The sequence below is a fragment of the Nycticebus coucang genome, chromosome 3, assembly GCF_027406575.1.
Source record: "Nycticebus coucang isolate mNycCou1 chromosome 3, mNycCou1.pri, whole genome shotgun sequence".
Classification (NCBI taxonomy): Eukaryota; Metazoa; Chordata; class Mammalia; order Primates; family Lorisidae; genus Nycticebus; species Nycticebus coucang.
In genome coordinates, this window is record NC_069782.1 from 63,592,867 (window position 1) to 63,827,637 (window position 234,771).

The 234,771-nt window shown below is 44.6% G+C and overlaps 3 protein-coding genes, 2 long non-coding RNA genes, 1 other non-coding gene and 2 pseudogenes across 12 annotated transcripts; 3 read left to right on the forward strand and 5 right to left on the reverse strand.

Moving 5' to 3' along the window:
- The first annotated feature begins 77,536 nt into the window (after nucleotides 1-77,536).
- On the forward strand, nucleotides 77,537-77,673 carry LOC128582870 (small nucleolar RNA SNORA2/SNORA34 family). The gene has a single exon (XR_008379293.1). It is a non-coding gene; the product is annotated as a small nucleolar RNA SNORA2/SNORA34 family (small nucleolar RNA).
- A 13,891-nt stretch (nucleotides 77,674-91,564) lies between these two features.
- LOC128580428 (ubiquitin carboxyl-terminal hydrolase 1-like) lies at nucleotides 91,565-94,697 on the reverse strand (annotated as a pseudogene).
- A 4,430-nt stretch (nucleotides 94,698-99,127) lies between these two features.
- Nucleotides 99,128-106,748, reverse strand: FBXL12 (F-box and leucine rich repeat protein 12). Of its 4 annotated transcripts, none has more exons than XM_053582264.1 (3): nucleotides 104,164-106,748; nucleotides 103,952-104,024; nucleotides 99,128-100,805 (listed from the first exon to the last, which is right to left on the reverse strand). In XM_053582264.1, exons 1-3 carry the CDS (start codon nucleotides 104,221-104,223, stop codon nucleotides 99,877-99,879), a joined length of 1,062 nt encoding a protein of 353 aa, XP_053438239.1. In that variant the 5' UTR covers nucleotides 104,224-106,748; the 3' UTR covers nucleotides 99,128-99,876. The 4 variants fall into 4 exon arrangements, with proteins under 4 accessions (XP_053438239.1, XP_053438241.1, XP_053438243.1 ...); XM_053582266.1 differs by having other exon boundaries at nucleotides 99,128-100,698; nucleotides 104,138-106,748; XM_053582268.1 differs by lacking the exon at nucleotides 104,164-106,748 and adding an exon at nucleotides 104,138-104,148.
- Nucleotides 106,749-111,138: 4,390 nt separating this feature from the next.
- Nucleotides 111,139-113,019, forward strand: LOC128580433 (uncharacterized). The gene is made up of 3 exons (XR_008378675.1): nucleotides 111,139-111,237; nucleotides 111,580-111,646; nucleotides 112,872-113,019. It is a non-coding gene; the product is annotated as an uncharacterized LOC128580433 (long non-coding RNA).
- A 1,439-nt stretch (nucleotides 113,020-114,458) lies between these two features.
- LOC128580434 (uncharacterized) lies at nucleotides 114,459-118,226 on the reverse strand. The gene is made up of 3 exons (XR_008378676.1): nucleotides 117,772-118,226; nucleotides 116,993-117,066; nucleotides 114,459-116,664 (listed from the first exon to the last, which is right to left on the reverse strand). It is a non-coding gene; the product is annotated as an uncharacterized LOC128580434 (long non-coding RNA).
- Nucleotides 118,227-118,334: 108 nt separating this feature from the next.
- PIN1 (peptidylprolyl cis/trans isomerase, NIMA-interacting 1) lies at nucleotides 118,335-130,300 on the forward strand. The gene is made up of 4 exons (XM_053582269.1): nucleotides 118,335-118,537; nucleotides 120,897-121,109; nucleotides 128,862-128,972; nucleotides 129,716-130,300. Exons 1-4 carry the CDS (start codon nucleotides 118,480-118,482, stop codon nucleotides 129,823-129,825), a joined length of 492 nt encoding a protein of 163 aa, XP_053438244.1. The 5' UTR covers nucleotides 118,335-118,479; the 3' UTR covers nucleotides 129,826-130,300.
- A 3,101-nt stretch (nucleotides 130,301-133,401) lies between these two features.
- Nucleotides 133,402-212,173, reverse strand: OLFM2 (olfactomedin 2). 4 transcript variants are annotated; one of them, XM_053582260.1, is made up of 6 exons: nucleotides 196,213-196,567; nucleotides 141,372-141,521; nucleotides 137,403-137,549; nucleotides 136,966-137,185; nucleotides 136,597-136,703; nucleotides 133,402-134,979 (listed from the first exon to the last, which is right to left on the reverse strand). In XM_053582260.1, exons 1-6 carry the CDS (start codon nucleotides 196,345-196,347, stop codon nucleotides 134,302-134,304), a joined length of 1,437 nt encoding a protein of 478 aa, XP_053438235.1. In that variant the 5' UTR covers nucleotides 196,348-196,567; the 3' UTR covers nucleotides 133,402-134,301. The 4 variants fall into 4 exon arrangements, with proteins under 4 accessions (XP_053438235.1, XP_053438236.1, XP_053438237.1 ...); XM_053582261.1 differs by lacking the exon at nucleotides 196,213-196,567 and adding an exon at nucleotides 211,790-212,173 and having other exon boundaries at nucleotides 133,404-134,979; XM_053582262.1 differs by lacking the exon at nucleotides 196,213-196,567 and adding an exon at nucleotides 211,771-211,875 and having other exon boundaries at nucleotides 133,404-134,979.
- LOC128580429 (dnaJ homolog subfamily C member 21-like) lies at nucleotides 200,813-202,489 on the reverse strand (annotated as a pseudogene).
- Nucleotides 212,174-234,771: the final 22,598 nt, after the last annotated feature.

The following is a 234,771-nucleotide window of genomic DNA, read 5'->3' on the forward strand; positions in this document are numbered from 1 at the left end:
TAGTGATATTGGTCTATAATTTTCTTTTCTTGTTGGGTCTTTTCCTGGTTTGGGGATCAGGGTGATGTTTGCTTCATAGAACGTGTTGGGTAGTCTTCCTTCTATTTCTACCTTTTGGAACAGGTTGAGTAATATAGGTACTAATTCCTCTTTAAATGATTGGTAGAATTCTGAAGTATAACCATCTGGTCCCGGGCTTTTCTTTTTGGGGAGATTTTGTATGGTTAATGTTATTTTCGAACTTGATATGGGCCTGTTCAACATTTCCACTTGATTTTGGTTAAGTCTTGGAAGGTGATGACCAAGTAATGGTCAATTTCTTTCAGATTTTCGTATTTCTGAGAATAAAGTTTCTTGTAATATTCATTAAGGATTTTTTTGATTTCTGAGGAGTCTGTTGTTATTTCATCTTTGTTATTTCTGATTGATAAGATTAGAGATTTTACTCTTTTTTTCCTGATTAGGTTGGCCAAAGGTTTATCTATTTTGTTGACCTTTTCAAAAAACCAGCTTTTTGATTTATTGATCTGGTGTATTATTCTTTTGTTTTCAATTTCATTTAGTTCTGCTCTGATTTTGGTTATTTCTTTTCTTCTACTGGATTTGGGGTTGGAGTATTCTTCCATTTCCAGTCTCTTGAGATGTCCCATTAAGTTGCTTACTTCCTCTCTTTCCATTCTCCTGAGGAAGGCTTGCAGTGCTATAAATTTCCCTCTTAGAACTGCCTTTGCTGTGTCCCAGAGGTTCTGATAGTTCGTGTCTTCATTGTCGTTTTGTTCCAGAAATTTGGCAATTTCCTTCTTGATCTCATCTGTGACCCAGCTGTCATTCAGCATAAGGTTAACTTCCATGTTTTTGTATGAGTATGCAGATTCCCTTTGTTACTCAGCTCAAGTTTTATTCCATGATGGTCCAAGAAGATGCATGGAATAATTTCTATTTTATTTAAATTTACTGAGGTTAGACTTGTGACCTAAGATGTGATCAATTTTGGAGTAAGTTCCGTGGGCTGATGAGAAGTATGTGTATTCAGTTTTGTTGGGATGAAATGTTCTGTAGATGTCTGCTAAATCTAAATGCTGGATGGTTAGTTTTAAATCTAGAATTTCTTTACTCAGCTTTTTGTTGGAGGATCAATCCATCACTGCCAAAGGAGTGTTAAAATCTCTGACTGTTATAGAGTTGGAGGAAATCAAGTTGCTCATGTCTGTTAGAGTTTCTCTTATAAATTGAGGTGCATTCTGGTTGGGTGCATAGATATTAATAATTGAAATCTCATCATATTGAGTCTTACCCGTAACAAATATGAAGTGACCATACTTGTCCTTCCTTACTTTTGTTGGTTTAAAGCCTATTGTATCCACAAATAAAATTGCAACACCTGATTTTTTCTGGTTACCATTTGCTTGAAATATGGATGACCACCCTTTCACTCTGAGTCTGTATTTGCCTTTTAAGTTAAGATGTGACTCTTGTATGCAACAAATGTCTGGCCTGAGTTTTTGTGTCCAGTCAGCTAACCTATGTCTCTTTAGAGGGCAGTTTAAGCCATTCACATTAATGGAGAGTATTGATAAGTTTGGTGAAATTTTAGGTATTGAGTTTTTTGAAAGTCCAGTGGGCATTTTTAATCCTTTTGCCATTGTGGAAGTTGGATTTTGATCAGAAGTTTCTGAGTGAGTTTACTTTTGTAATAGAGAATTGGGTTGGTTATTATGGAGGATAGGTCTGAGAATATCCTGAAGAGCTGGTTTGTTTATGGCAAATTTCTTTTTCATATGAATGTCATTAAAGTATTTAATTTCTCCATCATAAATGAAACTCAGTTTAGCTGGGTACAAGATCCGGGGTTGAAAGTTATTTTGCTTGAGGAAATTAAACGTTGATGACCACCCTCTTCTGGCTTGAAAAGTTTCAGCAGAGAGATCTGCAGTCATTCTAATGTTCTTTCCTTTGAAGGTAATAGTTTTCTTTCACCTGGCCTCTTTGAGAATTTTCTCCTTCATATCAACTTTAGTGAAGTTAATTATGATATGCTGGGAGATGTCTTATTGGGGTTGAGTTGTGCTGGGGTTCTGAAGCTATCTGCTATCTGAATTGCAGGTTCTCTAGGCATGTCTGGGAAATTCTCTTTCATAATTTCATGCAGAAGGGCCTCTGTGCCCAGTGAGGTTACTTCATCTGTTTCAGGAATTCCTATGAGTCAGATATTTGCCTTCTTCGAGTTATCCCAGAGCTCTCTGAGTGAGTGATCCATTTTTGCTCTCCATTTCTCTTCCTCTTTGAGAGTTTGGGAGCGTTCAAAGGCTTTATCTTCGATGTTGGAGATCCTTTCTTCTGCTTGGTCCATTCTGTTGCTAAGGGATTCTACTGTATATTTCATATCTTTGAGGGCTGCAAATTCTTGCTTCACTGTGTCTAAGTCTTTGGTGGTTTTGTCTTTAAATTCATTAAATTCTTGAGACAGCTTTTGAATTTCTCCACGAATTCCTATTTCCATTTTGTTAATCTTGTTCGCCATCCAAATTCTGAATTCGATTTCTGACATCTCAGCCAGTTGTTTGTGAATGGGATCTTCAATTACATCTGCCATAACTTTCCTTGGGGGGGTTGATCTATCTGGTTATTCATGTTACCAGAGTTTTTCTGCTGATTCCGCCCCATGATTGTTTTACTCCCTTTGATTTCTCCCCTGGTGTTTTGTCGAGGACCCGTACAGTGCTGTGGCCTGAGAAACTGGGGCCCTGTTTGGTGTAGAGGGGCTAAGTGGTTCTGTCTTGTTTTCAGCTAGTTTCTATTTGACCCTAGTGAAACAGTTACTCTGGGTTGAAGTCTCAGCTGTGGAGAAATACCAGCAATTAAGTCACCCCACCCACTACAGGCAACAAATGGAAAACGAAAATCAAACCTTCCTACAACCACACACTCAGGGCACCACCTGGATAGTCCCCTGGTGAGTGGCTCAGTTCAAAAGGTCCAAATCAGTTGTCTCAGTCAGCAGCTGCCTCGGGTGGGAGAGTTCAAGAGGTCCCTGGGTACTGGATCAGTGGGGTCTGGTGACTCCTTTAATATGGCTTGCTCCAGTGCTTCATGGAGTCAGGAAGAGCCACCCAGTAAATAGATCAGTCTGGGAAGATTGATGCCTCCTTCCCCTCCTTGCAGCTCTGTCACACCCAGTCGCTGCTATCCCCACAGGGCTGTGACCCAGTCAGTTGTCTGCAGTAAGCAGATACTCCAGGGGTTTGCAACTGCCTAAGTCACAGGGTAGTCTGTGTCTGCTCATCTAGGCCGCTACTCTCTGTCTTTATCCAGCAGGGGATGGTGTGGCCTGTCAACCTCGGGCACTTGATGTAGGCTGGAGGTGTTCACTCAGTTCCAGCCCCACCCTTAGTTTATGTTACTGGGTGAACCGAACAACCCTGTGGGAGTTTGTTTCTGACCCTGCTAGATTATTCTGCAGAGGAGAGGCTGATTTGAGTTCCCAGAACCTGTGCCTCAGGCCCTGTCTTTAGTCCTGCGGGTTTGTATTTGCAGCACAATCAGTTGTCGGCTGTAGCCTCTTGGCCTCCTTTGTCTATAGGCTGGTGATCCACTGAGGGCCAGGTGCATCTTAGGCTCAGTCAAGTGGTCCTCTGGATCAGCCCCACCTTGGGAGTTTCCTGGCTCTGCAGGTGTGTTTTCTAGTCTCCGTGTTCCACCCAGGTCAGTGCCGCCTCAGGCAAACCCTTTACTCATGGGGCCTGTGTTTCAGTCTCAGGTCTGTTCCATGGTGCTTGCCATCTGAGAAGATGCTCGGCCTCATCTGGTTGCCCAAGAAGATAGGAGGAGAGGCTATGGGATATCTAGGGGTGCGCCTTGTTATTGCTGAAGATGGCTGTTGCTCTGCACCTCAGGGCACCACCGCTTCAGTGTAATTCCCTCTTAGCCGACCATCGTCTTCTCACTCCTTTGCTACAGATTTAGCACTGGCCAGCTGCAGTCTAGTTCCTGTCTGCACCTCTTGAGAGTTCACCCAAGAATCCGGACTCCTGGCGGGGCAGGTCTCCAGATCACGGAGTGAGAGTGGAGGGGAGTGTTAGGAGCTCAGAGTTGCAGGTCGTAACACCAAGCTCATTTAGACCAAATGAACAAACAAACAGATACAAAGGTTACCAGGCACATGGGCCCATAGATACAGAGACAGACGGAAACACATAGACATACAGGTAACAGCCACGACAACAGCAATATAAGAACAACTGCAATAAAAATAGTGACAATCGTAAAATAAATTGAAAGAACGAAAAAAGAGAGAGAGAAAAGTGGTGTTATTAGGAACGTTAAATGAGGAGAAAGAAGAAATTAAAATTAGAAGACATAGAAATAAAAAATATATTTATATAAAAAGTAATAATAAAAAATTATCAAAATCTCCTCTAAGAAAATGGTGAGGAAAAAACAGACAAAAACAAAAAAAACAAAAAAAAAAACACGAAAACCAAAAAAAAAAAGGCACCAACTACAAAAATATTCTTGCGTGTAGAAATATACCTCTATTTATCTATATGTCTGTCCTAGAGATCAACTTTCGTTGGAATATATTCATACTGCAATATACTTTCTGGACACCAGGTGGCGCTGTGAGTCGTTCCGAGGCTTATATCTGATTTACAGTTTATACTGTTACCATGGTAACCACCGATGGTGGCCGATAGCCATTTTGGAATTTCTGCAAAAGTTTGTCTCCTAAGAATTGTGTAACCTCGGCTGTTCTTTTCCAGACAGCACTTGAGACCAACCTTCCCACTCAGTGCAGGTGTCCATGCTTCTCAAGTCTTTCCACTCTGTTCCCAGGTTCTCTTGCAAACTGGCGACTGCAATGGGCTGTAGGGGGAGTGGTGCTGAGTTCACACGGTTGTTGGCTGGCTTGCGGTTTTATCTGTTGTAGCTGGCTCCTAGGGCTGAAGCCAAGTTCGCGGCCTCAGCAGCTAAAGCCGGGTCCACAGCTTCAGTAGTTTCCCGGCTTTAGCAGCCAAAGCTGGGTCTGCAGCTTCAAGCCGGGTCCCAGGGTTGGAGCATTCAGGGGACTTATTCTGGGTTTTATGGTTCAGAGTTTCTCTTTTGGATTGGCGCCCGCCAGTTCGCTGCGCAGCCTAAACCGCCAGCCCCCTCCAATGCCTGGGGGAAAGGTGCCCGCCCTTTGGGGTAGTTCAAAATGTCTGTTTCCCAGGCAGGATCCCTTCCCTTCAATTGTCCAACAGTTTTCCCAGCTCCCTGTGGTTTTGAGTGGCTCTCCTTTCGGATGCCTCCCTCAGTTCAGGAATAATTATTTGTCAATTGGGTTTTGTCAGCATTTACAAGCTGCTGACCTCCACAGGGGAGGGGCCTGCTGGCCGGCATGGTAGAGCAGGGAAGAATCTCTACAACAGGGTCTGTGATTTTAAATTACCCCTCATATATAGCAATCCGCCAGTTCGCTGGGCATCTCCAGCTGTCTGTCCACTCCAATAATCCACACACAGGGAAGGTCCAGACTGCCTTTCATCTCACCTGATGGCTTGGGAGAGGTGGGCTACACATCCGTCCTGTCTGCCATCATGCTCTGCCCCCCTGTTGTTTTTTTTTTTAAAGTAAAGAAGACTATTTTTTTTCTTTAATTCCAAATGAGTAATTAACCTTGGGTTTTCTGCTGAATGCCAGCACCTTATCTCAAGACTATTTATAACATAGCAACCACAGTTTTTTGGCAGCCAAAAAGAATAGCTTTAACTAACTTTGTAGTAATTCTTTAATTGCTGGAAAGAGAGGGTTTTAACTGCAACTGGGTTGTAGGGCAGTGGAAGACATAAGGGATAATACAAATTATACATTGACACATTGACAGACTACAAGAAAATAGAGATGTTGACATCTAAACTTGGAATTGACTAATTTTTGAAAGGAATTCTGACAAACCATTGGAAACAGCAAACACAAATTTGACAAAAAACTTACCCATACCAGCTAAACAAACCAAAGACCCACTCTCTGTGAATCCTAAGAGGAAAATTTAACAGACCAAGACTCACCTTTGGTGAGTATAAAAGAGAAGAACCAGACAAAATGAAGACCCACCTTCTGTGACTCCTAGAAGGAAAAACTTGAGACAGATTAGAGACTCACAAACTTAGATAGACTAAAGACAGACCAAGGACAAAGAAGACTGACAGTTTTTACACAATCTCACTGACATGGGAGACTCACCCACTATGAGTCCCATGAAGAAAAAGGACAGACTCACACTCTGAAGAGGAGAAACCAACAGAATCACATTTTGTGAGTCTAGAGATGAGAAACCAAAGGGAGGGACAATTTTCACGAAAAGACTGACAAATTTTACACACATTCATTCATTTACTCAGAGACTTCATACTTGGGACTTAAGTCTCACCAAAACCCCCGGGGCTCACCCCCTGTGAGCCCCCAAGACACAAGATACAGGACCTGCATACTCACACTCTGTGAGTCCAAAGAGAAAAACCAGACTAGACAAAGACAGACAAAACCAAACAAAGGACAGACCAGAGACTCACACACCCCATGAGTCTGAGACTAAGTTTAAATCAAAGTTAGACAAAACTAAACTAAAGACAGATCAAAGACTCACACACCCCGTGAGTCCAGATAAGACAGACCAGATGACTTGCCCCCGCAAGTCCAGACCAGATGACCCATAAACCCTGTGAGTCCAGACCAATGACAGATATAGACCAGATGACTCGCCCCAGCAAGTCCAGACCAGATGACCCACAAATCCCTTGAGTCCAGACCAGTGACCCACTACAGTGTCCTGTGCAGGCCAGGAGGGGAAGTTAATGTCAAGTCTGACCTTCCCTCATTCCCCAGACACCAGACAACTGTAGTCCCCAGACAGAAGGATAGAGCTGGTGTTTTCTTACCTCCAGAGGTCAAAAGACTTAGCGGGGCTGATGGTTCCTCCCCAAACTCTCTAGAGAACAGACAGATTGTACAAACTCACCTGGGTGTTACTGATTAATCACCAATTCAGAAGTTTTGGAAACCTATGCCCTGGCTCCACACGAGGACTCTGGGGCAGAGGAACATCTTCTCCAAGGCCTTTCCCTAGAGCCATGGGGTGGCAGTGGGCCTAGGTGGGGGTCTGGGGTGGCAAAATCTCACTGGGGCCTCCATAAATGTTGTAATTATTTGCCACCTGTAAGAAAGACTGAGGCCCCACTTCAGGTATAAATCAGATGGTGAAGTATAGGCATGTGACATCATGCCTAGCTAATTTTTCAGGGGGTACAATAAAGAAGTGAAAAGACAACCTCCTGAAAATATTTGGTTTTTGTTTGTTTGCTTGTTTTTTGAGACAGAGTCTCACTCTGTTGCCCAGGGTAGAGTATCCTGGTATCATAACTCACAGCAACCTCAAACTCTTGGGCTCAAGCGATCCTCTTGTCTCAGCCTCCCAAATAGCTGGGACTATAGGCGCCTACCACAACACCCAGCTGAGAGAAAATATTTGGAAATCATATGTATGATAAGGCACTTGCATCTAGAATATATAAAAAACTCTTAGAATTGAATAATAAAATGATAAATAAGACAAAATAATGCAAAGGTTTGAGTAGATTGGATAAGACATATAAATAGCCAATAAGTTATGAAAAGACGCTCAAGTAAATCACTGGAGGAAATTAAAAACAAAACTACAATTTCATACCACTTCACACCAACTAGAATGGTCATAAGAATACTTTTAAATAAAAGACTAAATCAATGTTGGCATGGATGGAAAAACTGGCACCTTTTTAAATAACTTCAGATTAATATGAGGGTAAAAAACTGGAACCTTATACACTGCTGGTGAGATTGTAAGTGGTACAGCCACTTTGGCAAAAAATCTGATTCTTCCTCAAAAAGCTAAACATGTATCACAATATGATCTAGCAATTCTATTTCTAGATATATATCCAAGGGAAATTAAAACATGTCTGCACAAAAATTATTTCATAACATTATTTACGTTGGCCAAAAATTAGAAACAATGCAAATGTATACCAATAAAGAATGAATAAATTAAAAGTCTTATGTCTATATAGTGAAATATTATTCAGCAATTAAAAGTGATAAAATACTGATTCATGGTATAATTATGGATTAACCTTGAAAACTTTGTGTTATGTAAAACAAAACAAGTCAAAAAAGACCGTATGTTACTATTATTTTTTGAGACAGAGTCTCACTCAGTTGCCCAGGCTAACATGCTATGGTGTTACAGCTCACAGCAATCTCAAACTCCTGGGCTAAGTGATCCTCTTGCCTCAGCCTCCTGACTAGCTGGTGTCATACCCAGCAAAGAGACCCCTAAAGGCCCCTAACTGTCTCAGCCTGAGTCCCCGCACATTCAACCCCCACCTTGGGTTAATTCTGAGAACAGGTTTCAGAATAAAACAAGGAAGTTCCCTGAGTTCCCAAGAACTCCTAGCAACAGGTAACAATGGGAAAACTTACCCCAACTCCCTAGCAATGGGTAAACAATAGTGAAAAATTAGCTAGGCATGATGTCACATGCCTATACTTCTAGCAACTCAGAAGAGTGACATGGGAGGATTGCTTGAACCCAGGAGGTCAATGCTTCAGTGAGTTATGATCACACTAGTGGACTACAGACTGAATGACAGAGTAAAATCCTGCCCTCATTAAAAAAAAAAGCAATGGCCTAAATCTACCCAACAAATAATGATATAATAGTAAAGGAAACTTATTTACAATGAAATATAAAGATATTTAAGATTAAATCTGTCAGGAACAGTAAAAACCTACATGAAGAACATTTTTTTTTAGACAGAGCCTCACTCTGTTGCCCTGGGGTTGAGTGCCATAGCATCATAGCTGATAGCAACTTCAACCTCTTGGGCTCCAGCAATCCTCCTGTTTCAGCCTTCCGAGTAGGTGAAACTAGGGCCCACCATACCACCCAGCTAGTTTTTCTGTTTTCAGCTGAGACAGAGTCTTTCTTGGCTCAGGCTGTTCTAGAACTTCTGAGCTCAGGCAAGGCACCCATCTCAGCCTCCCACATTGGAGGTATTACAGGTGTGAGCCATCATGCCGGGCCCATGATGAAACTTTAAAACATTCTTGAAAGACACAAAATAAACATGAACAAATTGAAAAATTCCTTGTTCTTCAATAAGATGACTTAATATAACAAAGATAGCAATTCTCCATAGGTTAATTCAGCAATGAAACATCCCCATAAAAGTACCACCACACTTTGAGGGAGTTATACAAGTTGATTTAAAAGTTCATATGAGCCCTCAGAATGGGAGAAGATATTTGCAGGGTATAACTCTGACAAAGGTTTAATAACCAGAATCCACAGAGAACTCAAACGCATCAGCAAGAAAAAAACAAGGGATCCCATCGCAGGCTGGGCAAGGGATTTGAAGAGAAACTTCTCTGAAGAAGACAGGCGCAAGGCCTTCAGACATATGAAAAAATGCTCATCATCTTTAATCATCAGAGAAATGCAAATCAAAACTACTTTGAGATATCATCTAACTCCAATGAGACTAGCCTATATCACAAAATCTCAAGACCAGAGATGCTCGCGTGGATGCGGAGAAAAGGGAACACTTCTGCACTGCTGGTGGGAATGCAAATTAATACATTCCTTTTGGAAAGATATATGGAGAACACTCAGAGATCTAAAAATAGATCTGCCATTCAATCCTGTAATTCCTCTGCTGGGCATATACCCAGAAGACCAAAAATCACAACATAACAAAGATATTTGTACCAGAATGTTTATTGCAGCCCAATTCATAATAGCTAAGTCATGGAAAAAGCCCAAGTGTCCATCGATCCACGAATGGATTAATAAATTGTGGTATATGTATACCATGGAATACCATGCAGCCTTAAAGAAAGATGGAGACTTTACCTCTTTCATGTTTACATGGATGGAGCTGGAACATATTCTTCTTAGTAAAGTATCCCAAGAATGGAAGAAAAAATACCCAATGTACACAGCCCTACTATGAAACTAATTTGGGACTCTCACATGAAAGCTATAACCCAGCTACAACTTAACAATAGGGGGAAGTGGGAAAGGGGGGGGTGAGTAGAGGGAGGGGAATCGGTGGGATCACACCTGTGGTGCATATTATAGGGGTATTTGCGAAACTTGGTAAATGTAGAATGTAAATGTTTTGGCACAGTAACTGAGATAACGCCAGAAAGGCTATGTTAACCACTGTGATAAAAATGTGTCAAATGGTTTATGAAGTGAGTGTATGATGCCCCATAATCATATCATTGTATACAGTTATGATTTAATAAAAAAAATTAAAAAAAAAAAAGTTCATATGGAGGCTCAGCTCCTGTAGCACAGTGGTTATGGTGCTGGTCACATGCACTGAGGGTAGCGGAGTCGAACCCAGCCGTGGCCAGCTAAACAACAATGACAATGCCAACCAAAAAATAGCCAGGCATTGTGGTGGGCACCTGTAGTCCCAGCTTAGTTAGGAGGCTGAGACAAGAGAATTGCTTAAGCCCAAGAGTTTGAGGTTGCTGTGAGCCATGATGTCACACTACCAAGAGCGACATAATGAGACTCAGTCTTAAAGTAAAATAAATAAAAATAAAAGTTCATATGGGAATAGCATCTCATAATACCCACCAAACTCTGAAAAAGAAAAGTAATGATGCCCTACCAACATTAAAATAAAATATATAAAGCCTGTATAATTAAAATTGTGGTGGGCAGTGCCTGTGGCTCAAGGAGTAGGGCGCTGGCCTTGTATACTGGAGGTGGCAGGTTCAAACCTGGCCCCTGCCAAAAACTGCAAAAAAAAAATGTGTTCATAAAATTGTGGTATTGACAGATGAACCAGAAGTAGACAAATGAAACAAAACATAATATATAAAAATAGACACAGGAACATATGGAAATTTAGTCCACAAAAGTGGTATTTCAGATCAATGAGGCAGGAAAAAATGTAGTTTGTAATGTAAGGTGCATAGACAACTGGTTGGCCATCTGGTAAAAGACAAAATTACATGTACAAGTCGTACCATTCACAAGAATAAACTCAAAAATGGATCAGGGATCTAAATGAAAAGTTGAGCTTTGAGTTAGTGAGAAATAAAGATAAAAAGAAAAAAATGTGAAAAATAAAGATATGTATTTGAATGATTTTCAGGTAACTTAGGGAAAACTTATGACTGCAAGGGGGTAGTATCACACACAAGCTTTATTTGGGCAGGGCTACCAGGAGGTTACACATGGGGGAAGGCCCTCTTGGCATGAAATTCTCTAGGCTATGGCCTGGGGGCGAGATCACTAGTAAGAGGGGGAGGGAAGCAAGTAAAGTCCAGGCAGAAAATAACACTGGAAAGGAGACTTACATGTAAGTAATGTTGCCTACCAGCCTACCAAGGAGTTTCTCCGTCAGAAAGCTCCAAAGGACAGCAATGGCTTGGGATGCTTTTTTACAGCTTCAGAGTTTATTTTGTCTCTGGCTAGTAGATGTTTAGTACAGTTTCACAGGCTATGCAATCAAGCAGGGCCTAAATGACTAAAAATGTGCTTGTTTGTGCCAGGTTTAAAATAATTAGATGTGTAAAAACTTGAGTTTGGCTGGTAGTACCCACCTGAGAACCAGACACAAGAGGTGAATGTTGGTGAAGGAAAAGTGGTTACTCAAGCGCTTGCAGCCTGCGGAGATGGCAGGCTATTGTGTCAAAGACCATCTCAACTTTCTCTGCTTCCTGAGCAACTTATAACAGGAAGAGGTAAAGAGGGTTCCAGGCAGAAAACTAACTTAGAGTTATCCCCGCTTATTTGATGGTGGATCTTGCCGTCAGCAGACTGTGGGTGGCCTGTTCCAGATTCTTGATCTGTTTTTCTTCAAGGTCATTTTTTTGCTTTTCTTTTGTTTTAGGTTTGTTTGGGTTTTTTTTTTTCTTTTGCTGCTAGGAATACTGTATGGAGATCTTATGCCCAGCAGCTGTATAAGCAAGCACCAGGTTAACACTAAATTTTTAAGATACAATATGCCAAAAGCATACTGAAAGCAAAATGGTTTCCCTTTAGCTAGCAGAGGGTTACAGCCTGAATGGGGTGCACTTACACTGACAGCTATCGTGAATCAAGTGCTATGAACATTGCTATAAAAATATCAGAAAAGACCTGAGAATATCTGAGGCTGATTTTTGGTACAGAGACAGACTACAACAACAACCACCACAACAACAAATTGACTAAAACCACACAGAGAAACAAAACATTAACAAACACTGAAGGGGAAGAATCTAATTTCCATAGTTACCACATAATGGAATTCAAATGTGTAATTAACAAAAATTTCATGCAAACAAAGAAACAGGAAAGTATGGCTCATTCAAAGGGAAAAAGATAAATCAGTAGAAACTATCACTAAAAGAGACCTGGTGGTAGACTATCAAAGACTTTAAAACAACTGTCTTAAAGCTTTTCAAAGAATTAAAGAAAGACATGGAGGCTTGGGCATCCGTGGCTCAGTGGGGCACCAGCAACATACACCAGGGTTGGTGGGTTCGAACCCAACTGGGTCTGCTAAACAAAGAAACAACAACAACAACAAAAATAGCTGGGCGTTGTGGAAGGCACCTGTAGTCTCAGCTACTAGGGAGGCTGAGGCAAAAAAATCACTTGAGCCCAAGAGTTTGAGGTTGCTGTGAGCTATTGTTGCAGGAAGACAAGGCCCAATGTAGAGAAAGAGCACCCAAACAACACGTGTAAAAGAGGAAGGGCTTTATTCACCAGCTGGGAGGTTATAACATAGAAGAATTCCAATGGCCACACTGTCTGACTGGCTTGGTCTTTCCCTTTTTATCGACAGTCCAAAAGTTCCACTCCACAGGTACCCTTCTCATCAGCCAGTTTGAATCAAGCAGGAGATGCTATTTCAGCCCCTACAGAACTACAGGATTTCACAGAACTTGGAAATTTCCAAGTTCCAGGAAGTTAAGTTTACAAATTCCCAAGAGCTGAGTCACCATGGAGAGGACCCTGCAGGTGTATCCTGGTGGTCTCCTTGAGAAGACCTGTTCTCATAGACCTCAACCTTCTCAGGTATCCTCTCTGACTATAACATCACAGCACTGTACAGAGGGTGACAAAGTGAGACTATGTCTCATAAAAAGGAAAGAAAGATATGGAGATGATCAAGAAAACATTTTATGAACAAAATGTAGTATTAATAAAGAAATAGAAAACCAAAAATAAAAAATAAATAAAGAAATAGAAAACCAAAAAAGAAACCAAAAGAACTTCTGGAGCTGAAAAATACAATAATTAAAATGAAGAATTCACTTATAAGGATTCAATTCAGATTGAGAAGCTGCATCCCTGACTTCCCCCCATAAGATGTCAAAAGCACCCCCAGATGTGACAACCAAAAATGTCTCCAGATGTTGCCACATGTATCCCAGGGTAAAATCACCCCCATTGAGAACCACTACTCGAGACCTAACTTTCATTTTATAGGAATTACAGGTGAAACAAAAACAAGCTAAAAAACAACCATGAAAAAAACAATGAGATATCCATAATGTGGGACTTTCAGCAAGAAATTCATATGGATTTTCAAAAGTATCAGTGTCCTGGACAAAAACAAAGGGGTTATTATTCTAGATTAAAATAGCCTATGGCACCGGGTGCATGTGTGGTGGCTCATGCCTGTAATCCTAGCACTCTGGAAGGCCAAGGTGTATAGATTGATTGAGCTCAAGAGTTGGAGATGAGCCTGAGTAAGAGGGAGACCCCATCTCTACTAAAAATAGAAAAACTAGCTGGGCATTGTGGTGGGTGTCTATAATTCCAGCTACTAGGGAGGCTGAGGCAAGAGGATTGCTTGAGCCCAGGAAACTAAGATTGCTCTGAGATATGATGACATCATAGCACTCAACCCCAGGTGACAGAGTGAGACTCTGTCTCAAAAAAAAAAAAAAGGCGGGGGAGGGAAAGCCTATTAAGTCCAGCTACCTTGGCTGTCACCTGTAATCCCAGCACTTTGGGAGGCCAAGATGGCAAGATCTCCTGAAGCCAGGAGTTCACAACCAGCTGGGCAACATAATGAGGTCCTGGCTCCACAAAAAAAAAATTTTTAAGTTATCCAGGTGTGGTGGTGCATACCTGTAGTCCCAGGCAGTCTGGAGGCTAAGGCAGGAAGATCATTTGAGGCCAGGAATTCTGGGTTAGAGTGAGCTATGATTTTGCCACTATACACCAGAATAGGCAACAGAGCAAGACCCTTTTTCAAAAAAATTAAAAAATTCTCTGATAAATTAACAACAAGGTAGTGATGTAATAAATGCATTTGATTGGACCTGGGATTAAATAAATAGGCAGCCCAATATTGGATAGTATTACTAAACTATTTCTTTTTTTTTTCCTTTTTTTTTTTTTATTGTTGGGGATTCATTGAGGGTACAATAAGCCAGGTTACACTGATTGCAATTGTTAGGTAAAGTCCCTCTTGCAATCATGTCTTGCCCCCATAAAGTGTGACACACACCAAGGCCCCACCCCCCTTCCTAAACTATTTCTATTTGTAATTTTTCTAGATGGAATAGCAATATTGTGGTCAAGTAGTATTCCTAGGAGATACATACCAAAGTATTTAGGGATAAAACTGTCATAATGTGGGAGGGAGGGAAATGTGACAAAAGGTTAATATTGATGGATCTAAGTCAAGGGTATACAGTTCAGTGAATTCTTTCAACTTTACTGCAAATTTGAAAATTTTTCAAAGTAAAGCTTGTAGCAGGGAGGAGAGGGGAATCCAATTGGCTAAGAAAGAAAAAATAAAAGTCTCAGTGAGGTGGCTGCCACCTGTTATCCTAGCATTCTGAGAGGCTATGGTGAGTACATTGCTTGAGTTCAGGGGTTGGAGACCAGTCTGAGCAATTCTCTACTAAAAAGCAAGAAAACCAAGCTGGCATTGTGGCAGGTGCCTGTAGTCCCAGCTACTTGGAAGGCTGAGGCAGGAGGATTGCTTGAACCCAGGAATCACAGCTATGGTTTAATAAAAATAAATAAATATTAAAAAAATTAAAAAAAAAAAAGATTGCTGTAAGCTAGACTAACACTATGACACTCCAGCCTGAGGCAACAGAGTGAGACTCTGTCGAAGAAAAGGGAGGGAAGGAAGGAAGGGTTTTTGAAAATAATTTTGTTCCAAAAAATTGAGAAGAAAGGAATCTTCCCCAACATGTTCTATGAAGCAAATATCACCCTGATACCAAAACCAGGAAAAGACCCAGCTAAAAAGGAGAACTTCAGACCAATTTCACTAATGAATATAGAGGCAAAAATTCTCATTAAAATCCTTGCCAATAGACTACAGCTAAACATTTAAAAAATCATTAATGGGGCGCCTGTGGCTCAAAGGAGTAAGGGGCCAGCCCTATATACCAGAGGTCGCGGGTTCAAACCCGGCCCCAGACAAAAAAAAAACTGCAAAGAAAAAGAAAAAATCATTCATCGCAATCAAGTAGGTTTCATCCCAGGGATGCAAGGCTGGTTTAACAAAAACAAGTCCAGGTTCAGTGCCTATAGCTCAGCAGCTAGAGCACCAGTCACATACACCAGAGCTGGAGGATTCAAACCCAACCTGGGCCTGACAAACAACAATGACAACTACAACCACAAAATAGCAGCATGGTGGCAGGTGCCTGTAGTCCCAACTACTTGGGAGGCTGAGGAAAGAGAATTGCTTAAGCCCAAGAGTTTGAGGTTGCTGTGAGCTGTGACACCACAGAATTCTACCGAGGACGACATAGTGAGACTCTGTCTCAAAAAAAAAAAAAAAAGAAAATACACAAGTCCATAAATGTAATTCACCATATCAACAGAAGCAAAAACAAACACCATATGATCCTCTCAATAGGCCAGGTGCAGTGGCTCACGCCTGTAATCCTAGCACTCTGCAAGGTTTAGGTGGGTGGATTGCTTGAGCTCAATGGTCTGAGACCAGCCTGAGCCAAAGCAAGAACCCATCTGTACTAAAAATAGAAAAACTGAGACAAGAGAATTGCTTGAGCCCAAGAGTTGGAGATTGCTGTGAGCTATGATGTCACAGCACTTTATCCGGGGCAACAGCTTGAGACTCTGTCTCAAAAAAAAACAACAAAAAATAAAACCTATGATCATCTCCATAGATGCAGAAAAAGCATTCAACATCCTTTTCTAATTAGAGCACTTAAGAATATACACAAGGTGGATCAGAGCAAGATGGTGGTCAAGTAATAGCTTCTTTGCAATCGGGCACTATGAGATTGGGGAGAGAAGACTCCAGGAACGTCTGGCTTGTGGTAACAAGAGTGGATTATTGCCAGGGAGATAGCGAGAGACTTCTGGACCCCAGGAGGAGGACAAAAGCAGTGGAGAAGTGGCAAATGGTTCTGTTCATTCAGTCTGAGGCCATGGCGGCTGCCACAGCTATACCTGTAACAGCAGCAAGATTGCAGACAAGGAAGGCCTTCCCTGTGGGTTGTTTTGGTTTTTTGGACTTGGGCACTCAGTTGAATTTACCTTGGAAGAACTTGGGTGAGATTGCAGGTGACTTTAAGCATTATCCAGGGTCCAGGATTGAGCCACTGGGCTGGAATGGAGCTATCATTGTTTGGCTGTGAACCATGAACAGCCACTGTCAGAGAGCTGCCGTGTAAGCTATGTCCTCAGGGTTGCAGAGTGAGGCCTGGGCTGGGAGAAGTTGAGTGAGTGATCTAGTGACTGTGAACAGCGCCAAAGGCTGGGACTGAGACTGAGGAGAAGAGTGGAGCTTTCAGGATTTGTTGATAGGAGAGCTGCCTTACAGCCTTGGCCCTCAGGGGCATAGACTGAGGCCGGTTTTGGCACACCTGATAAGTGGGCAGCCATTTCAAGAGAGATCCTAGAGACATGTGGAAAGCCTCTGCTTAGGCAAAGTTAACAGTTTAAAGTGTCTTTTAAGCAGGCTGAGGAGAGATTAGGATCTCAATCCTGTGGGCTTTGAGGGCAAAGAAGTCAGCAGAGGCCTATAGTCTCCATCTTATACAGCTGTATCAGCATCATAATAAGCATCTCATACCCCAGAAGATCATCTGTTGCCCAGACAATATTCACCAAGATAGATATATTGCTTTACTTTGGATTTTTTTATTTCAACTTTTTCCTCCTAGATTTTTCTTCTTTTTCTGTCTTCATTTTTCTAGTGTAAATATAATTTTCCATTGTTGCCTTCTTTAATAATAAGAACTTCATTTTTGCTAGTGTTTCTGCCCCTGTTATTTGTTTTTTTCCCCAATTTTATCCTACAAGGTTTTCTGTTTCGTTGGTTTGGTTTGACTTATAGTATTGTTGTTTTACCTCTCTATTTGGTGGAAGTGAGGTACTGTGTCTTCTCAGGCTGACAAAGAGCTGCTGACCTCAAGGGAACCACCCAACCCATCACCCCCAGAGGTTGGGGGTTTTTAAGATGTGGGTCAAAATACCCTACTTTATACCTTTATTCCTCCTCTCTCCCTCTTTCTGTGCCTCTCTTTTTTTTTTTTCAATATTCCCTCCTCTCCTTTCTCTTTTTTCTTTTTTTAAATCTTTTTTCCCTTCCTATTCTTCAATCTTCACATCCTTTTAGTCCTGTACCAAAAGGACTCATCAAAACCTTAGGTCAGAGGCATGATAACTCAAAGAGCAAAAGGAAGTGAAAGGAAAATTAGGTCAAGTAAATAGATAAAAGAAAACACTCATATGGAAGAAATAGCAGAAAAATCCTGGCAACATGAAAAACCAGTGCAGAGCAACTTCCTCAAGGGACCATGATATAGTTACTGCAGAGAATTCCACCTATAAAGAAATATTAGAAATAACTGAAGGTGAATTTAAAATACAGGTGATGGCTCAGCACCTGTAGTTCAGTGGCTAGGACACCATCCACATACACTACAGTTGGCAGGTTTGAACCCAGTCCAGGCCTTCGGAACAACAATGACAACTACAACCAAAAAATTGGCTGGGTGTCCTGGTGGGTGCCTGTACTCCCAGCTACTTGGGAGGCTGAGGCAAAAGAATCACTTAAGCCCAAGAGTTTGAGGTTGCTGTAAGCTGTGATGCTTCAGCACTCTACCAAGGGCAACATCATGAGACTTTGTCTCAAAAACCAAAATGAAATAAAAATAAAATACAGGTGATGTATTTTATTAAGAGAATTGCTGAGAAAGTGGAAAATAACCAAAAATAAATCCAAAAACAGAATCGAATAAGAAATGAACAATATGAAGAATATAGAAAGGATATAGCAGACCTAAAGGAATTGAAGCAGTCAATTGGGGAACTTAAAGATGCAGTAGAAAGTATCAATTACAGATTAGACCATGCAGAAGAAAGAATCTCAGAGGTAGAGGACAAAGCTCCTGAGATAACTCAGATAATTAAAGTAGCAGAAAAAAAGAGAGAGAGAGAGAGAAATCAGAACATTCACTGACAGAATTATGTGACTTTATGAAGCATTCAAACATAGGAGTTATAAGTATCCCAGAAGGGGAAGAAGAATGCCCCCAGAGGAATGGAAGCCATACTAGAGAATATTATAAATGAAAATTTCCCAAATGTCAACAAAGATTCTGGCACACTCCTTTCAGAGGAATATCAGACCCCAGGTTGCCTCAACTCAAATAGAGCTTCTCCAAGATACATTGAGATGAACCTGTCCAAAGTCAAGACAAAAGAAAAGATTCTTCAAGCTGCCCGGAGTAAGCGCCAATTGACCTATAGGGGCAAATCCGTCAGGGTGACTGCAGACTTCTCTAATGAAACTTTTTGAGCCAGAAGACAATGGTCATTTACCTTTAATCTACTTAAACAAAACAATTTCCAGCCCAGAATTCTATATCCCACGAAGCTAAGCTTTAAAATTGATGGAGGTAAAGTCTCCATCTTTCTTCAAGGCTGCATAGTATTCCATGGTGTACATATACCACAATTTGTTAATCCATTCGTGGATCAATGGGCACTTGGGTTTTTTCCATGACTTAGCAATTATGAATAGGGCTGCAATAAAGATTCTGGTACAAATATCTTTGTTATGATGTAGTTTTTGGTCTTCTGGGTATATGCCCAGCAGAGGAATTACAGGATTGAATGGCAGATCTATTTTTAGATCTCTAAGTGTTCTCCATATATCTTTCCAAAAGGAATGTATTAGTTTGCATTCCCACCAGCAGTGCAAAAGTGTTCCCTTTTCTCCACATCCGCGCCAACATCTCTGGTCTTGAGATTTTGTGATATAGGCTAGTCTCAGTGGAGTTAGATGATATCTCAAAGTAGTTTTGATTTGCATTTCTCTGATGATTAAAGATGATGAGCATTTTTTCATATGTCTGAAGGCCGCTCATGGATGGAGCTGGAACAGATTCTTCTCAGTAAAGTGTCTAAAGAATGGAAGAAAAAATATCCAATGTATTCACACCTACTATAAAACTACTTAGGACCTTCACATGAAAGCTATAACCAAGTTACAACCTAAGAACAGGGGGAAGGGGGAAAGTGTGGGGAGGGAGGAGGAGGTGGGTAGAGGGAGGGGGATTGAAAGGATCACACCTGTGGTGCATCTTACAAGGTACATGTGAGCCTCGGCAAATGTGGAATGTAAATGTCTTGGCAAAGTAACTAAGAAAATGCCAGGAGGGCTATGTCAACTAATGAGATGAAAATGTGTCAAATATTCTATGAACCAAATGTATGGTGCCCCATGATCATATTGATGTACACAGCTATGATTTAATAAATAAATAAATAAATAAAATAAAATTGATGGAGAAATCAAATTTTTACTGATATGCAAACATTGAGGAAATTTGCCACAACAAGACTAGCTCTACAGAAAATACTTCAACCAGGGCGGCGCCTGTGGCTCAGCAGGTAGGGCGCCGGTCCCATATGCCGGAGGTGGCGGGTTCAAACCCAGCCCTGGCCAAATTAAAAAAAAAAAAAAAAAAAAAAAAAAAGAAAATACTTCAACCTGTTCTACACACTAACCATCACAATGGACCACCAGCAAAATAAGCACCCAGAAATTAAAGGACAGAACCTAGCTTCCACAATGATACAAAAGATAAAATTAAGCAATGGACTTTCACAAAATAAGATGACTAGAACTCTATCACACTTATCAGTTATCTCAATAAATGTTAATGGCTTGAAGTCCCCACAAAAGAGGCATAGACTGGCTGACTGGATTAAAAAACACAAGCCATCCATTTGCTGTCTGCAGGAAACACACCTAGCCTTAAAAGACAAATTAAAACTAAGAGATAAGGGTTGGAAGACAATTTTTCAGGCAAGTGGAATTCAGAACAAAGGAGGGGTTGCAATCTTATTATCAGATAGAAGTGGATTTAAAGCAACTAACGTCAAAAAAGACACAGATGGACACTTCATATTGGTCAAGGGAAAAATACAAGAAGAAAACATTTCAATTCTAAATATTTATGCACCCAACTTAAATGCTCCCAGATTCTGGAATCAGAACTTAATTAGTCTGAGCAATGTGATATCCTATAACACCATAATAACAGGGGACTTTAACACTCCTCTCACGAGACCTGGACAGATACTTTAAACAGAAATTAAACAAAGATATAAGTGACTTAAATGAGACTCCAGAACAACTGTCCTTCATAGATGCATATAGAATACTCCACCCCAAAGAATATATAAAGAATATACATTTTTCTCATTGGCCCATGGAATGTTCTCCAAAATTGATCACATCCTAGGATACAAAACAAATGTCAACAAAATCAAAATAATTGAAATTTTACCTTGTATCTTCTCAGACCACAAAGCATTAAAGGTGGAACTCAACTCCAAAAAAAATGTTCAATCAATCCCACACAAAGTCATGAAAATTAAACAACCTTATGCTGATGACAGTTAGGTGCAGGAAGAAATAAAAGAGGAAATCATTAACTTCCTTGAGCATAACAACAATGAAGACACAAGCTACCAAAACCTGTGGGATACAGCAAAAGCAGTCCTAAGAGGAAAATTTATCACTTTAGAATCCTACATCCAAAAAACCAAAAGAGACCTCATAAACAAACTCACAAGCCATCTTATGGAATTGGAAAAAGAAGAACAATCTAAGCCAAAACACAGCAAAAGAAAAGAAATATCCAAAATTAAATCAGAGATTAATGACATTGAAAACAAAAGAATCATTCAGAAAATTAGGGTGGCACCCATAAGTCAGTGGGTAGGGCACCAGCCACATGCACCAAGGCTGGCAGCTTCAAACCCAGCCCAGGCCAGCTAAACGACAATGACAACTGCAAGAAAAAATAGCCAGGCATTGTGGCAGGGGCCTGTAGTCCCAGCTACTTGGGAGGCTGAAGCAGGAGAATTGCTTAAGCCCAAGAGTTTGAAGTTGCTGTGAGCTGTGACACCATGGCACTCTACTGAGGGCAACATAGTGAGATCCTGTCTCAAAAAAAAAAAAAAGAAAGAAAGAAAGAAAATTAATGGAACAAGGAGTTGGTTTTTTAAAAAATAAATAAAATAGAAAAACCTTTGGCGAGACTAACTAGAAATACAAAAGTAAAATCTCTCATAACCTCAATCAGAAATGATAAAGGGGAAATAACAACAGATGCAACAGAGATACAAGAGATTATCTCTGAATACAAGACAGTCTATGCCCAGAAATTTGACAATGTGAAGGAAATGGATTAATATTAGGAATCACACCCTCTCCCCAGCCTAACTCAGGAAGAAATAGATCTCCTGACAATATGATCTTATATGATCTTATTTCCACAAGACTCCTGGAAATAGTCAAAAAATACGTTAATGTCTCAGGATATAAAATCAATGTCTACAAGTCAGTAGCCTTTGTATATGCTAATAACAGCCAAGATGAGAGGCTAATTAAGGACACAAGCCCCTTCATCATAGCTGCAAAGAAAATTAAATACCTAGGAATATACTTAACAAAACAGGTGAAGGACCTCTATAAAGAAAATTATGAAACCCTAAGAAAAGAAGTAGCAGACGATATTAACAAATGGAAGAACACACTATGCTCATGGCTAGGAAGCATCAACATTGTTAAAATGTCTATACTTCCCAAAGCAATCTACAGATTCAATGCCATCCCTATTAAAATACCAACCTCATACTTTCAAGACTTTGAAAAAATAATTCTTCATTTTGTATGGAACCAGAAAAAAAACAGTATAGCTAAGGCCATTCTTAGTAATAAAAACAAAGCTGGGAACATCACCTTACCAGATGTTAGGCTGCACTACAAGGCTATAGTGGTCAAAACAGCATGGAACTCACACAAAAATAGAGACATAGATATTTGGAATCGAATAGAAAACCAGGAAATGGGGTGGCACCTGTGGCGCAGTGAGTAGGGTGCTGGCCCCAGAAACCGAGGGTGGTGGGTTTGAACCTGACCTCGGCCAAACTGCAACAAAAAATAGCCAGGTGTTGTGGCGGATGCTTGTAGTCCCAGGTACTTGGGAATCTGAGGCAAAAGAATCACCTAAGCCAGCATTTGTAATCCCTTTGGGGGTTGAACGACTCTTTCACAGAGGTTGCCTAAGACCATCAGAAAAAACGTATTTTTGAAAAACATATTTTTGCACACATGAAGTAGCAGCAAAAATAATTTTATAGTTGGGGGTCACCACAACACGAGGAATTATATTAAAGGGTCATGGCATTAGGAAGGTTGAGAACCACTGGCCTAAGCCCAAGAGCTGGAGATTGCTGTGAGCTGTGATGTCATAGCACTCTACTGAGGGCAACAAAGTGAGACTCTGTCTCTAAAAAAAAAAGAAAAAGAAGAAATCAGGAAATGAAACTAACATCTTACAGCCACCTAATCTTTGTTTTTTTTCCTTTTTTCTTAATTTTTAATTAAAATCATAATTGTATACATTTATGATGTACAGTGTGATGATTTGATATGCAATGTGGAATGTTTAAATCAAAATGATTAACATAGCCATCTCCTCACTTATTTTCTATGGTAAGACATATAAAATTTACTCCTAGTTATTTTGCAATATACCCTCGCATTGTGCACACTGGATAAGATACTACCTAATGCCCTCCCTCCTCCCAGCAATTGCCCTCTCCCTTTTGCTCCCCTCTCTTTCTCCTCTCCCCTCCCCTTTGCTAGACTATATTTGTTAATCTTCCAGTAAGAATAGCCCACATCACAAAGTCCCAAACCTACAGAAGCTGGTATGGATGTGAAAGAAGGGAACACAACTACACTGCTGGTGGGAGTGCAAACTAATACAATCTTTATGGAAAGAAGTATGGAGAATCCTCATAGAACTAAAAATTGACATTCCATTTGATCCCACAATCCCATAGTACTAGGTATCTACCCCAAAGAACAAAAATCATTTTACCACAAAGACATCTGCACCAGAATGTTTACTGCAGCCCAATTCATAATTGCCAAGTTTTAGAAGCAACCCAAATGCCCATCAACCCATGAATGGATTAACAAATTGTGGTACATGTATATCATGGAATGTTATTCAGCCATAAAAAGATGGAGACTTTACATCTTTTATGTTTACCTGGATGGAATTGGAACAATGGAGTTGGAACAAAGTATTTCAAGAATGGGGAAAAAAGTAACCAATGTACTAATCTTTGATAAACAAAATGAGCATATACTGGGGGAAAGAATCCCTATTCAATAACTGGTTCTGGGAGAACTGAATATCCACAAGTAAAAGACTGAAACTGGACCTGTACCTTTCTCCACTCACAAAAATTGTTTCCAGATGGATAAAAGACCAAAATTGAAAGCATGAAATGATGAAAACCCTCAAAGAAAGCATAGGAAAAACACTTGAACATATCAGCCTGGGGAAAGACTTTATGAAGAAGACTTCCATGGCAATTGCAACAACCACAAAAATAAACAAATGGAACTTAATTAAACTGAAAAGCTTCTGAACAGCTAAGGAGACAACAAGGTAAATAGACAACCTACACAATGGGAAAGGATATTTGCATATTTTGAATCAGACCAAAGCTTGATAACTAGGATCTATAGGGAACTCAAATTAATCTACATGAAAAAAGCCAACAATCCCAATCTATCAATGGGCAAGAGAGATGAATAGAACCTTCTCTAAAGAAGACAGATGAATGGCTAACCAACATATGAAAAAATGCTCCTTATCCCTAATTATTAGAGAAATGCAAATCAAAACCATCTGAGATATCATCTAACCCCAGTGAGAATGGCCCACATCACAAAATCTCAAAACTGCAGATGCTGGCATAGATGTGGAGAGAAGGGAACACTTTTACACTGCTGGTGGGACTGCAAAGTAATACAACCTTTTTGAAAGGAAGTATGGAGAACCCTCAAAGTATTCAAACTAGAACTCCCATTTGATCCTGAAATCCCATTATTGTGCATCTACCCAGAAGGGAAAAAAATCCTTTTACCATAAGGACACTTGCACTAGACTGTTCATCACAGCTCAATTTACAATCGCCAAAATGTGGAAATAGCCTAAAAGCCCACCAACCCAGGAACAGATTAACAAGCTGTGATTTGTGTATACATGGACTACTATTCAGCCATTAAAAAAGATGAAGACTTTACATCCTTTGTATTAACCTGGATGGAAGTAGAACACATTATTCTTGGGACGGCGCCTGTGGCTCAAGGAGTAGGGTGCCGGTCCCATATGCAGGGGGGCCGGAGGTGGCAGGTTCAAACCTAGCCCCGGCCAAAAAAAAAAAAAAACACATTATTCTTTGTAAAGCATCACAACAATGGAGAAGCAAGAATCCCATGTACTCAATTCTCATATGAGGACAGTTGATGACCTAGTACACTTTGGGGTTGTGAGAAGGGAAGAGCAGAGAGAAGGAAGGATGGAGGGGGGAGGGGAGAATGACAGTGTGTGACACACCTTTTATGGGTGGGCCACAATTATAAGAGGGACTTTACCTAACAAATGCAATAAATGTAAACCAGTTCTTTGTACCTTCAATGAATCCCCAACAATTAAAAAAAAAAAGAATATAGGCACAGGTAGCACATTTCTTAAACTGATTGAAGCCATGTATGACAAAGCCACAGCTAATATCATACTGAATGGAGTAAAACTGAAAGCTTGAAAGCTTTTAAACTTAGAACTGCAATGAGGCAAAGTGGTCCTCTATCACCACTACTATTCAAAATAGTGCTGGAAGTTCTTGCCAATACAATCAGGCAAGAGAAGGAAATAAAGGGCATCCATATGGGGGCAGAGGAGATCAAACTCTCCGCTCTTTGCCCATGATATGATCTTATACTTAGAAAACTCCAAAGATTCAACCACAAGACTCCTGGAAGTGAGATATATGTATGTATATATTATAAAATATATGTATATATTATACATATACATTATAATATATACATATGTATATATACATATGTAAATATTATAAATATATGTGTGTATATACAAATATATATATAATATGTGTATATATATTTTGCCCAATATATATATTAATTTCCCAGGATTATATCCACAAATCAGTAGCCTTTGTATATGCCACTAACAGCCAAGATGAGAATATAATCAAGGACACAATTCCCTTCACAGTAGCCTCAAAAAAAATGATATGAAAAATTAAATACCTAGGAATATACCTAACAAAAGAGGTGAAGGACCTCTACAAGTAAATTATCAAACCCTAAGAAAAGAAATAGTAGAAGATATTATCAAATGAAAGAACATACCATGCTCATGGCCGGGGAAAATCAACATTGTCAAACTGTTTATACTTCTCAAAGCAGTCTACAGTTTCAATGCAATCCCCATTAAAATACCATCATCATACTTTCAAGATTTGGAAAAAAACAATTCTTCATTCTATATGGAACCAGGAAAAGCCCATATAAGCAAGGCAATTCTTAGTAATAACAAAAAAGGCAGGGATATCTCCCTACCAGACATTAGACTATACTACAAGGCCACAGTGATAAAAAGAGCATGGTATTCAAAAAACTAGAGACACATTGAAATTTGGAACTGAATATAAAACCATGAGATGAAAATAACATCTTACAGACATCTGTTAGTTGATAAATAAAACAAGAACATACACTGGGGGAAAGAACCTCTATTCAATAAATGATGTTGGGAGAACTTGATAAGCACATGTAAAAGACTGAAACTGGACCTCCACACCTCTTACCACTTACAAAACTTGATTCAGGATGAATAAAAGCTTTAAACCCAAGGCATAAAACAATAAAAATCCTTGAAGAAAGTGTGGGGAAAACAGTTGAAGATATTGGCCTGAGGAAAGATTTTATGAAGAAGACTTCCATGGCAATTGCAACAATAAATAAATAAATAAATAAACAAATGAGACTTAAATAGAAAAGCTTCTATTTAAGGAAATAACAACCAAAACAGAAAACCTTCAGAATGGGAAAAGATATTTGCATATTAAGAATCAGACAAAAGCTTGAAAACTAGGATCTATAGAGAACTCAAATTAACCAACAAAAAAAGACCCAAAAATCCCATATATCACTGGGCAAGAGACGTGAATAGAACCTTCTCTAAAGAAGACAGACTGAATGGGTAACAAACATACAAAAAAAATGCTCATTGTCCCTAATCATCAGACAAATGCAAATCAAAACTACCCTGAGGCTCAGTGCCTGTGGCTCAAGGGCTAGGGGGCCAGCCACATACACGGGAGCTGGCGGGTTTGAACCCAGCCTGGGCCTGCCAAACAACAGTGACAAACTACAACAACAACAACAACAAAATAGCTGGGCATTGTGGTGGGCGCCTGTAGTCACAGCTACTTGGGAGGCTGAAGCAAGAGGACTGCTTAAGCCCAAGAGTTTGATGTTGCTGTGAGCTGTGATGCCATAGGATGCCATAGCACTCTACACAGAGCGACAGCTTGAGACACTGTCTCAAAAAACAAAAAAACTACCCTGAGATATCACCTAACCCCAGTGAGAATAGCACACATCACAGTCTCAAAGCTGCAAATGCTCATGTGGATGTGGAGAGAAGGGAACACTTTTACATTGCTGGTGGGACTGCAAACTAATACAACCTTTTTGGAAGGAAGTATGGAGAACCCTCAAAAACTCAAATTAGACCTCCTATTTGATCCTGCAATCACATTACTAGGCATCTACCCAAAAGAAAAAAATTCTTTTATCATAAGGACATTTTCACCAGACTGTTCATCACAGCTCAATTTACAACTGCCAAAATGTAGGAACAACCTAAATGCCCACCAACCCATGAATGGATCAACGAGCTGTGTTTTATGTATATCACAGAATATGATTCAGCCATTAAATCCTTTGTATTAACCTGCATGGAGGTGGAACACACTCTTCTTAGTAAAGTATCACAAGAATGGACAAGCAAGAATCCAATGTACTCAATTCTAACACGAAAACAGTAGACAATCTAATATATACCCTCGTAAGAGAAAAATTCAAATCACTTCAAGGTGGGTGCAGGGGAACGAGGGAGCAGAGAGAGGGGAGGAGAAGGAATAGGGGTTACAGTGTATGGCACACCTCTTGGGGGTGGGACACAATTATAAGGACTTTACCTAACAAATGCAATCAATGTAATCTAATTCTTTGTACCCTCAATGAACCCCAAACAATAAAAAAAACAAAATTTTAAGAATGGAAAAACAAACATCACATGTACTTACTATTAAATTGGAACTAACCAATGAGTGCACATATGCACAGAGGAGGAAGTAAAACTCAGTGGAAATCGGCCAGGAGGGAAGGAGGAAGAGAGGAAGGGCAAAAACTGCCCTTACAATACCTAATTGGTACAATGAATGCTATTTGGGTAATAGACACACCTACAGCCAGGACTCAAGCACTACAAAAGCAATCCATGTAACCTAAAACATTTGTAGCTCCTTAATACTTTGACATTTAAAAAATTATTATACAATAAGAAAGGCAATCTGATCATTGTAACGTGTATTTGTTTTCTTTTCTAGTATATATTCTTTCATCAAGAGTTGTGCCTAAAGGCTTCCCCACATTTATAACATTCATATTTCTCATCAGTGTGTATCTTTATGACTCTCTCTCTCTCTCACTTTTTTTTTTCAGACAGGGTTTCGATTTGTTGCCTAAGCTGGAGTGCAGTGACAGATCATGGCTCACAGCAGTCTTCAACTTCTGGACTTAAGTGATCTTCCCATCTTGGTCTCTCAGTGTGCTAGGATTATAGGTGTGAGCCATTGCACTTGGTCCTTCATCTGTCTCTTAAGTGATAAGCACTTACTTAGAGCATCCCCACATTCCTTAAATTCACATAGGATTTCTCTCAAGTGTGAGTTCTCATATGGACAGTAAGATATGAGGAATCAGTGAAAGCCTTCTCATATTATTTACAGTTATAGGGTTTCCCTCCATTATGAATTCTCATATGTTGCCTAAAGCAAGAGACAGCCAAAATCTTCCCACATTGCTTATATTCATATGGTCTCTTTACAGTGTGAGTTCTCATCATTTTTGTACATCTTCAGAGAACACTAAAAGATTTTCATACTCCATGCATTTATGGGGATTCTCTCTGGTATTGGAAATAAATGTAAATTGACATGGGAAGAAAGGTTGAAGACCTTCTCACATCCCTTATATTTCCAGAGTTTTCCTCCAGTGTGTGTTCTCATATGTAAAACAAGTCTTGCAGAATGACTAAAGGCACTTGTACATTTGTAGATGCCCGCTGTGACACCCTGTCACCGTGCAAATAAAAATGGCCAGGACACAGATTGAAGGTACATGCCTGCAAGAGGTGGACTTCCCCTATCTCCAGGGAAGCCCCAAGTTACTTCGGTGGTGGCCTTTTATTGAAACATTGTACAACAAGTGAGGGGCCCACGTGCTAGTATCACGTGCTCTTTCTCCACAGGCTCAACTCCCATCCTGCTGCACCACAAATGTTCAAAGTACAACACCTGCTTGCTAAGGAGTGACCAATCTTATCTTATTAATGCCTACAGCTGCTTGAGGGCTTGTCTCCAGGCTGCAAAATATCTCCATGCCAGCTAGGAGATTGTCTCACTCCCAGTGCCTTCCTCAAGAATGGATGGCCATTTCTATAAGCCTGGTGCTTGGTCTCCTGCACACATTCTCTGCATTCATTGGATTTTTCTCCAGTCTAAGTTCACCTGCCTAAAATAAATTGGTTTGTAATCATTTATTTATTTACTTACTTATTTACTTATTTATTTATTTTTAGAGAGAGTCTCATTCTGTGCTGGAATGCACTGGGGGGACCCACAATCATAGGTCACTCAAGTACAGCACTCCTGGGCTCAAGCAATGTTCCTGCTTCAGTCTCCCCAATAGCTGGGGACTACACGTACTTGCCACTATGCCTGATATGTGTGTGTGTGTGTGTGTGTGTGTGTGTGTGTGTGTGTGTGTGTGTGTGTGTGTGTGTGTGTGTGTGTGTGTAGACAGGGTCTCACTATACTGCCCAGGCCAGTCTTGAAGTCCTGATCCCAAGCAATCCTCCCTCCTTGGCTTCCCAAAGTGCTGGAATTACAGGCATGAGCCTCTGTACCACTAAGCCAAGAACCATGTATATTCTTGTATTTGATAAAAGGGGAGGCCAGGCATGATGGGTCAAGCCTGTAATCCTAGCACTCTGGGAGCCCAATGCAGGTGGATTGCCTGAGCCCAGCAGTTTGAAACCAGCCTGAGCAAGAGCAAGACTCTGTCTCTACTAAAAATAGAAAAACGGGGGCAGTGCCTATAGCTCAGTGGGTAGGATGCTGACCACAGACACCAAGGCTGGTGGATTTGAACCCATCCCAGGCCAGACAAAACAACAATGACAACTGCAACAAAAAATAGCCAGGTGTTGTGGCAGGCACCTGTAGTCCCAGCTACTTGGGAGGCTGAGGCAAGAGAATCATTTAAGCTCAAGAGTTTGAGGTTGTTATGAGCGTTGATGTCACAACACTCTACCCAGAACCACAGCTTGAGACTCTGTCTCAAAAGAATAAATAAATAAAAATTAAAATTAAAAAAAAGTGGGCAGCACCTGTAGCTCAGTGAGTAGGATGCCAGCCCCATATACCAACGGTGGCGGGTTCAATCCTGGCCCCAGCCAAACTGCAACAAAAAAATAGCTGGGCATTGTAGCGGGTGCCTGTAGTCTCAGCTACTTGGGAGGCTGAGGCAAGAGAATCACCTAAGCCCAAGAGCTGTAGGTTGCTGTGAGCTGTGATGCCACAGCACTCTACCGTGGATGACAAAATGAAACTCTGTCTCTAAAAAAAAAAGAAAGAAAAAGAAGAATAAAAACTACCTGAGTGTCATTCTGGGCACCTGTAGTCTCAGTTACCACCAGCTATTTGGGAGGCTGAGGCAAGAGGATTAATTGAGCCCAAGAGTTTAAGGTTGTTATGAGCTGTGACACCATGGCACACTACCCAGGGTGAGAGAATGAAACTTTGTCTCAAAAAAAAAAAAAAAGGCAAGGGAAAATGAGAATGAATATATATGTGGTTTGAGTGTGTGTCAATTCATATAAATCTTATTTGTTTGGGGGGATATAAAAGTATGATTTTATTTTATATTTTAGAATGAGAGAGAAAGAGGAGAGTGAGAGAGAAAGCAGGGAGACAAGAGCAGGCAGATGACATGGCATCCCAAAGAAAGAAAGAATGTACAAAAATTATCTCTGAAAAAAGAAAAATGGTCACAATAAACCTGAAACTAATAAAACAAAAATTTTATTCACAGAGATGGGGAGAAACAATGGGAAGGAGACAGACAAGACTGAGACTTTCGTATATACTTTTGTATATCATTTTGATATCTGAACTATGTAAAGGTTATATATTTTCAAACACTAAAATTAAATAAAAGGGGAATTCAAAAAATCCTAAGATGCAATACTGACAAAAACAAATCTAATACCTCAAAAAACAAATGAATCTAACTGAATACAAACTTGACATAACAATGTATAGAAAAGAATTAAGCAACTTTGGAACCTGGTACTGACTGTGTAGCAGGAGCTGCAGACAAAAAGACCCTCAGACACCAGTTGGAAGAGAAAGTGGCTTTATTCATCAGCCAGGAGACTTGGAGGAGCACCTCAAAAAATGAGCCCCAACTCAATTTCTGGCCTTCCTTATATACAATTTTAGGGCTTGGATGCACATGAAAATCTCGTGATCAGTGGAAGTTCAGACCAGCACATGCCCTTGGTGCATTGCTGCCCAACCTTAAAGACAATAGAAGGTCATGGAAGTTACAAGGTTACTACATAGGCTCAACATGCACCCTCTGACGGGCGTATAGATAACAGGAACAACTGCTGCAGTGGGGGGTTGTAATTAGTAGCTTTGTACTTATCACAGACTGCCTGGCTAATGCCTGCACAGAGTTATGGTGGCAGAGTCTAGTCTGCTTCACTCCTCTGCCTCATCCCCATTTTAATATTCAAAATAGCTTGTTATGAGGTCTCATCACCATTGTCATCTTCATCGACCTGTGTCACAGTTTGATGGTGATTCATGTAATACACTCCACACTCGAGATTCTTCGAGATACAGCTGAATCTACTAGGTTTCTTACCATTTGGAGTAATATCAGCAATAAGCATTAGAGGAGGAGGCAAGTCCCCAACAGTAGTAAGATGCCCATTATAAAGGTCTTAAAACCTCCAAAAGCAGAGAACCATCCTCCAAAGATGGATTTTGCATCAAATCCATGCCACACTTATACTGGCAAATGAGTCAGTTTGGAGATTTCATTAGCTATATTTTCTACTACTTGACCTTTATCTTCTCTTTTTAGACAACAGTTGGTTAGATTGAACTTTCCAAATACTCCTCCTTCTGCAGCAAGTAAATAATCTAAAACAAATCTGTTCTGATACACAGCATTTCTTATTTGGGTTTGTTGGTAGGCAAGGAGGGTCAAAGCTTTGCTAGTTTCATTAGTGATTATTTCTAAGACCACCTGCAATCATATAACTCAATTTAGTATGTAGATGGGGGTCAGGTACCCCATGACCCATCTTCTGCCCATGTAACTGGCCTGTAATATTGTAATATTATCTCTGGGGCCACTCATCATCTTTCCACTCCCCTGTTTGTAGGTCTCGAGGCAGCCACACCTTTTCCTTAGGAGTGGCTATTGGAAGTCCAAATAATTCTCCTACTTTGATGGCCAGTAGAAAGAAAGAAGGTTTTATAAAGCCTATTGTTATGCCCAGGGGTCTCTCAAAGAACATACTGCCAGACAAGTCAAATTTAAAGAGGAGTCCTTTTATTGAAGAGCTGGCCAATGATTGCTTCAGTGTCCCAACATGGGGCTTCTGAGAGCAGCCCCAAGTGCTTAAGGGGTCAGGTTTTTAAGGCTCGGTCTGCATCCTGATTGGCACACAGGCTTCCCAGGTGCATTTGGGTAGGTTAGCAAGCATTGTACAGAAGCAGAATTTTGCGGTTAGTTAATCATACATCTTTGTTTCAGTACTTTCCCCACCTGGTATTTCTTAAAGGTCAGTCTAAGGACAGTTTCTCAGGGTCAGTTTCTTCCCAGTTCATTTCTCAAGGGAGTTAATCAAGCAAGAAGTCAATGAGTACTTTCCCATCTATCTTGGGAGTGAACCAGTTTGGGAGTACTATCTTGGAAGTACTCCATTTTGTTGAGGGCTTGCAGCCCAGAAATTTGCCAGGAGTTAACTGGTATTTTTCCACCTTACCCTAGGCCTAACACTATGATACAATTGCCAGTCCCCATTGGTTAGGTAACTGGGCATTGGTTTGTTTTATTCCCACAAAAACAAACATTTGCAGAGGGGCACTCCAGTCTTGTGAGATTCCTGGTATCTCTGAGTCCAGGGAACTGGTCTAAGGGACTCTTTTCTGTCTGATTCAACCCCCCACCAGATAATTATTCCAGTAGTAGCATTGTACAGCCTCTGACCTAAGCAATGTAGTTGCCCTACTGGCACAGTGAGATTTTTCCCTTCACTTCTTGCTAGGCAATATTGTCCAATAATTGGAGCCTTCAAGATCCACACATTGTCTTTCAAGGCTCTCTGATATTGAGTAATGTCTAAGTTAGGCTCAGTGGGAATAAGTTCTTTAGCTTCCCAGGGCCACCAATCTCCTGTCATAGTTCCTCCACATATAAAGCAAGAAATTACATTTAAGGACTGTGCCACATTTTCAGCCAGCAGAAGAATAAATTCTTTGTACTCTTTGGAAGTTGTGGCACAGGCTGCCCCAACTCATCATAGAAGGTATAGTAAACAGCTACCTGTCTGGCCTGGCGGGTGACAACCTGTCCACTGACCCTTAACTGACATTTTGGGTCCAAGCCTGTGCCATCTATTTCCAAAGACATGACTTTTCCCTTTGCCCACTTAGAGTTGGAAGGATTTCTTATAGTTAGAATCAGGGTGGTGCAAGTTTCAGTAGTGCAATTAGCCGATGCTTTCCCTTTTTCTAGTATGAACTCTTTTTGGTTATCTTCTTCCGTAACCCAGGTACCTTCTATTACACATGACCAGTATGCACATTCAGTACATGGGAAATTTATAGTGCATAGATACTTCTGGTCCTTTCCATAAGATCTTTCCCAGGCAAGCGATCCACAAATCATTCTGTGTTTGCTATATGCAAGTTTTAGAGCCCAACATGTGTCAAACTTTAGGGACATATGGGTCAGATTCCCATAGCCTAAAGTTCTAGTTATTAAGAGTCCCCTCTCAGCTGCCCAACCTATTGGCTGTTTTAATAGTAAATTCATAGTAATTGGGTGGCTCCAAGGGATTGTAACAAACATGGGGTTGCCCTTTCCCAGGGTCATTACACCTTATATTGAGTAGTATTATATCATGAACGAGCACAGCAAAGGGGAGCGAACCAGGGTGGAATGGGTGGGGAAGGAGGAAAATAAAGCACGAGAGAAGACACAGAGGCAAAGGTTGGGATTGGGAGGACTGACTGAGCTGATGGCTGCAGCCAGCAGCAAAACACAAAATCAGCTTTATTTTATAGTATCTGTACAGGGTTGTCCAGGGGAAAGTAGCATAGACAATATGGGGAAATAGCATAAACAAAAGACGTAATTTTGGACTTACAGTATAATTAGAAAATGTAAATGACTTTAATAAAGAAAAATCATCTTGTTAATTGTTTCTACTCAACTTTGTTAACATATGACAAGAAGTAAGAAGGGAGAAGTCATGAAGATCTTTGAGTAGTTAACAAAACAAAGGAAGAACTATGTGACTTAGGAGTTTCTATTCAACTTTGTTAGCATATGACAAGGACAAAGAAGAGAGAGATCTCAAGGATCTCGGCATAGTTAACTAGACAAAGAAAGGGCTATGTGACTTTTGGCAGAGGGAGCATGTAGAAAGGCATATGGCTGTTTTGGGAATGGAGGAGAAGCAGTTGGGGGTTCATTCCCTCAATGTTCCCCAGGCTGTGGGGGCCCTGCCATCTCACAGCCTCCTCCCCACAGTAGTATGTAAGCAGGTTCCCCACTGAGTCCCTTCACATTCATAGAAACTATAGAATAACAGAACAGTAGTCACCTTCTGGCCTATTTTGGTTACCTTGTGGATACATCGGTTATGATTTTCTCTATTGGCATCCTGAACACCAGAACAAACTAAAGTCCACTTAGCTCTCATGAGTCTAATAAAGAACATCCCCACAACATGGATCCACAGGCTTCAGCTGTGCATGGACCAGTCAGCTCCCAGGGTGTGACTGGAGCAGGCCTTGCTGTTCTCAACAATAACTTGTGGGGGTTGTAAGAGTCCGGGGTGGGCTTCCAAGGTCCATAAATTTTTGAGGTGGGGGGGTCCAGGCCGTGGTAATGCAGGGTCAGCTGCAGCTGTCACCTCTGGCCTGGTATGGTTCCTCTTAGGTCTGTGTGCCTTTCCTCAGGCTCAGTGGCAGGTTTCACTCTGCTGTAATGGATCCAGACAGGAATTTCTGCTACTCTCGCTGCAGTAGGTGTGATCAAGATGACATTGTAAGGGCCTTTCCACCTTTCCCTCAAGGGAGACATGTTCCTGGGGGCAGAGGGTGGATGGGAGAACAAACTAACAGGACATCTCTCATTTACCCATCCTGACACTGCTTCTGCCACCTTTCCTAGGGCTTGCAGTTGCTTTCTCAACTCTACCTCTCCCAGTTCCCTGGAGTATCCTGGCAAACTTCATAGTAAGGAGGTGGCCTATGATATAAGACCTCATAATGCTAGAATTCCATCCTCTTAGTGGGAGTACACCTAATTGTGAATAATACCAAGGACAGGGCACTAACCCACTGCAATTTTGACTCCTGGCACAGTTCCCCTAAACTTGTTTTTATAGTCTTATTCATGTGTTCCACCTTCCCTGAGCTCTGTGGGCAGTAGGCAGCATGGAATTTCCAGGTGATGCCAAGGACCTTGGTTTTCCTCTGGACTAATTCAGAGATGAATGCTGGTCCACTGTCTGATCCAATCCATAGCGGGAGTCCAAAGCATGGTATGATGTCTCTCAGGAGGACCGAGGTGACTTCTTGTGCTTTCTCGGTATGAGTAGGGTATGCTTCTACCCATCAGGAATAGATGCAGACCATCACCAGCAAGTACTTGTTCCCTTTACACCTGGACATTTCAGTAAAGTCTACCTGAAGGTCCTCAAAGGGTGTTGCCCTATTGGACTGAATTCCTGGGGATACCATTGGTCCTTGACAAGCGTTGAACTGGTTGCAGGTGACACACCATTGACTAACAGTTTGGGCCAGGGCTTCCAGGTGGGAGATGTATAAGTATAGGCACAGCAACTTCACCAAAGACTCCTGTCCTAGGAGCATGAGCGGTCTCATGCATAGCTATCACTACTGTGGCTCCTAGAAGCTATGGGACTACTATTGGTCCATCTTGCATCTTCATCCATCCTCCCTCTATTTCCTAGCTCCCTTCTGCTGCCACCCATTCTTTCTCTTCCTGGGAGTAGATAGGTGTGAACTTCAGAACCCACAAGATGAGGGGAGCCACTTGCAACACTTGGTACAGCTTCAATGCAGCCCTTTTTGCCACAGCATCAGCCCCAGCATTCCCTTTAGTTGAAGCAGCTCGTTGGTGTCCATGACAGTGCATCACTGCCACCTTCCAGGGCTTCCATACTGTCCCTAGTGACTGAAATATCTCTTGCTGATACTTAATATCCTTTCCCCAAGAATTTAATAGTCCTTTTTCCTTGTACAATGCCCCATACACTTGAAGAGTCAGAAAATCATACTTGGAATCTGTGTAGATATTCACAGTTTTCCCTTGACTTAGTTTTCAGGCTCAGGTCAAGATAATTAACTCGGTCTTCTGAGCCAATGTACCTTGGGGTAGGTATTTAGCCTCTACAGTCTCTGTTAAGGTGACCACTGTATAACCTTTAGCAGTCATGTAACTGCTTTCCTCTACATACAAGCCCCAGTCTGCTTCTGTATAATGTTGGTCATGCAAGTCAGGCCTAATAGAATACACATTATGTATAAGTTCTGTACAGTCATGCTCAGTCTCTCTTCCACTGATTGGAAGGAACATGGCTGGGTTCAGGGTGTTACATTCTTCTATTGTTATGAGTGGATTGCACACATTAAGCTTTGGTACTTAGTTAATCTTGCATTAGTGAGCCAGAGATGCCCCTTCATGTTTATGAAGGTGACCACAGAGTGGGATCCTTTCACTCTGAGATCCCGCCCTACAATCAGCATATCAGCTTCTTGCACAAAAAGAGCAGTAGCAGCTAAAGCACGTAAGAATAGTGACCAACCTTTTGCCACTCCATCCAAATGTTTAGAGCAGGGGTCCTCAAACTATGGCCAATGGGCCACATTCAGCCCACCGAGGACATTTATCCAGCCTGCCAGGTGTTTTTGCTGCCCTGCCTGTCCTGCTTAGCAGCCGACTAGTCCCAGACTGCAGTACACATGTGCGGAATGTGCCCCAACTCTCCAACTCCTCTCCTTCTCTCTGTCTCTCCCCACCCCTCCTTCTCTCTGTCTCTCCCCACCATGTGTTTTTGCCATCCCGCTTAGCAGCCCACTTGTCCCAGCCCACAGTGTGCATGTGTGGAATGTGCCCCACACTCTCTGACTCCCCTCCTACTCTCTGACTCTTCCTCTCAGTCTCTGGTGTAATCAGAGGAGTCACCTCTGGTTGCCTGTGCAGAGCCTGCTGCTGCCTAAGGACTGAGGTAAGAACAAGTTAGGATTTGTTTTTTTTTTTATTTTTTTTTTTTGAAGTTAGGAGGTCTATTTTTTGTGTGTGTGTGGTTAAGGGGGGACTTTTTTTCTGAAGTTAGGAGGGTTTTTTTTGCAGATAGGAGGCACCTTTTCTTGAAGTTAGAAGAGCCTTTTTTGAAGTTAGGAGAGCTTTTTTTTAAGTTGGTTAGTTGGTTGGGGTGGTTTCTAGGGGGGTTGCATCATAGTGATAATGCAAATAGTCAATGCTCAGTGCTAAGGCAAATTGTCACTGCTCAAAGGTAACGCAAATGGTCAGAACTTAGAGGTAATGCAAATAGTCAGTGATCAGTGGTAAAGATAATTGTAAGTACTCAGTGTTAATTCAAATTGTCAGCAGTCAGTGTTATCACAAATGGTCAGTGGTCAGTGTTAATGTAAATGGTCAGTGCTCAGTGTTATCGCATGGGGGCCCCAAACTGGAAATCTGCCTAGGGTCCCATGGGAACTTAATCTGGATCTCCAGACAGCCAAGGAGTAGGAAACCCAATTTAATTGATAATAAGTGCATTTATATTCTGATTGCTATTCAGTTGTGTATGATGTTGTATGTTGTGTGCTGTGTAAGCCCCAGTTCACACTTTTGTGATCTCTGAGCAGTGCGAGTTCAGCCATATGCTTGTAGGGCTCAACTTGCATTAGATTTGCAAGAAAAAAGGTTTTTATTTCCTTCTTTTTTCCTGCAGTGGAATCTGATCGCAGGAGTCAAACCCATGAGATCAGATTCCTGTGCAAGTTCACAGATTGCAGTGAGGTTTGCACAGGGTAGTGTGAACTGGAAAAGTGGTGGAGGAACAGGATCTGTAATCGTGCCTGTTCCTGCACCACACCAGTGTGAGCCTGGGTTAAAAGTGGAGTTCCACCATATGGGCACTGGCGAGGCTGAAATGATGTGGGCCGGCAAGGCAGCATTGATGGACACTGATCAGACTGCATTGATGGGCACTGATCAGACTGCATTGATGGGCAGTGTGGTCTATTTGTCTCTGTGTGGGCAAAGTTATTGCTGGTATATTGTTTTTGGAGCACTGTATACACATATATTGGTATTTTACTAATAACAATTTAGAATCCCTAGGAAACAATGATATTAAGAAAGAGAAAAATTGACTTGGAGTGTAGGATATTCAAAGAACAGTGGACTTATGATTACTTTTTCATGAAGTACAAGGAAAGAGCTGTGTGTTTGATATGCCAGAATATAGTGTCTGTATTCAAAGAATACAATTTGCGTCGACACTATCAAACTCAACATAAAGATAAATATGATTGTTTGGTTGGAGAAGTGAGAAAAGATAAAATATTAAAACTGAAATATACATTGACAACTCAGCAAAATACTTTTGTGAAGCAGAAACAGCTAAATACTTCATCACTGCGAACAAGTTTTCAAGTTGCCAAGCTAATAGCGTGCACTGGCAAACAATTTGTGGAGGGAGAATGTGTTAAAGAATGCCTTCTTTCTGTTGCCAAAGAGATGTGTCCAGAGAAGGCTGATTTATTTAGTACAGTGCGTATTTCAGGACCCTCAATTACACGAAAAATTGAAGAAACGGGAGACAATTTGCATCAGCATTTGCAAAACTCTGCAAAAAACTTTCCTATTTTTCCTTGGCACTCAATGAAAGTAATAATGTTTGTGATTCTGCACAGCTTCTAATTTTTATTCGTGGGACGAATGACTATTTCAAAGTCACAGAAGAGCTTGCTGCACTGCAAAGCATCAAAGGAACAACTATAGGAGAGGATATCTATGAAAAGGTTTGCCAAACTGTGAATAGTTTGGAGCTGGACTGGGCAAAACTAGCCAGTGTGGTAACTGATGGTGCTCCTAGCATGGTGAGGTCTAAGAAAGGAGTAATTGCTCGCATTAACCAAGTGATGGACAGACATAACCATTCTCATCCAATATCCATACACTGCCTCATCCACCAACAAGCGCTGTGTAGTAAATCACTGAAGTGGGACTCTGGTATAAAAAGTGTGGTATCTTGTGTTAACTTCATTAGAGGTAATACACTAAACCACAGACAATTTCAGGAATTTCTGTCTGAGCTAAATGTTGCCTATGAAGATGTTCTGTACCACACAGAAGTCTGTTGGCTGAATCGAGGGAGAGTTTTGAAGCATTTCTATGACTTACTTTCACAGATTACAGCTTTTCTATTTTCAAAAAACAAAGAAGTACCAGAGCTCAATGATGCAGAATGGAAATGGTACTTTGCCTTTCTGACAGATGTAACAGAGCTACTCAACAGTTTCAATGTGCAACGTCAAGAAAAGGGGAAGCTCATCTGTAATATGCAATCACATGTGAAAGCATTTCAAGTAAAATTAGGCCTCCTCATCAAACAAGTGAAGGAGGAAAATTCTGCCATCTCCCCACAACTCAAAATCTGTTAGTGGAAAATCCATTGGTTGTATTCCTGCCGCACCCCCGGCATCAAGCCGTGGCGGGATGGCTCTGTCCGCGTTGTAAAAACTGTGGTAAGGCGGTGAGTGCTCCCCGGAGCGTTGCCCCCAGTCCCCCTGGCCTGCGACAGCAGCGCATAAGTTGCCTAGCATGCCTTTTAGTGAACGTAAGAATTCATGAGGTGCGGCATAAAGGCCTGAATAACCTTTACCCTGAAACCTGTTTGAAACTTGTTTGTTGAGTTGAATGGTTAATTGTTGCTTGAATGTCCTCAGAAACTAAGAATAAACATAATGACTTACTAATCCATGACTTCATCTATACAATGGAGACTAAATGTCTCCAAGGGAACACGTTCCCACCATAAAAGTCAGTTAATTGAAACAATGTATCAAGAGAATGCAGGAATGACAAGTTAAGATGTTCCTACCAGATACCCACTCCCTCCGGTCTCTTATCTCTACCTTATGTCCCTTTAAAACTGTCTCTTTGAAATAAGTTTTCTATAAAATTGCTTTCTCTATAATTTTCTCACTATACACTTAAAACATATACATAATTCACTATCAATTCACTAACAACATAAAAATCATAATCAAATATAAAAATATAAAAATACAAAATGTGAACAAAGCAGTTTTACAAAGAAAGAAGGTTTAAACATAGATAAAGAGAAGTAAAAGAGTAACTGCTGATAAGCAGCAGTCCTTTGTTCCCCCTTGCGGGCAGAAACATTGTGTAAGAAAAGACGGTTGACTACTCACATCTACAAAACTCGATAAGAACTTTGTAAGCATCAGCAAGTCATAAAAATATCTTTTGTGGTTTGTAAAACATTGTCAAAAATGTATAAATACCATGCCTAAAAATCAGTAAAGTACAGCTGCTTTCTTCATCACTTCTGGTGTGTGGCAGTTTGTCATTTTCCATCCTGCGTCGACCTTCTAATCAACCTGAGCCGTTCGCCCTGAAAGCCCTCGGACTGAGACTCATTCGACTGGCGGTCCGCGGCATATTCCCAAATAAAACATGTGTGGATTCACTGGAAAAGTTGCAAAAGGAGTTCCAATTTAGATTTAAAGAGCTTTATCTCCATGAACAGGACATACAGCTTTTCCGTAACCCATTTTCTATTGAAAATGTGGATATGATTTACCAAATAGAACTGGCTGAACTGCAGAATTGTGATTCTCTGAAAGACGCATTCAAGTAAGCAGCCTTCCTAATTTCTATGCATCTCTCCCCTCTGAGACATATCCTAATCTCAGGAACCATGCACTCAAAATGGCAACCATCTTTGGCAGCATTTATGTCTGTGAACAGACTTTTTCCAGAATGAAACATCTGAAATCTCCAACCAGATCTAGACTAACTGATGCACACTTGCATCACTTGTTACACTAGCAGTGACAAAAATGGAACAGGACATTGACCATCTCATTAGCCAAAAGCAGGCTCATAGTTCCCATTGAAATACTGGTAAATAGATCTGCCATTCAATCCTGTAATCCCCCTACTGGGCATATACCCAGAAGACCAAAAATCACACCATAACAAAGATATTTGTATCAGAATATTTATTGCAGCCCTATTCATAATTGCTAAGTCATGGAAAAAGCCCAAGTGCCCATCGATCCACGAATGGATCAATAAATTGTGGTATATGTACACCATGGAATATTATGCAGCCTTAAAGAAAGATGGAAACTTTACCTCTTTCATGTTTACATGGATGGAGCTGGAACATATTCTTCTTAGTAAAGTGTCTCAAGAATGGAAGAAAAAGTACCCAATGTACTCACCCTTATTATGAAACTAATGTAGGACCTTCACATGAAAGCTATAACCCAGTTATAACCTAAGAATAGGGAGAAAGGGGAAAGGGAGGGGAGGGAGGGGGGAGGGATGGGGAAGGAGGGGGATTAATGGGATTACACCTGTGGTGCATCTTACAAGGCTATATGTGAATCCTAGTAAATGTGGAATGTAAAGGTCTTAGCAAAATAACTAAGAAAATGCTACAAAAGCTATGTTAACTAATGTGATGAAAATGTGTCAAACAATCTATGGACCAAGTGTATGGTGCCCCACGATCATACTAATGTACACAGCTATGGTTTAATAAAAATAAATTTAAAAAAATGAAATACTGGTAAATTTGTTGATTTAACTTTACTTGAATAAGATATGTGCAGTGTGGATAGGAATTTATTCATAGTTTTTTTTTTTAAACTATAATCTGGCCCTCCACCGGTCTGAGGGACAGTGAACTGGCCCCATGTTTAAAAAGTTTGAGGAACCCTGGTTTAGAGAGATAAGCTACAGGTCTCGGCCAGGACCCAATAATCTGGGTTAATACACCCACAGCCATCTTTTCTCTTTCTGAGACATACAAAGTGAAGGGCTTGACTAAGTGAGGCAGCCCCAACACAGGCACAGCCATCAGCTTCATCTTTAACTGGGAGAAGGCGCATTCTTGTTCCCCTCCCCATTCTAAGGCCTCTCCCTCTTCTCCTTTAGTTGCCTCATGGAAGCGTTTGGCCAGGATGGCAAAGTGGGAATACAAAGGTGGCAGAAGCCTACTGCACCTAAGAATCTCGAACTTGCTTTCGGCTTGTGGGGGTGGGGAGGTGATTAATGACTTGCCTGCATTCTATCTCTGGGGGTTCTGCTCCCCCAGCTGGATAGTGAATCCTAGATATCATATTTGCTGCTGGGAAACTGAGCCTTCTGCTTAGACACTTGATAGCCGCATATCTCTAGATGTTGCAAAAGACAATTGGTGCCTCAGGAGCAACCCTCCAAGGTAGGGTATCCTAAGAGGAGGTCCTCAACATACTGAAATAGCACACATCCTAATTCCTCAGCTGGGAATTTCTGGAGATCATGAGCCAGTACTTCTCCACAAATTGTGGGTGAGTTTTTGTATCCCTATGGCAACCTAGCCCTTGTGTGCTGGGTTGCAATTCCTATGTCTGGTTTTTCCCACTGGAAAGCAAACAGCCTCTGGATTTCTGGGGACAGCCTTACATTTCAAAAGGCATTTTTTAAGTTTAGGCAAGTGAACCACTTGACTTCTGCTGGCAGCAGACTTGGCAGAGTATACAGATTAGGCACTGTAGGATACAATATTACAGCTGCCTGTTTAATAAGCCTCAGATCCTGCACTGGTCTATAGCCAGGCTTCTGCACGGGGAGCAAGGGAATATTCCAAGGAGACTGGCAACATGTGATTATGCCAAACTACTCAAATCTCTGAAGGTGTACCTGGATCCTTTCCAGGGCCTCCCTGGCACTTGGTACTGTTTTTGTCTCACTGCCTTGCCCCCAGCTTTACTTCTAATATTACTGGTGGCTGATACACTGAGAGTCCCCCCCGCCACGACCAGAGGTATCTTCCACCCAGACCTTTGGTCACCATTTGGCTAGCCTGGGCTTGAGTGCCCCCACCCCCATCCCCACCCCTGCTCCGTTGCAAACAGCCTCCACTCCTCTTATCATTGTTAGAGCTTGCACGAGACCTGATTTGGGCAGTTTTAGCCACATAATTCCTTGGTAAGAGAAAGAGATTGTGGCTTCAGTTTTCTTAGGAGGTATCTACCCAAGGCAAAGGTAGTAGGGCTTGTAGAGAAATTGATGAGTCACCTCATGGCCTCCTATGGAGCATTTTTGAGGGAGGCAGGATGCTTGTTCAGTAGTGGCCGCAGTTGCTCCTATGATATGAATTCTGTGGCCTGAAAGAGGGGCTACTCACTAGGTGGGTAGTTCACACCTGTAATCCCAGCAATCTGGGAGGCCAAGGCAGGTGGATTGCCTGAGCTCATGGGTTCAAGACCAGCCTAAGCAAGAGGGAGACCCTGTCTCTAAAAATAGCTGGGCATTCAGGCAAGCGCCTGTAGTCCCAGCCACTCGGGAGTCTGAGACAAAATAATTGCTTGAGCCCAAAAGTTTGAGGTTACTGTGAGCCATAATGCCACAGCACACTACCAAAGGCAACAAAGTGAGACTCTGTCTAAAAAAAAATGGATAGGTGCAGTGTCTCATACCTGTAATTCCTGCACTCTGCAAAGCCAAAGTAGGTGGACTGCCTGAGCTCAGGAGTTCGAGACCACCATGAACAAGAGTGAGACTCCATCTCTAAAAATAGCCAGGCATTGTGGCAGGCACCTATAGTCCCAGCTACTAGGGAGGCTGAGGAAAGATAATTGTTTGAGCCCAGGAGTTTGAAGTTGCTGTGAGCACAGCACTCTAACAAGAGCAACCTAGTGAGACTGTCTCAAAAAAAAAAAAAAAATGAAAGAGGCTACTGGCTGGGTCGCCACCAAGTTTTTGGCCCCAGTATCAATCAGAAAGTCAATGTCCCTGCCCCCAATCCTTACTGGGACCATGGACTCTCCAGGGGCACCTGAGTCCAGTCTCCTTCAGTCAAGCAGGGCCTCTCCCACTAAGTTGTAGAGGGCTCCCTGCCTTTCCAGGTCTGCAGCCTCTCTTCCAGCATTTTCAACATTTCCTTGTCTCTGGGGACACTTGTTCTTCCAATGCCCTTTCTCTTGGCATATGGCACACTGATCCCTCCACAAAGGGGGCCCTTTTACCCAAGGTCCTCTACTTCCTCACTTGCCTTGACCCTGTCCTCTTCAAAATGGAGGGGGTTCCCCCTTTGTGTGCTTAGAGCTGCAGCTATGAGATCAACCCTCAGTTTCATGTGCTTATCTTCCTCTCTACAGCTCACTGCTTCCCAGTTTACAAACACCTTCTGGGCTCTTTCAAGAAGCTGTGAGGTGTTCATGTCTGCAAACCTCTCCTATTTCTGCAGTTTTCATGATATATCCTCAGCATTTTGACTAACTAGGGCCATAACGACCATCCTCTGGTTCTCAGGGCTCTTAGGGTTGAAAGGGGTATACATTCAAAAGGTTTCACATAACTTCTCATAGAATTGGCCTGGGATCCCTTTCTTTTCTTGGAGGACTTCATTTACTCAGGTTAAATTAGTAGTTTTCTGTGCCCCTCTCCTCAGCCACTGAAACAATGCCTCCTGGTTTTGGGTCAGGCATATCATACCCTCTGCCACATTTGGGTCCCATTTGGGGTCCTCTCCAAGGAGGTGGACCTAAACCTGAACATACTCCTGAAGGTTTAGAACTCTTCTGGGGAATTTTCTTCTAACCACTTAGAGGCAGTCTGAATCACATGGTGTCTCTCATCCACATTTAAGAGAATCGTTAGCAGCTGGTGGCAATCTGCCCATGTGGGGTTATGGGTTGGAAAAATGGTTTGCATCAAATTGGCCAAAGCCTAGGGCTTCTCCATGTAGGAAGGAGTATGATGTCTCCAATTCAGTTGAGTCTGTGGTTGTGAACAGCTGATATAGCCTTCTCTGTTTTACCATGTACCCATCCTCATCCACTCCAGTGTGTCTAGTCTCTCTGTGGGGCATCTGGACTCCTGGTTTAGGCCTTAGTTGAGATGCTAAGGGGGGAGAACCTCCTGAGACATTTCTTTTCTTTGCATGAGGAGTGCCTGATCAGACTGGGTGTGGCTCTAGATATGACTTGGAGGGAGAATTGGTTCCTCAGGTGCCATAGCACCTGCAGTCTCCTTATACAGGGGCAGTGAAATTTCATCTGGGGAGTCCTCCAACACAGGATCTGCCAATACCTTTGGCACCACTACTCTAGGTTAGCATCACACTTTCCCTTCATGTCCCTGTGCCCCTAGCACTGTTGCTACCTGCTCTCATTGTAGTGGGTTCATTACTAGTTGTAACCAAGTATCAATCAAGTATCAGTTAGGATGATACCCCATTCACCATTACCCATGTGTGGATTTCTTCCCGGCCTGGTTGGAAATCTTACCACACTTCCACATTACCAGGTGGAATAAAGCCATTTTAATTGCACAAACTAGGCCTCCATTTTCCTTTCATCTCATGCCTTGGAATAATCTTTCATCTTTGGCTCTGTAACCTTTCATTTGGTGCTGAACCCAGGATGGGGAGAACCTCCTTTGGGGGGCCAAAGTACAACCCATTGAAACCAGCTAAATGGACCCTTCCTCCAGCAAGATAAAGAAAACAGGAAATCTCTCCAACTCTGCCTAAATTTCATCCATTTACAGGTGAGCTTTTTCTTCTAGAACTCCTTTTCTAAACTTGTTTTTTAACTTCCCTTCCTATCCTCTACTCTTTTTGTGTGTGTGTGTGTGGTTTTTGGCCAGGGCTGGGTTTGAACCCGCCACCTCCGGCATATGGGACCGGCGCCACACTCCTTGAGCCACAGGCACCGCCCCTATCCTCTACTCTTAACTTCCACTTTCCCTCTCCCTCCATCTCTGGGTCTCTTACTTCCTTCTCCTCATTTTTTCTTCCAGCTGGTTTCACACATGGAGACTTCTCCCTGATTCTAGCCCCAGACTTCCTCTTCCTTCTCCTCATTTTTTTTTCCAGCTGATTTCACACATGGAGGCCTTGTCTCCCTAATCTCAGCCCTCGCCACCCCAGTGAGCCAGGCTTGCCCAACTATCCAGTGCATCATGTTTGGGGATGCCCTTTTGTAGGCCTGGGCTATGGCTGGTTCACCAGCCTTGCCCCTCTGGTTCCTTACTGTGGGCCTAGACCCCTCCCACTGTTTAAGGTTGCATGCAGAGGCCAGGCCCTCTTTTGACCAAAGTGGTACTCAGAGAGTTGGGGTAATCTCTCAATGAAGGCTGGCTCATCCATTACCCTATTGTAGGCTAGACCATCTTTGGTAGTTCTATGAGCCAAACTCACCTGTCCAGTGCTCTCTCAGAGGCCTGGATCACCATTTTTCCAGCCAGTCTAACGTTCTTCTTCCTCCTCCTATCCTCTTCCTACATTCTCCCTTTTGATCTCATTTCTTTTCCTACCTCTAGTTTTCGATATGGGCACCACTTAGTCACAGATTTCCTCTGTTCACCTCTAAGCTGCCTTTTACCTCCACAGTCGCTGATTCCCCCTTCTTCACCTCTAAACTGCCTTTTGACTAATCTCAAGCCTCTAAAGTTTTATCCTGACATCAAGTTGCTTGACCTATGTACAAGCTTGACAGTGGATTGCAGTGGCCTCAACATGGCACCTTTGATCTCTCAATTCTTACTGATCTCAATAATTACTGTCAAAAATTAGGCAAATGGTCGGAGATTCCTTATATCCAGGCATGTTCATACTCTGAAACATTCCTTCCCTGTGTTCATCCTATGAACCCTCTCAGATTCTCCTCACCTGGGTATCACCATCTTCTCCTGATGCCCTTCCACAGCCCCTCTTGTGCCTCCCCAATCCACCTCCTGCAATCCCTCCATTCTCTTAATCAAAACACCCACGAAGTTTCTCTGTGTGGGATACCTCTCTTCCTTATATAGCATCCCATCAGTTACCCATTCTCATTACCCTGCAACCCCCACATCCACATCCTTCTCTTAAACAATACTCTATCCTCACCACCATCTCCCACCCACCCTCTGCCCCATGTGATAGAGGGAAAAAATGGTGTAATTTCCCCCATGGTCCTCAGACCTCCCAGTGACATCTCATTGATCTGGCCTTCAGAGTGTGGCAGTGCCTCTCAGGGCTCCAGTATTGGCTTCTGCAATTAGGCAAAACCCAGATACTTCTTAAAACTCTGCAAGGCATTCCAAAAACAAACAAACAAAATCTTCCTCAGGATCCTGCTTTAAGTGCAGAAAACCAGGCTACTGAGCATAGGATAATATTTAGAAATAAACATATCCTACATCAAGCACACAAAGTGAACTCAGTGTGAGTTAAAAACAGCATGCTGGCAACTGGGCATGGTGGGTCTGGGGAGATAAGACTCCAGACATCTCTGGCTGGTGGGATCTGCCTATAATCATCCCTTTGAGGATACAGGGAGTCAGCAAGGCACTTCTGGACCACAAGAGGAGGACAAAAACAGTGGGAAACTGGCAAGTGGTTGCATGTGTTCAATCGACCTAATCACGCCGGCAACCATAAGTACAAGCAGCAGTGAGACTGCAAACAAGAAAGGCCTTACCTGTCAACTGTTTCAGTGTTTTTGAACTTGGCACTCAGTTGAACTGCCTTGGGGAGAGCTTGAGCAGGAGTGTGGAGAACTTTGGGCATTGTCTGGAGCCCCAGACAGAGCCACTAAGCTGGGCTGTAGGGAGACATTGTGTGAGAGAACTGCCCCGGCAAGCTCCGCCCTCAGGGTTCCACAGCAAGGATAGGGTGGGAACTAGTAACCTAGTGACTGAGCAGCCTAAAGGAGGGGACTGAGCTGCATTACAGCCTTAACCCTTAGGGGCAGAGTGAGATGGTTTTGGCACACTGGAGGCCCGGGCTGTTGCCCTGGGTAGAGTGCCATGATGTCACAGCTCATAGCAACCTCAAATTCCTGGGCTAGGCACTTCCCGGACCTCCATAAGATCTGTGCCATGACCCCGCACCAACTGGGCCTCCGCATTCCATGACCAGGAACTGCGGGAGCTGTGCAACCCTGCATCCTCCCTCCTGTGTCCTCCCAGCCTCCACACTGGCCCACTCGTCAGGCCAGGGATACTGATAGCCGCATGGCCTCTGGAGCCATCCCTGCCTCTGTGCAGAGTCCTTCCCCTACCAGAGACTCGTGGAGTCTTGGGCTCTCTGTGCCAAACTCACTGGGCTCCAGGCACAACCAGAACCATGTGCACCACCTCCCGCCCAGTTGCTGCATCCGGGTGTGTCACATGCCGGAGCTGCTTCCACAACCAAAACTCCCTAGCTGGAGCCGCCCCAGAGGAACTACACAGGGTCACTCCCTACAAAGATCAAGAAACAATAGAGTGATCCCACTGGGATCTAATCTTGGAGAGACACCTCCCCAACTCTGAGGATGGCCAGAGGCAACAGTGAAAAACAATCATGAGGTGAAATCAATAGAAAAACTCTGGCAATATGAATAATCAGAGTAGATCAACTCCCCCAAGGATCAATGGGGCAGACACAGCACAAGATCCCATGCACAAATAGCTGAGATGTCAGAAATCGAATTCAGAATCTGGATAGCAAATAAGATCAAATTAGAACTCCACGCAGTAACCCAAAAGATATCTCAAGAATTCAACAAATTCAAAGACCAAATGACCAAAGATTTTCACACATTGAGACAAGAAGTTGCAGCCCTCGAAGATCTGAGAAGCACAGTACAATCCCTCAGTAACAGAATGGAGCAAGCAGAAGAAAGGATTTCTCACATTGAAGACAAAGTTTTCGAACACTCCCAAACTCTCAAAGAGGATGAGAAATGGAGGGCAAAAACAGATCACTCACTCAGAGAGCTCTGGGATAATTCGAAGAAAACCAATATTCGTCTTATAGGGATCCCCGAAAGCGACAAAGTGGCTTCACAAGACACAGAGTTACTTCTCCATGAGATTATGAAGGAGAACATTCCAGACATGCCAAGAGATTCTGAAATTCAGATAGCAGACAGTTTCAGAACTCCAGCATGACTCACCCCGAACAAGACATCTCCCAGACACATCATAATCAATTTCACTAAAGTTAATATGAAGGAGAAAACTCTGAAAGCTGCCAGACGAAAGAAAATCATTACCTACAAGGGGAAGAATATTAGAATAACTGCAGATCTCTCTGCTGAAACCTTTCAAGCTAGAAGAGGATGGTAATCGACTTTTAATCTCCTAAAACAAAATAACTTTCAACCCAGGAACCAGCTAATATAACCAGCTAATACCCAGCTAAACTGAGTTTCATTTATGATAGAGAAATTAAATACTTCAATGACATTCAAATGTTGAAGAAATTTGCCATAACTAAACCAGCTCTCCAGGATATTCTCAGACCTATCTTCCATATTGACCAGCCCTATCCTCCACCACAAAAGGAAACTCACCCAGAAAATTTTGATCAAATTCCAACTTTCACAGTCACAAAAGTATCAAAAATGTCTACTGGACTCTCAAAAGGCTTATCAATATTCTCAATTAATGTGAATGGTTTAAACTGTCCTCTAAAGAGGCACAGTTTGGCTGTGGGATACAGAAACTCAAGCCAGATATCTGCTGCATACAAGAATCGCATCTTACATTAAAAGACAAATATAGACTCAAGGTGAAGGGATGGTAATCTATATTCCAGGCAAATGGAAAGCAGAAAAAAGCAGGCATTGCAATCCTGTTCGCAGATGCAATAGGCTTTAAACAAACCAAAATAATTAAGGATAAGGATGGACACTTCATATTTGTTAAAGGTAATACTCAATATGATGAAATCTCTACTAATAATATTTATGCACCCAACCACAATCCACCTCAATTTATAAGAAAAACTCTAACAGACATGAGCAACTTGACTTCCTCCACTTCCATAGTAGTTGGAGACTTTAACACCCCTTTACAGTCCTGCATAGATCCTCCAAAAAGAAGCTAAGCAAAGAAATCTTAGATTTAAACTCAACCATTCAACATCTGGACTTAACAGACATCTACAGAACATTTCATCCCAATAAAACTGAATATACAGTCTTCTCATCAGCCCACGGAACATACTCCAAAATCAACCACATCCTAGGCCACAAATCTAACCTCAGCAAATTTTTTAAAAATAGAAATTATTCCTTGCATCTTCTCAGACCATCATGGAATAAAAGTTGAACTCGATAACAACAGGAACCTGCATACCCATACAAAAACATGGAAGTTAAACAACCTTATGCTGAAGGATAGATGGGTTATAGACGAGATTAAGAAGGAAATCACCAAATTTTTGGAACAAAACAACAGTCAAGAAACCAATTACCAGAACCTCTGGGATACAACAAAGGCAGTCCTAAGAGGGAAATTTATAGCACTGCAAGCCTTCCTCAAGAAAACAGAAAGAGACAAAGTTAATAACTTAATGGGACATCTCAAGCAACTGGAGAAGGAAGAACACTCCAACCCCAAACCCAGCAGAAGAAAAGAAATAACCAAAATCAGAGCACAACTAAATGAAATTGAAAACAAAAGAATTATACAACAGATCAATAAATCCAAAAGTTGGTTTTTTTAAAAGATCAATAAAATAGACAAACCTTTGGCCAACCTAACCAGGAAAAAAAGAGTAAAATCTCTAATTTCATCAATCAGAAATGGTAAAGATGAAATAACAACAGACCCCCTCAGAAATTAAAAAAATCCTTAACGAATACTACAAGAAACTCTACTCTAAGAAATATGAAAATCTGAAAGAAATCAACCAATACCTGGAAGTACGCCACCTACCAAGACTTAGCCAGAATGAAGTGGAAATGTTGAACAGGCCTATATCAACTTCTGAAATAGCATCAACTATACAAAAATCTCCCTAAAAAGAAAAGCCCAGGACCAGATGGCTTTACGTCAGAATTCTACCAAACCTTTAAAGAAGAACTAATACCTATACTACTAAACCTCTCCCAAAATACAGAAAAAGAAGGAATATTACCCAACACATTCTACAAAGCCAACATCACCTTGATCCCCAAACCCAGGAAAGACCCAACACGAAAAGAAAATTATAGACCAATATCACTAATGAATATTGATGCTAAAATACTCAATAAGATCCTAACAAATAGAATCCAACAACACATCAAAAAAATTATACACCATGACCAAGTGGGATTTATCCCAGGGTCTCAAGGCTTGTTCAATATGCGTAAATCTATAAATGTAATTCAGAACATAAACAAATTAAAAAATAAGGACCATATGATTCTTTCAATTGATGCAGAAAAAGCTTTCAATAATATCCAGCATCCTTTCATGATCAGAACACTTAAGAAAATTGGTATAGAAGGGACATTTCTTAAACTAATAGAGGCCATCTACAGCAAATACACAGCCAACATCATATTGAATGGAGTTAAACTGAAATCATTTCCACTTAGATCAAGGACCAGGCAAGGTTGCCCATTGTCTCCATTGCTCTTTAACATTGTAATGGAAGTTTTAGCCATTGCAATTAGGGAAGAAAAGGCGATCAAGGGTATCCACATAGGGTCAGAAGAGATCAAACTTTCACTCTTCGCAGATGATATGATCGTATATCTGGAAAACACTAGGGATTCTACTACAAAACTTTTAGAAGTGATCAAGGAATACAGCAATATCTCAGGCTACAAAATCAACACCCATAAATCTGTAGCCTTTATAAACACCAACAATAACCAAGCTGAAAAAACAGTCAAGGACTCTATTCCTTTCACAGTAGTGCCAAAGAAGATGAAATATTTGGGAGTATACCTAATAAAGGACATTAAAGATCTCTACAAAGAGAACTATGAAACTTTAAGAAAAGAAACAGCTGAAGATGTTAACAGATGGAAAAACATACAATGCTCATGGCTGGGAAGAATCAGCATTGTTAAAATGTCCATACTACCCAAAGCAATATATAATTTTAATGCAATTCCTATTAAAGCTCCATTGTCATATTTTAAAGATCTTGAAAAAATAATACTTCGTTTTATATGGAATCAGAAAAAACCTCGAATAGCCAAAACATTTCTCGTAATAAAAACAAAGCAGGAGGAATCATGCTACCAGACCTGAGATTGTACTATAAATTGATAGTGATCAAAACAGCATGGTACTGGCACAAAAACAGAGAAGTAGATGTCTGGAACAGAATAAAGAACCAAGAGATGAAGCCAGCTACTTACCATTGTTTGATCTTTGAAAAGCCAATTAAAAACATTCAGTGGGGAAAAGATTCCCTATTTAACAAATGGTGCTGGGTAAACTGGCTGGCAACCTGTAGAAGATTGAAACTGGACTAACACCTTTCACCATTAACTAAGATAGACTCTCACTGGATAAAAGATTTAAACTTAAGACATGAAACTATAAAAATACTTGAAGAAAGTGCAGGGAACTCTTGAAGGAATCGACCTGGGTGAATATTTTATGAGGAGGACTCCCCAGGCAATTGAAGCAGTATCAAAAATACACTACTGGGACCTGATCAAACTAAAAAGCTTCTGCACAGTCAACAACATTGTAAGTAAAACAAGCAGACAGCCCTCAGAAAGGGAGAAAATATTTGCAGGTTATACCTCCTATAAAGGTCTAATAACCAGAATCCACAGAGAACTCAAATGTATTAGCAAGAAAAGAACACGTGACCCTTCTCAGGGTGGGCAAGGGACTTGAAACTTCTCTAAAGAAGACAGATGCACAATCTACAAACACATGAAAAAAAAGCTCAGCATCCTTAATCATCAGAGAAATGCAAATGAAAACTACTTCAAGATATCACCTAACCCCAGTAAGAGTAGCCCACATAACAAAATCCCCAAACCAGAGATGTTGGCATGGATGTGGAGAAAAGGGCACACTTCTACACTGCTGGTGGGAATGCACACTAATACGTTCCTTCTGGAAGGATGTTTGGAGAATACTTAGAGACCTAAAAATAGACCTGCCATTCGAGCCTATAATTCCTTTACTAGGTTTATACCCAGAAGACCAAAAGTCACAATATAACAAAGATATTTGTACTGGAATGTTTATTGCAGCCCAATTCATAACTGCTAAGTCATGGAAGAAGCCCAAATGTCCATTGACCCACGAATGGACTAGCAAATTGTGGTACATGTATACCATGGAATATTATGCAGCCTTAAAGAAAGATGGAGACTTTACCTCTTTCATGTTTACATGGATGGAGCTGGAACATATTCTTGTTAGCAAAGTATCTCAAGAATGGAAGAAAAAGTATCCAATGTACTCAGCTCTACTATGAAGCTAAATTATAGCTTTCACATGAAGGCTATAACCCAACTATAGCACAAGAGTATGGGGAAAGGGCCAAGGAAGGGGAAGGGAGGTGGGAGGTATTGGTGGAGGGAGGGTAATGGGTGGGGCCTCATCTACAGTGCATCCTAGAATGGGTACAGGTGAAACTTACTAAATACAGAATACAAATGCCTACATACAGTAACTAAGAAAATGCCATGAAGACTACGTTGAACAGTTTGATGAGAGTATTTCAGATTGTATATGAAACCCGCACATTGTACCCCTTGATTGCACTAATGTACACAGCTATGACTTAACTATAAATTTTTATTTATAAATTTAATAAAAAAAGATGGAGAAAAAAATGGTGGAGACTTTATGTCTTTTGTACTAACCTGAATGGAGTTGGAACACATTGTTCTTATACAAATATCACAGGAATGGAAAAGCAAGCATCCAATTTATTCGATACTAATATGAAGCCAGTAGAAAATCTAATACACACCTACATAAGACAAAACTCAATTCAAGTTGGGGCAAAGAAGGGAGAGGAAGGGAGAAGGGGGATTGGGGTGCTCCCACTTAATGGGCACAATGTAAGGGTATATGGCATACCTCCTGGGTGCAGGGCCCAACTACAACAGAGACTCTTCCTAACAAATGCAAACATTGTAACCTAATTGTACCCTCATATTAATCTGAAATTTAAAAAGAAAAATATACAAAAAAAAAAACAACAACAGCTTGCTGTTCTTGTAGAGAATTAAGGAACCTGGGCCCCCCTGGATTGCACACAGAGAGCTGGCTTGTTAGGGGGTAAAACCCCACAGGCCAGGTCTCTGAAGTTGTGCTCATTAAGCCTGAGGTCAAAGGGCATGCTGCCCCTCCTCAGAGATCCAGGCGTATAAAAACATATTGTCAGAGGTGTATAGGTGTTCTGCCCTGTGGGGAAACACAGTCGTTACCTCACGCTGGGTAAACTGAGTGAATGTTTGAAGACACTCTTCCATTAACTCTGCTCCCCTGTGGCTGTTTTTTTCTTTGTTATCTTTATTTAGATACTTGCCCAAGAGATTAGTCAATGTCTAGCAAAGAATGTTAACTGCAGAAGTGATTGTGTTGATGTGGTAACAGGATATTTCCTTACAAGTTAATTTCAGATAGATAAAATGAGATAATGGTGAAACTAACAGATGATAGATTAAGTGTGTACATGACTAGAAGTGTATAAAATCAGACCTCCGAATAAAGAACTTTGCTACATGCCATCCCATGCTGTATAGTCTGTTTCTTGCCCCCTTTCCTTAACATTGCAGGAGTGAGCTTATCCCTGAAGGCTGCAAGACTGTCTCTCTGTAGCCCTGGCACTTACACCAACATATTGGTGATGAGGATGGGATGGTGCTGCAGCTGTCAAGACAGGGAGCTTTTCTGACTTCAGGCCGGGGGATGGCCACCCCTGCTGGGACGCCTTGATCTGCTCTTTGCTGTAGCCGCTTGAGGTAAGCTTAAGAACCCTGTAAGTGGGATGGTGCAATTGCCACACAGAGTACGTGGGACATCTCCAGCATAGCAAGAAACATGGGGGGAAATAATATGAGTCTTCAGCTCTCTTCCTCCTTGGAGGATCAGTATATTGCGATCTTTAAAACTCTGATTTCTACAACTAAAATTCCTGTAAAAATCAGTAACTTGCGGGAACTTTTCTGTGTGATTGTTAAGCGTTGCTACTGGTTCATGCCTGATCCCTGATCAGAGAGTCTAGCTTAATTTGAAAGTCTGGAAAAAGGTGAGTCGGGCTCTGCTTCACACCCACCACTAAGGTAATTTTATTATCAGGGAAGTATGGGCAGCATATCAGCTGGTTCACAGTGCTGGAACCATTCCAGCCATGTTCTGAGCCATCTTCCAGGACTGAGGAGAATGGCACTGATGAGTTGCCATCCCCGCCTCCTTTGCTCGAGCTGGGTCAATTAGACCAGCCAGAGCAGGCTGCAGAACGTCCCAAGAAGTTCGGACATGAATATAATATGCCAGAGTCCAACTCTGACCCCAAGCCTAATAGGCCAGTTAAGCCTGCTAAGAAATATGTGAGTGACTTAATTAGTCTACAGAGTGACACTCTGGAAAGCTTTCCAGAATTCGTGTAAATGGCTAATGAATCAGCTCAAAAAGCATCTGAGTTTGAATATCTTAAAAAGTTTATGGCTGAAGGCTTTCAAAAGATGAATCTAAGAATTGCCTTCGTGGAAAAGAAGGTAGCTGAAATACTCTCCTCTAGAGCAAGCTCTACGTCAGGTTCTTGTAAAGATGTGCTTCCACCTTACAAGCCTTTAACTCCTTCTGCACCAGCAGGTCCTATGGTCTGGAGGGATGGCCCCTTGCATTGTAATGCTCCACCAGGAGTCTAGCCTGTATGGCCCAATCCCCCAGATACTCACTTCATTGCACGGTATCACTTTCCTTTAGATGTTTCTGAATTGGCCACGTCTAATGAGAACTCAGTTCAAATTTCAGAATTGGGAACTAATAAAGAGCCTGTTATACAAACATATCCTGTTTTCAGGGAAATTCAAGAGGATGGTCAGTTAGGTGCCACTCAAAATGCTCCTATAGAAGTAAAATTTTTAAGAACAATGAAAATGCTTATGGACCTACTTCCCCTTTTGTAATTGGCATTTTAAATTCATATTGCACAAATCATATTTTTATTCCTGCTGAATGGGAAACTTTGGCTCATACTACTTTGAGCCCTGGGCAGTTTTTACAATTCAAGGCTTAGTGGCTGGAAGAGGCAACTTTACAAAACCGAGCTCAGGGAACTGCAGTTAACTCTTTAATGGGCACTGGCCCTGATGCTGACATTTGCCTACAGTTGCAATTTCCACATGACTTATTAATTCAGGTTAAAGATGTTTGCATTAGAGCTTGGCAAAGACTAAAGGAAAAAGATGGGGCTAAACAGTTTTTTATACGAATTATGCAAGCAAACAAAGAACCATATTCTGAATTTGTAGTTAGACTTCAAACAGCTATTGAAAGGTCTGTTCCTGGAGAACAGGCCAGACAGATGCTTTTATTACAATTAGCGTTCGAGAACACAAATTCAAGTTGTAAGCAGGCCCTGGCATCTGTCCATAATCAGGACAATGTTTCCATTGAACAGTATGTCCGCATTTGTCATGATATGGGCTCTGGAACATTTCAGGCAAAGCTTAATGCTGCAGCCTTAGTGGATGCACTTAATGGGACTAAAAAGAAAACAAAATGTTTTAATTGTGGAAAAATTGGGCATCTGCGTTCAGAATGTTGCAAGGCTAAAACTGAAAGTGCTCCGGCTGCTCCAGCTCAGAATGCCAAGCTGCAAGCACCTGGCCTCTGCCGCCGCTGCAGAAAGGACAAACATTGGACTAATGAGTGTAGATCTGTTAAGGATAAAGATGGCAAATTCCTGCCACCCAAGGTAGAATTTGTTCCAGCTCAGGATCCAGGAAATGGGGTCCCAGGCTCAGCTCAAAGCCCAATGACAAACAACACGAGCACCCCAACTCAATTTCCAGTGAGCAGTGGGGTAATGCATGCTACATGTTCAGAATCTCTTTCATGCAACTCAAGGAAGTGCAGCTTTAGATTTACCAATATTATCTGAAGAAGAAATCTTAGCTGGACAAAAGCCTAGAAAACTTCAGACTGGAATTTATGGCCCTATTCCACCAGACTCTGTGAGGCTTATTTTAGGTAGAAGTAGTTTAACAATGGACGGTTTAAACATACATCCTGGAGTTATTGACTCTGATTATCAAGGGGAACTTACGCTTATGGCTTCTTCTACCCAGCATATAAAATTAAAAGCTGGTCAAAGAACTGCACAAATACTAATATTGCCTTACCATAAAGGACAGGCTGCTCCCATAAAGCAGGAGGGAGGCTTTGGTGGTACTGGAAAACAGGTTTATTGGTATACTTTCCTTAATGACTCTAGAAGTGTACAGTAACTTTTGCTGATAAAATGGCAATTACTGGATTAGTAGATTCAGGAGCAGATGTTTCGATAATTGCTTCTTTCATGTAGCCCGGGGCTGGCCAAAAAAGAAAATTGAGGCTACATTTGTTGGTATGGGAACCTTAACTGATATTGAACAAAGTGTTAATACTTTAGACTGTTCTGGTCCTGAGGGTCAGAAAGCTCAACTGCACCCCTATGTGGCTCCTATTGCATTATCTATATGGGGGAGAGATCTTTTACAACAGTGGGGAGCCATGATCACTATTCCAACTATGTCCAAACCAGCCAAGACTATAATGATGAATGTGGGTTATAATCCCATTGACCCCACTCCTACTTTAAAACCTGAAATTGTAAGAATGGGGAATGACAAAACTGGACTGGGCTTGCCTGCTCTTCATGAGGGTTTTATATAAAGGCTCCTGTTCAGTGCTTCACCCTGCCATTAAAATGGTTAACAGATCAACCAATATGGGTTGAACAGTGGCCACTCCCTCATGAAAAATTAGAAGTGCTTAATAATTGAGTTCAGGAACAGCTTGAAGCAGGCCATATTGAACAAAGTACAAGTTCATGGAACAGTCCTATATCCTCATAAAAAGGAAATCTGGAAAATGTAGAATGTTGACTGATTTAAGACGAATTAATGCAATTATTGCTCTTATGATGACCTTGCAATTAGGTATACCTAACCCATCCCTAATTCCTAAAACTTATTCTATTATCATAATTGATTTAAAAGACTGTTTCTTTACCATTCCTCTTCATCCTGAGGATGCTGACAAATTTGCTTTTACTATTCCTGCTTTGAACTCAGAAAAACCTGCAAGACACTTCCATTGGAAGGTCCTTCCTCAAGTCATGTGAAATAGCCCCACCTTGTGTCAGCTTTTTGTATATCAGCCTTTAGGAAAAGGTAAAGTAAGAACACTTTTCCCAGAGGGTATGTGCTTACATTATATGCATGACATCTTGATAGCACACCCTAATAAGGAGAAGTTAGAACAGATGTTTGAAGCTGTAAAAGAAAATTGCCAGCAATTTGGACTTGTAATTTCTGAGAACAAAACATGGAATACAGATCCTTGGGAGTATTTAGGATATAAAATAACTAGGCAAAAAATAATTCCACAAAAAGTAACTATTAGAAGAGATACTTTAAAAAATCTGAATGATTTTCAAAAACTATTAGGAGATATAAATTTGATTAGACCTAGTTTGAGAATTCCGATGTATACTTTAAAAAAAATGTTTGCAACTTTAGAAGGGCCAGCTGATTTAAAAACCCTAGAGTATTAACTGCTAAAGCAGAAAAAGAATTATAATGGATAGAAAAGCATATCCAGCAATTCCAAACAGATAGAATTGATGATGTTGGTCATTTTTATTTATATGTGTTTCCTTCCAGTCATTCTCCTGCTGGACTGTTAACACAGGACGATAATTTCATAGAATGGTGTTTTCTACCTAATAAGACAGTTAAGAAAATGGAAACATACATATATATATGTGTAATGGCCACAATAATTTTAAAAGGACATCAAAGATTTAGACAATTGACTGGTAAAGACCCTGAAAAAATCTTTGTGCCTCTTGCTAATTCTCAAATTAATAATTTATTTATCTTCAACATTGAATGGCAAATCGCCCTTTCTAATGACCTAGGGCTTATAGACAACCACTATACTAAAGATAAAAGAATTCAATTTCTTAAAAGAACTAATTGGATATTACCAAAAATTATTAAAGAACATCCTTTAGATGATGCTTTCACTTTTTATACTGATGCCAACAAAAAAGGAATTGCAGGATATGTAGGAGAAGAAATACAAAAGGTTGAACAGTCTTCTTATTGATCTGTCCAAAAAGCTGAGTTATTTACTATAGTAATGCTATTAAGTGATTACCCTAACAAGGATCTAAATATAATTAGTGATTCGATTTATTGTACAATTGTGGTACAAAATATTGAGACTGTTACTTTAATTGAAAGTAATTCAGAATTAAATTTGTTGTTTCAACAACTACAAAATTTGGTAAGGGCCTGAGTAAAAGGTATTTATATTACACACATTAAAGCCCATACAGGATTACCCAGACCTTTATCTGAAGGAAATCATATGGTAGATCAATTAATAGGGTCAGTACTTACTGCCCAACAAGAACATAATATTTATCATTCTAATGCAAGATCATTAAAACAATGACATGGCATCACTTGGCACTCTGCCAAAGCCACAGTCCGATCTTGCCCCACTTGCCAACCTTTAGTAGTACCTCCTTTACCCAAGGGAGTTAATCATAGAGGACTGAAATCTAATCAACTATGACAAATGGATGTAACTCAATTTCCAGAATTTGGAAAAACAAAATATATACATCATACTGTTGATACTTATTCTCATTTTTCATGGGCAACAGCATTATCATCTGAAAAAGCAGATGCTGTCATCACGCATCTGTTGGAATGCTTTGCTGTTATGGGTAAACCTAAAACTATGAAAACAGATAATGGATCAGCCTATATTTCAAATAAATGCAAAGAGTTTTTTAATCTCCATCAAATAAATCATATAACTGGAATTCCAAAAAATAGCACAGGTCAGGCTATAATTGAAAGACAAAATAGAACATTAAAAGAAATGCTGATAAAACAGAAGGGGGAAGGACAGTATACCTCCCCAACAAACAGGTTATCTTCAGCTCTATTTACTTTAAATTTTTTAAATTTGAATGATGAAAATGAAACTCCATCAGCTAGGCACTGGAGCGTGGTCACACCGCCATCTACTGACCAACCAGTATATTACAAGGACAACCTGAATAATCAATGGATCCCCACCACTGTGGTAAAATGGGGACGGGGATTTGCTTATATTTCTACAGGAGACCGTAACTTGTGGGTTCCAGATAAAAATATTAAACTCTGAAGTGTCACCCATGAAGAAACAATGGCAGAGAAACCTGATGGAATTTCGAGTGAACAAATTAGCCACGAGATTCTGGCACCTAACTTTGACCCACTGAATGGGAAGTGCAAGAAGGTGACGGCAGTGCACCTGGAAATAGTGACCATGCAACAAATGCAGAAACTGGGGAAAGCTGTTGTGACAAGCCTATGCAGAAAAAAGAGTAAGGTAACACCTGTGACTATTTTTTAGCAATGTTTGCTTTCCTTATGTCAACTGTAGAGAGAAAGGAATTTCATTTGGACTTATGTCCCTAATCCACCGCTTCTGCAAAAGGTTAGTTGGACTGAACCTACTATTCCTATTTACGTAAATGAGTCTGTGTGGCTTCTTGCTCCTTCTGAAACCAGAGGACCATTTAAACCTGAAGAAGAGAGAATGAAGCTTGTTAATTATACTTCTGGGGTCACCAAACTCCTATTTGTTTTGGTCAACAATATCACTGTTTAAATATGACTGTACAGTACTGACTAAGTCATTATGACCGGCCAGCTTCTGGGAATGACGTCAAATGTGAGGTGTTTATTCTAAGTGCTAATTCCATCTCTCATTTTATCCCAGGTGTTACTCCTATAGATGTGAAATCTCCTTCTTGTAAGAAGCACATTACCAAAGGAATGGTGCATTGGACTTGATGTAAAGGAGATCGATCTTTTTTCTTAACTAATACTTCTAAAGGTCCTATAATGGACTGAGTCCAAAGGCAACTTTACTTGACAGTAATAAGAGGCCTGTTAACATTGAGTTGCCAAAACATGAGGCTACCTAACCTATAAATAAAAATAAAATTAATATTAATATGATAACACCTATGAGTTGGACAGATGTTGGGTTTGCACCCCCCACACCTAGAATTTATGGCTTTCCTAAACAGAATCATTTGTGGAAAGTAGCAGCAGCTCTAAAACCTATGAAAGGTTGGACTAGTGGATTGTTTTATCATCAGACCACCACACCCCATACTTATGGTATGGAATTTACTGTCCACAATGAAAGATACATTCAAGCTTCTGTTCAATTACTCTTTGTGTGGCTTAAAGGCAACATAAAGTGGAGTGAAAAAACAGGAGAATTGTTTTGTCCTGTGTGTCAACTGTTTACTTGTATTAATAGTTCTCTAAGTTTTGATCCTCAAAAGGAACAGCTATATTTGTTGAGAGCCAGGACAGGTGTGTGGATGCCACTGAATTTAACCAGGCCATGGCAAAAACTCCTGCCCTGACAGTCCAACTTCTGTCTGATTGAGTCTTGAAAAGAACCAAGAGGTTTACTGGACGTTTGATTACTGCCATTTTGGGAATTATTGCAGTGACAGCTTCTGCTGCCACTGCTGGGGTGGCTTTCACTTAAGGAATCAGAACACATAATTTTGTGACTGATTAGCATAAGAACTCTGAACAATTATGGACTTCTCAAAAACAGATTGACACTGAATTATATAATGAAATTGCTGATTTAGAACAAGCTGTTATTATGTTGGGGGATAAGGTAGTTAGCTTAAAGAAACAATTGAAGTTAAAAGGTGATTGGAATGTAACTACTTTTGTATAACTCCTGTTAAATATAATGAGAGTAAATTTTGGGGGGAGAATGTTAAAAAGCATTTGTTCAACCATGATAATTTGACTAAGGAAATTGTAAATTTACAACATGAGGTGTATTCCACTTTTGAAAATAAGTTACAAAAAATAGATGAAGATCAGATTTTATAAGGCATAGCTGATGGAATTGAACAGATGAATCCTATTCCAAAAATACAGGGACTAATAGGAAGTTCAGTAAGATCATTGGCATTGTTTTTAATTATTGGATTCATTTTGAGGCATGCACAAACAGAGAATGAACATTATGCACAAGTGTTTACTTTGATGATGACAGATATGAATAATATGCATCAGAAAACAGAAAGGGGAAAGGTAGGATAATATTTAGAAATAAACATATCCTACATCAAGCACACAAAGTGAACTCAGTGTGAGTTAAAAACGGCTTGCTGTTCTTACAGAGGCTTAAGGAACCTAGGCCCCCCTGGATCGCATGCGCAGAGCTGGCTTGTTAGGAGGTAAAATCCCCACAAGCCAGGTCTCTGAAGTTGTGCTCGTTAAGCCTGAGGTCAAAGGGCATGCTGCCCCTCCTCAGAGATATGGGCACATAAAAACATATTGTCAGAGGTCTATAGGTGTTCTGCCCTGTGGGGAAACACTAGTCATTACTTCATGCTGGGTAAACTGAGTGAATGCTTGAAGACACTCTTCCATTAACTCTGTTCCCCTGTGGCTGTTTTCTTCTTTGTGATCTTTATTTAGATACTTGCCCAAGAGATTAGTCAATGTCTAGCAAAGAATGTTAACTGCAGAAGTGATTGTGTTGATGTGGTAACAGGATATTTCCTTACAAGTTAATTTCGGATAGGTAAAATGAGGTAATGGTGAAACTAACAGATGATAGATTGTGTACGTGACTAGAAATGTATAAAATCAGACCTCCGAATAAAGAACTTTGCTACATGCCATCCCATGCTGTATAGTCTGTTTCTTGCCCCCTTTCCCTAACACTGCAGGAGCGAGCTTATCCCTGAAGGCTGCAAGGCTGTCTCTCTGTAGCCCTGGCACTTACACCAACACTGAGAAAAGCAGTGCCTCAAATCCAAACACCCCCACCCAAACCATGTCCAGCCCACAGAGGTCTGGCTGCGTGGGTCGTTCTGAAGATCCAGTGCAGAAATTCACAGAACAGAACTGAAATTCCCTCCTGATTTTAGCTGCAAAAGACAAATGGCCCCTGGAAAATCAGAATGCCTCCTAGATGCTGTTCTGGGAAACTGAACTCTAGGTATTTTTGTTTATACAAGATAAGCCAATTTTTTCTCTTTTTAAATAAAGACAGGAGCAACTTCATCCATACTCCCACCTTATTAAAAATTCTCTAAAAATGAGAAGGGCGAAGACAAGATGGCTGACTGAAGCCAGCTTTCCACAGAGGCTCCTGTCCAGAAGGAGAGTTAAAGGACAGAAATTTAGCAAGTAACCTGGTGGATTAGAGCTGCGCCAAGAGAGAAGATTGAAGAACGCACATCAACTCTGCTGAGGCAAGCTGCGACCCCAAGGATACAAACAAAAGGTACAAAATCCATCACCAAGTGAACGGGAGTCTCCTCCCCCATGAGAATGGCTTGAAATACCCCATAAACAAATGAGCAGAGTTCAAAAGTCCTCCCATTATACTCCATGGGAGAGACCCTCTAAAAACTGGACCTACTTCCCCTACTAGGGTGCCATGGTGCTCTTCTGCCAGGCATAAAACTGTGTAAAACTATATATATTCTCTACCTACAATTCTGAGCTCCCAGCACTCCCCTCCATTCTCACTCTGAGGTCTACAGGCCCATCACCCAGGAGTCCAGATTCTTGGGTTATTTCTTGAGAGGTGTGGATGGGGCCTGGACTGCAGCAGATCAGTGCTGATTCTGCAGCACAGGGGTGAGGAGATGATGGTCAGCTGATAGGGAGCAACACTGGAGCAGCAGTGCCCTGAGGTGCAGAGCAGCAGCCGTTTTTGCCAACAATAGGGCTCACCCCCATATATTCCAGAGTCACACCCTCTGTCTTTCTGGGCAACCAGAGGAGGCCAGGCATCTTCTCATGTGGTAACCACTGGTAGAAGAGCACAGGGACTAGAAAATGCATGCATAGAGCCGGGAGACTCCCAGGGTGGGGCTGACCCAGAAGACCGCTTTACTGAGCCTAAGACACACCCGGACCCCAGGGGACCATCAGCCTAAACAAAGGAGGGCAGGCAGATGCTGGGACTGACAGATAACCATGCTGCAAATACAAAGTACAGCGGCACAGACAGGGCCTGAGGCACAGGTTCCAGGAACTCAAAACATCTTCTCTTCTGCAGGGAATTTAGCACGGACAGAAACAAATTCCCTCAAAGTTGTTCTATTGTGACAGTAACATTAATAAGTGGCAGGCCTGGAACTGAGTGCACAGCCCCAGCCTCCCGCGGTGGTCAGGCCTCCCTCCTCCTGCTAGATAGTGGCAGAGAGCAGCAGCATTGCTGAGAAGACAGAGATCTCCTTGTGATTCAAGCAGGTGCAAACCCCTGGAGAATCTGCTCATTGGAGGCAACTGGGTCACAGCCCTGTGGGGTTATCAGTGATTGGGTGAGAGAGAGGTGCAAGATGGGGTAGGAGGTATCAACCTTCCCATACTAATCTATTTGCTGGGTGGGTCCTCCTGACTTCATGGAGCACCGGAGCAAGTCATATTTGAGTTCTCAGTAGAATCCTGCTATCCAGTTGCCAGAGACCTTTTGAACTCTCCCACCTGAGACAGGTGCTGACTGAGACAATTGATATGGACCTCTTGAACTGAGCCAATTGCCTGAGGACTATCCAAGTGGTGCCCTAGGTGTGTGGTTGTAGAAAGGTTTGATTTTCCTTTTCCAATTGTTGCCTGTGGGGGGCAGGATGACTTAATTGCTGGTATTTCTCCACAGCTGAGATTCAACCCAGAGTTACTGTTTCACTAGGGTCAGACAGAGACCAGCTGAAAACAAGACAGAACCACTTAGCCCCACCAAACAAAACAGGACCCCAGTTTCTCATGCTGTAGCATTGAATGAGTCCTCAGCAAAGTTCCAGGGGAAAAGTCAAATGGTGTAAAATAATCATGGGGCAGAATCAGTGGAAAAACTCTGGTAACATAAATAACCAGAGTAGATCAACACCCCCAAGGAAAGATATTGCAGTTGTAACTGAAGATCCCATTCATAAACAGCTAGCCGAGATGTCAGAAATCGAATTCAGAATTTGGATTGCAAACAAGATTAATAGAATGGAGGAAAATTTGGAATTAGAAATTCAAGGAGCAAAAGTTGGAATTAGAAATTCAAGGAGAAATTCAAAAGTTGTCTCAAGAATTCAATGAATTTAAAGCCAAAACCACCAAATATTTTGACACATTGAAGCAAGAATTTTCACTCCTCAAAGATATGAAAAATTCAGTAGAATCACTGTAACAGAGTGGAGCAAGCAGAAGAAAGGATTTCTGAGATTGAAGACAATGCTTTTGAATGCTCCCAAACTCTCAAAGAGGAAGAGAAATGGAGAGCAAAAACGGATCATTCTCTCAGAGAGTTCTGGGATAATTTGAAGAAGGCTAATATCCACCTCATTGGAATCACTGAAAGTGATGAAGTGGCTTCACAAGGCATAGAGGCCCTTCTCCATGAAATTATGAAAGAGAATTTTCCAGACATGCCTAGAGATTCTGAAATTCAGATAGCAGACAGTTTCAGAACCCCAGCACGACTCAACCCGAATAAGCCATCCCCCAGGCACATCATAATTAACTTCACTAAAGTTAATAAGAAGGAGAAAATTCTGAAAGAAGCCAGACATAAGAAATCCATTACATACAAACAAAAGAATATTAGAATGACTTTACATCTCTCTGCTGAAACTTTTCAAGCCAGAAGAGGGTAGTCATCAACTTTTAATCTCCTAAAACAAAATAACTTTCAACCCCGGATCCTGTATCCAGCTAAACTGAGTTTCATTTATGATGGAGAAATTAAATACTTTAATGACATTCACATGTTTAAGAAATTGGCCATAACCAAACCAGCTGTTCAGGATATTCTCATAATGACCAGCACAATCCTCTACCACAAAAGTAAACTCACTCAGAAACTTCTGATCAAACTCCACTTCCACAGTGGCAAAAGGATTAAAAATGTCCACTGGACTTTCAAAAAACTCAATACCCAAAATTTTACCAGACTTATCAATATTCTCCATTAATGTGAATGGCTTAAACTGTCCTCTAAAGAGGCACAGTTTGGCTGACTGGATACAAAAACTCAGGCCAGATATTTGCTGCATACAAGAATCACATCTTATCTTAAAAGATAAATATAGACTCAGTGTGAAAGGATGGTTGCCTATATTTCAGGCAAATGGTAATCAAAAAAAGCACGTGTTGCAATTCTGTTTGCAGATACAATAGGCTTTAAGCCAACAAAAGTGAGGAAGGATAACAATGGTCACTTCATATTTGTTAAGGGTAATACTCAATATGATGAGATTTCAATTATTAATATTTATGCACTCAACCAGAATGCACCTCAGTTTATAAGAGAAACTCTAACAGACATAAGCAACTTGATTTCCTCCAGCTCCATAATAGTCAGAGATTTCAACACTCCTTTGGCAATGTTGGATAGATTCCCCCATAAGAAGCTGAGCAAAGAAATTTTAGGTTTAAACCTAACCATCTAACATTTGGATTTAGCAGACATCTACAAGAACATTTCATCCCAACAAAACTGAATACACATACTTCTCATCAGCCCACAGAACACACTCCAAAATCAATCACATCTTAGGTCACAAGTCTAACCTCAGTAAATTTAAAGGAATAGAAATTATTCCTTGCATCTTCTCAGACCACCAGGGAATAAAAGTTGAACTCAGTAACAACAGGAATCTGCATACTCATACAAACACATGGGAGTTAAATAACCTTATGCTGAATGATAGCTGGGTCATACATGAGATTAAGAAGAAAATTGCCAAATTTTTGGAACAAAACAACAATGAAGACACGAATTATCAGTACCTCTGGGATACCACAAAGGCAGTCCTAAGAGAGAAATTTATAGCACTGCAAGCCTTCCTCAAGAGAACGGAAGGAGAGGAAGTTAACAACTTAATGGGACATCTCAAGCAACTGGAAAAGGAAGAACATTCCAACCCCAAACCCAGTACAAGAAAAGAAATAACCAAAATTAGAGCAGAATTAAATGAAATTGAAAACAAAAGGATGATACAACAGATCAATAAATCAAAAAGTTGGTTTTTTGAAAAGATAAACTTTGGCTAACCTAACCAGAAAAAAAAAAGAGTAAAATCTCTAATTTCATCAATCAAAAATGACAAACACGAAATACCAACAGACTCCTCAGAAATTAAAAAAAAAATCCTTAATGAATATTACAAGAAACTTTATTCTCAGAAATATGAAAATCTGAAGGAAATTGACCAAAACTTGAAAGAACGTCACCTTCTAAGACTAAGCCAGAATCAAGTGGAAATGTTGGACAGGCCTATATCAAGATCTGAAATAGCATCAACCATACAAAATCTCACTAAAAAGAAAAGCCCAGGACCAGATGGCTTCATGTCAGAATTCTACCGACCTTTAAAGAGGAACTAGTACCTATATTACTCAACCTTCCTTTCGAAAAAGAAGGAAGACTACCCAACACATTCTATGAAGCAAACATCAGCCTGATTCCAAAACCAGAAAAAGACCCAACAAGAAAAGAAAATTATAGACCAATGTGACTAATGAATATAGATGCAAAAATATTCAACAAGATCCTAACAAACAAAATCCAGCAACACATCAAACAAATTATAAACCATGACCAAGTTGGTTTTATCCCAGGGTCTCAAGGCTGGTTCAATATACGTAAATCTATAAATGTAATTCAGCACATAAACAAATTAAAAAACAAAGACCATATGATTCTCTCAATTGATGCAGAAAAAGCTTTTGATAATACCCAGCATCCCTTCATGATCAGAACACTTAATAAAATTGGTCTGGAAGGGACATTTCTTAAACTGATAGAGGCCATCTACAGCAAACCCACAGCCAATATCATATTGAATGGAGTTAAATTGAAATCATTTCCACTCAGGTCAGGAACCAGACAAGGCTGCCCATTGTCTCCATTGCTCTTTAACATTGTAATGGAAGTTTTAGCCATCACAATTAGGGAAGAAAAGGCAATCAAGGGTATCCATATAGGATCAGAAGAGATCAAACATTCACTCTTTGCAGATGATATGATTGTATATCTGGAAAACACCAGGGATTCTACTACAAAACTCTTAGAAGTGATCAAGGAATACAGCAGCATCTCAGATTACAAAATCAACATTCATAATTCAGTAGCCTTTATATATACCAACAATAGTCAAGCTGAAAAAACAGTTAAGGACTCTATCCCATTCACAGTAGTGCCAAAGAAGATGAAATATTTGGGAGTTTATCTAACAAACAACATGAAAGATCTCTATAAAAAGAACTATGAAACTCTAAGAAAAGAAATAGCTGAAAATGTTAACAAATGGAAAAACATACCATGTTCATGGCTGGGAGGATAAACATTGTTCAAATTTTCATATTACCCAAAGCAATATACAATTTTAATGCAATCCCTATTAAAGCTCCACTGTCATACTTTAAAGATCTTGAAAAAATAATACTTCGTTTTATATGGAATCAGAAAAAACCTCGAATAGCCAAGACATTACTCAGAAATAAAAACAAAGCGGGAGGAATCACGCTATCGGACCTCAGTCTATAAATTGGTAGTGATCAAAACAGCGTGGTACTGGCACAAAAACAGAGAAGTAGATGTCTGGAACAGAATAAAGAACCAAGAGATGAACCCAGCTACTTACCATTATTTGAACTTTGACAAGCCAATTAAAAACATCCAGTGGGGAAAAGATTCCCTATTTAAAAAATGGTGCTGGGTGAACTGGCTGGCAACCTGTAGAAGACTGAAACTGGACCCACACCTTTCACCATTAACTAAGATGGACTCTCACTGGATTCAAGATTTAAACTTAAGACATGAAACTATAAAAATACTAGAACAGAGTGCAGGAAAAATCTTGAAGGAATCGGTCTGGGCGAGTATTTTATGGGGAGGACCCCCCCATGCAATTGAAGCAGCTTCAAAAATACACTACTGGGACCATATCAAATTAAAAATCTTCTGCACAGCCAAGAACACAGTAAGTAAAGCAAGCAGACAGCCCTCAAAATGGGAGAGGATATTTGCACATTATGTCTCTGACAAAGGTTTAATAACCAGAATCTACAGAGAACTCAAACGTATAAGCAAGAAAAGAACAAGTGATCCTATCGCAGGCTGGGCAAGGGACTTGAAGAGAAACTTCTCTGAAGAAGACAGGTGCACAGCCTACAGACGTATGAAAAAATGCTCATCATCCTTGATCATCAGAAAAATGCAAATCAAAACTACTTTGAGATATCATCTAACTCCAGTAAGATTAGCCCATATCACAAAATCCCAAGACCAGAGATGTTGGCATGGATGTGGAGAAAGAGAACACTTCTACACTGCTGGTGGAAATGCAAATTAATACATTCCTTTTGGAAAGATGTTTGGAGAACACTTAGAGATCTAAAAATAGACCTGCCATTCAATCCTATAATTCCTCTACTAGGTATATACCCAGAAGACCAAAAATCACATTATAACAAAGATATTTGTACCAGAATGTTTATTGCAGCCCAATTTATAATTGCTAAGTCATGGAAAAAGCCCAAGTGCCCATCGGTCCATGAATGTATTAATAAATTGTGGTATATGTACACCATGGAATATTATGCAGCCTTAAAGAAAGATGGAGACTTTACCTCCTTCATGTTTACATGGACGGAGCTGGAACATATTCTTCTTAATAAAGTATCTGAAGAATGGAAGAAAAAGTATCCAATGTACTCAGCCCTACTATGAAACTAATTTTTGGCTTTCACATGAAAGCTATAACCCAGTTATAACCTAAGAATATGGGGAAGGGGGAGAGGGAGGGGAGGGAGGGGGAAGGATGAGTGGAGGGAGGGTAATTGGTGGGATTACACCTGCGGTGCATCTTACAAGGATCCATGTGAAACTTAGTAAATGTAGAATATAAATTTCTTAACACAATAACTAAGAAAATGCCAGAAAGGCTGTTAACCAATGTGATGAAAATGTGTCAAATGGTCTATAAAACCAGTATACGGTGCCCCATGTTCGCATTAATAATTTGATGATTTAATAATTAAAAAAAAGAAAAAATCCTCTAAAAATTGTTCAGAGAATTTGGTAATGGCTATTAGATGTCCTCTCAAGATTGCTGGTGGCCCTGATAACTCCAACTGGTTTCTGCCTCTCATTGTCCATCTTCCTTTTTGGTTATTGTCTGATAAGGTCACTTAATTATGATTTTTTTTCTCATTCTCAGTTTTGAACCAGTAACCCTTTGCCTCATGTCTCGATTTATTTACCAGACAGTCACCTGAAAACAACTCCTCATATCCTTGCCTTACTGGATCCCTACCATCTCAGACTGAAAAAGCCAAAGAGTTCCTGTAAACGCCACTCTCTTACTCCATTTCCCTCTCCTTCTCTTTACAGGCAAGCCCACCCAGCCCCTCCCCCCACAAGAAGTTATCAAAGACATACCAAGCCCATCATCCCTCCTCCTTATAATAGACAAAAAAGACTGGAATGATAGGGTTAAACCCCACCCAAATAGGGTAGACCCACCTAAAAGAATCAACCCCCTACCCTCTCTCACCTGATGTCCCACCTAAGAAAGGTGAATAGGTCAACCCCCTACCCTCTCCCACCAGATATCCTGCCTAGGAAAGGCAAATCAGTCAACCCCCACCCTTACAACAGATGTCCAACCTAAGAAAGGGAATGTCCCGACCTCCACCTTCCTGGTCTTTAAAACTCCCGTTTGCCATTATTCACGTGTGGATTTCTTCCCAGCCTGACTGGAAATCTTACCCCACCTGCACCCAGGTGGAATAAAGCCATTTTAATTGCACAAACCAGGCCTCCATTTTCCTTTCATCTATCCCCTCAGAATAATCTTTCATCTTTGGATTCATAGCCTTTCAAAGACCATCTTTCCCAGTAACACTGTGCCATACCTTAGACACTAAGGAGCTCTCTAGACTTCCTTCAGATGACCAAAGAAGACTCCAAAAGGATGCCATTCTAGCTCACAAAGACTTTTTAACTTTCTTGGGGCCATAGTAACCCCATAGTCACCTATAAATTCTTTCTTGTTTTTCAACATCGTGTCCAGTGGGGTGGGCTTTCCTTGCATATTTCCCATTTCCACCAAGGGTCTCCCTCCCAAGACAAAATGCACACTCATACCACAAGAAGGGTAGAGGCATAGGTTGGGGTAATATGGAGGGGTCACTCAGGTGCTTCACCTGTCACCAGAGGCTCCCATGTCAGGAATGGCAGACCTTCTTGGCTTAAACAAGCTGGTACAATGTGCCAGCACAGACTGCCACTTAGTCATAGGAGGTGTCCTACAGAACCATGGTTTGGAGCCAAAACTCACTTAGGCCCTATGAGGGGAAGTTGGAACTCCACCCTCAGTGTCCAGCCTCAGTCACACAACACCCATACTCTTTCATACACCTCCCACCTTCCAGTGATCTAACATCCAAAGAGTTGGTCTGACTCCTTCTTTCACTAGAATTTTAGTAGGCCCCAATAAGTCCTACGTACTCTGGACATACTGGCACTGCCTATTGCCAGTTCCTCCCTGGTGCTCAGCTGCCTCAGGGAACTGCCACAGGGGCCTTAGCAGGTCAGCCTCCACAAAGCATTCCTCTGAGAGAATCAGTCCCAGGAGCACTCTGAGGACCGTGTTGCCAAACCAACTGGAGTTCCCCATGGGGGTGCTCCACAGGGTGGGCAGAACCCAACCTAAAGAGTCTGGCTGTGCAGTCGGCATCAAGCCTTGCTTCCTGGTCAGGGAACCAAGAAAATGTAGCAGGAGCTAATGCAGACAAAAAGACCCTCATAATAGACAGGTGTTGTGGCAGGTGCCTGTAGTCCCAGCAACTTGGGAGGCTGAGGCAAGAGAATCACTTGAGCCCAAGAGTTTGAAGTTGCTGTGAACTATGATGCCATGGCACTCTATCAAGGGCAACAAAGTAAGACTTGGTCTCAAAGAAAATTTTTTTTAAAAAAAGCAAATAAATAAATAAAATGCTAAAAATAAAATAAAATAAAAATAAACCTCAGGCTCCAGTTGCAAGATAAAGTGGCTTTATTCGCCATCTGGGAGACTCTGTGGACTAGCATCCCCAAAACTGAGCCCCTTGACTCAATTTCTGGCCTACCTTTTATACAATTATAGGGGTTGGGCGCACATGAAAATCTCATGATTCAGGGAAGTTCAGGCTGGCACATGACCTTCATGCATAGCTGCCCATCCTCAAAGACAACAGAAGGTCAAGGTACAAGGTTACTACATAGGTTCAACATGCATCCTCTGAAGGGCTTATAGATAACAGGAACATCTGCTGCAGTGGTGGGTGTAATTAGTAGCTTCATACTTTTCACAGACTGCCTGGCTAATGCCTCCATAGAGTTACTGGGTCAGAGTCTAGTTCTACTTCACTCTACTGCCTCAACTGTATATGCTAAGCGAAATCTTTTCTAAGGACAAAAACAATTGCAAGGAAACTTAAAACTTGGCTTAAAAGTTTTATTATTAATAGGCATTGTCATTTTGATGTTATTTTATTTATGCATAGAATAAAGAAATTAATAACTATACTAATGATATTAGGAACAAAGGAGTTTGGGATCAGCCTTGGGAACATAGTCTCATCTCTACCAAAAATGTTTTTAAAATTTAGCTTGGCCTGGTGGCACATGCCTTTAAGTCTAGTTACTACAGAAACTGAGGTGGGAGTGATACAGGGTTCCCTGCTCAGGGATGGACAGGGTTCCCCCATTTTCTAGGCCTGGGTGAGCTTAGAAATCAGTCTCATCACAGACCTAATCTCTAGGCACAAACAGGCCCTTTACAGGCTGCATTCCCTGGCTCGTAAAAAGCAGCCTGACCAGTATTTCATCTGGGCTGCCTCTCCTGGAGCAGGGAACACACCCATGGCCTCTTTCAGAGCATAGGGACTAGCCTCAGGTGGGACTACATTCCTACACAGGGTCAGTTTTGAGATTACTTTCTGCCTGCAGGCCCCTGGCTGATTGTGATATGTTCCAGACATACATTCCATCTCCCCAAAATCCCCTGCACACAGGATAGGAAAAGCAGTATATAAACCCCTAGGCAGAAACCCCGGTGTGCTTCCCATTTGGGCTCCCCATGGGGCTTGCCAAAGACTTCCCCTCCCACCCCATCTATCTGTTTATCTTTCAATAAAATCTGTCCTCTTACATGTGTAGTCTGTGGATTCATTCTTGAACCTTGAGGCCAAGGATTTGACAAAGAAATTCTGGTTACAGGAGGTTGCTTGAGCCTAGGAGTTCAAGGATGTAGTAAGCATTCCAGCCTTGGTGAGAGAGCAAGAGCTTGTCTCTAAAAAAAAAAGAAAAACAAGTTCAAAACCAGTACTGGGGTATGTCAAAAGGACACACGATATAGATACAAGGGCTTCCTCTTCCCTTGGTTAAATTTTGTACAATTTGAATTTTTTTAAAACAGAATAATGATAGTAACTGATTATAATCCAACGAGTAAAAATGGACAATTCCATTGAGATATTTGAAAAGGAGGGAAAAGAAAAGTATTTTTCATAGAAGACCACAAACTAACAAATAATAAAATTGGAAAAGCAGTATTTGGCCACCCACAGATTAATCATTTATTCAGGTAAGGATAATTGTGGATGCTGAACTTACTGGATAAAAGCATCTAGGGCAGGGATCCTCAAACTTTTTAAACAGGGGGCCAGTTCACTGTCCCTCAGACCATTGGAGGGCCAGACTATACTTTAAAAAAAAAAAACTATGAACAAATTCCTATGCACACGGCACATATCTTATTTTGAAGTAAAAAAAGAAAAAAAAAACAGGAACAAATACAATATTTAAAATGAAGAATAAGTAAAGTTAAATCAACAAACTTACCAGTATTTCAATGGGAACTATGAGCCTGCTTTTGGCTAATGAGATGGTCAATGTCCTGTTCCATTTTTGTCACTGCTAGTGTAACAAGTGATGCAAGTGTGCATCAGTTAGTCTAGATTTGGTTGGAGATTTCAGATGTTTCGTTCTGGAAAAAGTCTGTTCACAGACATAAGTGCTGCCAAAGATGGTTGCCATTTTGAGTGCATGGCTCCTGAGATTAGGATATGTCTCACAGGGGAGAGATGCATAGAAATTAGGAAGGCTGCTTACTTGAATGCGTCTTTCAGAGAGTCACAATTCTGCAGTTCAGCCAGTTCTATTTGGTAAATCATATCCACATTTTCAATAGAAAATGGGTTACGGAAAAGCTGTATGTCCTGTTCATGGAGATAAAGCTCTTTAAATCTAAATTGGAACTCCTTTTGCAACTTTTCCAGTGAATCCACACATGTTTTATTTGGGAATACAACCAATGGATTTTCCACTAACAGATTTTGAGTTGTGGGGAGATGGCAGAATTTTCCTCCTTCACTTGTTTGATGAGGAGGCCTAATTTTACTTGAAATGCTTTCACATGTGATTGCATATTACAGATGAGCTTCCCCTTTTCTTGACGTTGCACATTGAAACTGTTGAGTAGCTCTGTTACATCTGTCAGAAAGGCAAAGTACCATTTCCATTCTGCATCATTGAGCTCTGGTACTTCTTTGTTTTTTGAAAATAGAAAAGCTGTAATCTGTGAAAGTAAGTCATAGAAATGCTTCAAAACTCTCCCTCGATTCAGCCAACAGACTTCTGTGTGGTACAGAACATCTTCATAGGCAACATTTAGCTCAGACAGAAATTCCTGAAATTGTCTGTGGTTTAGTGTATTACCTCTAATGAAGTTAACACAAGATACCACACTTTTTATACCAGAGTCCCACTTCAGTGATTTACTACACAGCGCTTGTTGGTGGATGAGGCAGTGTATGGATATTGGATGAGAATGGTTATGTCTGTCCATCACTTGGTTAATGCAAACAATTACTCCTTTCTTAGACCACACCATGCTAGGAGCACCATCAGTTACCACACTGGCTAGTTTTGCCCAGTCCAGCTCCAAACTATTCACAGTTTGGCAAACCTTTTCATAGATATCCTCTCCTATAGTTGTTCCTTTGATGCTTTGCAGTGCAGCAAGCTCTTCTGTGACTTTGAAATAGTCATTCGTCCCACGAATAAAAATTAGAAGCTGTGCAGAATCACAAACATTATTACTTTCATTGAGTGCCAAGGAAAAATAGGAAAGTTTTTTTGCAGAGTTTTGCAAATGCTGATGCAAATTGTCTCCCGTTTCTTCAATCTTTCGTGTAATTGAGGGTCCTGAAATACTCACTGTACTAAATAAATCAGCCTTCTCTGGACACATCTCTTTGGCAACAGAAAGAAGGCATTCTTTAACACATTCTCCCTCCACAAATTGTTTGCCAGTGCACGCTATTAGCTTGGCAACTTGAAAACTTGTTCGCAGTGATGAAGTATTTAGCTGTTTCTGCTTCACAAAAGTATTTTGCTGAGTTGTCAATGTATATTTCAGTTTTAATATTTTATCTTTTCTCACTTCTCCAACCAACCAATCATATTTATCTTTATGTTGAGTTTGATAGTGTCGACGCAAATTGTATTCTTTGAACACAGACACTATATTCTGGCATATCAAACACACAGCTCTTTCCTTGTACTTCATGAAAAAGTAATCATAAGTCCACTGTTCTTTGAATATCCTATACTCCTAGTCAATTTTTCTCTTTCTTAATATCATTGTTTCCTAGGGATTCTAAATTGCTATTAGTAAAATACCAATATATGTGTATACAGTGCTCCAAAAACAATATACCAGCAATAACTGCCCACACAGAGACAAATAGACCACACTGCCCATCAATGCAGTCTGATCAGTGCCCATCAATGCAGTCTGATCAGTGACCATCAATGCAGCCTTGCCAGTCCACATCATTTCAGCCTTGCCAGTGCCCATATGGTGGAACTCCACTTTTACCTTAGGCTCACAATGGTGCAGTGTGAGAACAGGCATGATTACACAGCCGGTTCCTCCACCACCTTTCCAGTTCACACTACCCTGTGCAAACCACACTGCGATCTGTGAACTCGCACAGGAATCTGATCACATGGATTAGACCAGGGGTCCACAGACTATGGCCTGCAGGCCACATATGCCAGCCTAGGACATTTATCTGGCCCACTGGGTGTTTTTGCCACCCTGCCTATCCTGCTTAGCAGCCTACTCATCCCAGACCACAGTGCGCATGTGTGGAATGTGCCCCACACTCTCCGATTCCGCTCCTTCTCTCTGTCTCTCCCCACCAGGTCTTCTTGCCATCCTGCTTACAGCCCACTTTTCCTGGCATTCAGTGCCATGTGTGGAATGTGCCCTGCACTCTCCAACTCCCTTCCTACTCTCTGACTCCTCCTCTCAGTCTCTTCTGTAATCGGACGAGTCACCAGGTTGCCTGTGCAGAGCCTGCTGCTGCCTAAGGACTGAGGTAAGAACAAGTTAGTATTTTTTTTTTGAAGTTAGGAGGTCTATTTCTTTTTACTTTGCAGTTAGTAGGGCCTTTTTTTGCGGTTAAGGGGGGACTTTTTTTTCTGAAGTTAGCAGGTCTTTTTTTGCAGATGGGGACACCTTTTTTGAAGTTAGAAGAGCCTTTTTTTGAAGTTAGGAGAACTTTTTTTTAAGTTGGTTAGTTGGTCAGGGGTGGTTTCTAGGGGGGTTGCATAATAGTGATAATGCAAATAGTCAGCGCTCAGTGCTCATGCAAATTGTCAGTGCTCAGAGATAATGCAAATGGTCAGAGCTTAGAGGTAATGCAAATAGTCAGTGCTCAGTGGTAACGATAATTGTAAGTACTCAGTGTCAATGCAAATTGTCAGCAGTCAGGGTTATAGCAAATGGTCAGTGGTCAGTGTTAATGCAAATAGTCAGTGCTCAGTGTTATCACAAATGGTCAGTGGTCAGTGTTAATGCAAATGGTCAGTGCTCAGTATTATTGCATGGGGGCCCCAAACTGGTAATCTGCCTAGGGCACACTTTTGTGATCTCTGAGCAGGGCAAGTTCAGCCATATGCTTGTATGGCTGAACTTGCATTAGATTCAGAATAAAAAAAGGCATACATGACTTCTTTTTTCCTATAGTGGAATCTGATCGCATGAGTCTAACCCAGGCATCCTCAAACTTTTTAAATGGGGCCAATTCACTGTCCCTCAGACTGTTGGAGGGCTGGACTTTAGTTTAAAAAAAAAAACTATGTTGGCCCTGAATCAAGGCCAGCAGTTTGCTGAAGCTGTTGGTTTCAAGCAGGAGCCTAAAGAATTATCTTTCTATGGTCTGTTGGCCATTTCAGAACTTTAGAAATGTAATGGTCAATTCATTAGAAAGAAACAGTATGAGTCATTGGTGATAGATGTAGGCTATTGTGTATTTGTAGTCTTAATACTGGGGTTCCAAAATACCCATAAAATATTATTATATTTATCTCACAAGGATATTTAAGTTATTCGTTAGAATTATAATGCTGTTAAATCTTAATTACAGCTCCCCAAAATTACTGTGGGTTTTTACCCAAAATAAAAAGATAATTCTACAGTAAAAAAAAAAAAAAAACTATGAACAAATTCCTATGCACACTGCACATATCTTATTTTGAAGTAAAAAAATAAAACAGGAACAAATACAATCACACTGCCTCATGTGGCCCGCGGGCCACAGTTTGAGGACCCCTGCTCTAGACTATAGAAAATAAATATCATATAGATCAGCAAACTATGGCTCATAGGCCAGATTCGGTGCAATGCCTATTTTTGTAATTAAAGTTTACTAGAATACAGCCATAACCATTTCATTTATTGTCTGTCCTTTGTAGACACTGTATTGAGCTATAGTGGCAGAGTTGAATAGTTGCAACAGACATCATCTGGCCTATGAAAGATAATATATTTACTATTTGACTCTATATGGAACAAATTAAACACCATAAGAAGACAATTAAACACATTCAGAATATGGGTCATTCTTCATGGCAACTGGCCTTGGCACTTCAAAACATCAATGTTGGGGTGGGTGCCATGGCTCACACTTGTAATCTTAGCACTCTGGGAGGCCATGGCTGGTGAATTACTTGAACTCACTCATGAGTTCAAGACCAGCCTGAGCAAGAGCTAGATCCTGTCTCTACCAAAATTAGAAAAACTGAGGCAAGAGGCTCTCTTGAGCCCAGGTGTTAAGAAGTTGCTGTGAGCTATGACACCACAGCACTCTACCCAGGGCAACAGCTTGAGACTGTCTCAAAAAAAAAAAAAATCAACGTTGGGGGAAAAAACAGACTAAAGGGCTGAAACAATCAACTGTAAACATATGGACCTTATTTTGATCACAGATTCCCCTCTGCCAATGTAATAAAGGAAATTTATGGAACAATTAGAGATACATGACTATGGATTGGACATTAGATGATGTTATTGAATTGCACATCAGAACAGTAGGCCTAGTTCCTTATGCTGGCCACCTCTGTGTGTTGACCGGTTTATTACAATCCCCTGGGTGGTCAACTTACAGAGGTTCTACTCTTCCTTTGATGTGAATTACACTCAATAAAGCTGTTTTGAAAAATTCTCTTCCAGGCTGGGCACAGTAGCTCACGCCTGTAATCCCAGCAGTTTGCCAGGCCGAGGTGGGCGGATTGCCTAAGCTCATGAGTTGGAGAACAGCCTGAGTCAGAGCTAGACCCTATGTCTAAAAATAGCCAGCGCCTGTAGTCCCAGCTACTTGGGAGGCTGAAGCAAGAGAATAGTTTGCCAGGGGTCCTCAAACTGCAGCCCGCGGGCCACATAAGGCAGTGTGATTGTATTTGTTCCCGTTTTGTTTGTTTTTTTTTTTTACTTCAAAATAAGATATGTGCAGTGTGCATAGGAATTTGTTCATAGTTTTGTTTTTTTTTTTAACTATAGTCCGGCCCTCCAACCGTCTGAGGGACAGTGAATTGGCCCCCTGTTTAAAAAGTTTGAGGACGCCTGCAAGAGTTTGAGGTTGCTGTGAGTTGTGACACTACAACACTCTACAGAGGGCAACATAGTGAGACTCTGCCTCAAAAAAAAAAACAAAAACATGTACCCTTGTAAGATGCACCATAGGTATGGTCCCACCAATTACCTTTCCTCCACTCATCCTCTCCCCTCCCCTCCCGTCCCTTTTCCCTTTCCCCATACTCTTAGGCTATAATTGGGTTATAGCTTTCATATGAAAGCTATAAATTCATTTCATAGTAGGGCTGGATACTTTTTTTTTCCATTCTTGAAATATTTTGCTAAGAAGAATATGTTCCACCTCCATCCACGTTAACATGAAAGAGGTAAAGCCTCCATTTTTCTTTAATATAAATGTTTTAACACAATAACTAAGAAAAAGCCAGAAAGGCTATGTTAACCAGTGTGATGAAAATATTTCAAATTGTATATAAAACCAGCGCATGGTACCCCATGATTGCATTAATGTACATAGCTATGATTTAATAAAAAAATAAAAACATGCTCGTCTTGACGGCACCTCCTGGCCAACCCTTTCCTGGGAATAGATATTCCCGCCGAATTGGTCTGGGACCTGGGAAGAGGCCGGACCTACCCCTTGACCCCTCTGGTCCCACATCACACCTCTCTCTGGTCCTCACACATCTACCCCTGGGACACACCTGGACCGGAAAGAGCCCAGCCGCCCCGAGGAGGCCCACTTCGGCTTCTGAGCACTCATAAAGCATGGGACCCTAGGGAGGACAGGAAGATGGTAGGATCCAAACGGAGCACGAGATCGAGATTGGGGTCAGGGTTGGTCCACAGGTCTGGAGGCGGGGACAGTCCTGGGGGCGTGGCCCTCGTTGGAGACCTCTCCTAGAAGGCCAGCCAGGGCTAAGCGGACTATAGGACCCAGTGGGCGGACCCAAGGACCGAGAGTAGGCTTGGGCGGGACTTCTGTGCGAACTCGTTCCTCAAGATAACTAAATGAAACCCTTTCTTGCTGCTGTTCTCTACCTGCCCCAGGCCCTAATAAGAAAACTCATGTTGGGCGGCGCCTGTGGCTCAGTGAGTAGGGCGCTGGCCCCATATACAGACAGTGGCGGGTTCAAACCCGTCCCCGGCCGAACTGCAACAAAAAAATAGCCAGGAATTGTGGCAGGCGCCTGTAGTCCCAGTTACTCGGGAGTCTGAGGCAAGAGAATCGCCTAAGACCAAGAGCTGGAGTTTGCTGTGAGCTGTTGCTGCGCCCACGGCATATAGCCGTTGTGAGGCGGCGCTGTCCGCATTATAGAACGACGGGAAGGTGGATTGTGCTCTGTGGAGCTTAGCCCCCAGCGCCCCCAACACGTACAAGCATCAGAAATGTTGCACTACGTGTCTTAGGTATTTGCCAAAGTTTAAAGATTATGGCATCTGTTCATGTGATTGTCATTCTGTACCTGAAACTCATTCACTCTAATAAATTGTCAATATGTACGTTCTTAAGAATGAGCACAATACACTGTTGATTCAGATAGAGCACAACCTCGTGAGCTTGTCAGACTCAGTGGCACCGATAATGAACACACAAAGATGTTTTCCCATCGTAAATACCAGAGAGCTGAAACAATAAACCCTAGAGCACAAACAATAGACTACCTACATAAGTTACAAATTCACTAGAACACATCCACTCATCATAATACAATAAAGTTCTGTTCAGAACACCGTGCTTCACCAACTCTCACATATAATAGAAATCAATGAAAGAACTTAATACATGCCAAAAAATCAACTCTTAAGTTATAATCAGTAGAAATAAAAATAGAAGTAGTCAAGCATTAAAATCAAGAAAAAAGTTAAACTGTTCAGAAAAGATAATAAGAAACTAAGAAAAGAATTGTAGGCGGTTACAACACAAAGATAAGAGGAAACGAACAAAGTTAACTGATAAACCGCTACCCTCCGGGGGGGGGACAGAATGTGGAGAAACCTGACAATGCATAATAAACTACATTTGTAAGCACTAAAGATAACCAACAGAATGAAAACTGCATTATGTAATTGTGTAAAAAATGTATAAATACCAACATGTGCACCTAGTAAAATTACAGCTGCATACTTCACCCGTGGTGTGTCAGACTGTCATTTCTTCGCCGATCTCTCGATCTTCCTCGTTCCCTCTCCCTGCATTCCCTCGGACTGAAAGCCACCAACCGGGCGGTCCGCGGCAGTTGGCGCCTCGAACAGGGACTTGAAGGACAGGTAATTTTCCCCTCTTTTTCTCTCTCTTTTCAAGGTTGAGGACGGCTCTTACCAGGGTGCTGCAGACCCCCCGGTAAAGGCTGACCGGTTAAGCGTAAGTAATCACAGACACTCATGGGGCACGCATTAACTAAAGAAGAAAGAATGTTGAGTATCATGTTACAGCGTTTGTTGGCCAAAAACGGGTTCAATGTGTCCCTCAAGCGGTTGGAGGATCTTATGCATTTTGTTAGGCTTGTCAGCCCCTGGTTTGTGGAGGACGGATCGCTGTCTTTAGCCGATTGGAAAAGGGTTGGAAGGGAAATGCGCCACTATGTGCAGGCTAACGGGGAACATTCTCTCCCCGACCAAGCTTTCCCTCTGTGGTTGCAGATTAGGGAACTTCTTACTGACACTACGCATCTTGAGGCGTTTGTCCGTGAGACTGCTTCTGATACTAAAAGTCAGCACACCTATGAGGAGGTTGCTGTGGAAGAGGCTGCAGGAGAAGAGTTAAAACCTGTAGGAAATGAATCAAAGCCTCCATGTACTTTAGTCACGGCTCCGTGCGCTGTGGCCACGGCTCCGTGCGCTGCAGCCTCGGCTCCCCTGTTGCCGGAATCAGAGGATTCCCCTGATGACGATTGGGATGTAACAGATGACATAGAGCAACAGGATAAGGCAGGAGATTTCTTTGATCATGTCCAACAGCCCCCTGTGGCATGTGTGAATAAGTCAAGAGCTCGTCCTGCTACGCGAGTTTCTCGCCCTTGTGCTCCGTGGCCCCCGTTTCCACCTATGGGATTTCGGGGGGCCATGGATGAGGCTCGTAGGCAAGGAGACTGCTCTTTTGCATTTCCGGTTAAAGCGCCTCCAGCAGCTGATGAAGTCCCAGTCTGGGAACCCCTCCCTTTAAAAACACTAAAGGAATTGCAGCAGGCTGTCCGTACTCCGGGCGCTTCTGCACCTTATACTTTGCAAATTATAGATTTGGTTGCGAGCCTTTGGCTCACACCTTATGATTGGCACCAAACAGCCAAAGCCACATTGTCCCCTGGGGACTATGTTCTGTGGAGAACTGAATATGAAGATAGATCTAAAGAAACTATTACTCAATTTAGTAATAGACGGGGAACTAAGCCCACTATGGCCATGTTATTAGGCACTGATAATTTTGCCTCTCCTGAGGCACAGGCAACCATACCTCGACAATTCTTAGAAGCAATAACAAAAAATGCTGTTAATGCCTGGCGTAAACTCCCTCCTCCAGGAACCAAAGGCAGTACTTTAGCAAACATTAAACAGGGTATGGAAGAATCATACCCAGAATTCATTTCACGGTTAGAAGAAGCCATTAACAGAATGCTCCCCCCGTCTGAGGGCACATCACTATTGCTTAAACAGTTAGCTTGGGAAAATGCCAACGCGCTGTGTCAGGACCTTATACGTCCTCTAAGAAAAACAGGTACTTTACCAGATTATATTAAAGCACGCATGGATGCCTCACCAGCTATAGTCCAGGGTATGGCCTATGCTGCAGCAATGTAAGGACAGAAATTCAGCGCCTATGTTAAAAATACCTTCAATAAAGGAGGTAAGGGGCCAAGAGCTCCTGCTAACACTTGTTATAATTGTGGCAAGCCAGGACATATGCAAAAGGACTGTAAACGGTCCCATGCCAATAAGCCGAGGGGAGACCCACCCGGCTTATGCCCCCGTTGTAAAAAGGGGCGACATTGGAAAAATGAATGTAAATCAAAGTTCCATAAGGATGGAACCCCTTTAAATGAAGACAAGGGTGACACTGATTCTGAAGATCAGGAAGTACGAAGGTCAAAAAACTAGATGAGGGGCGTTCTCCCAGCCCAAACCCCAAGGGAGATCAGGCTACGGTCCAAGACATGCAGCCATCATCCACTTTAAATCCTCAAGCCCCTGAATTTACTATTCATGACCTTTCACGGGGCACTCCTGGCAGTGCAGGTTTAGATCTTGCTAGTGAAAAGGATGTGATTTTATCCAAATGGGACGGTGTTACTTTAATTCCTACTGCCGTCAAAGGACAACTGTTACCAGGGACAGTTGGACTTATTATTGGAAGAAGTTCAAATTATACTAAACATTTTGAAGTTATTCCAGGAGTAATTGATTCAGATACTCAAAACACAATTAAAATAATGGTTAGAGCTTTAGTAGAAACAACTCAAATACATAAAGGCCAAAGAATTGCTCAGTTACTATTATTACCATATGTTCCTTTACCAGCACCACATTTAAAAGCAAATAGAGGACAAGATCAGTTTGGTTCCACTGAGCATGTGGCTCTAGTGCATGATTTGTATAATCGACCATTTCTGAAAATAAAGTTGAATGGCAAAGTATTTAAAGGATTAATGGACACAGGAGCTGACAGAACCTGTATTACAGCTTCTGACTGGCCACAGTCTTGGCCAGTGCAAAAAACCGGTTCTTCTTTAGTTGGCCTCGGTTCAGCCACAGGAGTTATGCAAAGTACAGCTTATCTTTCATGGGAATTTGAAGGAAAAAAAGGTTTTGTTCAACCATATGTGTTGCCCTCATTACCATTTACACTCTGGGGCAGAGATCTTTTACATATTATGGATTTAAAATTAGTTTCTGCTGATCATTTAAATAACCAGCATTTTATATAGGGGCCACTGCAGAAAATTATGCAATCAAAATAAAATGGTTAACAAATACGCCTGTATGGGTTAGTCAGTAGCCCCTAACAACAGAAAAGTTACAGGCACTACAAACTTTAGTTCAGAAACAAGTAGATAAAGGGCACCTGGAAGAATCCACTAGCCCATGGAACACTCCTGTATTTGTGATAAAGAAAAAATCTGGGAAATGAAGACTCTTACAAGATTTAAGAGCAATCAATGCAATTATGGAAGATATGGGAGCCTTGCAACCTGGGCTCCCTTCCCCTGTGGCCATACCTGAGGGATGGTCAATTATAATTATTGATTTACAGGATTGTTTTTTCACCATTAATCTACATCCTGATGACTGCCCTCGATTTGCTTTTAGTGTTCCTTCATTAAATTTACGAGAGCCTTTTAAAAGGTATCAATGGAAAACTTTACCTCAAGGTATGAAAAATAGTCCTACATTGTGTCAAAAATTCGTGGCTGCTGCTTTAGCAGCACTGCGAGTACAATTTCCAGATGCTTACATTATTCATTATATGGATGATATTTTATTGACTCATCAACATCAGGCACAAGTACAACTTATGCTGGAAAAGGCCATAGAGCAATTAACTAAGTTTGGTCTAATTATTGCCCCAGAAAAAATTCAAAGAGATAAGCCGCTTAGCTATTTAGGTCAGTGGATTCATTCTGATTACATCACCCCTCAGAAAGTACAGATAAGAAGAGATAAATTACAAACACTTAATGATTATCAAAAACTCTTGGGAGACATAAATTGGATTCGGCCTTATTTGAAAATTACTACGGGGACTCTCAGTCCTTTGTTTACTATTTTGCAAGGAGACTCAGATCCACGGTCTCCAAGAATAATGACTAAAGAAGCTTTACAGACACTGGAGGTTGTAGAACAGGCACTTAGCCAAGCTAGAGTTAAACAGATTAATTATCAGAAACCATGGTCTTTATTAATTTTCTCTACTGAATATACGCCCACTGCCTGTTTGTGGCAGGCAGGCATTTTAGAATGGATCCATCTACCACATGTACAAGCAAAAGTTGTTGCTGATTATCCTTATTTAATCTCTTTACTCATAGACAAAGGCAGGAAACTATCTAAAGAGTTATTTGACAAAGAACCTCATGTCATTATAACTGCTTATAATAAAACTCAAATAGAACAATTACTTCAAAATAATGAAGATTGGATATTAGCCTTGCAAGGTTACACAAGTCAAATTTTATATCATTATCCAAAACATCCTTTAATTGAATTTGCAAAAACGGTTTCACTTGTATTTCCTCTTATGTGTGCCAGACAACCACTGTCTCAAGTTATTACTTTGTTCACAGATGGTTCCTCAACAGGCAAAGTTGTGGTTTTTAGTCCAGGCATGTCACCTCTTATAAAAGAAATAACACAAACTTCAGCCCAACAAGCAGAACTATGGGCTCTGATTTTAGCTTTTGAACATTTTTCACAGAAGTTTAATCTTTATACAGACTCTAAGTATGTTGCTTCCTTATTTCCAGCTATAGAAACTGCTCTTTTAACAGGAACTTCAACTATACTGCCTTTGTTAAAAAGACTTCAAACTTTAATTCAACAAAGACACAATCAATTTTATATTGGTCATATAAGAGGGCACTCACAATTGCCAGGGCCATTGGCTCGGGGCAATGCCACTGCAAATTTACTTACAAGAACTGTAGTGACCACAGTCACTCAGGCTGAGGACAGCCATGCTTTGCATCATCAAAATGCTAATGCATTAAGAAAAATGTTTCACATTACCAGAGAACAGGCAAGACAAATAGTCTTGCAGTGTAAAGCATGCCCTCTTACTCATCATCCTTCAAAATTTAGAGTTAATCCTAGGGGCCTCCGCCCCAATATTTTATGGCAAATGGATGTTACCCATGTGCCAAGCTTTGGAAAATTAACATATGTACATGTAACTGTGGATACTTTTTCACATTATATTTGTGCCTCTGCAAGAACTGGCGAGGCTTACAAGGATGTTATTCAACACTTATTTAACTGTTTTCAACAGCTAGGTATCCCTCTGCAATTAAAAACAGATAATGCTCCAGCCTATACGTCTCGAGCATTTGTCAACTTTTGTGCTCAATGGAAAATAACTCATTCTACAGGGATCCCTTACAATCCACAAGGGCAGGCCATTGTGGAATGAACCAATCAAATATTAAAATTACAAATTGAACGCCTACAAAAGGCCCATACATATTTCTCTCCTCATCACATTTTATCGCATGCTTTATTTGTATTAAATCATTTAAATGTTAATTCAGAGAATCACACACCAGCATTTGTACATTGGCAACCTGAGACGAAAAACGTCTTGCCCAAAGTTCTTTGGAAAGATTTATTAACTGGTTTATGGAAAGGACCCGATGTCCTTATAACCTCGGGACGAGAGTATGCTTGTGTTTTTCCACAGGATGCAGAATCTCCCATCTGGATCCCAGACCGACTGGTCAAGCCGACTCCTCCGGAAAAGACAACGCAGAAGGAGACGCCAGCGGCTTCTTCGAACTCTCACACATCGGCTGGAGAAAGTGAAAGTGCACCCGCCGAAGACGCACAAAATCACGTGGACACAAGTTAGAACTCTTACCCAAGAGGCAAAACATTTATTGTTGTCTCAAGGCAAAGCTTTAACTCCTGTAATGTATTTTGTAGCATTTCTAACTCTCATCTCTGCTCCTAAAGTGGAGAGTGCAGCCTACTGGGCATACATTCCAAATCCACCTTTATTACACCCTGTAGGATGGCTGGATTCAGAGCCTATAAAAATCTTAACTAATGATACCCTCCGCTTGGGAGGCTTACAAAATTCAGAATCACGAGGTCACGCTTCTTCACTAATCAATTTTACAGGTAGAGCGGACTCACTCCCAATCTGCCTTACTTTAAGAGGGAGAGCTCCGCTGTTTTGTGTACAAACTAGCTATAGAGTGTTCTTAACAGACGCTCCAGACCCCGCTGACGCAACTAAACGTTATGTTTGGCAATATGAACTTCAAACCTTGGGACATATAACTTTTAATGAAACTTTTGAAAAAGTAACTACTTTACCTATTCCCAACTGTAAAGAAAAATATAGAAATATAAATCAGTTCTGGGAATCATCTTTAACTAAAACACCCGTCTGGCTGTCATGTGGTTTTGCTGATGCTGCCAGCCGTCATGTCCCAGTCAATTCAAAATTAAACATTTGGGATTACTCTGCTACTTCAAGTACAATTGATTATGAAAAATATTTTAAAGATAATGATATAAAATATCATAATTATAAATGGACACCATTCTTTTCTCAGAAAATAAGACGATGGTATTCAACTGGTTTAGTGGAGCCCATATGGGTTACACAAGGACAAAATAAAACTCAAATTCACTACGATCTTTTCCGTTTAGTAGCTGCAGCTAATATGATTTTAGAAAAGAAACCAGGTATAACAAACCCTGCAGCCATACCAGTACGTGTATGTGTAAGATATCCCTTTGCATTATTATTAGCACCTACAGCTTTTTTAAAATATAACAGAATATAATAATTCTTATAAAGTTACATGTACTACATGCAAAATAACTAATTGTATTACATCTACTGATATCTTTCATGTTAATAATAGATTGTTTGATTCTATATTGATTGTAAAAAGACCTTCATATGTAATGTTACCTGTTGATTTACAAGGTGATCCATGGTATGACAATGCAGCATTACAAGTGCTAGAAACACTTAATGAATTAATCAGACCTAAAAGATTTGTAGCAGCTTTAATCCTAGGTATTGCAGCTTTAATTTCTATAATCACTACTTTTGCTGTAGCTACTACAGCTTTAGTACAGCAAGTGCATACAGCACACTATGTTAATACTCTTAGCAGTAATATAACTTTAGCATTAATGACACAAGCTAGTATTGATAATAAGCTTGAAGCTAAGTTAAATGTGTTAGAAGTAGTCTTAGCTTTAAGCCAGGACATTAAGTACATACAACAGAAGCTACAAACAAAATGTCATTCTGCCTTTCAAGCCATTTGCATTACACCTCTACCATATAACATTTCTGACTCATGGAACAAAGTACAAGCTCATCTTCAAGGTGTGTAGAAAGATAATGACATCACTCATGATTTACACGGTTTACAACAAGATATTACAGCCTTGAGTCAAGCTCACTTACCAATGACCTCCCTCAATACACTGGCTCAATCTTTAACAAATGGATTTAAGGCACTCAATCCTCTTGACTAGATCCAGTATATTGTGCTCATAGCCGTTATTGGCTGTTTAATATTTTGTGTTGTGTTACTGTTACCATGTCTTATACGGTGTCTATTTTCTTCTATTAATTCTATACGCCAAGAAACCTTTGAACTGCAGTTTAAAAACAAAAAAGGGGGAAATGCCGCGCCCACGGCATATAGCCGTTGTGAGGCGGCGCTGTCCACGTTATAGAACGACGGGAAGGTGGATTGTGCTCTGCGGAGCTTAGCCCCCAGCGCCCCCAACACGTACAAGCATCAGAAATATTGCACTACGTGTCTTAGGTATTTGCCAAAGTTTAAAGATTATGGCATCTGTTCATGTGATTGTCATTCTGTACCTGAAACTCATTCACTCTAATAAATTGTCAATATGTACGTTCTTAAGAATGAGCACAATACACTGTTGATTCAGATAGAGCACAACCTCGTGAGCTTGTCAGACTCAGTGACACCGATAATGAACACACAAAGATGTTTTCCCATCGTAAATACCAGAGAGCTGAAACAATAAACCCTAGAGCACAAACAATAGACTACCTACATAAGTTACAAATTCACTAGAACACATCCACTCATCATAATACAATAAAGTTCTGTTCAGAACACCGTGCTTCACCAACTCTCACATATAATAGAAATCAATGAAAGAACTTAATACATGCCAAAAAACAACTCTTAAGTTATAATCAGTAGAAATAAAAATAGAAGTAGTCAAGCATTAAAATCAAGAAAAAAGTTAAACTGTTCAGAAAAGATAATAAGAAACTAAGAAAAGAATTGTAAGCAGTTACAACACAAAAATAAGAGAAAACGAACAAAGTTAACTGATAAACCGCTACCCTGGGGGGGGGGGGAGACGGAATGTGGAGAAACCTGACAATGCATAATAAACTACATTTGTAAGCACTAAAGATAACCAACAGAATGAAAACTGCATTATGTAATTGTGTAAAAAATGTATAAATACCAACATGTGCACCTAGTAAAATTACAGCTGCATACTTCACCCGTGGTGTGTCAGACTGTCATTTCTTCACCGATCTCTCGATCTTCCTCGTTCCCTCTCCCTTCATTCCCTCGGACTGAAGGCCACCAACCGGGCGGTCCGCGGCAAGCTGTGACGCTACAGCACTCTACCAAGGGTGGTTTTTTTTTTCTTTTTTTTTGTAGAGACAGAGTCTCACTTTATGGCCCTCGGTAGAGTGCCGTGGCCTCACGCAGCTCACAGCAACCTCCAACTCCTGGGCGTAAGCGATTCTCTTGCCTCAGCCTCCCGAGTAGCTGGGACTACAGGCGCCCGCCACAACGCCCGGCTATCTTTTGGTTGCAGTTTGGCCGGGGCCGGGTTTGAACCCGCCACCCTCGGTATATGGGGCCGGCACCCCACCGACTGAGCCACAGGCGCCGCCCACTACCAAGGGTGTTAAAGTGAGACTCTGTCTCTAAAAAAAGAAAAAAAAGAAAGGGAAACTTAATCCAATCAGAGTTGCGGCGTGATAGCCGCGGAACCAATCAGAAAAAGCCATACTTAGAACCAGGCCTTCCCTGTCCTGCTCCTTTAGCCCCTCCCTGCCCATGCTTATCCAGTCTGCCCGGCTTCGACAATATCAGCAGAAGGAAAGGTTTTTACTACACCAGCTGGGAATTCAGAGGGACTGGTAATTGGGGATTACAGGTGGGCCCTGAGTGAGAAAACCTTAGGTGCCCTCAGGAAGACAAAGAACTTGGAGAAAGTGACTGCAGCAGGGCCACAAAAGGAGGCTACTTTCTCCCAGGAGGTGCAGTAATGGAGATTTTGGGGCTGCAAGAAAAGGCTAGCTGGCGGCGCCTGTGGCTCAGTGAGTAGGGCGCCTGCCCCATATACCGAGGGTCGGGGTCAAACCCGGCCCGGCCAAACTGCAACAACAACAAAAAAAAAAAATAGCCGGTGTTGTGGCGGGCGCCTGTAGTCCCAGCTACTTGGGAGCCTGAGGCAAGAGAATCGCCCAAGCCCAAGAACTGGAGGTTGCAGTGAGCTGTGTGACGCCACGGCACTCTACCGAGGGCAATAAAGTGAGACTCTGTCTCTACCAAAAAAAAAAAAAAAAGTCCTGTTTTGCAAAAGTATCTGCCAGGCCACAAAATGGAACACGCCTTCACTCATCTCGTTCCATCTTTGGGCTCTTGAAGAGAATTTCTTCTTCAATCGGTTCTATCTTTAAGTTAGGTTAACTCCTAGACGTTATATATAAATACAATTAATTTTTGTTTCATTTCCCAATTGTTTATTATTGGAGAGTTCTGAGAGATGCGAGACACGCTTTCATTGAAATCACAGTTGTAAATCACAGTGTGCAGCTGATAAGTAGATGCCCAAGAAATATGGGTTCTTTTACACTTTCGCCTTACGAAGAGTGAAGAGACCTACATTCTCAAATGGTAGCTATTTCTCTTAATTGCTGTTTCGAGACCACCGTCATTTACAAGGCAAATGAAGTGATGTGCTTTTATCTTGTGGAGACTATGGATATTACAAGAAGCTGCCTTTTGAAATCAACTATAAAATCTTCCTATCATATTGGAAAGTTTTTTGTTTTGTTTTTTTATTAAGCAGTTTAAATTTTATTGACCTCCTGGTTTTTTAAAAAAAAGTTAAAGTTTAAGGTCACACCTCTAAGCCTAAGGTACTATATACAGATCGTGCAGAATATCAAGTATGAAGAGATACAAATTAGTCCATGCCCAAAGAGATCTACTGGAATACAGAATCATCTGCATAAATACATATAAAATTCTTGTGAAGATAGATGAGGACTCTCCAAGTTTTCTGCAACACTTTTTTTTTTTTTTTCCTTTTTTGTGGTTTTTGGCCGGGGCTGGGTTTGAACCCGCCACCTCCGGCATATGGGACCGGCGCCCTATGCCTTGAGCCACAGGCGCCGCCCTCTGCGACACTTTTCAAAGAGGACTCAAGGCACAAAACGTACACCATTGTGAATACACACATTCCAGACTTTGTGCCTGACACAGCCCATCCAAGATTTGGCTTCCCGACTCTTATAAAATTAAATGTACTGAATGAGATTCTGCTTTGTAGGTGAAAAACCACAGGACCTATAAACATCATGTAGATAATTACTCCATAATATGGAGAATACAAACACAAGCATTTTATTTTAAAAAGCAAACACAAAAGACTGGTGTGAATCGAAGTGTTTAAATGCTTCCATTTTAGATAATTAGGAACCTATACAAGTTTGTTCCCAGAAGCTAACGCATCACTAGTCTCTACTAAGGAATTCTAAAAATTAACGTGGTTTTCAGTAATTCAAATTTCACTATTTTTATAAAAACCTAGAGAGACCAATAATACCCAGTAGCTTCAAAAGATAAGCTAAAAACTTCGATGTAATCAACTTTACCAATGTTTGTGCAGGTCTATTTAATACATACACAAAGAAAATACACTCAACTCTGTAATTTCTTATAAAATAGCAAGTAAGGAGTAGATGTAGGAGATGTAGAAGGGGAAAGAGAATTCAGAAAGTCCTTCTCTTCCGTAACTTTCACTTCAGAATCATCAAAAAGCAACCACTTCCCCTCATACTCCTTTAAGCTTTGCACTATATAGGAAATTTTGTTCTCAAATCCATTCATATTAATGCCTGTTTGGTCACTGGACTCCTTACTGCTATCAGATTCATGGTTCCCATTAGTATTGTTAGTCTCAGAGTTTCTACTTTCAGCCAACGCTGCGCTGGCAGCCTTATCAGGATTAGATGCTTTGTTGTATAGTTCATAATCTGCTTTGCTCTTTTGTCCTCCAAGAAGTCCAATAGCTTCTACATTTTTTTTGTTCAAAACTTTACTTGACTTCCACCAACTCTAATGGACACTTCTTCATCATCATAATTGTCAACCACACCCCTTGCTTCCTCCTCACTCAATGGTTCTGGCTTACCTATTTCACACATCTGGTCAACCACAGAGTTTCCCTTATCTAGCTCTAAACTATTCAGGTCAGTAACTTTCACAGAAGCAGTGTAATGCCCACTGCTAATCGTAATGCCACTGTGCATCACGACCACAAATAACCCGTAGCTCTCGTTGGTCTGCTTCGTGCTCCATTCTTCCAGTGACAATTTAAGAGGTGTCAACAAAGGAGTGTTGATCTTGGAAAGTCCACCACGTAACAATCAAACTCCAGGCCACTAGCAGCAAAGCACTTCAAATGAATAATTATAACTTCAGGCATTTTGTCAAAAAAAGACTTCGTTCAGCTTCAGTGTAATGATGGCAATTTTCACAGAAATATTTATCTTCTCCTACAATCCTTTCTACTGAAGCAAATTGTGAGATTGCCCATCTCAGGGTCTTCATTTCTGTTTTAGGCTCTGGAGAAATTTCAGAACTCTCCTCTACTTTGGAAAGCTCATCTTCTTGCACTGGCACACTGATGTCTTGAAAATCTTCTCTTCTTTCCGTTAAACTTTCACATTCCAAGCAACCAGTTCTTAACACCAGCTGACCTTGAAATAATTTCTCCACTAGCTCAAAACCAATTTGCTCTGTACCTTTGTTAATGGGCTTAGCTTCATTAACATTTACAGGTTTAACATTATTTCCTGTAGATTCAAGTCCACAACCATTAGCTGTGTTATGACTCACACTTCCCTGAGTCCTCTTCAAGATCATACTCATTTTCTTTAGATTGTCCTTTCAGTCCTTGGTTTGTTGTTATTTTTCCTAGGCTACAGAATTTAGAAAGAATGCTGGGTTGCTTAGCTGCTGACTTTAACCAATTCATCTTAACTCTTGATTTCTTTTGTGAGGGTCTTGCACTCTCGTTTTCAGATATGTACTTGGGGATTATTTTAGGAGGAACCTCTAACGTATCATCTGTAGCTTTTCTTTTTGATCTGGTTTGTCTGTGGTTCTCTTCCAATGACTGTTGTTCCTTAGATACTTTAACTTTTTTCTTCATGTTACCAAATTCAATGTCACTTTTTCTTTTCCCATTTCCTTTGGGGAGCTTCTCATTACACTCTTCAGAATGCCTAACACTGTCAGTCTCCAGGCCACTAAAACCACTCATTTCCTCTTTCTGATTAGGTTCTTCTTCCACCTTAGTAGGTAATTTTGCCACACTTTTTACTTCTTTTTTTAGGAGCTGGCATGTTTCTTGAATGTTTCCCAAAATACACTGTAGTACTTCCTGTGCATCATGCTGTAGATATCCTTCATACATAGGGTTGAGTTCCCTTATCTTTTTGATTGGCTTCATCTTTTAGAGCTTCTTTCTTCCTTGAAAGAATATTAAATAAGTGCTTCACTCCAGATTTAAAGCCGGGACAAAAATATAGTACCTGAAGTATGCTATTAAGATAACAAGTATTGGGCGGCGCCTGTAGCTCAGTGAGTAGGGCGCCGGCCCTATATGCCGAGGGTGGCGGGTTCAAACCCAGCCCCGGCCAAACTGCAACAAAAAAATAGCCGGGCGTTGTGGCGGGAGCACCTGTAGTCCCAGCTACTCGGGAGGCTGAGGCAGGACAATCGCCTAAGCCCAGGAGTTGGAGGTTGCTGTGAGCCGTGTGACGCCACAGCACTCTACCGAGGGCAATGGAGTAGGGCGCCAGCCCCATATGCCGAGGGTGGCGGGTTCAGGCCCAGCCCCGGCCAAACTGCAACCAAAAAATAGCCGGGCGTTGTGGCGGGCGCCTGTAGTCCCAGCTGCTCGGGAGGCTGAGGCAAGAGAATCGCGTAAGCCCAAGAGTTAAGAGGTTGCTGTGAGCCGTGTGACGCCACGGCACTCTACCTGAGGGCGGTACAGTGAGACTCGGTCTCTACAAAAAAAAAAAAAAAAGTAAAACTCTGTCTCTACAAAAAAAAAAGATAACAAGTATTGCCAAGATTATTCAGTCCCACAAATGGTAATAAGTTTTCTCTCTTCTCACAGTTTATAGGTGAGGATTGTGCTGTAGGAACAACTTGATCAATTTCAGATCCTCTATATTCAGAAGTTTTTCTTCATTTTCTTGAGAATCTGTGAAATCCAAGGCTCTCTTAGTTTCCTTTTTCTGAAAAAACTTTAAGGAAAGTCTGTTTTTCTTAGATGGACTACCTCTTGAAAGTCCATTATTTTCACTAGGTATGACACCAGGCATTTTCTCTTCAAATCCCAAGGAGCTGGCAAGAATTTATAGAAGAAAGTTGTAATCACCAATTATATCAAGAATGCAGCATTCTGCAAGGTGCCGCTATCGGGTGCTATCCCATCTCTTGTCCCTGGCTTTCTTTATAACTGGGAGTTTGCTGCATCAAAAATATTTCTCTTGTGGGCGGCGCCTGTGGCTCAGTGAGTAGGGCGCCGGCCCCATATGCCGAGGGTGGCGGGTTCGGACCCAGCCCCGGCCAAACTGCAACAGAAAAATAGCCGGGTGTTGTGGTGGGCACCTGTAGTCCCAGCTGCTCGGGAGGCTGAGGCAAGAGAATCGCGTAAGCCCAAGAGTTAGAGGTTGCTGTGAGCCGTGTGAGGCCACGGCACTCTACCCGAGGGCGGTACCGTAAGACTCTGTCTCTACAAAAAAAAATAATAATAATAAAAAAAAATTTTCTCTTGTAACTATAAATCTCGCAGACCACACAGTCGAACCGGGCAGTGCCTGTGGCTCAAGGAGTAGGGCGCCGGTCCCACATGCCGGGGGTGGCGGGTTCAAACCTAGCCGCAGCCAAAAACCACAAAAAAAAAAAAAGAAAAGAAAAGAAAAAGAAACACACAGACGAACGCTAACAGTCTTGGACAAATAACGGCGTGAACGCTCAGTCCCAGTAATTTTAAGTGATTTCCTTTATAAAATGACACAATTGCTGGTCATGGCCCGAAGCGAGGTCCGCGGCGGTGACCCCGGCGAGTCCGACCGGAGTGAGTGTGGGTGCCACAGGAGAGTCCCTTCCCCGAACCCTCCGGGTCCCCGACCCAAAGGAAAGCTGGTCGGATCGCCCTCCTCGCGGGGGAGTGACCATCCGCCCGCAAGAGCGGGAACCCCGGCAGCCGCTCGGTCCTGTCCTGCGCCGGCACCTACTACATCCCCGGAGAGGCGCCCATCTGCGGCCGTCACGTACGGCAAGAAGCGCCACCAAGCCCATATTGGAAAGTTTTAAAAAGCATTTTTCAGGGAGCGCGGTGCCCGCCCCCCTGCGCCCCCCGCCTATAATCCTAGCACTCTGGAAGGCCAAGGACGGAGGATCGCTTGAGGTCAGGAGTTTGAGACCATTCAGAGCAAGAGCAAGACCCCTTTTCTACAAAAAATAGAAAAATTAACTGGGTGTGCTAGCACATGCCTATAGTCCAGCTATAGAGCCTGAAGCAGGAGGATCTCCTCAGCCCAGGAGTTTGAGGCTGTAGTAAGTTATGATGACATCCCTGCACTTCAGCTGAGGTAACAGAGCAAGACTGTCTCAAAAAAGATAAAGTAGAGCGGCGCCTGTGGCTCAGTCGGTAAGGCGCCGGCCCCATATACCGAGGGTGGCGGGTTCAAACCCAGCCCCGGCCAAACTGCAACCAAAAAATAGCCGGGCGTTGTGGCAGGCGCCTGTAGTCCCTGCCACAACGCCCGGCTACTCAGCTACTTGGGAGGCTGAGGCAAGAGAATCGCTTAAACCCAGGAGTTGGAGGTTGCTGTGAGCTGTGTGAGGCCATGGCACTCTACTGAGGGCGATAAAGTGAAACTCTGTCTCTACAAAAAAAAAAAAAAAAGATAAAGTAATTAAAATAAAAGGGCATTTTCTTTGCCACTATACTTTCAGGTTATATCTTCTATCTAGTGTTTGGCCTGAGTAGGAAGGAACAATAGTTTCACAAATAAGAAAACTGAGAGCCAGGGTCATCTACAGGATATTTCCACTTCACATCTAGCAATCGGCTGAAGGAATTTAGGGAATGTGTGTAAATTAATAAACAGCAAGTACAATGGCCCTGAGGCAGGCAGAGTGTGTGGTCCCTATCCAACAGCAGAAGCCCAGTGTCTGAAATGGTTTAAGTGAGTTGAGCAGGATGGATTCTAATAGGAAATGAAGTCAAAGAATTAACAGAGTCATACAAGCCTCTTGACTGCAATGAGGAGTCACTGAATGCTTCTCATGTACAGGAACAATAATAACTGATGTGCGTGCATGATAGAATCTCACTCTGTTGCCCCAGGCTACAGTGCCACAGCATCAGCCTAGTTCATAGCAACCTTAAATTCCTGGGCTTAAAGGAACCTCCTGCCTCAGCCTCCTGAATAGCTGAGACTATAGGCACCTGCCACAAGGCCCTGCTAATTTTTCTATTTTTAGTAGAGATGGGATCTTACTCCTGCTCAGGCTGGTCTTGAACTCCTGAGCTCAAGCAGTCCTCCCATCTTGGCCTCCCAGAATACTAGGATTACAGGTGTGAGCCACCATGCCTGCCCTGATGATTTTTTCTCTCTTTTTTTTTTTTTTTGAAACAGAGTCTCACTATTTTGCCCTGGGTAGAGTGCTGCAACAGCAACCTCAAACTCTTAGGCTTAAGCGATTCTCTTGCCACAGTCTCCCAAGTAGGTGGGACTACAGGTGCCCTCCACAGTGCCCAGCTGTTTTTTTGTTGTAGTTGTCATTGTTGTTGTAGCTGGGCCAGGCCGGGTTCAAACCTGCCAGCCTCAGTGTATGTGGCTGGCACCCTACCCACTGAGCTACAGGTGCCGCCTGATGTATATTTTTTAAAAGTTCTGTCATGGGTGGCTCCTGTGGCTCAAAGGAGTAGGGTGCCGGCCCCATATACCGGAGATGGCAGGTTCAAACCCGGTCCCTGCCAAAAAAAAAAAAAAGATCTCTGTCATTTATGCGACTCTTGGAAGGCAAAGAATTGGGGATGGAAATTAGAAAAAGTTAAGGCAATAATGCTGATGAGAGATGAAAAGTGGCTTGGACAACTATGGGAACGGAGGACAGAGAAGGTGGGAAGTGGTCTGAGGCTAAAATGAAGGCATATCCAATAGTTATTTACTATCTCCAGATCTTCTGATGGATGAGTTTGGAATAAAGAACCAAGTGTACCCAATTCAGCCCCCTTCTGTTTCCTGGCTCTGCCCACCACAGAAGAAGCACCCTGGTCTTCCAGGCATGTGATGAGTCCACAGAGCTGGAGCTTAGTCACACACAGCCTCTCACCTAGCTCAGATCAGAAGAAGCAACGCTCATCTCATGAGCAGGTGCTCACAATCATTATCTGACACCTGCATCTTTCAAGTGGTTCAGACTCAAAAAGCAGGAAAAGGAGCTGCTACTTACAGAAACCCTAATAGCTGAGCCACCTGCGAAGGCCTGCACTCAGGTCCCCATTATTTCTCCAGCGTCACTTTCTAATATTTTTTAATTTATTTTTTTTGAGAGAGAGGGTAGCCGGGTCATAGCTCACTGCATCCTCCAATTCCTGGGCTTCAGCAATCCTCCCACCTCTTAAGTAGCTAGGACTACAGGTGTACACCTCCAGGCCCACCTAATATATTATTATTTATTTATTTATTTATTTTATTGAAGCAGAGTCTCTGTGCCCCTGGGTAGAGTGCTGAGGCATCATAGCTCACAGTAACCTCAAACTGCTGGGGTCAGGCAAACCTCAAAGCCTTAGTCTCCTGAGTAGCTGGGACTATAGGCACCCGCCACCCAGATAAGTTTTTCTGTTTTTAGTAGAGACTGGGTCTTGCTTTGCTCAGATTGGTCTCAAACTCCAGAGTTCAGGTGATCCACCTGCCTCAGGCTCCCAGAGTGCTAGGATTACAGGGCTGAGCTACCATGCCTAGCCCCGGCTAATTTTTTTTTTTTTTTTTGTACAGATGGGGCTTCACTGTTTCCCAAGCCTGTCTCACAATGCTGGGACTCAAGTGATCCTCCTACATCAACTTCCCACAGCCCTGGATGACAGGAATGAGGCACCATGCCTGGCCTCCAACTGTACTTTCTTTACTTTCTTTTTTTTTTTTTTTATCTTGAGACCGTCTCAAGCTATCGCCCTGGGTAGAGTGCCGTAGCATCACAGCTCACAGCTTAAGCAATTCTCTTGCCTCAGCTTCCCAAGTAGGCACCCACCACAACACCCAGCTATTTTTTGGTTGTAGTTGTCATTGTTTGGCAGGTCCAGGCTGGATTAGAACCTGCCAGCTCTGGTGTACGTGGCTGGCACCCTAGCCGCTGAGCTACAGGCGCAGAGCCAACCTTACTTTCTATTGCTTTCTCCACTACAGGGACCTTTTCCCTGTTTCTGGAAAATACCTAGTTCATTCCTATCTTAGCATTTTTGCCTTTCATCTTCTTCTTCACGTCTTCCCATGGCTGGTTTCCCCTTCACCTCTCAAAACTCAGCTAAGAAGACTGCCCTGCTCACTTTACCAAGTGTTGGGGCCTCCATCATGGTGACCCCGGTTTATTATCTCAAGAGTCTCCAAAATCATTCAGATGTGCTTACCTATCTGTTGCCCTGCCTTCCTTCTTCCCTATGGGCTCTACAAGGGCAGGGTCTTATTTTCTTCACTGCTGTGGCCCCAGGGTCTAGAACAGTGCCTGCAAAGTAGTAGGTGCTCAAGAAACATTGCTTGAATGAATAAAGTGGATACTGCTTTGAAAAAAATGATTTTTTCTTTAATAGCAAAATAATATGTTAATGGGAAACTTGGAAAAAACATAATACAAAATATAGAAAATACAAATGAGAACTTTTATGAACATTTTGATCATGAAAGTGCAAATCTCACTTGCTCTCTCTGTCTGCATGTAAGTATACAAATGGTGCATAGGTGCGTGGGTGCATAGATAGTCCTTGTAGGCCTCTTAAGGGGGCTCAGCCCTTCAGGTGCCCCAGCTCCTTTTTATTTTTTGGTAGAGAGAGGGTCTTACTATGTTACCTAAGCTAGTCTCAAACTTGTGGGCTCAAGCAATCCTCCTGCCTTGGCCTCCCAAAGTGCCAGGATTACAGGGATGAAGCACCAGGCCTGGCTACCCCTAGCTCTTAACCTCACCCTCTGCATCTTTCCTGTTCCTAAGGACAACCCTGTGACAAGCCTGGGAATGACCCTTCATTGAGACCCTTCTTGAGGAAGAAGCTGTTAAGAGTAAGGCTTTGCAACATCACCATGAGGTAGCTATGGTCTTTCCTACTTCCATATATGGGAACTGGGCCACTGAGAGGGTGATATGTGTATGACCAAGGCCACACAGCTGGCAAACAATGATTAGAATGGTCTGAGGCCCCAGTTCTCTATCTGGGGCCTTCAGTTCCCATAAGCTTTATTACTTGCCCTCTTCAAGATGCTGCTCAGAGGGTCTGAGGCTCAACAGTAAAAGATGGGATGTATTCCAGGGATGGATGGAACATACACCATCCAACTGGTCACATCCACCAGTCCATGGACTCTTTGGGGCAGGCCCTGACAATGACCATGCAGTGGGGCAGCCCCTTACACAGGATCCTCTCAGCTTCCTGACCCTCCCACCCCAGCCCCTGCAGCTCAAGGACTCTGAGCTTGGGCATGGTGAGGCAGGAGGAGAGAATTTCAGTGGGGGAGGGCATTTCTGGGGTAATGAGAGGGCCCAGCAGACACAGACTCTCCAGAGCTGGCATTCCCTCTAGGACAGCCAGGCCTGGGGCAGAAAGGCCCCTCACAGTCAGCCGGATCTTGCGCACATCTCGAAGGTGGCGGCTGATGGCCAAAAGAGTGCTGTCAGCTGAGAGAGTGCAGCCTAACACCTCGAGCCTCTGCAGGTAGCTCAGCTCCTGCAGCCCGGCATCCAGCCCTGTCTCAGTCACACGGTATGTGCCACCCAGCACCAGCGAGCGCAAGGCACGGAAGCGTGTCAGGCCTTGCAGGTGCTCATCCCGGAAGGCAGGGACACGGTCCAGCACGATGCACTCAAGCAGGGGCAGCACAGTGGGATCCTGCTGCTTAAGGAGCCAGGCCATGGAGATCTCGCAGCTGTGCAGCTCCAGGGTCCTCAGCGTGGGCGGCAAGCTGGTAATGGGCACCATGCTGAGGTCGGCCACGTGCAGGCAGAGGCGCTTCAGGTTGGGACACTTCTGACCCAGGGCCCTCAAAAGGGCAGGGGACAACTGTGGGGCCTGAGAGCCAGAGAAGAGGTAGCCCCCCATCCGCAGGGAGTAGAGCCGGGATGCCATGTACCGGCGAAGGAGATGCCACATGACTTTTGGCCGCATCTGTAGGAGCCAGAGGGTGCTGGGTGAGAGGCTGAAGACAGACAGTTCAGGATGGGAGGGTTCTGATGTCCCCCTGGGCTTCTCCCCTTCCCAAACCAGCTTCCTCCCTGGGACAAAGAAGATGGTTTACACCATTTTTTTGTTTGTTTGTTTGTTTTTGTTTGAGACAGTCTCAAGCTGTCACCCTGGGTACAGTGCCATGGAGTCCTAGCTCAAAGCAACCTCCAACTTGGGCTCAAGTGATCCTTCTGCCTCAGTGTTTCTATTTTTATTTTATTTTATTTATTTATTTATTTATTTTTTGAGACAGAGTCTCAAGCTGTTGCCCTGGGTAGAGTGCCACGGCGTCACAGTTCATAGCAACCTCAAACTCCTGGGCTTAAGCGATTCTCTTGCCTCAGCCTCCCAAGCAGCTGGGACCACAGGTGCCTGCCACAGTGCCTGGCTATTCTTTGGTTGCAGTTGTCTTTGTTGTTTGGCAGGCCCGGGCTGGCCAGTCCGGTGTATGTGGCCAACATCCCAGCCACTGAGCTACAGGCACCGAGCCAGTTTTTCTATTTTTAGTAGAGATGGGGTCTCGAACTCGTGAGTTCAAGCAATCCACCTGCCTCGGTCTCCCAGAATGCTAGATTTACAGGTGTGAGCCACCATGCCCAGCCTGACTGCACCATTTTAATTGCTAGGGCTCTGAATAAATCCAAGGTGGGGGGAGAAAAGATCCTAACAGATCTATCTTTATCAAGAGAGTACATTCTCATTACCTTCTGCAGTAAGAAAGAAAGCAACAAAAACCCACTGTTTTTTTTCTTTTCCATTACATTCCACTCCACTCCATTCCTTCCACTCCACTCCACTCCACTCCATTCCATTCCACTTTATACCATTCTATTCTATTTCTGAGACAAGGCCTTACTCTGTTGCCCAGGCTGGAGTGCAGTGACATCATCATAGCTCACTGCAACCTCAAATTCCTGGGCTCAATCTTTCTGCCTCAGCCTTTGGAGTACCTGGGACTACAGGCATACACCACAATGCCCAGCTAATTTCTTTTGTTTTAGAGACAGGGTGTCACTAGGTTGCCCAGGCTGGTCTTGAACTCCTGATCTTCCCACATTGGCCTCCCAAAGTACTAGGATAACAGACTATCCCTTTCATAATGACCACCTGTAATAGAAATAAGCAACACAGAAGAAATTTAGAAAGGGTGAATCTACCCAGAGTAAATTAGGTTTAGGTTTAAAAAAAAGATCACAGCCTATTAACAGTGAATGCTACAAAAATTAATCCTGGAAAGTTGCAACCTACACGTATTGGGTACACTGTATCTCTACACTACTCAGGTGGTAAGTGCACTAAAAGTGCAGACTACACCTCAATACAATAAATATATCCAAGTAACAAAAACTTCTTGTATCCCCTTAATCTATTGAAAGTTTTAAAAATAGCATTATCTGATTAACACTTTCTAAACTTCAGAAACACATTAACAATACCATATATTGCTTATGAATACACACACACACACACACACGAAGTCAATACAGCCATAAAAGGAAGGCTATGAATTCACTTTATAACAGTAGTTATTATGTATATGTATGTGTTTCAATGCAGCAAAAAAGGCCAAGGGTGAAAAGAGGTTAAATCGAGGTGTGAGAGACAATGCCCATGGCTCAATGGGTAGGGCGTGGGCCCCATATACCAAGGGTGGTGGGTTCAAACCAGGCCCCGGCCAAACTGCAACAAAAAATAGCGGGCTTTGTGGCAGGCACCTGTAGTCCCAGCTACTTGGGAGGCTGAGGCAAAAGAATGGCCTAAGCTCAGGAGCTGGAGGTTGCTGTGAGCTGTGACGCCACACCACTCTACCAAGGGCGATAAAGTAAGACTCTGTCTCTAAAGAAAAAAAAAAAACTGGATGTAAGTAGTTGTCTATGATATTATCCTCTAGCCATCTCTGAATATTTGAAATGTTTCATGATAAAAACATAAGCTGAGCATGTAGCAATGGTTAGAGTGACGGCCTTGCAAACCAAGGGCTGTGAGTTCAAGCCTCGCCTGGGCCTGATTAAAAAAAAAAAAAAAAAGAAATGAAAAGAAAATGTGCAATCATAATTAAATCACAAAACACAAAATCCAAATGGGAGAAAGTTAAAATTATCAGTTGTACTACTCAGGAAATTAATCTGACTCAGGAAAATGATTTCTCCATGAAAAATCATCAGTATTATACTTAATAATACTTAATAATGTATTATTAATTAATTAAACCAGCATTTATTGTATGCTAAGTATACACCTGACACTGTTTTAAGCCCTTACCCCCAGGATCTGGATGAAGTCCCACAAAAGCCTCTGAGGCAAGAATTGGAACCAGCTATATTAAAATAATGTTTAGAGCCACAAAGCATAAATAGTAATCAAAGTCTGATTTTATAAAACCATAAATACAGCCAGAAGCTAACCAGCCATTGTTCCCCAATTTCCTCACTGCTATAACTAGTTACTGCTTAATGTCACTATCCTTCTTGACAGACACAGGATTAGTGACTCCTCCCTATTACTTCTAGAGATAACATTGCTGTCCTAAATCCCAAGATTTGAGATTCTAGAGATAACACTGCTGTCATAAATGCCAGGACTTGTGATTCTATAGATAACCTTGTTTGTGCAAAACTTAAGACTGGTCTTTGAGATGTTTTTCAGACTCTGCATCGCAGAGACCTAGAGAAGCCAACCAGACCCGTGGGAGTGGATCCAACAGCCCTGAAACCCCTACTAAGGAAACTTCATAACTGAGAAGATAATTTCCGCATTTCAACCCTATGAGCTCATCTCCCACTAATCAGCAGACACAATTCCCTAGCCCTTTTTGCCAGCCAAACCATTCTTAAAACCCTCTCTCCCAGATTCTTGGGGAGATGGATTCGAGGAATTACTCCCAGCTCCTCGCCTGGCTCCTCACGAAATAAAACACTTTCTCTACTGCCAAACCTGCCGTCTCAGGATATCAGGTGGGCAAGGGACCTGGCTGGGCTGTAACAGCATCTTCTTTATCCTCATTTCGGTGATGGGGAAACTGATGCCCCGTGGTCGGAGAGGAGCAGGAAAGCGAGGATACCAGGATAGGCTCCCAACTGCCCGGCTGGAAATCCCGAGCCTGGACCCCGACACACGGTCCCAGGGTGGGAGAGGTGATCTTCGGGCTCTGGTCAACCCAAACGCTGCCCAGGCCCGCCCGCTCGGCCCCGCGTACCGTGTAGAGCGTTAGGTCGACGTGTCGCCACAGCCACCGGTCGTCCACCAGCCTCTTCCAGCGGTGACAGACTCTGGGGGAGGAGACCCGCGGTTAGAACGACTTCGGCCCCCGGGGGACCGGATCCGCTTCTCCAAGGGGTGCACTCCACCCGGCCTTTCCCCCGCCCTGGAGGCGGGGCCGCACCTGGAAATGCGGATCCGGTCCCGTACCGGGAGGTAAGAGAAAACCTCTAGCAGGACCGAGTCCGGGAGTTCGGCTAAAGTCGCCATGATGCCACCGATATGCACTTCCGCTTCCGGCCGAAGAGACACCAGCTGGGGGTTCGCCCTGGGGGCTCCAGGCAGCCGGCAGAGCGGTGGCCGCGTCCTCGGGTAGCTGGCACAGAAATTAGACTTTTCTCTCGCGGGAACGTGGTGGTGTCTCGGGCAGGACCAGGCCAGGATCCGGACTGCCTCCGAGACCCAGGCTGGGTACAAGGACCAAACCCCAGTGGCGTAGCAGGAGCCGTGAGGGGTTCGCGGTGCCTGCTGGAGAGTGAAAAGACCCCGGCTGGGAGCGAGGACCAAGCTCCGAAGGCGTGGTTGGGGCGGAGCTGAGGTTGAAAAATCCCTCCCGGAAGGCGTGGCTGGGGTGGGGCGAGCCTGGGATAGAGGGTGGGACTGGGAGCGGCGGTCACGCCCAGGAGACGTGGATGGAGTCTGGGATCCCGACTTACACCGAGACAGGAAGGCGTGGCTGGGGCGAAACCCGGGGGCGTGGCCGCGAGCCTAGGGCTTGTCAGACAAACAGATCTCTAAGTTTTTACTTAATAATGCTTTTTTTTTTTTGAGACAGAGTCTCATTTGGTCACCCTCGGTTGAGTGCCGTGGCGTCTTTAGTTCACAGTAACCTCAAACGCTTAGGCTCAAGCCATTCTCTTGCCTCAGCCTCCCAAGGAACTGGGACTACAGGTGCCCGCCACAACGCCCGGCTATTTTTAGACAGGGGTCTCGCTTGAGCTCAGGCTGATCTCGAACTGTGAGCTCAGACAATCCACCCGCCTTGGCCTCCCAGAGTGCTTAATATGCTTTTTGATGCCTATGCGCTAGGATAAATTTATATAAATTAACTTGTCTAAAGGGCCTGTTGAGTTTTTAGTTTTGATTACTACTACAAAGATTGTGTGAGTTGACATTCTCACCAAATATATATCACTCATTTTAAAAATAGTAATTCGTTAAGAATAGTTAAAATTTATTAAAACATTCCCATACGAATGAGCACTTATGTTCTTCCAGATTTGCTACCACAAACAATATTGCAGCTAACATTCCTTTGTATGTATATACATGCTTATTATGTATCAACACCTACATGTGTATATATTCCTACGTTTTTATTTCTATAGGTTAAATAACCAGAAGTCAGTTTGATGAGTCAAAAGACATATGAGATTTAATTTTGAATTGGTTTTGCTAAATCACACCTTCAAGAACCCATATTGGCAATAAATACATTTTTAACACACACACTCACATATACACAGAAAAGTTGAAATTAGAGACATTAAAACTGTTTTAAAAGTGTGTACCGGGCTGGGCGTGGTGGCTCACGCTTGTAATCCTAGCACTCTGGGAGGCTGAGCAGCATGGATTGCCAGAACTCATAGGTTGGAGACCAGCCTGAGTAAGAGCAAGACCCGCCTCTAAAAATAATTGGGCGTTGTGGCGGACACCTGTAGTCCCAGCTACTTGGGAGGCTGAGGCAAGAGAATCACTTGAGCCCAAGAGTTTGAGGTTGCTGTGAGTTATGATGCCATAGCACTCTACCAAGGGTGAGAAAGTGAAACTGTCTCAAAAAAGTAAAAATACAAAAACAAAAAGTGTGTATGTTCCACTTATCCATAAATAAATAATAACACTGTGGTTTGTCATCTATCAAATTCCAAAAGATTAAGAAGTTTGAAAATAGGCCAGGCATGGTGGCACATACCTGTAATTCTAGTACAAGGGAAGCCAAGGCAGGTGGATTGCTTGAGCTCACAAGTTCGAGATCAGCCTGAGCAAGAGTGAGACCCCATCTCTACTAAAATAATAATAATAATAATAATAATAGAAAAAACTAGCCAGGCATGGTGGCACATGGTTATAGTCCCAGCTACTTGGGAGGCTGAGGCAAGAGGATAAATTGAACACAGGAATTTGAAGTTGCTGTGAGGTAGGACACCACAGCACTCTACCCAGGGCAATAGACTGAGACTGGATCTCAAAAAAAAAAAAAAGTTTGAAAACACCCACATCAACTTTGATAAGAAGAGTGAACCTCTCCAGCATTGCAGAAGAAAATCTTAAGGCAGAATTGATACAAACTTTTCGAAAACAGTTTGCCAATATCAGAATATACCCTGTTAGATCCACAATCCCATTTGTAGGATTTCAAGATTTCAAAAAGAATGAGGTAGGTCTTTCTGTGCTGTTGTGACAATCTCTAGAATGTTGTTGGCTTTTAAAAAATGGAGAGAACAGTGTGTATAGTTTGACACTTTATACTGAACTATACACTGAACAATGTGTATAGTTTGACACAACATTTTACATTTTTTTTAATTTCAGAATGTTACAGAGGTACAGATGTTTTGGTTACATGCATTACTTTTGTACAAATGGGTCAAGGTTATAATGATGTCTAACCACCAGACAGTGTGCATTGTGCCCATTAAGCAAACAATTTATTATTTCTTTACTTTATACACAAAAGCACAAAAACCGAGTTTCTCTGACTTAACTGAATATACTAGATGCTATTTAAAAATACAAATTCCCTTGGGCGGCACCTGTGGCTCAAGGAGTAGGGCGCCGGTCCCATATGCCGGAGGTGGCGGGTTCAAACCCAGCCCTGGCAAAAAAAGAAAAAAAAAAAATACAAATTCCCTATCTCTACTGAAATGTGCTATACTATCTGAGAGGTTTACTATTTTCTTGGGAGGCTCCATATCACACACTTTGAGGATGAAAATACTGTCTCTAGAAAATGGAAACTTCTAATGATAGTTGTCCTGGGGAGGAGCTGGGGATCTGGGGAGTAACTTTTATTCTGCTTGAATTTTTACCATGAGTAAGTATTGCCTTAAAAAAAAAAAATGAGTTCTAGGCTCAAAGGAGTAAAGGCACTGGCCCCATATGCTGGAGGTGGCAGGTTCAAACCCAGTCCCCACCAAAAAAAAAAAAAAAAAAAAATGAGTTCTAAATATATTAATAAATCAAACTTTTTGATATTTTTCCTTAAACAAAGCCCACAAAGTGCTTTAGGCTTTGGCAGTCATCTTGTGACCATAGAGGGAAAGATGAAAAGAATCCCATGAGACAGTAGCCCCAGGCATCTCTGGGTTGCTGGTCCAGTGCTGCCTGCTCCCAGAATTTCTGTTAAGAGAAAAATAGCCACTTACTTGCTTCAGCACGTGTCAGCTTTCTGTTACTGGAAGCCAAGAACATTTCTAACTGAACATACAGGTTCTTTCCTCTATCTAGAACACTCTGATAATTACAATGCCTTTACTGACTTGTTCACTTAATTCCACAATCCTAAATGATTGATACCATAGGAGGGATCTGAAGCTTATAGGTCAAGTCACTTGCAAGGGTCCCAAGCCCAGACCCTTCTGTTGCCAGAGCCTCAGCCATTACTGGAATGCTGTTCGGTCACAATTCCCCCCAGAACCCTATCCCTTGTGCTCGGACAGTCCCTCCTCTGTGCTCAGTGCACTCCACTTGTCACTGTATTGCAAGGACTTCTTGCTGTTGTCTTCTCCATCAGACTGAATTCTGGAGTGCCAGGTGGGCTTTCTTTCTCCCAAGTCCTGCTGAGATGCTCAGATGTTGGAGGAAGGATCCACCTATGCACCTCCTCCTACCCCTGAGATTATTTCCCCTTTGGTGAATTCTAGGGGTTGTGGGAGGCACTGTCTTTAAGTTTGGCAGAACCCAGATGTCCCTGACCACCCCTGCTCAGTTGCAGGGAGTTCCTAAGAACCATCTCTTGTACCACCAGCGTAAGAGTGAGAGGGAGACAGAAAAAGAATCCCATATACAAGCTCCTTCCTCTGTGTGTGGGGTAACAAGGGGGTAGAAGGGGGCTGTCCAGCTTGCTCTTTGGATTGTGACCCAGAATTCTACCTCCTGAGAAGTACCCACCTTCCCCCAGAAAAAGCGGGTCGGGCAAAGCTTCCTGCTACCCAGGCAAAGAGATGGGGCTACTCTGGTCCCTCAAAGGGAAGTCACTAAATCATTTCATGGTCATCGCAGAATTATAATCACCAGGGTTCAGGGAGGAATAATGAAAGATGAGGTGTCCAGTCTCCTGAGGCCCCACCTGGGACCAGGGAGGGAACGGGTATGGCAGTAGCAGTATAGCTCCCATTGTCCCCCTACTCCTCTCCAGGATGGCTCAGCAAACCTCCCACAGGTTGGAGCCCTCCCCATGGAGCCCAAGACACCCAACAATTCCAGGTTGTGAGGGTTTTGTTTTTGTTGTTTTGTTTGTTTGTTTGTTTGTTTGTTTGTTTGTTGAGACAGAGTCTCACTTTATGGCCCTCGGTAGAGTGCCGTGGCCACACACAGCTCACAGCAACCTCCAACTCCTGGGCTTAAGCAATTCTCTTGCCTCAGCCTCCCGAGTAGCTGGGACCACAGGCGCCCGCCACAACGCCCGGCTATTTTTTGGTTGCAGTTTGGCCGGGGGCGGCGCCTTACCGACTGAGTCACAGGCGCCGCCCATTTTGTTTTTGAGACAGAGTCTCACTCTGCCACCCAGGCTAGAGTGTCACAGCCTCAGCCTAGCTCACAGCAATCTCAAATTCCGGACTCAAGCACTCCTCTTGCCTCAGTAGCTAGGACTATAGGCTCCAGCCACAATGCCTGGCTAGTCTTTCTATTTTTAGTAGAGATGGGGTCTTGCTCTTGCTCAGACTGGTCTTAAACTCCTAAACTCAAGCAATCCACCTGGCTCAGTCTTCCAGAGTGCTAGGATTACAAGTGTTAGCCACTGCACCTGGCCCCAGGCTGTGTTTTTCATCTTCTCTCAGCAGCACTCCCCACCCCTTTCCAGTCACCTCAGCTCAGCATCATGGTCCTGTGTTTGAGCCATCTTTGAATCAAACACAGAGAATAGAACTTTTTTAAAAAATACTAACACTTCCCCACCCCTGACTCCTTTTAACAAAAATAACATATGTTTGACATAAAAAAAATATGAAAAGATACCCAGAAGTACTAAAAGGGAAAATAGGACTCACAGCAATTCTACCATCTAGTTGTAACCACAGTAACCACAGTCAACACTTTGTGTGTGATCCAGTGTTTCTACGTGAATGCAAAGACGTGCTGCTTCCAAACTTCTCAGGTACATCAATCCTCTCAGCTCACCCTTGACCTCCAACCTGTTTGGTCCCTCGGCTGAAGTTACCCCAAAAGCAGCAGCAGGGGAGTTCCCTCCCACATCGGGTGCCCCAAACCATCCTGAGATGGGGCAGATTGGGATTCCAAAGAAAGGGTGATCAGTCCAAAGCATTTATTAGAATGCATATAGAGCAGTGCTGCAGCAATCTTCAAGAGAGAGAAAAGGAGTGTTCTACCTAGTTATGTGGGGGTCAGGATATGGAGTTTATATGTGTTTAAGGAATTTGGCTCAGGGCTGGGGCCAGTTTCTTTCAGTGTTTTGGGCAACACCCTGGATACTTTTTATCAGTGCCTGAGAATGTCTAAGACCTCAGTTTTGGTTTAAACCTCCTGGGAAAAACCTGCTGGATCACAGAGTGGTTAGGATACCCAAAGAAAATAGGGGTGGGGAGGACCCTACACAGCCCACATCCCCTATCTGTTCTTCTACAAACTCCTAAAGGAGCTGGTCTAAGATCAATACTTACAACAACGCTGTGGTGAGAATTATGATCCCCTTTCTCATTATAAGGAAAATAAGCTTCAAAGTGGGGTCTCATTTGAGACCATGGCATTTAATATTAAGGGGTAAGGTTGGGATTTTGACTCACTTGTCTGGATCCAAAATCTGTGTTTCCAATTTGAACGAGTTGTCTATTCAGAGTCCCTACTCTGGAAAGCCCACTTAAAGGGACTCTGCAGGGGCAACAAGAGTAATAAGCCAAAGTTCTGAGCCCAATGCCAGGCATTGTGGAGGGCCCCTGTAGTCTGTTACTGGGGAGGCTGAGGCAAGAGGATCACTTGAGCCCAGGAGTTTGAGGTTGCTGTGAGCTAGGCTAAGACTGTGGCACTCTAGCCTGGGCAGCAGACTGAGACTCAGGAAGGTCCCTGAACCCAGTGTTTGTGGTGGGCCTTCTTCTTAGGCTGGCTCCCTTAGGCAGGTGGTCTTAACAGGGTCACAGAGAATCCGCCCCTTTCTTAGGATGGCCTCTCATGTCTTCCCCCTAATCTTACATCCTAGTTTTAAAAGGTGGATTGGGTAGGTAAGAAAGCCACGGTAAATCAGTTTAGACTCATCAAACTGGGAGAATCTTCTCTGCCCAGAAGGAATCATTCAACAGTTCCACTGGGTAGAAGCGGTTTGAATGAATGGAGTTGGGGGGGGGGGGTGCTGCTGCCCACTAGCCCTCCCGTACCTAGACCCTGGTACAAAGGGCTCCTTGAAGATATAGAAGTGGGCAATTTAGCAACTGTGCGGTTTCCAGCTCCTCACGCGGGCATTGCAGGTTGACGACTGATGGTTGTGCGCGACGTGGAGTCCAGCCCAGAATCTGGCTTCGCTTCTTGACTGGAGTCTGCATCTCAAGTGTCCCGGTGGTTAGACGCGATGGCCAGAGGAGAGGGGAGGACAAAATGCTTACGAGGCCCAACCCTAAATGAAGGCAGAGAACTGGACCGGGTAACTGCAGAAACCGATCCCTGTTTCCCGCAGCTGCAAGAAAAGTCTTCTTCGGGCTCAGGAGCAGGAGGTCACCTCTTCCTCAAGACCCTTTAGCGTCCCCCACCAACACACACGATGTCCCCATACCGAAAGGCCTCAGACAACGGCTTCCAACAGGCCAGATGTCAACCTTCGGGTCTCCACTCCTCATCCTCAGCCCTGCACCCCGGGACACAAAAGTCTTATCCCGGAACTTCAAACCCGGTTCTCCGAAGAACCGGACAGATTGCAGAAGCTCATGAGGGGAAGGGATCTGAAACGGGAGCTTCCGGCACAGCACTTCCGCTTCCTGTTCGCAGCGTCGACTATTAGGCTAGGGTCCGGCGCTTGAGCTGGAGGTTGTGGCGTCTGCAGGTTCGAGGCGTTTGGAGGTGAGCGGTCAGCCTGGAATTATGGAAACTTCACAGGACCTGGCCGCTATGGGTCCGCGACTGGCGGGAAGTGAAGCCAGGGAGCTCTGGGGCTGGTCCTTCAAGCGACGAGAACATGCGAGGGCGCGGCGGCCTGAGATCCTCGGTCCTAGGACTCGGGACGTAAGGCCTGGGAGGACTTGGGTCTAGGCTCTAGACCCAAAGGTGTTCGGGGGTAAACGGAGGACCCAGTAACTGGTGGGCTAGGGCCTGGTACTGAGAGTTTTGTAGGCTGGAGCTTCTGAGGCCTGGGAGACTCCTGAAGTTCTGCCCTTTCTGCTTTCCAATCCCTGCCCTGTGTAGCTCCAGCCAGGATGATCGAGGTTGTTTGCAACGACCGTTTGGGGAAGAAGGTCCGCGTTAAATGCAAGTATCCACTGACGGCCGGGAGGCAGTGATCCCTGGGAATGCTTGGCATGAGGCAGGCAGCTCAGTTCGTGTTGTTAGGATGGTTTTAATTAAATCCAGGAGAGGGGACGGATGGCAGATAGTATTCAGATTGTATTATTCTGTTCGTTCTACCTCTCCTTTCCATTTGCCTTAACTCCTCTGTGCTCAGCACCGATGACACCATTGGGGACCTTAAAAAGCTGATTGCAGCCCAAACTGGCACCCGTTGGAACAAGATTGTCCTTAAGAAGTGGTGAGTGCAGTGGTAGAGCTCCGGGGTGGACAGGACTAGACAAAAGGTTTTGGTTTGGGGAGTACTACAGGAAGCCCTTTGCTTAGCCTGGGCTGCCTCAGGCTGCCTCCAGGGTGAAGAGCCTCCTTAGGCTTCTCTCTGGAAGATCTCTATTCCACAGGTACACGATTTTTAAGGACCACGTGTCTCTAGGGGACTGTATCCTTTTTGTGACTTCCTGAGGAAGAGTATACATACCCAGCCTTGGTTCTCTTTATCAATACTGAAGACTGAGATTATACACATAATCTGTTTAATTTAGTGTGTGGTCCATAATGAGCATTTAGAAAATGGATGCTGTATAATTATTTTGTTGGGGGAGGAGGGTGGTTGACTGGTGAAATAGTTCAACATGACTTAGAAGACATTGACACCTTAAATTCAAAGTTATTACTGAACTCCACCTGAGTGCTCGACAGCAGGTCAGGATGGGGTGAGACTCAGGCATATCTGTTGTACAAAAGGAGCATGAACTTTTTTTATAGCTTGGATTCTCTTTAAATCAAAGCAGGGTGGTGCCTGTAGCTCAGTGGGTAGGGCACCAGTCACATACACTGAAGCTGGCAGGTTCAAACCTAGCCTGGGCCTGCTAAAACAATGACATTTGCAACAAAGAAAATAGCTGGGCGTGTGGCAGGCACCTGTAGTCCCAGCTATTTGGGAGGCTGAGGCAAGGGAATCTCTTAAGCCCACAGTTCGAGGTTGCTGTGAGCTGTGACACCACAGCACTTTGCCATAGGCAACAGCTTGAAACTCTGTCTCAAAAAAAAAAAAAAATCAAAATGGGCCAGTTAAAAATTGGTTTCTTAGCCCTGGTCTGAGTCCCCAGGTCACCACTCTGAGCCAGCTGTGAATGGATGAGAGGGGTGGAGATGGAGCCCACAGTGAATATTCCTTAACACTTTTACTTAAGATGAAATCCATGATGGGATGAACCTGGAGCTTTATTACCAATAGAGCAGAATTCCTTCCCCTGCCCTACTTTGCTTTCCTCCCACACTGTCCACACTGGTATGGATGCTTGTTTTTAAAAACTCACCTTAATAAAAACTTAGATATTGCAGATGTTGCTTTGTTGTCATCTTTGCACAAGAGCTATCTAAGGGTGGGAGGATTGGTATCTGGTTATCACTGTACCATCAGTATGCAGTTAAGATTGACTCGATCCATGGGGGAGGAGTAGACCAGCACAGTAGGAGCCCAGAGCTCTGCGTTTTGCTGTGAGTCTCTGTGGTTCAAAAGACCCTGGTATTATTACCACCCTCATAGACCGGGGAGTTGGGTAGGGATGGAAGATGTTAGGAATATAGACTCTTGATTCAGATAGACTACAGTTGGACTGTCAGCTCTGCCACTGAACTGCGGAATGACCCTGGGCAAGTTACATTAAGCTTTACTCACAGTTCCTGATCCTTTTTTTTTAAAGACTTACTCTCACTCTATCATCCTGGGTAGGATGCCCTAGCAGCATCAAACTCCTGGGTTTGAGCAGTCCTCTTACTTCAGCCTCCCAAGTAGCTGGAAATACAGGCACCCACCACAGTGCCCAGCTAGTTTTGTTTGTCTGTTTTTTTAGTAGAGATGTGTCTCACTCTTGCTCAGAGTGGTCTTGAACTTCTGAGCTCAAGCAGTCCGCCTCAGCCTCCACTGTGCTTCCCTTCCCTGCAACTTCCACCAAGCCTTCTGTCTGCCTTTCACTACCAAACTTCTTGGGAGGTGGACCTGTCCACTATCTCTGGGATGCTACTAGCTAATGGGGTGGGGGTCTCATTGGTCTCAGTCATTTCCCTACCCATGCCTGTGGCTTCTTTCCATCTGTAAGACTCTGCTTCCTCCTGACATGTCAGAAATGTGTCTCTTGGAACATACACTCTAGTTTTGTTTTTTTTAATTAAATCATAGCTGTGTACAATAATGCAATCCTGAGGTACAATGTGCTGGTTTTATATACAGTTTGAAATATTTTCATCCAACTGGTTAACATAGCCTTCATGGCATTTTCTTAATTATTGTGTTCAGACTCTTATATTCTACATCTAGTAAATTTCACCTGTACCCTTCTAGTAACATTTACTCTTCTTACTATCACACCTCTCTCCCCCTTAAGTGACTTATTTGAAAACCAATTTTAAATCACATGCGAGTGATTTAACAAAGTGATTCCTTATCTTCAAGTCAGCATGGAAGCATAAAGGCTAAAGGTAAAGCCTTGCTATGTTCCCCGTTCTGTCCTGAGGTTAGGCTTTTTTATTTTTTTATTTTTTGAGACAGAGTCTCAGTCTGTTGTCCTGGGTAGAGTGCTATGGCATTAAAGTTCACAGCAACCTCAAATTCTTAGGCTCAAGTGATCTTGCCTTTTTTTTTTTTTTTTAGTAGAAATGGAGACTCACTGTGACTCAGGCTGGTCTCCAACTCATGAGCTTAAGCAGTCCTCCCGCCTTGGCCTCCCAGAGTACTAGGATTACAATTGTGAGCCACCACACCCAGCCTAAGTTAGGCCTTTTTCTTTTTGTAGAGACAAGAGTCTCACTTTATGGCCCTTGGTAGAGTGCTGTGGCATCACACACCTCACAGCAACCTTTAACTCCTGGGCTTAGGCAATTCTCTTGCCTCAGCCTCCCAAATAGCTGGGACTGCAAGTGCCCACCACAATGCCCGGCTACTTTTTTGTTGCAGTTCGGCTGGGGCTGGGTTTGAACCCGCCACCCTCAGCATATGGGGTCGGCGCCTTACCGACTGAGCCACAGGCACTGCCCAGTTAGGCCTTTTTCAATGCACTTACATAAACATTATTTTATTTTTATTTGAGCCACGATGTCAATGCAAAGAAATCTATTTTATTATTTAGTTTCTTTTTTTTTAATAGAGACAGAATCTCACTATGTCACCCAGACGGGTCTCCAGCTTCTGGTCTCAAGTAATCCAACTGCCTTGACCTTCCAAAGCTCTGGGATTATGGATGTAAACCTTTGTACCCAGCTATAAAAAAAGTTTCTTGGCCAGGCACAGTGACTAATGCCTGTAGTCCTAGCACATTGGGAGGCCAAGACAGGTGGATTATTTGAGCTTAGGAGTTCAAGACCAGCCTGAGCAAGACTCCATCTCTACTAAAAATAGAAAAAAAAAGCTGGGGGTTGGGGAGGGAGCCTGTAGTCCAAGCTACTGAGGAGGCTGAGGCAGGAGGATCGCTTGAGCCCAGGAGTTTGGAAAAAAAAAAAAGGCTGGGCGCGGTGGCTCACACTTTTAATCCCAGCACTGTGGGAGGCTGAGGCAGGAGGATTGCTTGAGCTCAGGAGTTTGAGGCTTGTCTGAGCGAGAGTGAGATCCTGACTCATGAAAAAATGGAAAAACCCAGCCAGGCGCCACAGCGAGCACCTGTAATCCCAGCAGCTTCAGAGGCTGAGGCAGCAGGATGCCCACAGCCCAAGTCTGAGGTTGCAGTGAGCTATGATGCCATTGCACTCTGCTCATGGCACAGGGTAGAACTCCGTCTCAACAAAAAAAAAGAAGAAAAAAAAGGGGGTGGGTTAAACAGATAAGTTAATGTCCTGTATGTAGATAATGTGAGCCAGGTTGCTCACTGCTGGAGAAAGAAGTTACAGATAAAACAGGAGATGGGAGAGGTCAGCATGAATCCTGTGAGGCTGGATTAAAGTTAGAAGCATCAGTGTGAATTCATGGCTTTTTAATATGTATACAAATACATACAGAAATGTGTGTATATATTTCCTTGCTTTATTCACTTAGTGGGGCCAGAAACAGTAACACTCTAGTATTAATAAGCATACTTGTTACCCAGATCTTGAAGGTCATGTGGTCTCTGTCATATTCTTCCCAGTACCACATAACCTCAATCTAATCATGGGGAAACACCAGGCAAACCCATCCTGGAACATAAAAAGACCACTAATGGAAAAATTGGGGCAGGAGAAGTCTGTAGTTTAGTTAATATTATTATGCCAATATTGACCTGTTAGCTTTGGTAATTATTCTATGACAGAGTTTCTGACAATTGGGTTGGATAGTTCTTTTTGTGGGGCCGTACACTGCAACATGTTTAGCAGCATCCTTGGCTTCTAATAGAAAATGCCAGTAGCAGAAGCATTTCCTGCCCCCACTCACTCTCCTTCCCCGACTTTTTTTTTTTTTTTTTTTGAGACTGAGTCTCACTACACCCTCAGTAGAGTGCCATGCTGTCACAGCTCACAGCAACCTCAAACTCTTGGGCTTCAACAATTCTCTTGCCTCAGCCTCCCAAGTAACTGGGACTACAGGCGCCCACTACGACACCATACTAGTTTTTCAGTTTTTACTAGAGACCGGGTCTGGCTCTTGCTTAGGCTGGTCTGAAAATCCTGAATTTAGGCAATCCACCTGCCTCAGCCTCCCAGAGTGCTTTGATTACAGGTGTGAGCCACCATGGCTTGCCTGGCCTCTTCTATTATTATGCAAGATGCTGATATACAAGGCTGGGTGAAGGGTACATGAAAACCCTACTGCTTTTGCAACTCTGCCCTAAGTCCAGGCCAGTTAAAACACCAGTGACAACTGCAACGGCAAAAAAAAAATAGCCAGGCATTGTGGCAGGTGCCTGTAGGCCCAGCTACTTGGGAGGCAGAGGCAGGAGAATCGCTTGAACCCCAGAGTTGGAGGTCGCTGTGAGCTGTGATGCCATAGCACTCTACCCAGGGCAACAGCTTGAGACTCTGTATCAGAAAAAAAAAAAAAAAAGATTATTATGCTAATACATGCTTGTAAAAAAAGTCAAATATTACATTAAAACTTCAGTTCCTCATTTCTTTTTTTTTTTTTTGTAGAGACAGAGTTTCACTTTATGGCCCTCGGTAGAGTGCCGTGGCCACACACAGCTCACAGCAACCTCCAACTCCTGGGCTTAAGCGATTGTCTTGCCTCAGCCTCCCGAGTAGCTGGGACTACAGGCGCCCACCACAACACCCGGCTATTTTTTGGTTGCAGTTTGGCCGGGGTTGGGTTTGAACCCGTCACCCTCAGTATATGGGGCCGGCGCCTTACCGACTGAGCCACAGGCGCCGCCCTTCAGTTCCTCATTTCTTCATCTGCATCACCAGTTGTAGTCATTGACGTATCTGAAGGAATCCAGAAATTTGCTGTGATATAAATTGTTTTTACTCAGTTGAGGTAATTATACATACTCTAATACTCTACTGTTCAGTAGCTTGCCTTTTTTTTTTTGTTTGTTTTGTTTTGTTATACTTTCACACATACTATCATTGCTGTGCTGTACTATAACTTGCTTTTTCACCCAGCAAACAATACTGGCTAACATCTGTGTGGCCTTGCTATGGGTCAGGTACTGTTTTGAGGCCTTTATATGGATTTAATCTTCACATCAAACACAAGAGGCACATATTATTGCTTAACTCCACTTTGCAGATAGAGAAGCTGAAGTAGGGAGGTTAAGTAATTTGTTCAAGGTTATAACTAATGGCTGGAGCTAGGCTCTGACCTGAAATCTGGGTTCAGAGTGTTCTTAACCTTCTACTGTGCCCTGCCTCTGCTTTCTTGTGTACTTGTTTCCCTATGAATTCACGTCACTGGGCCTCTTTCCTTTTAACGGTCACAATAAAGGTCTGTGTGTGGATGAACTGTAGGTGAACTCTTTCCTACTGTTGTCTACCTGCAGCCCACAGTCTCAGGCCCTGGGTCCCCAGCTACCTCCTCTGTAACCCATGGATTCCACAAACTCTGTTTTAAATCGGCTCAAACACAGCCCCCCTCCACCCGCACCTCCTCTCACGTGCTCATCTGTGAATGTCAATGCCAGCACCTACCAGTCACCTTCCCCGGAGGAAGAAGCAGTCCTGGGTGGGAATAGGGAAGTCAGTAGGTTCCAAAGGACGTGGAAGGCATTTGGGTCAGTAGCAGATGAAACAGATTAACCTTGCGAAAAGTAAAAAGGGCTAGTTTCGGACATCTGGAGGAAACAAGTGGGAAGAGGAAGGTTGGAGAGCCAAATTTAGGCTTCAGGCACTTAGACATTCATCTCCAAGGCAACCGCGTTGCTATGGCAACATCAAAGGCCCCACCACCGCTCTTAAGCAACGGGTCCACCGCGGTTACCGGCCAGACGCTTCCGCACGGCGGCTGCTAGGAACGCCTCGGCGAGGCGTGAATCGCTGCTGCATTAGCCAATCAAGGAGCTCTATCCTGCGCGGACCGACCCTGCGGCGAAGGGCTCCCAGAAGCGAGCGGGACTTTTTTGGCGCTGGCCAAAGGGCGTTGAGGAGGGCGGGCTGGCGCTCCTTCCTCACCACTTAGGAGCGAGGGGGCGGGGCTCACCAAAATGCAGGAGGGTCCGCCCGCCCTCGCTTCTGCCCAATAGGAGGCCAGAGAGCCAGTCCGGACGGTCGGGAAGCCCAATGAGCGTCGCCTCCAAGCCCTGGTGCGAGGTGAGCTGAGCCAGTAGGCGGCGGCGGCGGGCGGGCGCGAGAGACCCTCGGCGCGGTGGGGGCGGAGCGGACGCTGCGGCAGGAGGGAAGATGGCGGACGAGGAGAAGCTGCCGCCCGGCTGGGAGAAGCGCATGAGCCGCAGCTCAGGTGCCGTGGGGGTCGGGGCTGGGGCGGGGCCGCGCTGGCCCGCGGAAACGGGGCTCGAGCTCGCCCCTTGGGCGTAGTAGTGTCGCCGCCTCCCTCCTGTGGGTCTTGGCTCCTCTGCATGGTCTTCAGGGTAACGGCCCCGGCCCGCTCCGTGGAGGCTGCGATCCTCAGGAGACTGGAAGTCAGAGGAAACTGAGGCAGGGGGCTGGGCGGGTGACGGGGTGGGGAGCCGGCGGCACTCCCCGGGGCGATCGTCCTTGCCCTGCCGGCCCGGCTGACACATCTCGGCCTAATGCATCTGACGCCCCAGGGGAACGTCCCTGCACCCCGCTGGGAAGGGGACGCCCCAACACTGTGCAAAGGATGTGCTCCAGGGTGTTGCCCTGCCCCGGGTTTATAGCCTACCCCTGACTAACTCCCGGACCTTCCACACCTAATTCTTAGTCTGCGGCATCCACCGGCAATATTCTGCCTGAGGATGGATGGCCCTGTTCTCGGGCCCGATTTAAGAATTAGCAACAATAATAATGCTGATCATTGGACACGTTTATCTCTGTGCCAAGCATCATGCTGAGCCCTGAAAGTGTTTAAATTATCTCTGAATTACCATAACTGTGGGACTTAGGTAGTTACTCCTAAAATCCACCCACTTTGGCATTTTTTTTTTTATTAAATCATAGCTGTGTACATTGATAATGATCATGGGGCATCATACACCAGCTTCACTTTACCTCCAGATCCTCCAGACCCCGTCCTTGCAAACTCCTGAAGAGTAGGCCCATAATCTGGAGTTAGGTCCCCAGCCATTCTGCCTCCAGAGCCTATAGTAACAATTTTTATTGAGCACCAGGCACTCTGGTGAACACTTTGCATAGATTAAATCACCCCATTAATCCCATGAGGTTTGATCTCCTGTTCTTTCATTGTTATTTTTCAGATGAGAAAACTGAGGTTAGGGAGATGGAGCCCATTGCTAAGGTTTTAGAATCAGTATTTCTGCATTTGTACCCAGAACCTGTGCTCTCACCCACCCTGTTCTAGCTGTGGCCTATGGCTGGGAACTTAGCATATACCTGATGCTCTGCCCAGCTCTGGTCCTATTCCTGCTGTTTTCCCTCTGGCTGACCCTGGCAGCCTTCATGGGTGACATGTCATGTGACTTAGGCAAACTCTCAGCCCTTAGAGTGACACCCAGAATCTACAGGGTCTTTACTTCAAGCTTCTTGTTTGCAGTGTTCACTCCCTGTGTTCCTTGCTCCCTGAGTAATGTGCATCCTCCAGTAACGCTGGTCCCTAGTTCTGCAACACACTTCACTGTGTAGTGGTTAAGGGCAGAACTGTTGGGTGTGATATACCTAAATACGGTTCTGTCTACCTCTGTGTGTGCCTGGAGCAGAGTAAACATTCAAGAAATGTTACCTGCAGCTGCTCTTAGCACAGTTACAGAAGGTGAAGCCTCAGTTTTGTGATCTGTACAGTGGAGATAATAAAAGCCATCCTATTCTTGTTGTGTGCCAGGCTCTGTCTAAGCATTTTACAAAAGTGTGAACTCATTCTGTCTTTCAATGACCCTATAGGCAGGTACTGTTTTCTCCATTTTACAGATGAGGAAACTGAGGCCCTGGGAACATAGGTCATGTAATGAATAAATGACAGAACTAGATTTGTGTCTGGAAACTATGGCTGCCAAGTGCATGGTTGGCAGATAGAGCTCAGTAGTTCGAGATCAGCCTGACCAAGAGTGAGACCCCATCTCTATTAAAAATAGAAAAACTAGGCTGGTCTTGGTGGCTCACACCTGTAATCCTAGCAGTCTGGGAGGCCGAGGCTAGTGGATTGCCTGAGCTCACAGGTCGGAGACCATCCTGAGCCAGAGCAAGACCTTGTCTCTAAAAATAGCCGGGCATTGTGGCATGCACCTATAATCCCAGCTATTTGGGAGGCTGAGACAAGAGAATTGCTTAAGCCCAAGAGTTTGAGGTTGCTGTGAGCTGTAATGCTACGGCCCTCTACCAAGGGCAGCAAAGTGAGACTTTGTCTCAAAAAAAAAAAAAAGACAGAAAAACTAGGCCGGATGTTGTGGCAGCTAGCTTTCTCTCTTCCATCTCCCTGGGTTATTTTCCTCTTTATCAGGATTAAAGTTACCTTGTCTCATTTTTTTTAGGGCCTATCTGTCCCCCAACCTATACTAGGTTGGCCCATCTCTCCAGAGCCTGTGTGATGGACGTGCAGTGGATTTGGCTGAATGAGGCATCTCCTAAGTCAGCCCTTTATCCTGGCTTATGGCCAGTGGGGCCAGGGTAGCATCCTATGAACACATCCTCAATTGAATTCCCACTTGCTCTTCTGTCCCCTGCAGGCCGAGTGTACTACTTCAATCACATCACTAATGCCAGCCAATGGGAGCGGCCCAGTGGCAACAGCAGTAGTGGTGGCAAAAATGGGCAGGGGGAGCCCACCAGGGTCCGCTGCTCACACCTGTTGGTAAAGCACAGCCAGTCAAGGCGGCCCTCATCATGGCGGCAGGAGAAGATCACCCGGACCAAGGAGGAGGCCCTGGAACTGATCAACAGTGAGTGAGGCAGAGGACAGGGTCTTAGGAGGGGTCCTATATCAGGTGGGTCTTGCAGAAATCACACTAGATCGTCTCCTGCAGCTCACTCTGCTCACATCAGATGTGGTGTCCTCTAACATGGAAGTGCCTGTGCATGACTGACCCTGGTGCACACAGCTGTCTCTCTGTTTGCTTTGTGTCTGGCAGTTGAGGGTAAGACCGGTAGGAGGACCCAGCCTTGTAGGCTGGCAGACCTGGATTCAGATAGGCTACTGCTTTGCCTCTTTGACTAACATCGCCTCCCCAAGACTCAGTTTTCTCCCCTGTAAAATGGGCATCATGATGTACAAGCCTCTGAGGGCCATTGACATTTTAGTGAGATAAAGCGGTGTGTGGCACACAGTGGGCCAATAGTCAGTGGGAACTGTTGTCAATAGTAATGTCATCAATCAAGTGTTAAGGACTTGAGTTACATATATGGGTAGGTCAGAAAGGTAGTGAGTGCAGAAGTAGCAAGCAGAGCTGGTGAATTAATTCTGACCCAAGGGAAGAGGCCATTGCCTGCTCTGTTCCATGTTTCCTCCACAGTCTAGCACAGGGGTGGCAAATTTAAAAGGCCTAATAGCTAGCCGGGGATTATGGTGGGTACCGATAGTCCCAGCTACTTGGGAGGCTGAGTCAAGAGAATTGCTTAAGCTCAAGAGTTTGAGGTTGCTATGAGCTGTGACGCCCCGGCACTCTACCGAGGGTGACATAATAAGACTCTGTCTCAAAAAAATAAAATAAATAAATGGCCTAATGGTAAATATTTTAGGTTTTAGGGGCGATACATTCTGCATCAGCTCTGCTTTGTAACTTGATAACTGCCATAAACAATGTGTAAGCATGTGGTTGTGGCTCTGTGTCAATCTTTATTTATAAAACCTAGCAGGATTTGTATTGCAGGCCATAGTTTGCAGCCCTGGTATGGTGTAATCCATTAACTCTTTGCGGAGCAGAGCACTCAGAAACAAAATGTGCCAGGTCAGCCCAAACATGCCAGTTGAGGTCTGCAAAGATTGCAACAACGGTTAGGATACATGGTGCAAAAAAAAAAAAAAAAGGATACATGGTGCACTACTGGACATTCTTTGGTTTCTTACTAATCAAAATAATTCGCCCAAATTGGTGTCAGTTTCAATATTTTATATTTACATTTATAAAAATAATATGCAGACATATTATTTTTGAAATGGCAAAGCTTTGCCTTATCAGTAAAAATTTAATAATCCTTTCTTGGATGGTACAACTCAATTTTTGGATTCAAATTGTCTTATCTCCCATTGAAGTTGCCGAGGATTGACTTTAAATTTGAAATAAGTTCTACACTTTCATTTTCCAAATCAGGTTCTGAGATACTTGACAGTTTATGATTTCTGTGAGAAATATTTTTTTTAATTTATTTATTTTTATTGTTAAATCATAGCTGTGTACATTAGTGCAATCAAGGGGTACAATGTGCAGGTTTCATATACAATCTGAAATATTCTCATCAAACTGTTCAACGTAGCCTTCATGGCCTTTTCTTAGTTACTGTATGTAGGCATTTGTATTCTGCATTTAGTAAGTTTCGCCTGTACCCATTCTAAGATGCACCGTAGATGAGGCCCCACCCATAACCCTCCCTCCATCATGTGAGAAATATTTTTAAAGCTACCTCTATATCCAGATTCTTCCACAATGATCTAGTCTTCTGAACTTGACGACTCTTCAAATTTATCGCACCCCATATATATACTCCCACAAGAATACACTATCTATACAAAGTATTTCAGGCACTACTGTGAAAAACATTGAGAAGGAAGCTACGATGCTTACAGACTCAAGTCAGGTAACAGAACAGTAACTATCAAGTTTTTGTTAGCAAAATGAGCAGTGCCTATGATCAAGTTTTTGTTTGCAAAATGAACAATGCTCACAGGTGCCATTCGAACCAACCCGCATCTTGTTTGAACATATAAAGGTTAACAGTTGCTACTACCATTAGTAGTAGCATGTGGCTATTTCTATGTAAGTTAATTAAAATTAAGTAATATTGCAAATTGATTCCTCATTTGCACTAGTCATGCTTTAAGTTGCTTGAAGTCACTCATAGCAGCTACTATTTTGAACAATGAGGATGTAAATCATTTCCATTCTTACGGGAAGTGCTGTCTTTTTTTTTTTTTTTTTTTTTAAAGAGGGACTGTCACTCTTGCCCTGGGTAGAGTGCCATAGTGTCATAGCTTACAGCAATCTCAAACTCTTGGGCTCACGCTGTCTTCCTGCCTCAGCCTTTTAAGTAGCTGGAACTACAGTCCCCCCACCACCAACACCCAGCTGTATTTTTAGAGATGGGGTCTTTCTCTGGCTTAGGCTGGTCTCAAACTCCTGAGCTCCAGCAATCCACCTACCTTGGCCTCCCAGGGAATTAGGATTACAAGCATGAGCCACTTTGTCTAGATGGAAGTTCTGTCTCACATAGGGTTCTTTCATCCACTCAGCGTCCCCTACCAGAGCTCCTAGAACCCTCCAGCTACGCTATTCCTCTATACCTTAGTTCCCTCATCTGTAGAATAGGATCAGGGAAGATCCAGGAGTGATGGGCTCAGGGGCTGGCACTTGCTTCCACACAGAAGAGGCATGTGTGGTGGGAGAACCTGGAGGTAGAGCAGGGCCTGTGCCCATGGCAGCCACTGCTGCTATCACACACCCATAGGAAGAGCTCTGGGCAGGTCCTTTGATAACCTCAGACCATAATCTCCCCGCTCCTGGGGCAGGTCCCCTTGGGGGTTGTTAGGAGGATGAGGGGAGATGGGCTTGGCTGTGATATGCTCGGTTGCAAATGCTCATGTGCAGTGTCAGCGAGTATCTAGCACCTGGGCCTCATTTTCTCCTCCATGGAAGTGGATATTCTGCCCTGCTTGGGCTACTTTTAGTCCCAGGTAATCAAGAGATCATGATTTGGGCAGCTCACTCCCCAGCTGGCAGTGCCCATTTAGATCTGGTATTCCTCCTTTGCCCTGAGGGGACAGGCTGCCTGCCACCAAGAGAACCAGAGCTTCCACATTTTCTGCTGAGGCTCCTATTCCAGCATCAGTTCCTCTGTAGCTGCTGGGCTACAGACAGAGACTGTCAGGGATGGGAGGGTGTCATTGCCAGTGACCTTGTCTGAGGAGGGCGGGTCATGGATAAGTCCAGCCTGCTGGATCCCCATCTCTCCACCTCAGCGTGCCCAATGCCTGAGGGCTCCAGGGAGGCCCAGAATATGAGGAGCAACTCTCCCCATGTCCCTACCCCAGGATTGGTGGCACCCTGCCAACCTGCTGGCCTTGAGCTGGGTCTCTCTGGGCCCCTCCTGCTTGAGCTTGGATCACCTGGGACCTAATCCTGTCACCTCTTTCCTTGGCCAGGCCCCTTCCCCTGTGGTGCCTGGCAGCTTCGGACTAGAAGCAGCACACTGATTTGGTGAGTCAGAGCAGGAAGTTTGTGTCTTAATTTTTTAAGTCATTGTGGTGTGTTAGCTATGGCTACCATAACAAAATACCACAGACTGAGTGGCTTAAACAATAGACATTTATTTTCTCATAGTTCTAAGGGCTGGAAGTTCAAGATCAAGATTCTGGCCGATTTGGTTTCTGGTGAGGACCTGCTTGCAGGATAGTTGCCTTCTCAGTGTGTGCTCACAGGGCCTTTCCTTAGTGCATCTATTTGTAGGAGGAGCTCTCTGGTATCTCTTATAAGGACACTAATCTTCTTAGCTCAGGGCGCCCCACCCTTATGACTTCATTTAACTCTAACTACTTGGTAAAAGTCTCCATCTGCACATACAGCCACCCTAAGAATTAGGGCTTGGTTGTATGAATTTGGGGAGACACACAGACATTCATTCCATAACAGAAAGATGGACAGTTGGATCTGTCAAGGCCTGCTTTATGCCAGCCATTGCTTGAATGCTTACCTAGTTCACACCTCAGAATAGCCCTCCCAGGTCATTAGTCCATATAGGCCAGTTGAGTGAGGCTCCAAGAGACAGAGTTACCTGCTAGACTTTCCTTGTTCAGGAGCAGCAGAGCTGGGTTCTGAGCTTCAGGAATATGCCATGCTCAGGATGGCCTAGATCTGCCAACAGACATAGGCATCGTCGGGTTTGCATATAATTTCTGGGGCTCCTGAATACCTCCAAGCAGATGGAGGGCTCCTGCTCCAGACTGGGCATTCCTGCCCTGACTCTTGAGTAATTCTAGGCTGGATCAAAGTTCTATGGGTGCTTTCTTGGTGAGGTGTATTGGTGTGATCAGAAAAGGCCAGGGCATTGTCCTGGGGAGGCCCAGATTTAGTTTTCCTACCTGAGATTCAGGCAGAAAAAGACATGAGATTCTGGCATATCTGCCTAAAGACCCACAGTGGTTCCCTGTCTCCTTCCCCCCCCATGCCCTCATTCTGTCTCATTTGTTCATGAATTCCTGAACTTTTTTTTTTTTTTTTTTTTTTTTTTTGAGACAGAGTCTCACTATTTTGCCCTCAGTAGAGTGCATCACAGCCCACAGCTTAAGCGATTCTCTTGCCTTAGCCTCCCAAGTAGCTGGGACTATAGGAACCCACCACAACTCCCAGCTATTTTTTTGTTGCATTTGTTTAGTTGGACCGGGCCTGGTTTGAACATACTACCCTTGGTATATGTGGCTGGTGCCGGAACCACTGCAACGGGCACGGAGCTGAATTCCTGAACATTGTGAGCACCCATTTGTGTACAATGCTGGGTTCTGAGGGTACAGCAATGAATAAGGTCTGCCCAGCTGCCCTTGTTCTTCCACTGTGAGGCAGGTGAGCGACCCACAAACAGGACAGTGATGAATGCAGCAACCATGGTAAGGCATCCCCCATGGGGGTTGGTTAGGGAAGGGTTCCCAGGAGACCAGAGATAGCAGGTTGGAAGAGACACTTAAGCAAAAGACTGGGGAAGAGCAAAGGGTTCTCTCCTTCCCCTCTCTCAAATCCTAGGGGAGGAAGAGAAGGAAAGAGAGCAAGGTGGGAGGGAAGGGAGAACAGGGTGAGAGTAATCATTTCAGTCCCTCAGGAGGCTGAGACAAGAGGATTGCTTGAGCCCAGAACTTGGAGGCCAGCCTGGGCAACAGAGGGAGGCCCCATCTCCTAAAAAGAAAACAAAAGCAGTCATTTCAGGCTTCTGTCAGAGCAGGGGGTTTCCTGAGAGTCCTGGGTAGTCAGAGGCAGATGTGGGTAATGTGAGCTGTGGGGTCAGCAAAGTGTGGTTTGCACACTGTATGTAAGAGCCTTGGGCAGACCATCCGGTCTTGGGGATCCCTGCAGCTGTGCCCCTGGCCCTGGCTGTTGGGGGATACAGCAAGGTGATGCTGGTACGGGTCTCAGGGCTGGGCCTGGCTCTGCAGGTGCTTGGTGCCTCCTGGAGATAGGCAGGTACCTCAGGGGCATTGTGTGATCCAGACTCTTGGCTGGTTTACTGTGGTCCAGACAGAAGAGAAGCAAGGGGAGCCAGTGGTATGCATGGGAGACCCAGGCAAAGCAGGAGCAGTCCTGTTCAGGTGGAGGTGCCCACAGATGTATGCAGCATAGGGGGACCCCCCACACACTAGTGGCCCTGATAAAGGTGGGGAGGTTTACAGGCAGAAGCCAATGCAAAGAGCAGTCCAAATGGAAGTGGGGCCTTATAGGTCATCATTGTCCCTGTCTGACAGGCATTGGCAATGCCTCACAGTGATGGCCAGATCTGACTGAGATACACGGACCAGAAAGTCCAGGGATGGGCTGAGCAGAAAAAAATAGGGGCAGCTACATCCTGGGAGACTGGTGACAGCAAGTGATGTTTATGAAAGTCTTGTTTGGGACCAGGCACAGTGCTGTGTGTCACAGTGGCTTGTGGGCACATAGCTAGGGGCCAAGTTGGGAGGCAAAGGGGGTGGTCACTGGCCAGGGGATGGCAGTGCACATCAGATACCAGGACGTTGGTTGCTGCTGTCACGTGCAGCCAGACAGCTATGGTTGTGCTCTTGTAATCATGTCATTTCAGCCAAGGTCCCAGAGAGGTGGATCTAACACTCTTGGAGCCTGGAGAAGTTTAGATCAGCCCAGTGTCAGGCAGGGCCTCCCAGCAACATCCCAAGGCTCAGACAGGGTCCAGGCAGGTGTGTGACATTTGCCCTGGGGCACGTGTGTCACAGCCTGGCCTTATTTAGGTCAGATGGAAGCAATGGGTGGAAATGTGAGGGTGATATTGAGAAACCCACTGGCAAGCGTGTCAGGGTGACCCTCACACACAAAAAGAAGAACTGCCACAGTGCTAGTTGCCTGGCCAGTCAGGGCTATGAGCAGGGTGCCTGGACAGCTGCTTCTGCTTGCTGGGGCTGTCACCCTGGAGGCCCAAGGAGGACACTGGCAGGGACAGAGTTTATGTCACAAGAGGAGGCATGGAGGTGGGCTTTGGCCCACGGGTGCCTGCCTGCCGCAGGGGCTGCCTGGGCTCAGGCAGGTGGCTGATTGTCCTTCCTCTCCTGGCATTTACATAAGTGTGTACACACATACTTTGGCAGTCATGCACACGTGTACACACTCAGTCCTCCCACACTCTGCTCCCCAAATGTAAGTCACACAGACACAGGGGGCACTGAGGTTGCCTGCCACTCTGCTGTGGAACCTTTTCTTCTTTTTTTTTTTTTTTTGAGACAGAGCCTCAAGCCCTGGGTAGAGTGCCGTGGCATCACAGCTCACACATCCTCCAATTCCTGGGCTCAAACGATTCTCCTGCCTCCGCCTCCCAAGTAGCTGGGACTACAGGCGCCTGCCACAACACCCAACTATTTTTTGGTTGCAGCTGTCGTTTGGCAGGCCTGGGCTGGGTTCGAACCCGCCAGCTCAAGTATATGTGGCTGGCGCCCTTAGCCGCTTGAGCCACAGGTACCGAACCTTGAGACAGATTCTCAAGCTGTTGCTGTGGGTAGAGAGAGTGCCATGGCGTCACAGAGCTCACAGCAACCTCCAACTCTTGGGATCAAGCTATCCTCTTGCCTCAGTTTTTCCTATTTTTAGTAGAGACGGGGTCTTGCTCTTGCTCAGGTTGGTCTCAAACCCATGAGCTCAAGCTATCCACCCTCCTCAGTCTCCCAGAGTGCTGGGATTACAGGCATGAGCCTTGGTGACCATTTTCATCAGAGTTATCCTTTACCTTCCCCCCACCTGCCCTGGCCTCCCCTCGCTCCAGTAGAGTCCAACCTGATAGGGCTGGTTTGAGCCACACAGAAGGCAAGGGCATCAGGGCTCTGCCAACACACTATTGGGGGAGCTGGATAAAGAGCTGGATCACCTGCCACTGGGACCACAGTCTATGAGACTGACACATGTCCACTTTAGAGACCTGCCTAAGCACCTCGGGCCCCAGTGCTGGGCTGTTCCTCCCAGTTTTGATGGATAGAACAACTGTACCGAGGACTCAGCTCTCCCACTTCTGTCCTAAGGGCCTTGCCCCCTGCTGTGGAGTCTGTCCCTCTCTAGCCTTTCTAACCTCTCCCTGCCTCCCATACTCTGCTGTGTGTGTAAAGGAGCCGGAGGTAGATTTTCTCTCAAATGCACATGTCTGGGGATGGGAGGAGGTAGTATTATGTCTCTGTGTGCACATGTGTAGGGAGCACACTCAGCTTCCCCTCCACCCTGGAGCTCTCCATGAAGCTGTGCCCTTCCCAGCCTTGACATTCAGCTCTCCCTGTCTTGTGTCCACAGGTTACATCCAAAAGATCAAGTCAGGAGAGGAAGACTTTGAGTCTCTGGCCTCACAGTTCAGTGACTGCAGCTCAGCCAAGGCCAGGGGAGACCTGGGTGCCTTCAGCAGAGGTGTGTAGGGTGAGGGGGGTGCCACTTAGCCAAGGGCCCTGACAGCCCTGCTGGAGAGGGGCTGAAGGAGGGCCTCTGCCACTCAGGCCTTCAGTGTCCACCAGATGGCAGCACAATCCCTGCTTCATAGTCTGCCCTGCTTGGGGGTTCACAGGGCCCCAGCTGGGGAGAGTGCTGCAGAGCATTTTCCCTGGGGTCAGACCCTGGGGGTGGGTTTGTGTGTCTTCCCACACAGATGTCCTCATCAGGGCCTACCAAGATGGGTACATCATGTCATGTGCCTCTTCCTGTTGGGGCTCTCCAGAATCTCCTATCAAGGAAACCAGGGGTGAAGGAGGAGGCCCTGAGATCAGGTTTCCTCACCTCCCCCCTGCCTCTCCTCCTCCTTCCCTGGATGGGGTAGGGGTAAGGATGTGGTATCCACGCACCTAGAAGTAGAGGAGCCAGACAGGACAGATGGTGTGGCAGAGGCTGAGAACCAGGCCCAGGGAGACAAGTTATTCACCAAAATGTGTCTCTTGATTCACAGCAGCCAGCCGCAGTTCTGCCTCCCATCCCTCCTGCTGTACTTGGCTTCCCTGGGTCTCTGTGATGGCCCCGTGCCCCCACCTGGGCCACCACTCAGCAATGGCACCATGATAGGGCCATAAACTGGTGACAAATGAGAGATGAGGGTGGATGAGCACAGGCACCTGCCCTGCCAGCCAGGCCCTGACCTCCCTACCTTCCCTCATGGTCCCCAGGTCAGATGCAGAAGCCATTTGAAGATGCCTCATTTGCGCTGCGAACGGGAGAGATGAGCGGCCCGGTGTTCACGGACTCCGGCATCCATATCATTCTGCGCACAGAGTGAGGGCATGGACACGAACAGCCTGGGCCTGGTTGGTGGGCAAGGGGGCAGGTGGCTGGGCTCAAGGTGTCCCTTGCTGCTGGCTGGCCCGCAGACACCCTTGCTGTTGTCACACAGTATTTATTGTTCCCAAAATGGCTGGCAGGGGATTTCTTCCAGTTAGCAGGCTCTGGGGCCCTGCTTCTTGCCTACGCCTGTTGGGGCTGCCCCTGCCACTCTCCATTAAGGAATTGACTTCAGAAGGGCACCAGGAGCGGGGAGACTCCAGGCACAGAGGTGGGGGGCTGTCACAAAGAGAAGGCCTGGTCAGTGCTTTCAGGTCCTGGAGGCAGACAGGGGTCCCTAGGTTGTTATTTCTAGTTAAGTCACATTCCTCTGTTCAGTTGCAGACAGCAAATGCTCTGTGTGGCCCGGCTGTGGGCTCTCTCTGAGGGGCAGCGCAGCACCCTTTGCAACCCTAATTAAACCAGGAACCACAGCTCTGCTCTCTTGTGTCTCATTTCTTCTTTGGGGTGGTGTGGGTAGGGAAAGGAGGCAGTGCATGGAGGGGATCACCGCCCACCACCCAAGTGTCTTAGGGTTTAAGCTGCCCCTCTTCCCCCAGGAAGCCTCTACTCTTACTGGGCCTGACTCTCCAGGCCGTGGGGCACTGTCTGGCCACAGTGGTTCTCGGCTTGAGGTGTGCCACGTTGTCCCTGGGTACCCTCTGCATGGTGCTCCATGTCCTGTGCACACAGGCTGCTCTCTGATTAGAAGGAAGGACTCCCAGCCTGGTGATGTCTGCCTTCCCCCTGCCACAAGTGCTTCTGGAAGGTGGTTCTTGGTCCAGCTGCCAGACCCAGCATCCTCTGCAGATGCTGTTACCTTGGCAACAGGGCCCTTCTGGTCTGGAGGGAGGGGCTCCTGGGAGGCAGTGTCCAGCGGCTTTTGGAGAGCAGATCAGAGTGGATCCCTGGGGTGGGTGGCAGGCAGGTGGTTGGCTCTCCCTCTGCCTTTGGGGAAGGGGCCATGGCTCACATGTTCCCATTGCCCATGCCGGGACCCTGAGCAAAATAAAGCCCTCCTCCAAGGGAGCAAACCCTTCCCAGGCTGAATCTCTTATAAAGGCCCAAGTCTCATAAATAATCACCTGTGCCTACTCCCATCTGGCTGGTTTCTGGAGCAATTGCTCATTCTGCCTCCCGCCTGCCTGCCTGCCTGCCTGCTGGAGCATTTATCATTAGGAAGGTTTAATGGGTTTCCTCTCAGCCCTGGAGGATGGGGAGCCAACTGGTTGGCTGCACCTCTGGGCAGAACAGTCTCCTGTCACTCAGGGCAGGGGGTATGAGGCAGCAGCCCTGCCAATGGCATAGAAGATGAACAGGGGTTAGGGAAGGCTGCACCCCTCCTGGTATGACAACCCCTGGAAAGATTAGACACAGTGACCAGAGGCCAGGAGGGTTTGCAGGGTTCTGCCCCAAGATGAAGAATGGGCTTTGTGCCCTGTCAGCACTGAGGCCCCAGGGGAGGATCTCCCTAGACCTCTAGCTCTTGGTGCTAGGCATGGGTGTGCATTATCCTGCGTGGGGCCCACTCCCTGTTACTTTGGGCGTCTGTTCTTGTCTGTGTGTCTACATGTGGCCATGAGACTAGCTATCTCTGTGTCTGTGTATCCTGGGTGGCACTGGGTGCTCCTCTAGGCATCCCTCTTCCCTTGTCTGTCTGTGCAGTGGCTAACATTGCCATTAGGTAAATGTGGCCCAAGCCCTCTCAGGGTCCTGGTGACTCATTATTAAGCAGTGGTTTCCCTCACTTCCTGCCCAGGAATGAGAGGAAATCCCAGGCCTTTAGGATGGCTCAGACTATATAGTCTTCCCTCGTATCCTCTTTTGCAAGAACCTATCAGACCAGACCCACTCCAGAGGCCTGAATTCCATTCCTGGGCAGTGTGTATCAGTCCTGGCTTCCATGGTCATCTGGCAGAGTTGAGAGAAGGTCATTGTAGGGCAAACAGTATTTGGCCCCAGAGTGAGGTTTGGCTTCCCCATTGTAGGTAATATGTCCATGAATTAGCAGACAGTCTGAGACAAACACACACACACATTTATCCTGGCCCAGGGAGTGGGAATGAGCAAAAGCCACCAAGACAAAAGTATAAGGAATGCTGCCTCAGGGTTGGGGTTGCATCTATTTGAGGACCAAGCATACAGATGTAACAGACAGCCACATCCAGCCCTGATCTCGATGTGACAACAAGCCACCCCAGGTCTAAGTGTATTGTAAACGGAGGTGGTTGAATTCAGTTCTCAACCTTACTTGAAGAGGACTTAGTCTGGGATGGATGAACCACCCCACCCCCTCATCTTGCAGTTTAGCCTTCAAATAAATGTAAACGGTGGTGGGAGATGCAGGTGTTTGTCAGAGAGCCAGCCCTGTGCTGTTTTTCTCCTTTTGTTCCATCTTTTCACCAGAGCAAAGCAACTCCCCACCTGCTAGCCCAGGAAATAATTCTTTCCCCCCTCCCATGTCCAATGCGTTCATTTAAATGGAAATTAATTGCTTTTCCCGAGGATTTCTTTAAAAATTGGTTTTAAGTGAGTGCATTAGGCAACCCTATTTATTATTCATTGGTTTGGTTCCCAATATGGCCCTGTATCCCAGTTCCCAGAGAGGGGATGCCAGCACAGAGTAGAGATGATTTAATCAGGGAGGACGTTAATTAGAGATAGGGGAATATGTCCTCCCAGAGGAGTGAGGGAGCACCCCCTCTGCCATCTCAGCTGGGTGGGGTTTGGGCCCGTGGAGCTCTTTGCATGATGTTTCTGGATTCAATAGGCACCACCTTTCAGGCCAACTTGGGCCTGGATCAGAACCAAGCCAGCCAGCCCCTCCTTCACTGCACCATTCACTGTCAACCACTCAGCTCCAGGGGTGACTCTCCACTCTTCTTGCACACTTTCCAGCTTGTCCTTTATCCTGGGGACACCTCACTGGTGCCCAATCTAACTCCTGGTGTCTGTCTCGTGCAGATCTAGCTCACATAAAGCCCTCTGGGACCTCCTGCCCTGCTTTTAACTGGATCTCTAAGGTTGCTAAAGATTTAGCCTCTCCTCACCTCTTCATACCTTCTCCTCCCTCCTGCCTCCAAGACATCCTGTCTTTCCCTATCTGCCCCCCTCCCAAGAGTGCTGTCCCCACGTTAAGGACCAGCCCAAGCCCAAGCCCCTTCCATGTAAATGTGCCCCAATGTGTTTGTGAGTGTAGTCAAACAACCAAAGGCATCAAAAGCCCCTCTAGGCTGTTTCTAGCTTTCAGTTGTTGTTTACAACAGCTGTGACTAGTTTGAAAACCTGATTTTTGGGCTCGGTGCCTATAGCTCAGAGGATAGGGCTGGCTAGTTTGAACCCGCCAAACAACATTGACAGGTACAACAAAAAAAAAAATGGTTGGGCATTGTGGCAGGCGCCTGTAGTCCCAGCTACTTGGGAGACTGAGGCAAGAGAATTGCTTAAGCCCAAGAGTTTGAGGTTGCTGTGAGCTATGATGCCAGAGCACGCTACTGAGGGCAACATAGACTCTGTCTCAAAAAAATATATATATAAATAAATAATATATATATTATTTTTGAAATTACAAAGCAGAAAAAGAGAAGAAAGAAAAGGGAAAAATTTGACTGTGCCCTAACCCTCTCTTACCCAGGTTCTTAAAAGGCAGCCAAATTGTTAAAAAAAACCATTAAAAAATTGCCACAGACCACTCAGTGATGCACCAGAGTGATCCAAAAGTGGAAAGCTAGTGACGGGAAGAGTATTCATTTGAGGCCAGTTTTCATCATTCTGATAGACTTCTGGATTATTTTGATCAAACTGCTTTTAAACAAATTGCTTTCAATCTAAATAACTTCAGATTGGGTCTCTCCAAAGGGTTTACCCTGGGCCCTTCCTCACTATCCCCCATGCTGGTCTGCCCGCCCCAGTTCACTTAACCTTGAGTTACCAAAAGGAAGTCCTCATGTCTGTGCCCCGCCCCACTCAGAGCCACTGAAACATAAAATGTCAAAGATCCCGTTTATTCCGGCAACTCAGAAAGAAGTGTAAATAAAAAAAGAAATAGATCCATGCACTCCACTCGGGGGAAGGGGGTGTGAATAGAGGTGTGGGTGGGGCGGGAAGCAAAAGAGGGGTGAGGGCAGAGCAAGACAAAGAACAGCAGAGATAGGGAACGAGAACCAGAGGGTCAGATCAATAAAAAGAAAGAGACAGAGGGACGTCAATAAAAAGGCAGAAAGATAAAAGTAGAGTATCAAAAGCAGAGATCAATAAAGAAGAGATGAAATGGTGAAAATGCATTGATAGAAATACAGAGGGCAATGACAAGAGCCTCGCAGAAGGGTAGGGAGAGAGAGGGCATGACAGAGACGGAAAGATCAGCCTTCAGGGACACAGAGTTGGAAGGGCCCTCAGGGAGCCTCCCTTCCTGCCCCCCAACATGTGGCAGTGCCTAGGGGTCCCCTGCAGTGCTGATGACATGGAACAGTGTGACATTGTAAAGGACTTGGTGGCCATTGTTCCAAGTGTACAAGGCCCGTTCCCGGGGGTTGTAATCCAACATGGAGATGTGGGAATACTGGTTGTGGAAGGGCACATCTGTGTACTCATAACTGGATGTGTTGGTAAAATAGGCAAAGTAGACCTTGGCGCCAGCTAAGTGGGAGTTTGTCACGTAGAGCACCCCACAGATCATGAAGGCCTCACCAGCACTGCGCTTGGGGTAGCCAGTGTCCCAGGACCGCATGACCTCCAGGGTGTGCGGGTCCAGCCGGCTGACCACAATGTTGCCTGCATTCTGGTTGGTGGTGTACACAGCCCAAAGCCCGCTCTCGTCCACCATGAAGTCCATGTCAGAGAAGCCACCCCAGGAGTAGGGGAAGGTGTTATTGTAGCCTGCCCCTGGGAGGCTCCTCTGCACAAGCACGGAGCGTGAGCGGAAGTGGTACTTGACCACGACGTTGCTCTGGTACTTGTTATAGAACAGGGAGCCATTATATACCACATGGCCCGTGCCTGCCCATGGCTGGGGCAGCAGGTGCTGGATAAAGTTCTGGCCTTTGATGAAGTCTCCCAGGGTACGGAACTCCAGGACCCGGCGGCCCTTGTAATAGCCATCCATGTACCAGACCTACAGAAGTAGCCACTGTCAGTGAGGGAGCCACTGTCAGGAGCCCAAGGGTCCCAGCAACCACTCAGGCAGCAGCCACATCACTAAGTCATCATTATTCAGTTACGGGATTTTTATTGACCAACGGTAGTCCACATGAACACCATTGGTCTTAAAATAGAAACTAACTGGAAGATGCCTGATCCCAAAGGATTGGAGGGAGGGGGAATTGCAGTTCTTTGAGTGGTCATTGGATGGTCAGTGGTCTTTGGACAGCCCTTGGGTGATAAGAAGTCACTAAATTCCAATGGTTACCCCTATAACCATGAGGTGACTAGGCACGTCATTACCATCTGCTTCGTTATCATCCTTACATTAATTAGTATTTGTGAGTGCCCTTATTATTATCTTTTTTTTTTTGAGACAGAGTCTCACTATGTTGCCCTCAGTAGAGTGCTGTGCCATCACAGCTCACAGCAACTTAAAACTCTTTGGGCTTAAGTGACGCTCCTGCCTCAACCTCCCAAGTAGCTGAGACTACAGGCACCCGCCACAAAGCCTGGCTATTTTTTTTTAACACCCAGCTATTTTTTGGCTGTAGTTGTCATTGCTGTTTGGCAGGCCCAGGCTGGGCTCGAACCTGCCACCTCTGGTGTATGTGGCCGGCGCCCTAGCCACTTGAGCCAAGACCAAGCCAAGTGCCCTTACTATTGAGCTAAGAATCCTAAAAATGTGAATGGTGGCTCAGCACCCATAGCTCAGTGGTTAGGGCGCCAGCCACATGCACCAGGGCTGGCGGGTTCGAACCTGCCTGGCTCTGCTAAACAACAATGACAACTACAACAAAAAAACAGTGGGCACCTGTAGTCCCAGCTACTTGGGAGGCTGAGGCAAGAGAATCGCTTAAGCCCAAGAGTTTGAGGTTGCTGTGAGATGTGACGCCATGGCACTCTACAGAGGGCAACATAGTGAGACTATCTCAAACAAACAAACAAACAAAAAAAAACTTGAATGCTGACATTATCATGATGATTTTAAAGATAAAGAAATTAAAGGTTTCCCTAGCTAAGAAATGGTAGAATGCATCTCCAATTCTGATTCCCAAACCAGCCAATTGGTTGAACCGTCATCCCTAGGAGGCCAGTGACCATGGTTGAATGGCATCTGGTCACTGTCTATCAACTCTGACACTCAGTCGCCACTCAGTGACCAAGGTCAATCACTAGGAAGGTCACAATTCCAGGACAGTCACTACACAGATCATGAATGGCTCTTGTAGATCTATGTGATGAGCAGTCATGACCACAGAGGCCCTGGAAATCTAAGGTCGTTGAGCAGTGCTGGGAGGGCCTCTTGTCCTTGGTAAAGCATTGCTCACTAGATAGTTACTAGAGGTCAGTGGTAACTGAAACTGGTCAGTAGTGGCCTGTACAGTCATTGGAAATCTGCAGACTTTGGGATTCACAGGGCAGGAAAACCCTGATCACTGGGTTCTCACTAGATGATTAAGGGGAGATCCAAAGGCCCCGGAGATGGAGGACATTTGGGAAATATAAGAAAGTCACTGGTGTGGGACCCCTGGACACCTATGGGCAATCACAGGCTCTATCCCTCCCAGGGGAGGTCACAGTCACTCACCCTGCTGTCTGCGCTGGGGGCCATTGTGTCGGTCATCCAGGAGCCGAAGCGGGACCCCATGGCTCGAATGGTGATGGGGTTACTGACCCCAGTCAGTTTCCCACAGCCTGGGAGGCAGGAATTGGGAGGAATGAAGGTGGAGCAAGGGAAGGGCCCCAAGGAGGCAGGAATGTTGTGACCCAATTGGGAAGGGCTGGGACCAGGGTTGGGGGGCGGGGGGGACGTGAAGGAGAGTCAAACATCTGGTCCCAATATGGAGTTTGGTTAGGGCAAGGAATTGGAAGTCATGTATTTCTAATGTGTAGGCACACAAGTGGGGTTGGGATTGGGTATGGAGGTCAGCGCTCAGGGTCAGGAGTCAAAGCATACCCAGCTTCTGGGCACAGGTGTGGAGCCTGGCCTCGAGTGCCATCACCCGCTGCTGGAGGTCCTCGTACCCATAGGCACCCATCTCTTCCTGGATTGCTGCAAGGCTGCCCGAGAGGTTCCTCACCTCCTCCCGCAGGCGCACGATGGTCCGCGTATCTGCCTTGTACTGCTCCAGGACCGAGCTCAGAGGCAAGAGCTCTGTCATCCTGTCTTTCAGCTCCTGCCAGCCACAAGGGAACCACCATCATCAAGCCTGACCCTTGGCCTTTGACCTAGATCTAACTCCAACCTCTGTCTTTGATGCACACTCCTGGTCCTTGACATCTTGTCTAGACTAGATCCCAGATTCTTCCCCAACACAAACCCATCTTGGAGCTCACAGGCACCAAATCACCAATCATTTCCTCAACCTCTGGCCTGAACCCAGAAGAACCCACCTGGAAGCTCTTGGCTGAGAGGGATCCATCAGCCACCCGGAGCCTTGAGTCCAGGCTGCGCATGAGGGTCTCCATGCTGCGCACATACTGGAGGTCACGATACGTCCGCAACTCAAGGACCTCCATGGACTGGGAGACGTTCTGGACCTAGGAATGGGGACCATTTAGGAGAACAGAACTCTACCCCCTGGCCCCACCCCAGAGATGCCATGGGCAAGGCCAGGTGGGATCAGAGGCCACATAAACACCTGGCCAACCAGGTGACCTCTTCCCCAGTCTTACCAGCAGCCTCTCAGTGGCACACCCAGCTCATCCATCCATCCCTCCTACTCACTGGCTCAGCCACCTCCTCCTGGTCTCCCTGCTCCAGCACTCATCATCTGTAGTCAATGTTCCATACAGCAACCAGAGGGAACAGTTTAAAATGAAGGGTTTTTGTTTGTCACCTAGGCTAGAGTGCTGTGGCCTCAGCCTAGCTCATGGCAAGCTAAAACTCCTGGGCTCAAGCCATCCTCCTGCCTCAGCCTTCCAAGTAGCTGAGACTATAGGTGTGCACCACAACACGGGCTATGAAGATCTAACTTATTTATTTATTTTTGAGATAGTCTCTCACTCTGTTGCCCAGGCTAGAGTGCCATGGTGTCTTAGCTCACAGCACTCCCAAACTCCTGGGTTCAGGCAATCCTCCTGCCTCAGCCTCCCAAGTAGCTGAGACTACAGGCAACAGCCACAATGCCTGGCTAGTTTTTTCCTTTTTTCCTTCCTTCTTTCCTTCCTTCTTTCCTTCCTCCCTCCCTCCCTTTCTGCCTTCTATTTTTTGTTTGTTTTTGAGACAGAGTCTCATTCTATTGCCCAGGCTGCAGTGTCCTGTCCTCATAGCTTATAGCAACCTCAAGCTCCTGGGCTCAAGCAATCCTTTTGCTTTAGCCTCCTAAGTAGTTCAGCTTCCCAGAGTGCTAGGATTACAGGTGTAAGCCACTGCACCCAACCTTAATTTTTCTATTTTTATTTTTTTATTTTGGAGACAGAGTCTCTCTTTGTTTACCTTGGTAGAATGCCATAACATCATAGCTCACAGCAACCTCAAACTCTTGGTCTCAATCGATTCTCTTGCCTCAGCTTCCCAAGTAGCTGGGACTATAGACGCCTGCCACAATGCCCAGCTTAGAAACAGGGTCTCAGTTTGGCTCAGGCTGGTCTCGAACCTGTTAGCTCAGGCAATCCACATGTCTCAGCCTCCCAAGTGCTAGGTTTACAGGCGTGAGCCACTGCGCCCGGCCCAATTTTTCTATTTTTAGTAGATATGGGGTCTCACTCTTGCTCAAGTTGATCTTGAACAGAGTTCAAGCGATCTCCCATCTCGGCCTCCCAGAGTGCTAAGATCATAAGCATAAACCACAGTGCCCAGCCCGACAATCATTTTTACATCACCTTGCTCCCCTGAAAATCCTGCTCCTGCTGGTCCTATACCCTCACCTGCTTCCTTACTCTTTGTTCTCCTAGACTCTATGATCCTTCCCTCCTCAGGGCCATTAAGCTTGCCAATTCCTGTCCCCAAAGTGTTGGCCCCAAACATGCACATTCCCTGTCACATTATATCAAGGAGATGCTTAAGGGCCGGATGTCAGCTTGGCCACATGAGGACTAGGATGGAGCAAGTGTCTCCTACATAAAGACTAGGATGGAGCAAGTGTCTCCTTCCACCCCTCACTTTTTTTTTTTTTTTTGAGACAGTCTCAAGCTGTCACCCTGGGTAGAGTGCTGTGGCGTCACAGCTTGCAGCAACCTCAAACTCTGGGCTCAAGCTATTCTCTTGCTTCAGCCTCCCAAGTAGCTGGGCACCTGCCACAACATCCGGCTATTTTTTTGTTACAGTTGTCATTACTGTTTAGCTGGCCCCGGCCAGGTTCAAACCCACCAGCCTCGGTGTATGTGGCTGGTGACCTACCCACGGAGCTACAGGGGTCACATTTTGTTTATTATTATTAAATCATAGCTGTGTACTTTTTTCTTTTCTTTTCTTTTTTTTTTTTTTTTGAGACAGGTTGTTGCTCTGTTGCCCAGGCTAGAGTGCTGTGGCATCATCATAGCTCAAGTAGCCTCAAAGTCTTGCACTCAAGCAATCTTTCCACCTCAGCCTCTCAAGTAACTGAAACTATAGGAGCATGCCACCATGCCCAGCTAATTTTTGTATTTTTTTGTAGAGATGTGGTCTTGCCATATTGCCCAGGCTGCTCTCAAACTCCTGACCTCAAATGATTCTCCCACTTTGACCTCCGAGTGTTGGGATAAGCCACCATGCCTGGCCTCAAGGAATATCTTGAAACATGGATAAGCAGAACTGTATAGCCATTGTTGGCAATAGAAGGACACCACATGTACCCTGTTTCCCCGAAAATAAGACATCCTCTGAAAATAAGACCTACTTACAGGAAAAATAAGACGTCCCCTGAAAATAAGACCTACCGCATCTTTGGGAGCACACCTTAAAATAAGACACTGCCTTATTTTCGGGGAAACAGGGTATGTCTCAGACAACTAGGGAAAGCAGTTCTGGTGTTGTGGGCAGGGCAGGATCCCATGGAGTTGAAGGGAGAAGACTCTGGGGAGGCCAGTGTTCCCTTTCTTTCATCACTGAAAGGGCATGAAAGCAGTTCACCTGAGTAGTGTCAAGGGACAGCATTCAGTCTACAAGAGGCACCAAAACATCCTTGGGGGTATATTGAATGGGGACCATTTCTATGGAACACAGACAAAGGGCGAAGGAAGCTTTATTGGAGCCTCTCCGGGTGGAGGGTGAGACCTCTCCCAAATGGCACAGAATATTACTTTTTTTTTTGAGACAGAGCCTCAAGCTGTCACCCTGAGTAGAGTGCTGTGGCATCACAGCTCACAGCAACCTCCAGCTCCTGGGCTCAAGCGATTCTCTTGCCTCTGCCTCCCAAGTAGCTGGGACTACAGGCGCCCACCACAAAGCCTGGCTATTTTTTGGTTGCAGCTGTCATCGTTGTTTCACGGGCTGGGGCTGGATTTGAACCTGCCAGCTCAGGTGTATGTGGCTGGCGCCCTAGCCGCTTGAGCCACAGGCACCGAGCTGGCACAGAATATTTCTTAGGTGAGCCTGGTGAACTGAAGGGCTGAGTGGGGCATGCTGTGGCCGGGGGTGGGGCATAGAGCTCACACACAGGAGCCTCAAATATTGCCATTAGGGTCTTCCTTCCCTACCCCACACCACATGCACTTGGCTTCTCTTCCAAAGAAGTGCTGGACAGGTCCAGTGCAGTGGCTCATGCATGTAATCCTAGCATTCTGGAAGGCTGAGGTGGGATGATCCCTTGAGGAACTCAAGACGAGTCTGAGCAAGAGTGAGACCCCCATCTCTACTAAAAAGAGAAATAATTAGCCAGGAGTGCTGCCATGTCCCTGTAGTCCCAGTACTCTGGCAGCTGAGGCAGGAGGATCACTTGAACCCAGGAGTTTGAGGTTGCTGTGAGGTGTGACCACACCGATGCAGTATAGCCTGTGCAATGGAGCAAGACTCCACCTCAAAAAAAAAAGCCAGGTGTGGTGGCTCATGCCTGTAATCTCAGCACTTGGGAGGCCAAGGCAGGTGGATTGCCTGAGCTCACAGGTTTGAGACCAGCCTGAGCCAGAGCAAGACCTCACCTCTAAAAATAGCCAGGCGTTGTGGTGGGCACCTGTAGTCCCAGCTACTCAGGAGGCTAAGGCAAGAGAATTGCTTAGGCCAGGAGTCTGAGGTTGCTGTGAGCTGTGACACCACTGCACTCTACCAAGGGTGACAAAGTGAGACTATGTCTCAAAAAAAAGAAAAAGAACAGATAAGAACAGATATTAGATAAAGCATCCACCTGGAGAGAAGGAGTTTATCAGTCAGCTCTGGATAATCTGAATGGGGTCTGCCCCTCCCCCCCCAACTGAGAGATTTTCACACCCCTCACCCCCACTTACCTTCTCCATCAGTTGTCGCAGTTCCCGACTCCTACCATCGCGGGAGCAGGTACTCTGCGCAGGAATTACGGCTGTGCAGATGCATTTCCCATCGGGGGCCTGGGCCGAAGTGTACAGCTGCCAGCCCTCTTCGGGGCTCTGAAAGAGAGTCTGCAGAAAGACTGGGATCAGGGCAGCACCTGTGGCTCAGTGAGTAGGGCACCAGCCCCATATACCGAGAGTAGCAGATTCAAACCCGGCCCTGGCCAAACTGCAACAACAACAAAAATAACCGGGCATTGTGGCAGGCGCCTGTAGTCTCAGCTACTCAAGAGGCTAAGGCAAGACAATCATCTAAGCCCAAGAGCTGGAGGTTGCTGTGAGCTGTGACACCACAGCACTCTGCCGAGAGGAACAAAATGAGACTCTGTCTCTAAAAACAAAAAAAAAGAAAGACTGGAATCAGAGAGCAGGAACCCAGTGGGTGGCTCACCTTGCCCTTGCTGAGAGAGAAAGAAGGTCCCCAGGGAAATAACAGATCCTGGCAGGTGCTGGACCACCTGCTGAATGCCTGTTGCAGGTGGTCTCAAGCCCTTTCCTCCAGAAGCCCCATTTCACAGATGTCAAGACTGAGGTACAGAGGGATAAGGGACCTGGCAAGAAATTGTGGGATTCAAGCCCTTCCTCAAGACAGGAATTCATTCTCTCACACACATTTGTACACCCCCAACATTTCCATAGCCACCATTATAACATAGATCCACCCATAATAACCCCCTCTCTGTTTCCCCATGCAGCCCACAGTGACATATGAGCACTGCTGTCTTAGGGAAAAGCAACCCCACTCACCTGGAAACACACAGGCAAGTTAATAGCCAAATTGTGGCAGAATGCCTACTGAGACTTTCTAGGTCCTTGCATAGAAGGTGTCACCTTCAGACTCTTCCTAAATTAAACTTCAGATCAGTTTATGCTGCTCAGATAACCCAGTCATTATAACTGTGCTTCCTAAGCCATGGTCCTTGGAACACTGGCGATCATACCAGGTGTGCTGGAAAAAGGATGCTTTATGTTCAAATACATGTTTGCATTGCTGTGTGAATCAAGATTCTTTACTGCAGGACTTAGCAGAGCCTTTAAAATGCTAATGTGAATCAAGGAACTGAAGACAGTCATAATTTCCAAACTGATTAGAAAATATCTAGTGATGGGCAGCACCTGTGGCTCAGTGAGTAGGGTGCTGGTGCCATATACTGAGGGTGGTGGGTTTGAACCCAGCCCGGGCCAAACTGCAACAAAAAAATAGCCACGCATTTGGTGGGTGCTTGTGGTCCCAGCTACTCAGGAGGCTGAGGCAAGAGAATCACCTAAGCCCAGGAGCTGCAGATTGCTGTGAGCTGTGATGCCATAGCACTCTACTGAGGGCAACAGACTGAGACTATCTCTAAAAAAAAAAAAAAGAAAGAAAGAAAAAAAAGAAAATATCCAGTGAGAGCCTATTCTGTCCCAGACATAGAATCTGGGATGGGATTGAGGAAGAGAGGGGGCGAAGAAGACATCTGGTCATTGCCCATGCAACTAGTGAGAAAGAGATCAGATCTGTAATCCCCTTGACATTTCTAGAACCATTTACTGCAGTGAGTACTTTGAAGAAATAGTACAGGGAGTAACAGGGGATCCTCCGTTGGCTGTGGGTCTCAGAGAAGGTCCCAAAAAATGAACATTTGAGATGAATTTGAAGAATGAGTGAGCTAGGAGGAGAGAAAAGAAGGGACACTTCTAGCACCATTAATCCTCATCAATATTTGGTTCTGATCGTTTGTTGTTTTGTTTGTTTGTTTGTTTTTTAGAGACACGTCTCACTCTGTTGCACAGAATGGAGTGCAGTGGCATGATCATAGTTCACTGCAGCCTGGAACCCCTGAGCTCAAATGATCCTCTTGCCTCAGCCCTCCAAGCAGCTGGGACTACAGTCACATGGCACCATCACCACACCCAGCTAATTTTTAAATTTTTTTGTAGGGGTAGGATCTTGCTATGTTGTCCAGGCTGGTTTAAAACTCCTGGCCTCAAGTGAACCTCCCAGCTCAGCCTCCCAAAGTCCCCAATCTTTTTTTTTTCCCCAATCTTTTTAATAAGGAAAGATGGTCTCATTTGTTTAACAAATATTTATGACGCTCCTACTGTGGGTCAGGCTCTATTCTGACTGTTGAAAACCCAGCAGTGAACAAAACACACATACACAGAGCTCCTATAGGAGCTTTTATTAAAGGGGAGGGGGGCAGAAATAAACACATAGGTCAACAAAAAGTATTTAAAGATGATGAGTATCATAGAGAGAAGTAACATAGTTTAGAAAGAAACTGGGCAGGATGCAGGTGTTGGTAGGGGGTGGCTTGGAGTTGTAACTTTAGTTTTCACTTGAGTAAAGGCCTGCAAGAGGTGAGGGAGGAGCCACTCACACATCTGGGGAAGGTTTCCAGACAGAAAGAATAGAAAGTGCAAAGGCCCTGAGGCAGGACAGTGATGGGCACATGTGTAAAGAAACACAGAGGAGGCCTGTGTGGCCAGAGCAGAGTGAACAGGAGGTAAGTGGAGGGAGACAAGGGTGAGGAGGAGATAGCACAGAGTGTGCATGACCTTGTGGGAAGCAGGGAGGGCTTTGGCTTCTGCTCTGAGGGAGGTGGGAGCCATGGAGGGTTCTGAGCAGAACAGGCACATGTTCTGTTCAAAGTGACCTCCAGCTGCTATGGGGGTGGGGAGAGTGAGTTAGGATGTCCAGGGCAAAGGAGACTTCATGGGTGCAGGCAGGCAATGACAGGTAGTGGCTATAGAACTGGGAAATGGAAGGTTTGGTCCTATTGAGAATGCATTCTCACAGGCACAGAAGGAATTCTGATAAAACTCCAAGTGCTGTAATGGCAGCACTCTGGGAGGCCAAGGCATGGCTTGGCGCCTGTGGCTCAAGCAGCTAAGGCACCAGCCACAATTGCCAGAGCTGGCGGGTTCAAATCCAGCCCGGACCCACCAAACAACAATGGCAGCTGCAACCAAAAAATAGCCGGGTGTTGTGGCAGGCGCCTGTAGTCCCAGCTACTTGAGAGGCAAAGGCAGGAGAATTGCTTGAGCCCAGGAGTTGGAGGTTGCTGTGAGCTGTGATGACACAGCACTGTACCCAGGGTGACAGCTTGAGGCTCCATCTCAAAAAAAAAAAAAAAAATAGCCAAGCATCATGGCGGGCGCCTGGAGTCCCAGCTACTTGGGAGGCTGAGGTAAGAGAATCGCTTGAGCCCAAGAGTTTGAGGTTGCTGTGAGCTGTGATGCCATAGCACTCTACTGAGGGAAACATAGTAAGACTTTGTCTAAAAAAAAACTCCCAGTGTATAACAGACAAACAAAGCACCATGATATAATTGATCATGTGCACAGCTTTTAACTAGATCACCCCACCGAGGCTGTGCCTGTGAGCCACAACAGAGACAAGCCAGGTCGTGAGTTACAAGCCACCGTGGGGACTCTAGCTCACCTTTTTCTGTCCTACTCAAAATAGTCTTTTTTTAAAAAAAAAAAAAAAAAAAGCTTTTTGTGGCCAGACTCTGTGTCATGTCTGTAATACTAGCACTCTGGGAGGCCGAGGCAGGTAGATTGCTTGAGCTCACAAGTTCAAGACCAGCCCAAACAAGAATGAGACCCCATATCTAAAAATAGGTGGTACCTGTAGTCCCAGCTACTTGGGAGGCTGAGGCAAAAGAATCATTTGAGCCCAAGAGTTTGAAGTTGCTGTGAACTATGACGCCACGGCACTCTACCAAGTGCAACATTGTGAAACTCTTGTCTCAAAAAATATATATATATTTGGGCGGCGCCTGTGGCTCAAGGAGTAGGGCGCCGGTCCCATATGCTGGAGGTGGTGGGTTCAAACCCAGTCCCGGCCAAAAACAAAAAATAAAAAAAATATATATATATATATATATATATATTTAATTTTATTTTTATTTATTTATTTGCAGTTTTTGGCTGGAGCCGGGTTTGAACCCACCACCTCCGGTATATGGGGCTGGCACCCTACTCCTTTGAGCCACAGGAGCCACTCCAAAATATTTAATTTTAAATAAAAGCTTTTTGGAATGTGAGAAAATGATATAATTGTACAGATGAGTACAACTCCTCCACTAATTTGTAAGAAAAATAAACCATTCATAAACGTCATCCAAAGCTATTGTACTTAAGCCACTATTTGTGCTGCATGTGCACCCTTCCTCAATTGAAGAAAACCCCTCTTTATGAATCCACATATCCCACCTCACCTGGGGAACAAAGTCACTCACATCCTCAGCCTTCTTTGTGCCAGATATGAGGCGGCCAGAGGATACACTTACTCATTGCAGAAGCACTCAGCATTCCCCACTGCCTGTAGAGCAGAAGTCTCGAAAATTTTTGGCACCACAGACCTATTTCAATTTTTCCATGAACAGGGGGACAGGGATAGATTTGACAGGAAGTGGGGCTCAGGTGGTGACACAAGTGATAGGGAACAGCTGTAAACACAGATGAAGCCTCCCTCATTGGGTTCCTAGCAAGCCATAGATTGGTACCAGTTCCCAGCCCAGGGGTTGGGGAATCACAGAAGGAAATTTTTTTTTTTTAAAGAGACAGAGTCTCACTTTGTTGCCCTCGGTAGAGTGCCATGGTGTCACAGCTCATAGCAACCTCCAGAACTCTTGGGCTTAGGTGATTCTCTTGCCTCAGCCTCCCAAATAGCTGGGACTGCAGGCGCCCACCACAACGCCCGGCTATTTTTTTTTTTTTTTTGGAGATAAATTCTCAAACTGTCACCCTGGATAACGCCCAGCTATTTTGTTGTTGGATTTGTTGCAATTTGGCCGAGGCCAGATTCGATCCTGCCACCCTCAGTATATGGGGCCAGCACCCTACCCACTGAGCCACCGGCACTGCCCCGATTTTTTTCTTTTTTTTTTTTTTTTTTTTTTGAGACAGAGTCTCACTCTGTCGTCCTGAGTAGAGTGCCGTTGGTCTCAAGTGATCTTCCTGCCTCAGCCTCCTGATTAGCTGGGTCTACAGGTGTACACCAGAACACCTGACTATCTTTTATATTTTTGGTAGAGACAGGGTGTTGCTCTTGCTCAGTCCAGTCTCAAACTCCTGAGCTCAGGCAATCTGTAGAGGGCTTTTTCTCCTCTGCTCTTGAAATGGGTAGGCAGGAAACAACTTAAACTCAGCAATCCTCAGTAATAACTTTGTAGGCACAAGTAATGAATATTAGCCCTCCCTATTTCCTCTCCCAGCACAAGAACTCAAAGGTGTGGGTTTCCCGCAGTCTCCCAGGGGAGCCCAAAGGGGCAACTTATCCACTAACTCACCCTGTCCAGGTTCCCTTCATTGCCTCTCACACTTCCCCACCCTCAGATGGGTTCTCCCTGGGATCTGGGATCACCTTCGAGGGCAAATACTTGTACTCAAATTTTCCCCACAGGAGCCCTGACTTAAGATAAGAAGAATGGCCTGAGACAAGAAGGGTAGCCCAAGAAAGCCTTCCCCTCTCAGTTCTGAGAGAATCCAGAACCAGCTTTACCTCCTTTAATGACAAATCCAATTCTTTCAAAACGAAATAAAGAAAAACAATGAGCTTGAGCCTAAGCATCCCTGCCCATCCTCCCCTGGCTCTGATTCCCCAGGCAATTTGAACAGAACCCCCAAAGATTCTCATTTGTACAGAGAAACAAAGCAGCCCTGTTCCACATAATTAACATCATCCCACATTTCCTGTGTGTCTTTTGCAGCAAACAAACCATTTTCTCTAGACATAGGAAATATTGAATTGTAAAAAAGAAGCAAGATTTACATGACGGGGAGAGAAGGCCTCTGAGGGTTTCCTAAAATAATTGTCTGTGCTGGATGCACCTCACCGGAGTGCTCTCTGCAGCAATGTAATTAAATGCCTGGGGTTTGGCTGCCAAATCTCAGCACGCACGGATCCTGAGTTTTGCCCATCAAGTTTCAGTTCAGATGTGTAGGTAAGTTCATATCCCTAAGAATCCCCTAGGAACTTTTCATGTTTGATAGTCCAAACACTGGCTTTTCCAGACTGGGTCTAGCTTGGAATCAAAGTCATGAACTCTCAGAGGTCAGAGCTTTATCAAGGGACAGAAAATGTCCTAACCTAAGGGCAATGCTTAGAACTGCAGGAGGGAGAACACAGGAGTTAGTTCTCTGGGTTCAGAAATTTTCAGTCAAGCAGCCTGTCTCACCTCGCTTGTGGCAAATGAGCTGGGGAAGCCAACCATTCTCTTTGCTGAGCTTCTAGTTCAGAGTTTAATATTCCTACTAATAGGTTTCTAGGAGGGGAAGCCATGAACTTTAGTGACTGTTTCACAAATCATCTTTTCTGGCTAGGATTTTCCAAATACTTTGGCTGAAGCTATTGCTCCCATTAAACACCAGTTTCCATAATAGGTCCTATATTAACTGAGTATGAGACATGCAGGAAAAGTCTTTCTTTCTTGCTGATGGGCCCAGGATCACCGTCTCATGCAGCTCTCCGGCTTATGTCTTGGTCCAAAAACAATTCCTGCAGCTTCCCGGGGCAGAGGAATCACTGGGAACAGCATGAGCACTGGCCACTGGGAATTAGCCAACAGGAAGACAGCAAATGGCTGCCTCTTAATAAAATGAGTATATTATTGTGTTTGAGGTTGGATAATTTAATCAGGAAGCCAGGCAGCTTGGGGCTTACATATTTATTTCTACCCTGCCTTGTTCCAGAGAGGATTCTAAGTGGTTTACAAGGATATGTAAAATACTGCAAGATAGTTCCAATTAAATATGAGTGCAGGGATTAGATGTTTCTGGAGGGCTGTTTGCCAATCCATAACCAAAGCTTTAAGGTTTCTATGGTTACAATTTACCTGGTCAAGCCAAAACTAAGAATTCAGCTTTAAAAATTCAGCCCTATGGACCAGGCTCAGGGGCTCATACCTGCTGTAATCCTAACACCCTGAGAGACCCAGTTGGGAGGATTGCTTGGGATCAGAAAGTCAAAACTAGCTTGAGCAAGAACAAGACCCCATCTCTACTAAAAATAGAAAAATTACCCAGATGTCAAGGCAGGCACCTGTAGTCCCAGCTACTTGGGAGGCTGAGGCAGAAGTTTGAGACTGCAGTGAACTATGACACCACCACACTCCAGCCTAGCCAAGAAAGTGAGACTCTGTCTTAAAAAAAAAATCAGTCTATGGAAATTGTGGGACAAGCGATCAATAGCTACAAGGATGTTCATTAAAGCAGTATTTAAAATTGAACAACTAGGATTTTTTCCCTCTAATTGACTGACAATAGGAGGATGGATTTTAAAATTTTAAGATATCCACAAGATGGAATACTACACAGTCATACTAAAATTTGGAGGATTAACAGGGATTATTTTAATCACTGCCTTTAAACTTATTTTCCAAGTTTGTTTTGTTTTGAGACAGAGTGTCACTTTGTCACCCTCGGTAGACTGCTGTGGCATCACAGCTCACAGCAACTTCCAACTCCTGGGCTTAGGCGATTTTCTTGCCTCAGCCTCCCAAGTAGCTAGGACTACAGGTGCTCGCCACAACGCCAGGCTATTTTTTGTTGCAGTTTGGACGGGGCCGGGTTTGAACCCACCAGCCTCAGTGTATGGGGCCGGCACCCTATGCACTGAGCCACAGGTGCCACCCACTTATAAAGATTTTTTTTAAGTTTCTTTTAAAAACTTTTTTTTTTCTTGGTAAAAGAGAAAAAGAAGAGAAACAAAAGCAGGGACATAAGATGGAGTCAGAAAATGAGGCTAAGAAAAACTTATCCCTTAGAAACCTGAACAATCAGCATATGGCCAGGCCATAAATTTGGTTTCAAGCAACTTAGCAGCCAAATCCAAAAGGGAAAGCTGGTCATTTATGCGGTTCTCAATGTCCTGAAACAACAGTACACCAGATGCTCAGAAGAAAGTCAACTATTTTGGGCAGGGATTTCTCCCACAGTCCTCCCAAAAAAGGACTCCACGTGATGTCAACAGCATCTTTCCTGATAATATCCTTACGATAGAAATGACTCGTTTCCTCTAATTATTTCTTCACCCTCTTGGGATGGGAGAGCAGAGCTGACTGTGAAGGGCGGGGTCCTGGAATCCGCTGCCTGGGTTTAATTCCACCAGTCCCTTGCTGTGTGACCTGGGCAGTCCCTTGCCATGTGACCGTGTGCCTTAGTTTCCTCATCTGTGAAATGGACATAATTACCTATCTCAGTGGGTTGCAGGGTATGTAGTGAGTGCTACATAAGTGTTTGCTACTACTACTTTTTGTTAATTAAAAAAAAATTTTTTTTGAGACAGTCAGCCTAGCTCACAGCAACCTCAAACTCCTGGCTTCAAGCAATCCTCCTGCCTTAGCCTCCCAGGTAGTTGGGACTATAGGCACTGCTACAATGCCCAGCTAATTTTTCTATTTTTAGTAGAGATGGGGTCTAGAACTACTGAACTCAGGGCTCCTCCTGCCTTGGCCTCCCAGAGTGCTAAGATTACAGATGTGAGCCACAACATCCATCCTAAAAAGAAAAAAAAATTTTTTTTGACACAGAGTCTCACTTTATTGCCCTCAGTAGAGTGCCGTGGCATCACAGCTCACAGAAACCTCAAACTCTTGGGCTCAAACAATTCTCTTGCCTCAGCCTCCAGAGTAGCTGGGACTACAGGTGCCTACCACAACACTTGGCTATTCTTAGAGACAAGGTCTCACTCTGGCTCAGGCTAGGCTTGAACCTGTGAGCTCAGGATAATCCACCCGCCTCGGCCTCCCAGTGTGCTAAGATTACAGGCGTTAAGCCATCATACCCGGCCCAAAAAAAAAAGACATTTTTTTTAAGTGATGGGATCTTGCTTAGTCACCCAGGCTGGAGAGCAATGGTGCAATCACAGCTGGCTGCAGCCTTGAACTTCTGGGCTCAATTGATCCTCCTGTCTCAGCTTCTTAAGTAGCTGGGACTTCAGGCAAGCAGGCAAAACTATGCCTGGCTAATTTTTCTGTTTTGTGAAGATGGGTCTTCTTCAGGATGGTCCTGAACTCCTGGCCTCAAGCAATCTTCTCACCTTAGCCTACCAAAATGCTACAGGAATGAGTCACCATGCTTGGCCCAGGCTAATTTTTTAATTTATTTTAGAAACAGGGTCTTGAGGCTCAGTGCTAGTAGCTCAGCGGTTAGGGCGCCAGCCACATACACTGGAGCTGGCGGGTTTGAATCCAGCCTGGGCCTGCCAAACAACAATGACAACTACAACCAAAAAATAGCCAGATGTTGTGGCAGGCCCTATAGTCCCAGCTACTTGGGAGGCTGAGGCAAGAGAATCGCTTAAGCCCAAGAGTTTGAGGTTGCGATGAGCTGTGATGCCACAGCACTACCCAGGGCGACATATAGAGACTCTGTCTTTGAAAAAAAAAAAAAAGAAATAGGATCTTGCTACATCTCCCAGGCTGGTCTCTAACTCTGGCCTTGCTACTAATATTGTTATCATTACCCTCATAACACACAAAAGGCCAATTCAGTAACTTCCTGAAGTCGAATGGTATGAGTTTTAACACTGAACAGAGATGATACCATAAAACTGATACGCCTAGCATTCTCCTAAGTCTTGTGGAGTTGGAGTCATGAGGCAAAGAAAGTACACCAATGGAGGGTGGCATCTGTGGCTCAATGGAGTAGGGCGCTGGCCCCATATGCTGGAGGTGGCGGGTTCAAACCCAGCCCCGGCCAAAAACTGCAAAAACAAACAAACAAAAAAAAAAAGAAAGTACACCAATGGAGAGAAGAAAGTGAGGGATGGGCTGGGCATGGTGGTGCACGCCCATAGTCCCAGCTACTCAGGAAGCTGATGCTGGGCTTGAGCCCAGGAGTTTGAGGCTACAATGAGCCATGATGATGCCACTACACTCCAGCCTGGGCAACAGAACACCCTGTCTCAAAAAAAAAAAAAAAGAAAGAAAAAGAAAAAAGAAAGTAAGGGACAGAAAGAGACACTTGCTCCATCCTAGTTCCCATGTGGCCCAGCTGGCTTCCTTTTCTTAAGCATGTCTTTGATATAACCTGGCAGGGAATGTCTGGGGTGGGGGTGTCCTGTTCATCTTAACTAGCAAAAAACTAGGCTTCTGGTGCCCTGGTCTTTCTACTTGTCTTTCCCTTCGTGGAACGCAGGGTCCTGGTTCTCACCTCCAGGCCTCTGCACAGGCTGGGCCCTCTGCCATCACCATGCTCCATCTCAGGGCTCTCTCCTATTCCTGGGGCTCAAGCGTCAAATGTCACTTCCAAAAGCAGTGGAATCCAAAAGATTCACCACCACGTTTCCCATCTCTCAAAGCATACTGTGCATTTTTCCTGATTCTCTGTTCCTTTCTGTGCATGCATCAAGTATTGTTCTAAGCACTTTGCATGTGCTAACTGATTTAGTCCTCTTATAACAATGCCAGGAGGCAGGAACTGTCATTATGTCCTTTTGACAGACAAAGAAATTATAGTAGTGAGAAGTCAAAGCTCTTGGCCAAAGCATCATATTCTCTTAAGCAGTGAAGCCAGGATTTGAATACCAGCCGTGAGGTTCTAAACTAACTTGCTACACCTCTGCTGGCCTTTTCCTCCAAAAACTGATGAAAATGGCCATTAGGATCTCATTGATGATACCACTGGTTTAAGGCCTCCCTCTGTCCCTGGGGAGGAGATGGCATGGGGAGTTTGGTCTGCTCTGCAAACAATTCATTACTCCATGCCCAGAGCTCAGCACAGTGAATGTTTGTTGAGTGATCAGATGCTGATGGACTAGTGGGACAGGCAGCAAATATTTTCATGGATCTACCAAGAATTTCCCCCTTCTGCCACTGAACTGCCTTCTGTTGTCCCTCCCTGGGAGGGATTGTCTGAGATCAGGCTGCAGACAGGCACCCGGCAGGCTCAACTGAGGCTCTGGCATTTTTCTCTGACTGCTGGGATGGCAGAAGAGTTGTGATGAATGATGGAGGACATGTTTGTCTGCCATGTCTGAGCTCTGATGGGGCCGTGTCCCTTTGGAGGGTTTGAGATGATAGCAGGATGCCCTTGTCAAACCTGAGGTACTGGGCAAATCTCCCCTGAGTGATAAGCTTGACAGCCCTTAAAGAAGAAATCAGCTTGCCGGAGCTATGCTGGAGGACAAGGAGGCGTCAGGGGCCTCCCTCAGCCCAAGCAGCTGGAGCTTTGCCTGGGAGAGTTTGTGGCTGAGGCAGAGGTTGGGATAGAGGGCAGCTGCCAATTCACCCATTCATTCATCCATCCATGCATCCATTCATCTATTCATTCACCCATCCACTCATTTATCTAACCACACATTCATTCATGCATTTCTTCAGTCACTCATTCATCTATCCATCCATTCGTTCATCCAACCACCCATTCACTCTTTCATCCATCCATCCATACATACATACATACATCTATTCATCCTCCTGTCCATTCATTCATTTATCCAGCCACATTTATTCATTCATCTACCCATTAATTCACTCACCTCTCCCTTCTTCTACCCATCTATCCTTCCATTCATCCATCCATTCATCCATCCATCCATTCATTTATCCATTGATTAATTTGTTCACTCCCACACAACACAGTTAATCTGTCTTGGCCTGAGAGTCTATCAAAGCTGGTAACAGAGTACAACCTCTCATTCTCTGAAGTCACCCAAATGGTAGCAGAAAACTTCCCCGACCCCCAGTTGAGGTCAGTGCTTACATTCAAGGATGTTTAAGCTCTGACATCACAAGGCCAATGTAAAACAACAATCAACAGTTTTTCTTAGGAAGAGTGAAGAGACACAGATCTCTGAGTGTGACTGACTTTCCCCGCCAGACTTGTGTCCTCAGTTCAAGGAAAATGTGGAAAAGGCTTGCCTTTGTGCAACAATTTACAAACACAGAGCCATTGCCTCTGAGTGTGGTCCACACTGTGTTGGAACCACTATAGATCCCTGCAGAATCTTCTTTATGGATAGAAGTCTGCATCAAGGCTACAAATTCTCATGGTGCCAGTTATCCGAAAGGTTTGCCCAGATGCACCCACAACCCCAGCACTCAAGTACATCTTATTTGATGAAACCCTTCTGGGGGGGTGAAAACTCTCATTTCAGCCTGCTGAGTCTCATGAGCCTTTCAGTTCTTCAAAGCCCTTCAAGCTCTTTTTTTTTTTTTTTTTTTGGAGACAAAAAAGTCTCAAGCTGTCACCCTGAGTAGAGTGCCATGGTGTCACAGCTCACAGCAACCTCAAATTCTTGGGCTTAAGTGATGCTCCTGCCTCAGCCTCCCAAGTAGCTGGGGCCCACAGGTGCCTACCACAATGCCTAGCTATTTTTTCATTGCAGTTTGTCATTGTTGTTTAGCAGCCTGAGGCTGGGTTCGAACCCGCCAGCCTGGCTGTATGTGGCCAGCACCCTACCCATTGAGCTATAGGCACCACCTCGACCTTCAAACTCTTCATCACCCCAGGGCCTTTGAACCTGCTGTGCCCCTTCCCTTCATAGCCATCTAGGTGAACAATGATGAGGGACTGCCTGAAAGCGGACATGGGGAAAGGCTTTTTAGAGATAGGGTCTTGCTTTGTCACCTAGGCTGGAATACAGTGGCACAATCACAGCTCACTGTAGCCTTGAACTCTTGGGCTAAGGGATCCTCCTCCCTCAACTTCCTGAGTAGCTAGGACCACAGGCACATGCCATCACACCCAGTTAATTTTTAATTTTTTGTAAAGACAGGGTCTTGCTCCTGGTCAGACTGATTTCTGACTCCCTAGTAATCACTTACTGCCCTTCAATAGAATTATCTACATTCTCCACCCTCTGAACAAAGGCTGTACACTTGTACCTAGGCCTCACTGGGATATCAGGTAAACCATAATTTCCCCCATGTACACGTTAATATTTTGCATACCATCTCTCTATTAATCTGCCTTTTTTTTTTTTTTTTGAGACAGAGTCTCATTATGTCACTCTCGGTAGAGTGCTAGGACATTACAGATCACAGCAACCTCAAACTCTTGGGCTTAAGCGATTCTCCTGCCTCAGCCTCCCAAGTAGCTAGGACTACAGGCGTCTACCACAACACCTGGCTATTTTTAAAAACCAGGTCTCTATCTGGCTCAGGTTGGTCTCAAACCCATGAGCTCAGGCAATCTACCCGCCTCAGCCTCCCAGAGTGCTAGGATTATAGGTGTGAGCCACTGCCCCTGCCCAGTTAATCTGCCTTTTATCAGCTGGTTTTTTCTCTCTTTTTCATTTTCTTGTCAAGTGAGTTGTTACACTTTCCTGAACGGATTCTGACTCTGTCGGTTGATTTTTCAGTGATCCTCCAGAGGGCAACAAGGGTGCTTTCCCTTGTCCCCTACACTAATCTCTGGGCTGCTTTTCCATCCCCTATCTAGGTTTTCATCTCTCCAGTCACCTGCATAACAAATTCCCTGAATTAATACCTTTGAAAGGTCTAGAAGAATTCAGTTTAGTAGCTGCTTAATAAAATCTGTGACGGAACAGGCAGCTGTAGAGTCCAGTGGCACCAGCTTCGTGGGTCCAAATTCTGATCTGTTCTTGAGAGAGGATACCCTGAAAAAGCAAGGTCTAAGAGAACAGAGGTCTTCTCAAGGAGACCCCAAGGATACATTAGCGAGGTCCTTCCCATGGTGACTCAGCTCTTAGGAATTTGTAGAAACTTAACTTCCTGGGACCTAGAAAGGCTTGCTTCTGCTTCTGTAAAAGCCCCCAGTTCTATAAAAGCCCAAACCCACTTCTCTAGCTTGATTCAAACTGTCCAATGAGAAAGGTACCTGTGGGCCAGAACTTTTTGACCTGGGATAAAAAGAAGACTGAGTCTGTCAGGGAGCTTGGTCATTTTGAATTCTTCTGTGCAGTTGCTCTGCTGGCTGAAATAAAGCCCTTCCTCCTTTAAACACAATGCTTGGGTATTCCTCTCTCCATTGGGCCTCGTCTTCCTGTAATATTCTGATCTCCCATGTGACCTTCTCTATGCCTTCTTTTCCTTCTTTCTTTCTTCATTTCAGGCAAGAGCTCACTCTGTCACCCAGGTTGGAGTCTAGTGTCATCATCATAGCTCAGAGCAACCTCAAACTCCTGGGCTCAAATGATCTGGCTACTGCAGCCTCCCCAGTAACTAGGACCACAGGCACCCACCACCATATCCAGTTTTTCTTTCCCTTTCCCTCTTTCTTTCTTTCTCTCTTTCTCTGTCTCTCTTTCTTTCATTTGGTAGAGACATGGTCTTGCTCTTGCTCAGACTGATTTCAAACTCCTAAGCTCAAGCAATCCTCCCTCCTCAGCCTCCCACAGTTCTAGGATTACAGGTGTGAGCCACTATGCCCAGCCTAATCAATTCCTTATTTTGGAATAAGTTTAAATTTTGAGGAAAGTTGTGAAGATGGTACAGAAAGTTCCTACATACCCTGCACCCCAGGCTTCCCTGTGATTAACATCTTCCATAATCAGCATGCATTAGTCACAACTAAGAAAACAACATTGGTGGCTTGGTGCCCATGGCACAGTGGTTATGGCCCCAGCCACATACACCTAGGCTGGCAGGTTCGAACCCAGCCCGGGCCTGATAAACAACAATGACAAAAGCAACAAAAAATAGCCGGGTGTTGTAGCAGGCACCTGCTGTCCCAGCTACCTGGGAGGCTGAAGCAAGAGAACCCCTTGAGCCCAAGAGTTTGCTATGAGCTATGATGTCATAGCACTCTACTGAGGGCAATATAATAAGACTCTGTCGAAAGGGGAGGGGAGGAGGGAAGGGGAAGGGAAGGGAAGGGAAGGGGTGTTGTGGCAGGCACCTGTATTTCCCCGCTACCTGGGAAGGGAAGGGAAGGGAAGGGAAGGGAGAAAGAAAAGAAAGAAAGGAAACAGAGAAAGAAAGAAAGCAACATTGGTGCATTATTATTAACTAAACTCCAGACTTTACCCAAATGTTCCCAGTTTTTCCACTTGAATCCTTTTGCTGGTCTAGAATTAAATCCAGGATCCCATGTTACATTAAATCGTCATATCTCCTTAGTCTCCTCTGGTCTGTAGGGATAGTTTCTTTGTTTTTGTTTTCCATGACATGGACAGTTTTGAGGATTACTAGCCAGGGATTTTGTAAAATGTCCCATTGGCTTTTTTTTTTTAATTTGAGACTGTGTCCTGCTTGCTTTGTCACCCAGGCTGGAGTGTAGTGGTATCATCACAGCTCACTGCAGCCTTGAACTCTGGGCTCAAGTGATCCTCCTGCTTCAGCCTCCCAGGGTGCTGGGATTACAGGTGTGAACCACCAAGTCTAGCCCCCCCACATTGGCTTTTGAGGCCAGGAAGTGGGTCCTCATTTCCCCACACCCTGAAGGATGGTTTCCCCAGCCTGTATCTCAACATGTAGCTGCTTAAGAGACACTTCCTGAATGAATATTTGAACGGTCATCACTGAGAGCTTTGTCTTTCCGAACTCCCTGTTCTGCAGAGCGTCCATGCCAGAGGCCAGATCTGCAAAAAGTTCACTGCAAAATAAAAGCTTCTTCTTTCAGAAAGATTTGCTTTTGATCCTTTCTTTGTAGACATCAAGGATTCATTTCTTTAATATTTAGAAGCTTTTGTACCAAAGAGAAGTAGCTACATTTGCATCAACGCTCTCTTTTATTTCTCCAAGACGAGAGAGAGAGAGAAATATCTTTCTAGCAAGATGGAGTTTCTTCCTTCCTAGAGCTATTTCTTGATTTCACTTATCCTTCTACAGCCTTCAGGCCTCTGTCAGGAGGGCAGGGTGGGAGTGAGGGTTCTGGAATTATCCACAGACCCTGAGGTCCTCTTTGCTGACAGCCCAAAGAAGCTTAATTAGAACACTGCCAAATTACCTAGACTGAGTCAGCCTCAGGAGCTGGTGCAGGGGGCTGGCTGGTGATGGAAATGAATTATAGCATTATTTCCCATCTCTCCAAAGATTCACTATTTGCCATGGGAACCAAAAATCTGCCTTTGGGTACAGAGTACATATTGCTTTTCTGACATTAGCTGGTTAGAAGTGGGAATTCCTTTTAACCACGCAAGACTGCAGGTCTGGTTGCTTTTTGTTTCTCAGCCCTGAGAGGCCAAGCTAAAGGCAGGGAATGTGAAGAAACATGCCCCCAGTGAGGTTATTTCCCCACCACTGAGGTCTCCACTGCTGGAAGAAACTAGCCCAGATTTAATCTCTAGCCTGAAGTTTGTCAGAAGTAAAAATGAGCCTGGTTGAAATTTTCAGACACTTCCCTTGACTTACAGGAATTTAATTTCTGGCCTAGGTATAAATTTGCAGTCATGGGCACCAGCAGTAGGGCCTGAGGCCGGGCATATTGGCTGGGGATGGATTTCTGAAATCAATCCAGCAGTGTGTGTAAAAGGTCATCATGGGAGAAATTTATCTTCTGTAGCTGGTGGAGGCTTTCTCACCAATAGCAAGGGACGCCCCTGCAAAAATGGAAGTGTTTGCTGCAAGACAACTGGGTGGAGGTCAGAGGAAAGGGAGAGGCCTTGAAGGCTGGAGAGTGTGGCCAAGAGGTAACAGGGATCAGCCTGCCAGCTAATAACTCAACAGGGACAGCCAGGTGCGAGAAATGCCTGAAAACCTCCATGGACTCCTTCCTGCTAGGGCCCAAGTGTGCCCTTCGGGTATAGAAGTTAATTTGGGACCCAAATCATTTATCACTTGGCTGTACCTCTGACACACACTCCAGGGTCTTTTTTATTTATTATTTTATATATATATATATTTTTTTTTTTTTTTTGAGACAGAGTCTCATTATGTTGCCTTTGATAGAGTGCCGTGGTGTCACAGCTCACAGCAACCTCAAACTCTTGGGCTCTTGGGCTTAAGCGATTCTCTTCCCTCAGCCTCCCAAGTAGCTGGAACTACAGGCGCCCACCACAATGCCCAGCTATTTTTTGTTTTTGTTGTTGTTGTAGTTATTATTGTTGTTTGGCAGGTCCTGGGCCGGGTTTGAATCCACCAGCTCTGGTGTATGTGGCTGGTGCCCTAGCTGCTGAACTATAGGCACTGAGCCTCAAAAAAAGGGTTTTTTTTTTAAATAAAATAATAATGATAATGATAATTGCAGCCCAATCTCTCCCTCTGTCTTGTGTGCTCACTTGTACCTTCCATCCTTTCTCCATGGGCTTACTCTCACTAGATGCTGGAGCCATGCTCTTGGACTTTCCAGCCTCCAGAATTGTGAGAAATAAATGTTTTTTCTTTATAAATGCCCCAGTCTGTGTTATTATTCTATTATAGCAGCAGAAAATGAATTCAGACAAATACACAGTGTCATATTCAACTGAATGTAATATAATTGCTTATGGAATAAAAATAAGCAAACACGCACCACGACCCCTGATCCGCACTCGGCACCCACTGGACCTCTGGAAGAGCTGTGCCACGACCTGCGACCCACGATCACCACCCGCCCGGACCCCAGTAAGAGCTGTGCCGAAACCCGCAACCCATGCCTACCCCGACTTCCATAGGAGCAGCACGGCAACCCACCGCCCGTGCCTGCTGGGCCTCCACACGCCCAACCAGGACCTCCGGGAGCCATGCAACACCATGTCCTCCCTCCTGTACCCTCCCTGTCTCCACACCAGCCCGCTCTTCTGGCCAGGGACTCTGGTAGCCGTGTGCCCTCCAGAGCCCTCCCTGCCTCTGCACAGAGCCCTTCTCCTAGCTAGAGACTGCTGGAGCCTTAGGCTCTCTGTGCCAAACTCACTGGGCACCAGGCACTCCCAGAACCATGCACCACCTCCCACCCTGCTGCTGGATCTGGGTGTGTCACACTCCAGAGCTGCTTCCACAACCAGAGCTCCTGGCTGGGGCAGCCCTAGAGGAACAACACAGGGTCACTCCCTACAAAGATCTGGCAACAATAGAATGATGCCGCTGGGGTCTAATCTTGGAGAGACACCTCCCCAACTCTGAGGACATCCAGAGGCAACAGTGAAAAACAATCATGAGGCGAAATCAACAGAAAAACTCCAGCAATATGAATAATCAGAGTAGATCAACTCCCCCAAGGATCAATGGAGCAGACACAGCACAAGATCCCATGCACAAACAAATAGCTGAGATGTCAGAAATCGAATTCAGAATCTGGATAGCAAATAAGATCGAATTAGAATTCCAAGCAGTAACCCAAAAGATATCTCAAGAATTCAAGGAATTCAAAGACCAAATGACCAAAGATTTTGACACATTGAGACAAGAAGTTGCAGCCCTCAAAGATCTGAGAAACATAGTAGAATCCCTCAGTAACAGAATGGAGCAAGCAGAAGAAAGGATTTCTGACATCGAAGACAAAGCTTTCGAACACTCCCAAACTCTCAAAAAGGAAGAGAAATAGAGAGCAAAAACAGAGCTCTGGAATAATTCGAATAAAACCAATATTCATCTTATAGGGATTCCCAAAAGTGATGAAATGGCTTCACAAGGCACAAAGTCTCTTCTCCATGAGATTATGAAAGAGAACTTTCCAGACATGCCAAGAGATTCTGAAATTTAGATAGCAGACAGTTTCAGAACTCCAGCACGACTCAACCCGAATAAGACATCCCCCAGACACATCATAATCAATTTCACTAAAGTTAATATGAAGGAGAAAATTCTGAGGAAGCCAGACGAAAGAAAACCATTACCTACAAGGAGAAGAATATTAGAATAACTGCAGATCTCTCTGCTGAAACCTTTCAAGCTAGAAGAGGATGGTCATCAACTTTTAATCTCCTAAAACAAAATAACTTTCAATCCAGGATCCTGTACCCAGCTAAAACGAGTTTCATTTATGACATAGAAATTAAATACTTTAATGATATTCACATGTTGAAGAAATTTGCCACAACTAAACTAGCTCTCCAGGATATTCTCAGACCTATCTTCCATAAAGACCAGCATAATCCTCCACCACGAAAGTAAACCCACCCAGAAAATTTTGATCAAATACCAACTTCCACAGTCGCAAAAGGATTAAAAATGTCCACTGGACTCTCAAAAGGCTTATCAATATTCTCAATTAACGTGAATGGTTTAAATTGTCCTCTAAAAATGGGCAGGTTGGCTGACTGGATACAAAAACTCAAGCCGATGTCTGCTGCATACAAGAATCTCATCTTACATTAAAAGACAAATATAGACTCAAGGTGAAGGGATGGTCATCTATACTGCAGGCAAATGGAAAGCAGAGAAAAGCAGGTGTTGCAATCCTATTCGCAAATGCAATAGGCTTTAAACCAACCAAAATAAGGAAGGATAAGGATGGACACTTCATATTTGTTAAAGGTAATACTCAATATGATGAGATTTCAATTATTAATATTTATGCACCCAACCAGAACACACCTCAATTTATAAGAGAAAATCTAACAGACATGAGCAACTTGATTTCCTCCAGTTGTGTAATAGTTGGAGATTTTAACACCCCTTTATCAGTGCTGGATAGATCCTCCAAAAAGAAGCTAAGCAAAGAGATTTTAGATTTAAACTTAACCATTCAACATCTGGACTTAACAGACATCTACAGAACATTTCATCCCAACAAAACTGAATACACATACTTCTCATCAGCCCACGGAACTTACTCCAAAATCGACCACATCCTAGGCCACAAATCTAACCTCAGCAAATTTTAAAAAAATAGAAATTATCCCTTGCATCTTCTCAGACCATCATGGAATAAAAGTTGAACTCAATAACAATAGGAATCTGCATATCCATACAAAATCATGGAAGCTAAATAACCTTATGCTGAAGGATAGATGGGTTATAGACGATATTAAGAAGGAAATCACCTGGGTGGTGCCTGTGGCTCAAGGAGTAGGGTGCCGGTCCCATATGCCAGAGGTGGTGGGTTCAAACCTAGCCCCGGCCAAAATAAAAAAATTAATAAATAAATAAAAAGAAGGAAATCACCAAATTTTTGGAACAAAACAACAATCAAGACATGAATTATCAGAACCTCTGGGATACGGGAAAGGCAGTCCTAAGAGGGAAATTTATAGCACTGCAAGCCTTCCTCAAGAAAACAGAAAGAGACAAAGTTAATAACTTAATGGGACATCTCAAGGAACTAGAAAAGGAAGAACGTTCCAATCCCAAACCCAGCAGAAGAAAAGAAATAACCAAAATCAGAGCAGAATTAAATGAAATTGAAAACAAAAGAATTATACAACAGATCAATAAATCCAAAAGTTGGTTTTTTGAAAAGATCAATAAAATAGATAAACCTTTGGCCAACCTAACCAGGAAAAAAAGAGTAAAATCTCTAATTTCATCAATCAGAAATGGTAAAGATGAAATAACAACAGACCCCCTCAGAAATTCAAAAAATCCTTAACAAATATTACAAGAAACTTTACTCTCAGAAATATGAAAATCTGAAAGAAATCAGCCAAGACTTGGAACTACGCCACCTACCAAGACTTAGCCAGAACAAAGTGGAAATGTTGAACAGGCCTATATCAAGTTCTGAAATAGCATCAACTATATAAAATCTCCCTAAAAAGAAAAGCGCAGGATCAGATGGCTTTATGTCAGAATTCTACCAAACATTTAAAGAAAAACTAGTACCTACATTACTAAACCTCTTCCAAAATATAGAAAAAGAAGGAATATTACCCAACACATTCTACGAAGCAAACATCACCTTGATCCCTAAACCAGGGAAAGACCCAACAAGAAAAGAAATTATAGACCAATATCACTAATGAATATTGATGCTAAAATACTCAATAAGATCCTAACAAACAGAATCCAACAACACATCAAAAAAATTATACACCATGACCAAGAGGGATTTATCCCAGGGTCTCAAGGCTGGTTCAATATACGTAAATCTATAAATGTAATTCAGCACATAAACAAACTAAAAAATAAAGACCATATGATTCTCTCAACTGATGCAGAAAAAGCTTTTGATAATATCCAGCATCCCTTCATGATCAGAACACTTAAGAAAATTGGTATAGAAGGGACATTTCTTAAACTAATAGAGGCCATCTACAGCAAACCCACAGCCAATATCATATTGAATGGAGTTAAATTGAAATCATTTCCACTTAGATCAGGAACCAAGCAAGGCTGCCCATTGTCTCCATTGCTCTTTAACATTGTAATGGAAGTTTTAGCCATTGCAATTAGGGAAGAAAAGGCGATCAAGGGTATCCACATAAGGTGAGAAGAGATCAAACTTTCACTCTTCACAGATGACATGATCGTATTATCTGGAAAACACTAGGGATTCTACTACAAAACTTTTAGAAGTGATCAAGGAATACATCAATGTCTCAGGCTTCAAAATCAACACCCATAAATCTGTAGCTTTTATATATACCAACAATAGCCAAGCCGAAAAAACAGTCAAGGACTCCATTCCTTTCATAGTGGTGCCAAAGAAGATGAAATATTTGGGAGTTTATCTAACAAAGGATGTGAAAGATCTCTATAAAGAAAACTATGAAACTTTAAGAAAAGAAATAGCTGAAGATGCTAACAAATGGAAAAACATACCATGCTCATGGCTGGGAAGAATCAACATTGTTAAAATGTCCATACAACCCAAAGCAATATATAATTTTAATGTAATCCCTATTAAAGCTCCATTGTCATATTTTAAAGATCTTGAAAAAATAATACTTCATTTTATATTGAATCAGAAAAAACCTCAAATAGCCAAAACATTACTCAGAAATAAAAACAAAGCAGGAGGAATTCACGCTACCAGACCTGAGACTGTACTATAAATCGATAGTGATTGAAACAGCATGGTACTGGCACAAAAACAGAGAAGTAGATGTCTGGAACAGAATAGAGAACCAAGAGATGAATCCAGCTACTTACCATTATTTGATCTTTGACAAGCCAATCAAAAACATTCAGTGGGGAAAAGATTCCCTATTTAACAAATGGTGCTGGGTGAACTGGCTGGCAATCTGTAAAAGACTGAAACTGGACCCACACCTTTCACCGTTAACTAAGATAGACACTCACTGGATAAGATTTAAACTTAAGACATGAAACTATAAAAATACTTGAAAAAAGTGCAGGGAAAACTCTTGAAGGAATCGGCCTAGGTGAATATTTTATGAGGAGGACCCCCCAGGCAATTGAAGCAGTACCAAAAATACATTACTGGGACCTGATCAAACTAAAAAGCTTCTGCACAGCCAAGAACATAGTAAGTAAAGCGAGCAGACAGCCCTCAGAAGGGGAGAAAATATTTGCAGGTTATACCTCCAATAAAGGTTTAATCACCAGAATCCACAGAAAACTCAAACATATTGGCAAGAATAGAACAAGTGATCCCATCTGAGGGTCGGCAAAAGACTTGAAGAGAAATTTCTCTAAAGAAGACAGGTGCACAATCTACAGACACATGAAAAAAAGCTCATCATCCTTAATCATCAGAGAAATGCAAATCAAAACTACTTTGAGATGTCACCTAACTGCAGTAAGAGTAGCCCATATCACAAAATCACAAAATCAGAAATGTTGGCGTGGATGTGGAGAAAAGGGCACACTTCTACACTGCTGGTGGATATGCACACTAATACGTTCCTTCTGGAAGGATGTTTGGAGAATACTTAGAGATCTAAAATTAGACCTGCCATTCGATCCTACAATTCCTTTATTAGGTATATACCCAGAAGACCAAAAATCACAATATAACAAAGACATATGGACCAGAATGTTTATTGCAGCCCAATTCATAATTGCTAAGTCATGGAAGAAGCCCAAGTGCCCATCCACCCACGAATGGACTAGCAAATTGTGGTATATGTATACCATGGAATATTATGCAGCCTTAAGGAAAGATGGAGACTTTACCTCTTTCATGTTTACATGGACGGAGCTGGAACATATTATTCTTAGCAAAGTATCTCAAGAATGGAAGAAAAAGTGTCCAATGTACTCAGCCCTACCATGAAGCTAATTTATAGCTTTCCCCGAAGACTATAACCCAACTATGGCACAAGAATATGGGGAAAGGGCCAAGGGAGGGGAAGAGAGGAGGGAGAATAGGGTGGAGAGAGGGTAATGGGTAGGGCCACACCTACAGTGCATCTTAGAATGGCTACAGGCGAAACCTACTAAATGCAGGATACAAATGTCTACATACAATAACTAAGAAAATGCCATGAAGGCTACGTTGAACAGTCTGATGAGAATATTTCAGATTGTATATGAAACCAGCACATTGTACCCCTTGATTGCACTAATGTACACAGCTATGATTTAACAATAAAAATAAATAAATAATTAATTAAAAAGAAAAAAAAATAATAAGCAAACAGGGTTCAGTGCCCATAGCACAGTGGTTACGGTGCCAGCCACTTGCACTGAGGGTGGCGCGTTTGAACCCAGCCCAAACCAGCTAAAAACAACAGTGACAACTGCAACAAAAAATAGCTGGACGTTATGGCAGGTGCCTGTAATCCCAGCTACTTGGGAGGCTGAGGCAAGAGAATTGCTTTAGCCCAAGAGTTGGAGGTTGCTGTGAGCTGAGACACCACGGCACTCTCCTGAGGGCAACAAAGTGAGACTTTCTAAAAAAACAACAACAAAAAAGCAAACAGGTACTTACTGAGAACACAAAAACATGGGCTGCATAGTTTGAGCTTCAATCCTGGCTATGTGTCACCTTGGGCAAATTACTCTCTCTGAGCCTCAGATTTCTCATTTCTCAAACAGGGAAAACAGCAGTAGGTGATGACAATGTTGGTGTTTTGAGGATTCAGAGAGCTAATATATTTAAAGAGTTCAAAGCACTGGTTCAGAGGGCATGCTCAAGAAATGCTCGAGGCTGTTTTCCTTGCAAAGAAAGATAGGCCAGTGTAGCTTCCCCATGTTCACAGGTGAGCAAGGAAGAAAGAAAAGAGGCAATTATAAAAGAATGGGACAAGTTCTGTGATGGGGGAAGCACATGACTCCAGAAGAGGAGAGCTGGCTATGGAGCCTGGTTTTGAGGGTATATAAACAGCCTTCTGGAAGAAGTGATAGCTGAACAGACTGGATGGATTAGTGGGACTCTGTGGGGCAGGAAGGAGAGGGCTCCAGGTGGAAGGGAGACCACATGGGCAAAGGCCTGGAGGACAGAGAGCATCTGTTCATACTTTACATATTTATTGAACACCTAATATGTGCCAGGGACATTGCTGTCAACAAGATGGGCCCTCATAAAGATTCTGCTCTAGTAGGAAGAAGCACAGTGCACAGAGAGACCTGAAAATTGTTCAGTGAGGAATTGAAGCTCAAATCGGGAGCCAAGAGAGGTCCCTCCAGACCCAATCTCCCTACTTCTCTTCTTACAAGGGCACAAGGCATACTAGATGAGGACCTACACTGAGGACCTCACCTTAATTTAATTCTTTTAAAGAACCACATCACCAAATACAGTCATATTTTGAGGTACTAGGTTAAGACTTCAACATACAGGGCGGCACCTGTGGCTCAATGAGTAGGGCACCAGCCCCATATACCAAGGGTGGCGGGTTCAAACCTGGCCCTGGCTGAACTGCAACAAAAAAATAGCCGGGCGTTGTGGCAGGTGCCTGTAGTCCCAGCTACTCGGGAGGCTGAGGCAAGAGAATTGCCTAAGCCCAAGAGCTGGAGGTTGCTGGAAAAAAAAAAAAGACTTCAACATACAAATTTTTAGGCTGCGCACAGTGGTTCATACCTATAATCCTAGTACTCCGGGAGGCTGAGGCGGGAGGATTGCTTGAGCTCAGGAGACCAGCCTGAGCAAGAGCGAGACCCAGTCTCTAAAAATAGCCAGGCTTTGTAGGGGGCACCTGTAGTCCCAGCTACTTGGGAGGCTGAGGCAAGAGGATGGCTTGAGCCCAAGAGGTTGCTGTGAGCTATGACACCACAGCACTCAACCCAGGGCAACAGAGTGAGATTATGTGTCAAAAAAAAAAGAAAGAAAGAACGAAAAGAAAGTTCTGGGATTACAGGCATGAGCACCCTGCCCAGCCAACATATGCATTGATTGGGGGAGGGGGGATAATTCAACCCAAAACCGTCTGGGGTGGCCTGGGGGCTATGGAGGAGTGAATCTGGAAGGATGGGGAGAAGGTGAATCATCCAAAGCAAAACAGAGGCAAAGAAACCCTCTGGTCAACTCCAGGCAAGCACTTAGGGCTGATTTGGCCCATCCTTTAGGGCAGCGGTTCTCAACCTGTGGGTCGCAACCCACAGGAACTGTATTAAAGGGCCACATTAGGAGGGTTGAGAACCACTGCTTTAGAGTATTTCAGGACTTTCAAAGGAATGAATCTCAAAGATAGAAAACACAGCTTCAGCCTAGAGGCATGTCTGTCTCCTGCTCAGAGGGTAGAGGGGCACTGGCCACCTGGGTCACCAGAGCCCTTTGTTAACAAGAATGGGCCACTTGAAGGGAAATCCATCCTGGCTAAGCGTGGAACAGCTGTTCCCAGCCTAAGCAGCTGGAGAGAGGCCCCTTTGCCCCCTCCCCTCTAGGGCTGGCAGAGGAGCCAGAGGAGGCTGAGGATTGTTCTGCCAGGTGGTGGGGCTCAGAAGGAGCCTTTAATCAGAGAGCATTTTCCCCCTCTGAGAAGGCACTTGAACATCACCTCCAGCCTCAGCATTCCCCAGAGATAGGCCACCAGCATGTAATCATCATCATTATCACCAGCCCAGCCAAGCAGTGCGCCAGGCATTTTGCATGCAGGATGCATCCAGAGGGATCTCACAACAGTGCCTCCTAGCTGGGTGACCTCAGACAAGTAACTTGAACTTCATGGTGCCTCAGTTTCCCCACCTGCAAAACAGTAGCACCCACCTCTTAGGGTTGTCTGAGGTTAAATGAATGCCTATAAGCATAAACCTTAAAATTATATATAGTTTCAGTATTGATACCAACTACATTGTTTCCACTCGCCTCCTACCAGCACCAGCAGTGTGGTGGTGGGGATGTCACAAACTGAAGGTCAGAGAGGAAAATGGAAGTGGCAGAGGCTGCTGCTGTGCTCTGAGTCTGTTAGGAGAACAGAGACCATGGTAGATGGTTCCATGGAGGGAATTTCATATGAGAAGCCAGAAAGCTGAAAGAGACTAATGGGGAAGGTAAAGCAATCACAAGAGCAGCAACTGCAGGAAGTTGTCACCACTGCAAGCGTTAGCAGGGCAAAGGGAGGAGGTGATGTTACCAGAGCCCTTGAGCTAAAGCCACCAGCCAGGGAACTTAGAGGAGGAGCTGCCCCAGCTTTTCTCTTCTTCCAACCTCCAAACTCCCACCACAGCTTCTTTGCTGAGTCCAGCAGGAAGCCCATGTGCAAGGAAACCTGAGAAATGTAGTTTTCAGGAGTTGACTTGCCTACGATACAGAGCAGAACAAAGAGCAGGGAAGCGACCCCAGGAAAATGAACAGCACTTAGGACTCAGGGCCCTGGACTGACTCTCTCTAAAATTATCTTAACCACTAAGTCATGTGCTTATAGAACAATGGGTTAGGTCAATTGACCCCTTTCAACCCCACAATAAGCCTTTGAAAGAATTCCAGAGTTAAAAGTCACCTCCTCAGGGAAGTCTTCCCTGATCACCTCCTTAAAACAAGCTAGTCAGACCCCTTCTCCCTGTCTGGCCCTTGTCATGATATAAACCATAGTATATGTTTGTTGGCTAGTGTAGTGTATGCCCCACTCTGAGGGGAGTGTGCCATGTTCCCAATGCTTAAAACAGCACTTGGCACATAGTAGATGCTCAATAAATTTTTGTGTGTGCGAGGTGAGAAACAGGGTCTTGCTCTGTTGCCTACACTGGAGTATAATGGCACAACTGTGGCTCACTGCAGCCTCCAACTATTGGGCTCAAGTGATCCTCATGCCTCAGCTTCCTAAGCAGCTGGGACTACAGGTGGATGCTACTAAGCTGCCCTAATTTTTAAATTTTTTAATTGCAATGAAGTGTTGCTATGTTGCCCAGGTTGATATTAAGTACCTACCCGCAAATAATCCTCCCACCTCCCAAAGTGCTGGTATTATAGGTGAAAGCCACTGTGCCCAACCTCAATAAATGTGCAATTTTTTTTTAACCTTGAGGCAATGCTACTTGCTTTATGTATTAGATGGGTTACAGACCCAGGTCTGTTGGGCTATAGAGATGCTGGTTTCTACAGCCAGGACTGCAAATTCTATGCATCCTTCAGGTCTAATAGTAAATATCACCACTTGCAGAAAGCCTTTTCTCTCTCTGAACACAGATCAGGGCTCCTTCTCGTGTGTACATCTACATTTCCCTGCCTCTTCCCTCTTACAACATTCTTAATTTTAATTTTTCCTTGCCTGGATGGGTGTTTGCATCCGTCATTGGGTTTAGTCATTCTTCTGCACCACTGTAGCCCCAAAGCCATCAGATGCTGGAAAGTCAGCAGCCATCAAGACATGAATAAGTGAAAGAATGTATACCTCCTGTACACCCCAAATTTTCCATGTGACCTGTCTCTCCCCACCTCCCACATACCTTCTATATGTTGTGTCAGCACCCCTTTTTTTTTCTCCCCTCCTAGAGTAGCTACAGGAGCTCTGGGTTTTGAAAGGATCATGGAGTCTAAGACAGTACAGTATAGCTCCAAAGCACATGGATCCCAGTGCCCAAAAACTTTAGTTCAAATCGTGGCTCCTCCAGTTTGTAGCTGTGTGACCTTGGGCAAGTGATTTAACCTCTCTGGGCCTCACTTTCCCGTCTGCAAAATGAGAATGATAGTAGGGCCCTTCTAAAAGGCCATAGGAGTATTAAGTGAGCTATTCTGACCCGTTGAGGGACAGTAGTTCTTCCCCTAAGTTCCCTTCTGCAATTTCTAGATATGTCTGATAAGTGGAGGGTTGAGTCTCTGGCAATTAATAAATCCAGAAAGGATCCTAGCTGTGCTAAGGAAGCCCCAGTGCCAAATTGGAGTTTTCATCCCAAGAGAACTGAGAACAGGTTCTGGTGTCAAACATCCGTGCTGAGATTGGCTTAAATGCCTGGTGTTCCTGTGAACCCCCCACCTCGTTGGGGCCCTGGGGATGTGAAAGATACTTGCATGGCTCTGCCCAGGTGTCTTGACTGGCTGAATGTACCCACCCCACAGTGGCTGAGTACAGAGGCTTGTAACTAGCAGCTCCATGGAGACCTGCCGTTGGCTTTCAGAGCCACCACACCCTGAAGATATTTGGAAGTGTTCCCTCTCCCCCAGGGTCAATTAATGACAGATGTAGGGGAACAAGAGCCCACCCCCTTGTCTCACAGTGGGATAACTTGGTCGTGCCCCACCTCCACTTGAACTTTGCCTGAGACCTCATCCTTCCTGCTCCCCTCACTGCCCCTTCTATTCTCAATTGATCATGTGTTCCAAACTCCTATGTCAGTTTCTGTCTCTCAGGAACCCAACCTTAGATAGGGGAAACCATGAACATTTAACCTAAGAAGGTATTTATGCAGGTGTCCCTTCAAACTCAAAATTCACACCCAGGGGGCGGCACCTGTGGCTCAGTGAGTAGGGCACCGGCCCCATATACCAAGGGTGGTGGGTTCAAAACCGGCCCCAGCCAAACTGCAACAACAACAAAAAATAATAATAATAATAAACGGGTGTTGTGGCGGGCACCTGTAGTCCCAGCTACTTGGGAGGCTGAGGCAAGAGAATCACCTAAGCCCAAGAGCTGGAGGTTTCTGTGAGCTGTGATACCACAGCACTCTACAGAGGGTGACAAAGTGAGACTCTGTCTCTAAAAAAAAAAATTCACATCCAGGTACCATGTTCTGTCATTTCTATCTAAATAGACAATCCATCAGCCAACCTTTAGAGCAGCTATTGCTCCAAAATGCATCCAGAGGCCCACACGGTGGCGCACACCTGTAATCCTAGCACTTTGGGAGGCCAAGTGGGGAGGCTCATCTGAGTCAAGGAGTTTGAGACCAGCCTGAGCAAAAGTGAGACCCTGTTTCTACTAAAAATAGAAAAATTAGCTGGGTATGGTGGCATGTGCCTATAGTCCCAGCTTTCAGGAGGCTGAGGCAGGAGGATCTCTAGAACCTGAATTTGAGATTGCATATAATGATGCCACAGTACTCTAGCCTGGAGCAACAGAGTGACGCCCTGCCTCAAAAAACAAAAAAAGAAGAAAAAAAGATAATGCAGCTAAAATTCTGCCCACTCCACCCTATGTGTACAGATCCCATATCATGCTCCAGTGAGAGTCCCGAGGCACCTTTCTGTGTAAAACTTGCTACACCTTGCTCCCACCCTATGTTAAATTTATGTTGTTTCTTATCTGCTGCTCCCATGATATATGTCAGCTTCCCTAAGGACAGGGATTTTTATCACTTTGTTTATTGCTGTGTCCTCAAACCAGAACAGTGCCTGGCACCTAGTAAGTGCTTAATAAACATTTCTGGCATTGAAGAATGAATCTGGCCAGGCAAAGTGGCTCATGCTTATAATCCAATGGGAGGCTGACGTGGGAAGATTGCTTGAGCCCAGGAATTCGAGACCAGTCTGGGCAATGCAGTGAGACCCTATGTCTACAAAGAATTTAAAAATTAACCAGGCATTAATCAGGCATGGTGATGCATACCTACTGTCCCAGCTATTCAGGAGGCTGAAATAGAAGGATTGCTCAAATCCAAGAGATAGAGTTGCAGCTTCCACTTTCATCTTCTCTTTCTCTTACACCAATGCACCAGTTTCACCTTCAGCATCTACCTATTTCTCCTCCTTCCCATCCCTCGCCCCCATAGCAGCTAGAGAGCACCTATGAACACCTGAGTTACACGAAGTCTCTCTGTTCAGAACCTTTCCTGGCTCTCATCTCACCTGGGGTAAAAGCCCAACTCCTTCCCAAGGCACTTAAATCCCTTTGCAATCTTCTCTGTCATCTCCCTGTCCTCACCTCCTTCCACTTTCCCCTTCACTCACTCTGTTACAGCCATACAATTCCTGCAACACCGGAGCATGCTTTGACCACTTTATGTCTTTTCCCTAGCTGTTCCTCTGGCAAGAATGCCCTCCCATCTGCCTCCTCCACATCTGTACTCAAATGTTATTGTTTCAAGAGGCCTTCCCCGATCCCTTCTGGTCAGAATGACAAGTGCCCCAGAAGTCCCCGTCCTCCTCCTCCCCATCAGTTTCCCACATGCTACATCATTTATGCATTTTCTTTCTTCCCCTCCAGAAAAGTGAGGCAGGAATTTTTACCTGTTTTTGTTCACTGCTATGTTGACAGCACCTAGAATAGACCATCTTATAGGCCATAGGCATTTGGTATGCATTTGGTTTTTTTTGTTTTTGTTTTTTTGAGACAGAGCCTCAAGCTGTGGCCCTGGATAGAGTGCTGTAACATCACCAATCACAGCAACCTCCAATTCCTGGGCCGAAGTGATTCTCTTGCCTCAGTTCCTCAAGTAGTTGGGACCACAGGCGCCTGCCACAACGCCTGGCTATTTTTTTTGGTTGCAGCTGTCATTGTTGTTTGGCAGGCCCGGGCTGGATTCAAACCCACCAGCTCAGGTGTATGTGGCTGGTGCCTTAGCTGCTTGAGCCACAGGCGCCGAGCCACATTTTTTTTTTTTTTTTTTTTTTTTTTTTTGCAGTTTTGACCAGGGCTGGGTTTGAACCTACCACCTTCAGTATATGGGACTGGTACCCTACTCCTTTGAGCCACAGGCGCCACCCACACATTTGTTATTTTTAAAACTCTGCACAACAACCCTATGAGGGAGAGATTCTCAATGTGCCCCTTAGATAGATGAGGAAACTGAGGCTCAGAGAGAAGAAGAGTGGTGCTTGGGTCTGTGGGTCAGTGAGTAAGCCGAGGCTGTGGGCCTCTCTCTTTGATGGGTGTGATTATGTACAAGTACCTGTGAGTTGTGTGTGCTGGTCTGAGTGTGAGTGACTGTATCTGGCTGAATGTGGACAGAGGAGGCTGAACCCAGATGCATTCAGGCCAACTTTGCATAGGGGTGTCTAGGCATGGAAGAGTGGCAGTGGGCCAGGCCCAGGCAGGTATGAACATGTGTCTGTGTGCTCAGCTGCGTGTGAATGCCTGTGTGGGTGCCAGCACAGCAGAGGATGAGAAATTGTGCATCCATAGTGAAGCCATGTGTGTGTGTGTGTGTGTGTGTGTGTGTGTTGGGGGGTGGAGGGTATCTCTAGGAAGTTTGAACAGGCTGGAGCTACAGCTGAAGGAATGTTGTAGGTGAGAGAATAACCCTGTCAACCATAGCCTGTTATTTATAGATGGATTCTGGTTCATAAATTCCAAATTTTTTTTATCTCCCTCCCTGCCAAACCCTTATAAATATTCATGAGTTTCTTGCCTTGGAATATTTGAGTAGTCAGAAGGAAGAGTTGGGAGGAGAGGGGAAAGAGAGAGTCAGGAGGATGGGGTGGGGGAGTCTCTCTGAATTTGTCTTTTTTCCCCTCTGGGCTCCCCTTCCCAGCAGCAGCTGGCAAGATGGGAAACTCGGCCAATACAGAGATCTACCAATGCCTATTATTATTCTTCCCCAGTGTCTGTGGAAAACTACCACCCACTCTGGGGGCAGAGAAGGTATCTGCTATTTTCTCAGCTCCAGATCTAGCTGCAGTTTGGAAACTTGTTGTCCTGGGACCTCCAGCTCAGGAGAGATGGGGAGACCTCCTTGATGTACCATGAAGCAAATGGGTTCTGGGGCATAGTTGGGAGGGCATTGTGGCCTCCTGCCTTGTCCCAAGGAGGGGATGTATCGTAAGGACTGGTCCATATGGGAAGAAATAATGTGTGTATGTACATATCTATGAGAGTAACTCTTGGAATGCATAAGAAACTGAGGCAGTCAATAGAAGTGTTCACAAATTTTCCTTTTTTTGGAAAGGAAAATTTCTTTTTCTTGGGTACATGATAGGACCATACAATGTCCCCAGCATGGCCATATAACTTCCTTAGCCAATCCCTGAGTGAAAGTGACTTCTGAGTAGAAGCTTTAAGAGTTAGCATGTGATTTGCCCCCATTCTTGCCTCAGGAATTGTGGAAGTGTGTGTTGATGTGAACCCTCCATCAGCTGGGGTCCCCAAGTGGCCAGACAAGGCAGAGACCCCCACCAACCATCATGCAGGATGAGAGAAAGCTCGTTTGGCTGGACTAAGCTTCTGACACTTGGAGAGTGTTTTGTTACACAGCATAACTCAGCCTAAACTGACTAGGACAGAGCCTATGAGTACATGAGTTTGAGGTGTGGCACATCTGTGTCCATGTGACAAGAATATGCATGAGTGTGTAGCTATTTATAGGCTTGTGTGTAAGCATTAGCAAGTGTATGAAATGTTGTTTATGAGTGTATAAATCAGGAGCTGAGTAAGAATGTGTCAGTGTATATGGTAAGAAAATGCGAATGTGTTCTCTTAGAACCCCTAACTCTGAAGTCACGCACTATCACAATGTAGAAGTAGAATAGTGTGGGAAGCTACCTCTGAGTGTGCTTGCTGGTTGGCTGGTGGCATGGTCATAAGACCCTGATGTGTGTGTGCATGTGTATGCGTGCATTTGGCTGTCGAGGTGCATGTCTGTGTAAACTGTATTGCTGTCCGTTTGAAGAATGTGCATGGATTTGTGTGACTATGTGTGCATACATATCTGCCACTGTGTGAATTTTTTTTCACTGTGTGAATTTTTGATCCCCCTGTGTGTGATGAGCCTGTATGGAGTGGATCATACAGACATCAGAGTAGTCATGGCCAGCATGGCAGGGAACAATGGCCACCCTAGGCATCCCCAATGCTGTTGGCTCACTTGAGCATGTTTCCAGATTCAAGGGCCTATGAAGGCTCAACCTTGGGTCCTAGGATGACCTGGCATTGGAAAATAAAATTCTCTTCCCCTCATTAGTCCTGGGACATTCCAAGTCATTTGCAATGGACATAAGTGTCCAGAAGCACTCAACCAGTAGAAAGGATAAACCTGTTCTCTCTCAACTTCCTCAAGATAAGCCCATTTTCTGGTTCTGTCTTCATAAATTCTGCTCTGATCGTCTCAGGATGTGTTGAGCTATGGTCTACCTCAGGACTCAGGTTCAACCCTGGTCTATCTCTGTAGCTGGGTTTACCCTTGTCGATCTCCTGTGTATAGTATAGCCCTAATCTACCCAGGACTTGCATTTGGTCCTGGTCTCCTGTATCTCCCAGAACTGGGCTTGTCTTTGAATTTTAGACTCAAATTCAGTCTTTGACTGGCCAGGGGTTGAGCTCTACCACAGCCTGTCACAGAATCAAACCATGGAGAATCTTAAGATCTCAGAGGTACATCTTTGTTCAGTCCTAGGACTTGAATTAATCTCCCATCTTGGGGCCTGAGCTGAGCCTGGTCTATCTTATGGCCTGGGTCCACCCTGCCTAGTTGAACTTTCACAAACAGGTGTAAAATCCATAGCAGAAGCTTCCTCTTTTCCTGCATTTCTTCTCACCCATGGAGCACTTCCCCCAAAATGCTCAGGGTCTCTTGGATGAATGTCCACTGCAAATGATCAGTGTGTCCTGGGATTCATGAGTGTAAGGGGATGTTACCTTTCTGATGCCATTATCTAAAATTCATTAAAGTGGATTCTGTGGGTCTTTCTCAAAGATTATTACAAGGCATTCTTTTTTCTTTTCTTTTCTTTTTTTTTTTTAATACAAGAGTCTCAAGGTCTTGCCCTCGGTAGAGTGACGTGGTGTCATAGCTCACAGCAACCTCCAACTCTTGAGCTTAAGCGATCCTCTTTCCTCAGTTTTTCTGTTTTTAGTAGAGACAAGGTCTCACTTTTGCTCAGGCTGGTCTCCAACTCATGAGCTTAAGCAATCCACCTGCCTTGGCCTCCCAGAGTGCTAGGATTATAAGCGTGAGTCACTCACCCAGCCAAATTACAAGACTTTCTTAATGAGCTATTACACACAGCATTAATCTTCATGACTTGGGGTCTTTCTAAGAACTCATCATAACCTACTTCATAGATATTGGAGTTATGACATCCCTCCATCTGAGCTCTCCTAGGCTCAGGTGCCAGATCTCAGGTGGAGAGTTCAGAAGGAACACTGAAGAGGGCTATCCTCATAGATATATCCCAGGGGGAAAGCCAGTACACTGTATCCAGACATCATATGCTAAACAGTAAAGCTCAGAAGCTTCCATCCCTACAACCTCCCCTGGCCTTACCCCCAACTCTCCCGGAGGAACAAAGTGCCATAAAATGGAATCTCCCTTCTCCCTAGTCACAATTTACCAACATTTGTCCCATCCTGGTCCCTTTCTTCTTGTTATAATGAAGGAGCCATCCATTCTCCTAAAATTCATGGGGTTATTCTTGCTTTGGTCCCCCTTCTGCCTTCTTGGGAATCTTATGCAATCAAAATTCCATTATTATCTGTATATTCAACCTTTCCCTCTCAAGCAGAACATTCTTATCAGTTAGGTTTTTTTTTTTTTTTTTGAGACAGTGTCTCACTCTGTCACCCAGTCTAGCTCACCCAGTGCTCACTGCAACCTCAAATTCTGGGGCTCAAGTGATCCTCCTTACTCAGCCTGTAGCTGGGACTATAGGCACATGCCACCACACCCAGCTAATTTTATAATTTTTTTTGGTAGAGTTGGGGTTTACCTGTGTTACCCAGGCTGATCTCAAACTCCTTTCCTCAAGAAATCCTGCCACCTCACCTTCCCAAAGTGCTAGGATTATAGACTTGAGCCACCCTGTAAGGCCTCTGATTGATTTCATACTTTACTTGACCCTTCTGCCTCCTTCTCTTCTCTTTCTCTTCTCAGCTGCCTACTTCTTCCTCTTCTTTTTTTTAGACAGAGTCTCACTTTGTCTCCTTCAGTAGAGTGTGTAATGAATAGCTCACAGCAACCTCCAACTCTTGGGCTCAAGTGATTCTCTTGCTGCAGCCTCCCGAGTAGCTAGGACTACAGGCACCCACCATAATGCCCAGCTATTTTTAGAGATGGGGTCTCACTTTTGCCCAGGCTGGTCTCAAACTTGTAAGTTCAGACAATCCACCAGCCTCAGCCTCCCAGAGTGCTGGGATTACAGGCATGAGCCACCGCAGGCATGAGCCACCGCCAGCCTCAGCTGCCTACTTCTCTCCTCTTCTCAGTTGCCTACACTCACTGCCTCCATCTCCTCTCTTCTCAGACTGGTCCTAAAAGGACCACTGAGTTTCTGACCCCGTTGTACTATCAATACAGCTCTTGCAGAATTCCACCAATGGCCTCCATGTATCTAAATCCAACAGATGATTCCAGCCTGCCATCTTTCTTGACCTCTTGGCAGTATCTGACTCTGTTGACTGCTGCTTCTTTCTTGATATCTGTCCTTCTCTTGGCCACCATGACACAGGTTCACGTGGTTCCCTCCTACCTTGCTCTCTCTCCTTTCCAGATTCATCTTCCTCCACTTGGCCACTACGTGTTCTTCTAGACTAAGGTTTCTCAAGCTCAGTACTGTTGATATTTGTGGACAGCTAACTCAATTTTGTGCACTGTAAGATACTGAACAGCATCCTTGCCTTTCACCCACTAGATGCCAGTAGCACCCCATCCCTTCAGTTGTAAGAAGAAAGTGTCTCCAAACATCACCAAGTGTGCCTTGGGGACAAAATCAAACACCTTACCTCCAGTGAAGAACCCTGCTCTAGACTTAATCTCTCTCTTTCTCTGAGAATTCTTACCCTTCCCAGATTCCATCACCACCTGCATGCATATATTATAGACTCCCCTCCCAACGTTTCTAAAGCATGTCAATTCTAACATGTTCGAAATGAAATGCAAGCTCTCTCTTCAATCTAGTTCTCGTCCAATAACTCCCGTGTCAGCATTTCCATCCTGTCAGGTCAGGGAGTTGGACACCCAAGCGTTACCCTCACCTCCATTTCCACTCCCTCACTAAGTCTGGTTGACTTTAACGCCTAGATACCTTTAAAATTCACACATGGTTCTCTACCTCTATCACTATTCAATGGTTCAAGTCATCCTCACAACCCAGAAAGTCTATCTGGTCTATTTCAATGTACTTTTTTTCCTTGCCAATCAATGTACACATGGGAGCCTCAGGAAAACTTGAGAATGCACATGTGATCATATCATCCTCCCAGCCAAAACCTTATTGGTGGATTCTTAGGATATAGATAAAACTCCTTAACATGGCCACATGCCTGGTCTCCCCTTTACTTATCTCTCTGCTTTCATCCTGTACTGTCTTCCCACATGAAAGCCTTCTGGTATTTTTCGTTTCAAAGACAAGGTCTCCCACTCGCCACCCCATCCGGCTAATTAAAAAAAAAATTTTGTAGAGATGGGGTCTCACTGTGTTGCCCAGGCTGGTCTCAAACTCCTGGGCCCAAGTGATCCTCCTGCCTCAGCCTCCCAAAGTGTTGGAATTATAGGCATGAGTCACCCTGCCTGGCCCTCTAAAGTCTTTTTTAGTCAATTATACTTTCTATCCTTCATTGCACCCCAGGGTCTTTATACAAGCAATTCCCTCTGTCCAGAGCACCCTTTCCTCTCTGCGTCACATCTCAGCTCTTGTTTCCTCTGACTTTTCCAAATTAGATCAAATTTCCTTATTAGAAGCTCTTGAGCACCAAAGATCTTTTCTTCAAAGCTGTTATCACACTGCCATTTATATTTATTTGCAAAATACATAATCATTACCAGTCTCTCCATTTTGCACTAGCTTCATGTGCCAGTGTCTGTTGGTTCATGATCTTTCTCCCATAATAGGCACATAAGAAGTCCGCCAAAATACTTGTTGAATACATACATACATAGATGGATAAATGGCTCCACTGTTTTCAGTACCCAAGTCCGAGTGACTTGGCTTGGCTCTTCATGACCCCAGGGACTGAGATCCCTCTTGGTCTTGGTAAAGGTCAGAGCAAAGACCCAACAGCACAAGATGCCAAGTGAGAAATAATAATTCAGCAGAAGCAGGAAGTCAGAAGCAAGGGTGACCAAGAGAATATAAGCCCTTTCACAGGGTCACAGAAATCTTGGGGAGACACCAGCTTTCCACGGAGCACAAAAGGGTATCCAGGCCTTTGTTACTCCCTAGCTATTAAGAAGCAGGGTGATCTGCCTTATATCTGCTCTACCTTGTCTTTTAGAAATTCTCTCAGGCAGGGCACAAGAAATTCCACTTTGGGAGGTCAGGAGTTCAAGATCAGCCTGGGCAACATAGTGAGACCCTTTCTCTACAAAAACATAAGAAAAATTAGCTCAGAATAGGGTGTATACCTCTAGTCCCAGCTGCTTGGGTGGCTGAAGCAGAAGGATTGACTGAGGCCAGGTGTTAGAGGCTGCCGTGAGCTATGAGCACACCACTGCACTCCAGCCTGGGTGACACAACAAAGACAATGTCTCAAAAAAAAAAAAAAAAAAAGAAAAGAAATTCTCCCTTGCCTAGACCTCAGGATTTTCTTTAGCCACCACAGTTTCCCTTTCCCTATTTCCTCATGTCTGATCCATCAGCAAATCTTGATGGCTCTAATTACAAGCCTGTTGTCAATCTGCCTACTTTTCACCATCCCAGCTGCCTCTGTCCTGGACCAGACAAGACTGGGTCTTGCCTGGGCTGCTACAGTTACATCTCCTCCCTGGTCTTCCCACTTCCCCTCTTCCCTTCTGGAATCCATTCACCAAACAACAGTTAGAGAGATCTTAAAACAGTGTGAATTAGATCAGGGTGTTCCTCCCTGCTGTAAATCATCCAGCAGCTTCTCACTGCATTTATTTATTTATTTTTAAGACAGAGTCTCACTCTGTTGCCCAGGTAGAGTGCCATGGTGTCATCATAGCTCACAGCAACCTCAAAGTGCTGGGCTTAGGCAATCCTCTTGCCTCAGGCTCCCAATGAGCTGGAACGACAGGTGTCCACCACAATGCCTGGTTAATTTTTAGTAGAGACGGGGTCTCACTCTTGCTCAGGTTGGTCTCAAACTTCTGAGCTCAAGGGCTCCTTCCTGCCTCGGCCTCCCAGAATGTTAGGATTAGAGGCTTGAGCCACCTCGCCCAGCCACCATTTATTTAAATAGCACAAAACTCAACAATAGCCAGGTGCAGCAGCTCATCCCTGTAATCGTGGCCCTTTGGGAGGCCAGAGTGGGAGGATCTCTTGAGCTAGGAGTTTGAGACTAGCCTGGGCAACATAGTGACACTCCATCTCTACAACAAAAATTTTAACATAAGCTACACGTGGTCGCGTGCCCCTGTAGTCCCAGGTATTTGGCTGGCTGAGGCAGGAGGATTGCTTGAGACCAAGAGTTTGAGGCTGAAGCAAGCTGTGATCACTCTACTGCATTCCAGCTTAGACAACAGAGTGAAATTGTCTCAAACAAAACAAAACCAGAAAACCACCAACAATGCAGTAAATGTAGTGTACCCTGCTGACTTCTTCAACCTCATCCCCTCCCCCTCTCCGGCCTTCTCTTTCCAGAACACACCAAACTTGTTCCACCTCAGGGCCTTTGCATATACAGTTCTGTCTCCCAGAATGCCTTTCTCTCAGTTCTTTCCAAGGCCAGTACCACGGAAAGCCTACCCTAATAACCCGACATAATGAGGCTCCCCTCCTCAAGCTCTTTCCTATCTGTCTGTTATTTTCTTTACAGCACTTACCTAACTAAAACAAATGTGTTTATTTATTAGTTACATGTTATTATGTCTCCAGTATAATATTCACACTGCAAAAAAGGCTGAGGTCAGGGCGGCGCCTGTGGCTCAGTCGGTAAGGCACCGGCCCCATATACCGAGGGTGGCGGGTTCAAACCCAGCCCCAGCCAAACTGCAACCAAAAAATAGCCGGGCGTTGTGGCGGGCGCCTGTAGTCCCAACTACTTGGGAGGCTGAGGCAAGAGAATCGCTTAAGCCCAGGAGTTGGAGGTTGCTGTGAGCTGTGTGAGGCCACGGCACTCTACTGAGGGCCATAAAGTGAGACTCTGTCTCTACAAAAAAAAAAAAAAAAGGCTGACGACTGTAGTCCCAGCTACTCGGGAGGCTGAGGCAAGAGAATCGCTTAAGCCCAGGAGTTGGAGGTTGCTGTGAGCTGTGTGAGGCCACGGCACTCTACCGAGGGCCATAAAAAAAAAAAAAAGGCTGAGGTCATACTCTCAGCTGAGCTTCAGTATTTACAACAGAGCCTGAAACTCCAGGCATGCAATCACAACTTTTTTTTGAGACAGAGTCTCAAGCTTTTGCCCTGGGTAGAGTGCCATCATATCATGGCTCACAGCAACCTCCAACTCCTGCTCAAGTGATCCTCTTGCCTCAGTTTTTCTATTTTTAGTAGGGACGGGGTCTTGCTTTTGCTCAGTCTGGTCTCAAACTCGTGAGCTCAAGCAATACACCCACCACCCCGGCCTCCCAGAGGGCTAGGATTACAGGCGTGAGCCACCATGCCTGGCCCAACCACAACTTTTGTTGACTGACTGAATGAATGACTTTCTCTTATTGCTTCCACCCTCACTGTCCCTTCCAAAGAGAATGTTCCTACCTGTAACTCCCTCCTGAGGGGGAGACCTCCAGGCAACCTAGGTGTCCAAAGTCAGCTAACTATACAACATGTGGATTCCAAGAAGAAGCTAAAACTGCCAAATTCTCCAGCCCAGGGAGACTGAATTGGAACATGGAGGCCAAGGTGGTTAAAATGTGCAAGGCCGTGGAACTAAAGTTCCAAGGCGGGTGGAGGCTGCAGAAACCCATAGTCATGAATAGGGGATGTAAAGGTACAGAAATGAAGAGACTCCAGAGTGAAGGTGGAGCAGGTGGGGGTGGAGAACAGAGATGCAAGAGCTTCAGCTGTTCTGGTCCCCAGAGGTGCCTCACCAGGCCCCTGAATCTCAGGCAGCCTTCACTCCACCACCATTCTCAACCTGTTCAATTCTGAACTACACATATTACCAGATGATAATTGCTTTCCTATTCCTTTTATTTTTTTATTTCAGATTAATGTGAGGGTACAAACAACCAGATCACAATATTTGAATTTGTTAGGTAGAGCCCCTTTTGTAGTTGTGTCCTGCACCCAAAAGGTATGTCAGGCTTGGAGCCTGCAGCTCAAGCGGCTAAGGCACTAGCCACATACACCAGAGCTGGCAGGTTCGAATCCAGCCCGGGCCTGCCAAACAACCATGACAACTCCAACCAAAAAATAGCTGGGTGTCGTGCCAGGAGCCTGTAGTCCCAGCTACTTGGGAGGCTGAGGCAAGAGAATTGCTTAAACCCAGGAGTTGGAGGTTGCTGTGAGCTGTAATGCTATGGCACTCTACCCAGGGCAACAGCTTGAGACTGTCTCAACAAAACAAAACAAAAAAACCCACAAAAAAAGGTATGCCATACACCCCTACATTGTGCCTATTAAGTGAGAGTAGCGGAAAGCCCCCCTCCTTCCCTCTCCTCCTTGTTCCCCCCCAAACGTAAATTGAAATGAATTTTTCTCCTATGTGTTTTTTTGTTTTGTATTTTTTTAAAGAGATAGAGTCTCATCAGTCTTGCGCAGGCTGGAGTACATTAGCTTCGTCACAGCTCACTGAGGCCTTGAACTCCTGGGCTCAAGTGATCCTCCTGTCTCAGGCACCCAAAGCACTGGGATTATAGGCATGAGCCACCACACTAGGCAATAATTTCTTGTTTGTTTGTTGTTGGTCTCTTCCCACCAAAATGTCACCTCCATTAAAGCAAGCACTTTGTGTCTTGTCTACCTGGCACATAGTTGATGTGTAATAAATATTTGTTAACTGAATTGATAAGTGAGTGAATTAATTAATGGATGAATGAATGATGGCTGTGCAAGCCCCCTGGAGCCCAGCTACTGGATTTTGTGAGATTCTCTGCATTCCTTATGTAAACCTCCTATTTTCCTGGGCCAACCTGAACACTTTCTATTCCAAAAAGCCTCCCTGCCACCCACCATCCCCAGGCCGACAGGAGGCAAATGAGAATGAACAGAGGTGTCAGGGAAGCACCAATTGGTAAGGGAGGAAACCTGGGAAGTGGGGGAAGGGTGACTTTAAAGGATTGACTCTTTCGAGCCCCATCAGGAGAGGAGAGACGAGGATGGAGTTGCAAGGCTGGAGGAACACACCACAGTAGACAGAAGCACAGTCACGGGATGCAAGAAAAGGCTGGAAAACAAGACACAAAGATCTCCCTACACTGCAAGGGGAATATTCATGATGGTAATGATATATTACCAAGTACTCAGACTCTGCCTGGCTGAAAGAGAGTTCTTGGTAAAGCCACCAGGAATACAAAGCCCTGAGCCCAGCCTCCTTCACCAATCTTTCTTTTTGTTGTTGGGGATTTTTTGCTTTTTCTTTTTATTTTTGAGACAGAGCCACAAGCTGTTGCCCTGGGTAGAGTGCCATAGCATTACAGCTCACAGCAACCTCCAACTCCTGGGCTTAAGTGATTCTCTTGCCTCCGCCTCCCAAGTAGCTGAGACTACAGGCGCCCACCACAACGCCCAGCTATTTTTTGGTTGGAGTTGTCATGGTTGTTTGGCAGGCCCGGGCTGGATTCAAACCCACCAACTCAGGTGTATGTGGCTGGCGCCTTAGCAGCTTGAGCTACAGGTGCCGAGCCTGCTTTTGTTTTTTTAAGACAGGATCTCACTCTGTCACCTGGGCTAGAGTGCAGTGGTGTCATCATAGCTCACTGCAACCTCAAATTCCTGGGCTTCAGGGATTCTCCTGCCTCAGCATCCTGAGGAGCTAGGACTAAAGGAGCCCACCATCACATGCAGCTAATTTAAAATTTTTTCTGTAGTGATAGGGTCTCACTAGGCTGCCCAGGTTGGTCTTGACCTCCTGGCCTCAAGTGATCCTCTTGCCTCAGCCTCCCAAAGGGCTATGATTACAGTTTTGAGTCACTGTGCCTGGCCTCTCTATCCTTGATTATTCATGTATATATGCCGCTCTTTAGCAATACATGTAGGAGCACATGCCCAAACCTGCCTACTTTTCCGTGAGCCTATCACACAGGTGAATACCTGCCCATGAATACCCATGGCCATCTGTGTGCACTCCTGGACAGCCACATACACCTGGACGTACACATGTATGTCCATCCAGAAGCCATAAACATGTTATACATCTGTGTCTATTCAAGAACATCTGTACTCTTCCATGTATAATTCTCCACATCCATTGGTGTCCACTTGCCTGTATCCATGAATATTCGTCTCCCCTCAGTAGGAACTGACATCTGTATACATCTATCAGCTGCCCTCTTAGGTCTCTCCAGCTACTCAATAGCGTTGCAGTCAGACCTGAAATATTCCTGCAGAACTTGTGCTTTACTAATAAGCCTGGTATCCTGCTGAGGTCATGTGGCCCTTACAAGGGCTAACGGAGCCAGCCTTTACCAACAGGTTTGGGGAATACTAGACTCCTGGAATAGCCAGAGAATCCACTCACAAGAATAAGCAAATTCCCTTTTTTTTTTTTGAAACAGAATCTGATCTTGTCATCCTCAGTACAGTGCTGTGGCATCATAGCTCACAGCAACCTCAAACTCCAGGGCTCAAGTGATCCTCTTGCCTCAGCCTCCCAAGTAGCTGGAACTATAGGCCCCCACCACAATGCCCAGCTATTTTTAGAGATGGGATCTCACTCTTGCTCAGGCCGGTCTTGAACTCCTGAGCTCAGGCAATCTACCTGCTTTGGCATCCCAGAGTGCTGGAATTACAGGCGTGAGCCACCGTGCCCAGCCAACAAATTCCCTACCCTTCCTTACTGTGCCAAATCTCCCATCCAGTGTCTATCTGGAGGACCTAAATCACATTTCTTTTTTTTGAGACAGAGTCTCACTATGTCACCCTTGGTAGGGTGCCGTGGTGTCACAGCTCACAGCAACCTCAAACTCTGGGCTTAAGCGATTCTCTTGCCTCAGCTTTCCAACTAGCTGGAACTACAGGCACCCGCCACAATGCCTAGCTGTTTTTTGTTGCAGTTGTCATTGTTCATTAGCAGGCCCGGGCAGGGTTTGAACCCACCAGCCTCAGTGTATGTGGCCAGCGCCCTAACCACTGAGCTACGGGCACTGAGCCCATAAGTCACATTTGAAGATATGTTTATGTCCCTAACACTGTCCTAGCATCACGCTAAGGGCTATTATCACCAGACTCGTCATTATATTACCATATTAGACAGTACACTGAGGGTTGCATGATTAGAACTGTCTTTATGTAAAGATTGAATACCATTCCTGAGGGGCCGCAATCCCAGTCTGAGCATTATACTGAGGGATTCATACCCAGAGAGTAAAATTTGAGAAGCAACACTTTCCCTCTGCACTGGCAACTCCTCTGTGTGGGTTTGAGATATGATCCTGAGAGGCCTGGTAGGGATGGAGCAATGAAAACTGGAGACCATGAAGCTGTTAACTGGGGCAGGGAAATCATAGAAGACATAAAAGCAAATATTACATCAAAAGTTGGAACTCAGGGCATCGCCTGTGGCTCAGTGGTTAGGGCGCCGGCCCCATATATAGAGGGTGGCGGGTTCAAACCCGGCCCTGGACAAACTGCAACAAAAAAATAACTGGGCATTGTGGCAGGTGCCTGTAGTCCCAGCTACTAGGGAGGCTGAGGCAAGACAATTGCTTAAGCCCAGGAGTTGGAGGTTGCTGTGAGCTGTGTGACACCACAGCACTCTACTGAGGGCGATAAAGTGAGACTCTGTCTCTACAAAAAAAAAAAAAAAAAAGTTGGAACTCAGCCCTCCCCAGGTGAGCCTCCCCAGTGCTAAAGGGGCTGGGGAGATTCAACGTGTGGGGTGCCCCAAGCAGTTCCTCCTAGAAGCTGGAGATCCTGTCCTGTCTGTGCTGACCCTGCCAAGATCTACCTAGCCATGCCCTTGAGAAGAGGTGCTTTACCTGTAAGTGCAGGCTTTCGTAGCCTGACACAGCAGCCATGCCGTGACCAGCCCCAACACAAGCCACACCCTTAGATGTGTTCCAGATGCCCCACTGCACCTGGACACACGCAGGGATGTGTGTCGCTTTGCCATTATGCAGACATTTCCCACACAGGGGATGGGCTCTGACCCACTCCAACATGTCCCATAAGCGCAGACACACCCAGTGGCCATCAGATCAGATTCCCCTGACATGAAGACACACTCAAACACACAACACACCCTGACACACAAGGGCAGGTTCCAACATGCGTGCACACCCCTGAGCACGTTTTGGGGGACCAGGCAAGTTTCTAGCTTCTGGCAGAGTCTACACACCCATAGCCACCTTGCCCTTCCAGATGGATTGACGGGACAGCAGGGAGAAGGCTGTTATAAATTAAACATCAAGAAGCCTTCTGAGCATCAGGCTCTGCCAGATGTTCATTGGCAGGTTCTCTCCCAGGAGGCTGCAGGAACGCAGGGTAGGGGAGAGGGCAGAAGTGGCTTGCTTAATTAATTAGTCCTAATTGAGATATCTTTACAAATATCCCTTTATTGAAGGACACGATTCCTTTGTTCCCTGGGAATTTGTCGCCTCTATATGTCTCCAGCCCCTGAGTATCTACTGCAGAAATGACAAGACAAGAAAGAATGGTCCCGAGGGCTGCTGGAACCTCAGCTGTGCTTCTGGTAATGACAGGTGGAAAGGCTCAGAGATACAGAGATCAAGTTGGAAAGACAGAGAGACCGGGCTGGGAGAGAAGGGGCAACTGAGATATGCAGCAGTTGCAGACCAACGGGCAGTACAGGGGGTGGAAATGTAGAGTCACGGATTCAGGCTCAGAAATATGCAAAGCAGGAGACTCAGGCAGATAGGCAAAGAAACTTCACAACAGGGAAGACCAAAAGTAGGGACAGATGGACCTGCGGCTGGGCAGACAAACCTCCCTTTACCTTTTCCCACCTCGCCTGGCCTCCCCATCTCTTGGGCAAACCATCCCCTGCCAGCAGCAGCAGCAACAATCAAGCTGATTCCTCTTTGGCCTTAGCTACCCTCCCCTTCCTTCTCCCTCCCCCAATCACTCCTGCAATCATCTCCCTTGTTCAAAATGAGCTGCTACAGCTGCAGCTACAGCCCAGACAGCTGTTCCATCTCAGAGCTAGCACTGGGGCCTGGGTCCTAGAGGGACACCCTCCTGTGTGGCAGTGGGGGAACGGTGAGGGGGACAGTGCAGGGGGAGAGGGGCAGGGAGTCCCCTCTAGCTCTCATCAAACCTGTCCCCCATCCCCAGCTTCCTCAGAGGCGATAAGACACCCCAGGCCACTCTCTGAGGGCCTTCAGGGACTTGTGCTGGTCTGGTTTATTCTGTCAGCCTCACGCAATCCTGCTTAACATCCAACATAGGTCCTGGCTCAGGAGGCCTCTCAGATCCAAGAATTCTAGTCTGTTCCCCAGGGTTCCCAGCCAGGTCCTATGGCAATACAGAGAAAGAATCCCAGTAAGAGAGAGAGAACAGACAGACATATATTTAGGCATAGGCAGTAAGACGGACAATGAAAGATATATGGAGACAGAGACACCAAGGGTCAGAGATGACAGAGAGATAATAGAGACAAAAGACGCAAATAAAGACAGTGAAAAGGACAGAGATAGAGATAAGATAGAGAGAGAGACAGCAGACAGCCAGAGAGAGATAAGACAGAGAGACAGAGATAAGACAAAACATCTAGACTTGGACGCAGAGATAATCACTGATAGTCACTCGGCAAACATTTATTGAGTATCTACTATGTTTTGTGGATCCACAGTTAGGACAGAAAGAGGCAGGAAAAAAAGACATTTAATGAGACAGAGATAAGGAGGGCAAGACAGAGCTTAAAAATAGAGAGGCACAGAAGCTGAGACAGAGAGAGACAAATACTGAGAACCAAAGCAGCTACGGGCAGACCCCACATTTACCTTCCTGACCTCCACTGCCTCAGTTTCCTTCCAGCTGCCCCCCACTGCCCCACAACATGAACTCTTTCAAAGTATCTGGGCCTCCCCTACATGGCTATTTTTCTTCCTCGCCCAGCCTGGTGAGTTGGATACAAATTAAATGCTGGCAGATATTAAACTCACAAGCTAGAAGGATTTTCTAACAACCAGGTCTCTTGAAAAATGTAATAGGCAGCCTTGTATTCTTTTCCTGCTATAAGGCTCCCATCTTCTGACACTCAGGATGAAGTACAAGCACCTCAGGCCAAATTGCTTTATGCCCTGGACCCTGTTGGCCTCTTGGGCCACTTCTGCACTCCTTCCCAGAAATTCTGCCCACTTACAGTCTTTCTGCACCCATGAGGATGCTGGAAGATCTTTGCCTATGAGCCACTGTGCACCTTGTTCCTTGTGTCTAGAATGTTCTTATTCTGCCTTCATCCCACTCAATTTCTTCTTGATTTTAAGCCTCAATTTAGGCTCGGGGCCCATAGCTCGGTGGTAAGGGTGCCAGCCACACACATACACCAAGGCTGGCAGGTTCGAACCTGGCCTGGCAACAATGACAACTACAACAAAAAAAAATAGCTGAGCGTTGTGGCGGATGCCTGTCGTCCCAGCTACTTGGGAGGCTGAGGGAAGAGAATCACTTACGCCCAAGAATTGGAGGTTGCTGTGAGCTGTGATGCCCCAGCACTCTACCAAGGGCAACATAGTAAAACTCTTTCTCAAAAAAAAAAAAAAGACTCAATTTAAGGCCAGGCGTGGTGGTTCACACCTGTAATCCCAGCACTTAGGGAGGCAGAGGAGAGAGGATCACTACTTGAGGCCACAAGACCAACCCGAGGAAGAGTTAGAACCCCGTTTCTACCAAAAAGTAGAAAAATTAGCTGGGTGTGGTGGTGCACACCTGTAGTCTCAGCTACTTGGGAGGTGGAGACAGGAGAAGCAATTGAGCCCAGGAATTGGAGGCTATGATGATGCCACCACACTCTAGCCTGGGAGACAGAGCAACACCCTGTCTCAAAAAAAAAAAAAAAAAGATTCAGTTTCTGCATCACCTTCTCTGGGAAACATCACACCCCAGCTGGTTTTGGTTCTCCTGCTCTGTGCCCCCATAATAATCCAGAAATATCCCTATCACCATGCCTATCATGCATGTCCTAAGTGTTATGGATGAGACTCTGATCTAATTGAAGTCAGGGACCTTATTCATCTTTATATCCATAGTCTAGTACCCTTCCTACCACAAAGTAGGTGCTCAAGAAATATTTCTTTACCCAGCCTAAGCAAGAGCAAGACCCTCTAAAAATAGCCAGGCATTGTGGTGGGTGCCAGTAGTCCCAGTTACTCGGGAGGCTGAGGCAAGAGAATTGCTTGAAGCCCAAGAGTGTGAGGTTGCTGTGAGCTATGATGCCATGGCACTCTACTGAGGGTGACAAAATGAGACTATGTCCACCCCCCCCCAAAAAAAGATAGAAAGAAAAGAGATATTTGTCAAAGTGGTCAAAGTGAGCAGAAGCCGAAGTCCACACTGGGAGCAGGTGGAGATGACAGGTGTGGAACTAATCCAGAATTTTTTCTTTTTTGAGACAGAGTCTCACTCTGTTACCCAGGCTAGAGTGCCATGGTGTTAGCCTAGCTCACAGCAACCTCGAACTCCTGGGTTCAATTGATCCTCCTGCCTCAGCCTCCCAAGTAGCTGGGACTACAGGTGCCCACAACTACTGGCTAAATTTTTTATTTTTAGAAGAGATGGGTTCTTGCTCTTGCTCAGGCTGGTCTCAAACTCCTGAATTCAAGGGATACTCTCACTTGGTGGAGCACTGAGTGAATCTACCTATTTCTCTCCACCTCTTTGGCCATACAACATCATTACTCACCTGGATGAGTACAATGACCTCTGCCCTGGTCTTTTTTTTTTTTTTTTTTTGAGACAGAGCCTCAAGCTGTCACCCTGAGTCAAGTGCTGTGGCATCACAGCTCACAGCAACCTCCAACTCCTGGGCTCAAGCAATTCTCTTGCCTCTGCCTCCCAAGTAGCTGGGACTACAGGCGCCCGCCACAATGCCTGGCTACTTTTTGGTTGCAGCTGTCATTATTGTTTGGTGGGCCCGGGCTGGATTCGAACCCACCAGCTCAGGTGTATGTGGCTGGCACCTTAGCTGCTTGAGCCACAGGCACCAAGCCTTTGCCCTGGTCTCTCTGCTCCCCCTAGGCTCCCTTGCCAATCTGCCCTCCCCAAAGGGGACAGAAAGATGACTGTGAATCCCATGTAAAGTCTCGTCCTTCCTCTGCTCAGAACCCTCCATAGCAACCCATTCAGTCATCAATTTATTCATTTACTAAGGCTTTACTGAATACCTACTATGTGCTAGGTCCAGGGCTATAAAGGGTCAACAAAAACCAGTTTTAAAAAATCTCTACTCTCATGGACACGACATTATACTGGGGAGAAATCAGAGAACAAGATATATAGGTCAACTATATAGAGTATAAAGTGAAAAGTGCAGTAGAATAAAGTGACCATGAAGGAAAGAGAGACAGGGGGTGTACTAGGAGTTGCAAGTTAAATCTAAAGTCCCAATAAGATCATCCCCCACCAAAGTATAGGTCCCTCCCAGCAGCCCCCTACACTCAACATCTCTTCCCCTCTATCCCCCTTGCTCACTCTGCTCCAGCCACATGGGCCTCCTCATTGTTCCACCAACATTTCAAGTATAGTCTTATCTCGAGGACTTTGCACTTGCTGTCCTCTCTACCTGTAACTCTCTACTTCTGGCTATCCTCCCTTGATTCCTTCCGATCTCTACATAAATGTCACCTCCTCAGAGAGGCCACTCAATCTAAAATAAGGGGCCCCTCACTTGCCCCTTATTCTATGTTCCTTTCTAGCACACTTACCACCACCTGATATAGTATGGCTGTATTATACCTGTATTCTTACTTGTTAGTCCCCACCCCGGCCCTACCATGTCAGTTCCAGCAGGACAACGATTTCTATCTGTTTTGTTCACCATGATATGCCTGGCACATAGTAGGTGCTCAATGAATATTTGTTCAGTAAGTGAATGAACGGAAACACCCTCTCTGGGACTTCCTCTCCTTAGGTAAGAAGACAAAGGATTGGCAGAAACTCAGCGCCTCAACTGCAACCAAAAATAGCCATGTGTTGTGGCAGGTGCCTATAGGCCCAGCTACTTGGGAGGCTGAGGCAAGAGAATCCCTTGAGCCCAAGAGTCTGAGGCTGCTGTGAGCTGTGACACTACAGCACTCTACCAAGTGCAAGGGCGACAAAGTGAGAGTCTGTCTCAAAAAGAAAAACAAACAAAGGATTGGCAGAGTGCAGCAGTATTCACAAATACTTGGCTACTCAATCTCATGTGACCCAGGGTGGTAAGACCACTCTTCTCATCTTCTTTGAGGTTAGCATGGCCATTGGACTTGTTTTGACACATGAAATGGGAACAAAAGTAACATATGCCATTTCCCAGGCAAAGCTTTAAGAACCACTGGTAGATTTGTCATGACATCCTTTTCCTGCTGCAATAATTATGATTCAGTACAGACCCCATCATCTCGGGTCCCAGAGTGACCACCAGGGACAGAGCCATCCCACCATCACCGGCCAATAATGGCTAAATATACAGGAAGCAAAAAATAAGCCTGTGCTATGTTAAACCACTGAGATTTGAGATTGTTTGTTACTGCAGGGTTTTTTCTCTCTCTCTCTTTTTTTTTTTTTTTAGATAGTCTCACTCTGTCACCCTGAGTACTGTGCTCTGGCATCATCATAGCTCACATCAAACTCTTGGGCTCAAGCAATCTTCTGGCATCAGCCTCCTGAGTAGCTGGAACTACAGGTGCCCACCATGATGCTCGGCTAGTTTTGTTTTTGTTTTTCTTCTATTTCTACTAGAGACAGGGTCTTACTCTTGCTCAGGCTGGTCTTGAACTCCTGAGCTCAAGTAATCCACCTGCCTCAGTCTCCCAAAGTGCTCGGATTACAGAAGTAAGCCACCTCAACAGGCAAAAAATGTCCACACACATGCCACATGCTCAGCCTCTCTTGACTGATACAGGGTATCTGTGACTTCCTCTCTCCAGAAAATTGTCAAGAAAAAGCATGGATTCTTCATGGCAAATTCCTCAAAGAGCCTTTTCCTGATAGTTGTTCAGACCCCTCCCCATTCTTCCCATGAGGAAAAGAGTCCTTCCAAATACAATAATCCTCTCCCGTCTCCCCTTCCTTCCCTCCAGCCCTTCAGGAATGGATGGGCAAGGTATAACATGCAACAGACAACTCGTTCCAGCCCTCAAAACACTGCAGCTGCTGGCAATGGAGCTGACAGCTCTGTCTGGCTCTGGATTTATGATCCCCAGGTGAGAAGCTATTTGCTAAGGCTCCCCACCCAACAAGGATGGTTTACAGCTGGGAGTTGGCCAAAGGTAGTAGTGGCAGCAACTTCCTTCCCCCTCCTTCCCAGAGATGGTTTTTAACCACAATGTTAAACTGCTTCTCTGGATTAAGGAGGAAAAGCCAGAGAAAAGCATGACTTGAGGATTTGGGCTTACCCGAATATATACTAAGGTCCTTTATTTTCAATTTTTTGTTTTATTTTTCTTTCAAAAAGAAGGGGTCTTGCTCTGTCACCCAGGCTGGAGTGCTATGGTGCAATCATTGTTCACTGCAGCCTTGAACGCCTCAACTTAAATGATCCTGCTACCTTAGCCTCCCGAGTAGCTAGGACTACAGGAATGTGCCACTACACCTTTTATTTTTTTTAGAGATGGGGGGTCCTCACTATGTTGCCCAGGCTAATTTTGAACTCCTGGCCTCAAGTGATCTTCCTGCCTTGGCCTCCCAAAGTGTTGGGATCATAGGCATGAGGCACCTTGCCCAGCTGAGGTCCTTTATTAAACCAAACACCCATATCTAACTTTCTGCCTCATGACTTTGGGAATTCACATTGCTTAGGTTCCTGAACCCCTCCATCTTCCCCACGTTGGTGCGCTACCCCTTCCTACAACTCCTCCTTACTGAGCACCTACTATGTGCCTAGTCACTTCCATTTGTTCTCCCCAATCCTCAGGAAAGTGAAATTGATTTAGACACTTGACAAATATTTATTATAAGTTTAGCTACCAGGGTGAACAAAACACCCCTCCTTACTAAACACCTACTATGTGCAGCTATTTGTTTTCATGTAAAGGTGTGATCGTTGATTTGGCCACTTGACAAATATTTCTTGTTGCAGGCCCACTATGCAACAGATCCTTGGATTCAGTAGTGAGCAAATCACAAGATGTCCTCCTGGATTCTACAGTCTAATGGAGACTTAATCCCGACTAATAAGGAAATTGGAGGTTAGCTGGGCATTGTGGCGCGCGCCTGTAATCCCAGCTGCTCGGGAGGCTGAGGCAAGAGAATCGCTTAAGCCCAGGAGTTGGAGGTTGCTGTGAGCTGTGTGAGGCCACGGTACTCTACCGAGGGCCATAAAGTGAGACTCTGTCTCTACAAAAAAAAAAAAAAAAAAAGGAAATTGGAGTTTAGAGATTAAATAATTCCCCCCAACATCACATAGCTAGTAACTATGGACAGAATTCAAACTCAGATATGTTGACTCAAAATCCTATCACTAACTGAGCACCTGCTATAATGGACACTGAGCTGAGGGCTTTCAAACATATGTGTCCTTGACACGGAGGAGGCACTCCATAGTTTTGTGGAATAAATAAAATGAATAGATGAATGGATGGAAAAACCATGCATAGAGATATAGAGGAATGTAAAGATGGATGCAGAGGATAGAGAAAGAAATGGATGGATGATGGATAATGGATAGATGAGAGAAGTAACTCACACTGAGTTCACTTTGTGTGCTTGATGTAGGATATGTTTATTTCTAAATATTATCCTACAATACACGGACAGAGAGATGGATGAATGGATCCCTGAAAGGATAGAAAGACAGATGATGGAGGCTTGGCACCTACAGCTCAGCAGCTAGAGTGCCAGCCACATACACTGGAGCTGCCGGGTTAGAACCCTGCTCAGGCCTGCCAAACAACAATGACAACTACAGTAAAAAAAAAAAAAGGGCCGGGCGTTTTGGCAGGCGTCTGTAGTCCCAGCTACTTGGAAGACTGAGGCAAGAGAATCACTTAGACTCTATCTCAACAAAAAAGAAAAGAAAAGAAAGATAGATGGATAGAAGAATGGAGAGACAGATGTATGGAAGAATGGGTATAAAGATAGATGGATAGATGGAATAATGGTGGATAGATAGATGGGCGGATGAATGAATGGATAGAGAAAGGGATGGCAGGTCACATGGAAGGATGGGTATAAAAATGGATGGATACATGGAATAATGATGGAGGGATGGATGGATGGATGGGGATCTAGACAGTAGCTCTCTGTTACCCGCAATAGTCTTGTGAGGTAACAATTATCATTCCCATTTTATAGATGAGGAAACTGGCTCAGAGTGGTGAAGTCACTGGCCAGACTCACGGAGAAAGTTTGGTGGAAATCTAGGTTCCAACATTGGTTTATCAGACTCTCAAGACCCTTTCTTGAGCACCCTCAAATCACAGTCCTCTCCCAGACCCCAGCCTGAGTGCCCCAGCATCTTATTCCACAGAGCCCTTTTGGTAAGGCCTAGTGAGAATGAGAATGAGGAGGGACTAGAGTCAGAGATGAGAGCACTGTTAGCTTTCAGTGGGGGATTTCATGTAAGAACTGGATCAAGGTGCTGTTAGCTACGAATGGGCCAGAGTGGAGCCATGGTCTGTTTGGGCACACACACATACACACTTATAGAACACACATAGTACACACAGGAACCTATCCACATGCATATACTGAGGGCACACACACATCATAAATACACACTTGCACTTATATGCAAACACAAAGACTTACATCTCCACTCATAGGTACACAGAAATACTCTTGCACACACACATGCACATACACAATCATAACTCAGAGACATGCTGTTACACACTTATGTACACATTCTCCAGACATACCATATGCCCACATCTATTTATACACCTGCACGCATGTACACAGAATCACACTCCATAGATCGCAGGGCAAGAAAATTTGTCTTCTGATTTCAATGGGACACCATCTCTCTCTCTCCCTCAGATGGCAACAGCAAGAAGGCTGTGTCATAATCATGTATACAAACTCATATGTGCACATGCAATCATGTAACATGTAAACCTATATAGTCAGGGACATATAATTGCAGATACTCAGATACATCCACACCCAAACACGCTCACTCAGGGACACACCCACACTCATTGCAGGCTACTCCCTCACACACAAGAACAGGTGCTGGGACCCTCTGATGCCAATGCACATAAACTTTTTTCTCTCATTCCCCCATACACATGTGGAAATGCATGCATCCACACACAAACCAGGATATACCCAAATAATATCACTTTTTGTGAAAGACACACAAAAAGACATGGTTTCACACATTGGCTGCAAGTCTGAGAATTTGGACCCAAAGCTCTCACCCCTGTCAAGCTCAATACCACCTACGCTGGGCAAATAACAACCACTCCCCAGGAGATATCACCTCCCACCACTTGCCTACAACCCTTGGAAGCAAAGTCCTCTTTGCTTCTAGCCAGGGGCCGGAAAGAATCAGCATGATGGACATTTGGAGCTAAGCAGGTGTGTTGTGTGTGGGGGGAGGGATGAGTGGGAGGGATGGTTGGTGAAGTTGGGCAGAAGATCCAGAGCATCAGGAATCCAAATCCAAGCCCCACGTTTTGGGAGGAGTCCCCCAGACTGAAGAGGGGAGGAGCTTCCAGAGGGGCGGGAGGTGAGGGCGTCATTTCTGGAGGTTGAGGGAACTTTGCAGTGAAGGAGTCCTGTCCCCTCTCCCCAAGACACCAGGACCACCGTGACTAACCCGACGTAGTCCCCATCCCTTCTACCCCAAAGGAGGGAAGCCAAAAAGTAAGGCAATAGAGGGGGATGGGAAGGGAAGGCGGAGACAATCCTGGACCTTTGGGAAGCAGCGTCAGCCAGCCTGAGCATCGTCTGCCTCCCAGGGAGGGCGAGTTAGGGAGGTAAATATTCAGCATATGGTGAGGAATGTAATGAGGAGGAGGATCCTGGGGGACGGGAGTGCAGGGGAGGGAAAATGAGAGCCAGACAAAAAGTGATACAAAGTCAGGGAAAGCGCCACAGAGACAGAGGCAGAGACAGGGATATACAGAAAGAGATCCAGAGAAGCAATTCAGAGGGGAAAGAACTGAGAGGTAGAGAGAACTACTCAAAGACAACGAGACACAGCCAAGCAGAAACCCCAAAGGTCAGGACACTCGAGAGCCCAAGACCCTCCCCACCCTTTCAGAGACAAGGTCCCTCCCAGGCCCCCAATCTCACCGTCCTGCTCCGCCCAACTCAACCCGGACCTGGCTCAATTCTGCAACCCTTGTCACTACCACCCAGGCCGGCGAGCCTGGTACATTGTTGGCACTCGGACAGTGCTCCCTAATAATAATACTAATAATCAATGATAGCAGTAACCATGCTAAACGTTGTTGGCACTCGGACACTGCTCACTAACAATAATAATAATCAATGATAGCAGTAACCATGTTACCCACTGATAATAATAAGATAATAATAATCAATGATAGCAATAACCCCGCGGGGCGTCCCGGGACTCCCTCCGCCTGCCTCCAAGTCCAGCCCCGGAGCCTCGAGAGGCAGCCCCCAACCCAATCGCACCAGGCAAGTGGAGAACCGGGCGGGGGCCCCTAGGGGCTGCGGCGGCGGCGACTTTGGCGCGGACACCACACCCCCCCGGAGCGCCCCCAGCACAACCGCCACTCACGATTTTCTCGGAGGCGCCGGCACGGGACACAGTGCCATTGAGACCCACAAGCGAGGGCAGCGTCTGGGACATCCAGTTGGTGACCATAGCCATGGTGCTCAGCACCGCCCCGATCTTGAGCAGCGGCACAGACATCGCGCCCCCGCCTCATGCCCCACGGCCGCCGGCCGTGCGCGTCCCTTCTCTGGCCAGCCGCCGGGCGCTCGGTCCCTTGCCACCCAGCCGCCCCGGGGGGGCACGAGCGCGAGCTGTGGACCCGGCCGGAGCCGGCCGGGGGTCGGGGGCCGTGGGCGCGGGGACCGGGGACCAGGCTGCGGCTCGGCGCGCCTGGAGGGCTCAGCTTATAAAGCGCCGGCTCGGCCACCCACCCCCACCCCCTCCCGCGCCTCCGCGCCGGGCACTTCCAGCCGCCGTGACGTCACGGCTCCGGCCCTGAGCCGGGCTGGGGCGAGGGGCGCCGGGACTGTCCTTGCCCTCTCCCACCTTCCCCGCAGCCACTCTGGCCCTAGCCCGGGAAACACCCGAGGGGGTGGGGGATCCTCCTCCCGTCCCCGGCGGCATTCTCCAACCACCCTACCCCCACCCCCACTACATCCCCAGCCCCGCCCCCCAGCGGTATTCCGCTTCCCCCCAACCCCGGCGGTATTCTCGGGTCACCCTCCGCCTGCAGCCTCTCTCAGAACCCCAGCCACTGCACTCAGCGTTTAAAGGGAAGTATAGTCGTCCCACCTCGACCACCCAAAGGTGGCAGGGGGCTGGTGTCCTACGTCCTCACCCTTCTACTGTTGAGACACCGGCCCTGGCTTCCTAAAACCTGGAGACCCGGCAGCAGGGGGACGTGCGGGGCGACACTCAGGTGCGCTCCCAGGAATCGGACCGCCAAGGGTCGGTCTCCTTTTCCTCGGGGAAGGGGCTTCCCAGGGACGAACACCACTCTGGGGATCCCTAGTTCGTTTCGGGAGTAGGGGAGCCGGTGGACGTGGTCACTCGGATGAAAGTGCGGGAACTAGGGTCACTAGGGCAGCGGGAGGCTTTCCCATCACAGCCATTACCATCAGGGACCCTGGAGACAGGGAAACGGCCTTTCCCAGGCAGGTCCCAGGCGGGTCTCGACTCACAACTTGAACTTGGTGTGAGAGCGAGAAACCCACACTTCGGACCATCCTCCCGACCGCAGGCACCCACCTGCTCTGGCCCGCCTCCTCGGGGCGAGGGGAGCGCGGCGCCCTCAGCCGCCTACCCACCCACGCATCAGACTTCGGCTGCGGCCGCTAGGCTGCAGGCAGGAGTGCAGGGTGGTTTTAATTTCCTGTTTTGCCTGCACTCACGCCCCCTCCTGGCGTCCCGGCATCACCTTGCGCCGCCGCCGCGGCTGTCGCCAGCAGCCTCCGGCGGCCGCCGTCTGAAGGCGGCAATGACTCAGGACTTTCCTGCGGCTGCGGCGCCCAGAGGGCTGACCTCGGAACAAGTGGTCCGGACTTGGGGTGTTGCGGGGGAGCCTCTGGGGGTCTTGAGTTGTCTTTTCTTCTGAGTTGGGCAAACCAAACTGCAGGTTTTGTCCATGTGTGACCTCCAGCAATGACTTTGCTTCCCTATCTGCAAAGTAGGGACCTAGTACGTCCTGTAAAGGGGCTCAGGTAGCCTGAGAATCAAATGGTTTATTAAGCATCTACTATGTCCCAGGCACTGGAACTACAGACGAGAAATGCTTGCCTGCCTGAAGCTGAATCTTCCACGGGGTGAGACAAACAAGAAATGGGTGGGGAAAAATAAAATAATATAGTCTATTTGGAGGGAGGAGGGCGTGAACTTTAAATAGGGTGTCTAGGGCAGGGGACATTTAAGCAGAAACCTGAAAGAAGGTGAAGGAGGGAACATGTGTATGTCCTGGAGAAGTGTTCCAGGTAAGAGAACAATAAGTGCGCAGGCCCTGAGGCAGGAGGGATCAGGAGACAGGAGGAGGCCAATGTAATAGGAAGGGAATGAGAGCCAAGGACGGAGTGGGGGATGATGGTGCTTGTAAAACACTTTACAGAGTGTCTGAGGCATGGTAAGTATTTCATAAATAGTAGCTGCCATTGTCATTATTATTCACAACTGATAAATTATCCCTCCCAAAATAAGATGGGTCCTTGCCTACTTGTACTAAAGCTTCCATTTGTGAGTGCTAGGCATCTTGCAAACACACTTGTTAAGCACTTACTGCAACCTCCCATGAACAGTATGCAGCTCTGATACTTACAGGTGAGGAAAGTGGACTTAGTAGAGGGGACCTCAGCTCAGAATGACCCAGCAGCTAAATAGAGGCCCAGAATTTGAACCCAAGTCTGTTTGATTTCAGACCACTGGGTTCCAGGCCTCCTGGCTTAGACAATTTGGAACCCAATGATACTTCTTGCCCTTGTCAATGCTGGTACTGTGGAAAACTGCCCTCGCTCTGCACAGCCAATGAGTGGTCTACCTCCAAGGAGTGGTCTTACATTCACATTTGAACTTCCACTTTGCCAGTCTCACCATCTCATGCTTGTCCTCATTTAGCCATTCCTACGTAAGTTAGTCTCCACGGAGCATGCCCTTCTTCTTGAAAGTTATTTCTCCCTGGATTTCAGAGACACCTTATCATTTCCTAGGTCTACTCCAACTTCTCTGACTGCCAGGGTCACTATCTCCTGCCTACTCCCTAAATGTTTGTATCTCCCAGGGCTTTGTCCTAAGTTCCCTGTCCCTCATTCACTCTCAAGGCATTGGTTCCATCTGGCACACGCCTAACTCAGGACCTTTGCACTTGCTATTCCTGCTAACCACAACACTGTTACCACAGCTGCCCACTTGGTTTGTTCCTTTACTTAATTTATATCTCTGCTTTGTCATTGTACAGGTCAGAGCCATGCCCTGCCCTTCCCATAGAAAACTACATTTCCCAGGCTCCATTGCACACTTGTTTCCTGTTAGATTTATCCAAGGAGAAGCCCGGGAGGGAGATTGGAGGGTGGGAAGGAAAGGAGAATCCTGGTATATCTCCCCTCTCTGCTTGGGGTAGAGGGTGTTTTCTGACAGTGGCTATACTCCCTCCACGGTCCCAGGTCCCAACCTACATCCCAAACATCCCATTACTCCTTTGTCGAGTCCCTCCAAGAACTTTGGCTTCTCAACTCTCCTATCTCCCACTTAACCAATTCCCTATACTAAATTCCCTCTCTCAGAAACACCTAGAACAGTTTGTTTCCTTGACTGGACCCTGGCCATCTCTTTTTTTTTTTTTTTTTTTTTTTGAGACAAAGTCTCACTCTGTCGTCCTGGGTACAGTGCCATGTGTCATAGCTCACAGCAATCTCAAACTCTTGGGCTCAGGCAATCCTCTTGCCTCAGCCTCGGGAGTAGCTGGGACTACAGGTGCCCTTCATAACGCCTGGCTAATTTTTCTATTTTTAGTAGAGATGGGTTCTCACTCTTTCTCAGGCTAGTCTCCAACTCATGAGTTCAAGCAATCCACCCACCTTGGCCTCCCAGAGCGCTAGGATTACAGGTGTGAACCATCGCACCTGACGAGGACCCTGCCCATCTTACCTGAAAGACCTTTCCTGACCACCTCATCTAAAAAGCTCCCTACCACTCTCTGCCTCTTACCTTTATTTTTTTATAACAGTGTTTATCACCCTATGACATTATATTGCACTTTCATTTTTTCATGATTGGAGTTTTTCAATAGATTGTCAGCTCCATAGACCATCACCAAAATTTCTATATTATGGCCAGACTCAGTGGCTCATGCCTGTAATCCTAGCACTTGGGAAGCTGAGGCGGGTGGATTGCCTGAGCTCACAGGTTCAAAACCAGCCTGAGCCACAGGGAGACCCCATCTTTAAAAATAGCCAGGTGTTGTGGCGGGCACCTGTAGTCCCAGCTACTTGGGAGGCTAAGGCAAGAGAATCGCTAGAGCCCAAGAGTTTAAGGTTGCTGTGAGCTATGACACCACAGCACTCTACCAAGAGCAACAAAGTGAGATTCCTGTCTCCAAAAAAAAAAAAAAGTCTATTTTTCACAGCTAGAACTTCAGAACCTAGAACAGTGCTTAGCACACAGTAGGAGCTAAGAAATTGTTCTTGGTTGACTAAGTGATCTATTCCTTGATGCATATCTGTAGCCCAGTTCTCCACCCTCAGCTCAGGCCCCTGTGCCCACCTTCTTCTTGGACATTTCCATTTGTGTGATGCACAGGACTAATAGCACATCACAACCACTGGAATGGTCTCAATCAAAATGATAGACAGTAGCATGTAGTGGTGAAGATGTGGAAAAATCAGAATCCAAATACATTGCTAGTGGGAATATAAAATGTCACAACCATTTTGAGAAACAACTTAGCAGTTTCTTTCTTTTTTTATGTGTTAAAATAATTTAATTCTCCCTGTACATTTCTATCCACATGAACCAGCAGCCATCAAGAAAACACATTTTACAATATCTACCTGTTCTGAGACATTCAAGTCAGTTCAGATGGCAAAAGTAGAATTCAATCACTAATGAAAAGTTTAAAAAATATATTAAACAAAAAAATGCTTTTATAAGTAAAAAATAATCTTCTACAATGAAATAAATTGCAGATCACTGAAATTTTAACTTTTTGGATGGTTTCAGTTCAGTTTTTTGGTTTCAAAATCCAGTAGTAAAAAAAAAAGAAAAAGAATATGTAGGCAGAATTTCTATCTGTTTTTACGTTTTTCCTTCTTGCTTCAACTACTTGTTACAGTTTAAAGATGATGACAAAGATGCTCTTGCATGACCTGTGGCCTTGAGATGTTCAAAAAGTTTATTCCGAGATGGAAATTCACTATGGCAGGTTGTACAGCTGATAAGGACATCACTCACTGTCTGCGGTTCAGCAGGTACTTTCACAGTTTTTTCCATATCTTTGGTTTTCTTTCCTTTGGATTTAGGAACACTTTTAGCTTCACTTTTTGCATCATCACATGATTTAATGGTCTCTGTGACACCAGCATTTTCTTGGGAACTATTTTCTGATTCTTTGGCATTGTCTTGATTTAAATTAGGATCTTCTGGGTCAATTTTTACTCTTTCTCCAGTTCCGTTTTCATTGAAATTGTCATCATAATCCTGTGCTGGCTTCTGTTTCTTTTTCTTCTGTTTTTTAGAAAGCTTTTGTTTTGGTGCATCTTCCATTTCTTTTTCAGAATTGTCATTCAATGGATTTTCATCAAATTGAGGTCCTGAATATTTTTTTTCCTTCTTCTCCAACTGTTGTTTTAACAAGGCAACCATTTCCCAATGTTTCTTGGACTTCTCATGATTCTTCCTGGCCTTTTCCATCTTGAAAGATTTGCCACGCGCTGGGCAGTACAAGTCGTCCTAAAGCTCAGTATCCTCGGCCTCATCACTATCTTTCCTATCCTGTCCATCTTTGAGTTCATGTTCCTCTGTTTCATTTTCATCCGATCCATCTCCAAACTCTCCGTACTGTGCCTCCATCTCTCGGAGCTCCTTCCCCAAGTCGGCCACAGCCATCCACTCTGTTCTCTGCACTGCTCCACCAGTTTTGCCGTCTTCGGCTTCTGCTGCCGCCTCATCTCCTCGGCCTTCTTCGCCTTCTCGGCTTCCACAAGTTTCCGATGTGCCTGCACTCTTTTGTCTCTTTTACGAATGAAAGCCACCGGCTGACGGACCAGCTTGTTCTTCTCTTTCCTTGCTTTGTCCTGAATCTTTTTGTTTTCTTTGTCCATGGCTCGTTTTTCCCCAGTGGTGAAGCTTGTTGTGTATCAAACTCTTCCTACCAAGATAAATCTTCTGAGTGCAGAAACTCTGCCAATACGCATAGAAAGGATGGACTACCGTATCATAGTCACTCTGGGAGTCTCCAAAGGTTGGGAAATCCTCAACATCCTCCTCTAATACAGATTCTAGTTCTTCCTTTGCAATCATTTCAAAAACATTATGATATACAGCATAGAAGCCCTTTTCATCCTCTCCATAGCCAGAATAACAGGTTACAGGGAAAGAGTGAAGCAAATCTAAGCCGTCACCTGGATGTTCTCCGTCAAGCCCACTTTTAAGTTGAGCCTCACCAAGATGATCACACCATGCTCTTTCCTGAGGGTCACTTAACACGTCATATGCTGCTTGGATTAATTTAAATTGTTCAGCTGCTTCTGCGGCTTTATCTAGATTTTTTATCTGGGTGCAATTTCAGGGGATAGGCCTTCTTGAGCTCCTCGTCGGTGGCGTCAGGCCGCACCCTCAGTGCCTAGTAGTGACACTCCATCTCCCAGCCCGGCAGGGGACCGGAGTCGGAGCCGGGGCCCGGGGCGGGGCCGAATCGGCGGTGGCAGTGCTGGCGGTCCTCTGTCCTGGCGGGAGCCCGCCACCCGCACCTGGCCAGCCAGCAAGCGCGGCGGCGGCGACCGAGGCGTGCGGTGGCAGACGGCCAGGGCTGCGGCACGCAGGAGCCCGCCAGCAGTTTCTTTAAAAAATTAAACAAAAACGTCCCCTAGGCTTGGCGCTTTTAGCACAGTGGTTACGGCGCCAGCCACATACACCGAGACTGGCAAGTTAGAACTCAGCCTGGGCCAGCTAAACAACAATGACAACTGCAAGAAAAAATAGCTGGGCATTGTAGCACCTGTAGTCCCAACTACTCGGGAGGCTGAGGCAAGAGAATCACCTAAGCCCAAGAGCTGAAGGTTGCTGTGAGCTGTGATGCCACAGCACTTTACCGAGGGTGACATAGTAAGACTCTGTCTCCAAAAAAAAAAAAAAGAGAAATAAAAGCATGTGTCCATGGAAAGAACTGTATGAATGAAACAATCCAAATGCCCATCACTCAGAGAGTGGATAAACAACTGTGGTACGTCCATACAATAGAATGACATTCAACAGTAAAAATGAAACATGTACCAATCTATGCTACAATGTGGGTGAACCTCAAAAATATGTTGCTAAGTAAAAGAAGCCAGACACAAAAGGCGACAGAGCTTACAATTCCATTTATACAACATGTCCAGAAAAGGCAAATCAATACAGGCATAAAATAGATTAGAGATTGCCTCAAACTGCGGTGGCAATGGGGAAGGAATGCAAATGGGCACAAGGGATCTTTTGGGGGGATGGGAATGTTCTGAAACTGGATTTCAGTGATGACTGCACAATTCTGATTTTATGAAAAGCCATTGAATTGCACACTTAAAGAGGTGAATACTGTGGCATGTAACTATGCTTCATGAAATTGCTAAAAAAGGAGACCATTTTATTTATTTATTTATTTAGAGACAGAGTCTGACTCTGTCGCCCTGGTTTAGTGCCATGGCATCATAGCTCACAGTAACCTTAAATTCTTGGACTCAAGCTATCCCCTTACCTCAGCCTCCTGAGTAGCTGAGACTACAGGCACCTGCCACCATGCCTGCCTAGTTTTTCCATTTTTAGTAGAGATGAGGTCTTGCTCTTTCTCAGGCTGGTCTCAAACTCCTAACCTCAAGCAATCCACCTGTTTCAGCCTACCAGACTGCTAGAATTATAGGCCAGCCAGGAGACCACTGTAACTTTCCCTGCAAGCCCCCCCTCTTTGAGGTGCCCTGTGCTGGTACTAACATGACAATAAGTGCTTCCTTAAATTTTGTACCACAGTTTCCTCAGTCTTGTCCTGGTGTTTATATACCCAGATTCAGAAACTAAAGATTATTTCCTTTCTTCTTCTTTTTGTCTTTTAGAGACAGGTTCTTGCTCTGTCACCCAGGCTGGAATGCATGGCAAGATCATAACTCACTGCAGCCTCAAACTCCTGGCCTCAGGTGATCCTCTTGCCTCAGCCTCCTGGTAGGTGGGACTAGAGAGGCATCATCACATCGGACTAATTTTTTAATTTTTTGTAGAGACAGGTTCTTGCTATGTTGCCCACCCTCTTCTTGAACTCCTATCCTCAAGCAATCCTAATGCTTTGGCCTTGAGCCAGAATTCCCATTTTTATTTTATTTTATTTTATTTTTTTCTGATACAGAGTCTCACTATGTCACCCTTGGTAGAGTGCATCAAATTCTTGGACTTAAGCAATTCTCTTGCCTCAGCCTCCCAAGTAGCCGGGACTATAGGAATCTGCCACAGCACCTGGCTATTTTTTTTGTTGTTGTTGTTATTGTTGTCATTGTTGTTTAGCAGGCCCTGGCTGGGTTCAAACCCACCAACCCTGGTGCATGTGGCTGGAGCCCTAACCACTGAGATATCAGCGCTGAGCCCCCATTTTTATTTTTATTATTCTTTCTTTTAGAGACTTGAGGAGTAAGATAATTCCAATTTCTAAAATGAGTAAATGGAGACACAGAGATGCCAAGAAACTTTCCCAAAGGCACCCAGCATTCACTCCCAGATAGGCTGCAGAGTGTACACAGTGCTAGATCAATTGAGACCTGTTCATAGAGGGAAAGAATGAATGCTAATCCCTGCTTCACATCATATACAAAAATTAATTCCAGATGGACTGTACAGTAGTTTCCTTTAACTATGGAGGGTGTGCTCATAGAGCCCTAAAGGATGCCTGAAACCATGGATGGTACTGAACTGTCTATGTATATACATACTATGCACAAATTTCTTTCTTTCTTCATAATTTCACAGATAAAAGATTCCTTTTATCACAGATCTTAGCAACTTTAGCATATAATTTTTTTCTTTCCTAATACCTGGAAAACTTCCACCTTTTTTTTCCTTTAACACAGGGTTTCTCTCTGTTACCAAGGCTGGAATGCAGTGGCATCATCATAGCTCACTGCAGCCTCAAATTCTTCGATTCAAGCAATCCTCCTGCCTCAGCTTTCTGAGTAGCCAGGACTACAGGCATGTGTCATTATATCTGGCTAATTTTAAAAATATTTAAAATTTTGAGATCTCACTATATTGCCCAAGCTGATCTCAAACTCCTGGGCTCAAACAATGCTCTCACCTCAGCCTCCCAAAGTTCTGGGATTACAGGTGTGGGCCACTGTGCCCTGCCAACTTCCACCATTTTCACTTAAAAACATTTTATGGATTTTCTTTGGCAGATATGAGTTGCTAGCATCACTCCTCTTGTATTCTAAGCCCATTATTAAGTACAATAAGGGTTACTTAGACACAAGTAGTGTGACATCATGACAGTTGACCTGGTAACCTAGAAGGCAACTAAGTATAGAGACATTAGACAAAGGCATGATTCACATCCCAGGTGGGACACAGCAGGACAGTGTGGGATTTTATCATGCTTCTCAAATGGCACACATTTTAATACTTGAGAATTGTTTATTTCTGGAATTTTCCATTTGATATTTTCAGAACATAGTTGGCTGACGATAACTGAAACTACAGAAAGCAAAACTTCAGATAGTCTCACTTTGTCACCCTTGGTAGAGTGCCATGGCATCTTTAGCTCACAGCAAACTCAAACTCTGGGACTCAAGTTATCCTCTTGCCCCAGACTCCGGAGTAGCTGGGACTACAGGCGCCTAACACAACACCCAGCTATTTTTAGAGACGGGGGTCTCCCTCTTGCTCAGGCTGGTCTCAAACTCATGAGCTCAGGCAATCCACCTACTTTGGCCTCCCAGAGTGCAAGGATTATAGGCATGAGCCACTGCGCCTGGTCTCATCGCGGCCTTCTTGCACTCAGGAACACTAGACAGCATTTCATCACTCTATGTGGGGGCCATTTATGACAGCAAAATCACCAAGAAACAACACAAAAATGCGAAAAACTTGGCACTAAATAGACTGTGGGAAAGATACTTGTGTATAGTATGAAAGTTGAAACAAGAAGGCAGAGTGTTGCCTTGGGCTCAGCTGAGGAGGTGCACACTGGGTTACTCTGTGCATGTCCACAAATGACTACACTGAATGTTGATATTAGAGTATAAACAAATTGTAACAATTCAGCAAACTTGCCAATACGAAATCAGTGAATAATGAGGCTCAACTATGCACAACTAGGAGTGGAATCAGTAGCTCATAGGAGAGATATTAATGATTCTTTTTTACTTAGCAAAATATTTTTGAGGTTCACCCACATTGTAGCATAGATTGGTATGTTTCCTTTTTACTGTTGAATGTCATTCTATTGTATGGATGTACCACAGTTGTTTATCCCCTCTGAGTGATGGGCTTTTGGATTGTTTCATTATGAAAAATGCTGCTATGAATATTCCCATACAGTTCTTTCCATGGACATGCACTTTTATTTCTCTTGGATAGATGGAATTGTTGGGTTTTAGGGGACTCTTTGGGAAGAGTCTTTGAAACTCTTTTTTGTGTTGTTTCTTGGTGTGTGGTGTGTGGATAAAGTTGTGAGAAAGATGCTGGGGATGAAGACATATTGATGTTCTCAGACAAGAGTTCCCTAAAAGAATCATTAATATCTCTCCTATGAGCTACTGATTCCACTCCTAGTTGTGCATAGTTGAGCCTCATTATTCACTGATTTCACAAGATTCGGTGTGGTCATTTGTGGGCTCCTCAGCTGAGCCCAAGGCAACACTCTGCCTTCTTGTTTCAACTTTCATACTATACACAAGTATATTTCCCACAGTCTATTTAGTGCCAAGTTTTTCGCATTTTTGTGTTGTTTCTTGGTGACTTTGCTGTCATAAATGGCCCCCAAATAGAGTGATGAAATGCTGTCTAGTGCTCCTGAGTGCAAGAAGGCCATGATGAGACTGGCGCTGTGGCTCACGCCTATATCCTAGCACTCTGGGAGGCCAACGTGGATAGATTGCCTGAGCTCATGAGTTCGAGACCAGCCTGAGCAAGAGCAAGACCCCTGTCCCTAAAAATAGCTGGGCGTTGTGGCAGGCATTTAAATATTATTTATCTTGGTTACTGAATCTTTTGGAATCTCCTTAAATTTTGTGTTTTGTTTTTTTTTGAGACAGAGTCTTGCTCTGTTGCTCAGGCTAGAATGCAATGGCATCAGCTGGGCGTGGCGGCTCACACCTATAATCCTAGCACTCTGGAAGACCGAGGCAGGTGGATTGCCTTGACCTCAGAGGTTCAAGACTAGCCTGAGCCAGAGTGAGACCCCCGTCTCTAGAAAAAAAAAATCCAGGCATTGTGGTGGGTGTCTGTAGGCCCATCTACTTGGAAGGCGCGGCAAGAGAATCACTTCAGCCCAAGAGTTGGAGGTTGCTGTGAGCTATCATGCCACGGCACTCTACTAAGGGTGACAAAGTGAGACTCTGTCTCAATAATAAATAAATAAATAAACAAACAAATAAAAGAAAGGAAAAAATAAAAAACCTTCAAACTAAGACAATTGAAAACCAACTGAAAGCAAAAATTAAAAAAAAAAAAAAGAATAAAATGGCATCCTCATACCTCTCTGTAACCTCAAACTTAAGGGTTTAAGTGATCCCCTGCCTCGAATTCCCAAGGGCTAGGATTATAGGCACAAGCCATCACATCTGCCCTAATTTTGAATTTTCTTAAAATATGTATTAAAATATTTTTTATCTTGGTTACTGGATCTTTTGGCATTCCCTTAAATTTTGCACCCAAAAGCGAATGCCTCATTTGCCTTACCCTGGCCTGGGCTCCCTCCCACCTCTGTACACACACACACACACACACGCACGCACGCACGCTCATGTACACACAACATAACTCAGGTGCAAACCCAGGCACCTTCACATGGACACACAGTCCCCGCACAAACCTCATTCTACCACTAGATGTCGCCCAAGTTCCTTAATCTCACGCCCAGCACCAAACCAGATCTTCCCCACACTCACTCTCTGGGTATCTTTAAGATCTCCTTTCACTTTCCTCCACCTGGGACATTTAACATATTCTAAATGAGCCCAGGGAGAACCGAGTCTCAACTCTAAATACTATTATTATTATTCTTATACTGGTGTGGAATTACAGGCATAGGTAAAGAAGATATGTTTTCTTTTTTGCAGAGACAGAGTCTCACTTTATGGCCCTGGGTAGAGTGCCGTGGCATCACACAGCTCACAGCAACCTCCAACTCCTGGGCTTAAGCGATTCTCTTGCCTCAGCCTCCCAAGTAGCTGGGACTACAGGCGCCCGCCACAACGCCCAGCTATTTTTTGGTTGCAGTTCAGCGGGGGCCGGGTTTGAACCTGCCACCCTCTGTATATGGGGCCCACGCCTTACCAACTGAGCCACAGGCGCCGCCCAAGATATGTTTTCTTGATGTCTCCAATTCCAGAGTAAGGAGAATCCTACGGTTTGAGAAAAAGACTCTTCCTGTATGAAGGAGTCCATTCATCCATCCATCTATTCAAAAGATATTTGCTGAGGATTCACTGTGTGCCAGGCTCTATTGTAGGCACTGGAAAGACAATAAAGCTCACTGGACCCCAACAGATAAGCTGCTGCTCTAGAGGGAAGACAAATGACAAATGAATAGACAAATCATAGAAATGTAGCAACAAGGACAATGAAGAAAAATATCAGGGTAAACGCTCAAAGAGTAGCAGTGAAGGGGACTATTTTAGACAACTGTTCAGAGCAGCCCTCTCAAGGGAGGTGCCATTTAAGCAGAAAAAAGAGAGGGAGTCAAGTGTAGCTACCTGGGAGAACAGTGTCCTAGGCAGAAGGAATGGAAGATGCAAAAGCCCCAAGGCATGTGATCTAAACTGAATTATGCCCCCTCTCATCCTGAGGGTACTCCAAGAAAGAATTGACCCCAAACTCAGATAGTGCCAAAGATGTAGATAGATCTTAGGGAGGACTTCCCAGGGGTCAGGAAGAAGACATCTTCCCCACAGGGAAGATGGTGGGGCTTGGAGCTGTTGAGCTCTCAGGTAGCCAGAATCCAGAACATATTGGTCAGATCCTGGATGAATGTACAAAGCCTCTGATAGGTCCTACTTTCCTGTTCTCTGGGTCAAAGCCAAACTCCTGTCCTCAGCCTGCAGGTTTTTAAGTGGCCTAACCTCTCCCATCATCCCTATCCTCATCTACCCTCATCCTTCCCTCTGCTTACTCACCTCCAGCCACAGCAGCCTTCTCACTGCTTCTGAAACACACCAAGCTAGCTCCCATCCTAGGGCCTTTGCACTTGTCATTCCTCCTCCCTTAAATGCTCTTTCCCTGGCCACCCACAAGATTCCTTCTCTCACTTCCTTCAGGTGTCATCACAAATACCACTTCCTTAGAGACACCTTTCCTGCCCACACCTACCTCCATCTCTCTTTAATCCTCTCAACACTATTTATTATTCTTCATGCCACTTGTACTATATTATATATTTATTTAGTTGTTGGCACTGTATTATATATTTATTCGGTTCTTGTCTCTCTACTCGACTTGTCTCTCTACTTGTCTCTTGTCTCTCTCCTCGAGCCAGAAGGTCAGCTCGAGGAGACCAGGGATATGACGACTTGGTTTGTGGCTGTATCCCCAGTGCTTAAGCATATCTGTTGACTGATGAATGGATGAATGGTTTCTAGGAAAGACACCTGGCGGAACCCAAGGTCCTTCAGGAACTGGTGAAGAGGTCTCTGGGAACTGATAGAGGAAGCGGCCAGGAGTCAAGGAGGGCGCCAGAGTGTCCTCTTTGCAGATGCCTCCCTACCCTGGGACCCCAGGCTGGCGGTTGAGACTTGTTTTAGGATCGTGTAGTGCCGGAAGTGACCACCTGGAGGCACTACAGCCTCTGGCGGGACTCTACAGCCCCGCCCTAACTGATTACCTTATTTAGCCACACCCCTATATGCCGCTTAGCCCCGCCCCTAACATATCTCCCTTGTACCCCTGGGGTCTTTAGGATTTATCCCCCAATAGCGCCTCTCACAGCAAACGCTGACACCCCAGCCAATCTTGGTGAGAAGACAGGAACTCTAAAATTCCCTAAGGGCTAGCAGGGGTCAGGGAAAAATTCCAGGAGGTAATTCCAAGGACCCAAATTCCACATTCATTTTCCCCAGCAGTTTCTCAAGTGTATGCCTCTTTAGGTCTCTTTTCTCTCTCAGGTCGTTCTCTCTTTGCTTCTCTCCACTTACATATCAATTGAGCGCCTAGCGTGGCACACTCCCCATCCCACCCAGTGTGGGGGGGTGCTGAGATGGAGAAACGGACGGGCAAGGGAGGGGACCACCACAACCTTTCTCCTTGTGGCCTGGAAATCCTTCTGTCTAAACTCTACCCTCCATCCCTTCCAACACCCCACTCTGGGTGAGGACAAGGACTTGATCAGGAAAGGGAAGGTGCCCAGACTGTTTTTCCTCTGAGTTTCTACCTGAAACACCCATGCAGCACAATGTCTACACAGGCACTGTTTACACCCATGGAGTAGATTATTTAACAAGAGTCTACGCCTCTGGGTTCAGGAGCCCCACTGCCTCAGTTCAATCCTATCTCTGCCACTTCTGAACTTGAGCAAGTGACTTAACTTTTCGGTGCCTCAGTTTCCCTATCTATAAAATGGGGGTAACAATAGCACACACTAGTAGGGAGCTGAGAGAATTAAATGCCTAAGTTCGTGATGTGTGCTTCAAATAGCACTCCGCACATAATAAGTACTTAATGAATGTTCGCTGTCATTATAAAGATTGTTTTATTATTTTTGATCCTGGTTTGCCTCTAAGCTACTGCAGATACGAGAACTTGGGGGTGCTCCCACCCACTGCAAGATGGAGGAGGAAAAAGGTTTCCCAAGAGCTGAAGAGAGCGTAGAAGCTCCACATTCTGCAAGGCTCTCCAAGCCTGCCCAAGAGATGGGTACCCGAGGGAGGTAGACGCGCTTCTGTAAGGGCATGAATGGGTGTGCTAGCAGCCAACGTACACGTGCATGGATGGACACGTTTACACACACAGACCTTGCACACGTTCCCTCAATTAGAGCTAGGGAGCTCAAAGGCACAGAATGGCAGTCACCTCAAAGCTCTCACACAGCCACACACCTGTTCACACGTATTGTACAACACAGGCATGGAGACACCGTCACACACAGACCCTCCTGCACGTACACCCTCTCCTGATCACATCCCAACTCACGCACAGTTAGGCAAACCACCCACACAGCCACAAATACAAACTCCCCTCAGTCCCACCCAGCCACGACACAAAGACACACGCGTTTACCCTGAACACCCCCCACCCAAGCAACTCACACGCATCCCTGTCAGTCACTCTCACTTAAGTCCCACCCCCTTTCCCACATTGAGTGTGCAGCGAGGAGCAGGGGGCTTCAGAAACCAGACCCCTTGGACATCATGGGGAAGTGAAGGGTAAGCGACACCCCAAAGCACCCTGAAGTTTCCCACCCAACCCCTCTCAGCTTCAGCGAGATGGCGGGCTGCGGGCTCCGGGTCACTCAGGGGTTAAGAACCCCGAAGCCGTCCAAACCATCCCAGCTTGAGGCCCATTTGAAGTCCCCCCCCTCACAGCCTCGTTCGTCCCCAAGCCAGGATGGATGTCCCAGCCCCTCCCCCGCTGCGACCCCCTAACCCTCACCCCTAGCCACCCTGCAGCTCCAGGGGGCTTATGGAAACCCAAATCCCGTTTCTCCAGGGCCCCTCGGAGCCCCCCTACTCTCCTGGAGCTTCCCCGCGACCGCACCTGCACGCCGGGCCCCTACCTGTCCCGCGAGGCCTGAGCACAGCTGTAGCAGCAGCAGCAGCGGCGGGACCGTGAGCGGCCACATGACGCGCCCCTAGCTCGGCGTCCGGTCTCCCTGTCCACCCTAGCGGCGCCCGGGCGCGAGGACCGCCACCATGCGCGACCCCGCCCGCTGGCCCGGGCGACCCTCGGCCGCCGCAGCCGCCGCGGTCTCTCCACCTCGCCAGCGGCCGGGATTCCGCCGTGCCCGGCTCCCTCGCTCTCTCCCAGTCTTTGTTGCCGGCTCCGCCCCCTGCCCCGCCCCCTGCTTGTCTTCTGGCAAAGACAGAGCAGGGTCAAGGTGGGGTGAGCCGGGAAGTGGGGAGCTGGCACCAGCAGGGAGAGCTGAAGGGACCAGACCCGGCAGCGCCTCCCCTCACCAGACTGTTCTTGAAGCTGGTCGCGGAGATCGGTGAGATCCGGGAGGGGGAGCCCGTCATGTGTTTGTCAATTTCACCCTCCCCAAACAGTATCCACTTAGAAGATGGAGATGGGAGGGGACCGGGTGCGGTGGGACGAAGAAGTCTGTAGCAAAGAAGAAAAATTATGAGTCCCTCCCCCCAAAAAAGGAACTCAAGAATCAACAGAGAAACTGAGGCAGAGTCTGAGATTGGAAGTCGGGAGAGGTGTCAACACCCGGACTAGAAGAACCCGGCAGACATGGAGACCGGGAGTGAGAGGGTGAAAATGAGGGTCAGGAGGCTGGAAACGAAACAGACAGACCGGAGGAGAATGGGGGTGGCCAACTGTGTGAGCATGGCCTCCAAATGCATCTCATTTTCCCTCTTTCTGGGCCCTATTCCCCATTGGCCCTCCCGCTGGAAGCCTCCCCGCCTCTGCCACACCTGGGACAGTTTCTCCTCGATCTCTCAATAGTCCAAGATGAGAAACCAGATCTCCAGAGAGAATCAAAATATTATCACCATCTTTATGTGAACCATTTGCATATGAAGGGTGTCCTTCTCCCGTCAGCTTTGTTTTGGGAGGCTCACCAGCCTTTCTTTCTCTGCCTCTCCTCCTTCAAAAGGAGTCCCTAAGTCACCTTCCCTCCCCACAGCTCCTCAACAGCTTTTGCGGGGATGGGAGGAGCAAGTCAGTCCCCTTCTGAAGGAATCAGACATAAAACATGGGTGATGAGGAAGCCTGGCATTTTTCTGACTCTACCCTCAGATGACACAAGTTATTGATGGTTTTGTCAGGCCAACAGTGGCCTGACAAGAGATTCGTGCCCAGCAAATCTGGGTTCAACTCTGGGTCTGTCACTTCTTGGTCATGTGATCTTAGGCAGAGTGTTCCCTCTTTTAGAAGACCTGTTTCTGCTGGGTCCATTGGCTCACACCTGTAATCCCAGCACTTTGGGTTTCCTCAGGTGGGAGGATCACTTGAGGCTAAGAGTTCAAGACCAGCCTGGGCAATATCACAAGACCCCATCTCTATGAAAAATTAGCTGCAGGTAGTGGCACATGTCTGTAATCCCAGCTACTTGGGAGGCAGGATGTGCCACTACACTCCAGCCTGAGTGACAAAGTGAGATACCCCTCTCTTTAAAAAACCCGGGTAGGGGAAAGAAGTCCTGTTTTGGCACAGAGTTGGTGGGAGACATCTGTGACTTATAAACAAATAGAGCACCTAGCCAGAACTTAATCACCAGAGTGCATTACCACAATGACATAGGGTTGAGGACACTGGCCATGGGATGTGGCCACAAAACAGAACCTGAGCAGGGGAAGACATCACATCCATTCTTCTACCTCCTTTTCCAAATGAGAGGTGGTCTTTTGTTGACTCCTCAGGCCAACTAGCTGTAGGCATGGTAGAGAAGGAGGATATTGGTTGGTAGAACATGCAAGGTCTTTACCAAGAGTGGGGCCCTTTGTTACAGTTGCATCAGGACCATGAACAATGTCCTCCTAGGACTCTGATCACTGAGATGGGCATTGTCATGACCAAGCTATATAGCCTGTGTTATATGATTGGACTTTGATCATTATGCTCTGAGATCCATTTCCCACCTTTCCCCCGTTTCTCTCTGCAGCAGGAGAAATGACTCCTATAAACTACATTTCCCAGATTCCTTTGACACTGACAAACTATGTTTCCCAAGTTTCCCTTCATCTGGTTAGGCTCAGCCATGGAAGGTCTGGAGGGAGAATGGAGGATGGGAGGAAAGGAGAAGCCAGAATATTTCTCACTTCCCATTTTGAGTATCTCTAGCAGTGGTTGTTGTGTCTCCTCTGTGGTCACAGTCCTGCTAAATAGTTTCCACCATGGTTTAACCCCTGCAGTCTCACTGCAGCTCTTGGACCTTGGTAACAACCTCCTCTCTTTGTTGTTTCAGCCCTTGGGAAGATGGTGGCTGACTACTCTGGAGTTGATTCACCTTTTCAGCTTGCTCTTTTTTGTTGTTTTTGTTGTTTGTTTGTTTTTTATAGAGACAAGGTCTTGCTCTATCCCCTATGCTAGAGTACAGTGGTATGATCATAGCTTACTGCAACCTCAAACTCCTGGACTCAAGTGACTCTCCTACCTCAGCCTTCTGATTAGCTGAGACTACAGGCACACCATAGCACCCACCTAATTTTTAACTTTAATTTTTCTTTTTTTTCTTTTCTTTTTTTCTTTTTTTTTTTTTTTAGAAACAGGGTGCGGCTATGTTGCCCAGGCTGGTCTTGAGCTCCTGGGTTTGAGTGATTCTCCTGCCTCAGCCTCTCAAGTAGCTGGAACTACAGGCACCCACCACAACACCTGGCTTATTTTTCTATTTTTAGTAGAGATGGGGTTTCACTCTTGCCCAGACTGGTCTCTACCTCTTGAGCTCAAGTAATCCACCTGCCTCCCCGGGCTCCTAGAGTTCTAGGATTACAGGTGTGCGCTAACATGTCTGGCCAGCCTGTTTTTCTGACTGGAGCCTAACCAGTACGTTTAATGCCATGGTCATGGACTGCTGAGATCAGTGGCAATCTCAGTCTCCTGATCACATTGTGGTCAGTACTATGGTAGCCACTGGTCATCCTTGGCTGTGTTGTAGTCATTGTGGTGACTACCCTTGAAGCCACTTTCCTGAATACCTTGTCCTCGGTATGGCAATCAATGTCCTGGTGCTATGGTCATTGTTCTGAGCTTACTTTAGATAATGATCTGGCCATGCTGTGGCAAAAGTATGATCAGGTTATACTGTGGCCAAGGCCATACTTAGAGTCCTGGTGGCACTGTTGTCAGCTTTGAAGTCAGCATTGTGGTCAGTGTTATGATGAGCACAGTGTCTACAATGTAGTGGTCAGAATAAAGGGCCATCAATGAAGAGAGATCAGAATCAACTTCTCAAGGATCTCATGGAAAAATTCATCAACCAGGTGACTCAGAATCTGGCACCAGGCAACATTCATTCTGCACAACATGTAGGAAGTAGGGTGGAGGGGCGTTATCTCATCATCTGGCCACTGGGTTTTCCTAATTGGTGCTTGGGCAGCCATTGGGTCTGATTTCCTGTGACCCATTCATGTGCCCAATCGGAGGAAGATATACCCCAGGCCTTAGTTTCCTCACACCTGCAAAAAGCCTAGCATTGAGAAAATGATCAAGAAGTTAATAAGTGAATGAATGTATACTTTGATATCTACACATGCCTTTAGTCTTGCTGGTCTTTCTGTATTTTGTTTAGGGCTCCTTTGATAGCAATTGGTAGAAACTCAACATGAAAGCAAAAAAGAATATCTATGATCTCATTTAACTTAAAAAAAAAAAAATAACAATCTTGGCTCAGCACCCGTGGCTCAAGTGGCTAAGGCGCCAGCCACATACACCTGAGCTGGCAGGTTCGAATCCAGCCCAGGCCCTCCAAACAACAATGACAGCTGCAACCAAAAAACAGCTGGGCATTGTGGGGGGCGCCTGTGGTCCCAGCTACTTGGGAGGCAGAGGCAGGAGAATCACTTGAGCCCAGGAGTTGGAGGTTGCTGTGAGCTGTGATGCTGCAGTACTCTACTTAGGGTGACAGCTTGAGGCTCTTTCCAAATAAATAAATAAATAAATATAACAATCTGGGGTAATGGAATTCAGGCATGGTTGGAACCAGGGGTTCTGTTATATCATCAGGATTCTCTTTCTCAGTATCTCATCTCTCATTTCTCATTTCATGCTATCTCCTAAAAAGGATTCTCTTTCAGCCAAGAAGTGACAAAGGTCATTCCCAGAAGCTTCTACTTGCATAGATATTTTTTCAAACTCAGCAATATCAGCAAAAAGAGAGCCTGAAAAATAAGACTCATATGATCTTATTCCAAGTGATGAGACCATCCTGCATCAATCATGTGTTCAGAGGAATTAATTCCATGGCTTGGCCAGACCTGGCTAACAGATGATGCCCCTGGAGCCAGAGAGTGAAGTTAGTGTCTTACTCAACCTACATGGGATTAAGAGGATATGGATCTTCAACTGTTAAAAGAGGGAAAGAACAGTATACAAGGAAACCCAAAAGATGATGGGTTGGCTCTTGGCACCATCCCATCCTCCTAACGTACATTCCTTTATTGCATAGTCTGCAAAACAAAAATGCTTCCAGACTCCCTTGCAGCTAGACTTCTTTATGCCAGTTAGGTTCTGTCTATTAGATCCATGAGAAGTGGGTGGAAGTTACTTTCCTGCTATGTTGATAAAAGCAACCAAGCACAGCTGTGAAAACATCAGATTTTCCTGCAACAATGTTTCTGTTTCCATTTACAAGCATCAACAGCTTTTGCTGAAAGGTGGCTGAGGTAACAATAATGGCAACTTCCAAATTTCTAAATTGCAAGTATGGTGGTATATTATTTTTTAAAAATAGCTTTATTGAGGGCCAGGCAAAGTAACTCATATCTATAATCCTAGCACTCTGCAAGGCCAAAATGAAAGGATCACTTGAGGTCAGGAATTCAAGACTAACCTGAGCAAGAGTGAGACCCTGTCTCTACTAAAGACAGAAAATTAGCCAGGGATTATGGTGGGCACCTGTAGTCTCAGCTACTTGGGAGGCTGAGGCAGGAGAATCACTTAAACTCAAGAGTCTGAGTTTGTGAACTATGATGACACCGTGGCACTCTAGCTAAGGCAACAAAACAAGAAAAAATAGCTTTATTGAGATATAATGCACATACCATACAATTCACCCTTTAAAGTATACAAGTCAATGGTTTTTGGTGTATTACATTATTAACTTTAAATTGTGTTTGTAATTTTAACCATTTTTAAGCATGCAATTCAGTGACATTAATTACTTTCTCTGTCTTCTGCAACCATTACTATCTTTTTCCAGATATTACACCTCAAAAAGAAATTCTTGAACCATTAGGTAGTAATCTCCCTATTCTCCCCTTCCCCAGCCTCTGGAAACCTCTAATCCAGTATTTCCCAACCTTTTTGGCACCAGGGACCAAGTTTCATGGAAGACAATTTTTTTCTACGGACCAGGGATAGGGGACATTGTTGCTGTCCACTGGCCTAGTCAGAGATACGGAGGCAGACACTGCAGACAAAATGAATGATTCATTAAGGGATGGCTGGTGCTCGCTCAGGCACAGCAGCAAATGGCTGTTCTTATTCACATTCTTATATACCCAAAATCATCAGATAGAAATAATCCAAGAACAAGGAAGACAAAAGGTAAAGATGTCTTATCAGAGTTAATCCAGCAAAGTACGTACACACCTTTCTAAACCAAGAATATCTTGTTTAGAAATAAATAATAATGGAGATGAACCACAAAGGGCTGGGTTGTCTGTTCTGTTTGCCTACTTCTCTATATGATTAACTGAAAGTTTTTTGTGTAAATAGAGGTAGGGGTTTAAGTGCAACGGTCCATTGCCCGAGGCAGATGCTCTGTCTCCAGCTATGACTTGGTGAGAGCCCTCCAGGATATTCTTTCCTTTAAGGCGTGACTGCCTGCATTTTTTCAGCAAAGCCACTTATGTGAGCTGGGGGAGAATATCCCCCCAAACTCATACTAGCCCAAGTCCTGGAAATGTCCCTTCTGAGGGTCTCATAACTTCAAGGAGCACAAAGGAGACTGATTCACCTACAAGGGTGCGGTGGACTGTGCCCCTTCAGGGCATTCAATTGTCATAAAGAGCTTGCAACCTACAATCCTCCCATGTGCAGTTTACAGTAGGGTTTGAGCTCCTATGAGAATCTAATACCGTCACTGATGGGACAGGAGGGGGAGCTCAGATTGTAAACAAAGATGAAGCTTCACTTGCCTGCTCTCCAGTCTGCTGCTCACCTCCTGCTGTGCAGCCAGGTTCCTCACAGGCCATGGACCCCATATGTCTGCAGCCCAGGGGCTGGGACCACAGTTCTAATCTACTTTCTGTCTCTATGAATGTGCCTTTCGTGTCTAGCTTCTTTCATTTAATATAATGTTTTCATGTCACAGCATTATCAGAACTTTGTACCTTTTATGGCTAAATAACATTCCATCATACCAATAAGATGTGTTTTTTAAAGCATTTATGGTCATGTATTCTGAAGTCAACATTCCCTAGTGGGTAATTCTCCATCTTCTTGCCAATAATAGAGGCAGAAATTCTAGGTGGGCCAGTTGGGAGGTGATATTTTGTAGCAAGTCATCTTATGGGCTTGACTTAGAGCTCCATCCTCAGTGTTGCTTCTGTAAGCACCAAGTTGGCTGATTTTCGTTCTTGTTTCTCACAGATACATCCTGAATGATATATGGTCGGAATGTTAATTTCCCTTATTTGTCTGGAGAGAACCTCATCATCCGTGAGGCACTAACACCCAGGATACACATGATATGACAGATCCCTTCCATATCATTCTTGAAATATCCCTTTAAAAACACCCATCCCTGGCCTGGCGCCTGTAGTTCGGTGGCTAGGGCGCTGGCCACATACACTGGGGCTAGCAGGTTCGAACTCAGCCCAGGCCTGCCAAACAACAATGACAACTACAACAACAACAACAACAACAAAAATAAATAAAGGAGACTCCTCTCCCTCATTGCTTGCTATTCCTTTAAACAAACAAACAAAAAAGTCCATCCCAGGCCAGGCGTGGTGGCTCACACTGTAATCCCGGCACTCTGGGAGGCTAAGGAGGGTGGATTGCTTGAGCTCATGAGTTTGATACCAGCCTGAGCTGAAGTGAGACTCTATCTCTAAAAATAGCCAGCCATTGTGGCCGGCACCTGCAGTCCCAGCTACTTGGGAGGCTAAAGCAAGAGAATCACTTGAACCCAAGAGTTTGAGGTTGCTGTGAGTTATGATGCCATAGCACTCTACCAAGGGTTGACAAAGTGAAACTGTCTCAAAAAAAATTCATCAGAACTCATTGAGCTCCAGTGAAGCCCTTAATACTGGCCGAATCCTCCCCATGCATCGCTACTTGAAGTTTTACAACAACCCTGCAAGGTAAGGATTATTATCTCCAATTATTTATTTATTTTTTATTTTTTTTAATTTCAGATTAATATGAGGGTACAAAACAATTAGATTATATTATTTGCATTAATTGTGTAAAGTCCAAGTTGTAGTTGTGTCCTGTACCCAAGAAGTGTGTCATATATCCTTACATTGTGCCCATTATGTGAGAGCACACCAATCCCCTCTCCTTCTCTCTCCCTTCTCCCCTTAGTTATTTATTTTTCTGCAAGAATGTTCATAGCAACTTTATTCCTCGTAGCACATACCAAGATGAATGGGTAAATAAAATGTGGCATATCCATATGATCCCTATTTATTTATTTTAAAGACAAGGTCTCACTCTGTCTCCCAAGCTAGAGAGCATTGGACTCAAGTGAAGTGATCCTCCTCCCTCAGCCTCCTGAGTAGCTAGGACTACAAGCAAGCATCACCATGCTCAGTTAATTTTTAAATTTTTTGTATAGTTGGGGGGGGGGTCTCAGTGTATTGCCCAGGCTGGTCTTGAACTCCTGGCCTCAGGGAATCCTCCTGCCTCAGCCTCTTAATGTGCTAGGATTACAGGTGTGAGCCACTGTGCCTGGCCTATTATCTCCAATTTAACACATCTGCCATGTGAGTTGTATTTAACTTATGCTAATTTTTAGCCTGGGACCACCTATCTTGACCTAATAAAACACCATAACCCCAAGAGCAAAAAAAAATTTTCCTAGCATGGCAGTCCATGTGTTAAAAATGAAAAATTTGCATATCACAAAATCCCAAGATCAGAGATGTTGGCGTGGATGTGGAGAAAAGGGAACACTTCTACACTGCTGATGGGAATGCAAATTAATACATTCCTTTTGGAAAGATGTTTGGAGAACACTTAGAGATCTAAAAATAGACCTGCCGTTCAATCCTATAATTCCTCTTCTAGGTATATACCCAGAAGACCAAAAATCACATTACAACAAAGATATTTGCACCAGAATGTTTATTGCAGCCCAATTCACAATTGCTAAGTCATGGAAAAAGCCCAAGTGCCCATTGATCCACGAATGGATTAATAAACTGTGGTATATGTACACCATGGAATATTATGCAGCCTTAAAGAAGGATGGAGACCTTACCTCTTTCACGTTTACATGGATGGAGCTGGAACATATTCTTCTTAGTAAAGTATCTCAAGAAAGGAAGAAAAAGTATCCAATGTACTCAGCCCTACTATGAAACTAATTTTTGGCTTTCATATGAAAGCTATAACCCAGTTATAACCTAAGAATATGGGGAATGGGGAGAGGGAGGGGAAGGAGGGGGGATGATGGGCAGAGGGAGGGTGATAGGTGGTATTACACCTGCGGTGCAACTTAGAAGAGTACATGTGAAACTTAGTAAATGTAGAATATAATTGTCTTAACACAATAACTAAGAAAATGCCAGGAAGGCTATATTAACCAGTGTGATGAAAATGTGTCAAACTGTTTATAAAACCAATGTTTGGTGCCCCATGATCGCATTAATGTACACAGCTATGATTTAATATTAATAAAAAAATCTAAAATAGTGGAACAATGAAAATTGCAAGGTATAATATTTTTGTTCAGTGAGTGCACATTTTAATTCAGACATGAGATAAGTTTCTGAATTCAAGTACCTTTGAAATTGAAATTCATTGCTCTTTTTCATTAATTACTCAAAAATTAAATAAAATATCAAGAAAATTTAAAAAATGGGGTGGCGCCTGTGGCTCAAGGAGTAGGGCGCCAGTCCCATATGCTGGAGGTGGCGGGTTCAAACCTAGCCCTGGCCAAAAACCAAAAAAAAAAAAAAAAAGAAAATTTAAAAAATGAAAAATTTGAGGCTCAGAGATGTTAAGTAACTTACCCAAGGTCACCCAGTTATGAAGGGCAGACAGAGGACTCGTTATGCCTACTCAAAGCCAGCCTATGACTTCTATAGCACTATATTGAGTTATTGGTAGTACATCTTTTTTTTTTTCCCTGCCCGGCTATTTTTGTTGTTGTTGTTGTTGTTGCAGTTGTCATTGTTGTTTAGCTGGCCCAGGCAGGGTTTGAACCCACCAGCCTGGGTGTATGTGGCCAGCACCCTAGCCACTGAGCTACAAGCGCCATCCATGCTGTACATCTTTCTTTCTCCCATTAAACACTCATAGACAACTGAGGCTCAGTCCTTCTGGGGACCCCTGGGAGACAGAATAGAACATATCTACCTCAGAGCTGCTGTCCCACTGAGGGTGAGGAGCATGGCTATTTATTCTCTAGATCCCACATGTCCCAGTGGGAGGGCTGCTCTCAGGGCCATGAGCAGCTCAGGACTTCTGGGTTGGCCTGCATGTGAACAAGAAATCTTTCAGGCTGGAAGCAGTGTGCCCAAGAACAAGTGTGAGCTGAGAGAATTCTGAGTGTCTGCCTCAGACCCATTTTTCAGGCTAAGATATCAAGAAAAGCTATGATAATAATTTGGTTCATGCCTGACTCCAACTCAAGGCTCTTTATGCTGTGGTTGCAGGGGACTACCTGGCCTGGCTGCACCTAGGTGAGCTGAGTGCTATCCCAGCCCCTGCATCTCCACTGTGATTACTCAAGAGCCCTCCAAGTACAGGTTTCCCAATCTCTTCCCTCCAAGAGCCCTCACAAAAAAAATATCACAACCTGACCTCAAGCAATCCTCCTACCTCAGCCTGTAACTCCAGCAACTTGGGAGACTGAGGCAGGAGGATCGCTTGAGACTAGGAGTTTGAGACTAGCCTGGTCAACACAGTGAGATACCATCTATTAAAAATAAAATAAAAATTATCCAGGTGTGGTGGTGCATTCTTATAATCCAAGCTACTTGGGAGGCTGAAGCAAGAGGATCACTTAAGCCCAGGAGTTCAAGTTTAAGTGAGCTATGATTGGGTCACTGTACTCCATGGAGCTTGATAGAGAAAGACTCGGTCTTTATTACTTTTTTTAATTTTATTTATTTATTATTATTATTTATTTTTTTTTTTTTTTTGCAGTTTTTGGCCAGGGCTCAGCTTGAACCCACCACCTCCAGCATCTGGGACCGGTGCCCTACTCCTTTGAGCCACATGTGCCGTCCAGTGGGTAGTGGGTAGGGTGCCAGCCCCATATACCGAGGGTGGCAAGTTCTAAACCCGCTGCTGGCCAAACTGCAACAAAAAAATAGCTAGGCATTGTGGTGGGCGCCTGTGGTCCCAGCTACTTGGGAGGCTGAGGCAAGAGAATCACCTAAGCCCAGAAGTTGAATGTTGCTGTGAGCAGTGTGATGCCACGGCACTCTACCAAGAGCAATAAAGTGAGATTCTGTCTCTACAAAAAAAAAAGAAAGAAAGAAAGAAAAAGTAAGGGAAAAAAGCACACATCACCACACAGTACATCTATCCATAGCACACACACAGATTTATAAGACATGTAGTTAATAATGTGAACCACACACCCACAATACAGTCACACAAGACAGGCAGAGAGTTCACACACCAACAGACCCACAGGGGCCCATGATGCAGATGTCCTCTGACATGCAAAGCCCAGGCAGCGTGGGAATGAGGCTACGATCAGGGAACCAAGTGGCCAGGATGACTCAGGAGGACTTTTTGGGGCAGGAGGAGGAGGGAAAGAGGGAAGGAGGGCAAGCGTCCAGCGCATGTGGTTCATATTACAGGTCTGGGAATTGAGGGATGAGCTGGCAGGAAAAGGAGAGGCAGTAATGCTTCTCAGCCCTACCAAAGCAGGAAGGAGTAAGGCCTTAATTGAGGTTACGCGGCTGGATCTTGGCTTAGAAGTACAGAAGCTCCTGCTGCATAGTGGTATACCCCAAGCCAGTCCCAGGCAGGGTTCTTTTCAACCCCTGCAATTGTCCCAGAAGGGGTTTCATAAGAGAGGAAAGTGAGGCTCAGAGAAGTGAAGCTACTTGCCTGAGGTCACACAGCAAGGAAGTGGTAGAGCTGGGATTTGAACCCAAGTCTCTGTGCAGCCCTCACCTCTACCCAACCCCATGGGAGATGAAAAGACTCCTCTATATGAGCCACAAAAATAGATCAAGTACTCATACCATACTGCACTGGATTTGAACTAGAACATGTTCAATATTGTACCAGTTAGAGGTCATTTAAAAACCTGCCAAAGCATGTGTGTCATCCATGGATACCGTCCTTCATATGCAGTAAACGTAGAAAAACATTCTAAGACAATAATTCCCACATTGGGGAGTGAGTGTTTAATGGGGATGGAATTCCAGTTTGGGAAGATGAAAATGTTCTGGAGATGGAGGGTGGTTATCGTCACACTACAATGAGAATATACTTAAATGCCACTGAACTATACACTTAAAAATGGTTAAGACAGTAAATTTTATACTACGTATATTTTACCACAACATAAAAATGTTTTAAAGTTCCCCATACTGCCTAAACATGGTGATAAAAATAAAGAGATGCAGTGGCAGAAATGTATAAAAGGGGCATCAATTGTGTGTGCAAAGGTTTATTTCTTAGCCAGGGTGATGAGCACATGAGTATTCATGTGGTGGGTGGTGGACATTGTTTTAAGTGTTTGGGGGTTTTTTTGGTTTGTTTGTTTTTTTTTTTTTTGTAGACTGAATCTTACTTTGTTCCCCTTGGTAGAGTGCCATGGCATCATAGCTCAAAGCAACCTTAAACTCTTGGGCTCAAGTGATCCTCTTGCCTCAGCCTCCCAGGTAGCTGGGACTACGGGCACCAGTCACAACTGTCCAGCTATTTTTAGATATGGGGGTCTTGCTCTTGCTCAGGCTGGTCTCAAACCTGTGAACTCAGGCAATCCACCCACCTGGGCCTCCCAGAGTGCTAGGATTACAGGAGTGAACCACCGGACCCGGCCTTGTTTATTCTATTTTAACTAATTTAACTCTCATACAGTTCAATACTGTAGGTGGTTTTATTTCTTTTTTTTGAGACAGAGTCTAACTTTGTCACTCCCATGGCATCATAGCTCCCAGCAACCTCAAACTCTTCGGCTCAAGCGAACTTCTTGCCTCAGTCTCCTGAGTAGCTGGGACTACAGGTGCCCACAACACCACCTGGCTATTTTTAGAGACACGGTTTTGCCCTAGATCCACCTGTCTCAGCCTTCCAGAGTGCTAAGATTATAGGCATGAGCCACCATGTCCAGCCTTATAGGTGTTTTTTGTTTGTTTGCTTTTACTTTTTAGAGTCAGGATCTCCCTCTCTCATTTAGGCATCATTATGGCTCACTTTAATTTTTAACTCATACGCTCAAGCCACCCTCCTGCTTCAGCTTCCTGAGTAGCTGAGACTGCAATCTTACAGCTACATCTGACTATTTTTTAATTTTTTTGTAAAGACAGGGATCTTGCTAAGTTGCCCAGTCTGATCTCAAACTCCTGACTTCAAGGAATCCTTCCAACTCAGTCTCCCAAAGAGCTGGAATTATGGATGTGAGCCACCACGCCCAGCCACCATAGGTGTTATTTTCTTTTCTTTTTCTTTCTTTCTTTCTTTCTTTTTTTTTTTGGAGACAGAGTCTCACTTTGTTGACCTCGGTAGAGTGCCATGGCAGCACAGCTCTCAGCAACCTCCAGCTCTTAGGCTTAGGCAATTCTCTTGCCTCAGCCTCCCAAGTAGCTGGGATTACAGGTGCCCGCCACAACACCTAGCTATTTTTTGTTGTTGTTGTAGTTTGGCGGGGGCCAGGTTTAAACATGCCACCCTCGGTATATGGGGCCGGCACCCTACTCACTGAGTCACAGGCAACGCCCCCCCCTTTTTTTTTGAATCTCACTATGTCACCCTCAGTACAGTGCCATGGTGTCACAGCTCACAGCAACTTCAAATTCTTCGGCTTAAGCGATCCTCTTGCCTCAGCCTCCCAAGTAGCTGGGACTATAGGCATCCACCAGAACATCCGGCCATTTTGTTGTTGTTGTTGTTGTTATTGTTTAGCAGGCCAGGGCTGGGTTAGAACACGCCAGCCCTTGTGTATGTGGCTGGTGCCCTAACCACTGAGCTACGAGTGCTGAGCCGTAGGTGTTATTTTCTGCCCCACTTTACATCTGCAGAGACTGGGGAGGAAGCTGGGACTTGAACCAGCTGATTTGTCTCCAATGATTATGCAGTACTGCCTACATGCACTTTCCAGATTTTATTCATCAGTTTTGTAAGAATATGAATGTATCTGAGAAGGTTTTGTCCTGGCTGGTAAGGGTCACAGAGGACTTTCCAGGGTGCTGGAAAGTGTCTATATTTTGTTTGAGTCATAGATACGTAAGTGTAGACAGTTGTTATGTTATGTCTTTCTTAGGATTGGTGAATCTTGTTATATATAATGTTTATCTCAATGAAAACAAATTTTTAAAAAGAAATGTGCCCTACCAGGCGAGGTGGCTCAAACCTGTAATCCTACCACTTTGGGAGTCTGAGGTTGCAGGGAGCCATGATGATGTCACTGCACTCTAGTAACAGAGTGAGACCCTATCTAAAAAAAAAAAGAGAGAGAAAGAAATATACCCAGTCCCTAATCCAGCAATCTCACTTCTGAATATATAGCCAAAAGAATTGAAAGCAGGAACTTGAAGAGATATTTGTATGTCCATGTGCTAGCAGCATTATTCACAATCACCACTCTTGGCCACTCTTGGCAGCAACCCAAATGTTTATCCACAGAGGAATGGATGAACAAAATACGGCGTATTCAAATAATGAAATACTATTTAGCCTTCAAAAGGAAAGAAATTCTGATCCTTTTGTAGTTCATAAGTGTGATTTGGACTTTTATATGCCTCTGTGTATGCCTCCCATCACATTACGCATCTGATGGGGTAAAATTTTGAGATAGACAGTCTGCCATTTTTGTCCTTTGTTGGCAAAGTCTCTTTCCTGCTTCTCAAAAAAATAAAAAATAAAATAAAAAGAAGGAAGGAAGAAAGGAAAAAAGAAAAAGGGAAAAAGGAAATTCTTACACCTGCTACAACATGAATAAGGCGTGAGGACATTACACTCAGGGAAATACACCAGACTGAGAATGACAAATCCTATGTGATTCTGCTTAGAGAAGGTCCCTAGAATCATCAGATTCATAGAGAAAGAAAGCAGAGTAGTGGGTGCCAGGGGCTAGGGGCCGGAGATGGTGAGTTAGTATTTCATGCAAAGTTTCACTCTTAAAAATGGTTAAGATGCTAAATCTTATTATGCGTTTTTTGCCACAATTAAAAATAAAATGTAAACTATGCCAAGGGGAGATGGGTTGCATAAAAGAGAAGAACCAGGCTCGGCACCTGTGGCTCAAGCGGCTAAGGCTCCAGCCACATACACCTGAGCTGGCGGGTTCGAATCCAGCCCGGCCCGCCAAACAACAATGACGGCTAGAACCAAAAAATAGCCGGGTGTTGTGGTGGGCGCCTGTAGTCCCAGCTACTTGGGAGGCAGAGACAGGAGACTTGCTTGAGCCCAGGAGTTTGAGGTTGCTGTGAGCTATGATGTCATAGCACTCTACCCAGGGCAATAGCTTGAGGCTCTGTCTCAAAAAAAAAAGAGAGAGAAGAACCAGGGTGAAGGGAGGAAGACCAGCCTCTTGGGGTCCATCTGCTCAGCTTCCTCTGCCTCCCTAGGACCTCTCTGGTTACCTTTAGGGTCAGGCTCACCCTGATGTGGGTTAGGGTGATCATTAAGAAAGAGAATACACGTAAAATGCTGAAGGTGGATCCTCATGGCAAGTGCCTGCCTGCAAATGTTTTTGTCAGCACCTCCAGGCATGGCTACGTGAGACATTTACATGACTCCCTTGTCTGTATGAGCCTTTCCTTCAAGGATGTCTCCTTGAGGAACCCTTCCCTGACCACCCTGTCTCAAAGAATATCCCTTCCCACCTCCTGCCTCTGCCTTATTTTTTATAGCACCACCTGATACATTATGTACATATCATATTTAGCAACTGCTTGTCAATCACATTACAGTGTTAACGTCACCATGGCAGGGATCTTTGTTTTCTTCACAGCTGTATCCCCAAAGCCTACAGCAGTGCCTGATATACAGTGGGTACTCAATAATCGGTTGAGCAAATAAATGGCCGTGAATGAGCTTACCTGGGCTTTGTATATGTACCTTGATGTTCTGGTGGCATGTGTGGGGTTGTTGGGGAGCTGTGTGTCCCTCTGCATGTCTGCATGCCTAGCATAGGCTGGACCAAGGGTGCAGTAGTTCTATGTGTGACGACAGAGTGCTCTGTCTCTCTTTCTTCCAGGTATGGCTCTATCTCTGTAGTGGGCTTGTAAACACAATTGTGTGTGTGTGTGAAGGAGATTGTGGGTGTGCATTCAGGCACAAGTGGGTGTATATGAATACGTGTGTGACCTGCTATTCAGCCAGTGTGTCTAAATCTGGCTGAGGGTGTAGGGGTTTGTATAATGTGGGCCTGTAAAATGCAGCTGTAACAGTGCTATAAGATGAAGGTCTGACTCCGTGGGCTCTTGCCTTGGGTATTTTGTGTGTATCTCACTCACACTCACTCTCCATGTTTTAAGTGTGTACGTGTAAAATCCCCTCCCAGACCCACCCACTACAATAATCTCTGTATAAAGCCACAGGCAGCCCCCACATTAGCTGCCCCACCCCTCCCCAGCTCAGAACACTGGGTGTTAGTAATTGCCTGGGAAGCACAAAGCAGTGAGATTAATTATGGCAGCTGAATATGCAAATCAGCTGGGGGTTTTCCCAGCAGCCACCTGGGTGCCAAGGATGATGCTGAATAAACACGAGCTGCTTAGCAGGCCCAGAATTCCCTTCTTACACCTTTGTCAATTAACCTTTAATTTACAGGGTAGAGTTTCTCATTCATTAATGAGCTTTGGGCTAATTAAAGAGTCCTCGTTAAACTCTACATTATATTGTCCCTCCCCTCCAAAATGCCTACCCCAGGATGAGATTAGAGTTGCAAAAGCAAGGCAGGCTGACCTACTTTCAAACCCAGGGCTATGTGGGCAGCCACTTCCCATCGCTAAGCCTCAGTTTTAAAGCCAGGTGTTGTGGCTGGTGCTGTAGTCTCAGCTACTTGGGAGGCTGAGGCAAGAGAATTACTTAAGCTCAAGATTTTGAGGTTGCTGTGAGCTGTGATGCCATAGCACTCTACCTAGGACAACAAAGTGAGACTGTCACACACAAAAAAAAAAAGAAAAGAAAAAAAAGTCTTAGTTTTCTTCCTGCTTTATTTGCAAAATGGAAACGGAAGCTTGAGTGCCATGGCTCACACCTGTAATCCTAGTACTTTGGGAAGCTGAGGCAGGAGGATCACTTAAAGTCAGGGGTTTGAGACCAGCCTGAGCAACAGCAAGACCTCATCTCTACAAAAATATAGAAAAAGGAGCCAACCATGATGGCCCCAGCTACTTGGGAGGCTGAGACAGAAGATAGTGCTTGAGCCCAAGAGTTTGAGGATGCAGTGAGCTTTGAAGATGCCACTGCACTCTAGCCCAGTCAACCGAATAAGACCCTGTCAGAAGAAAGAAAAGAAAGAAAGAAGAAGAGGAAGGAAGGAAGGAGAGAGAGAAAGAAAGAAAATAGGAATGGAAATGGGAGATGTTCAAGTGGGCTGTGATCATTAAGAAAGAGAAAACGTGAAGTGCTGAGCCCTGGGATGTAATTTTTAAACAAATGTCAAGGGCAAAAATTCCTCTAAGGAAGAGAATGGCTTTTGTTTAGCAAAATTTTTTAATGTGCTTCGTCACTTTCCATTTCTAGTTCTAGACTCTTGGGAAAGTTACTCCACACCTCTCTGTTCCTTAGTTTTCTTATCTGCAGAGTGGGGATAATAGCAGAACCTCCCTCAAAGGTTGTTATGAGGAATAAATAACCCAGGTTCAACATTTGACGAACAGTGTCTGGCATGTAGACATTCAATATGGTGATAATGATTATTTTTTTTAGTCACTCATAGGATGGTACTTTATATATGATTATCATTAATACTGTTAGTTGAGGCTCAGCACCCATAGCACAGTGGTTAGGGTGCCAGCCACATACACCAATGGTGGTGGGTTTGAACCTGGCCCAGGCCAGCTAAACAACAATGACAACTGCAACAAAAAATAGCCGGGTGTTTTGGCAGGCACCTGTACTCCCTGCTACTTGGGAGGCTAAGGCAAGAGAATTGCTTATGCCCAAGAGTTTGAGGTTGCTGTGAGCTGTGACACCATGGCACTCTACCAAGGGCCACATAGTGAGCCTCTGTCTCAACAACAACAACAACAAAAAAAAAATAGTGTTGGGCGGTGCCTGTGGCTCAGTGGATAGGGTGCCGGCCCCATATACTGAGGGTGGCAGGTTCAAACCCGGCCCCAGCCAAACTGTACAAAAAAATCGCCAGGCATTGAGGCAGGCGCCTGTAGTCTCAGCTACTTGGGAAGCTGAGGCAAGAGAATCACTTAAGCCTAAGAGTTTGAAGTTGTTGTGAGCTGTGACACCATAGCACTCTACTGAGGACAACATAATGAGACTCTGTCTCAAAAAAAAAAAAAGATATGTGTCCAGAAAGAGGAAAATAACAGTTGGCATTTGCATTACCACATGCATTCTTGAGTTAAGAATGTTTGGAGGAGGAACTAAAAGGAAAGCAGACCTAGGTTGACAGAAGGGAACATAAGGTCAAGAAAACAAAAAAAGCAACAAATCTAGACAAGAGTTGACCCACAGAAACACCAGTCCATCAAGAGCTCTTGTTGATGTTATAGGGTATCTGGGTTGTTCACTGTATGTAGAATATTTCCTCAAGACACCATATGGCTTATCCTTCACATCCTTCAGGTTTCTGTACAAATGTCACTTGCTCAATGAAGGTGACACCCATAAATCACTCCCAACCCCATCATTCTCTATCCATGCAATTCGCTTAATTTTCTCTTACAATAAGTACTATTACTTGAAATCACATTATAGAGCTATTTACTCAGGTATTATATGCTTCTCTTGGTAGTAAGAACCTGAGGGCAGGCCCCATCTTTCTTTTATCCCCAGCATCTAGAAACAGTGCCTGGAATTCAAGAAAATTGAATGAATGAATAAATGAATGAACGAATGAACTAATCAATTAACCTATGAGCACCAACATTCTTCATAGGGTCGAGACCCTTAGCAACATTGAATGAATGAGGAAACCCAGGAAAAGTATACAGATGGTCTTAGAGGGCTCTGTGACGGGAATAATAGGGCAAGCAAACCCTGGGTTTTTGGAAGGAAACTCACCCCAACTGGCAACCTCTACCCACCCAATCCCACCTGACCTAACTCACCTCACACCAGTCCTCCATCACTCTCAACTAACCTCAACCCAATGATGTCCATTAGCTGACAGATGGATAAGGAAAATGTGGCCTTCAGTGGAAGAGCATTTGACAACAAACAGGAAAGAAGCACTCATGCGTGCTAGAGCATGAACCTGCAAACCACCATGCCGAGTGAAAGATGCCAGACACAAAGGGCCACAGAGTATGTGATTCCAATTATATAAAATATCCAGAATAGGCAAATCCTTAGAGACAGAAGCAGATTAGTGGTTTCCAATTCTTTTGGGTATCCAACTATAGTATAGTGGGATTCACTGGAGGTCATGGGTCTGTTTATTAATCCAGGCTCCTAGAAGAAAAAATTTTAAATAGTCAGCCAGCTATCCATGTCAACTTATTAATCTTGGAATCTCTGGCTGGGCTGAGCTCATGGATCAAAAATTGACATGGGGGCCAGGTGTGGTGGCTCATGCCTGTAATCTTAGCATGCTGGGGAGCTGAGGTGGGAGGATTACTTGAGGTTAGGAGGAGTTCAAGACCAGACTGTGTAAGAGTGAGACCCCCAAGTCTACAAAAAATAGAAAAATTAGCCAGTGTGGTGGCACAGCTTATAGTCCCTGCTACTAAGGAGGCTGAGGCAGGAGTGTTGCTTGACCCCAGGGGTTTGGCACAACACTCTAGGTCAGAAAACAGAGTCAGATTTTATATAAAAGCAAATAAGTTGGCATGGGATATAATTATAGTTTGAGGAGAGATGACTAGCAGCAAAAAGTCTGGGTGGGAAGTCGGGGTAAGTTGGAGAGGTTGGAGAGAATTGATTTAGGAATTGAGGACTGGGGTGAGTTAAAGGTTGGAGATTAGGAAGTGAGTGAGGTAAATTGAAAATGAATTGGAGATTGGTGGTTTGTGGTGTGTTGCATGAGTTTGTGGTTGTTGATTAATGCGGGCATCAGTTGAGTTGGAGGTTGTGGTGTGGGTGTGCTGAGTCGAATTGGCTATTGGGGGCGACGCTGTGGCTCAGTGGGCAGGGCGCTGGCCCCATATACTGAGGGTGGCGGGTTCAAACCCAGCCCCAGCCAAACTGCAACAAAAAAATTCAAGTTCAACTGACATTAATTTAACGAATTGGCTATTGGGTTGAATTACATTAGGGTTGATTTGAGAACTAGGATGGACAGAGTAGGAGTATATTTGCGTTGCTGTGAATAGGAGGTGAGGATTGGCACTTTGATGAGTCAAGTTTTAACTTTCATTTCAGTTAAAATGAAAGTTTGGTATGGGGTGATTTGAACTGGAGGTTAGATGTTGGATCGAGTTTCTTTGTCTTTTTTTTATAAAGAAATGTTTATATATTTTTTTTTTTTAATTTTGAGACAGAGTCTCGCTATGTTGCCCTTCATAGAGTACTGTGGCATCACAGCTCACAGCAACCTCAAACTCATGGGCTCAAGTGATTCTCAGCTTCCCAAGTACCTGGGACCTGCCTGCCACAGCACCTGGCTATTTTTTGTTGCAGTTGTCATTGTTGGTTAGCTGGCCCCAGCCGGGTTCGAACATGCCAACTTTGGTGTATGTGGCTGGCGCCATAACCACTGTGCTACAGGTGCCAAGTCGGTTGTCTTTTAACAGATTTATTTCACATACCCTATAATTCATCCATTTAAAAGTGTGTAATTAAATAGTTTTAGTAAATTCATACACTTACATAACCATTATCACAATCAACCTTAGAATATTTTCATCATCCCCCAAAGAAGTCTCATATCCATCAGCAGTCATTCTTCATATCTTTTCAACTTCCCAGCTGTAGGAAGCTCCCAGTTTGCTTTCTGTCTCTAAGGATTTGCCTATTTTGGATTTTTTTTAATTTATTTTTTTATTATTAAATCATAGCTGTGTACATTAATGCAATCGTGGGGCACCATACACTGGTTTTATAGACCATTTGACATATTTTCATCACACTGGTTAACATAGCTTTCCTGGCATTTTCTTAGTTATTGTGTTAAGACATTTATATTCTACATTTACTAAGTTTCACATGTACCCAAGATGCACCATAGGTGTGATCCCACCAATCACCCTCCCTCCGCCCATCCTCCCCTCTCCCCTTTCCCCATATTCTTAGGTTATAACTGGGTTGTAGCTTTCATAAGAAAGCCATAAATTAGTTTCATAGTAGGACTGAGTACAATGGATACTTTTTCTTCCATTCTTTCCTCCATCCATGTAAACATGAAAGAGGTAAAGTCTCCATCTTTCTTTAAGGCTGCATAATATTCCATGGTGTACATGTACCACAATTTATTAATCCATTCGTGGATCGATGGGCACTTGGGCTTTTTCCATGACAGCAATTATGAATTGGGATGTAATAAACATTCTGGTACAAATATCTTTGTTATAATGTGATTTTTGGTCTTCTGGGTATATACCTAGTAAAGGAATTATAGGATTGAATGGCAGGTCTATTTTTAGATCTCTAAGTGTTCTCCAAACATCTTTCCAAAAGGAATGTATTAATTTGCATTCCCATCAGCAGTGTAGAAGTGTTCCCTTTTCTCCACATCCATGCCAGCATCTCTGGTCTTGGGATTTTGTGATATGGGCTAATCTTACTGGAGTTAGATGATATCTCAAAGTAGTTTTGATTTGATTTCTCTGATGATTAAGGATGATGAGCATTTTTTCATATGTCTGTAGGCCGTGCGTCTGTCTTCTTCAGAGAAGTTTCTCTTCAAGTCCCTTGCCCAGCCTGCGATGGGATCACTTGTTCTTTTCTTGCTAATACATTTGAGTTCTCTGTGGATTCTGGTTATTAAACCTTTGTTGGAGACATAACCTGCAAATATCTTCTCCCATTCTGAGAGCTGTCTGCTTGCTTTACTTACTGTGTTCTTGGCTGTGCAGAAGCTTTTTAGTTTGATCAGGTCCCAGTAGTGTATTTTTGAAGCTGCTACAATTGCCCAGGGGGTCCTCCTCATAAAATATTCGCCCAGACCGATTTCTTCAGGAGTTTTCCCTGCACTTTCTTCTAGTATTTTTATAGTTTCATGTCTCAAGTTTAAATCTTTAATCCAGTGACAGTCTATCTTAGTTAATGGTGAAAGGTGTGGGTCCAGTTTCAGTCTTCTACAGGTTGCCAGCCAGTTCACCCAGCACCATTTGTTAAATAGGGAGTCTTTTCTCCCACTGAATGTTTTTAATTGGCTTGTCAAAGATCAAATGACGATAAGTAGCTGGGTTCATCTTTTGGTTCTCTATTCTGTTCCAGACATCTACTTCTCTGTTTTTGTGCCAGTACCATGCTGTTTTGATCACTACTGATTTATAGTATAGTCTGAGGTCTGATAGCGTGATTCCTCCTGCTTTGTTTTTATTTCTGAGTAATGTCTTAGCTATTCAAGGCTTTTTCTGATTCCATATAAAACGAAGTATTATTTTTTCAAGATCTTTCAAGTATGACAGTGGAGCTTTAATAGGGATTGCATTAAAATTGTATATTGCTTTGGATAGTACGGACATTTTAACAATGTTGATTCTTCCCAGCCATGAGCATGGTATGTTTTTCCATTTGTTAACATTTTCAGCTATTTCTTTTCTTAGAGTTTCATAGTTCTCTTTATAGATCTTTCGCATCCTTTGTTAGATAAACTCCCAAATATTTCATCTTCTTTGGCACTACTGTGAACAGAATAGAGTCCTTAACTGTTTTTTCAGCTTGACTATTGTTAGTATATATAAAGGCTACCGATTTATGAATGTTGATTTTGTAATCTGAGACACTGCTGTATTCCTTGATCACTTCTAAGAGTTTTGTAGTAGAATCCCTGGTATTTTCCAGATATACAATCATGTCATCTGTGAAGAGCGAAAGTTTGATCTCCTCTGACCCTATATGGATACCCTTGATTGCCTTTTCTTCCCTAATTGCAATGGCTAAGACTTCCATCACAATGTAAAGAGCAGTGGAGACAATGGGCAACCTTGCCTGATTCTAGATCTGAGTGGAAATGATTTCAATTTAACTCCATTCAATACAATATTGGCTATAGGTTTGCTGTAGATGGCCTCTATAAGTTTAAGAAATGTCCCTTCTATACCAATTTTCTTAAGTGTTCTGATCATGAAGGATGCTGGATATTATTAAAAGCTTTTTCTGTCCTGTAGTCCCAGCTACTCGGGAGGCTGAGGCAAGAGAATCGCTTAAGCCCAGGAGTTGGAGGTTGCTGTGAGCTGTGTGAGGCCATAGCACTCTACCGAGGGCCATAAAGTG

Excerpts from the sequence above, each read along its gene's own strand:
- FBXL12 (XM_053582264.1), bottom strand. The coding sequence starts at position 104,223 with ATGGCGACTTTAGCCGAACTCCCGGACTCGGTCCTGCTAGAGGTTTTC. Across the intron at positions 104,025-104,163 it reads AGGTTTTCTCTTACCTCCCG|AGTCTGTCACCGCTGGAAGA; the intron begins GTACGGGACCGG and ends CTCCTCCCCCAG. Across the intron at positions 100,806-103,951 it reads TCGACCTAACGCTCTACACG|GGAGGAAGCTGGTTTGGGAA; the intron begins GTACGCGGGGCC and ends TCTTTGTCCCAG.
- PIN1 (XM_053582269.1), top strand. The coding sequence starts at position 118,480 with ATGGCGGACGAGGAGAAGCTGCCGCCCGGCTGGGAGAAGCGCATGAGC. Across the intron at positions 118,538-120,896 it reads GCGCATGAGCCGCAGCTCAG|GCCGAGTGTACTACTTCAAT; the intron begins GTGCCGTGGGGG and ends TGTCCCCTGCAG. Across the intron at positions 128,973-129,715 it reads CCTGGGTGCCTTCAGCAGAG|GTCAGATGCAGAAGCCATTT; the intron begins GTGTGTAGGGTG and ends CATGGTCCCCAG.
- OLFM2 (XM_053582260.1), bottom strand. The coding sequence starts at position 196,347 with ATGTCTGTGCCGCTGCTCAAGATCGGGGCGGTGCTGAGCACCATGGCT. Across the intron at positions 137,186-137,402 it reads TCTCAGCCAAGAGCTTCCAG|GAGCTGAAAGACAGGATGAC; the intron begins GTGGGTTCTTCT and ends TGTGGCTGGCAG. Across the intron at positions 134,980-136,596 it reads CCCCCAGCGCAGACAGCAGG|GTCTGGTACATGGATGGCTA; the intron begins GTGAGTGACTGT and ends CTACTTCTGTAG.